Genomic DNA, 288,358 nt, shown 5'->3' with positions numbered 1-288,358 from the left:
ATTTAATTAAGTTAATGTTGTGACTCAACCGTTAAAGTTGTTAAAATTGCGCCCGTTATTCCATAATTTCCCTCATGTTTACTTTCGACATGTGAAAGTTTTAAAACTGTTTCATCATTTAAAGATAGATTAAAGTCAAGATTTTGCCGATTTAGGGGTATTTTAGATAAAAAGTAATTAGGTTCTCTACAACAGAGCCTTCTAGAGAAGTCTACTGATTTAAGATGGCGCCTGATTACTAGCGCGGGAAAGTTTGTCATTTCATATCTAGTCTAGATATATGTGGTATCTACCATAGCCGTATGTTTGTAGCAACTACCAACTGGGCGCTGTTTGTAGCGGCTGACGGCTGCAGTCAGGTATTATTGTTTTTTTGTTTTTTTTAACCTAGTGGCATTAGCTGCACATGATATTTACCCTCGGTCCGTTCCTCATTGCGTCCCAAAGACCGCGCCGACTGCGTTTTATTTCCGCTTTACCTGGTATAATTCAATAATCGGAATTTGGATGTTTGTGAATCGTTCTCGAATCTTCCACGGCCGAATCGCGAATAATCTAAGTAGAGCTGACCCTAACCCTAAGATAAATACATATTTTTTATAGAGTCTAAAAGTTTTTGGAGTGAAAGAAGTGAATTAGTCTTTTTTTTTTTTTTTTTTTTTAAATTCTAGTTACATCTGAGATGCAATTGTTGGCTGTTTTCAACAATATCCATCGAAAATAAAGACATTGATTGACTGAAAATGGTTGAAGAGTAGATGAAATGTCTTGTTTTCTCATGTATATTTATAATTGCTCTTCACCTAAAAATATATTTGTTTTATCCAATTACTCGATTAATCGATAGAATTTTCAGTTGATTACTCGATTACTAAAATATTCGATAGCTGCAGCCCTAAATCTAAGAATCGGAAATTTTGCACGCCTCTAACATTCAGCCATATTTGGTGTTTTTAATGTTTAGTAGCACTGCTGCGCATGCCCAATGTGACGTGTACGAGTGCTGACGTTATCGGCGTGGTCTCGCGCCGCGGGAGCTTTTGATATTCATACGGAGCAAGCCCACCTCAATCCCCCGCAATCGAATTCTTCCACTTTGGAGGCAGGATTCAGAATTTTTCGACTTCGCCGACACCATATGCACGCGAGGCGATTCCGCTACTCAATCATTGCGTCTTTGTGTCGCAGAGTCGCCATGTTAACTGCCTCTCAGAGATCTGGTGCAGTTGGCCAAAGAAAATTGGTCTAAGATTCTAGCAGAGCATTGTAAGAAACTCACTGATCGATACCGGAAGCGGTTGTTCGCAGTTATTTTGTCTAAAGGTTGTGCTACCAAGTATTAGACTGAGGGTGTCCGGCCCATTTTTGGAGTTTTGTGTAGAATGATAATGATTTAATTTTTTTCCATTCTCTTTTGTGTTTTTTCATTGCAAGCAAAATAAATGAAGATATTACTACCAAAGCATTTGCAATTGCAATCATTTTCTAGGAGAAATTGAGCATTATCTGACAGAATGTCAGGGGTGCCAATACTCAGCCTTATGCCAAAGATTCCCAACTCTGTATTTTGTGTTGAACTTGTAATTGTCGACTAACGGATTATTACAGGGCTCCTTACCATTTGAGGTAAATGTTGTGTTTGTCGCTTTCACGTGAAGCTGTCTCAACAACCGCAAGCTGCTGACTCAGCTGACTGGTGTGCTCATTTGGGGAGGGGTGCGACGGCTGGAAAGTCCCCGGCCGCGTCCGTACCTATACTTCCGCATGTCCGTCTGTCTGCAGCGTTGACTCAAAATGGCCTCTATCGCCGTTAACGGCACTGCTAAGTTCATAGATTTTTACAAAGAACCTCGCGAATTGCAACATTTTCTGTGATTAATCACAATTATTTGATTCATCGGAGGAGGATTGTTAGTGATTCAATCATATTTTTGGTTTCTTTTTCGCTTCTGACCAAGGTTTTTATTATAGATCAAGAGCAGACACGGCGCTCCGCATACGCATAACACGCACTGCGCGTAGGACATCAACTGCCTGAAGGGGCACCAAAAAAAAATCAAGTTTGGAAAAAATCCTAAAAAATAGTAATTGTAATAATAACAACAATATATAGTATTTAAAATAAAACTTTGTAAAGCCTGATAAATGCAAGTAATACAAATATAAGTAACATAGGCTCATTATTTACACACAAAAAAGAATCTCCTGTGCGGCCCTCTCGTCAGTCTACCTTTGGTGGCCCCCCCAATTCCCTAGTGGTTTGCTCCATTATGCTTCAGTCGCAAATTTGGCAATTATTAAACAATTGTTTATTTATTATCAGCTACGTTTACATTTGTGAATGTGAATGTTTGTGAAATATTACTGTTGACAACTAAGTTATTTCGTAAAATAAAGCAATACTGACAAATGTTCAGATATTGTTCATTTCTGTCGTTGGGGGGGGGGGGGCACCACAAAGCATTTATGCCTAGGGCACCAAAATAGCTAGTGCCGGCCCAGGTTGGGTTTCAAAATTGGTAAGGACGATATACAGTGGGGTAAATAAGTATTTAGTCAACCACCAATTGTGCTAGTTCTCCTACTTGAAAAGATTAGAGAGGCCTGTAATTGTCAACATGTGTAAACCTCAACCATGAGAGACAGAATGTGGAAAAGAAAAACAGAAAATCACATTGTTTGATTTTTAAAGAATTTATTTCCAAATTAGAGTGGAAAATAAGTATTTGGTCACCTACAAACAAGCAAGATTTCTGGCTGTCAAAGAGGTCTAACTTCTAATGATGTCATGGCCTGAGTCCCTCCTGCAGCATGGCCTAATTGCCTTCAATTATCCCCACCTGTCCTCAATTCACCTACTCACAGCCCAGCCAATAGCACTGCCTCATTCAACAATCAACCTGTGTATTTAAAGCCTTGCTTCTCAGTTCCAGTCCGTCAGACCGTCTGCGAAGCCTGCCTGTTACCTGCCTGCCTAGCTCTCTGAATCTGACTCTCGTTGCCGAATCCGAACCTGCCCGACTGCCGCCTTCTCTCCTGCCCTGGTAACTTGACCTGCCTTTTGCTTTTGGAAACCTGACTTCTGCCTAGCCCTTGTCTGTACTGCTGCCATCTTTTCACCTGCCCTGCTGGTCTTGTCAATAAATTGTTGTAAACGTGACGCATTTGTGGTCCTCATCTGTCGGGTCCGTGACAGTACGGTCTGACCAGCAAGGACCCAGCGCACGACATTCGCTACATGGACAACAGCAACCCAAACACCCTGACTGCCATGCAGCGTCTGGAACATGCGGAGGGGGAGTTGACTCGGATGGCGGGGGACATCTCATCGCTGATCCAGCTTGGTCATCAACGGCAACGCCACATCCAACAACAACAAGAAATGCTGAACCAGGTCCTACAGCTGCTCACCAGCCTAGCCTCGCCTCCTATCCCAGCTCCTGATACGTCCGCCATGCCAGCCTCACCTGTACCTGTTCCTTCTGCCCCGGTCCTTCAGCACTCCACTGCCCCCGAATCGCAGATTGGAAACCCAGAACGCTTTGATGGTGATCAGACCCAGGTACGTGCCTTTCTGACCAGCTGCCGGCTCCAATTTTCTTTACAACCGAGGACCTTCGCCACTGAGGGGGCCAAAGTGGCTTACGCCATCACACACCTGACGGGCTGTGCTCGGCTTTGGGGAACTGCAGAGTTTGATCGGCAAACCCCAGCCTGCGCTTCCTTTAATGCCTTTGCTGAAGAGATGTTAAAGGTATTCGACATGGGCGCATCAACGACGGAGGCGAGTGGGGGCCTGATGTCCATCCGTCAGGGGAATCGTACCGTGGCAGACTTTTCCATTGACTTTCGCACCCTGGCAAGGCGGAGTACATGGAACATGGCCGCTCTGGTAGATGCTTTCTTTAACAGCCTGGCGGACTATCTGAAGGACGGACTAGTTCCGCACGACCAGCCAAAGACATTAGACGAGGCCATCGACCTTGCTGTTCGGGTGGACCGTCGAATTCAGACCCGCCGACGGGAGAAGGGAGGCTCTACCCTGTCACCTGTTTGCACTCAAAGAGAGTCTGCCGGCCGGTCACGCTTTTCAGCCACTCCCCACAGCCAGATTGACCCGCCAGAGCCCATGGAGGTAGGCCATGCCTCCCTATCTGCCGCCGAGCGCTAGCATCGCATCTCGTCCAACCTCTGTCTGTATTGTGGTGGCGATGGTCATCGTGTTGTCACCTGTCCAGCAAAAGCCAGAGCTCATCGGATAAAGGAGGCATCCGATTGAGCTCAATGACCACCCAAGCCTCCAACCACCGTAAGCCCCTTTTCCAAGTTCGTCTGCTCCTCTCTGGAACCACCCACACCTTGGCTGCTCTGGTGGATTCTGGTGCAGAGGCAAACATCATGGACATCGAGCTGGCCCGTCAGTTAGGGTTGGAAAGCCAACGCCTGCCCTATCCTGTCCCAGCCCGGGCTTTGGATGGCCATCTCCTTGGCACGGTCACGAACGTCACCAACCCCATCTCAATGGTATTGTCGGGCAACCACCATGAGACGGTTCGTTTTCACCTGCTCCATACCTCAGGCCAACCACTTATTCTGGGCTACCCATGGCTCCGCCAGCATAACCCTCACCTCGACTGGACGACCGGAACAGTCCAAGAGTGGGGGGCAGACTACCACCGGACCTGCTTGCGCTCTGCCATACTGCCCTCCAACTCAGTTCCTTCTGATTCTGCTCCTGACCTCGCTAATGTGCCAGAGTGTTACCATGGACTTCGAGAGGTGTTCAACAAAGCCAAGGCCTCTTCTTTGCCGCCACATCGTCCCTATGATTGTGCCATTGACCTCCTCCCAGGGACTGCACCACCCAAGGGCAGTCTTTATTCTCTGTCCGCCCCTGAAAGAAAAGCCATGGATGCCTACATCAGTAACTCCCTGGCAGCTGGCATTATTCGTCCATCATCGTCCCCTGCCGGTGCCGGGTTCTTCTTTACAGGCAAGAAAGATGGGTCTCTCCGCCCATGCATCGACTATCGGGGCTTAAATGACATCACCATCAAGAACCGCTACCCTCTTCCTCTGCTCACCTCTGCCTTTGAGTTGCTCCAGGAGGCCACCATCTTCACCAAACTGGACCTCAGGAACGCTTACCACCTCGTGCGGATAAGGGAGGCAGATGAATGGAAGACTGCTTTTAACACTCCGAACGGCCACTATGAGTACCTGGTCATGCCGTTCGGACTGACCAACGCCCCGGCAGTGTTCCAGGCTCTTGTCAATGATGTCTTGCGGGACATGTTAAACAAATTCGTCTTTGTTTACCTGGACGACATCTTGATTTTCTCCCGAACCCTGTCGGACCACACCCGCCATGTCCAGTCAGTCCTCAGTCGCCTCCTGGAAAACTCCCTGTATGTCAAGGCCGAGAAATGTGAATTCCATGCCCAGTCCATCGCTTTCCTGGGGTACATTGTGGCAAAGGGGAGCATCCAAATGGACCCAGCCAAAGTCTCTGCAGTGACCTCATGGCCTGTACCAGAGAACAGGAAAAAACTCCAGCAGTTCCTCGGCTTTGCAAATTTCTATCGCAAATTTATCCGCAATTACAGCACTGTCGCCTCCCCCCTCACTGCCCTGACTAGCCCCAAACAGCCATTTGTCTGGACTTCAGCAGCAAATAAGGCTTTTGGCTTCCTCAAGTCACGCTTCACTTCAGCCCCCATCCTCCACACGCCGGACCCAGACCGGCAGTTCATAGTAGAAGTGGATGCCTCTGATGTGGGGGTCGGCGCTGTGCTCTCTCAACGGGCAGCAGAGGATGGCAAACTCCACCCTTGTGTGTTCTTCTCACGCAGACTGACACCATCTGAGGTGAACTACGACATAGGCAATCGTGAGCTGCTGGCTGTCAAGCTTGCTCTGGAGGAATGGCGCCACTGGCTGGAGGGGTCAACTGTTCCATTTCTGGTCTGGACTGATCACAAGAATCTAGAGTACATCCGCTCCGCCAAACGACTGAACCCCAGACAGTCCCGCTGGGGTCTTTTCTTCACCCGGTTCAATTTCACGTTGTCTTACCGTCCTGGATCCCGCAACACCAAGCCTGATGCTCTCTCCCGTCAGTTTCAAAAGGACAACACACCCACAAACGAACCAGCTCCCATTCTGCCTGGCCCCTGCGTGGTCGCTGCCCTAACCTGGGATGTCGAACAGCAAGTGCTGGAGGCTCTTCGCAACCAGCCTGGGCCCAGTGCATGCCCTGCAGACCGCCTCTTCGGGCCAGAAAATCTGAGATCACAAATCCTACAGTGGGGACACAACTCCCGCCTCGCTTGCCATCCTGGATCCACACGCACCTGCAATCTGCTTTCCCAACGTTTCTGGTGGCCGTCCCTGAGAGGGGATGTACGAGAATTCATCCGCGCCTGTCCCACCTGTAACCGAAACATATCATCCAACCAGCCCCCTGCCGGCCTACTCCAGCCTCTGCCTGTACCCTCCCGGCCTTGGTCCCATGTGTCACTGGATTTTGTCACGGGGCTGCCGCCATCTGACGGCATGACGGTCATCCTCACCATTGTAGACCGTTTCAGCAAGATGGCCCACTTTGTTCCTCTCCCAAAGCTACCATCTGCAAAGGAGACTGCCCAGGTGGTCTTGGACAATGCATTCCGGATACATGGGCTACCGAAAGATGTCGTCTCAGACCGGGGCCCGCAATTCACTTCCACTTTTTGGAAGGAATTCTGCTGTCTGCTGGGAGCCACGGTCAGCCTCTCCTCAGGATTCCACCCACAGTCCAATGGCCAGTCAGAGAGGATTAACCAGGAGCTTGAGAAGGCACTTCGGTGCATGGCATCTTCCAACCCGCGGTCCTGGGCAAAACAACTGACATGGGTGGAATATTCCCATAACACTCTTACCTGCTCTGCCACTGGCATGTCCCCTTTCCAGTGTGTGTATGGTTATCAACCACCACTGTTCGCCAGCCAGGAAGCGGGGATCACCTGTCCTTCAGCCCTTGCCTATGCCCGACGATGCCGCAATACCTGGTCTCGGGCCCGTGCCACGCTCCTACGGTCGGTCACCAGTTATTCCACCGGAGCCAACCGTCGAAGGACTCCTGCACCTGCCTATCGGGTGGGTCAGAAAGTGTGGCTCTCAGCCAAGGACCTGCCACTCAAGGTGGAGTCACGCAAGTTGGCTCCTCGGTTCATTGGCCCGTTCCCCATCCAAAAGATCCTCAGCCCAACCGCCATTCGGCTCCAACTGCCTGCATCCATGCGAATACACCCCACATTCCACGTCTCCAGAATAAAGCCGGTTCACGAGAGCCCGTTGGTTCCAGTTGCTCCACCTCCTCCTCCTCCACGCCTTATCGATGGTGGCCCGGTCTACACTGTTCGGCGGCTTCTCCAGTCCAGACGTAGGGGCAGAGGCATTCAGTACCTGGTTGATTGGGAGGGTTACGGTCCGGAAGAACGATCCTGGGTACCTGCTGGACGGATTGTTGACCGTACCCTCATCTTCGACTTCCATCGTCAGAATCCTGACCAGCCCTCCATACGGCGGGGTCGCCCTGGGAGCACCCGTCAGGTTACCCATCCGGCACCCGACCCGACACCTGACCTGGACTCCGACCGGTCGGAGGAGTTTTGTGTGGTGCGCATTTTACACCTGAAAGCTATTCGAACTATGGACAAATGAAATCAGGTTTTGCTAAGAAATTGCTAATGAAAGCAGCCACCAAACACCCGCACCCACCTAAATGTCCCGAGATATCAAGAAAGAGGACGACTGGCTCTGATGAGACCACCCAAGGCTAACCAAAGGAGTGGAGCAGCCAAGCTCGAAATGGCCAGAGTGAGTACTCTTTTATAATAAAAACATATCACGCATTGGATATAGGACTGGACACATGTATAAATTATCGCTCGTAAAATATATAGAACAAATCCTCGAATCCCATTCATATTTGTGTCTGTTGGCAGAGCGAAAACCTATGATAGCACAATAAATGATAATTATTCTATACATTAAATTATTTTGCGGTCACGGTGTATCAGCTTCAAAAAAAGAAATGCAAAACAAACCATTCGGTGTTTCCCACACGATGTTGCCGGTGTTTCATCAGTGTGATTGCTCCTCTCAATGATCCTTTCATTAGGCTGCATTGGCTTCTGTTTGGGCTCAAATTGATAACCCAAAACACCAAAGAAAGGTTCATAACTCTCCTCGTCACCATTAGAAGAATGTTCGTTACGTCGGATTTGTCGCTGCAACTAGAAACAAAATTGTCCGCTATCATCGCCGCCATTCAGTACTAAGCACTGAGCCGGTTGTTTCCTTTTAGTGACGTCACGCACACAATATGCTAGATTTCCGGGCGGGTCCTTTTAGCTTGACAGTCGATCCAAATTTCTATCATTTTCTTGGGGTTGCGATGTGTGTAATTACACTAAGTGGCTTGATATGAATCCAAAAGGCATGCGTTTATGGATAAATGATGGAATATTAGCATTTCCCCAGGTGTTGTCATACCCTTTAATGGCACCTGTTTTAACTCATTATCAGTATAAAAGACACCTGTCCACAACCTCAGTCAGTCACACTCCAAACTTCACTATGGCCAAGACCAAAGAGCTGTCGAAGGACACCAGAGACAAAATTGTAGACCTGCACCATGCTGGGAAGACTGAATCTGCAATAGGTAAAACGCTTGGTGTAAAGAAATTAACTGTGGGAGCAGTTATTAGAAAATGGAAGACATACAAGACCACTGATAATGTCCCTCGATCTGGGGCGCCATGCAAGATATCACCCCGTGGCGTCAAAATGATAACAAGAACGGTGAGCAAAAATCCCAACAACCGGAAGGGGGAGGGGAGAGCACTGCCGTTCAAAGCCGCGGATTTCTCGCTGCATTTTTGTGACATAAAAAATAGCTAATACCGTACTACGGTATGACGAAATTTTTTTGTGGTTTTGAAATCGTGAAGTTCTTCTACTGTGGTAAACGTCGAAACCGGTAATGATAAAAAGCGTTATACTTGTATAGCGCCTTTGCACCTTTCAAGCCTCTCAAAGCACTTTACACTATCTCGCCATCCACCTACTGGTGACACAGCATCGGGAGCAACGTGGGGTTCAGTATCTTTGAGGACACTTTGAGGGCGGAGTATCGAACCCACAACCTCTGGGTTGGGGGACACTGAGCCACGCCAAACCGTAGCCGGCACATGCCTAGATTGAGCATTCTGGCCAGTTAAATCAGCTCCAGAAATACATAATTAGTAACAACTCTGAAGTGAGTTAGAAAGGTGTTTTTGCCAAGCGAAGACTTGGCGGAGACTCTGTAAAACATTCTGGCCAGTTAAATCAGCTCCAGAAATGTATAAGGCGGAAAACACAGACAAGACTGAAAAAGCAGTTTCTGCTCTTGCACTCCTCTTTAAAAGAAACTGCTGTATTTGAAGCCAAAACAACTTGTGTTTGATAGAACAACATGTCTATATGCTGCCATAGCAGATTCATGGTGCATGAAGCCTCCGAACTATTTTTAATTTGTCCGTTTTACCCTGAAAACCCCCGTTTACAGACGTCGCGCAACCGCTTTTGTTTCAACCCAGCCGTAAAACAAAGGTAATTAATTATATTTATTATTCAAAATGTCTGTCGTTTTTAGCCTATAATCATGAATTGATGTCTAATATTTTGTTTAGAAAAAAAAACGACTTTAAAAAATTATTCACTCGCATATTTTAAACTTTTAAACAAATTGTGTCACAATGAAAAAAAATGGCGTCTGTAAAAAAGTCACGGATATCTACCTCATAACTATCGCTTAATTGTATTTTTTTTTTTTTACTGTCGCATTTTCTCGATATTTTAGATGATAAGTAATCGACCCAAACCCCCAAAAAATTGGAAAAAAAGTTTAAAAGGGTAAATATATAAAAAAGAAACTCTCGACCACTCCTTGATGTCTGCGATTTCTGCATCGTGACCCCTGTTAAATTATCATGTTTCACCCATAAAATCCCCCCAAAATCCAGCCGTGGCCATTCACAGCTGTGTCTTGACACTCAGGGAAACATGCTACATGGAGTTTTTGGATCAAAACAAGGTAATCACTAGATAATATCTCGTTAAAGTCATGGCGTCTGAAATTCTGCTCCCGCGTGCTCTCGCCTCCAGATGGGGTTTTGCAGTTTAAAAAAACTTTTTTTTTTTTTTTTTTTTAAAATGCCCTCCTGTTCAAAATTTTTATTCCCCCAGAAAATTGAGATTTTAAGCTTTCCAATTATGTATCACACATGCATATCGGACTATTTTGAAAGTTGGCTAAATTGGGGGTCTCAGAGCGGAACTTCAAGTCACCTGAGTGTTTTCCGCCATAAACAGTTAGTAACAACTCTGAAGTGGGTTAGAAAAGTGTTTTTGCCAAGCGAAGACTTGGCGAAGACTCTGTAAAACAGTGCTGCTACCATGGGGACGCGCATGGACGTGCACAGGTGCGTGTTTGCCTCGAGTGTTCAACCCGAACCCTCTCTATTGAAGCGGGGGGGAAAAAGGACTTTTTGGACCAGTCTCAGTTCGAATCTCTGTGTACTTATCAGGACATTGGTAGAGGAAGCATGCATGGAGTAGAAAAGTATTTTAACCCTTTACACCAGGGGTGTCCAAACTTTTTGCAAAGGGGGCCAGATTTGGTGTGGTAAAAATCCACAAAGCCATTCAGTGTGGCACATTAGCTTTATTATTATTTTTTTTTAATTAATAATTTCAACAATCTTGCAACTAGCCTTTGTGGCGTTCTCTTTCGACTCTCGGGCATTTGCGAAATACTGCTGCTGTGAAATTAAACTAGCATCAAGTTGCTTCAATTTCTCGCTGCATATCTTCCCTGTAATCTTGTCATACATGTCAGATAGTCTTGTTTGGTAATATTGCCTAACATTAAAATCTTTAAAAACAGAGACTGTCTCTTTGCAAATGAGGCAGACACAGTTGTTGCTTATTTTAGGGAAGAAATAGTCCAATTTCCACCTATCCTTGAAGTGTCGGCCGTCACAGTCAACTTTCTTTTTTTTGTTGTCGGCATTTTAGAAAATGTAAGTAATGGGTCACACGGGGTAATGTTGCTTAGCCCTTAAATACCTGCAACATGAAGCAATTATCAGAGAATCCCAAAATTTCTAAAATGAGGTCCCTAATGAAACCTTTTTTTCAAATTTGTAAAAAGTCAAAATGAATATGTGTAATAAGTAGGGCTGTCAAAATTATTGCGTTAACGGGCGGTAATTAGTTTTTTAAATTAATCACATTAAAATATTTGACGCAATTAACGCACATGCCCCGCTCAAACAGATTAAAATGACAGCACAGTGCAATGCCAACTTGTTACTTGTGTTTTTTGGAGTTTTGTCGCCCTCTGCTGGCGCTTGGGTGCGACTGATTTTATGGGCTTAAGCACCCATGAGCATTGTGTAATTATTGGCATCAACAATGGCAGGCTACTAGTATATTTTTTGATTGAAAATTTTACAAATTTTATTAAAACGAAAACATTAAGAAGGGTTTTAATATAAAACTTCTATAACTACAAGTCTTTCTATCCATGGATCGCTTTAACAGAATGTTAATAATGTTAATGCCATCTTGTTGATTTATTGCTATAATAAACAAATACAGTACTTATGTACCATTTGTTGAATGAATATATCCATCTTGTGTCTTATCTTTTAATTCCAACAATAATTTACAGAAAAATATGGCATATTTTATTGATGGTTTAATTGCGATTAATTACGAATAATTAATTTTTAAGCTGTAATTAACTCGATTAAAAATTTTAATCGTTTGATAGCCCTTGTAATAAGTGCTCTAATATCTGTAACCCATGCTAAATCATGTTTTTTTTCTCATGGAACCTGCAGATGCATGTGTTGACTTGCATCCATCATTTTTTTTTTTTTTTTTTCAAAAAGAAATGTCAAAATTCTAAATCAGTCTCAAAATCCTTAAATTTTAGGTGTATCAAATGTGATACATTTGGCAATAAAGGGTTAAAGTGCTGCTGCCTTTTAGTGGGTAGATGAGGAGCAGCATTTCGTGTGTCAGCTACTTCATATGCTGGTTGCAGTACTGCTGACCAATTTATTAAGTCTGTGTGCGGGCCAGACGTTATTGATTTTATGACAGAGGCTGGGGGCCGGATGAAATTTGACCACGGGCCGCATTTGGCCCCCGGGCCGGACTTTGGACATGTCTGCTTTACACTATGCGCTGTTCAGTCGGGGAGGCCGACTTCCCCTTGATTTCTGTAAGCCATAACGTCTGTTGTACTTCTCATAAAGACGCCGTTTTTGGGCAGTAGATAGATGAATAGTAAGTCTTTCATTCAACACCATATTGCAGGATTGTCACATTGTAACTAAAGTTTTCTCGAGGTGACTGAAAAAATGCAGTCGAAATTCACATAAGTGGCCGCCATCTTGCATTACGAAGTTTTATATCCTCTCTCTTCTGGGATAATCAATTTTGATCAAAATTACATTGGTAATGTGGCATCACAACGACATGGCAGGGGTAGAAGCAGGTGTGGAACACCAGGAGAATACCGTCCAGTCAGTAGGAGGCGAGTTCAATCAGTAAATTATGCCAAGTTTGATGAAGAGTCTCCAGAAAGAGGGGACGTGGATTTAAAGAGGAAGGAAGAAGAGTTGATAAAAATGGCATTTATCTCTTCAAAGAAGGTAATAAAATGAAAAAAAAAGAATATTTGAAGTAAAATTGTTACATTTAACTCATCAGCTGCTATTGACGGCCCTTCCAATCAAAATGAATAAGACGTCTAGCGCCGTCAATGGCAATAAAAAATGTCTACGGGTTAGCCATCACAACAGCCCTCTGAAGGAACTCCTATTTAAACTACAGACATGTCGCTAAAGCACGCGGGAGACCGTGAAATACGATTTCGACTTAAACGGGTGATCAAAGAGCAAATAGCGGGACAGAGGCGCATCCGGAAAATATGAGCTCGAGTGGCGACTTTGGTGTCCCGCGAGGAAGCAAAACCTCAGTGATGTTGTCTTTCATTTGGGGAACAATGGCGGTTTGTGCGCCTGGTTTCACTCTCTGACATTCCGTCTCTCTGCGCTCTCGTTTGGGAGCAGCTCGCACGAGACAAACATTCCTCGTCTTGTCGTCTTAACGCGAACAAGACGTTTTAATGTCAGCTTGACACGCGCCCGCCGCTGACAGTCGTAAACTGGGAATGGGTTTTCTCGCCTGAGGAGAAACGATGCATGAAAACGCAAATGGTTGATTGAACATCAGCTCAATTTCACCTACATTTTGGATGTTTTTGACAATTTTGTTGGAAAACAATGACAGTATTTTCTGGACTGTAAGTCACAGTTTTTTCATAGTTTGGCCGGGCCAGCGAATTATACTCAGGTGTAACCGATATATGTTTATTTTTTTCACTCTGACAACCATTATTTTGTGTTGCTTTATGGAAAACTGCTATATGTTACGATAAAAGATGCCCATTTAGCCTTTTGTTCTTACGGAGTCCCTAAAGGGACATTGACAGAAATAAAATCAATCTGGTCGGAAACTATCTGGTAAACATTAGCATTTTAGCTAGCGGACTTTTGCTATGCATGTTAGCCAATTGTTGTAAACATTAGCATTATATAGCATTTCAGCAAGCGGACTTTTGCTATTCAAGTTTGCAAATTGTTGCAAATATTAGCATTATATAGCATTTCAGCTAGCAGACGTTTGCTATGCAAGTTAGCCAACTGTTGTAAACATTAGCATTATATAGCATTTAAGCTTGCGGACTTTTGCTACGCGAGTTAACCAACTGTTGTAAACATTAGTATTATATAGCACTTAAGCTAGCAGACTTTTGCTATACAGGTTAGCTAATTGTTGTAAATATTAGCATTGTATAGTATTTAAGCTAGCAGACTTTTGATATTCAAGTTAGCCAATTGTTGTAAACACTAGCATTATATAGCACTTAAGCTAGCAGACTTTTGCTATGCAAGTTAGCCAATTGTTGTAAACATTAGCATTATATAGCATTTAAGCTTGCGGACTTTTGCTACGCGAGTTAACCAACTGTTGTAAACATTAGTATTATATAGCACTTAAGCTAGCAGACTTTTGCTATACAAGTTAGCTAATTGTTGTAAATATTAGCATTGTATAGCATTTAAGCTAGCAGACTTTTGATATTCAAGTTAGCCAATTGTTGTAAACATAAGCATTATATAGCACTTAAGCTAGTAGATTTTTGCCAGGCAAGTTAGCCAATTGTTGCAAACATTAGCATTATATAGCATTTAAGCTAGCAGACTTTTGCTATGCAAGTTAGCCAATTGTTGTAAACATTAGCATTATATAGCACTTAAGCTAGCGGACTTTTGTTATGCAAGTTAGCCAATTGTTGTAAACATTAGCATTATATAGCATTTAAGCTAGCGGACTTTTGCTATTCAAATTAGCCAATTGTTGTAGACATTAGCATTATATATCATTTCAGCTAGGAGACTTTTGCTATGCTAGTTAGCCAACTGTTGTAAACACTAGCATTATATAGCATTTAAGCTTGCGGACTTTTGTTATGCAAGTTAGCCAATTGTTGTATACATTAGCATTATAGCATTTAAGCTAGCTGACTTTTTCTATGCAAGTTAGCCAATTGTTGTAAACATTAGAATGATATAAAAAGCTAACGAACTTTTGCTATGCAAGTTAGTCAATTGCAACAATGCAACAATTGGCTAACGTGCACTGTAAAAGTCCGCTAGCTTAAATGATATATAATGCTAATGTTTACTAGACAGTTTCTAGTGCACACTAGAAACCATCTGGTGTACACGATAAACAATCTGGTGTGCAGCAGATCCCTCGTTTTTCATGGTTAACGGGGACCAGTACCTGCGACGATAAGTGAAAAAGAATAGAAAAAGTATTTATTCAGATTTAGCTTTGGAAAGAGATACATATAAGACATGTTTTTTTCCATTAAAAAAAAAAAAAAAATTATGATACATTTTAAACATGTTACTGCCCCACCGAATTATTTCTAAACAAGAATAAAGTAGAAAAATGCTTGTCCTTATTAAATGCTTAATTGAGTTGCCACAGCAACTGTTTAACAAGTTAACCCTTGAGAGTCGAAGGACGCGCCGGCGCGTCCTCAGCGCACGTCGTCTTTGAAGCGCCCTCACGTTTTAATTACGTCACCCACATGCCGTTGGTTGGTCTCGTTTTAAAGTGCGGAAGTTGCGGTTTACTCTCGTTATTATTTGAAGTCAATCGACCAACTAAAACGTGAGATATTGTCATTTAAGTTTTATAGTTTTGTTGTCCTCTCAAAAAAACATTAAAACGCTGCATGGGTCATTTGTTTATGTCTATATTTCCATCATTTCTTGTCCTTTTTCAAAACGGAAGCTCCATGAAAAAAACACAAATCAAACGAAACCTTTCGAAGTCACAGTGGAAGCACAAAATGCGTTTTTTTTTAAATAAATATAACTGCCGTGCGAGGTTCCACCGAACGAGAGGGAGGAGTGATCTGAAGCAGCGAGGTGGCGAGCGTCGGCCGTTTGGGTCGAGCGCGCGACTTTGTGTGACTTTGAGAATGAACGGAAAACTAAATTTAGCGCAAGCAATTGTGCTTTTTGATCAACTTGAGGAAGAGGATGGTCCAAATTCGTCATCATCGTCTTCTTCGGAAGAGTCCTCGAGTGAAGATAGTGACGAATTTGAACACGTGGGTGACGCCATCGACGAGCAGAGGTAAGCCAACTCACTTTTTTTTTTTAATGCTGAAAAAGTTTCTTTTGAAAGTTTCTTTTGATATTGCAAGACAAAGTTAATTTTGATGCAATATAAGTGTGTGTTTGTGTATATAATGATAAAATGTGCATATCAGATCAAAGTCGTACGTGCACTGTGTGTATGCCAGGCAGGAATTTATAATTTGTGGTGTTCTTCTTTCTATATGAAGATTAGGGATGTAGCACATATTCAGCTATGGTATTCTTTCTATTGTCATACATATAGATTTCCATTATTATTTATTACTGTATATATTTTTATTTTATACTTGAAATACTGACTTTTTCTTCATGTACATTTATAGTGACAATGAAAGTAAAGTGAAATGAAAATGGAAGGGTGGAAAGAGGACCGAAGTGTGGGCTGTAGCCCTGTGTCTAATTCCAGGACGAAACTGCTTTTCGGAGTGGCATGCCTGAAAAAATTTTTAACTTGTTTATTGTAAATATTTTTGAAAATACTTTTTTCCCCCAATGTTAAATATATATTTTTTTCCCCCACAATCAGTCTTCTCAATTTGTGTATATAAATGTGTGTTCAAGAAGCTTGATTGTGTGTACATAGTTTTCATCAAGTGATGGGCCGCAATACCTAAACTCATAAAGAGATGGCCTCTAAACACTTTTTGTGTTAGATGGTATATATTTTTTCACTGTTCTTCACTATTTGGTCTGCTGTATATAACCTGTTTTGACTAGAGCATGTATAAAGGCAGAAAACGCCTATGGCTATACCTTTTGTTTATGTTGAATTGTCAAATATAAGACTATTTATTCTAATTTTTTTTGGTTGAATGTTCATCCTAACATGTTGAATAAATATTACAAAGTTTCAAAACGGTTCGTTACGCATGTTTGGTTGTCAATTGGACATCAATATTAAAAATTTTGACAAAACGATTTTGGAATTTTTGGTCTTTTTGGGCCCAAAATGATGATTTATAATTGGTCAGTGAAGGAAACAACAGTTTGGACATGAAGTTCAAGGTGTCACAAAAAAAGGGACCAAACCAGGCCATCGTAAACAATTCTTTCTTTGAAATATAAAGGCAACTTCAAAGGCATGCAAAATCAGACAAAATAGGCCCAGACCTTAAAGGGTTAAACATTGATTGACGCATGCGGTGCTTTGGAGTTCGCATCCCTGGCAAGATCAAACCCAAACTTTGTCATCATTGATCATCGTTAACTTTAATAAGCAACTCCAGTGCACTGCCTGACCAGCAGGGAGAGGGAGGGATGGAGAGTGAGACTAAGTGATCGGCTCGGGACAGCTCATCTGTATTTTAGTGCTGTCAAATTTATTGCGTTAACGGGCGGTAATTAATTTTTTAAATTGATCACGTTAAAATATTTGACGCATTTAACGCATGCACGGAATAACCCGCTCATGCATTGCCTCAAACAGATTACAATGACGCTGTTTTTTGCTCATTGAGAGCTAAGAGGCAGAGAAAGGAGTCTTGTTTTGTGCTTTTTCTTAACAAAGGTATACCACACGTGACATGCTGGCACTTTGTTTCTTTATAAGCACATTCAGTTTCAACATTAACACAGCTTACGGCTCTCAGTAGGCCGGAACTCTAACTCACTCCTGCATCTTGTGAGTAAACAGCATTGGCACCGCGTGCACTTTAGGATGCCTCTGATAATTCTATATCAGAATATTACAAAAGACGAGTGGACACAGGCGTTCATTGGACCGCGCCGTTTATTGGCATAAGCTTCGGCAACTCCTTCACAACAAACATAAGAATCATTTAGTGAAAGCACAACAAAAATAATATCTCTCAAAAAATAATGTTCACAAAAAGAAAAGCGCTTCAATCAGTATTAGTGAGGCCCTATTCTCACACAGTTAAACAACAATGCAAAGTGAACTAGCCTTCCCAATAAAATAGCTATGCAAAATACACATAAAACTTAATCAGACTTTGGTCAAACTCTATTCAAACAATTTGTTTAGCTTAACAAATACACTGGATGGCAATATTTAGTCACAATATACAAACTATCAGAGGTGTTGTACGTTGTGAAGCCAGCACTCAAATGACCTTGAATTGCAATGAATCCGGAAACTCAAATTACGACATCAGTCAAGGGGCAAAACACACTATTTGGCTTGATCGCTAAGTTAATTTAAAACTCGACTTTGACACCTTGTGGGGTATTTTAATCACAAACAGAAAGAATGTGTATAATGTTAATGCCATCCTGTGGATTTATTGTTATAATAAACAAATACAGTAGTTATGTACAGCATGTTGAATGTATATGTCTGTCTTATCTATCCATTCCAACAATAATTTGCTACAGAAAAATATGGCATATCTTAGAGATGATTTGAAATGCGATTAATTACGATTAATTAATTTTTAAGCTGTGATTAACTCGATTAAAAATTTTAATCGTTTGATCGCCTTAATTATGATACATTTTAAACATGTTACTGCCCCACCAAATTATTTTTAAACAAGAATAATGTAGAAAAATGCTTGTCCTTATTAAATGCTTCATTGAGTTGCCACAGCAACTGTTTAACAAGTTGAACGAGGATTGACGCGTGCGGCGCTTTGAAGTTCGCATCTCTGGCACGATTAAACCCAAACGTCTGTCAGTCATCGTTAACTTTAATAAGCAACTCCAGTGCACTGCCTGACCAGCAGGGAGAGGGAGGGATGGAGCGAAGGAGAGTGAGACGCGATCGGCTCGGGACAGCTCATCTGTAATTATTATTATTTATTTATTTTTTTAATTGAAAAAATTCCGCAATGAACTGAGGGTGCGAAGTTTGAAGCGTAAAGTAGCGAAGGATCAGTGTATTTTATTTCTGTACCTTCTGTACATTTAGGGGCTCCGTATGTTCCGTATGTTTTACTATAATAACATGAAAGTGCGACACGAGTCAAAATTGTACCTTCAATTTTTTTTAGGCCAAACTTATAGCCGTTTCAGATCCCAATTAGTCCTGTATTTTTGACACAATTTACAATGAGAGCCAAAGAGTTAATAGTTCACAATAAATAGATACATTTTAGGGTGTATTCACATTACAAAAAGTCCATAATTCGTGTTCTTTGGTCCGCCCAATAATACAGTGTTACCATGACATTTTTGCACAGTGGCCTTAGCAATATTTACGATGTTGTACATTATTAAGTCGTTCAAGTCGTTTTTAATGTTTATAACTGAATGCTTATTGTTTATAAGATATTTTTATATACTTAACGTTTACACTGTGTGTACAGTTGTTAAATATGTTAAATTGAAAGCTGGTAAATAAGTAAATGAGAAACGGTTAATTTGTATTTTATGCATTGATTCAGATCTTCAAATTAGGGCTGCAGCTATCGAATATTTTAGTAATCGAGTAATCGACTGAAAATTCTATCGATTAATCGAGTAATCGGATAAAACTTTTTTTTTTTTTTTTTTTTAGGTAAAGAGCAATTAGAAATATACATGAGAATAAAAGACATTTAATCCAATATTGAACCATTTTCAGTCAATCAATGTCTTTATTTTCGATGTACATTCTTGAAAACAGCCAACAATTGCATCTAAGATGTGACTAGAAAAAAAATTAACTGCTTTCACTCAAAAAACTTTTACATCCTATTTAAAAAAAACCAACATATTTCTTACCTAAAAATGTAATTACGCTTGATAACACACATCACTTGAAAGCTACGTGTTTTCCCCACGTGTTTCAATTTAATTTCCACTTGTGTCAAGCTATTTTTAAGTTTTAGTTAAGTTTTAAGATAGTCTAAACTAGAGATGTCTCGATCCGATATTTGGATCGGATCGGACGCCGATATGGGCAAAAAAATGCGGATCGGTATCAGATCGGGCGACACGGAAACATTCCGATCCAGACTTCCAATCAAGTTTTTTTGAAAATCTGGTCCGGTTTTTCCAGCGCACCGATATACATAATCCATTCCAGTTTTTACATCGGTTTCCCTAAAATCTGGTCCGCATTTTACGGCACTCCTTCAACACACTACATTACCGTCTCCCAATTTACCGAGAGACTTTATCGGTAAAAATGTCAGCTGTGTGGGATCATTTCACCTTAAAGGACGACAAAGATGAAGAGGCAGAGTGCAACATATGCCACAATAAAGTCAAGCGTGGTGGTAAATGAAGCTGTAAGAAGTTTTAATAGAACCAACACAACTAACACTGGCAGAAACTTTTGCTGTGCGTGACAAACTGGCACTCGACAGTCCCAAAGCCAAGGGAATAACAAGAGTCATTGCCGAAGAATTCATTCTGGATGACGAGCCATTATCTCTCGTGAGTAAAGACGCACCATCCAACACTTTTATGCTGCATTCCAGAGAAGTGGGAAGTCGGATTTATCCCACTCGGATGGTACCAGTTCCGACCTCAAAGTGTTCCAAGCAAATGTAAACAACAAAGATGGCTGATCGCGACGAGGTGTGTTTTATTTTGGCCATCCAAAGACATTTTGACCTCCAGCGAACCTGCCTTCCTATAAGCGATCAAATAGTAGAGGAAAAACGACGGCTGTGTCATTGCCCACACGGTAAACTGCCTTTTTTTAGTTACATCCTTTGCTGATCGTCAATATAAAAACATAGCACAACAAAGATAATTCATTGTATGAGAAAAAAATACATGGCGTCTCAAATAAACTTGATTTACTTCATTATTGTGTTATCATTCAATACGTTTTCTTGAGCGCCATTTTGTCCAGTGACGTCAGATTGAAACAACTTGGAAGTCGGGGTAGTTATTTTTTCTCCGACTTCGCGACTTGGACCTCCCAGTTCGAGTGGCGTCCCAATGATATTTTCCTAGTCGGAGGTCGGAAAAGTCCGACATCCCACTTTTTTGGAACGCAGCATTAGAACCACGGTACAACATGCCCAGACGTCATTAAATCCTTCAGCGATTCGGCCGTGCAATATTCGAGAACAATTCACAAACATCCAAATTCCGATTATTGAAATATGTCAAGTAAAGCGGAACTAATACACAGCGCGGTCTTCGGGACGCAATGCCGTCCATCATGCTTGTCTAATAGATATCATATATTTATAGAACTAGATGCAATATGACAGACTCGACACCGTTAGCAACAGGTGCATTAAAACTACGTGCGTTAGTAAACAGCCGCCATCTTAAAGCAGGAGACTTCCCTTGTAGGCTGTTGTAGTGAACCTTTCAAGCGAACGCAACTAACTTTTGATCTAAAATACTCCTAAATCGGCAAAATCTTGACTTGAATCTATCTTCAAAACAGTTTTAAAACTTTCACATGTTAAAAGTAGACAGAAGGGCAATTATGGAATAACGGGAGCAATTTTAACAACTTTAACAGTTGATTCGCAAAATTAAATTAATTGAATGTAGTTTAAAGCTGCTGATAGAGAATGGGGACTTGAGTATTTTATGTACCGTTTTAAAATGTTAACTTGATACTGAAATAGTCGTTTATTTAAACCTGAGAGGCTTTTTATACAATTATTGTAACTAATGCACGAAACATTAAAAGCATCTAATAGCTTGGGGGGTTTGTGGGATTTTCCACTGACAGTTTACAATATTATTTGCACGTTTTACTGACTGACTATGCCATTTCTGTTTGTTATTTATAATGTTTTGTGTTTGTCACTGAATAAACAGGTCAGTTTCTTGTTACCAATCATTGTGTGTTATTCGAACTCACCTAATTCAGCTGGCTAGTTGTTATCAAGAGTACTAAAACCCTTTTCAACATGAGTCTGACAACTAAGTAAGGAGGCTAAATAACTTTAAACTTTAATACATGCTCAGATAGGCCGGTATCGGATCGGAAGTGCAAAAGAATATCGGTATCGGATCGGAAGTGCAAAAACCTGGATCGGGACATCCCTAGTCTAAACTGTAAGTACTGGTAGGATTTTGAGTTTTTGCAGTCTTCAAAATAAATGTATGATACCTGCTGTATTGGAGCACATTTATTCAGTAATGACTACTGAGCTAAAACTGACAGTTAGCTTTATAATGTTTTTCATTGCACATCTAGTCTTAAATGCATGCGATACAGTATCTATGGCTACGTTCATACTACAGGTCTTAATGCACGAATCCGATTTTTTCGTGTTTTTCCGACTCGAGTGACGCATTAACTTGACGGTCTGAACGTCACAAGTCGCATAGAACTGAACCATTTCAAATCCGATCTGGGTCACTTTCGTATGTGGTTCAAATCCGATCTGGGCCACATTTTTCCAGACTGTCGCAGCGGTCTGTACTGTCCAGTCTCCGGAATCGGAATTCATGCACTAATTACGTCAGCAAGAGGCACAAAGGACGGCAGCGATGCAGGCATTAGCGGCTAGCTTGAACTCTGCTTTTAAGCACGAAGCGGGATTGACCACAGTCATAAAAAAATAAAATGAAGAAAAGGATAACCCTGTCAATTTTCGATTTTAATTCTGTGCGCCGAATGAGCAATATTTCATTATTGCACACACGGCCGAGTCGGGGCAAACTGACGCGCCCACGTCATTTCACGCACACACGTTAAGGCTTATGTGTGTGCGTGTATGCGTTCTATCAGTCCATATAAACTTTGAAAATAAAACTAAACGTGGATTATTAACGTCTGTTATTTGTGTCCTCTTTTTAACGAGCTAAATATGATAATCCCTGGGATGACAGCCAACGTGTGGTCGTTTGTTTTGATGCTTCTGCGCATGCGGGTCGTCTTGCTTAGCGCGTGTCGGACTGCGAATTAGTGCGCATGCGTAATACTTGAATGGTCCCAATGGACAAAGGCAGTCTGAACGGGCATGCCAAAAAAACAGATATGACAAAAAATCGGATTTGTGCATTAAGACCTGTAGTATGAACGTAACCTATGAGACGCATCGGACACCACCTGCTACCAAACTATCATCATGCGGGCGTAGTTTTTAGCAACGTCGGCGTAGTTTGTAGCAGCTGTCGGCTGCAGTAAGTTTTTTTTTTTTTTTTTTTTTTTTTTTTGCTTCTTCCTCTACGCACGTGACGTCAGCACGTTGTCCCGCATTAAAAGTAGTCCGGGCAAAACGTGATGCTTAGAGATGGCAAGATTAAACGATTCCTCGAGGTGAATAAAATTACTCGGAATAGTTTTTAAACTCGAGTTACTCGAGTTGCTCGAGTATTCGTTTCAGCTCTACTTCAAATTATTTAACAGTCCGCTTGGGCGAATTTATCGTCATTTATCATCATCGATGTAAGTCTGCTCAATTCACCGTGATAAGTACTTACGGCCAAATGCGACAAAGTGTCGAATTTCGACACTTGACGACTCTAATCAAATGGTGTACCGTGCATGTGCTGGGGTCCACATTGTCGCGGACAGCAACGGAGCTGATGACTAGAAATCCGAGCAGTTTTTAACGCAACACGAGGAATATCTCTCTCATCTGCACACGACCGAGAAGTTTCTACCTACTCATTCCTTCCTACTGCAACTCTGCCTGACGACGTAAAAAAAAAAAAAAAAAAAAACTGCGATATTGGATAATTTCTCATGGCACACCTGAGGATCTCTCACGGAACACCTGTCGAAAAAAAAAAACTGCTGTATTGTATGATTTTATGTGGTGCACGTGATGGCAAACCTTAAAATCTTGTTGTGCACTCTGCAATAACAATCATTTTTTTCTATTGTATTCTATTCTATTCTATTCTATTCTATTCTATTCTATTCTATTCTATTCTATTCTACTTTGCCTCAATGTGTGAACAACTATTCCAAATCTAGAATTGAAACAGGTACGACGGCATACTTTTCAATTTATCTTTGTTGTCAGGTGTTGACAATTGTTTTCAGTAAATTGGGTGGCGGGAAAAAGAAAAGAACATCACTTCTGAAATCTGACACTTCTTTCATGCAATTTCTATTTTAACTATTTTCGAAGTTGTCATTCAATCTGCCCGGACGCCCGCCCTGAGTGGGGCGCGGTCGCTTTCGATTGTTTCTACCTGAGGGTGACTTAACCTGCGGCGCCACGATTAAATAATGGAGGCTCACATTGGGCAGAGCTCTGGGCAGGTTTCCAGACTGAGCAGTTGCCAAATTTAGGCTGCACGTTTTGGTCCTATCCGATTTTGCGCAAAACGCTGAGGGATTAGCTGTACTTTACTGAGGCCTACTGGTGAAAATGGGTATTTGTTTCACTTTAGCTAAAAACTGTATGAAGTTTTACAATAAACACTACAATAAACACAGCACTGTTATTGTGCAAAATAAACAACACAAAAACAAGAACAACATGTTCCTGCAAAAATCCAACAAATTCACCACATCGACTCCCCCAAAAAATCCATCCACCCATCCATTATCTAGGGCTTAATCTGGAGTCGGATAGCGGGTGCAGCAGTTTCAGCAGTGAAGCCCAGACTTTCCTCTCCCCAGCCACTGCAACCAGCTCCTTCGGCGGGATCCCAAGGTGTTTTCAGGCCAGCCGAGAGACATAATATCTATCCTGGGAGGCATCCAGGAGGTATCCGAACCATATGCACGAGCCGCCTCAGCTGGCTCCTCTAAACGCAGAGGAGTAGCGGTTCGACACTGAGTCCCTCCCTGATTGGAACTGTACTGCATCGTTTCGCCACAAGGTGTGCTGTCGTGTATTTTATGTTCGGTGTGAAGAAGAAGAAGAAAGTTAAAAGAGGCATTAGCGGCCTGTTCTGAACTTCTCTCTCACTGGACTTTAGCTCTCATGAAGAGCACTTTCGCTCATTTGTCCGAAATAATAGATAGCCGACGTGCAATGTAGCAAGTGAGCTGTAAAACCAGCGAGCTTAGTGGCGTGAAAAACGCGGGAGAGCTAAGTGAAGCTAACGATAAATATTGATATCAAATAATATCAAATCAGTAAATTCATGTAGGCTTGTTCGATATTCCTTTTCATCCAGTTTATTTTATACCATTCAACACCAAATATCATCAAAATAATACATGTAAATTAAAAAGTCAATTACATTGCAAAACTTTCTTACCTCAAGTGATGAAAGCGAAGCACACAAACTCCAGTGTCCACTACGTCACCAGCTGCCAGTGAACCTTATTTTTCTTAGACAATTCTTGCATACAGCAAAGTCCTTGTTCACATTACTTCCTTTCTTGTTGGTGTAAAATCTAAAGTGTGTCCACATGTGTGATTTGTAGCAATATTTTCCTCACTTTTTCCCCCACCGTTTTCACGGAGCTTTTTTTTTTTCAACCGACTTGGAGCTTCGTCTCTTCTTCTCTAGACGACTTGTGCGCACTTTACCTTCACCACCACTCATGAGCGCCCCTAGTGGGCCGCCAAGGAATTGCTCAAAAAAACATTGAGCAGTTTGCATTCATACTCCATTGTATGGCCAATATGTCAACTAAAAGTATCGATGCTTGACGGGAGCATATCGATAACCAATCGGGTTGCAAAATATCGCGATATATCGCTGTATCGAGATATTGTCACACTCTTAATAAGTACTGTCATAACAATAAATCAACAAGATGGCATTGACATTAACATTCTGTTAAAGCGATCCATGGATAGAAAGACTTGTAGTTCTTAAAGGATAAATGTTAGTACAAGTTATAGAAATGTTATATTAAAACCCCTCTTAATGTTTTCGTTTTAATAAAATTTGTAAAAATTTCTATCAAAGAATAAACTAGTAGCTCGCCATTGTTGATGTCAATAATTACACAATGCTCATTGTGCTTAAACCCATAAATTCAGTCGCACCAAAGCGCCAGAAGAGGGAGACAAAAAACACAAGTAACAAGTGGTCATGTCACTGTGCTGTCATTTTAACCCTTTAACACCTAAGCCTATTTTGGCCGAATTTGCATGCATTTGATGTTGCCTTTATATTTCAAAGAAAAAAATTGTTTACATTGGCCAAGTTGGGTCCCTTTTTTCAGGACACCTTGAACTTCATGTCCAAACTGTTGTTTTCTTCACTGACCAATTTTAATCCACATTTTGGACCCAAAAAGACAAAAAACTCCCAAAATCTTTTTTCAAATTTGTAATGTTGACGTCCCACTGACAACCAAACATGCTCGACCAACCGTTTTGAAGCTTAATCATATTTATTCAACTTGTTAGGATAAACATTCAATAGAAAAAAATAAGATTGAATAGTTTTATGTTTAACAATTCAACACAAAGAGCAGGTATGGTCATAGGTGTTTTTGGCCTTTACACATACTATGGTCAAAACAGATTATATACAGTGCAAAATAGTGAGAAAAAAATTATATATATCATCTAACACAAAAAGGGTTTGGAGGATATCTCTTTGTGAAGTTAGGTGTTGTACCCATCACCTTATCAAAAGTATATACCTAGATGCAATCAAGCTTTTCGAACACACATCCACATAAAAATTTAAAAGATTATAGTAAAGAAAAAATATATATAACATTGAAAAAAAGTATTTTCAAAAATATTGACAAGTAGTTCAGTTCAATTAACTCATTCACTCCCAGCCATTTTCACCGGAGCAAGGCCCTTCGCTCCCGGCCATTTTACTGGATTTTGACTGATTTTGCACGGCCCACAAAAAATTCTGTTCTATTGCTATATAAACATGGAACCCACCAAAAGAAAGATTAGACTCTCTTCTTTCAGCAGAAAAAAAAAGTAAGTTCATGCGTTATTTCATTCTTTAGAAATCAGCATTAGAAAATAGCTTAGTTTGAGCATTTTTCCAATTTCTGATGAAAAAACGGAGAAAATGAGCTTTTTGTAAACGCAAAAATTTCAAACATAATTTTGACTTTAACACGGCTATTTTTTGCTTCAGTGTAATCCCAAACATCTGAATAATGTTTTCCTTTTACAAAATAACATGAACAACCAGCCAAATAGAGCTTTTCATAGCAAAGTAACAATTTATTCACACTTACCTAAATGAGAGATGACGTTTGGTGGCTGCGACAGCGGTTAAACTTTTGCCGACTGTCTCGTAAAGATGGATTTTTTTTTAAGTCTTTTTTTGTGGTGACCACTGTCTCGTTCACCAGGGGAACTTATGTTCCTGGGGGGGAACTGGTTTGGCCGTGCGCGTTTCCATGCAGGACCCTCGAGCGTGCGGTTGACATGAGCAGCAAGCTGCGGAGGGGCTCTGCTAGCTTCCCTAATAAAGTTGTACTGTTTGAATTGAGTTGTGGGCTCTTAACAAATGCGCTACTGCCCTCCAGTGGCCAGTTTTATTGCTTTAAAATGAGTTTTGAGGCTTGTTTTTTGTTTTGGCGATAGATCGAAAGCTCTAGATGCTTCTTGTACAAAAAAACGCAAAAGACGTATAAATACGTAATCGGGACACTGAAGCATTTGGAAATAAAACGTATTTATACGGTTCCGGGAGCAAATGAGTTAAAAAAAAAAAAACCAAAAGTTTTTTTTTTTGTGTGTTTTTGCGCACTCAATGAAGCTTGAAGAAGTCACGGAGCCGCATCACACACAACGTCACACAGCCTACTCTTTCGCCGTTTGCGCGCTGCCGTCACTTCTAGTCGCCGAGACGCCGACGCATGCACAGAAAAAGACAACAAATACGGCTCATCTTCTTCCTTGAGTTAATGAAATAATGCATTAGCTTGCGCTAAATGTAGTTTTATATTCATTCTGCACGTTTCAAAGTCGCTCGCTCAAACCAACCGGCCTTTGCTTGCGTCGCATGCCTCCCTTTCATTAGTTGGCGCCTCGTTCGGAAATTTATTAAAAATGATCACATTCGGTTCGTCCTTCTTGACATCAGAACGGCTCTTGGGATATGTAGTCTTTTGTGCTGCTTTCGGTTTTGAAAAAGGACAAGAAATAATGGAAATATGGAGATAGATACATAGTCCATGCAGCGTTTTAATGCATGAGTGCAATAAAACTATAAAACTCAAATGACATTAACTCCCGTTTTTCTTGGTCGATTGACTTCAAATAAAAACTGGTGTGGACATCAACTTCCGCACTTTCAAATGAGACCAACCAGCAGCAAGTGGGTGACGTAATTACAGCGTGACGAATCTTCAAAGACGATATGCGTAAACGCGCCGGTGTTAAAGGGTTAATCTGTTTGAGCGGGGCATGTGCGTTACTGGCGTCAAATATTTTAACGTGATTAATTTAAAAAATTAATTACCGCCCGTTAACGCGATAATTTTGGCAGCCCTAGCAAAAACAAAAACCTCACATCTTCAAAACATTCGGAACAAATCCCCAATGTGCACAAGAAACACACACAGACACACAAAACCATGTGTGCACAAAAATTATTTTGAAGTAACGCATGTTTGGGTAAAATTTTTGGCTACTCTACTTACATCTGTAGCCAACAAATGAAAGGGCGTTTGGGTGTGTGATACATAATGTTGACAAGTTAACCTTTCTTCTTGGGTGTGCAGTATGTCAGCATTGACACCACAACAACAACAAAATTCTAAACTTTCAAGATGACTTAACAGGGCCTGGCCTCATGTGTTACATAACTTCGCACACAAACAACTCGTTAACGGCATTAGACGTCCTATCGAATTGAATTAGACGTCTACTAGTGATAAAACTCATTGGTGGAAGGGTTCATCTCGACCAGAGGAAGAACTAATATCATTTTTTTTACCTCATTGCCTGCCAAAAATCATCACTTGCCTTTACAAGGGGTTAAAGACATTCCAATTCCAAAAGAACAATAACAAAGCTGTCATGCCATCCCTATGACATCACCCTATGACAACTTCTTTGTCATCAAATCCCGCCTGGACTCCCAACAATCCTTTGGTCTGTCGCTGGACGTTTGATGTTGGCGCCGGTCCCGGACCCGGGGACACACCTGGCGGGTCAAATTGACCCTGTTGTCTTCCGACACAGACAACCACGCAAAATCATCAAAGCTGACTACAGGGCTCAGGGAGACTTTAAATACAGTTTACCTTCAGAGCCACTGACTGATCCGCTTCCTTTGCTTGAAAAACAGACAAAGTGCATCACTAGCAATCACAAGTGATGTCACGCTAAAATCAACCTGAGGGCTGAAAATGTCAGCAAGGGTCAAAAGACGTAAAATGCTTACTGTCACGATGATGATGTCACCACATACTTACACGTCTGTAGAACATCATTCAAAATAGTCCTTTAATCCATTCCACATTTGCTATAGACCCTACCCACCGACGTCACAAAATCATGTGCTCGCTGTATGGTTCCGCCCACTTGTCCGTCATTTTGTGTCTGTATTATCAATGGTCTCAATTGATCGAGCAATTTATAATGCATTTCATGGAAGACCCGGTGCTTTCGGATGCCGTAAACTCACTTGATGCGTTGCATAAAAGGCGTTATGTGGAAAAGCTTCAGTTTATCCATTCGCCAGATCCATATTTGATGCCTAAATCGATGTTTTTCGACCCGCTGTCTCCGCCGTATTTGCCTGACATCTGCTAGCTACCCTGAACTGTACAACTATCTTGTCCACACAAAATCAGCCTATTCTCACGAAAGTTTGAAAAACTTTAAGAGCTTAGAGGCTTATAAATACTTCGTTGCTGGTTGGGTGAAACAGGTCCTCGTCCACGAAAATTCGGCAGGAATCTATCTTGTGTTTGGAAAGGTGAGTTACGAAATTTTCAATTCAAAATCTTTTGTTATTGCTAACATCCACTGTCAAGTCTAATGTATTTCATGTCGTTTGTCAATGGAGTTAGGGCTTTTAATGTTTATATGGTTTAGCGATAGCACTCTCACTACATACATACGTGTATGTTGTCGGCGATTAGCCTAGCAATGAGCTTAATTGTGGTTGTCAGCCCAAAACCCTCTAAATATATATTGAATGCATCTTACCAGATATAAAATGACTACTACATAATCTGTGGTAATCGTTTGGAGCCCAGTTTTCTCGTCGAATTGCAGCAGCCCATCTCGCTCTCTTCTCTCCGGGTCTCTCGGAATCCGGTAGAACTTCAAGTTTCTCCGTCTTCTCCGTCTATCTTCTCTGTTATTGCAACCGACCGCCACACACGCCTTCACCATTTTGATTATTAATGTTAACGAGCAGAAAAACACGTCGTAAATAGGAGGAATGTACGTAGCCGTAACAGGGAAACATGATGTGTTGACGGACAATTGGGCGGCACCAGTCAGGAGGAAGGAGTTGTGACGTCACGTGGGTAGGGTCACAGCCACGCCCCTGCGCCATGTTGTCCGTATAATCGTCATGTTAATGCATTACCGCTTCGTAAATTCCTCCTATTATGGCGTGTTTTTCTGCTCGTTAACATTAATAATCAAAATGGTGAAGGCGTGTGTGGCGGTCGGTTGCAAAAACAGAGAAGATAGACGGAGAGACTTGGAAGTTTTACCATATTCCGAGAGACTCGGAGAGTAGAGCGAGATGGACTGCTGCAATTCGACGAGAAAACTGGGCTCCAAACGACTACCACAGATTATGTAGTAGTCATTTTATATCTGGTAAGATGCATTTAATCTATATTTAGAGGGTTTGGGGCTGACAACCACAATTAAGATCATTGCTAGGCTAATCGCCGACAACATACAGTTTCAAATTCAAGATGCTTATTTGTTCCACCATCTTTATTTTTTGAATAATATTTAGTTGGTAACAAGTGAAAGAAGCTTGCCTCGTCTACGGATCATCGGTTAAACAGGGGTGTCCAAACTTTTTGCAAAGGGGGCCTGATTTGGTGTGGTAAAAATGTGGGGGGCTACCTGGGCTGATTTACGTAGAACAATACATTTAAAGAAATGTTAGCAAGCCCTTCTGTGTGTCACATTTGCTTTATTATTATTTTTTTAAATACATAATTTCAACAGTCTCGTCTTTGTGGCGTTCTCTTTCGACACTCGGGCTCTTGCGAAATACTGCTGCTGTGCTAGCTTCAAGTTGCTATAATTTCTCGCTGCGTATCTTTCCTGTAATGTTGTCGTACATGTCAGCGTGTCTTTATATTATCGCGCACATCGAACTCTTTGAAAACAGCGACTGTCTCTTTGCAAATGAGGCAGACACCGTTGTTATATTGAAGAAATAGTCCAATATCCACCTATCCTTGAAGCGTCGGCCATCGCAGTCAACTTTTTTCTTTTTTTGATTGTCGCCATTTTAGAAATCACACAGGGTAACGTTGCTTAGAGTGCTGCTCTTAATGTTTTTCAAAGTTTCGTGAGAATAGGCCGAGTTTCTGTGGAAAAGATAGTTGTAGATATCAGGCTAGCAGATGTCAGGCAGAGAGGGCGAAGACAGCGGGTCAAAAAATATCGATTTAGGCATCAAATACGGATCTGGCGAATGGATAAACTGAAGCTTTTCCACGTAACGCCTTTTATGCAACGCATCCAATGAGTTTACAGCGTCAGATAACACCGGGGCTTCCACGAATTGCTGTATAACTTGCACGACTAATTGAAAACAATAAGAATAGGTCTAAAAAAATAGTACAATATGGCGGCCGGATACAGCGACACGTCATTTTGTGACGTAGGTGAGTAGGGTCTATACACCAGACATGTCCAAAGTCCGGCCCGGGGGCCAAATGCGGCCCGTGGTCAAATTTCATCCGGCCCCCAGCCTCTGTCATAAAATCATTAACATCTGGCCTGCACACAGACTTAATATATTGGTCAGCAGTACTGGTACCAGCATATGAGGTAGCTTACACACTAAATGCTGCTCCTCATTTACCCACTAAAAGGCAGCAGCACTCTAAGCAACATTACCCCGTGTGACCCTTTAGTCCCAATTTTCTAAAATGGCAACAGTCAAAAAAAGAAAAAGAAACTTGACTGCGACGGCCGATGCTTCAAGGATAGGTGGAAATTGGACTACTTCTTCACTAAATTACGCAACTACTGTGTCTGCCTCATTTGCAAAGAGACGATCGATGTTTTTAAAGAGTTCAACGTGAGGCGATACTACCAAACAAGACACGCTGAAATGTACGACAAGATTTCAGGGATGATATGTAGCAAGAAATTGAAGTAACAGTTAATTGCGAGATTGTTGAAATTATTCATTTTTAAATAAATTAGTGCTGCAGCTATCGATTATTTTAGTAGTTGATTAATCGATGAACTAGTTAGTTCGAATAATTGAGTAATCGGATAAGCAACATGAAAAATTAAAATACCTGAGTTGAGCCTCAAAAGGTATAAAAAATAGGGCTGTCAAAATTATCGCGTTAACGGGCGTTAATTAATTTTTAAAATTAATCACGTTAAAATATTTGACGCAATTAACGCAGATGTCCCGCTCAGACAGATTTAAATGACAGTACAGTGAAACGCTTACTTGTTGTTATGGAGTTTTGCCGCCCTCTGCTGGCGCTTGGGTGAATGACCATCTCGCATATTGCCTCAAACAGATTACAATTAGGCCGTTTATGGACATTAAGAGTGAAGAGAATGCCACTGGCCGCTTGGGGGCACCGCCGTTCCATACTCATGTTATTTCTTCTCAACCTGGGAGAATTAGTAGTTGTGAGACGTTTATGCTGTATTCACAATGCAATGCAGATTGCTATTTGTGCTCCACACATATTTCGGTAAGTTTTCTTTCTTTTAGTGGCAATTATGTGTCTCTTGTTGTATTTTGGGTAAGATATGTACAGATATATGTTATACAGTGAAGGCGAGTGGACACAGGCGTTCTTTGGACCGCACCGTTTATTGGCAACTCCTTCACAACAAACATACAGTAGGGAGAACAAGTATTTGATACACTGCCAATGGGAAAGCCCATTGGCAGTGTATCAAATACTTGTTCTCCTCACTGTAAGTAACGTTTAGTGAAAGGAATATTATTTTTGTTGTGCTATCTCTCCAAAAAAAAATAATGTTCACAAAAAGAAAAGCACTTCAGTCTATAGTAATGAGGCCCTATTCTGACATAGTTTAACAACAATGCAAAATGAACTGGCATTCCATATCAAAATAGCTATGCAAAATACACGTAAAACTTAGACTTTAGTCACTCTATTTTTATTATATTAACTCTACTTTTGATTGAAAATTTTACAAATTTTATTAAAACGAAAACATGAAGAGGGGTTTTGATATAAAATTACTATAACTTGTAACTATAACATTTATTGTTTAAGAACTACAAGTCTTTCTATCCGTGGATCACTTTAACAGAAAGAATGTTAATACCATTTGTGGATTTATTGTTACAATAAACAAATACAGTACTTATGTACAGTATGTTGTATGTATATATCCGTCGTGTGTCTTATCTTTCCATTCCAACAATAATTTACAGAAAAATATGGCATATTTTAGAGATGGTTTGAATTACGATTAATTGCGATTAATTACGATTAATTAATTTTTAAGCTGTAATTAACTCGATTAAAAATTTTAATCGTTTGACAGCCCTAATAAAAAATAAATAAGGATCAACAAAAGAAAAACAGCTAACTTACATAGCAAAAGTCTGCTAGCTTAAATGTTCTAAAACGCTAACGCTTTTTTTGTTACAATGCTCTTGACAAATGGTTCAGACATATTCCCACAAAAAAACAAAAAACTGCTAAATATACCGATAAACTAAATAATTACAAATGCATTATAAAAAAAAAACATTAGCTCAAACAAAAACTTGGCTTATGTTGGTCTTAACATGGAGCAGCTGGATTCAGCCATGTGAAATGAGGCAGACTAGAGGGCAATGTATCACTTTAATTAAACGAATACTTGAAGCAGCAAAAATTAATTCAAATCTTTTTTCTTTCATCGAATACTTGAGTTAATCGATTAATCGTTACAGCACTGAAAAAATAATAAAACAAATGTGACACTCAGAATGACTTGCTAAAATTTGCTTAAATATATTGTTCTACGTAAAGTCAGCCAAGGTCGGCCCCCCACATTTTTACCACACCAAATCTGGCCCCCTTGGCAAAAAGTTTGGACACCCCTGCTATACACAGTGGTACTTCAGGATACGAAATGAATTCGTTCTGTGATATGAAACGGAAGAGGGGATTACATTTTGGGGTCATGAGGTCAAAGGTTATAACTATGGTGGCCGAGAGGTGTCTCACAAAGTCCAAACACTTTGCAAATAGAAAAAAGCATGAACCCCAATTGCAAACGCTTTGTAAAAGAAAAAAAAAAAAAGCACAAATGCAAGCTGGCACAAATAGACAGTTATAAATATCTCAAACAATAGCTGGGACAAAAAAAAACAAAAAACTTTTGTACAGCAAAAAACAAACATAATTTTAATATAAATTTGCATCTGATGGAAGGGGGCAACTTCACAAAGCACATACAGCAGTATTAGGGCTGTCAAAATTATCGCGTTAACGGGCGGTAATTAATTTTTTAAATTAATCACGTTAAAATATTTGACGCAATTAACGCACATGCCCCGCTCAAACAGATTAAAATGACAGCAGTGTAATGTCCACTTGTTACTTGTTTTTTGGTGTTTGGCGCCCTCTGCTGGCGCTTGGGTCCAAATGATTTTATGGGCTTAAAGTGCTTGTGACACGAAAAAGCATGTTTATTTCATAATACACGTGGTATTTTATGCTCCTGAATGATATGGACCGCTTGGATGTGTGTGGAAGCGATCGCTATATTTATTTAGTTTTTTGAATCCCGCGCCAGGAAAATGAGTGACTTCCGGCTTCGGTCTCGCATTGAGGAGGAGGGCGCTGTGACGTGTACGGTAGAAGACGTCCTCTTCACGCTACAGTGTACTGTTGTGTATGAGGACGAAGGATTCAGCTGATTTTGCGGATTAATACTTTTATTTTTTGCATCACGCCAGCCAAACGGCTGCAGAAAAATCATTCTGTATGCGGGAGAGGCGTATGCGCCTTTTTGGAGTTTCAAAAGGTTCCCATTCACCGTGGATATTTACTGTGGGACCATTGGACTTACAAGGAAGTGAGTAAACATCTTGTTTTGTATTATGTCAAATACGAATACAGTGATTACAAAGTAAACACTATAAAATTCCTTTAAATAAAGGACTACTTACGTTTGATCATTGATAGGCATGTAAAAAGCTATCCTCACGCTCATTAGCAGTTAGCTGTTAGCGCGTTAGCTACACAACAATTCCAGCCACCCTCCTCCAGGGAACGAACTGTAAATTGCTCTCCGCCGGGCGGTTTGCCGATCCGCAAAGAAACTCGACAACCGGGTCGTCATGTCAAATAATCCAGGCTAGTTATGTGTGATTTTCCACTTCGAAGACTTTGAAACATCCCTCGGTTCGGGTTAGCATGTCGGCTAGCTGTCACTCCTTCTGGTCTGTTTACATTCTCCGAAGCCGGGGAAGGGAAATGACATATGTCCGATTTAGGTGTCATAAAATATCGTTCGGCAGGTGTGACAGTAAAGGTAAAGTCGACTGTTTTGACCATTATGGAGTAATTTTGCCATGTCGTCTTGAATAAATGGATTTTTATTATTTTATATTCCATTTAGCACAAGTTATTTGTCATGACCATGCCATTTATTTAGCAATTGGGGAAAGTACTTGGGTAAAAAGAATATCCTGTAAAAATATTGAAGTAAAGAGACAGAAACAATGACATTTTGCCGCTCTCTTCGTTGCGTTTTCCTCATTGTGAATAGTTCCCCCTCGACGGGCTGACTGGTCCTTCTCAAGCCATTTATATAGCTATTGGGGAAAAATACTTGGATAAAAAGAATATCCTGTAAAAATATTGAAGTAAAGAGACAGAAACAATGACATTTTGCCGCTCTCTTCGTCGCGTTTTCCTCATTGTGAATAGTTCCCCCTCGACGGGCTGACTGGTCCTTCTCAAGCCATTTATATAGCTATTGGGGAAAATACTTGGATAAAAAGAATATCCTGTAAAAATATTGGGAGTAGAGAGACTGAAACAATGACATTTTGCAGCTCTCTTCGTCTCATTTTCCTCGTTCTGAAAAATTCCCCCTCAATGGGCTGAATAGTAAAACCGATGAGCCTAGTCTACCGCTGACGTCATCCACCTGTTGGGGACGCTAAAGCCCTATAATTGTAGGCGTGGCTAACCGGCAGATTAAAAGACTAATTTCTCGTCATCTGCGCTTTGCTAAATTGTTGTATATGGTCGAATCGTCTCAAAATATGATTCTAATTCACATAATAATGCCATTTAAGACTTTTTTTCTGGTGTCGTATGCTCTTTAAGCACCCATGAGCATTGTGTAATTATTGACATCAACAATGGCGGGCTACTAGTTTATTTTTTGATTGAACATTTTACCAATTTTATTAAAACGAAAACATTAAGTGGGGCTTTAATATGAAATTTCTATAACTTGTACTAACATTTATCTTTTAAGAACTCCAAGTCTTTCTATCCATGGATCGCTTTAAGAGAATGTTAATAATGTTAATGCCATCTTGTTGATTTATTGTTATAATAAACAAATACAGTACTTATGTACAGTATGTTGAATGTACGTATTTATCCGTCTTGTGTCTTATCTTTCCATTCCAACAATAATTTACAGAAAAATATGGCATATTTTATAGATGGTTTGAATTGCGAATAATTACGATTAATTAATTTTTAACCTGTAATTAACTCGATTAAAAATTTTAATTGTTTGACAGCCCTGAGCAATATACAAAGTGTCGTCCTTTTTTTTTTTTTGTTTTTACTTCTTCATGCCGTCATGCTGTGGCTTTTTGCATTCAACTTGCGAGCCATTTGCAGTCGTGTTGTGGCAACAGCGTACCGCACGAATGGTATTTTTAGACCGTGACGTCACCATCGTAATTTCGGAAGTGGTTCAACATAGACACGCTCTCGCATAATGTTATGACTGCTTGTTTTCTGCTGGTAATCTTTCAAAAAAGAGCATACCAAGTAAACACTGCTGATATGGAACTTGTAGAAACGACTCTAGACATTACGTCATATGAAGGATGTTTTCTTTCTACGTTTCCCGAAACCAAAAACTAGGAAAGAATGTGAAGAATGTATCAACTTGTGCAGACGTCCAAAAGACCAGTTTAACGCCATCAAGGTGAAGCCTTTCACCTTCATATGCAGTAAACATTTTGTTGGGGGGCATGGTCCTTCAGAGGACGAAGAGGTAAGCCATTTTGATATTTTTTTACTTAATTTTTAGCGTGGCGTTTTGCCGTGCTGCTTTTGTCTGACAATGAATGACCTGAAAAAAAATCAAAATGGTATCTGACTGCCCCGTTACCTTTTCTGTTGTAGAAAAAACAAATTTAGTAACGGGAAAGTGTAAATAAGTTATAGAATTAAGATTTGTTATTAATGAAAAAATGAAGTGTTTGTTGGCTGTCACTGAGTAGTATTTGCGATCGCTACACAAATATAGCAATGTAAATTGCCCCCAAGAACGGTCAGAGACGTAAGACAACGAGAGGATATAATATATAACAAAGACGAGGCATATGGTGGTAAAGGATGTTGAAACGGGAATATCATTGTTAATAGTTTTAGCTCTGTGGCATGATGCATTGTCATCTTGGAAAATGAAAAACATATTTTCAATAGAAGGGATAAGAAAGCTGTCTAAAATTTCAATGTAAACTTGTGCATTTATTGAAGATTTAACCACAGCCATCTCCCCACTGCCTTTGCCTGACATGCAGCCCCATATCATCAAGGACTGAGGGAATTTTGATGTTTTCTTCGGGCAGACATCTTTGTAAATCTCACTGGAACAGCACCAAACAAAAGTTCCAGCATTATCACCTTGTCAAGAGTCAAGAATATAAGAGAGTTGGCACCAAATTGATGAAGAATACTCATCAAGTCCATGCCTCAGAGACAGCAAGCTGTCAAAAAAGCCAGAGGTGGTGCTACTAAATACTAGAGATGTGTTTTGATTGTTATTTCTTTGTTTGTTTCTTATGAATCCAGATTTTTTTCCTCAGAATGGAGTGATTCCATATATATTTCCCTGCACTTGCTCGATAAAAGTAACATTTACTGACCCCCACAATGTTTTTTATTCATTTCTTTTTGTGTGTCTGAATGCTATATAGTTGCACTTTTTAACTAATTCATTATTTTTTCATGGTTTTTATCTGAGTTTGTTCTACATGATAAAATGTCTGAGTGAGTGCTCATCCAAGACTACTGCTCCATACTTTTTGCAAGGGGTTGTATATACAAACAAATGAAGAGACAATTAGCAACACCTGAGCAAGGTACGAGAGGTTGAAGGAATCTGATTGGCTGACATACAAGGAGAAAGCTGACAAGTATGCGATCATACAGACAAGGCACGAAAAATAACCAAAACACAAATCTGAACAATATCCCACCCGGCAGGTGAAAATTCCCTGTTGTCAATCAATCACTCACTTGGTAACCAATCACATTGCAGTGGAGACATGGTCATCATGACGACCATAATGATAGCATGTCCGTGACCCAGTTGGCCGTGTTATGGTTCCTGAGGGATTGAACGAGTTTGGGTTGATTTCACCTGCTTTCCTACAAGTCATTTTCAGGCAAGGACACGCAATAATGACACACAACTCCAATGGGAATGCCATAACTCACACATGTGCGGTGTTGCACACGTACAAGGCCTGTGATTAAAAGAATGAGAGTATCTATGTGTTTTAATTCATATAAATCCAATCATGTGGTGACCAATCATCCTTATGTTGTGAATTTAAATTGGTTTGTCACTCATAGACGTTTAATCCATTTGAACTAGGAGGACTTTTATCTAGTTCCGTGTCACTGACAATGTTATACGTCCAATGATGTGGCGTCCAATCATCTCTCCGCTGTGAATTTAATTGAGTTTATCACTAATAGACGTCCAAGCCATTGAACAAAGAATGTTCGTGCATTCACTGCCAACACTCCCTGTTCAAATGGACTGGATGTCTACTCGTTAGGGCTGCAGCCATCGATTATTTTGGTAGTCGATTAATAGAGAACTAGTTAGTTCGAATAATCGTGTAATTGGATAAGGAACAGAGGTTGCGCTAGACATTTTCGTTGTCTGTCATTTTGACTGACAGGGTCATAAAAATCCGGTCATAATCTATTTTTACCCGTCACTTAAATTTTTAAAATGATAATGATGACATATTCAATAGTATTTAGTTTTCATTCATTTTTAATTAATATTGTAACGCTTGCTTGGCGGCGAAAAATTAGACACGGAAGTCGTGGTATTTTTCTCCCTCTTTTTACTCTGCTTACCGCTAACAACACCAACAAAACAACAACTCCGCCCCCAAAGAAAAAGAGGCAACTATATAGACCCCAATCACCAACGTCACACAATGATCTTAATTGTGGTTGTCAGCCCAAAATCTTCTAAATATATATTAGATGCATCTTCCATGTACAAAAAAAAAATGCCACATGGTAATTTAAATTTTGCCACATACGAAAAAAAAATACCTCATGGTAAATTAAATTTTGCCACATGGCAAAAAACAAAATGCCACATGGCAAAATCAATTTTGCCACATGGCAAAAAAAAATGCTACGTGGCAAAAAAATGCGACATGCCAAAATCCATTTTGCCACATAACAAAATGAAGCTACATGGCAAAAAAAAATGCCACATGGCAAAAAAAAAAAAGCCACATGGCAAAATCAATTTTGCGACATGTAAAAAAAAAATACCACATGCCAAAATCCATTTTGACACATAACAAAATAAGGCAACATGGCAAAAAAAAAAAAAAGCCACATGGCAAAATCAATTTTGCCACATGGCCAAAAAAATGCGACATTCCAAAATCCATTTTGCCACATACCAAAAAAATGCCACATGGCAAAATTAATTTTGCCACATGTCCAAAAAAATGCAGCATGCCATAATCCATTTTGACAGTTACCAAAAAAATGCCACAATTTTGCCACATGTCAAAAAAATACCACATGCCAAAATCCATTTTGACACATACCAAAATGAAGCAACATGGGAAAAAAATGCCTCATTGCAAAATCAATTTTGCCACATGGCATAAAAAAAAATGCCACATGCCAAAATAATTTTTGCCACATACCAAAAAAAAAATGCCACATGGCAAAATCATTTTTGCCACATACCAAAAAGAATGCAAATTGCCAAAATCCATTTTGCCACATACAAAAAAATGCCAAATAAGAAAATCAATTTTGCCACATGGCCAAAAAATGTGACGTGCCAAAATCCATTTTGCCACATACCAAAAAATTGCCACATGGCAAAATTAATTTTGCCACATAGCCAAAAAAATGCGACATGCCAAAATCCATTTTGACACATAACAAAATAAAGCAACATGGCATAAAAAAATACATGGAAAAATCAATTTTGCCACATGGCAGAAAAAAATGCCACATGCCAAAATCAATTTTGCCACATACCATTAAAAAAATGCCACATGGCAAAATCAATTTTGCCCCATGGCCAAAAAGAATGCAACATGCCAAAATCCATTTTGCTACATACCAAAAAAATGCCACATAGCAAATAAATTTTGCCACATGTCAAAAAAAAAATACCACATGCCAAAATACATTTTGCCATATACCAAAATAAAGCCACAAGGCAAAATCAATTTTACCACATAACAAATACCACTTTTCGTTCTCCACCCTGCTGGCGCTTTTGATGAAGGTAGAAAGGCGAGTATAACTCCATTAAACAGGAACATTTTTTGTTGTTGTCATCGTCATTGATGAAAACAACACTGCAGCGAATAAACAAACAATCATTCGCTGTCAGCCCGCCGAGTTCAAATAGATTGGACGTCCACTAGTCATTCGAATTCACCGCGGAAGGATAATTGGACGTCTATCACCATCAGTGGCACTGAACAAATCAAAACTATGATAAAATAGTAATATTTTAATTATATGCTGAGCTAGGAATGGCATTGATATCCGTTGAAAAATTGCAAAATGTTGTTGGTCAACTTCCCCAGTGTGTTTGTCATGTGGCGTCACGCAGCATCTTGTGGTCACATGACCAAAGTCCTGCTCCACTTGTGTTGTTTTCGCTCCTGACTTCCTGTCTCCTTTTCACATGTCTGCCCCACTTCCTGTTTGTTTTGACTTTCCCTTTTCCCCGTGATCTGTTTCGGAGATGCTAAATCAAGATGATGCAAGCTAGCTCTCAAATTCCAAGGGTGACAGCAGTCAAGACTTTAAATATATGCAGTTGTACTTTGACTTATGAGCGCTTTGATTTATGGCCGGGCTGTTCTCAGTCAAAATGGATTGGACGTCTATTACTGTCAATTGCAGCCAATGTGTAAACAGCCGATATATCAAAAAATCACGACATTCAAAAAAAAAAAACTACATTTTTCTCAAACGATACCATACAAAAACATGTTTTTCATCACTGACTACTTCCTGTGTGTTTATGTTTTTGTCTAATTGTGCAGCGGCACAGGTGCTGCATTCATTGATGAAAACAAGGCCGCTGTCCGAAAAAGCCCCGAGGAAGGATGTGGCACTTGCGCACAAAAGAATGGACGCATTGTCTTGTGTAGCGTCGCGCATGTGTCACAGCGTTCTCACACTTTGCACGTGAAAGTCCATGGCGCACAATGTTGGGAAATGATTGGTCGCCTCATTTCCACGCCGCACGCTGCAGCTTGTGTTTTCTCGCATGACACACATGTGCGACAACATATATGATGACGAATAACACGCTTAGTGTAGAGGCCAATACATGGACCGATGTATTGAGACAGCAAGAGTGACAATGTATCACGACTACTAGACGACTACGACTACTACACGACTACTACTTTTTTGTTGAGATGTGCACTAAATGCTGGTAGTTCATTTTCTGCGTTTGGTCCACAAACTTTATAATTAAATGTTTTAGTTCATATTTCATAATTAAATTTAGTAGTGATGCACAAGAAAGCATTTTTCAACCGATACCGATAACGAATAATTTTGCCCCCCTCCCAGCCGATAACCGATGATGTCAAGGCGATAACTCTACTAAAAGATTTTTAAATTATACACAAGAGCAAATGTTACTTTGCAAAAATAGAATTTATGGCTACTTTTTCCACATCAAATGGGAACAAGTAGTAAATTCTAACATCTAAACAATGTATATTAATCAATATTAATACTTACTAGAGATATCCTGATCCGACGCCGATATGGGCAAAAAAATTGCGCAACGGTATCGGATCGGCCGATTCGGAAAAATTCCGATCCAGACTTCAGATCCAGTTTTTTTTAAGTACGGTCCGAGTTTTACAGCGCACCGACTTACATAATCCATTCCAGATTTTGCATCGGTTTCCCTAAAATCCGTTTCGCATTTTACAGCACACCTTCAACACACTACATGTACATTAACGTCTCCCAATTTACTGAAAGACTGTATCGGTAAAAATGTCAGCTGTGTGTGATCATTTCACCTGAAAAGGACGACAAAGACGAAGAGGCAGAGTGCAACATATGCCACGATAAAGTCAAGCGGGGTGGTAAAGCTGTAAGAAGTTTTAATACAACCAACCTAATCGAGCATTTAGCGAAACATAATGAGAAGTATGTTAAGAAAACCGAAGACAAAAAGAAAGGTCCTACACAACTAACACTTGCAGAAACTTTTGCTATGCGTAACAAACTGGCACGATGCCGCTATGTTGGATTACACAGTACCGTAATTTTGGCTTGAAATATTTAAATTTTTAAAAATTTTATTAATATTTAATATTTATGTAAAATGAACGAAAATTGCCCGTTTTTTGCTTTTAACCAAGAATCTAGACTGTTTTACCTTCAAATCTATAGAAATTCCGCGATTTAAGCATTTATTTACAAGGATTTTCAACTTAAAAAGCCCTGTTTTATCACAGCCCCTGTGTTGGATTACACAGTACCGTAATGTAAAATGAACGATAACTGCCAGTTTTTTTGGCTTTTCACCAAGAATATAGACTGTTTTACATTCATATCTATAGAAATTGTGCAATTTAAGCATGTGTTTACAAGAATTTTCAACTTAAAAAGCACCTTGTTTTGTGACGGCCGCCATGTTGGATTTGTATGTCTTCACAATTGCGGAATTCAGCCTAAATAAGTTGTGATTGTATACAGAAAAATGCAAATGTTGCTTTTGTTGAGAAAAATTAAAATGATTCTGGATGCTTTCCTCAAGTATTTGTAAGTTTCTGATATAAAAATTGAGTAATTTATTAGCTGTTTAAAACTTGCACTAAATTAAAAAAAAAAAAAAGTTCATATTTTGGGCAAAAACTTGTTATATATTGCTATTGATCTGGAAAATATAGGTGATTATATCCGCATAAGGTGAGTTTTGTGCATGTAGCGTAAAATTTACGAATTTTATAGCTGTTTTTAGCCAAGTTTTGTTTATACTTGTATAAAAAAAATAATTAATCGAGATTTTATTATGGAACGTCTTAGAATTTTTTTATGTCGCTGCTCATTAAGACTCATATATGCCTAAGGGAGGTGCCTGTTATGGTTTTAGGTCACTAGCAAGTTTGCTTTTGAAAATATTTTAATTAGGGGTGTCAAACGATTAAAATTTTTAATCGAGTTAATTACAGCTTAAAAATTAATTAATCGTAATTAATCGCAATTAATCGCAATTAAAACCATCTATAAAATATGCCTTTTTTTTCTGTAAATTATTGTTGGAATGGAAAGATAAGACACAAGATGGATATATACATTCAACATACGGTACATAAGTACTGTATTTGTTTATTATAACAATAAATCAACAAGATGGCATTAACATTCTCTTAAATTGATCCATAGATAGAAAGACTTGTAGTTCTTAAAAGATAAATGTTAGTACAAGTTATAGAAATTTTATATTAAAACCCCTCTTAATGTTTTCATTTTAATAAAATTTGTAAAATGTTCATTCAAAAAAATAAACTAGTAGCCCGCCATTGTTGATGTCAACAAGTACTTACAAAATGCTCATGGGTGCTGAAGCCTATAAAATCAGTCGCACCCAAGCGCCAGCAGAGGGCGATAAAACTCCAAAAAACACAACAAGTACACATTTCACTTTGCTGTCATTTTAATCTGTTTTCGCGGGGCATTTGTGCGTTAATTGCGTCAAATATTTTAACGTGATTAATTAAAAAATTAATTACTGCCCGTTAACGCATTTTTGAAAATAGGCCCCCCACAGATTGGCCCTGAGCCCCATCAACTAATAGTGAAGTCTATTCTTTAACATTAAAAATGACCAATAAAAGAATTAAATATCTCCGACCAAAAAAATTGCACATTGTTCTGGTATTTGAGTTGAGTAAAAATCAGTTTTTTTTGTTGTTTTTTTCTCTGCAGAAAAAATGCGGGTCTGATGGGGTTAAATGCAGGTATCGGTATCGGCAAGCACAAATGCTACGTACAGACTGGTCACTTTTTGTCGAGCGAAAATGCGTCGCACCCTTATTTGTGTTCACACCAGTGTTGTTTTATGCAGCCTTCTTGGTTTTTATCTGAGTCTTGGTCTCTTCGACGATAGTACTTATTAGTCTTAGTCATATTTTAGTCATCTCAAAATGTTTTTGTCTTCGTCTAGTTTTTGTTGACTGTGCAGCACTATTTGTATGAGGTCACATTTGCCATTTTAAGCACTTTCTCATCCGGTTGGTGGGATTGGCGAACACTTAAGTTTGTGTGCTTCTAATAAACAGTCTTATAAATAACAGGAGAGGAGAGAAGACAGTGTTATTGTTGTGGTTTTCATGTTTTGTCGTGAGAAGGTCCTGCAGACACACAAACATCCTCACAGTAATTACCGCCTACGTGTTCCTTGATGACTGACAAACTATTTTGGAGGGTTCATCATTTGCTTCTCATTGAAGTCTTTAGATGCCATTGACAGCGCTAGACGTCTAATGTATTGTTAAATGTGAAGGGGTGAATGGATGAACTCCCAGTCAAAATGGACTGGCACCATAATTGGGAGCCAGTGAGTTTATTTTATTTTATTAAAAAAATATATAGAATGTTTTAAATATACAGTGCCCTCCATAATTATTGGCACCCCTGGTTAAGATGTGTTTTTTAGCTTCTAATATTTTTTTTTAATTCAAATAATATTGGACCTTAATGGGAAAAAAAGAGAAAAATCCAACCTTCAATACAAGTGCATTTATTCAGTGGGGAAAAAATCCCACGTAAAGAAATAATTATTTGACATCAAATAATGTGTGTCACAATTATTAGCACCCCTGGTGTTAATACTTTTTACAACCCCACTTTGCCAACAAAACAAGGTCTGGGGACTGAGATGGCCATGGGAGGAGCTTGATTTTGTGTCTGGTGAACCATTTCTGTGTAGATTTGGCCATATGTTTAGGGTCATTGTCTTGCTGAAAGACCCAGTGACGACCCATCTTCAGCTTTCGGGCAGAGGGCAACAGATTTTGATTTCAAATGTCCTGGTATTTCAAAGCATTCAGGATGCCATGCACCCTAACAAGGTTCCCAGGGCCTTTGGAAGCGAAACAGCCCCACAGCATCACTGACCCACCCCCATACTTCACAGTGGGTATGAGGTGCTTTTCAGCATGCGCATCTTTCGTGGCACGCCAGACCCACTTAGAGTGTTGCCAAAAAGCTCAATCTTGGTCTCATCTGACCAAAGCACATGGTCCCGGTTGAAGCCTGGGACCACGAGTATTTTTGTGTGTAAAGTATTAACACCAGGGGTGCTAATAATTGTGACAAACATTATTTGATGTCAAATAATTATTAAAGTTGAATTTTTCTCTTTTTTTCCATTAAGGTTCCATATTATTTGAATTAAAAAAAAATATATATTAGAAGCTAAAAAACACATCTTTTTCAGGGGTGCCAATAATGATGGAGGGCACTGTATTTGGATTAATAGGCAGCACATGCCTCTTAGCATGCATTGAAGCGCTACAGATGAATAACAATCAAAATTTTGTGCAATTACGGTATTGGCCCGAATATAAGACGGTGTTTTTTTGCATTGAAATGAGACTGAAAAAGTGGGGTTGTCTTATATTCTCGGTCTAGACGTTATACCCATTCACGACGCTAGATGGCGCCAGATATCATTGAAGTGATGTTCTGTCATGACAGATCTCAGCTACTCTCAAGTTTAACCAGTTTGCATTATTTTATTGCAATGTTTTTCCTTATTCAGATTTGTTTCAAGACTACAGTTACAGTTAGACTTCACTTTGATGGTTAATGCAGTGATTGCAATTGTGTTATTTTATCACAATAGATTGTTTTATTTACATTTCAAAAACCAGAAGCCATTCATTTAGGAATGTGTTTGCACTTTAGTGTACATATTTAAATGTTCAGATATTAAGATTTGAATGAGGCAAAATCACATGCTTTTTCTCTCAAATATATTGTTATAATCATTTGTTTCAGATGTACTGTAATTATTTTCTGTATTAAAATTAATTTGGTGTTCAAAAAGTCTTTTTTCAAACTTGAGTCTTGAAAGAGGGGGTCGTCTTCTAATCAGGGCCATCTTATATTCGGGTCAATACGGTAATACATGTTTTTGGATAGTTATTTTGGGATTTGGGGTGTATTGGGGGGGGGCTTAATTTTAGAAAACATTGATGATCTTACAAATAAGATGTCAAAATATCTTTTCTTTAAAGTGAGACGCTACGTCCCTGGTACTTAAGTATTTGGTAACACTTTATTTGACTGTTACGCCTTAAGAATGTCATTAGTCAATCACAATTATGATATGACACTGTCATGAGCATTAATGAACGCTTATAACAGATGTCATTTAGTGTCATCCGGCAAATTATCTCACTTTTGAATGGATGTTAAAGATCCGAGCTGGGCATAAATGGACTTAGTAACATAATTTGCCGGATGACACTTAATGACATCTGTCTTAAGCATTCAGTAATAACCATAATAGTGTCATGTCATAATAGACGGCCTTATGACAGTCATACGACGCCGCTGTCAAATAAAGTGTTACCAAATACCAAAAAAAGCAATTAATGAAACAACTGGAACAGTATCCGAATAAATAATTAGCACAGAACAAGGATTTTGATTGTTATTTACATCTGTAGCGCTGCAATGCATGCTCGGAGGGATGGGCTGCCTATTAACCCAAATAAGCCGCAGGATTCAAAATGAAGGAAAAAAGTAGCGACTTATGGTCGGAAATATACCGTTATTCATTTCAATTGATTACAACAAGAGTAGTCAGATGCCGCTATTATCGGTCGATGAAAGCATATTAAAATGATATGTGATAACATCTACATTGGTTTTTCATTAGTGGATTTACATTACATATTTCACAACATGCAATTGTATACATACGATATTTCACAATACAATCAGCCATAATATGTTAAGTCAATTTCCGCATATATCGGTATTGGTCTGATATCAGTATCAGATTTTGGGAGGTGGACAACATCGGGATATCGGTTCAAAAGTCATTATTAGACAACTCGAATTAAAACCAATTTTTAACTGAATACATATACAATGGCAACCAATGAGTTAAGACTTTTAACTCATTGGCTGCCATTTTCAACACTAAATGATCAATCCATGTAAAGTGGGAGGTTTAGCCACCCTCCCACTTCAAATGGTTTGGACGGCTACAAGTGATAAACTCAATTAAAAAGTTTTCATTTAGTTACTATTGTATTCCCTTTCACACAGCTGATAGTCTAAACCTTTTCCTCATGCTTTTGTTACGTCCAACTATGATACAATGTGTAACAATGCGACCAAGTTTCAATGTTGATTCAGTAAAAGTGTGCGGAAACAGGACGACACCCCCAATCTGCATTTCCGTGTGTGTGTGAAACACTGTGTGATGTGTACGGTAGTTTGGATGTAGGATTTCCTGATTTGTTTGTTCCGCTCACACACTTTTCTTCCTGCTCTTGGCTGGATTTAGACTTCCTGTTGCAGAGTTATTCTCGGAGCACTGGCACACAAACACACCGCGAAGCGTTAAAAGTCCAGTTTCTGTCCTTGACCGTCAAAGCTACGAGTCTATTTCATTGTGCGGATTTCCTGTTTACGCTCATGAACAACGAGATCGGATAATTTGGCGTTCTGGTGCTTGCCCCACCTCCTGTTCTCATCTAGGTTAACAGTTTTTCGGCAAGTGACTAATTTTGTTAATTAAAAAAAAAAAACTAGGGCTGTCAAAATTATCGCGTTAACGGGCGGTAATTAATTTTTTAAATTAATCACGTTAAAATATTTGACGCAATTAACGCACATGCCCCGCTCAGACAGATTTAAATGACAGTACAGTGAATTCCCCACTTGTTAATTGTGTTTTGTGGAGTTTTGCTGCCCTCCGCTGGCGCTTAGGTGCGACTGATTTTATAGGCTTCAGCACCCATGAGCATTGTGTAAGTAATTATTGACATCAACAATGGCGGGCTACTAGTTTAATTTTTGATTGAAAATTTTACAAATTTTATTAAAATGAAAACATTAAGAGGAGTTTTAAGATAAAATTTCTATAACTTGTACTAACATTTATCTTTTATGAACTACAAGTCTTTCTATCCATGGATCGCTTTAACAGAATGTTAATAATGTTAATGCCATCTTGTTGATTTATTGTTATAGTAAACAAATACAGTCCTTATGTACCGCATGTTGAATATATATACAGTGCCTTGCAAAAGTATTCGGCCCCCTTGAATCTTGCAAACTTTCGCCACATTTCAGGCTTCAAACATAAAGATATGAAATTTAATTTTTTTTGTCAAGAATCAACAACAAGTGGGACACAATCGTGAAGTGGAATAATATTTATTGGATAATTTAAACTTTTTTAACAAATAAAAAACTGAAAAGTGGGGCGTGCAATATTATTCGGCCCCTTTACTTTCAGTGCAGCAAACTCACTCCAGAAGTTCAGTGAGGATCTCTGAATGATCCAATGTTGTCCTAAATGACCGATGATGATAAATAGAATCCACCTGTGTGTAATCAAGTCTCCGTATAAATGCACCTGCTCTGTGATAGTCTCAGGGTTCTGTTTAAAGTGCAGAGAGCATTATGAAAACCAAGGAACACACCAGGCAGGTCCGAGATACTGTTGTGGAGAAGTTTAAAGCCGGATTTGGATACAAAAAGATTTCCCAAACTTTAAACATCTCAAGGAGCACTGTGCAAGCCATCATATTGAAATGGAAGGAGCATCGGACCACTGCAAATCTACCAAGACCCGGCCGTCCTGCCAAACTTTCTTCTCAAACAAGGAGAAAACTGATCAGAGATGCAGCCAAGAGGCCCATGATCACTCTGGATGAACTGCAGAGATCTACAGCTGAGGTGGGAGAGTCTGTCCATAGGACAACAATCAGTCGTACACTGCACAAATCTGGCCTTTATGGAAGAGTGGCAAGAAGAAAGCCATTTCTCAAAGATATCCATAAAAAGTCTCGTTTAAAGTTTGCCACAGGCCACCTGGGAGACACACCAAACATGTGGAAGAAGGTGCTCTGGTCAGATGAAACCAAAATGGAACTTTTTGGCCACAATGCAAAACGATATGTTTGGCGTAAAAGCAACACAGCTCATCACCCTGAACACACCATCCCCACTGTCAAACATGGTGGTGGCAGCATCATGGTTTGGGCCTGCTTTTCTTCAGCAGGGACAGGGAAGATGGTTAAAATTGACGGGAAAATGGATGCAGCCAAATACAGGAACATTCTGGAAGAAAACCTGTTGGTATCTGAACAAGTCCTGAGACTGGGACGGAGATTTATCTTCCAACAGGACAATGATCCAAAACATAAAGCCAAATCTACAATGGAATGGTTCAAAAATAAACGTATCCAGGTGTTAGAATGGCTAAGTCAAAGTCCAGACCTGAATCCAATGGAGAATCTGTGGAAAGAGCTGAAGACTGCTGTTCACAAACACTCTCCATCCAACCTCACTGAGCTCGAGCTGTTTTGCAAGGAAGAATGGGCAAGAATGTCAGTCTCTCGATGTGCAAAACTAATAGAAACATACCCCAAGCGACTTGCAGCTGTAATTGGAGCAAAAGGTGGCGCTACAAAGTATTAACGCAAGGGGGCCGAATAATATTGCACGCCCCACTTTTCAGTTTTTTATTTGTTAAAAAAGTTTAAATTATCCAATAAATTTTGTTCCACTTCACGATTGTGTCCCACTTGTTTTTGATTCTTGACAAAAAATTAAAATTTTATATCTTTATGTTTGAAGCCTGAAATGTGGCGAAAGGTTGCAAGGTTCAAGGGGGCCGAATACTTTTGCAAGGCACTGTATCCATCTTGTGTCTTATCTTTCCATTCCAACAATAATTTACAGAAAAATATGGCATATTTTATAGATGGTTTGAATTGCGATTAATTGGGATTAATTACGATTAATTAATTTTTAAGCTGTAATTAACTCGATTAAAAATTTTAATCGTTTGACAGCCCTAAAAAAACTTAACCCGATAAAGTCCATCCACATTTTTTGTGGGGCACAATATTATTTTTTTGTAGTGATGTTCCTGTTTCGATCACGTGATTGAAAATTGGGCTCGATCAAGGCATTTTTAGAAGTTGGAAAAGATCGTGTTTTTAAAATGTGTTCATATTTATAGGTATTAACTCTTTGGCTGCCATTGACGGAAGTAGACGTCCAATCTTTTTTGACTGGAAGGTAGACCCGGGCGGTATACCGAAAAATTACCGTTACTGAAATTCATCATGATAACCGACGTAATTTTGACCATATCGGTAATTTTGGTAATATAATAAAACAAGAAAATAAAATCTTTTCATCACGCATTGACTCTGTGTTGTGCGGCTATGTTCATTCCCCTTTAAGAAAGCAGTCAGTGTGCTTATGTATGAAGTCACGTGGTAAACAAGAACTCAAACAAGCGCTTCTGCGAACTTTCACTCGACATTAAGACTCATGGTGGCTTCCAGACGGGCTTTCACCCACTGTCTTCCCTGGTTCTCACGATTTCAGGAGAGGGTGCTTTCAGTGCTTTCTACTAGTAGCCAGGCCACAGGTTGACGCTAGCGGCTAACGCTACAAAAGAACGTGATGAGTCGGATAGTGGCTCTATCCTTGTCCAAACGGCTGAACTTAATGAGTGGATTGGGCATGGACTGCACCTAGCAATCAGTATGTCGTGTTATTCTGTATGCCATCATAAAAGCTATGAGTGTAAAGCATTCTGCATAAAGTGTCATCCAACAGTGAAGCTTATAATATGACCGTTTAATGGCCACAGCTATTTTTCTGTATGTGCTTGCTTTATTCTTTGTCATTACTGCCATCATAAAATCTTAAATGTTTCATTGGTATAAGAGCAATATAGCATTTAAACTATATATAAAGTTCAGGATTTTTTAAAATTCGGCTTAATCTTTGAGTTAGCAGGGGTTTAGTTAGTTGATGGAGTTGATTTCAACGATTTCAGTTAGTCCGTAATTTGTTAGTTTCAGGGCTCTGGAGTGGATAAGCTAGCGGAAGTTAATTTATGTTTAGACTGCATATAAAATTGTTAAATTGAAAGGTGGAAAACAAATCAACGAGAAACGGTTAATTTGTATTTCGTGCATTGATTCAGATTTTCAAATTATATAACAGTAAGCTTGGGCAAATTTATCGTCATTTATCGTTATCGAGGTAAATCTGCTCAATTTACCGTGATACGTACTTAAGGCCATATCGCCCAGCCCTACTGGAAGGGTTGTCAGCCATCGATATATCAATGCCAGCCTTCCCAGTTAAATCAAATTCAACATTTATTGCTGTCAATGCCATTGAATGAGTTAGCAGCTTCAGGCAATGAAATAATCAAGAGGCGTAACGATTAGGAATGTCCCCGATCTGATCACATGATCGGAAATCGTGCTTCATTTTCATAAGATCAGAATCGGGTGAAAAAGATCTTTTTTTTTTATTTTTATTTTTTTTTAAACCTGTCCTGTTCAGCTGTTTGACACGGAGAATGGAAGTCTAAGTGCCCGGATAGTCTGAACAGTTTTAATGTTTGACATTGAGAGTCTGACATACTCCCATTGTGATCACTCATCGTACCTCGTTTATTATGACAAAGCAGCGAACAGGAAGGGGTTATGGAGGAACAGAAGAAAAGAAACACAAGAGAAGAACGAAAAACAAACTACAACAAGAAATACATTGAAAATCTAGACCAAATACTAATATGTTGGTGCTATCGTCAGCTAGATGTATTTCTGGTTGACACCATGTGGGGGGCCTTTTGACCAGGGAAAGAGGGGGACGGGGGTGGGGGAGTCTATAAGCTAAATGATTGAAAGGGGTAGAGTGTACACAAATCAGCTTTGTGAACTAGAACCCTGTAATCGTGTGAATCCATTGTGAGTGTAAGCCCGTTGGCAACCAACCCTACGCCGCCCCATCGCCAATCCCGGCACCGGGACCCCCCACCCGAGCGCGCCTTATCACATCCAGCCGCACGCGAGCCCCACCAGGCGCTCGACAGCCATGCAGACGAGCGGAGACAACAACCCACGCCCACGGGCCGGGGGTCAAGCGCAGCCCATCCCTCCTCCTGCAGCCCAGCAAAGGAGCCATCGTCTTATAAGAATTTGAAAAGTTTGACAATGAGCATTTTTTTGTTTCCCATCATTCTTGAGGGGAATTCTAAATCAGGCTGCTTATGCAATACTTTTCGCCAAGATCGTCAACCATTGAATATGGTACGCCCGCCGGTGTCGTGCCAATGTAGTTACCCCAGTCAAAAATTGTATCCCCTGGGCGGAGCCCTATGGCGGTAGAAAAGTTGCTTCAATTAAAAAAAGAAGTTGCTTCAATCAAGATACAGTATATATTTTCAATTAAAAAAAAAAAAACGTTTGAATGCAAAAATTTGAAACTCAAAAAAATCCATGTGAAAGCTATTTTTCTTTGATTTTTTTTTTTTTTTTGGGAGTCACGTTGATTTGCGTTTGGGCCACATTTTGGCTAGGACGGTTTTATCTTTAATTCAATTCAATTCAATTCAATTCTTTATTATTCAATCAAAGAAATAAGTTGCTTCAAAAAAATATATTTTCAAAAGGAACATTCACTTCAATCAAAAAATTAAAAATTTCAATCATAGAAAAAGTTTTTGAATGCATTCTTTTTATATATAAAGTTATATATACTGTATACTGCATACAGTATAATATAAAGTTTTCTTTGATTGAAGCAATCCTTTTTGTGTTTGGGCCATATTATGGGTAGGATATTTGTGTCTAAATCATTCAATCCCCAAAAAAGTTGCTTCAATTAAAAAAAAAAAAAAAAAAAAAATATATATATATATATATATATATATATATATATATATATATATATATATACATATATACGTATGTATATATATATATATCAGGGGTCGCGTTAACCGAATATTTTCCGTCGTTGACCGGTTTTTTAAAACTGTGACGGAAAAAACTGAAGTCCGTCGGTCATTTTGACAGGTTGCGATTCACACCCCAGACCACAGGGTGGCGAGTGAGCATATTAATTCGCTATTGTCTCTCTTAATGCATGACCTCGTTGGCTATTCTGTCAGAATATTGTAGCGTCACCGGGGTCTGGCGGCGGCACCGTGATTGACACATCAACGCGAGGTTCTTATTGGTGCACCCGGTGTGCCAGCGGGTCATCCAATTGGTGGACTAGATTGCCGCTTGTGTATAGACCCCAATCACATGACGTCACAACTCCGCCCCCCCTGACTGGAGCCGCCATATTGTGTGTCAGCTCGTCGTGTTTACACATTACCGCTACGTACATGCCTCCTATTACGGCGTGTTTTTCTGCTCGTTAACATTAATAATCAAAATGGTGAAGGCGTGTGTGGCGGTTGGTTGCAGTAACAGAGAAGATAGACGAAGAGACTTGAAGTTCTACCGTATTCTGAGAGACCCGAAGAGGATAGATGGACTGCTGTAATTTGACAAGAAATCTGGGCACCAAACGATCACCACAGACTATGTAGTAGTCATTTTATATCTGGTAAGATGCATTTAATATATATTTAGAAGATTTTGGGCTGACAACCACAATTACGATCATTGTGTGACGTTGGTGATTGGGGTCTATATAGTTGCCTCTTTTTCTTTGGGGGCGGAGTTGTTGTTTTGTTGGTGTTGTTGGCGGTAAGCAGAGTAAAAAGATGGAGAAAAATACCACGACGAGATTATGACCGGATTTTTATGACGCTGACAGTCAAAATGACAGACAACGAAAATGTCTAGCGCAACCTCTGATATATACATATATATATATATATATATATACAGTGGTACCTCTACATACGATCGCTTCGACACTTCGACATCCGACGTAAAATTTGACTCGCCATTTGTTTCTACATCCGACGACATGCTCGAAATACGACGACAATGGCAGCACCGCAGACGAATGCACGGCAGATTTTCTTGTGTGACAAATCAACACTGGTTTCAGAAAAGGTTGGTACAGGTGGTGAAACAAGGAAAAAGTTGACGCTTACCTTCTAAAGGAAGATGCAAATGACAGAAAAAAATGAGCGTAGGATGGGCATCCGTGAAATGGCTCAACAATACATCTCCACGGTCCTCCTCCGACCATCGTTCGCCAGTCTTTATAAGTTAAGCTGACAATTCTTATTGTGGTAACATCTCCAGAGAAATCGCCAACTTCACCACGTTTTTATCATTTATTTCACAACTTATTCAAAACAAAAACACCTTCTGTCTGCCGCAATTGACGGTGTTCTCAAGAAAACACTCAAAGTGAAACTCAAGCTCACCAGTCTGTCTCTGGCACGTCAGCCCCGCGGTGCGTTCAGGGTCAGCAAAAAACGTCCGCCACATTAGAACCCGATTCGTTACATTAATACAGGAATTATTATTATTATTCCGATTTTGATTTATAATTTATTTGTTTTGCTATGTGTAATTGCCATTTGTAATAGTACCAGCAGTATTTTTTAAGGATTTAGTGAAGGTTTTTGGGCTGTGGAACGAATTAATGGAATTATAATGTATTCCTATGGGAAAATCCTGCTCGACATACGACCATTTCGACTTACAAACAAGGTCCTGGAACGGATTAACTTCGTATGTAGAGGTACCACAGTATATAGATATATATATTTTTTAATTTATAGGAAAGTCAATTTTATGCAATGACACCTTTCCGCCACCAGGGGGTGCATGCTTTCCTGGCCCCCCTTAAAATCCGCTTATGGAAAAAAGTCAAATCTAATATGAAGAATGAAGAGGAAAAATGTCACGACTAACGTAACCCAAAGCAGAGGAGTAAGAATAGCGTTTCTATAGACCCTACCCACCGACGTCACAAAATCACGTGATCGCTGTATGGTTCCGCCCCCTTGTCCGTCATTTTGTGTCTGTATTATCAATGGTCTCAATTGATCGAGCAATTTATAATGCATTTCATGGAAGACCCGGTGCTTTCGGATGCCGTAAACTCACTTGATGCGTTGCATAAAAGGCGTTATGTGGAAAAGCTTCAGTTTATCCATTCGCCAGATCCATATTTGATGCCTAAATCGATGTTTTTCGACCCGCTGTCTCTGCCGTATTTGCCTGACATCTGCTAGCTACCCTGATATGTACAACTATCTTGTCCACACAAAATCAGCCTATTCTCACGAAAGTTTGAAAAACTTTAAGAGCTTGGAGGCTTATAAATACTTCGTCGCTGGTTGGGTGAAACAGGTCCTCGTCCACGAAAATTCGGCAGGAATCTATCTTGTGCTTGGAAAGGTGAGTTACGAAATTTTCAATTCAAAATCTTTTGTTATTGCTAACATCCACTGTCAAGTCTAATGTATTTCATGTCGTTTGTCAATGGAGTTAGGGCTTTTAATGTTTATATGGTTTAGCGATAGCACTCTCACTACATACATACGTGTATGTTGTCGGCGATTAGCCTAGCAATGATCTTAATTGTGGTTGTCAGCCCAAAACCCTCTAAATATATATTAAATGCATCTTACCAGATATAAAATGACTACTACATAATCTGTGGTAATCGTTTGGAGCCCAGTTTTCTCGTCGAATTGCAGCAGCCCATCTCGCTCTCTTCTCTCCGGGTCTCTCGGAATCCGGTAGAACTTCAAGTCTCTCCGTCTTCTCCGTCTATCTTCTCTGTTATTGCAACCGACCGCCACACACACCTTCACCATTTTGATTATTAATGTTAACGAGCAGAAAAACACGTCGTAAATAGGAGGAATGTACGTAGCCGTAACAGGTAAACACGATGTGTTGACGGACAATTGGGCGGCACCAGTCAGGAGGAAGGAGTTGTGACGTCACGTGGGTAGGGTCTATAGGGCGGCTTTATAGTCCGAAAATTACGATATTGTATTTTAAAAAAACAACAACTTTATACTGCTTTTACTATTTATCCTACTACTTTTATCTCCGATTAATTAACAGTCATTCGCCCTACCTAGTCAAAATGGATTAAACGTCCAGCGCCGTCAATGCACTAATACACGATCATCCCTTCCAATTCAAATGCATTTGACATCTATCCTTGTCAATGGCACAGAAGTGACAAATAAAGCCAGACAAATTATTAGGACGATCGAGCACACTTCCTCAGGGAAAAAAACGAATCCAACTTCCGCTTCTTGTGTGTGTGAGCAGGTTCTCAGGCCTCGCGGTACTTCCTCCTCCTTTCTTCTTCTTCTTGTTCTTCTTTTGTCGTTTGTTCCAGGCCCAGCTGCTCAGCAGACGGGAAACAGATGCTCACAGCTTCTTTCTTCCATTTCTCTCCTTCATTTTTCTCCACTTCCTTCTTTTCTCGCCTTCTTTCTCCTCTTAGCATTTTTTTCTTCTTCAAATATCATTTTAATCTTTGTGTGTAATGTAGGGAGTTTCTTATAAAGTAACCAGATGAGACTGGCGTGAAGGGAATACTAACAGTTTCAATGTGATGCTTACGGATTGGGTAACATTCATGAGCCATTGGATTCACAGAGTATGTCGTCATCTAGTGGTCAAAATAGATTCTGCATCTTTTAGTGAGTTTTTACGCCAACGTGATTATTTTCTGCACCAGAGTGATAAATGAATTCATTTTGGTCATAATTATCTCCACTTCTGTAGCATGTTACTCATTTATTTTTAATAGCTGTAGCTGTATTTTTTACGGAGAGAAAAATCATTTCTAGATGAAAAAAATGTTAATTAAAAAAAATTTTTTGGTTTGTTTTTATCAAAACACCAATTTTTTGGTTGAATCAACACTAAAATAATGGATGGTTTTCAGGAGATAAAGGATCATGCTTATACGAAATATTTTTGCTTTTTTTATTTTTTATTTTTATTGTATTATTAACATTATTATGTCTTTTTTTTTTTGTCTCGATTGTAGACCTAAATAAAAAGCATGTATACCCAAAGTTGGATCATGCTCAATTTTTCATCCTCTAAAAACATGCAGGATTTCATTTCATTTATTTATTTATTTATTTTGGTTAAATTGACATTTTTAGCTAAAAAGAAAAACAGAGACAGCCCAATTCAAGACATTAAAAAATATATAATAACCAAACAATCATGCATAGGCAAATTTGAACCTAATTACTTTTTATCTAAAATACCCCTAAATCGGCAAAATCTTGACTTGAATCTCTCTTTAAATGATGAAACAGTTTTGAAACTTTCACATGTCGAAAGTAGACATGAGGGAAATTATGGAATAACGGGCGCAATTTCAACAACTTTAACGGATGATTGACATCAATAAATTAATTGAATGTAGTTTAAAGCTGCTGGTACAGAATGGGGACTTGAGTATTTAATTGACTTTTTTTAACTGGTAACTTGATACTAAAATAGCAGTTTGGTTTATTTAACCTGAGAGGATTTTTGAAGAATTTTGGAACAAATATACAAAACATTAAAAAAAAAAAAAAAAAAATTGAGGGAGGGAGGGGGCATCAATAATCGATTTATAATCGAATCGGAGTCTCTGAATCGTAATCGTAATGGAATCGTTAGGTGCCCAAAGATTCACACCTCTAGTCAGGAATCAGCCAAGAACTAAGAACTACACAGGAGGAGCTAATCGATGACCTGAAAGGAGCTGGGACCACATTTTCCTAGGTTATTGTTGGTAATACACTTAGACGTCATGGTTTAAAATCATGCATGGCACAGAAGGTTAAGTTAGCCAATGACCATTTGGATGATCCAGAGGAGTCATGAAATGTCAGGTGAGATCAAAACTGAACTTTTTAGTCTTAATTGCACTCATAGTGTTTGGAGGAAGAAGAATGATGAGTTCCATCCCAAGAACACCATCCCTACTGTGAAGCATGGGGGTGGTAGCATCATGCTTTGGGGGTGTTTTTCTGCACATGGGACTGGACGACTGCACTGTTTAAGGAGAGAATGACCATGGCCGTGTATAGTGAGATTTTGAGGATTAACCTCCTTCCCTCAGTTAGAGCATTGAAAATCGGTCGTGACTGGGTCTTCCAACATGACAACGGCTCAAAGCAGACAGCCAGAATAACCAAGGAGTGGCTTCGTAAAAAGCATATCAAGGTTCTGGAGGGACTTAGCCAGTCTCCGGACTGAAACCCAATAGAAAATCTTTGGAGGATGCTCAAACTCTGTGTTTCTCAGTGACAGCCCAGAAACCTGATTGATCTAGAGAAGATTCGTGTGGATCAGTGGTGCAAAATCCCTGCTTTAATTGTAATCAAAGGCTAATGTACTAAATATTAACATTCATTTTTTTCAGGTGTTCAAAATTTATTTGCAGCAGTATAATACAGATAGATTTTTAAAAATCATACACTGTGATTTCTGGATTTTTTAGCTTGTCTCTCACAGTCGACAAGCACCTACCATGAAAATGTCAATATATCGCCATAACAAAACAAGCTTAGTCAATTAATAACATGGAAAAAATACTGTATGACCAAAATGTAGTTACATCATTTTCAACACAACAGTAAAGAAATGAGCATTTAACATTCAAATGCTACATCTTGTAAACCTTGTGCATGGAGGTCACCCGTGATTGGCTGAAGCTGGCAAGAGAACCCGCCCTCTTTATCGCTGACCTGTCAGGGTTTTTAACAATGCTGCTGCAGGGTCACGGCCGGGTCGCATCCCAGGCCTTAACGACTTCCTCTCATCCCAATAAAGGCGCGATATGTTGTGATGTATGAGCCCAGCGCCGTGTATGATGACTAGCGGCTAACCCTCAACATGGCATATTTACAAAGCTTTTTAACTGCAATTGACAGTGTTCAATCTACATTCGTTCAGTTGCCCCTCTAAGTCAAAACAAAAGTTTTCTTGCTTAGCCTTTTACTTAAAATCAAACCTGTGGAAGCCCCGCCCATCATTTTCGCTAAGATAAAGTTGTGATTTTTTTATGATTCAAGATTTACTCATTGTTTGCCGTTGACATCCATTTCTGTCAATGGCAGCCAAGTAGTTCTTTTTTCTTTTTTTTAAATTGAAATTTAATGGAAGGATATTTTGAGGATTTTTTAAGTTACTTTTGAAATTATTAATACCTTCTCCCTTTTTGTTGAATGTATTTTAATTTTATTTTTAATTGTTTTTCAATTAATATAATATTATATTTTTTATATATGATATTTTTTATATTTTATATAATTTTATATGTATATTATTTTATATTTTATTTATATATTATTTATAATTTTATATATCATACTTATTTTTTATATTATATCATTTATATTTATTTAATATATAATATATGTATATATATATATATATATATATATGTTAGAGATGTCCCGACCATCCGATCACGTAATTTTCAACGTATCGGAATCGGCAAAAAAATATTGGACATGCCTTTTTTTTTTTAATATATATATATATTTTTTAATTAAATCATTTTCTAATTGTATTTGACGTTACAGACATATTATGTTACACTCATCCAGAGTCTTTAGTTTAGGCTTAAGGTAGAGTTATCAAATTTATCCCGTTAACGGCGGTAATTTTTTATTTTTTTTTAATTTATCACGTTAAAATATTTAACGCAATTAACGCATGCGCTGCACGACCTACTTACGCATTGTCGCGTTCAATCTGTAATGGCGCCATTTTACCTACGTATATAGAGAGCTAAAAGGCAGCGTAAAATGAGTAGAGTGAATTTTGGCAGCCTTTGGAGCATTTTTTTAATTGGCTAAAGCCTTACAATCCCTCTCCCTACGATTAGAAAAATCGTGGGAAGCAATGTGGAGAAAAGGTAGTGATTAATCTTTTTCTTAACACCCTATGTTATTTCCCAACGCAGAGAAGATATATCAATTGGTACCACTACACACAGTCATGGGTGCACTTCCCATCATGCATTTGGGCAGAACAGTTAAATGGTTACAGTATCATTTACTGAAAGCTCAACAAATACACTAGATGGCAATATTTAGTCACAATATACAAAGTCACATTTATCCTTTAAGAATTACAAGTCTTTCTATCCGTGGATCCCTCTCACAGAAAGAAAGTTAATAATGTAAATGCCATCTTGAGGATTTATTGTCATAGTAAAAAAAATACAGTACTTATGTACTGTATGTTGAATGTATATATTCGTCCGAGTTTTATTCATTTTTTTCTTAATGCATTGCCAAAATGTATATGATCGGGAAAAATTATCGGGAATGATTGGAATTGAATCGGGAGCAAAAAAAAAAGCAATCGGATCGGGAAATATCAGGATCGGCAGATACTCAAACTAAAACGATCGGGATCGGGAGCAAAAAAACACTATCGGAACAACCCTAATATATATACATATGTAATTATACATATATATATATATATATATATATATATATATATATATATATATATATTAGGGCTGTCAAACGAGTTAATTGTAGCTTAAAAATTAATTAATCGCAATTAATCGCCATTCAAACCATCTATAAAATATGCCATATTTTTCTGTAAATTATATATATATTCTGTAAAATAATTTGTTGGAATGGAAAGATAAGACACAAGATGGATATATACATTCAACATATGGACTGTAGTGGGCATTTCACTCTACTGTCATTTAAATCTGTCTATGCTGTCCTCACTCCGAAGCGTCTACCTTTTTCCAAAGCTAGACAGCTAGTGAACGACGCCTAATAATCGGACTTCTTCCTTTTTCATCTGATTTATTAATAAAATGGCCTCAAACCACTGTCCTCTTTAGACCGTAGTAAAACTACAAAAAAAAGTACACAAGCATTGCATTAGCAACAATGTTAGCTTAGCACGCTATACAGGTGAACTAAACATCAACAAAAAGCGTCTCATACAAAAAATATAACATTTCGCTTACTAACATAATATGTACATTCTTTACAACAACCATACTTACGGACAAATCCTGTCCAAGGATCATATAAGCACAACATTACAACGTAGGCGTCAGCCCGAGACGTCGTGCAGCTATATTGAACTGGCAAGAAAGCAATAAACCATGTCGCAAAGCGACCACAAGAGTTCGCTGTTACACAGCACAAAAAACCTTGCTGTAAAACTTACCAAAAGGCAGAATACTGTCTGAGCGGGACATGTGTGTTAATTGCGTCAAATATTTTAACGTGATTAATTAAAAAAATTAATTACCGCGCGTTAACGCGATAATTTTGACAGCCCTAATATATATATATATATATATATATATATATATATATATATATATATATATATATATAATATGATTATATATATATATATATATATATATATATATATATATATATAATGTATATAATTAATGTATATAGTTTATGCTATATAATTTTTATATTTATTTTTGTTTTATTTTTTGTTTTTTATAATTGCTTTTTTTAACTTGGTATTTTCAAATTCTTGTTGGACATCCATTGCCATAAAAGGCGGCCAATTAATACTTTTTGAACCACAAAAAAAAGCACAATTGTGGTTAGTGAAGATGGTGGGCGGGGCTTCCACGGATGTGATTTTAGATGACAGGCGAGGCAAGCTAATTTCTAAAATAAATACAAAGGGAGGAATTTATTAATAAATTACTCATTATTAAACAAATTTTTCATTTTTATTTTCAATTAATTTTCTGTATTTTTTAAATCTTTTTATTTTCTTATAATTTGTTTTAATTTATGATTTAATATTTTTTGTTTTTGTATATTTTTTAATTTATTGGATATCTATCGCCGTCAATAGCAGCCAAGAGTTCATTTCAAACCACAAAAAAAGTACAATTTTACATATGTGTTAGCAAAAATGGTGGGCAGGCCTTCCGTGGGTGTGACTTTGAGTGACAGGCGGCGTAATGTGGCGCCCGTTTAGCCTCCTTCAACTTCCCCTGCCCGGATCCCCTTTCTGGAGGTCAAAGTTCACCCATTAGGATGCCCCTGTTAATGTAGCGTCATCAGTCTCTGCGCACATACGCGAACTTAGCGTAGCCTGAGGGGCTAGCTTGTCCTCGCGTTGGCCCGTCCAGCCGGCGGTCGCGTTGATGACGGAAAAGTGAGGCTGCTCAACCTCAATCAAGCACTCAATCCATCATTTAATCTACTCCGTGTAAATCTATTGCTTGGAATAACTACTTTTTCAGTGGTCTCATGCTATTGTCTCATGGTTTTACACATAAAAAAACAGGAAGGTAAGGGGCATAAAAGTTATATACAGAATTTGCCAAAAACCTATGGTTCCCCCAAAGTTCGCCAAAAACTTTCCCATTCATTTCTAACGGGATGCCATTAACGGCCATGTACGTCGTTCCATTCGTTTCTAAAGGCCAAAATTTTCAATGGCAGAAAAACATGGGTGGTTGTGATTTTTGACCAAATACTAACCATTACAGCCCATTCACATTCAACTGGCCATGCCATCGACAGCCATGTAAGTACGTCCATGCCATCAACACCAATGTATGGCCTTCCCATTGACACCAATGCACATCCTTGCCATTGGCAGCCATGTACGTCTTTGCCATTGAAAGTCACGTCTATGCCATCGACACCAACGTATGGCCATTCTATTAATGGCATTGTATGTCCATGCCATTGACAGCCATGTACGTCCTTGCCATTGGCGGCTATGTACGTCCTTGCCATTGACGGTCATGTACTTGGATTCCACTGAAAGTCATGCTCGTCCATGACATTGACACCAATGTACAGTACGTCCATGTTATTGACGGCCATGTACGGGTAGTCCTCGGGTTACGAACGAGTTCTGATCCTATGCTGGCGACGTAACTCAAATTTTCGCATAAGTCGGACTTAACCCTTTAAGTACCCCTAAGTACCCTCTAAACCTCAAAATAACTATCTGAAAACATGTATTATACGTCATTGTACTGTCCTCGCTAAGCCGTTGGAGCTAAATCCTAGCTAGACAGCGAGCTAAACTCCGAAATGATTATGTCAGACGTCCGTGTGGTTTGCTGACTTTATTCAGTTGCTCATGATATCAACACTTGCAGAATGAAACGAAAGTAAAAATTGAAATTAAATCAGTTTAATCTTCAATAACAGCAATTCATAGTTGTGTTTATAACTAGCTCCTGATGCAGCAAACGATTAGCTTGCATCAGTTAGGATCCGTGCTGGCAGTGTATGTCGAAATATCAACAGGAAGTGACCCGAAATGTCCACAAATGAGCAGGAAGCGACCCTGAAATGCCCCTAAATCAACAAGAAGTGACTCCAAAATGCCCCAAAATCAACTGGGTGGGTTTTGTGTCTTTACCTACCGCTGCAGAGCTCCAAACACAATTTCTCCAGAAATTGCTGTTTTTTTCTCATGTTGTTCTCATTTGGCAATTTCAATATTTTTCACAGTTTAATCTCATAATTTTTTTGTTTTTGCACTCATGCTGTTCTCATGTTTTCTCTCTCTTGCTGTTTTCACATTCTCTTGTTCGTCTCGTTTGAATATTTCCATGTTTTTTTTTTATTCTTCGGCAAATGATTACTTGTTTTTTATGTTATTCTCATACTATAAATCTCAATTTTGTGTTCTCCTGTTTTTCTTGTAAAACATTTTCATCTCATTTTTGCTTGCTGGTTTTTTTTCTTCACCGACTGAGCTCTTTTTATGGCTCTTCGTCTGTTCTAGCTGTTTTTACATGATACAGTGGGGCAAATAAGTATTTAGTCAACCACTTAATGTGCAAATTCTCCCACTTGAAAATATTAGAAAGGCCTGTAATTGTCAAAATGGATAAACCTCAACAATTAGAGACAGAAAATCACATTGTTTGATTTTTAAAGAATTTATTTCCAAATCATGGTGGAAAATGAGTATTTGGTCAATACCAAAAGTTCATCTCAATACTTTGTTATGTACCCTGTGTTGGCAATAACGGAGGCCAAGCGTTTTCTGTAACTCTTCACAAGCTTTTCACACACTATTGCTGGTATTTTGGCCCATTCCTACATGCAGAGCTCCTCTAGAGCAGTGATGTTTTGCGGCTGTTGTTGGGCAACACGGACTTTCAACGCCCTCCACAGATTTTCTATGGGGTCGAGATCTGGAGACTGGCTAGGCCACTCCAGGATCTTGAAATGCTTCTTTCAAAGCCACTCATTTGTTGCCCTGGCTGTGTGTTTGGGATCATTGTCATGCTGAAAGACCCAGCCACGTCTCATCTTCAATGCCCTTGCTGATGGAATTTTCACTCAAAATCTCTCGATACATGGCCCCTTTCATTCTTTCCTTTACACAAATCAGTCGTCCTGGTCCCTTTGCAGAAAAACACCCCCAAAGCATGATGTTTCCACCTCCATGCTTCACAGTGGGTATGGTGTTCTTCGGATGCAATTCAGTATTCTTTCTCTTCCAAACCGGGGCCGGATGTATGGGTGGGCCGGGGAGGGCACGGCCCACCCAGACGTGAGTCGTACCCACCCAATCAAAATGTCGGGAATCTCTATTGTAGCGTTGCACTGGATATAGAAAACGCACGGAGAGTTGGTCTCACCTACTTTTTTATAGCAGGATTAACGGTTACTGTTGGCCGCAACAAAGCCGAGCAAGCAATCACCGAAACAAGCTGTTTTTCCAACCTCGTTTGTTATCCGCGCGCTTCCTCTCTCTCCTCCAGGCACATACACACCGCTCACCCCGCCCACTCATACTCATCCAACCACACACACCCATCCCTACCAGAGGCGTTCGGTGACGGTAGGAAGCTGATAGAACAGCAATAATACTGTGGGGTCGTTACACTAAATATTCGGTCAAAGAAAGTAAAAAGATATCACAATATCTGTACCAATACCATATTATTGGGTGGGCAGCCGTTTTCCTCCCGACAGAACATAAAAAAGTGTTTTTGCCAGCGATGCCGAGTAGCTGTAAAAGCTGTAGTAGTACCAAGTAGCTCTACCCAGGGGCGGACTGGGACCAAAAAGCAGCCCTGGACTTTGACTCAGCCCAGCCCACAAGAATCGCTGTACGATGGGAAACACAGACCCTCTAGGGTAGGGGTCCCCATCTGCCTGGCCGCGGACCCCGGTCCGTGGCGCAGTTGCTACCGGGCCGCACAGAAATAATAATTTAATAACGACCGAATTCTGGCCGAATTAACCCTGTGCCCCTGCTTAACACACCAATATCTCTGTCTACTCTAGATATAATACTACGGGATAGATTACAATTTTGTCATAGAAGTCCATTGATTGGACTGCTAGCAGTACATCTTGTTTGTGTATATAATATAGCTATGTGAGCTTGTCCTCGATAATAACGTATTACTAGGCCGCGGGCGCAGCACATTTGTTCCAGGAAATAATTAGCCCCCACATGAGCGAAGATAACTGGAAAACAGACGTCTTTGGAGATATTTTTACGGCGAAAAGGGTACCTGACAAGCCTACAACCTCGAAGACCCACGAACTGCGAAGGAGTGGATTCGGGACCCGTTTGTGAATAAAATGAGAGATCGCAAATGACGGCGACCTTATTAAACGTACATTTGAGACAACAACGCTACCGAGGTTCTGGATTAAAGTCATTCTGGAATATCCTGACATCGCGACAAGAGCATTGAAAACCTTGCTACAATTTCCAACATCGTATCTTTGTGAAGCGGGCTTCTTAATTAATGTTTAACGACAAGGCGAAGTCGTTAATGGTGAGCGCGGTGTGCAGCTGTTGTGTGCAGCTTACATGGCAGGATGAATCTGAGGAGAACTTTTCTACAAGTCATTCCATAATCAAACGTAAGTTAATATTCCTTTCTTTCAAGAAAGTTTGTAGTGTTTACTTTCGAATTGCTGCATTTGCGCATTTTGCGGCTATGTGTAACGTTACGCGCATGCGCAGAACCGCATCGTTGCAATTTTTGATGGGTTGCAAAATTTGTCAGAACACCGGTCCTTGAAAAAAAAGACCCAAATAACACCGGTCCGTGGTGTGGTGCAAAAAAGCTTGGGGACCCCTGCTCTAGGGGGGTCCGGGGGCATGCGCCCCTGGGAGTTTTTTTTTATTTTTTTTTTTAACATTTTATTGTAAAATTCATCAATTTCGTGCACTTTGAGAGAAAAAAAATGAAGTGGCTATGAAGAACTACACATTGCATTATTATACATATACAATATAGTTTATGATTTTCTTCGTAGTATGTTAGCCATTTTCTATCTGTGCCATCTTTGCGTATGAATACTCTTTGTACAGTCAGGTGTTTTCTGAGGGTGGTAAGTAAAAAAATGTCTAGACTGTGACTGTCTGACTTGGAGCGCTCAAAGTACTGCAAAGCTGAAAACAAAACGATATATAAATGATTAAAAATATAATATCAATTTAGCTACCTAAACTTTAAAGTAAAACCATTTATTTCATTAATATTTTATATTTCTTCTGAATTAATATTGCTAGTGTGTGTGCATACGTTGTTTTACAGCTAAAATATTTTTTCTTAGAAGACTGATAGTAGGACTAATATACTGTAACTTGACACGATTTCAAACAGGTACATGGACTTGCTGGCACCAACCCTTTAATTGTCATTTATTTCATTTAAAATGTAGCTACCTGGTGGATAACAATTGCCAGTATACCGAGCAAGTAACCCTCTTCATCCCTACTTACTTGCTCTGCGCTTGTCTGGGGAACTTCCACCAGTTTATCATTACCCCCTCCCTCTTCTTTTCTCTCTCCCTGCACCGGCTGCACGTCAGAGCGGCTGCCGCTCCCACTCTCACCATCGCCGGGGGCTGGGCAGTTGTTACCCGACATGGCCGTTGCAGCCAGACTGCTGCTTGTGAAAATATTTGTCAACTTTTGACATTTTAATGCTTCGCTCTCCAGTTTCTTTAATTCTTTTTATCTCCCTAACCTTCTCCGCGCCACCCATCTCTCTTCTTTTTTTGCCACCACCATCCATATTGTGCATTCAAGATCGTCGCTATTTTGCTTCCACAAGGAAGTTGAAGGAACCAATGAAGGCAACTCTGTGCTTTCTTCGTTCTTCTAACAGCCAGGCGCATTGCTGCCACCTGTCGGATTGGATGCGAACTGTAGATCAGAGGATAGGGGGGATAAAAACAGTGATGTATAATGAATGGCGGCCGCCGGCCATCCAAGGCACCGGCCGTTCTGTGATCCTCCAGAAGCCACAGATTACCAGTCCGCCCCTGGCTCTACCGATTTCACCAATGAGACGTCGCAAAAATAATCACATGACTCCATTATACAAATCAGACGCAAGGTTGCCGTCCTAGCTTCACGCCACCCTGCTCAATCATGTGGTCTTTAGTACCGTAAAAAAATGAAGTATTTTATATTGAGCGCTGCTCTCAACAGGAATCAAAAGTGCGGATTTCAACCTCTATACCAGTTTTTATTTGGCATTGATTGACCAAGGATAACCGGATATATGCTCCTTTTAATTTCTAAATAGTAATAATGAAGAAACTCCTCACTATTCAAACTAGGAACTATTTTTCCACCAGAGAGCACTCATGCTCTTTGGACGAAGAATGCCTCGTTTATGTTTTTTTTTTCTCTCATTGGAATACTTTTTTTTTTTGTATTTCTATGGCTTTATGAGATTATGTAATGTGTTATTGTCCAGTATCATTATAACAACGGTTCATATACCATTGTAAAAAAAAAAAAAAAAAAAAATTTAACAAAAATAAGCAGTTACTCAAAATGTCACTCTTAATTGAGTATTCTTTTCACTGCATACTTTTTTATTTGTATTTGAGTACATTTTTTTGGATGACTACTTTTACTCTTACTTGAGTAATATTAGTTTGAAGTAACACTACTCTTAGTTGAGTAAAAATGTTGGCTGCTCTACCCACCTCCGCGTTTAAATATTGCAATTTAAATTTGCTTATAAAATCCAGACACTTATTCTGGAAGTTTTCAAAATGTTTCTTAAGTAGTTTTTAAAAACAAAGGTTTAATCAAACTGTGTACCAATGAAACCATTACATATACACTGCAAAACCCAAACCAAAAAAAAAGAAAAGCTTCCCTTGTTTTCAGTGTAAATATACTAGAAATAAGTGAAATTATCTGCGAGTGCTTCAATTAAATTTACTCACTTAGATTTCTTGAAATAAGAAAAATACCTAGCTGAAAATAAGCATAAAAAACTTGTCAGAAATGTTTTTAAATTCAAGAATAGATATCGTTCAAAACATTATTTGAAAGCATTTTTCTCTTGATTTAGGTGAAAAATGACCAACTTTTAGTTGTATGGCCTTAATAAGAACAAATACTGTAGCAATAGTAATATTTACTTAAAATAAGTGGAAGAATCTGATGCATTAATCTGTTAACCAGCCGTTAACACTCAGAACAAGATGGAGAAAATTATTCGACTAGATTTAAGAAAAATTAAAGAAATGCAGAGGGTAAAAAAAAAGCCTGCATTGGGGGTGCCCCCTCAAGATTTCTTAGTGCACACTCTGGTGGGTAAACCTAGATCCGGGCCTGCTCCAAACACCAGAAACTGTGTTTCTACCAAAAAGTTCTATTTTGGTTTCATCTGACCATAACACATTCTCCCAATCCTCTTCTGGATTATCCAAACGCTCTCTAGCGACCCGCAGACGGGCCTGGACGTGTACTTTCTTCAGCAGGGGACACGTCTGGCAGTGCAGGATTTGAGTCCTTGGCGGCGCATTGTGTTACTGATTGTTTGTTACTGTGGTTCCAACTCTCTGTAGGTCATTCACAAGGTCCCCCCGTGTGGTTCTGGGATTTTTTGCTCACCGTTCTTGTTATCATTTTGACGCCACGGGGTGAGATCTTGCATGGAGCCCCAGATCAAGGGAGATTATCAGTGGTCTTGTATGTCTTCCATTTTCTAATAATTCCTCCCACAGTTATTTTTTTTTACACCAAGCGTTTTACCTATTGCAGATTCAGTTTTCCCAGCCTGGTGCAGGACTACAATTTTGTCTCTGGTGTCCTTCGACAGCTCTTTGGTCTTGGCCATAGTGGAGTTTGGAGTGTGACTGACTGAGTTTGTGGACAGGTGTCTTTTCAGGTGCGATTAATACAGGTAAGGAGTGGAGCCTCGTTAGACCTCGTTAGTAGAAGTTAGACCTCTTTGACAGCCAGAAATCTTGCTTGTTTGTAGGTGACCAAATACTTATTTTCCACTCTAATTTAGAAATAAATTCTTTAAAAATCAAACAATGTGATTTTCTGTTTTTTTTTTTCCACATTCTGTCTCTCATGGTTGAGGTTTACCCATGTTGACAATTACAGGCCTCTCTAATCTTTTCAAGTATTGCACAATTGGTGGTTGACTAAATACTTATTTGCCCCACTGTACTTAGCATGTTTATCGATGATAGTTATCACGTTTTTATTGGATAGTCATCACAATTACAGGATAATTATTATGTTTTTCAAGGTAAGCTGGTCTTATATATGCTACCTGACTATAGGTAGAATTACAAATCAGTCACAACTTTACTGTCACATAACTCAACTGCCTACATGCTAAACTGTTTAGAATTTGCTATTTGTCTTCTAACCTATAAATGGCCTCACCCCCTTCTACACCCTTACCTCTGTGAGCAGATCCATTTCGACGTGGGTTCTCCTCGGTGAAGCACTCCAGCTGCCGGCTGCGGAAACAGGAAGGTAGTTGAAGTTCATGATAAGAAATCAATGTTGTCTTACATTTGGGATTAGCACTCACCCCTCCAGAGAAGGTTAATGGTCCACACTTGCTATCCGCATTCCAACGCGGCGAACTTTGGCGCAGCCTCACCTGTGTTTGGAGTCGGCGCAATTTTTTTTTTGCCTGTCCCACGAAAGGGGATTTGCGTTCGAGCGGAGAGCAAACGGGGCCCTCGGATAAGGAAGGCGCGGGGGTAAACATTGACCCAAACGCTATCGAACGCTTTTCCATGTCCCATCTTTCACAGCTGGCGGAAAAGTGTGTAAACAGCTCAGATGCGCTGATAACTCTCTTTCACGCAGCGTATCGTTTGATAACGGACACGGCCCGCGAGACTCGACGAGTTAGCCTATTCTTAAACACGTTGTTTTGCATCTGATTCACTCTAATACAAAAGAGTTTTTGACACAAAGACATTTTGAATAATAAATATAATTTAATTACCTTCGTTTTATGGCTGGGTTGAAACAAAAGCGGTTGCGCGACGTCTGTAAACAGGGGTTTTCGGGGTAAAACGGGTAAATTAAAAATAGTTTGGGGGCTTAATGCGCCATGAATCTGCTAATGCAGCATACAGACATATTGTTCTATCAAACATAACAGTTGTTTTGGCTTAAATACAGCAGTTTCTTTTAAAGAGGAGTGCAAGAGCAAAAACTGCTTTTTCAGTCTTGTCTGTGTTTTCCGCCATATATGAGGCAATAACAATATAGTAACACACGGAGACGAAGAAAACTTTAACCCTTTAACACCTAAGCCTATTTTGGCCGAATTTGCATGCATTTGATGTTGCATTTATATTTCAAAGAAAAAATTGTTTACAATGGCCAAGTTGTCGAAACTGTTGTTTTCTTCACTGACCAATTACAATCCACATTTTGGACCCAAAAAGACAAAAAAATCCCCAAATCTTTTTTCAAAATTTGTAATGTTGATGTCCCATTGACAACCAAACATGCTCGACCAACCGTTTTGAAGCTTGATAATATTTATTCAACTTGTTAGGATAAACATTCAATAGAAAAAAATAAGGTTGAATAGTTTTATGTTTGACAATTCAACACAAACAGCAGGTAAGGCGTTTTTGGCCTTTACACATACTATGGTCAAAACACGTTCTATACAGTGCAAAATAGTGAGAAAAAAATTATATATATCATCTAACACAAAAAGGGTTTGGAGGATATCTTTTTTTGAAGTTAGATATTGTACCCATCACCTTATCAAAAGTATATAAGTACATGCAATCAAGCTTCTCGAACACACATCTACATAAAAATTGAAAAGATTATAGTGAAGAAAAAAATATATGTAGAACTTAAAAAAAATATTTGAAAAAATATTGACAAGTAGTTCAGTTCAATTCAAAATTTTCAGGCATGCGACCCAATAAAGTTTTTTTTTTTTGCACCCTCAATAAAGCTTCTTCTTGAACAGGTCACTGAGCTGCGTCACACACGTCGTCACGCAGCCTTCTATGACAACGACAAATACGGCTCATCTTCTTCCTTGAGTTAACGAAATAATGCTTTAGCTTGCGCTAAATGCCGTTGCTTGCTTCGCATGCCTCCCTTTCATTAGTTGGCGCCTCGCTCGGAAATGTATTAAAAATGTTCACATTTGGTTCGTCCTTCTTGACATCACAGCGGCTCTTGGGATATGTAGTCTCTTGTGCTGCTTTCGGTTTTGAAAAAGGACAAGAAATGATGGAAATATGGAGATAGATACATAGTCCATGCAGCGTTTTAATGCATGAGTGCAATAAAACTATAAAACTCAAATGACATTATCTTCCGTTTTTCGTGGTCGATTGACTTCAAATAAAAACTAGTGTGGACATCAACTTCCGCACTTTCAAATAAGACCAACCAGCGGCACGTGGGTGATGTAATTACAGCGTGACAAAGCTTCAAAGACGATACGCGTAAACGCGTCGCTGCCGACACGTTCGGTGTTAAAGGGTTAATTAGAGATAACTGGTTTGGAAAAATGAACGCGCTAGATTGCTCATTACTGAAAGTAATCATATAGTATATTACAGTAACACATTAATTAGTAACTGACAACACTGATTTCTACTAAAAATCCTGAATTTTAATAAACTTTTCTATTCAAATGATTTCAGATTAACCAGAATTGGGTTAATAGCTTTTATATTGATCATACCCTAACTTTGGCATACTACCACTTACATAACAAACCCAAGAAACCTGCGACTGCTCAAACGACATTAATATTTCATATTGCCATTGACGGTGATAGACGTCCAAACCATTCTGAAGAGGTTGAACGAGCATTCACATGCAAATACAGAACATCAGAAATCTAAATACAAGCCTTTTGCACCATCCAAAGTTTGCCTTTATGACGAGGTCTGCGAAAAAATTACTATCATGGCACATTCGCAGATTTACGCTTCTTAGGATGTTATGCTAGCATGATAGAGCGGAACTTTTGTTTATACTGCTAAATGACAGCAAGTTCAAGCCATGTCAGTGAATTTTATCACTCATTTAACTCATTGGGTGCCAATTACAGCATCAAAAGCACAAAAACAATGGCAGGATTTTACATCTATTGCCTAAGTGGCAGTCTATATATTTAACATCTATGGCTGTAGCTGACGTTAGCCACCAATGACAGCTGGACCTAAATGTGTGCTTACTTCTGTTGTCATAGGCTTACAAACTACTCTTGCCAGAGGATATGGAACAAAACATTTTAAATGTCACGTTTCTAGTGGATACGGATATCCAAGCTAGCTTTGTTGTAGGATGCAACACATTCTGAGCACAAGTGATACTAGTGTTCTATACTTAAAATCAGGTTAAAATTCATCACAAAAATGCTTTTGGAACAGATTTAGAGCAACCTTCAAATTAAAATCAACTAAGAAGCTGTCACACAACCTTTGAATGTGGGGTTTGTAGGTTGCACATCCTCAATTAGGACGTCTGTGTGCATAAGTACCTACTTTAATAAAATAGAAGTCTATTGCCATCTGCTGGTCAACCGATGTACTGTTCGCAGAAAATAAAAGACCCAGAGCACTTTAAACATCTTTATTAAGATGCAGAAAACACTAACATGATCATCTCCCATAATATTTAAGTTTATTTTTGGCAGGAGCCTTCAAAGAATTCATTACAGGCCACAGTAAGCGCTGCCACCAGAACCACAAACTCCTGAAAGTCCAGCTGCTGGTCGCCGTTCTCATCCAAGTCTGTCATAATCTTGTCCACGGCGGACGCGTCGCTGCAGCCCTTAAAGAACAGACGGGGGGAAAGTATCAAACTCCGCACGTCTCAACAGAAAACGTGTCGTCACTCACGGCAATGAAGTCTGTGAGTTCTTCCTGCAGGAGCGTCTTGAGCTCGGCCTTGCTCAGCTTGTGCTTGTCACCCTCTTTAGACGAGTACGAGTGAAAGACCGTGATGAGGCCCTCGATGGCTTTCTCTAGCTGACTGCTCATTTTGTCTACGTGCTCAGTACCTGTAAGACAAACACAAAGGCACAAATTTAACAACAAGACGAGGAAGGGGGAATGAAAAACAGTCACTGCAATCTTCAAGCTTTTTAAATGATACATCGTAGGTTCTAGCGCCCTGGAATTTAGAATTTTTTGTTCATTTTAGACTTTTCCTGCCTTTGATTTTGCATGTACTTCCACTGCTGACCACTGGAGGGAAGCAGTGGCATAGCACGTCATTAAATCTGCCTAAAAATCTGTCTGTATTGAACATATGGTCGGATGAGTTAATATAAATGGGGAACATATCATAAACGACCACTGAATCTACCTCTAAAGCCGAAAAATTGCTAGTTTGCCATTCACTCCCCCATTCCGTGTCGGTACCTTTCACACAGAATCCAACGAAGTGGAATATTACCGCTACTGCATGCTTTCGCGCAGCAACACAGCATCCTGCAATCAGATAATTACAAGACGTCAGTGCCGGTTGACGATCACCCGTTGTGTCGCTATTCCCTTTCACGAGAGCTTCGTTCCGGTCACTGAAAAGCATTCATTGCTATATCGCTAACAGCTACGAGCTCAAATCCTACGAGACATTACGTCCAACTGTTGGCAAAGATGGACACCCGAGAAGTTGCCATGTGGGGGGTGACGGCGCGGAGTCATATCGCCTCAGAATAAGAGAACGGAAAAAAGCGGCAAAGTGAACCCCATGCCGAGCAGCTTCAACACCCCCTGAAGATTTGAATCCACTTTCAGCTTGCTACATATTTTATGAAGGTGAAACCTTTCACACTGCCAGTGAAAGCCGGAATTTTTCTGATCCATTTGTTAACACTGTGAATGTTAGCAAAACGGGTGCGAAGTTTCACAGGATACTCGCTTTTCTTGTCATTTTTAGATGAACATTTAGTTAAACACACAGAATTTGTTAGCATAAATATTCAATTGTGATGAAAGTGCAGAATCTTTTGTTATGGCACGAATGTGGCCAATTTGTTGATCATTTCTAGGTTCAAAATTATTCTCACTAGTGCTGCAACGATGAATTAACTCGAGTTATTCAATTAGAACAGTGGTTCTTAACCTGGGTCTGGTGGGTTAGTCTAAGGGGTTCGACGAAGGTATGTAAATTCAGAGACCTATTTTCGTACGCTTATTACATCTAGGCAAAGCGCTTTTAGACCAAGTTTTGGACTGGTTTGCTCCTCCAGATTTACATGCTACAAGGCCTTCAAATAAAATATTAATATTAGAGATGGATCGGCATCCCGATCGATCGGGTCCGATCACGTCATTTTCAAAGTATCGGAATCGGCAAAAAAATATCGGACATGCCTTTAACATATATGTATTTTTTAATTAAATCGTTTTCTAATTGTATTTAACGTTACAGACATAATGTGTTACACTCTTCCAGAGTCTTTAGTTTAAGCTTAAGGTAGGGTTATCAAATTCATCGTGTTAACGGCGAGAATATTACATTTATCACGTTACAATATTTAACGCAATTAACACATGCGCTGCATGACCCACTCACGCATTGTCGCGTTCAATCTATAATGGCGCCATTTTACCCATACAGTATATAGAGCTAAAAGGCAGCGTAAATGAGGAGAGAATTTTGGCAGCCTTTGGAGCCTTTTTTTAAATGGCTAAAGCCTTACAATCCCTCTCCCAATGATTAGAATAATCATGGGAAGCAATGTGGGGAAGAAAGATAGTAGTTGATCTTTTTCTTAACACCCTATGTTATTTCCCAACGCAGAGAAGATATATCAAGTGGTACCACGGCGCACAGTAATGGTTGCACTTCCCATCATGCATTTGGGCATGGCTACAGTATCATTTACTGAAAGCTCAACAAATACACTAGATGGCAATATTTAGTCACAATATACAAAGTCAGATTTATCCTTTAAGAATTACAAGTCTATCCGTGGATCCCTCTCACAGAAAGAATGTTAATAATGTAAATGCCATCTTGAGGATTTATTGTCATAATAAACAAAGTACTTATGTACTATATGTTGAATGTATATATTCGTCTGAGTTTTATTCATTTTTTTCTTAATGCATTGCCAAAATGTATATGATCGGGAAAAATTATCGGGAATGATTGGAATAGATTCGGGAGCAAAAAAAAAAAAAAAAATCGGATCGGGAAATATCGGGATCGGCAGATACTCAAACTAAAAGCAAAAAAAAGAGCAAAAAAACATGATCGGAACAACCCTAATTAATATATTATTTGAAGGCGCCTTTCTGGCACTCAAGGTCACCGCGCAATCATTTAAAAAAATATTGAAACAAAATAAAGATCGGAAACAAAAAAAGTATAGAACGTTTAGGGCAAATTTTAAATACGAATGAGATGTATAAAAAAATACTTATACATAAAAAATAAGTAGCAGAAAACAAAGAAATTAGGGATTCTTATGGGCAGGTGAGTGAACAGGTGAGTTTTGAGTTTGGATTGAAAAAGGGGGAACCATTAATCCATTTTTTTAAACTCCTAGTCCTCGATCTGATTGGAGGAGGAACTGGTTTGCTCAGTGGAAGGTAGACTCTCACTTGGTATGAGGGAATACAACAAACCAATGGGCAGCATGGTCTCAAATTTTGACCAGTTTTGAATTTTGAAGAATTTAGAACATGGATTTGCGAAATTATTAGCTTGGATATAATCCGTTTTTAATTTGAAAAAAAGCTTTATTATCCAATTCCGAAGGGTTCGGTGAATCCACATGTGAAGTCCATTTGTGGGGTTTGGTACCTTTAGCAAGGTTAAGAACCACTGGATTAGAAAAAAAAGGCCTTTAATCAAATTGTGCTGATTCGAGTGGCATTGTCAGTAGGGATGCCGATCGGTCGGGTCAGATCACATCATTTTCAAAGTATCGAAATCGGCAAAAAAATATCGGACATGCTTTTTTATATATATATATATATATATATATATATATATATATTAGGGCTGTCAAAATTATCGCGTTAACGGGCGTTAATTATTTTTTAAAATTAATCACGTTAAAATATTTGATGCAATTAACGCACGTTTGCCCCGCTCAGACAGATTTAAATGTCAGTACAGTGAAAGGCCAACTTGTTGTGTTTCATGGCGTTTTTTCGCCCTCTGCTGGCGCTTGGGTGTGACTTGCATATGTTATCTGGCGTAATGTCGCCCTCTGCTGGCGATTCGGTGCAGCTGATTATTTGGGTTTCGGCGCGCTTTTCTGACGTGATTATGTCGACGCGAACTCACACTAATAGACAGTGCTATTCAGACCAGCTAAGGTCTGCATCCAGTGTTCAGTGGCAGTTCTCATAGCCTCACCACACTGTTTGTGTCTAATACATGCATCGCTTGTGAGTTTTATTCCTCCTTAAAGTTCATGAGCATCATAATGTTATTGGTGATGTGTATTTGAATTTGTTCACATATATGGTGAAATGCAGTTACATTGTTAGATGCTTGTGAGCTAATTGGCTAGTGCTACTGCTCAAATGGACACGTGTGTGTACATTTTATGTTATTTTGTGATTTATGCAAGTTATTGACACATTGCCTTGTTATTTTCAGTTTTACAAAAATACAAGAAACGTGCTCCTGTCAAAAAGAGATGACTTCAGTTTGATTGAAAATTTTACAAATTTTATTAAAACGAAAACATTAAGAGGGGTTTTAATATAAAATTTCTATAACTTGTACTAACATTCATCTTTTAAGAACTACAAGTCTTTCTATCCATGGATCACTTTAACAGAATGTTAATAATGTTAATGCCATCTTGTTGATTTATTGTTATAATAAAGAAATACAGTCCTTATGTACCGTATGTTGAATGTATATATCTGTCTTATGTCTTATATTTCCATTCCAACTATAATTTACAGAAAAATATGGCATATTTTATAGATGGTTTGAATTGCGATTAATTGCGATTAATTACGATTAATTAATTTTTAAGCTGTAATTAACTCGATTAAAAATTTTAATCGTTTGACAGCCCTTATATATATATACATATATATATATATATATATATATATATATACACACAGTATATTTTTAATTAAATTATTTTCTAATTGTATTTAACGTTACAGACAAAATGTCTTACACTCATCCAGTCTTTAGTTTTGGTTTAAAGATTGGTTCATAATAAACATCCTCCCCTGCCATTTATTGTCGCACTCACCAAGTGTGGCACTGAAAAAAACTTGGAACATGGAAGTGACATCGTGTAACTTTAAGTGCTGATAAGCTTTGTTTTGATCCAAAGCAGTGGAACAATGTCATGTTGGACAATAAAAAAAAAAAAAAAAAAGATACTTGGAGCAATTGAATTGAGTTTTATTCATTTTTTTTTCTTAATGCATTGCCAAAATGTATATGATCGGGAAAAATTATCGGGAATGATTGGAATTGAATCGGGAGCAAAAAAAAAAAAAAAAAAGCAATCGGATCGGGAAATATCAGGATTGCCAGATACTCAAACTAAAACGATCGGGAGCAAAAAAACATGATCGGAACAACCCTAATTGTCAGGGTTTGTTTTGGAAGTGTTTGCATTTAGTTTTATTGATATGGGCGGATGCACTGCCCTGTTGTGGCAACAGTGTATATGACAACTCATTTAACATGGTTGAATCCAGCTGCTCCCTTTAAGACCAACATATACTGTATGTTTATTTTATGCTTTCGTATTTTAATTTATAGGTATATTTAGCCATTTTTTGTGGGAATGAACAATTTGTTAACATTGTAAAAAAAGTTTGCATTTAATAGATGTTAAACTAGTGGACTTTTGCTACGGAAGTCAGCCAATTGTTCTTTTGTTGTACTTTGATCATTTATTTTATACCGTTTGAGGCCAAGTACAGGTATTTTTATTTTTAAATGAAAGTGTAATCCCGCAGTTTGAAGAAACACTCTGGAATTTTATTTTGTATTCACATTTGGTTTTTTGAAAGTGTCATTTTAGCAAGCCTTTGTTTTACATCTAAAATTTAGGAACGCATTAAATGTTCCTAATCCGATTACTCTAGTTGAAAGATTAATCAACTGCAGCCCTAATTCTCACATCAATTAATTTATATGAAACAACAGGTAGAGAATTGCATGTACTAAAACGAATGAGTTCTTTATGTTGTAGACCAATGCATGACAAGTGGCAACAAAGGTCCCTAAAAGCACAAAAACTCAGAGCACATCCATTCGCCTTATCATACACGAATCAGATTAAATACATTAGAACCACAAGTAAAAATTTTGACATGCAAATAGTTCATTTTGAGTCTTTAGCCTTATAATCAGCAGGATTTTTGATCATAAAAGGTCCCCAAAAGTCAATGGCAGTGTGAATGAGTTAATGGTAATATTTTTTTTTTTTTAAGGACTATAAGAATAACAAACAAAAATAACTACTTAGGAGTAGAACTATTTCCACTTATATAGCTGTTCATTTAATGACTTTGAAATTTGCCTTAAGACAAAATCTCCAAAATAAAAAACTAATCCACATTTGTTTTAAATATATCTTAAATAATCACATTTCTTGATTCAAGAGACACAAACTCACCTGACCACGAAGAAATCAAGCTCAAGCGCGTCCAGCTGGCATCTCATCAACTGAGCTCTTCTCACCTGAGCCAGTTAAATCATCTGAGAGACAACAGCGACGCCTGTGATCATTGCAGGGATAGCAGCTAATCAGCACAGGACAGGTGAAGTGCATTATCACCCGACAACTGTCTTTTGTAATTGGTTCGGTTTACCGTAAAAAACATGTAATACTCACAAATATGGCGGTATGACTGTTTAACTGAATCTGACATTTCTGTTTTGTGAACAAGTTAACAAGAATACGCAAAAAGTAAGAAATAATTTCAAGTTTAAACCCAGTAAAACCACCTCTGTGCTAAGCTAACCATGCTAGTCGTTAGCAACTAACTCTTGGACGTACTAAAGCGAAACGTTAAGCTTTGTCAATCCAGCATTAAACATATTTCAGCTTTACAGTCTTTCGATATACGCAGTACATTAATTTAACTGAATTGTTATGTTTCAGACTACAAAGTGATAGGAAATGGATGTCATTCTTCAACCTGCATTTACATAAAGCCTTTTTGTGAGTCCACTTCAGTCTTACAGAGTACAGACATACAAACGTATATATTACAAAATTTAATTCAAGAACACAGCAATATAAAAATAACAAAATGTCCAGCATTTCTCAAATAATTTACAGATGAGGCGCATATTGTGACTGACAATTGTAAAAAATGTCAATGATTCTGTGCATTAAACTTGAAATACAGTATATTTGTTCGATCAGAATTATTCCAATACCTTAGTGAATTAATTGATATAATAGTAATCGGGCCTGCTCGATTCCTGATTTTACTTTTGACACATCAAAAAGCTTGATTTTTATGGATATGTATGCGTGTTTGTTTATAAAACAAATTGGAAAAGTCTTAAAAAAAACAAAAAAACATGAAAAATAGAAAATAAAAATAAAAATGTAAAAATTAAATAAAAATGAATGGGATTTATTCATGAATGTCTCTTTTTTTTTTTTTAGTAATACTTAAAGCAAAACTAGGTAACTTTTTAGTTTCGGTCTGTTTTAGCGACACAGGTGGACAAAAGCGGTAGTGTTTTGCCTTAAGGAAGACTGCATTTGCGTGTGCAGATGGATTAAACAACATTTGTGCATAGCATATGACAATGTTGAAATGTTTGATTTTGTACTGTATTCCCCCACTGGCCCTCCACAACCCTCTCAACACCCCATTTCCCGCCCAAAGTAGTCATGGCTGACAAGTTTGGTGGGTTGTGGGGAGGGCCGGGCCAATGTTTATTCTTGAGTGTCCTTTTATGGTGGTAGCCTCCATTTCACTTTTCTTTTCTCTCCTCGGACAATTTTTTTTCTCTTTCTTGCATCGACTTTCGTCCTTGTAACGAATGGGGAAAAGGGGAAGGAACGTATGCTGTCAAGCAGTCGGCACATTTGTATTTTTTTTGTGTGGCAGGGTTCCTGTCACCCTCTTCAAAGATAATTAGTGCTAGTGAAAGTGATACAGACCCCCTCAAGATGTAAAAGAGGTGTCATTCAACTAGTTTTCAGTTGACATATCATCACAAATGTTATATAAATATTTTATAAAGGTTGAAAAAGTTACCTAGTGTTGCTTTAGAATTATTTTAAAATGTTATTTTAATAACAATTTTTATTTTTAAATCTTCTTTTAGTACTTATTTCTCAGTTTGTCTTTATGATTTTTTTAAAAAACATTTTTAGTTGTATTTTTTCCATTTAAATTCTACATTCAGTATTTTTGTATTTTAATTTTATGTACTTATGGATTCCTCCAACGTTTTATACACAGTGGGGCAAATAAGTATTTAGTCAACCACTAATTGTGCAAGTTCTCCCACTTGAAAATATTAGAGAGGCCTGTAACTGTCAACGTGGGTAAACCTCAACCATGAGAGACAGAATGTGGGAAAAAAAAAAAAAAAAAACAGAAAATCACATTGTTTGATTTTTAAAGAATTTATTTGCAAATCATGGTGGAAAATAAGTATTTGGTCAATACCAAAAGTTCATCTCAATACTTTGTTATGTACCCTTTGTTGGCAATAACGGAGGCCAAACGTTTTCTGTAACTCTTCACAAGCTTTTCACACACTGTTGCTGGTATTTTGGCCCATTCTTCCATGCAGATCTCCTCTAGAGCAGTGATGTTTTGGGGCTGTCGTTGGGCAACGCGGACTTTCAACTCCATCCACAGATTTTCTATGGGGTTGAGATCTGGAGACTGGCTAGGCCACTCCAGGACTTTGAAATGCTTCTTATGAAGCCACTCCTTTGTTGCCCTGGCTGTGTGTTTGGGATCATTGTCATGCTGAAAGACCCAGCCACGTCTCAAAATCTCTCGATGCATGGCCCCATTAATTCTTTCCTTTACACAGATCAGTCGTCCTGGTCCCTTTGCAGAAAAACAGCCCCAAAGCATGATGTTTCCACCTCCATGCTTCACATTGTGTATGGTGCAATTCAGTATTCTTTTTCCTCCAAACACGAGGACCTGTGTTTCTACCAAAAAGTTCTATTTTGTTTTCATCTGACCATAACACATTCTGCCAGTCCTCTTCTGGATCGTCCGAACGCTCTCTAGCGAACCGCAGACGGGCCTGGACGTGTACTTTCTTCAGCAGGGGGACACGTCTGGCAGTGCAGGATTTGAGTCCCTGGCGGCGCATTGTGTTACTGATAGTAGCCTTTGTTACTGTGGTCCCAGCTCTCTGTAGGTCATTTCCTAGGTCCCCCCGCGTGGTTCTGGGATTATTGCTCACCGTTCTTGTTATCATTTTGACGTCACAGGGTGAGGAGGGAGTTGAAAGTCTGTGTTGCCCAACGACAGCCCCCAAAAATCACTGCTCTAGAGGAGATCTGCATGGAGGAATGTGTGCAACTGTGTGAAAAACTTGTGAAGCGTTACAGAAAACGTTTGGCCTCTGTTATTGCCAACAAAGGGTACATAACAAAGTAATGAGATGAACTTTTGGTATTGACCAAATACTTATTTTCCACCATGATTTGCAAATAAATTCTTTAAAAATCAAACAATGTGATTTTCTGTGTTTTTTTTCCCACATTATGTCTCTCATGGTTGAGGTTTACCCATGTTGACAATTACAGGCCTCTCTAATATTTTCAAGTGGGAGAAGTTGCACAATTAGTGGTTGACTCAATACTTATTTGGCCCACTGTATATTGTCAAATGTAAATTCAGGCGTAAATGGGTTAAATTCCACTTGCAAGTACTGTATGTTTAAATGCTCAGATGAACATAATCACTCAACAAGTGCCTTGTTAAAACAGAATATAAGATAGAAATCAAGGATATTAAATGAATGCTCAAATGGCTTGAATCAAGTGCACCGCGTTGGTCCAGTCCTTTCAGTGTGGAGGGATCGTGTTCACGTGGGCGCTTTTGTGACCTGACGTTTAGGTTTACCGATCACCTCATGCCACCAATGGGATTTGTCCTTTGTTAAATACTCCGTCATGAATGTTTTCCGCTTCTCCGTTAGGAAAGGGCACTTCCGGCCCCCCGTTCTCCAGCGATCGCCCCCCCACCGACGACTTCCTGCTCCGAACGCTGTTCCTAGTGGGCTTACCCAGGACGCTCCTCAGCTGAGCCCAGAAGAAGGCCTGCTGGTTGGCCTGCTGAGGCCACTCCAGGTACGTTTTGGTGCTCAGCATCTTCTTCAGCTTGCAGTATTTGCTGGGCAATGAACCCGGGTCAATGGGCTCCTTGACCACCAGGATGACGTCGCTGAATGTCTTGCCCATGGCTCGCTGCTGAGCAAAGTACAGCTCGTAGTTGCACCATTCGCTGTTGACAAAGTGATGTGACAGCACGAATATCACCTGAAATGGGAAACAAGCAAAAATGGTCCAATTTAGAGTCCATTATAATGTTGTTTTGCTTTTCATTGAAGCAAATTAGGGATACAGTTTTAATTATTTAGTCATAGTTATCGTGAGCTTTGTTTCGCAAATCTTATCGTTAACGTGAGGTAACGAGGTATCGGGTCCGATCACGTCATTTTCAAAGTATCGGAATCAGCAAAAAAATATCGGACATGCCTTTTTTTAATATGTATTTTCTAATTGTATTTACTGTTACAGACAAAATATCTTACATTCATCCAGAGTCTTTAGTTTTGGCTTAAAGTAGGACTATCAAATTTATTGCGTAAACGGCGGTAATTAAAAAAAAAAAAAAAAGAATCACGTTGAAGCCTGGGACCGTGTGTATTTTTGTGTGGGATCAAGATTGAGCTTTTTGGCAACAAACACTCTAAGTGGGTCTGGCGTGCCACGAAAGATGCGCATGCTGAAAAGCACCTCATACCCACTGTGAAGTATGTGGGCCAGTGATGCTGTGGGGCTGTTTCGCTTCCAAAGGCCCTGGGAACCTTGTTAGGGTGCATGGCATCATGAATGCTTTGAAATACCAGGACATTTTAAATCAAAATCTGTTGCCCTCTGCCCGAAAGCTGAAGACTGGTCGTCACTGGGTCTTTCAGCAAGACAATGACCCTAAACATATGGCCAAATCTGCACCGAAATGGTTCACCAGACATAGAATCAAGCTCCTCCCATGGCCATCTCAGTCCCCAGACCTTGTTTTTTTGGCAAAGTGGGGTTGTAAAAAGTATTAACACCAGGGGTGCTAATAATTGTGACACACATTATTTGATGTCAAATCATTTTTTCTTTTTGTGGGATTTTTCCGCACTGAATGAATGCACTTGTATTGAAGGTTGGATTTTTCTCTTTTTTTCCAGTAAGGTCCAATATTATTTGAATAAAAAAAAAATAGTAGCTAAAAAACACATCTTTTTCAGGGGTGCCAATAATTATGGAGGGCACTGTATTATTGTTTTGTCAGTTTCATCAACTTAATAAACTAAATGTAATTTAATTAATGCTCATTCCTAGTCCAAATGTAATGGACGTCTAGCGCTGTCAATGGCAAATATATTATCAATATTATATGGGTTGGCCAACATAATGGCCCTTTAAAGGAAAGCTTGACTACAACGTGACCTGCTAGAAAGATGAGTTTGACACCTCATAGTTAAAAAGGTGGACGTGTGAAATACTGTTATGTCTCCTCGTGCGTGTGTCTCACACGGATTTAGTCTTTGTCCCACATTAGGTGAGTTGGGAACTGGTCACCCTAATATTAGCGCTAGTCTTTTCCTTAGTTTAAAACTTCATGCTGCTTACGAAGTGGAAGTAACGAGACTGCCCACAAGGTGGAAAAGTTGCTGTCCTAATGTAAAATTAGTAGTTTTGTCTGAAGACAGAAAGAGAAACCGTTTGACCAGCATGCCAGCTTCTCATTCCATATCTGTGAAGTCAGCACAGCTTGTGAAACTATCAGGACCTCAGTGTACTAAACTTTAGTGCACTTTTACCAAATCATGCTTGTTGGAAATATGGCAAATTCCTGTTGAGATACTTCTGGATGCCAAACTTTTAAGGCATTTTCAGACTGTCTATGCTAAAGAACCTAATTTATACCCTGGTCTTCTAAGTATCAACAACCATGGTTCTGTTTTTAGTGCAGCACGTCTTTCATCATCTCAAAAATGCCAGCGGGTACTGCTTTGAGGAAAGAAAAGGCCACTTCCTCTAAAAAAACTCACTGTTAGCAATTTGGAGACACACCAAGAACCTCAATTTAAAGTGGTACCTCGTGATACGAAAGAATCAGTACACGAAAAATTCATTTTTCGAAAACCGTTTTGCTTCATATTACGAAAAGTTGTTCATCGTACAAAAGGTAATATGTAATGCAATAATGCAATTACGTTTGACTTTAAATATAAACAAATAAAATACACAAGAATGTGCTACACAATGCTTGTGTATATGAAACAAAAGAGTATAATTTATAAGCAATGCTTATACAAGGCACAAACAGCGAGACATAACAGCAACCAATGGCTGAAGTTAGCTTGTCTTTTAGCACTCCATGTTTGCTATGAACTTGAGTAGTCATGTGATAACATATGTAGAATCATATGGACCCTAACAAACTTACACTTTAAGCGCTGCTAGGGTGCGACAAAGCATTACAAATAAAATTAGGCAGAGGACATGACTGCCATAAGATCCTGCTGTCCTACTGGTAAGAATCTTTCCCATCATGCTCAGTTCCAAAATGTTGCTCTCCTTTTGGCCTAATGTTGGTATCACTTTCACTTTCGGATGTCGCCTCACTCGAAAGGTAAGGTTTAGGTGCACGATAATTATTGGTCCAATAATAGGAATTATGACGTCATCCCGATAAATCCAATAACATTTACCGATAATATATACTGTTCTGGCTTTGCAGTTTACACAATAGTATGGGAAATCAGTTGACCATTTGCGGGGCATTGCTCCCACCTGCTGGTCAGAATAATTCAATGCACCTATTTTATGTTACAGTAGTTTGGTTCAATCACTTACACATTGCGGTGTCTAGCGGTAGCATTGACAGTCGTGAATGCTTTCTGTTACGTTTCCGCCTCGGAAATATATGTAAGTATTTTATGTTTACTATTACAAAAGGATTTGCAAAATATGTTTACTTCTGTGTTGAAGGGTCAAATGTACAGATCTTCATAAGTTATGTTATAGAAGCCAGCCAATGCTTTAGTAGCTCAAGCTAGTGTGCTATGATATACATATAATAGTTGTGTATATAGGTGTATTGTGCAGCTTGTTGTATATTGAGGATTGAATATGTGTATTTTTCTTTTGTACTTTCACAATATTAAGACGATTGTCTTCCCATAAAAGCAAGAAAAGACCAAGCCTTGTGGTTAATGGAAGTGCATTCATTCTTAACTGGCTGTCGGGCAGTGCAGAAGTGAAACGCACTGTTTTGTTCATGTCATTATGAAAAAATCTGATGAGCTCAAAGGCAAATCTATGTTGAATCCCCCACAATTTTTTTTAAACCTCCAGGTGTTCAAAAACTCAGGTTATACATTAAGAAAATTATATATTTATTATCGGTTATCGATATCGGTATCGGCTTTGAGTTATCGATATCGGTTTCAAAAAATGGATATCGTGCACCCCTAGTAAGGTTCCACAATTTTGTATTTTTTCTCTGCATTGTTTTCTATCATCTACGTTATTACAGGTATTAACGGTTACGATAAGTATATTGAATGAGTCAAATGTGTTTGGCTCTTGTTTAATTCAGGCTTTACTCTGATTTTAGAATTGAACGTGGTGTTTTACTGTAGCTCGGTACTAGTTAGGCGATTTACATGTAAAACCTCATTCATTATACGAAAAAATCAAGATAGCCACTCTGGAACAAATTAATATCGTATCGTAAGGCGCCACTGTACTGGCACAACAGTATTGATATACCTTGTGACTGTTCTCTATGTTCTCGATGATGTTGTCGATGATCCAGCGTCCCGGCATAAAATCCCTCTCGTGTATGCACAGTCGGTAAGGGTTCCGGTTGTTCTCTAGACACGGCAGGAGCTGATCCCTAACCCAGTCTGCATCCCAGTGGCTGTAGGAAATGAAGGCGTGATAGGCGAAGGGTCCGGCTTCTCCTGCAGCTCGCTCCTTGTGTGCTCTGTATTTGGCCCTGATAATCTGGTAAGTGGCCTTGGTATACCACGGTAGGTCGAAAATGTAGCAGAGGAGCATCAGGATGAGGATGACCACCGTGGTTGTCGCAACACTAATTAGAATGACCAATCTGACATCGCACGCCACCTTGCTCGGGAGGTACTTGGAGATGCCGGTGTTGAGAAAGGGCTCCGGGTGATAGCACTTGTAGTTCTCAGGCCAGTCTGTCAGGTTGATCCACCCTTTGGTCTTGGTGTCCTCAATGAAGGCGTGAAGCTCGCAAGTACAGTGGTATGGGTTGTTTCCAGCTCTCAAGTGTGAGAGTTTTGGCATGAGCTGGAAGGATTTCTTGCTGATGACACCAAAGGAATTGCCATCCAAAGAGAGCCTGAGCAGCGATGGACTCTCCCATTTGGACGGGATGAACTTGATTTTGTTATCGCTCAGCAGAAGATCCTTTAGGTTAAGGGCCTTCTCAAAGTATGCAATGTTGAGCTGGTCAAGGTTGCAGGAAGACAGGTCTAGGAATTGCACGCTGGTAGGCAGGCAAGCCAGGGCCTCTGCGGTGAACTGATTGTGGTCAGCAATGATCCTGGTGATGTTACCGTTCCAGATGCAGCCTCTGCTAGTATCGGCGGCTCCTAGTTTGTTGTGACTGATGTCCAGCACTTCCAGGCGGCTGAACCGTCTCGTTAGCGCTGATATGTCTCTCAAGTTGTCCAGCTCGTTGTTACTCAAGTTAAAGGTCTGAAGGTTGGGCATGGAGCTCCTGTAGTCGCAGCGCTGGTTGAAGATGTATTCGTCCTGGAGACGGTTGTCGGCAACATCCAGCATCTCCACGCCGGCCATTTCCACCCAAGCGTCGCAAGGAACCGAGTTGAAGTAAACGTTACGGATAGAGAGCTGCTTGATCTTGTTAAACCATGTGAATCGCCAGTCGAAACGCAGTATGTCAGGATTGCTTATGTACCTGGAACACATTTAGAACCGAACGGATACTTTTTTTTAAACAAAAACATCAAATGTACTACACACTTGAAGTGTTGAATCCATTCCATGATATAACTCCCAACAGTAATTTAGCTATTCATATATATTTTTTCCAAAAATTGTAACTAGGTACCAGTATTGCAACAACACTCCGACTTACCAGAGATCCAGGTTTTCCAGTTTTAGGTTTGTGATGCTGGATTCAGCACCTTTATCTGTGAATGTTGGAGATCGTGCAAAGTCAATGTACTGGAACCTGACCCTCTTGATGGGGGCGACTTGCAAGTTAGTCAGGGCCATTCTCAGGAGGTTCTCATTGAACTTGCCTCTATGGAAGATTAATTGGGAGGCAGTGATATCCCCTAAGCCCTGGAAGATGTCTTTATCCCCCTTATAGTACATGAATTCGAAGAGGTTGCGGAACTGGATGGCGCTGAATGTCTTGTTTGCAAGATCTTGCAGCATGTAAAGGAGAGCGCTGGGCCGCTGGTCGACTGCCATATCAAAGCCCATCTGATAAGTTTGGATAATCCGTAGACTTCCAGGTTCATAGTAACTTAAATTGGAGGAGCATTTGATAGCGAAACCTTGTAACTTGATGTTCTTTAGTGGGTGAAAGTCTTCCACCTTCAGACCCTCCACCAGTGGTCCTCCCATGGAGAGAACCTGAAGCTTGGACAGTTCAGAGAACCCTTGAGATAATGTGGCGCGTTTGTAAAGGTTGTTAGACATGTAAAGATACTTTAAGTTTAACAGAGATGTGAGCACAGAGGCAGGAATCTCATTCAGGGAGTTGTTGAAAATGTTGAGATGCTCTAGCAAGTTGTTTTTCCTGAAGGCGTCACTGTCGATGTGCGAAATGTTATTATACGACAGCTTAAGAACACGCAGGCGAGGGAACTGCTGAAAGTCCTCTGAACGGATCGCTTGGAGTTTATTGTAGGATAGGTCAATTTCCTCCAGCGTGGATGGAAAGAATCTCCATGGGACACTCTCCAGCTGCCTGCCCAGGCAGTTTGCTTTGCGTTCAGCGTTGGAGAAGGTACATGGTACCTCTACCGTCATGGCATGAGTTGACAGGAGGGTTGGACTTTGGGTTGGTGAGGTGCGCCCTCCATTGAAGACCACACTGAGGGTGACGAATGTCCACAGCATTGTGATTTACCTGTCGAGACAAAGAAGCCAAAATGATATAAGCTTGCAGCCACGTTGATAGGGTCTTCAAATTGATCTTCGGTGTCTGATACTCTGGTCTTGAGAAGTTAGCATTAGCTATCTGCTTGGGCTGTATTTTACATTTATTACCATTTCAGTTTTCCTGACATTTTGGAGCCAAGTGCTGCAGTTTAATTAGTTTATAGACAAGTTTCCAAGGTAATTCCACATGTCTGCTCACAACTTCCGTATTAGAATTTCTCCATCCAAAACAGCAGTGGAGCTGGAGTAACATTGCTTATCAAAACCCTTTAAAAAAGACAATTTAGAAATACGGAATCCATCTGTCAACATCACGACAGGGGAGGACAACATGTTCATGAAGGCAGATGTGGTACCAAGCTAGTGCCACCACACAGACCGGGTGTTTTTGTAGCCATGTTGCCGCTGTGTTATGGAAGGTTACAAGTTACAAGTTTTTGTTCGTTTTTTTAAAGGTGGAAAACACTGTTAGGCAAGGGAAAATAAGTTGATGTGCCTCACAACACTTACTGTACGTTGATGGACATATATTAAGACTACGTGCGTTCTACCCGGAGGCGGCCAAGAGGCTGGGGCTGGAGACGTAGGTCGCCTTGCGGCGGACCGTCAGCTCGATCCCGAGATCCAACTACGAGCGTTTTAACTGCAACAACTTTAAGATAGGCTATTGGAGCTGGAATTACCGAGGACAGTGGGAGAAAGCCCGTCTGGATGCCACCGAGGGTCTCCGTAATGTCGGGTGAAAGTTTGGTGAGGCTCCCTTAAGCTCTGCTGTCTAATGACACATTCCTTGTATGCTCAACCTTTGTTAATATAGTTCTAATAATTTTATAAATTGTGATTTATTGACCTGTTTTGCACATGCACCAATCGCTTTAAATAAAACAAGTAATGGTATCATGTTGTTCAAATGTTTTATTGCGATCAATATCTGCAATAAAAAGGGATGGCATACTATTTTTGTTTATATGTACATCAGAGGTTACGCTAGACATTTTCGTTGTCTGACTGACAGGGTCATAAAAATCCGGTCATAATCTATTTTTACCCGTCACTTAAATTTTTAAAATGATAATGATGACATATTCAATAGTATTTAGTTTTCATTCATTTTTAATTAATATTGTAACGCTTGCTTGGCGGCGAAAAATTAGACACGGAAGTCGTGGTATTTTTCTCCCTCTTTTTACTCTGCTTACCGCCAACAACACCAACAAAACAACAACTCCACCCCCAAAGAAAAAGAGGCAACTATATAGACCCCAAACACCAACGTCACACAATGATCTTAATTGTGGTTGTCAGCCCAAAATCTTCTAAATATATATTAAATGCATCTTACCAGATATAAAATGACTACTACATAGTCTGTGGTGATTGTTTGGTGCCCAGATTTCTTGTCGAATTACAGTAGTCCATCTCGCTCTCCTCTTTGGGTCTCTCAGAATATGGTAGAACTTCAAGTCTCTCCGTCTATCTTCTCTGTTACAGCAACCAACTGCCACACACGCCTTCACCATTTTGATTATTAATGTTAACGAGCAGAAAAACACGCCATAATAGGAGGAATTTACGGAGCGCTAATGCATTAACATGACGAGTAGACGGACAACATGGCGCGGGGGCGTGGCTGTGACGTCACGTGAGTAGGGTCTATACACAGGCGGCAATCTAGTCCACCAATTGGATGACGCGCTGGCACACCGGGTGCACCAATAAGAACCTCGCATTGATGTGTCAATCACGGTTCTGCCGCCAGACCCCGGTGACGCTACAATATTCTGACTGAATAGCCAACGACGTCGTGCATTAAGAGAGACAATAGCTAATTAATATGCTCAATCGCCACCCTGTGGTCTGGGGTGTGAATTGCAACCTGTCAAAATGACTGACGGACTTCAGTTTTTTCCGTCACCGTTTTAAAAAACCGGTCAACGACGGAAAATATTTGGTTAACGCGACCCCTGATGTACATACCTTGTAGTATTTCCATGTAACAACAAAATCCGTGTCAGCCCTTCTGCATTCGGCAAATGTAATATAATTTGTAATTTCACCTCATTTTGGTCACTCAAGTGGCCGGAGTATCAATCTATACCTCACGTCAACACAGGCTGACAGGTTGTTATAATTTTGTTCACGAATGATGAACGAAGTGATAAAAACAATCATACAATCTAATCTACGTCTCATCTACGTCGTGGTGGATCCATTTTTGGAGATTCCGTGGGTTCCTCTGGTTTGACTTTGCAGTTTTAACTTGGTCATCACATTGCTTACTTCAACCGCAATTCACGTTGTTCTTTCTAAACCGGAAGTTCGGAGCACACATTTTCCAAGATGGCGCCGCCCGTGTTTTCACTCAGGAAACTATAAGGAATCTATAAGAACCTGCTGCCAACACTTTTTGAGATGGTAAACACCCCTGTCATAGTCCCAGTGAAGACAAATGCTACATACAGTATGTACTCTTTGTCATTTTCCAGTTTTAGGCTTTTGGTTGTCTGTCTCTTTAAAAAAAAAAAAATCCATGTTGGTTTGTTCACCACACTAAACTCTTTCAGTGCCACTGACGAAGATAGACATCTAATCGTGTCGCTCTTTTCATCCTTTTGCTATGAATTTAAATTAGTGAGGTCCAATTCATTCAAACTCGAAAGGCTATCTAAAAATGGACATTTGTTCATTCAGTGCCGGCCTTCCCAGTTCCAACAGATTGGACATCAAACGAATCGGACATCGGATTTGACATCTATTGCTGTCGGTGGCAGCCAATGAGTTCACATCTCCTGCTTTATTCTAGTACATAAGCCCCCTCCAGTGGGGCACTGGGTTAACTTTTTAGGGGGCTTAACTAATTACATTTTGTCATTTAATATTCGGGACCCCAAAATTCTTTACAAGCCTTGCGGCCATCAATAAATTTTATTTCCAAAACCATGGCGGGCTTCTCTAGTTTTCTGAGAGAAACCCTGAGTATAATACAGGTGCCAGCAAAAATTAATCCTACTTTAAAGAAATTTTGAGGGTCCCAAAAAGACCATTCATTCGTTGGAAGAACAATAACAAACAACGATTCCAAGAAGCCCTGCGCTGGATGATAAAGACTAATGATAAGACCTGGAAATGAAAGCTGAGGAAGTTTGGGTCCATTGTGCCTCGTTTGATGATACTCGAGTCGGAATTTTAAAGCTATAAAATTTAATTGTTTTGATTTGTGGAGGTGCTGACAACTCAGCGCATCGGATATGGATATTCTTGGGAATTGATTGATAATCGAGTAGAATAGAATATAAACAGATTTACTCTGATGCTATAATGCTCGTGTTTTAGTGCCATCGACAGTGCTAGACGTCTGATTCATTTTGACTGGGCGGTGGGAATGAACAAATGTTATCCCAATCATTAGCATCCAATGACTTAAAGCCAACACGAGGTAACTTTTCAACCTTTATAAAATATTTTCATAACATTTGTGATAAGTTGACTGACAACTAGTTGCATGACACCTCATTTATATCTTGAGGGGGTCTGTATTGCTTTCACCAGCACTAATTAACTTTGAAGAGGGTGGCAGGAACCCTGCTACACAAAAAAACTACAAATTTCCTGACTGCTTTACAGCATATGTCACTTCCCCCTTTCCCCATTTGTTATAAAGACGGAAGTCGATGCGAACGCTTTCGTGTCAATTCTGTAAAGATGGCAGAGCAACAAAAGAGACAAAAAGTTTTATCCAAGGAGGAAAAAAATGAGAGGGTACCAGGATAAAAGGATAGTCAAGAATCAACTAGAGCTGAAACGAGTACTCGAGCAACTCGAGTAACTCGAGTTTAAAAACTGATCCGAGTAATTTTATTCACCTCGAGTAATCGTTTATTTTGACAGCTCTAAGCATCACGTTTTGCTCCGACTACTTTTAATGCAGGACAACGCGCTGTCACGTGCGGAGAGGAAGAAGGGGAAAAAAAAAACTTACTGCAGCTGACAGCCGCCACAAACGACGCCGACGTTGCTAAATACTAGCCCGCACGATGCTACGTTGGTAAAAGGTAGCGTCTGATGCGTCTCATAGAGATCACATGTATGTTTGAACTAGATGCGAAATGACAGACTCGGCCGTGTCTGGCAGCGTTAGTAAACAGCCGCCATCTTAAAGCAGTAGAGCGCTAAGCGCTAATAAAGAGCGCTAAGCGCTAATAAATAAGATGAACGTTACTGTCGCTACTAGCTCACGTAACGTTAGCCCTGCGGAGTGCTAGGTTTCAATTAATTATGACCACTGTCGATGCGTGGCTAACGTGTCTTACATACAGGCTTTAACATAACATAGCATTGTGGAGTGATGAGGGTGTAAAATAAAAACTTAATCATCCTAACTATCAATTTTAGCTCAGTAGTCATTGCTGGATAAAACACCAAGTAGCACTGGTCCCTAATGTGCTCCAATACAGCCTGTGTCATACATTTATTTTGAACACTGCAAAAACTCAAAATCCTATCAGGACTTACAGTTTAGACTAACTTAAAACTAGAACTTAAATCTGGCTTGACACAAAGAGAAATTCAATCAAAACACGTGGGAAAAAATTTTAGGTGATGTGTGTTATCAAGCGTAACGGCATTTTTAGGTAAGATATATATATATATGTATATATATATATATATATATTTTTTTTTTTTTTTTAAAATAAGATCTAAAAGTTTTTGGAGTGAAAGCAGTGAATTAGTCTTTTTTTTTATTCTAGTTACATCTGAGATGCAATTGTTGGCTGTTTTCAACAATATACATCGAAAATAAAGACATTGACTGAAAATGGTTCAAGATTAGATGAAATGTCTTGTTTTCTCATGTATATTTATAATTGCTCTGGACCTAAAAATATATTTGTTTTATCCGATTACTCGATTAATCGATAGAATTTTCAGTCGATTACTCGATTACTAAAATATTCGATAGCTGCAGCCCTAGAATCAACATTAGCCCGGCTTTCACTCGCTGACGTGAATCCCCCCACCCCCAACCGAACTCATCAGCGCTGACAAGTTCAGGTGGGGTGGAGGCGGGGTTGCCACACGGTTGCTATCCGTCATATGCTACTGTTTAGCTAGTAGAGGTGGGAATCTTGGGTCACCTTACGATTTGATTACCATTACGATTAAGAGGTTACGATTTGATTAATGATGCACCCCCCCCCACCCAGCTATTAGCTGCTTTTAACGTTTCGTACATTAGTTACAAAAATTGTACAAAAAAATCCTCTCAGGCTTATATAAACCACTATTTCAGGATCAAGTTAACAGTTCTAAACATTAAATATAATACTTAAGTCCTCATTTGATATGGACCGCTTGGATGTGTGTGGAAGTGATTTTGAATCCCGCGCCATGAAAATGAGTGACTTCCGACTTCGGTCTTGCATTGAGGAGGAGGGCGCTGTGACGTGTACGGGAGAAGGCGTTCTCTTCACTAAACAGCCGTACTGTTGTTTATGAGGACTAAGGATTCAGCTGATTTTGCGGATTAATACGTTTATTTTTCGCATCACGCCAGCCAAACGGCTGCAGAAAAATCTTGCTTTATGAGGGAGAAGCGTGTGCGCCTTCTTGGAGTTTCAAAAGGTTCCCATTCACCGTGGATATTGGCCAAGCCCTACTACTGTGGGACCATTGGACTTACGAGGAAGTGAGTCAACATCTTGTTTTGTATTATGTCAAATATTAATACAGCGATTCCAAAGTAAACACTCCAAACTTTCTTTAAATAAAGGACTACTTACGTTTGATCATTGATAGGCATGTTTCCGCTTCGAAGACTTTGAAACATCCCTCGGTTCGGGTTAGCATGTCGGCTAGTTGTCACGCCTCTTGGTTCGTTTACATTGTCCGAAGCAGGGGAAGGGAAATGACATATGTCCGATTTAGGTGTCATAAAATATCGTTCGGGAGGTGCGACAGTAAAGGTGAAGTCGACAGTTTTGACCATTATGGAGTAATTTTGCCATGTCGTCCTGAATAAGTGCATTTTTATTATTTTATATTCCATTTAGCACAAGACTTATTTGTCATGTTCATGCCATGTATTTAGCAATTGGTGAAAATACTTGGATAAAAAGAATATCCTGTAAAAATATCGAAGTAAAGAGACAGAAACACTGACATTTTGCAGCTCTCTTCGTCGCGTTTTCCTCGTTGTGAATAGTTCCCCCTCGACGGGCTGACTGGTCCTTCTCAAGCCATTTATTTAGCTATTGGGGAAAAATACTTGGATAAAAAGAATATCTTGTAAAAATATTGGAGTAGAGAGACTGAAACAATGACATTTTGCGGCTCTCTTCGTCGCGTTTTCCTCATTCTGAATAATTCCCCCTCAATGGGCTGAATAGTAAAACCGACAAGCCCATTCTCCTGCTGACGTCATCCACCTGTTGGGGACGCTAGAGCCCTATAATGGTAGGCGTGGCTAACCAGCAGATTAAAAGACTAATTTCTCGTCATCTGCGCTTTGCTAAATTGGTGTATATAGTCGAATCGTCTCAAAGTATGATTCTAATTCACATAATAATGCTATTTATGACTTTTTTTCTCCTGTCCAATGCTCTTTAAGTCCCCATTTTGTATCAACAGCTTTAAGCTACATTCTTATAATTTTGTGACTCAACCATTAAAGTTGTTAAAATCGCTCCCGTTATTCCATAATTTCCCTTCAGGCACCTCTGTTAGCCACAACTAAACTCATTACCTCATTAACTCATTACAATGTGTCCTTCTCACAGCCGCTGGAAACAGAAATGTCGTTTAATCCATCTACAGGCTTCCGGGAGATCATGATTTTACGACAGTGTGCAGGTGTGTGCTGATCCTCATGAGAAACTCAGTCATCCTTAAGGCAAAACACTACCGCTTTTGTCTACCGGCGTTGCTAAAATCGACCAAAACTGAAAAGTTACCTAGTCTTGCTTTAAGAGAGACACATTGCAATGAAATAAAATATATTTTTAAAAATTGTAATTTTGATGAAAAAAAAGTAAAAACATTGAAAGTGCAAGGAAGTGACCTGGAAATGCCTCAAAATCAAAAGGAAGTAACCCGATATGAAAAAGTAGTCATCCAAAAATGCCCCAAAATCAACAGCGAGTGCCCGCAAAAATGCCTCAAACAGGAAATGATCCAAAAATGCCCCAAAACCGACAGAAGATGACTTTATATTAAAATAAAGAGACCACGAAATGCCCCATAAACGACAGGAAGTGACCCAAAAATCAACAGGAAATGATCCGTAAATGCCCTCAAACCAAAAGGAAGTGGCCAGCGAGAGTTTACCATCCATCAGAGCAAAGCATTTTCTAGTTTTATTATATTACTGTTACACTTTGCACTAACATAGTCTTAACTAAATTTTATTTCCACCCTGAGCATTTTCATTCTGCCCCATTAAATGAACAACTAATTATCTTTGTCTATCTTCGCTATACTAGCACTTTGTTTGGTGTTTTTGTTTATGAGAAGACTCTTTTAAAATTATATTTCCTAAATGTTTGTTCATCCCACACTAAAGATGAGTCACTGTGCATTGTCCTTTGGGCTTTGCATCATTTCATTCCATTTTTTTCCCCTTTTTGTTTTCTTCATTTCATTTACTTTTTAGTCATATTTCTCCACTGTTTTAACCTGCATTCCCCAGTCACCAGCAATGTATATTCCGATACACATGCACAATATCAGTAACAAAGCAATTTTTCCCCATTTTTACACTGTAACTTTACCTAAAACTAACTCAATCTTATTTTTGTTTTAAACGTATTCATATTAGATATGAAACGATGACCCGAGTAATTCGATATTAAAAATCGATTGAGGAATTTTCTATGTATCGAGAAATCGTATAATTTCTAAGCATGATGTTTTCCCCGGACCACTTTTAATGCGGCACAACGTGCTGATGTCCCGTACGTACACCAGGCACCAAGAAAAAGCAGAAAATGTCAAAAGTTTGGGAGCATTTTAAGCTAGACACCGAGGCGAACACTGTTTTATTCACTGTAAAGGCCTATTTATGCTTCTGCGTTCCAGTGACGGCGGAACGTTGGCGTAGACCCTACGCCGTCTTGGCGCATTCCAAGTTCTGCTTCAAGGGAACGCTTTGCTCTGTTATGGCGTACCGCAAGCAACACGTCACTTCCGTTGATTAATATTCATGACATTAGCTACTGTTGCTAAGTAGGGACAAGTCACCGGTTGTCCCTAATAGGAAACGAATGGAAATCATGTACGAAGGAGATGTTTACAGAGCTAAACCTACCAATTCTCTCCGAAAATGATGTGCCTGGTGCCAAATTCACTGGCAAAGATGTGGAAGAATATAAAAATGTTCAGTTAAAGAGATGGCTTGAGTGTCGAAGGCTGAAAAAGACGAAAAAAACGAGCCGACCTAAGCATAGCCTTAGCTTTTTTATCGACGCGACTGACATTGACATTTTCCTGTTTCAACAAGCCATCCTTTACCATCAGCCCTGTCTTTCTTATGTATCCTCTGGTTGTCCTACGTCTCTTCGTTCTTGAGGGGTAATTTAGTTTGCTTTGTGTAGCGATCGCAAATGCTACTCAGTTACAGCCAACGAACACATTTAATTTTTTCATTGATAACAATTCTTAATTCTATAATTTATTTACACTTCCCCCTTACTAAAATTGTTTTTTTTTTTAGATAAATATAACAAACGGTAACAGTAACAGTCAGATACCATTGTAATTCTTTTCAGGTCATTCATTGTCAGACAGAAGCAACGTTACGCTAAAGAATAAGTTAAAAATATAAAAATGGCTTACCTCTTTGTCCTCTGAAAGACCCAACAAAATGTTTACTGCATATGAAATATGAATGGATTCACCGAGCTGGTGTTAAAGTCCGCGCAAGTTGATTCGGTCTTCACATTTTTTCCTCCCGAGTTTTTGGTTTCCGGAAACATATGAAGAAAACATCCTTCATGTGTCGTAATGTCTAGAGTCGTTTCTACAAGTTCCAAAAAAGCAATGCGTGATCGGCATGTTCGTTTTTGAAAGATTACCGGGGAAAAGTGGCACAAATTAGGTTGTTTCTATGCGAGGGCGAGTCGATAATGTCCCATTTCGGCTTTACTTCCGCTTTACGATGCGACGTCACGGTCTAAAAATAGCATGCGTGCGCTACGCCATTCACCGCCATGCCACTAGAGGGGTGTGGTTTTGTCTTTGAACGATTTTGGGGGACTCTTGTCGAATTCCTTTAGTTTTCCTCCAGTCAATGACAGCAATGGCAATGTGTGTATTTGCTTCTGCAGCTAATCAATTTTGAACAACAAATGTTTTTAATTAAATCTTGAAGTGTAGGCGACACAAAAGAGTTTTGCAAATGTCTGAAAATATAGGTGTTTTTGTGCAGAAGAGGAAATGACTTTCTGAGCGGACCAATCACAGTCCTTCGACGTTCACTCACGTTGACGTGACGCGTGGGCAGGATTCTTCGGAGGTGTACGTCAGGCTGCAGTGTAGGGTCGTAAATTGAGTCTGTGTTAACGGCGTAGGTCCGCATAAATCAGCCTTAAGACAGCGCTTGCATACCATTACGGCACGTCTGCAATGCTGCAGCTCCACCGAAGGCACCCGATTTACTCCGAGAACGGATGAGCGATACTCAGGACTAGACATGTGCCGATAACCGATTTGAAGGTATACCGTGGTAAACATCAGTTTCAAAACTGCAAAAAAATCAGTCATACCATACCATATTAGCTAATTTTATGTCCCAAAAATGCATGGAGAAATATTTCGTTTGCAGCTGTAAGGCTCAACTGTCCCCCACCGGTTGTTGCTCAGTGTCGGTGAGTCAGCTGTGCTACACGATGGCTGGAGGAGGTGAATCTCCTGAACTTTTTCCCCCATCAAAGAAATGAAATCGCTGGTATGGGAATACTTCGGCTACGGAAAAGTTATGGATGGCCGCGGCTTAGAGAAGGAGGGCCAACTGACATGTAAAACATGTTTGTGGAGGGTGGCTACCAAGGAAGCAATACTTCCAATATGATTTCGCATTCGTACAAGATTAAAGGTTGGTACATACTGTCATGTACGTTTCCCACCAGCTACGATAATATAATAAATAAAAGCCCTGTTCAATGGAAGTTTAAACATTTTTTTTTTAAAATCCAGCTAGCTCAAAGTAACACATTTTAGAGCTGTAATTGCAATACCGTGATACCATTAAACCGTGATATTTTTGCTTAAGGTTATCATCAGTGTTGTTAATAACGGCGTTACAATATAACGGCGTTACTAACGGCGTTATTTTTTTCAGTAATGAGTAATCTAATTAATTACTTTTCTCATCTTGGCAACGCCGTTACCGTTACTGAGGCGGGAAAGGCGTGCGTTACTATGCGTTACTAAGTTGGTTGAATAAAAAAAAGTCTGAGAGAAACGGACTCACGGGGACGAGAGCAGAGCAGGAATGGGGAAGACGCCGTTGCAACCGCGATGCTAGGTGGCTCCAATAATACCTGACTGCAGCCATAGCCGACAAACTACACCCACATGACACGGTAGATATCATATTATAGAACTAGATGCAAATGACAGACACTGCTGCATCGCCAACATGTTTTAAGGACTACATGCGTTTGTAAACAGCCGCCATCTTAAAGCAGTAGACCTCTCAGGAAGGCCCTGATGTAGAGATCCTTCCTAGCGAACCTAAGTAATTTTTTTTTATCTAAAATGCTCCTAAATCGGCAAAATCTTAACTTAAATCTATCTTTAAATGATGAAACAGTTTTAAAACTTACACATGTTTAAAGTAGACAGAAGGGAACTAATGCAATAACGGGAGAAATTTTAACAACTTTAACGATTGATTCACAACTTTAAATGACTTCCACACATAGTAAAGGTTACTAGCTAGTTATCGCAATACCCTTGTGTCTAGTTAAGTGGAGGGTAAAGAATTGGGCTAGGGCCAATTGTCCCCCAAACCCTTTAAGCTTCACATTGTGTGACCTGTGTTTTTTTTTTTTTTTTTTTGAGAAAAAAATATTTATATCACTAGTTACTTTGCCAAGTAACTAATTACTCTTACATTCAGGTAACTGAGTTACTAACGCAATTACTTTTTGGGAGAAGTAATTTGTAACTGTAATTAATTACTTTTTAAAAGTAAAATTAACAACACTGCATGGCACTAAATGCGTTAGTAGACAGCCGCCATCTTAAAGCAGTAGACTTTTTAGGACGGCTCTGTTGTAGAGAACCTTCCTAGCGAACCTAAGTAACTTTTTATCTAAAATATTTCTAAATCGGCAAAATCTTGACTTGAATCTATCTTTAAATGATGAAACAGTTTTAAAACTTTCATATGTCGAAAGTAGAGAGAAGGGAACAAATGCAATAATGGGAGCAATTTTAACAACTTTTAACAGTTGATTCAGGGTAAAGGGTAAATTAGGGTAAAGAATTGGGCTCGGGCCAATTGTACCAAAAACCTTCACAAAAAACTTCACATAGTGTGGCCAATGTTTTTTTTTTTTTTTTGAGGGAAAAAAAAAAAGTAATTATCACCAATTACTTTGCCAAGTAACTAATTACTCTTACATTCAGGTAACTGAGTTATTAACGCAATTACTTTTTGGGAGAAGTAATTTGTAACTATAATTAATTACTTTTTTTCAGTAAGATTAACAACACTGGTTATCATCCCGTCAGAATCTCATACCGGCACATGCCTGCTCAGGACAAGGTCAAATTAAGTTAACGTAGCGCTAATAATTAAAATTAACGTTACTCTAGCTTGCTAACGTAACATTAGCTCTGCGGAAGTCTATGTTTCTATTAATTATGACTACTGTTGATGTGTGGCTAACGCATCTTTCATACAGGCTTTATCTGTAAAAAGACAGCACTGTAGAGTGATGAGGGTTTAAAATGAAAACATAATATAGCTAACTATCAATTTTAGTCGCACTGGTGCCTAATTTGCTCCAGGTATCATACATATATTTTGAACACTGCAAAAACTTAAAATATTATCAGGACTTACAATTTAGACTAACTTAAAATTTAACTATAATTTAAAATTAGCTTGACACAAATGGAAATTCAATTGAAGCACGTGGGAAAACACCTAACTTTTAAGTAATGTGTGTTATCAAGCATTATGACATTTCAAGTTGGAAACAAGATTTTTTTTTTTTTTTTGTATTGACAAAAATTTTCAACAATGTACATTCAAAGTAAAGATAGTCTAAAAACGGTTCAATATTTGTTGAAATGTCTTTTTTCTCATGTATATTTATAATTGCTCCTTACCTAAAAAAAAATGTTTCATCCGATTACTCGATTAATCAATGGAATTTTCAGTCGAATACTCAATTACTAAAATATTTGATAGCTGTTGCCGTAATTCATACCGTAAGTAATTAAAAAATACAGGACAAAGGTATTCCATTGAACACATACCTTCAAGCGGTAGTTCCCTGCTGCAGACTGTAAATGGACTCTATCAAAACATTTCCTCATGCTTTGTTATAGTGCTTGGCTCACGTGCAAGGAAGTTTTACAACTTCCCTCCACGTGGGTGTGTGTTTATGTGCGCTTCAGTGCTGATATATGAATTTAATGTTCCAAGTCCTATTGATTTTTGTTGCCGGTTCGATGTTGAGAGGAAAAGCCTGACATGAAAAATAGCTTATTTGTTTGTTTCTGACAGCATTAAAGATGGATGTCGCTGTACCTAAATATTACCTGGTTGGAAATGTAGTTGATGTTCTTTCGGGCAGCCACAAAATAATAATTTTGATAGATGATTAGTCATAGAGTATTTTTGCTCATCAATAAATCACGTTATTAAGAGGTAAATAACTCAGGGATTTACATTTAATTGCGCAAAGAAAATTAGAGATCTACCGATATGAGTTTTTCAGGATCGATACCAATAAAGGTTATTAGTATTTAGAGGGGCTAATATCCCATTTTTGGAGCTGATATTCATTTGAAGTAAAAGTTTAAAAATTGGCATTAAAAAATGGAATGATGCAAAAATGAAATTCCTAAAGCATGTTTATTGAATCACACAAATAAAAAATAATAGCTTAAGAAGTGCCTGAATTTCCTATACCCAGAAACATCTCTTATAAAGTTAAATAAAGGTTAAATAAATAGCCGTCCGGGAAAAAAAGTCTTTAACGTGTTACTGTCCCACCATGCCGCCTTCATAATGCCGCGCGCACACACACAATGAGTTGCCACAGCACACTAGTGTTTAACAAGCTAAATGATGATTGACACATTCGGCGTCCTTGAAGGCAGTGCTAACAAGCTTCTCTGGCAAGATCAAAACTTCAACGCCTGTCAATCATTGTTAACTTTAACAAGCAAAAGTCACAGTGCACTGCTGACCAAGAGAAGCAGCAGAAGGGAGAGTGAGGCTGTACGAGCCATGAAGCAGAAAAACAGAAATCTTTATTTTTTAAATTAAAAACCCGATTCCGATCCTCTGAAAAATGGCGGGATCCCTAGTCCTTTTCCGTAGTTTTAAATGGACTTTTTCATAACGGCCGGTCGGATTTTAAAAAACGGCTGATAACGATATACGTCAAATTTCCTAGTAACATAAGTATTAAGTAACAATCTTTTAATAGTGTACAGCATATTACAGTTTATATTATGTACTGTATTTATTAGAAATCCACCGATATGGGATTTTCAAATGCTGATACCAATATCTTGAAAATTTTCCGGCCGATTGCTGATATTTGAGGCCGATATACTTTTTTTTTTCTAAAGCACATAGTTTATAAAGGATTTTTTAAAATTGCTGCAACAGCTTCAAATTCACAGTGATGACCTGTGACTTAAAGGAACAATTTGGTCTAGTGCTACCAAACCAACGAACGCAGCACTTGGTTGCATGCCAAGCTAAAGCTAATGCTAACGCGATTGCTACATAATGCTAATAGTTACATTTAGAGTGCAAGGATCAATCAGTAAACACCTTAAAAGGCTGAAGCAACATTGTATATTCTCTCATGCAAGATAAAAAACATCTTACAATATTTACAAAACAGACAAGCCTGAAGCTTCATGTAACAGCCTGCCTTCAAGCTGCTGCTATATAGTAATATAAAATATAATCTAATAAAATGTATTAGTATAATATTATGATGAAATAAAGTTTATCATTTCTAATCAAAAGCAGATGTTTTCAGTTATTTTGATTAATTAGAAATCGGAGAATATATATATATATATATATATATATATATATATATATATATTTTTTTTTTGTAAAAATTGTAATTGTAAAATTGTAAGTTCACCCCAAAAATAAAAAATAGAATATTAAGTGTTTTTCCTTTTTGTCGTCCTTTATTTATTTTAAATTAAATTGAGTAAAGAATATTGATTGTTCCTTTAGTGTTTCATTTTGCGTACCGTATTTTTTTTTTTTTTAACTTGTACCTGAGAATAAGTCGCACCAGCCGATAAATGTATGATGAGGTGGAAGAAAAACATGTAAGTCGCACCGGAGCATATTTCGCATATTTAGGGGGAAAATTTCAAACCAAAAAAAAATCCAACACCTATAACAGACACGTTATCTTAACCCTTAGATGCACAAGTTACTGGACCCTACACTCTTCCATAAGTGGGTCAAAAATGACCCATATTAGAACCAAAGTGTTTTTATGCCATTTTGGTGAAGAATAATCACTTGTATATTAATTAGTATGATATTTAGGGCCACACAAGAATGATTTGATGCTTGAAATATCTTTATGATTCAATTAACATTTAAAAAAAAAAAAAAACAGCAATAGACTTCATCCTTCCTTGTATTTTATCATCAATGATAAAGAGCTCCCATGCATCTTTTTGGTGAGCCAGCGGTGCTAAGCCCTTGTGGAGGCACTGACCGATTTCTGAGAATATTGTGGCTCTGTATTCTGCCCTGGTTGGGTGGTAATTCTCTTTAGTAAGAGCCCTACCAACTCATTCTGTTGGCCATGATTTGGACACTTTCTTCTTCAGAGGACACATAAGTGGAATCTTATAAGTCAGATTGATCCTGTTCAGTTGGATTTCCAAGTGGACAACTGCCACTGCCACCTGGACAATAGTCTGGGTCCTCATCATCAGACATTTCGGACACTTGAGTCCAACCCCGTCACTGCCTCTCCATCATCCAACATCTGTAGGACCATTTTAGCTGTAAATCTAGCACAAATCCGATGTTTTCGTGTTTTTCCGACTCGACTGAACAGGAAAAGTCGCATAAAAGTGGACCATTTTCAAATTCGATCAAGGTCACTTTCGTATGTGTTTAAAATCCCATCCAGGCCACATTTTTCCAGAATGTGGCTGCAGTCCGAACTGTCAAGTACCCCAAATTGGAATTAATGCAGCAATTAACATCAGCAAAGAGCGAGAGCGACAGGATGCTACGGTAGCGGTGCAGCTGTGCATTAGCGTTAGCGCCTAGCTTGAACGCGGCTTTTGGGGAAGGAGCGGGCTTGACAAGAGTCATAAAAAAATAAAATGGGTTGAGAATAAGCCTGACAATGCTCGGTTTTCTCTCTGCTCCAGTGCTCCTGCACATGCGGGCCAGTTTGCTGAGCGCATCTCGGACAGCGAATTAGAGCGCATGTGTGATACTTGAACTGGCTCAATGGACAAAGGCAGTCTGAACGGTTACGCCCAAAAAAACAGATATGACAAAAAATGAAATTGTGCATTAGGACCAGCAGTATGAACCTAGCCTCAGTTAGCTAGCTAGTTATGAAGTAGGTTAATTTGTTGATAAATAATAATAAAGAGTCATGAAAGACACACACACAAAATACTATATGGACATAATACTTACAGTACACGTATCAGCTCTTGCTGTGTAAAATAATCTTCTTAAGGGATGTCACTTTTTACATACCTAGTCTGTGTGGTCCACGGTAAATTTATGCCTGACAGCCAAAGTTGATAAGAATGAAAGATTTCCATTGGATTCCATAGAAAACGCATGTGGGTCATTTTTGACCCACTTGTGGAAGCTTAGGGTAGTAATACAAAAATGACAATTTCTTCAAATGTATAAAAAGTTCATCAAAAATTTGAATGGCATGATATCAAAAACACGTTTCTTGGGGAATACCTGGAATATGAATTGATAACAATTTTTCATTCCGAAGATATCTCAAGAAAAAAACCTCACCGGGTCATTTTTGACCCACTTATGCATCTAAGGCTTAAAAGGCAATTTAAAATAAGAATCGAAAAACCACACACTGAATAAGTGTAGGGTATGCTAACGTTACAATTTCTTTTCGGTGTTTTGAGTACAAGTCAAACCCCCAAACTATGGAGGGAAAAAAAAAACTGACTTTTTGTTCGAAAAAAAAGTTATATATAAAGAGGCATATATGAATAGAAAAAATGCGAATAAGAATTTTTACTAATAAAAGGCTGGAAAGAGATGATTTGGATTTTTAGTTCAACAATGTCTCTCAACGATTCATCGACCGTCCAATAAATGGCAGCGAATGAGTTAAATGGCTTGGTTTATACTATTTTTACATCACCAAATGCTTTGGCGATCATCCACAAAACGCCCACCGTCAGTATGTGGAGTCTGTTTCAGCTAACACTCAATACAATACTATTTAAACCAGTTTAAAAAAAAAAAAATAGAATCATCATGCTGAGGGTGTCGAAGAGAGTAATTTGATAGACATCTCAGACAGTCGCTGTTGGATTAGATTTTATATGTATTTTCCCTTTTGATTTTGAACCACCGTGAGTTGCCATGGTTACATTCCTCATGTGTACACAGCCGGTCGACTCTTGAATAGCCAATTTCTTTCCAACCGCTTTCCAATTTAAAAAATGGCATGTTTTGGACGCCTTATTAGTTTGCCAGTTTCCACGCATTGAACTACTTGACCTGCAAATGTTTTCAACGAAATCTGTGGGTTTTGACAGGGTATTTCTGAAGGGTGAAACAGTTTCCTGTGTGGGCAAGAATCTGTATTGTGTGAATGTGTGTCCTTGGGCTGGTTTACTATTAACTGGTACGGTAGCTTTGGTAAGACTGAGTCACATGGAGGAAGTTTTGATGCATCTTGCTCTGGAGCTTATCAGTGGGAGGAATGGTCAGGCTTTATCTGAGTGACACATTGGCATTGCTGCGTCAATCAATAAAGGGGTAGCTTTGGAAAAACTGGGTCATGTGCTCTATTGTGTTATTCATTTCCTGTCAATAGGTTCACATGCATGATGCATCGTAGCTGGAAGTTCAGACAGCTGGCTGGCATTGATGGAGGTCGGTGTCTGATCAATTTAAAGTGGGTGGCTGGCACTATTTTTCCGTTGCTAGCCCTCCCACTTCAAATGGATGGGACGTCTACGAGTGACACTCTTTTAGAGACTCTTTAACTCTTGTATTGTGTTTTATGACTCCAACTGAAAATACTCAACCTTTGCAGTATATTGTTTTTGGGTTAAGCAAAATACATGAGTTCTTTTATAATAATAATAACAATACATTTTATTTCTAGAGCGCTTTTCAAAACACACAAAGATGCTTCACAAGAGACATGGAATCACAGTACGATAAAAAGGTATTAAAAGGATAAAAAATTAAAAGCACAATTAAAAGAAGTAAAAATATAAGTTTGGGGTTATGGTGGGTAAGAAAGAGTGAACAGGTGTGTTTTCAGTCTAGGTTTGAAAAGTGATAGAGTAGATATGCTGCGGAGATCAGGGGGTAGGGAGTTCCAGAGCTGGGGGGCGCAATGACTAAAAGCTCTGGAACCAAAGGTGGAGAGGCGGACATGGGGGACGGAGAGGGGAAGAATAGTGGTAGAGCGAAGTGAACGGGTTGGATTGTTTAGACGGAGAAGATCGCAAAGGTAGGGAAGGGCCAGGGCATGGAGTATTTGACATTGAGTATTTTGACATGACCAAACTTGAAAATGGGTCCATTCTGACCCCAAACACAATATGAGGGTTAAAGACTCTTTATCCCATGTATTGTGCTTCGGTCAAAATTAGGCATGTGCCAGTGTGAGATTCTGACGGTATAATAGTCTTAATTCATTTGTTCCCAAAAACGTATAAATACGTTCTATTTTTAATTGTTTCAGTGTCCCAAAAACGTATTTGTACGTCTTTTACGTTTTTTTCCACAAGAGACATCTCTAGGTTCTGATGCAACTTTGCTCCAAAGCACAATGCTCAAAATCCATTTTAAAGCAATGAAACTGGCCACTGGAGGGCAGTAGCGCATTTGGTAAGAACTCATATTTGACCATGTAAGGAAGTGAATGAAGAGAAATAGTCAGGAAACGGAAGTTGGGAGAAGTAAGAAGCGTGAGAAAAATGTGGAGAACGATATAAAACACAAGGCACATGCCCCACACAAGTTCCCAAGGTGAATTCTATTATGAGGTAGTGGTCACTACAAAAGAAAGATAAAAAAAAAAATCTATCTTGATGAGAGGCGATGATGAGGGAAAAATTTACCGCGCAGCCGCGGCCACAACAGTGTCATCTCTCAGTTCAATAGTGTAGTTATGTGTAAATAAAGTGTTACTTTGCTATCAAAAGCTCTATTTGTCTTGTTGTTTATGTTATTTTGTAAAAGGAAAACATTATTCAGATGTTTGGGATGTCACAAAAGCAAAAAAATAGCTGTGTTAAAGTCAAAGTTACGGTATTGGCCCGAATATAAGACGGTGTTTTTTTTGCATTGAAATAAGATTGAAAAAGAGGGGCTCGTCTTATATTCGCGGTCTAGACATTATACCCATTCACGATGCTGGATGGCGCCAGATATCATTGAAGCGATGTTCCGTCATGACAGATCTCAGCTACTTTCCTCGTTCACGACGCTTGATGGCGCCAGATATCATTGAAGCGATATTTTGTCATGACAGATCTCAGCTACTCTCAAGTTTAACCGGTTGCATTATTTTATTGCAATATTTTTCCTTATTATCGCAATAGAATTTTCTGTGGGCCTTGCAAAATCAGTCAAAATCCAGTAAAACGGCCGGGAGCAAAGGGGATTGCTCCGGTGAAAATGACTGGGAGTGAACGAGTTAAGCAAAAATATCACAGTTTCACAGTATCATGGAATTGCAATTGGCTCTAAAATGTGTTACTTTGCGATAACTTTTTTTCCATTGAATAGGATTTTTATTTTTCAAAACATATTACAAAATTGGAACATATGTATAACATTGAGTTAAAATTAAAAATTTGAAAAAAAAAATTTAATTCCTGAAATATTATAAATAAAATAGAGCTGAAACGAATACTCGAGCAACTGGAGTTTAAAAACCAATCCGAGTAATTTTATTCACCTTGAGGAATTGTTTAATTTTGCCAGCTCTAAGCATCACGTTTTGCTCTGACTACTTTTAATGCGGGACAACGTGCTGACGTAACGTGCGTAGAAGAAGAAGCAATTAAAAAAAAAAAAAACTTACTGCATCTGACAGACGCTACAAACTTGCTACAACGTTGCTAAAAACTACGCCCGCGTGATGCTACAGTGGTAGCAGGTAGCGTCTGATAGATATCACATGTATTTAGAACTAGATGCGAACTGACAGACTCGGCCGCGTCTTGGCAGCGTTAGTAAACAGCCGCCATCTTTAAGCAATAGACTTCTCAGCGCTAATAAATATTACTGTCACTCGCTCACGTAACGTTAGCCCTTTGGAGGGCTGTGTTTCGATTAATTATGACCACTGTCGATGCGTGGCTAACGTGTCTTACATACAGTTGTGGTCAAAAGTTTACATACACTTGTGAAGAACATAATGTCATGGCTCTCTTGAGTTTCCAGTTATTTCTACAACTCTGATTTTTCTCTGATAGAGTGATTGGAACAGATACTTCTTTTTCACCAAAAACATTCATGAAGTTTGGTTCTTTTATGACTTTATTATGGGTTAACAGAAAAAGTGATCAAATCTGCTGGGTCAAAAATATACATACATGGATCTGAAAAAGCGACTTGAACAAGTCAGGAAAGTCACTTGGAGCCATTTCAAAGCAGCTGCAGGTCCCGAGAGCAACAGTGCAAACAATTGTTTGTAAGTATAAAGTGCATGGCACTGTTTTGTCACTGCCACGATCAGGAAGAAAACGCAAGCTATCACCTGCTGCTGAGAGAAAATTGGTCAGGAGGGTGAAGATTCAACCGTGAATCACCAAAAAGAAGATCTGCCAAGAATTAGAAGCTGCTGGAACACAGATGTCAGTGTCCACAGTCAAGCGTGTTTTGCATCTCCATGGACTGAGAGGCTGCCGTGCAAGAAGGAAGCCCTTGCTCCAAAAGCGGCACCTTAAGGCTCGACTGAAGTTTGCTGCTGATCACATGGACAAAGATAAGACCTTCTGGAGGAAAGTTCAGACCAAACAAAAATCGAGCTGTTTGGCCACAATGCCCAGCAATATGTTTGGAGGAGAAAAGGTGAGGCCTTTAACCCCAAGTACTCCATGCCTACCGTCAAGCACGGTGGTGGTAGTATTATGCTGTGGGGCTGTTTTGATGCCAATGGAACTGGTGCTTTACAGAGAGTAAATGGGATAATGAAGAAGGAGGATTACCTTCAAATTCTTCAAGATAACCTAACGTCATCAGCCCGAAGATTGGGTCTTGGGCGCAGTTGGGTGTTCCAACAGGACAATGACCCCAAACACACATCAAAAGTTGTAATGGAATGGCTAAATCAGGCTAGAATTAAGGTTTTCGAATGGCCTTCCCAAAGTCCTGACTCAAACCCCATTGAGAACTTGTGGACAATGCTGAAGAAACAAGTCCATGTCAGAAAACCATCAAATTTAACTGAACTGCACCAATTCTGTCAAGAGGAGTGCTCAAAGATTATACCAGAAGCTTGCCAGAAGCTTGTGGATGGCTACCAAAAGCACCTAATTGAAGTGAAAATGGCCAAGGGACATGTTACCAAATATTAGCGCTGCTGTATGTATATTTTTGACCCAGCAGATTTGATCACTTTTTTCTGTTCACCCATAATAAAGTCATAAAAGAACCAAACTTCATCAATGTTTTTTGTGACAAAGAAGTATCTGTTCCATTCACTCTATCAGAGAAAAATCAGAGTTGTAGAAATAATTGGAAACTCAAGAGAGCCATGACATTATGTTCTTCACAAGTGTATGTAAACTTTTGATCACAACTGTACAGGCTTTATTTAATCTGTGAAAACATGGCGCTGTAGAGTGGTGAGGGTGTAAAATAAAACTTAATAATGCTCACTGTCAATTTTAGCTCAGTAGTCATTGCTGGATAAAACACCAAGTAGCACTGGTCACTAATGTGCTCCAATACAGCAGGTATCATACATTTATTTTGAACACTGCAAAAACTCAAAATCCTATCAGAACTTAGTTTAGACTAACTTAAAACTTAACTAGAACTTAAAAATAACTTGACACAAATGGAAATTCAATTTAAACACGTGAGGAAAAACACCTAACTTTTGAGTGATGTCTGTTATCAAGCGTAATGATATTTTCAAGTAAGAAATATGTACATTGAAAATAGACATTGACTGAAAATGGTTTAATATAAGATGAAATCTCTTGTTTTCTCGTGTATATTTATAATTGCTCTTACCTAATCTCCCTTACCTAAAAAAAATGTTTTATTTGATTACGGTACTCGATTAATCGATAGAATCGTCAGTCGATTACTTGATTACTAAAACATTCAATAGCTGCAGCCCTAAAATAAATGCAGTCCATTAGGTGGGACTAAACCCACAGCAACAGCTCAACATTATTACCATCAGAAAAAAAAAATTGAATTATTTTCCATAAAAAGCATGTATGTATGACTCGTGTCATGTTTACCTTATACACACGCCCTCTTTCTCAAAACAGTTGCCAGAGAGAAGAAAAAAACACATTTTACCATTGCTAGATACTAAACACTCTGGAGTTAACTCTCGTAGCTGGTGGGAAACGTTCATGAGAGTGTTTACTAACCTTTAATTTTGTATAAATGCGAAATCATATTGGAGGTTTTGCCTCCACGGCAGCCATGTTTTACATTTTGGTTGGCCCTCCTCCTCTAAGCTGCGGCCGTCTAACTTTTCTGTAGTCGAAGTATTCCCGTAAAAAGTTAAGGAGTTTCACCTCCTCCAGTCATCGTGTTGCACAGCTGACTCACTGACAATGATAAATAGCTGATACCTTAGGGACGGGATGCCTAGTCACAATACACAATCAAATCAAATCTCAGAAGTGTGAAACATACAGTAACCATACCACAGTATTTTGCCATATCGTGTTAACCCCCCCCCCCCCCCCCCCAACACACATTTTGGCACACTTTGTCCCCCCTAGTGGTGCGTAAGTGTAACTAGTTTGCTGAGCTCCAGCTCATTCTACAGACATTATCACATGACTACTCACGGATTGTGTTGGGGTCACAATACAAGGGATTAAAGAGTCTTTAAAAACTACATGATCAGATGTTTATCATCGTCACTGACAGTGAATATTTGCAAAATAAATTAAAAAGTATTGAGGAATGTATAGGTACTTGAAAATAATAATAGCTAAAAAAAAAGAGACTAAATAGAGAAAACTAATAAAAATACAACTAAAAATAGGTAAGTTCTGAATACAAAAAAATTAGGGCTGTCAAACGATTAAAATTTTTAATCGAGTTAATTACAGCTTAAAAATTAATCGTAATTAATCGCAATTCAAACTATCTATAAAATATGCCTTTTTTTCTGTAAATTATTGTTGGAATGGAAAGATAAGACACAGGACGGATATATACATTCAACATACGATACATAAGTACTGTATTTGTTTATGATAACAATAAATCAACAAGATGGCATTAACATTATTAACATTCTCTTAAAGCGATCCATGGATAGAAAGACTTGTAGTTCTTAAAAGATAAATGTTAGTACAAGTTATAGAAATTTTATATTAAAACCCCTCTTAATGTTTTCGTTTATTTAAAATTAGTAAAATTTTCAATCAAAAAATAAACTAGTATCTCGCCATTGTTGATGTCAATAATTACACCATGCTCACTCCCCAAACCCATAAAATCATTTGGACCCAAGCACCAGCAGAGGGCCCCAAACAACAAAAAACAAGTAACAAGCGGACATTACACTGCTGTCATTTTAATCTATTTGAGCGGGGTATGTGCGTTAATTGCGTCAAATATTATAACGTGATTAATTTAAAAAATTAATTAACACCTGTTAATGCGATCATTTTGACAGCCCTAAAAAAAATTAAAAATAAAAGAAATTGAAAAAAATATAGAAAATCAAATAAAAATAAAATTATAATAGGTCACAAAAATTACATACATATATAAAAATGATTAAAATTAAAGAATTAAAAAATTATTAATTCCTCCTTTTGTCATGTTATTATTTTTGTTTTTAAAAACTATATATATTTGATTTTGTATTTTTAAATATGAGGGTTTTCAAATTTTTAGCTGTATGTTTCAATTTTCTTTCTAGTATTTTTCATCTATACTATTTAGGGTTGTCCTCGATCTGATCACGTGATCGTAAATCTGGCGAATCGCGCCAGTTTTCAGAGGATCAGAATCGGATGAAAAGGATCAGGTTTTTAATACTAAAAAATATTTGGTTTTCGGCTATATGCTCGCACAGTGCCACAGCCTCTCACCTTCCCTCCTGCTAAGCAGTGCGACCAAACTGTTTTTCTTGGTTACCTGTGCAACTAGCGTTTGGTACTTAAAGGTAACGATGAGTGACAGCTTTGTAGCTTTGATCTGGCCAGAGAAACCTCGGTAGCTCTTCAATCAAAGGCACAAACGTGTCGGACTCGGGTGAAAAATTATGCGATCGGGACATCCCTAATGCTAATGTTTATTGACATACTTATGGTTTCATCCAATGCTTCTACTCACAGCAGAAGGATGATTGGGCGCCACAAGATCCGATGTCCAGCGTCGTCAATGGTACTGAAGGGGTTTATTGTATATTCAGGCATCGAGGGGTTAATGATCCTGAGGCGATTGTTAGCTGTGCTAGCCGACAATGTTTTTGTGCTCTTTTGTTGAACGCCACAATATGCCAGCAAAATGTGGTAGGTTCTTGTTAAATTCCCCCAAAACAAAGTCACGTATGCTAAGTGCAGTCATTTGCATGCCTGTGGCTTATGCAATGATTTATTTATTTAACCTTTGACCCAAAGGTATGTGCTTCTGAGCTCGTTCACCTGTAAAAATCTACAAGGGAAGTAGTGAGGAATTTGCTGGCAAGTGTGGCAATGCTAGATTATCTGTTTTGACAGAAAGCCATAAAGACCGTGGACAAAAACTAAATATTCGTTGATATGGTAGCTAATGCCAGTTAATTCTAACGGGGTACATTGGCTGATTGACTTTAACGCCCGCGTTTCACTGCGTTCTCGCGGCGGCCACGTTGTCGCGCCGTTGACGTTTCTGGGTTATACTGTCCTTCCGTGTTGGTACTTATTATAGTAGAGATGACTGAGTAAATATAATCTACACAAAGAAACTGTAACCTGATCGACTCACAGCCTCGAAAAGTAAGGGTTAGATTACGTCAGAAACTCGTCCGGTACGCCTCCGTTCCGAACCGAGCACCACTTACCGATAATACAATACAAATACATGTACCGTTACACCCTTAATTATTAACTTTCCAATGGTTTTATCATAAACCACAACACATACTCACATACAACATATACTCATATATTCTTTCTGCTGTGTTGAAGGATAATCGTAAGAGTAGAGCAGTATACTGAAAACTCTACATTCAGACTTGCCGGTAAGCTGTAAAAACGAATAATAAATGATCCCATAAATCCAAGGTTTTGTAGGGAAAAATATTTTAAATTGTTGCTGTTTTCTTGCGCAAGCAGCATGCTGTGAGTCACAAGCTAACTTGTTCCAAAGTAGCATCCTGTTGCTTTTTAGGCTGCTAAAATCTTTAACACTATCTGTTTTAGACGCGGACTTGCGACACGGCCTTGTTAGGTGTTTTTATGATCTCGTAGAAGTAAAAATGAGTCAAAGCAGACAGAGTGCCGCAATCAGCACTTCTCGAGTCCTCCGGGCTATCTCTGCTGTTATTTTGTACTGAAGAATGTGAATGTTATTTGTGCTCAAGCCATGCTTAGTCATGCATGGGGAAAATAACCTCGTTCACGAGTTCAGAATTAGAGCCTTTCCGACAAAACTACTGATAAAGCTATAAGCTAAATCACACTATAAAAACAAATCGCGGAAAACTATCCTGGCAACTCAAGCTGCTGTGTTGTTTTAGCAGATATGGCAGCTTGAAAACAGGAGACGACAGCTCTCGCAACCTGGCCCAATTGCAACATTTAAAACAACACTTGGTGACTTTTGAGTATAGCTCGATTTTAGTGACGCTGGTGGACAAAAGCAGTCGTGTTTTGCCTTAAGGAAGACTGTGTTTCCCATGAGGACCAGCGCTGCGTTTCCCATGAGGTCCAGCGCACACATGTATAGTGACGTAAAATCATAATGGTCGCCTGCAGATGGATTGAACAACATTTCTGTTTCCAGCGGCTGTGTGAAAGATGAAAAGTAATAAGGTAATGAATCCAGTTGTGGTTAAACAATAGCACATGACGGTTAGTAACCGTTTGGCTTAGCATGGCTAACCACCCCGCCCACCCGAACTATTCAGCGCTGACGACTTCACGCCAGCGAGTGAAAACCGTGGCAATGTTTATTCTGTATATGCTAGTCCTTTCTTTTTCCTTCTCAGACAAAACTTTTTGTTTCTGTCGCTCTGCCTTCCTTGCAGGATTCGCACGAAAGCGTTAGCATTAGGGTTGTTCCAATCATGTTTTTTTGCTCCCGATCCCAATCATTTTAGTTTGAGTATCTGCCGATCCCGATATTTCCCCATCCGATTGCTTTTTTTTTTTTTGTTGCTCCCAATTCTATTCCAATCATTCCCAATAATTTTTCTTGATCATATACATTTTGACAATGCATTAATAAAAAAATGAATAAAACTCGGACAAATATATACATTCAACATACAGTACATAAGTACTGTATTTGTTTAGTATGACAATAAATCCTCAAGATGGCATTTACATTATTAACATTCTTTCTGTGAGAGGGATCCACGGATAGAAAGACTTGTAATTCTTAAAGGATAAATGTGACTTTGTATATTGTGACTAAATATAGCCATCTAGTGTATTTGTTGAGTTTTCAGTAGACGATACTGTAGCCAGGGGCGGACTGGTAATCTGTGGGTTCTGGAGGATCACAGAACGGCCGGTGCCCTGGACGGCCGGCGGCCGCCATTCATTATGCATCACTGTTTTTATCCCCCCATCCTCTGATTATCTACAGTTCGCATCCAATCCGACAGGTGGCAGCAATGCGCCTGGCTTTTCACCGCCAATCTGATAGACTAGGAACGACGAAAGCACAGAGTAGCCTTCATTGGTTCCTTCCTTGTGGAAGCAAAATAGCGACGAGTGTTAATGCACAATATGGATGGTGGTGGCAAAAAAACTGAAAAGAGCAGGGTGGCGCGGAGAAGGTTAGAGAGAAAAAATTAAAGAAACTGGAGAGTGAAGCATTAAAATGTCATAAATCGACAAATATTTTCGCAAGCAGCAGTCTGGCTGCAACGGCCACGTCGGGTAACAACAGCTCAGCTCCCGGCGATGGTGAGAGGGAGCTGCAGCCGCTCTGACGTGCAGACGGTGCTGGGAGAGAGAAAAGAAGAGGGAGGGGGCAACGATAAACTGTTGGAAGTTCCCCAGACAAGCGCAGGGCAAGTAAATTGGGATGAAGAGGGTTACTTGCTCTGTAAACTGGCAATTGTTATCCATCAGGTAGCTACATTTTAAATCAAATAAATGACAATTAAAGGGTTAGTGCCAGCTAGTCGATGTACCCGTTTGCAATCGTGTCAAGTTACAGTATGCTAGTCCTACTATCCCTCTCCTAAGAAAAAATATTTTAGCCGTAAAACAATGTATGCACACTCAGCATAGCAATATTAATTCAGAAGAAATATAACAAAATATTAATAAAATGAATGGTTTTACTTTAAAGTTTAGGTAGTTAAATTGATGTTATATACATTATTAATCATTTATATATCGTTTTGTTTTCTGGTTAATACTTTCTAATGAAGTTTATGTATACAGGATTTGTCTTGAAATGTGTATTGTATTTTCATTGAAATTTATTATTTGTATGGCAAGATTAATTATGGCAGGGGTCTCCAAACCGGTCCTCAAGGGCCGCTGTGGGGCCTGGTTTTTGTTTTAACCGATCGAGTACCGACAGTTTAACCAATGAAGTTTCTGCTAAAACAAGCAGCACCTGACTGCAATCAACTGATTACACTTGTAAGACACCAGATTGGTGCAGAGGTTTTGTCTTGTTTTGTTGGAATGAAATCCTGCGCCCGCCGCAGCCCTATGTGGAATAGTTTGGAGACCACTGAATTATGGCATAAACAATGAAGTCATTTTATAGACAGAGATCTATAGAGATATATTATAATCAATTGGATACGTAAAACTTGCTTTGAAAAATAAATTCTTTCATTTGTTTATTCAGGTTGATCATAGAGCTAGTACAGAAAATGAATCCAACTCCAGTTCAGCCTTGCAGTACTTTGAGCGCCCGTAGTCAGACAGTCACAGTCTAGACACATTTTCTTCATTTTTCTCTCAAAGTGCACGAAATTGGTGCATTTTACAATAAAATGTAAAAAAAAAAAAAAAAAAAAAAATTCCCCCGGGAGGGGCATGTTCCAGGACCCCCCTATGGGGTCTGTGTTTCCCTTCGTATAGCGATTCTTATGGGCTGGGCTGAGTCAAAGTCCAGGGCTGCTTTTTAGTCCCAGTCCGCCCCTGACTGTAGCCATTTAACTGTTCTGCCCAAATGCATGATGGGAAGTGCAACCATGACTCAGCGTAGTGGCACCAATTGATATATCTTCTCTGCTTTGGGTAACAATAGACGGTGTTAAGAAAATGATCAACTACAACCGTTCTTCCCCACATTGCCTCCCACGTTATTTCCAAGTGCTGAGAGGGGGATTGTAAGGCTTTGGTCAAATAAAAATAGACTCCAAAGGCTGTCAAAATTCTCTCTACCCATCATACGCTTCCTTTTTGCTCTATATATAGGTAAAATGGCACCTTTATAGATTGAACGCGACAATGCGTGAGTGGGTCGTGCAGCGCATGCAATAATTATTTAACGTGATTAATGGAAAAAAAATAAATTACCACTGTTAACGCAATAAATTTGATAGCCCTACTTTAAGCCAAAACTACTCTGGATGAGTGTAAGACACTTTGTCTGTAACGTTAAATACAATTAGAAAACGATTAAAATAAAAAAAAAAAAAATATATATATATATATATATATATAAATATATATTTTTTAAAAAAGGCATGTCCGATATTTTTTTGCCGATTCCGATACTTTGAAAATGACGTGATTTGACCCGATCGATCGGCATCCCGGACATCTTTAGTTAGCATCAACTTCCATCTTCATGATAATTTGTAGGTTTTTTTTGTGTGTGTGGCTGGGTTAATGCCACCCTCCTCAAAGTTAATTTTTGCCGGTGAAAGCGATATACAGTGAGGCAAATAAATATTTAGTCGACCACTAATTGTGCAAGTTCTCCCACTTGAAAATGTTAGAGCGGCCTGTAATTGTCAACATGGGTAAACCTCAACCATGAGAGACAGAATGTGGGGAAAAAATTTCAGAAAATCACATTGTTTGTTTTTTAAAGAATTTATTTGCAAATCATGGTGTAAAATAAGTATTTGGTAAATACCAAAAGTTCATCTCAATACTTTGTAATGTACCCTTTGTTGGCAATAACGGAGGCCAAACGTTTTCTGTAACTCTTCACAAGCTTTTCACACACTGTTGGTGGTATTTTGGCCCATTCCTCCATGCAGATCTCCTCTAGAGCAGTGATGTTTTGAGGCTGTTGTTGGGCAACACAGACTTTCAACTACCTCCACAGATTTTCTATGGGGTTGAGATCTGGAGACTGGCTAGGCCACTCCAGGACCTTTAAATGCTTCTTACGAAGCCACTCCCTGGCTGTGTGTTTGGGATCATTGTCATGCTGAAAGACCCAGCCACATGCCCTTGCTGATGGAAGGAGATTTTCACTCAAAATCTCTCGATACATGGCCCCATTCATTCTTTCCTTTACACAGATCAGTCGTCCTGGTCCCTTTGCAGAAAAATATCCCCAAAGCATGATGTTGCCACCCCCATGCTTCACAGTGGGTATGGTGTTCTTCGGATGCAATTCAGTATTCTTTCTCCTCCAAACGCGAGAACCTGTGTTTCTTCCAAAAAGTTCTATTTTGGTTTCATCTGACCATAACACATTCTCCCAGTCCTCTTCTGGATCATCCAAATGCTCTCTAGCGAACCGCAGACGGGCCTGGACGTGTACTTTCTTCAGCAGGGGGACACTTCTGGCAGTGCAGGATTTGAGTCCCTGGCGGCGCATTGTGTTACTGCTAGTAGCCCTTGTTACTGTGGTCCCAGTTCTCTTTAGGTCATTCACTAGGTCGCCCTGAGTGGTTCTGGGATTTTTGCTCACCGTTCTTATCATTTTGACGCCACGGGGTGAGATCTTGCATGGAGCCCCAGATCGAGGGAGATTATCAGTGGTCTTATATGTCTTCCATTTTCTAATAATTGCTCCCACAGTTGATTTCTTTACACCAAGCGTTGTAGCTATTGCAGATTCAGTCTTCCCAGCCTGGTGCAGGTCTACAATTTTGTCTCTGGTGTCCTTTGACAGGTCTTTGGTTTTGGCCATAGTGGAGTTTGGAGTGTGACTGACTGAGTTTGTGGACAGGTTTCTTTTATACCGATAATGAGTTAAAACTAGGGCTGTCAAAATTATCGCGTTAACAGGCGGTAATTAATTTTTTAAATTAATCACGTTAAAATATTTGACGCAATTAACGCACATGTCCCGCTCAGACAGATTTAAATGACAGTAGAGTGAAATGCCCACTTGTTAATTGTGTTTTATGAAGTTTTGCCGCCCTCTGATGGCGCTTGGGTGCGACTGATTTTATAGGCTACAGCACCCATGAGCATAGTGTAAGTAATTATTGACATCAACAATGGCGGGCTACTTGTTTATTTTTTGATTGAAAATTTTACAAATTTTATTAAAACGAAAACATTAAGAGGGGTTTTAATATAAAATTTCTATAACTTGTACTAACATTTATCTTTTAAGAACTACAAGTCTTTCTATCCATGGATCGCTTTAACAGAATGTTAATAATGTTAATGCCATCTTGTTGATTTATTGTTATAATAAACAAATACAGTCCTTATGTACCGTATATGAATGTATATATCCATCTTGTGTCTTATCTTTCCATTCCAACAATTTATTTTACAGAATATATATATATAATTTACAGAAAAATATGGCATATTTTATAGATGGTTTGAATTGCGATTAATTGTGATTAATTACCATTAATTAATTTTTAAGCTGTATTTAACTCGATTAAAAATTTTAATTGTTTGACAGCCCTAGTTAAAACAGGTGCCATTAATACAGGTAACGAGTGGAGCCTCATTAGACCTCGTTAGAAGACGTTAGATCTCTTTGACAGCCAGAAATCTTGCTTGTTTGTCGGTGACCAAGTACTTATTTTCCACTCTAATTTGGAAATCTTTAAAAATCAAACAATGTGATTTTCTGGGTTTTTTTCCACATTCTGTCTCTCATGGTTGAGGTTTACCCATGTTGACAATTACAGGCCTCTCTAATCTTTTCAAGTAGGGGAACTTGCACAATTGGTGGTTGACTAAATACTTATTTCCCCTACTGTAGACCCCCTCAAGATATAAAAGAGGTGTAATTCAACTAGTTATCAGTCGATGTATCATCACAAATGTGATGAAATTTTTTTATAAAGGTTGAAAAGTTACCTACTTTTGCTGTGGAGCCCTGTTTTTAAATTTTGGCAGCTTTGGTCCTCCTTACTTACACCCTTATTGCCTGCATGTGAAAATTCCTTCAGCCATTTATTTTGCACTAGCTCTTCACAGACCAGCCAAAACAGTTTCATTTTGTTTGCCACTTTTTGGCCTTTAGCCACCAATTGAGCAACACTACTTTGAACAACATGAGCATCCATTCAACAACAACACAAACTGGGTATTAAATTGCAGTAATTGTGTTAAGATGTTTAGTTTTTCCAACTCACCAGCTCAGCGGGGTGGTCAAGCTCTTGCTTGTTTTCGTTCGCGTGGCCGCACAGTCAAACTCGGGCAGTGTGTCAGACCAGTTTGCGTCTCCCTCCCTTTTTCCTTTCTCTGTGTGTGGGTATTTATTGTGTGTGATGTTCAGGAATGTGGAACTGCCTCCAAAACTTGACTTCTTTTTTTCACTCTGCCTACTCTTTGAAAGTCAAACTATCTCCTTGTTGCATGAAAAAATGTTTTTTTTTTTCTCCTTTTAGTCCTTTCTTATGATTAGATTTTTGACTGTTGTATTTGACAAAACCGCTCGGAAAACTTTCTCTTGACAACTTTTCCTTCAGTATAAAATTGCAGTATATATCACTTGACAGAATAGAAAAAGCATGACGAAGCTTTTATTAGTCGCACAATGGGAAATTTCCAGTTTTTACAGAGGCATAATACGACAACATCAGGAAGTAACATTCATACGTTCTGGTAAATTGACACTTGAGAGAGATTAACGCATTGTTGATTTAACATACAAGCGCGATTTTCAAGAAATGAGCTGCCCTTTGTTTGGTAAGTGACTTTTGTTCATAAAAAAAAAAAAAAAAGAAATAAAATAAAGACCTCACGTAAGCCATAACATTCACATTTGGTACATAATCTACATGTCCCCAAAAATATGATTAATATGTAATTATGATGATATTATTGATGGGAGCTTTGCATGTAATGCAAAAGCTACCATCTACAGTGGTATGAAAATGTATCTGAACATTTTGGAATTTCTCACATTTCTGCATAAAATCACAGTCAGTGTGAGCCGATCTTTGTCAAAATCACACAGATGAAAAAACAGCGTCTGCTTTAACTAAAACCAACCAAACATTTATAGGTTTTTATAGAATAATGAGGATAGTATGCAAACAATGACAGAAGGGGGGAAAATAAGTAAGTGAATGTATCCCCCCCCCCCCCCCCCCCCGGCCGCGTCTGGGCAGCGTTAGTAAACAGCCGCCATCTTAAAGCAGTAGAGCGCTAAGCGCTAATAAAGAGCGCTAATATCTGACAGATATTCATCATCATCATCCAAAGAACAAAATCCACCCAGAAAACAAATTTAACTCCATATATTCCATGCAAATCATACAATAAATCATATTTCGGGGAGACAGGGAGGAGGTTTATCACAAGAAAAACAGAACACAAGAAGGAATGTGAGAAGGAGACAATAATGAGACAATAAAGACGATAAAAGTACAAGCACAACAGGAACATCACAAGTCAGCCATCATCAATCACTGCGAAAGTGAAAACCACAACAACCAAAACAACCAATAACTATTGTCTGGGATAAAAGACAAATTCAACTAATCACGCAGGATAAATTGCTTATTGCCTTGTTGACCAAAACAAACACCGAACAAAGATGGCAGCGACACTTGGACTCAGAGGGTTACACAGGGCCCCTTCTTGGTCCCTGCCACCGCACCCTCCGATAGGGTTTCAGAATCTGCACCTTTAAATTTCTCGAGCCTCCAGGGTTGTAGAACAAATGCCAAGGCAAAGGGCAGTAATGGGAAAATAATGAAATAAAATTTAAAAAAAAAAGAAAAAATGAATTATACGTGTGTGTATTTTTCGGACTTTCGGTTTTCTGATTTTCAGCCAAGTCTTTCTAACATTCGGTTTCGGCCAAGAATTTTTCTTTCATTACAACCTTAATTTTGATGCATTCTATTTTTGTTGTAGTAGATAAATTAATAGGTCTAAAAAAGCTTTGCCCATGCAACAAACCAAAATTAAGTCTGTTTCTGTGTGTTTTTTGTTTGTTTGTTTTTTGCTACGACAATAAACGCACATGAACGAGTCGTACTTGTAATTTGCAATGTAGTAATTTTGTGGCAAGGTTCATTATTCCCAGAGCATTTGAAGGCAACATGACCAAATATACTGGAAATAGTAGTAGTAGAAGAAGCCCTACTGGCTTCTGTGTCAAGAGAACATCGCTCCATACCTTTCGATATTAAACGTAAACGTTATTTCGTGTACTATTCCTGTTTTTCTACCATCGAGTCTTTCAACAATTTTAAGATCATGTCTCCAGTGCGCGCTCTGCTTCTACTAGCTTCTGAGACGCATACAGAAACGTAGTTGATGTCATGAACATGCGAGGTAAAGACGATTTGTTCTGAAATTTTGGAATATAGTGTTTCCATGCGCACCAATCAGATTGTCAATTGACATAAACCACCCCTCTCGTTCGAAATAGAATCTTGATCGGAATGGGTCGGTTTAGAACAGGGGTCCCCATCTGCCGGGCCGCGGACCGGTACTGGTCCGGGGCGCATTTGCTTCCGGGCCGCACAAAAATAATAATAACGACCGCATTCTGGCCAAATTAACCCTGTGCCCCTGCTTAACACACCAATATCCCTGTCTACTCTAGATATAATACTATGGGATGGATTAGAATGTCGTCATAGAAATCCATTGATTGGACTGCTAGCAGTACATCTTATTTGTGTATATAATATATACAGTGCCTTGCAAAAGTATTCGGCCCCCTTGAATCTTGCAACCTTTCGCCACATTTCAGGCTTCAAACATAAAGATATGAAATTGAATTTTTTTGTCAAGAATCAACAACAAGTGGGACACAATCGTGAAGTGGAACAACATTTATTGGATAATTTAAACTTTTTTAACAAATAAAAAACTGAAAAGTGGGGCGTGCAATATTATTCGGCCCCTTTACTTTCAGTGCAGCAGACTCACTCCAGAAGTTCAGTGAGGATCTCTGAATGATCCAATGTTGTCCTAAACAGTGTTGTTAATAACGGCGTTACAATATAACGGCGTTACTAACGGCGTTATTTTTTTCAGTAATGAGTAATCTAATTAATTACTTTTCTCATCTTGGCAACGCCGTTACCGTTACTGAGGCGGGAAAGGCGTGCGTTACTATGCGTTACTAAGTTGGTTGAATAAAAAAAAGTCTGAGAGAAACGGACTCACGGGGACAAGAGCAGAGCAGGAGTGGGGAAGACGCCGCTGCAACCGCGATGCTAGGTGGCTCCAATAATACCTGACTGCAGCCATAGCCGACAAACTACGCCCACATGACACGGTAGATATCATATTATAGAACTAGATGCAAATGACAGACACTGCTGCACTGCCAACATGTTTTAAGGACTACATGCGTTTGTAAACAGCCGCCATCTTAAAGCAGTAGACCTCTCAGGAAGGCCCTGATGTAGAGATCCTTCCTAGCGAACCTAAGTAATTTTTTAAAATCTAAAATGCTCCTAAATCGGCAAAATCTTAACTTAAATCTATCTTTAAATGATGAAACAGTTTTAAAACTTACACATGTTTAAAGTAGACAGAAGGGAACTAATGCAATAACAGTAGAAATTTTAATTGTGTGACCTGTGTGTGTGTGGGTTTTTTTTTTTTTTTTTGAGAAAAAAAAATATATCACTATTTACTTTGCCAAGTAACTAATTACTCTTACATTCAGGTAACTGAGTTACTAACGCAATTACTTTTTGGGAGAAGTAATTTGTAACTATAATTAATTACTTTTTTAAAGTAAAATTAACAACACTGCATGGCACTAAATGCGTTAGTAGACAGCCGCCATCTTAAAGCAGTAGACTTTTTAGGACGGCTCTGTTGTAGAGAACCTTCCTAGCGAACCTAAGTAACTTTTTATCTAAAATACTTCTAAATCGGCAAAATCTTGACTTGAATCTATCTTTAAATGATGAAACAGTTTTAAAACTTTCATATGTCGAAATTAGAGAGAAAGGAACAAATGCAATAATGGGAGCAATTTTAACAACTTTTTACAGTTGATTCAGGGTAAAGGGTAAATTAGGGTAAAGAATTGGGCTCGGGCCAATTGTACCAAAAACCTTCACAAAAAACTTCACATAGTGTGGCCAATGTTTTTTTTTTTTATTTTTTTATTTTTTTATTTATTTATTTTTTTTTTTTTTTTTTTGAGGGAAAAAAAAAAAAAAGTAATTATCACCAATTACTTTGCCAAGTAACTAATTACTCTTACATTCAGGTAATTGAGTTACTAACGCAATTACTTTTTGGGAGAAGTAATTTGTAACTATAATTAATTACTTTTTTTCAGTAAGATTAACAACACTGGTCCTAAATGACCGATGATGATAAATAGAATCCACCTTTGTGTAATCAAGTCTCCGTATAAATGCACCTGCTCTGTGATAGTCTCAGGGTTCTGTTTAAAGTGCAGAGAGCATTATGAAAACCAAGGAACACACCAGGCAGGTCCGAAATACTGTTGTGGAGAAGTTTAAAGCCGGATTTGGATACAAAAAGATTTCCCAAGCTTTAAACATCTCAAGGAGCACTGTGCAAGCCATCATATTGAAATGGAAGAAGCATCAGACCACTGCAAATCTACCAAGACCCGGCCGTCCTTCCAAACTTTCTTCTCAAACAAGGAGAAAACTGATCAGAGATGCAACCAAGAGGCCCATGATCACTCTGGATGAACTGCAGAGATCTACAGCTGAGGTGGGAGAGTCTGTCCATAGGACAACAATCAGTCGTACACTGCACAAATCTGGCCTTTATGGAAGAGTGGCAAGAAGAAAGCCGTTTCTCAAAGATATCCATAAAAAGTCTCGTTTAAAGTTTGCCACAAGCCACCTGGGAGACACACCAAACATGTGGAAGAAGGTGCTCTGGTCAGATGAAACCAAAATTGAACTTTTTGGCCACAATGCAAAACGATATGTTTGGTGTAAAAGCAACACAGCTCATCACCCTGAACACACCATCCCCACTGTCAAACATGGTGGTGGCAGCATCATGGGTTGGGCCTGCTTTTCTTCAGCAGGGACAGGGAAGATGGTTAAAATTGACAGGAAGATGGATGCAGCCAAATACAGGAACATTCTGGAAGAAAACCTGTTGGTATCTGCACAAGACCTGAGACTGGGACGGAGATTTATCTTCCAAAAGGACAATGATCCAAAACATAAAGCCAAATCTACAATGGAATGGTTAAAAAATAAACATATCCAGGTGTTAGAATGGCCAAGTCAAAGTCCAGACCTGAGTCCAATGGAGAATCTGTGGAAAGAGCTGAAGACTGCTGTTCACAAACACTCTCCATCCAACCTCACTGAGCTCGAGCTGTTTTGCAAGGAAGAATGGGCAAGAATGTCAGTCTCTCGATGTGCAAAACTGATAGAAACATACCCCAAGCGACTTGCAGCTGTAATTGGAGCAAAAGGTGGCGCTACAAAGTATTAACGCAAGGGGGCTGAATAATATTGCACGCCCCACTTTTTAGTTTTTTATTTGTTAAAAAAGTTTAAATTATCCAATAAATTTTGTTCCACTTCACGATTGTGTCCCACTTGTTGTTGATTCTTGACAAAAAATGAAAATTTTATATCTTTATGTTTGAAGCCTGAAATGTGGCGAAAGGTTGCAAGGTTCAAGGGGGCCGAATACTTTTGCAAGGCACTGTATCCGTGGAGAACTTTTCTACAAGTCCTTCCATGATCAAACGTAAGTTAATATTCCTTTCTTTCAAGAAAGTTTGTAGTGTTTACTTTTGAATCGCTACATTTGCGCATTTTGCGGCTATGTTTAACGTTACGCGCATGCGCAGAATGCATCGTTGCAATTTTTGATGGGTTGCAAAATTTGTCAGAACACCGGTCCTTGAAAAAAAGACCCAAATAACACCGGTCCGTGTTGCAAAAAAGGTTGGGGACCCCTGGTTTAGAATATTCCCCATGGGGTGTGTACATGAAGCATTTTTGTTCCGATCCGGCTTTTAATCCAAATAAAATTGTCCATGTGAACTTAGTCATTGAGAATCCGTTGAGAAATTAAAAAAAAAAAAAAAAAGGGGGGGGGGGGGGGCGGGCAAGTACAGAGCTAAAGGTTGAGTTTGGTTCATTAACAAGCAGCTGTAAAGGGCAGCGTGTTGTTTGGTCAAAGACATTTGATGTTCCATGACCTTTTCTTTCAGGCTTGATCACTTCAGACACGCTCTAGCGATGAAATAAAATGGATTGGAAATAAGAGCCAAGGGAAGTAGCCCCTAAAAAAGACAATCAAGGCAATTAAAAACTTCTTGTTTGTAGAAGAACCTTCACATTTAATCCACGAGACTTTGGCTAGGTTCATACTGGAGGTCTTTTTTTTTGTCATATTTGTTTTTTTGGGCGTGCCCGTTAAGACTGCCTTTGTCCATTGAGCCCTTTCAAGTATTAAGCGTGCGCACTAATTTGCTGTCCGATACGCCTGAGAAACTGACCCGCATGGGCAGAAGCATCAAAACAAATGACTACACTTGCTGGCTCTACGTCATTCCAGGGTGATCAAAATTTGATTTCCAAAAAGAGGACACAAATAACGGACATTATTAATCCTTGTTTAGTCTATTATTCAAAGTTTATATGAACTGTTAGAACGCACACATGCACTCACATAAGCCTTACGTGTTTGCCCCGACTCGGCCATGTTAGCAGTACTGAAATATTGCTTATTTGGCGCACAGAAAAAAACAAGCATTATCAGGCTTATCCTTTTCTTCATTTTTTTTTTTTTTTTTTTTTTATGACTGTGGTCAAGCCCGCCTCCTGCGTAAAAGCCTAGTTCAAGCTAGGCGCTAACGCTAACGCACAGCTACATCGCTGCCGTCCTGCCTGCCGCTCTCACTCTTTCCTGACGTAATTGCTGCATGAATTCAGACTTGGAAGACTTGACAGTTCAGACCGCCGCCACATTCTGGAAAAATGTGGCCCAGATCGGTTTTAAGCCGCATACCAATGTGACACAGATCGGATTTGAAATGGTTCACTTCTCTGCGACTTGTCCCATTCCAACCGTGAAGTTAATGCCTCACTCGAGTCGGAAAATCACGAAAAAATCAGATTCGTGCATTGAAACCTGTGGTCCGAACCTAGCCTTAGTTTACCGATGATTGACACATGTGTGACTTTGATCGTAGAGCTACCAAGCGTCTCTGGCAAGATAAAAGCTACAAACCTGTCAATCATCGTTAACTTTAAGTAGTAGACACAAGCACAGTTTGGCCACACTGCTTAGCAGAAGGGCGGGTGAGAGGCTGTGGTGCTGTACGAGCATGAATCAGAAAGAAATAGTGAGGAGGAGAAGTATTTGCACTCTTTGTGATTTTGCAAGTTCACCCATTTAGAAAATAGCTAGAGGTCTGAAATTTTTCATAGAAGCATTTCCACTTATAGAGACATAATCCCCCCCAAAAATTAAACATTCCGGAACTCGCATTGTATCATTTTTCAATAATTTATTTGTAATTTACTGGGGTTCATAAATATTTCTACCCCTGAGAAAATCGGTGCTAATATTTAGTGCAGAAGCCTTTGTTTGCAATAACAGAGGTAAGACTCTTTCTGTTGTTCTTCACCAGGTTTTCACAAATGGAAACAGGTATTTTGAGCCCATTCCTCCACACAAATCTTCTCTAGATCTCTCAGGTTTTGGCACTGTCGTTGAGAAACATGAAGTCTCAGCTCCATCCGAAGCTTTTCTATTGGATTGAGGTCTGCAGAAGGTCGGGAACCTTGATAGGGTTTTTACGCAGCCACTCCTTGGTCAGCTTGGCTGTGTGCTTCGGATCATTGTCTTGTTGGAAGATCCAGCCATGACTCATCTTCAAGTTTCTGACTGAGGGAAGGAGGTTGTGGCTCAAAATCTGACGATACATTTCACCATTCATCCTCTGCTTTATGCAATATAGTTGTCCTGTCCCCTATGCCGAAAGCAGCCCCAAAGCATGAGGTTTCCACCCCAATACTTCACAGTGGGGATGGTGTTCTTAGGATTGTACTCATCCTTCTTTTTCCTCCACACACGACGAGTAAAGTTTGCATCAAAAAGTTCTACTGTGGTCTCATCTGACCACATGATTTTCTCCCATGACCCCTCTCAAACCTCAGACGGGCCCTCACATGTACTGGCTTCAACAGGGGAACCTCCTGAGCAATGCATTATGTTAAATCATTGCACCGTAGTGTTCTACTGACAGTATCCTTCGAAACTGTGCATCCAGCTCTCTTCAGGTCATTGACCAGCTCCTGCCTTGTAGTTCTAGGCTGAGCCCTCACTTTTCTCATCATGAGTGATACCCAACGAAGAGAGATTTTACATGGTGCCCCAGTTCGTGGTAGATTATCAGTCATGTTTAGCCTTTTCCATTTTCTAACAAATGCTGCAACTGTTGATTTATTCTCACCAAGCTGATTTCCAATTGCCCCATAGCCTTTTCCAGCTTAATGGAGCCCAACATTTTTTTTCTTTGGTGTCTTTTGAAAGCTCTCTGGTTTTGCCCATGGTAGCATTTGGATTATGACTGATTGGGGTGCAGAGGTGACAATAAAGAGCTCAAACGAGAGGTGGGTGGGTGGTTACTCATGAGCAGTGTTGGGAGTAACGCGTTATAAATAACGCCGTTACGTAACGGCGTTATTTTTTCAGTAACGGGGTAATCTAACTAATTACTTTTTCCCCCGTTACCGTTACTGACGGTCAAAAGCGGTGCATTACTTACTCTGAATAAATTGAAGAAACTACCAGCCGTGTCGAGTCGACTCTCTGCTCTGTTGACTTGTCATCCAAGACTTGGGGTGCGTTCAGGTTCGAGAGTAGCGCACGTACTTCTGACTCCAAGCTGTTTGTCCCTGCTCGTTCAATTAGACAATGCTTTCCAAAGTTTGGTAACGTTTCTGTGTTTGCTACACCTGATGCTAGCCTCGTTCCCGTCTCCCACTGTCAGCCAGCAATAATTCTGCTTCCATCTTGAGGACGGCAGACGCTTTGAAGGTGATGTGAATTGTCGGGAAACGAGTCTACCTGAATGCAGCCCCTCGAGAGATGCGATGGAAGTGATTGTGATTGGCTGAGGGTTAGAGTCATGTGTCGTGGTAAGCCAATCAGAGCCGGTGATTTCACAAGCAAACCGGAACAGCGCGTGCGGCAAACACACACACGCAAAACAGATGCACAGGGTCTGGATGGCAGAGCATTCAGAAGAAAAATTGTCCTTTAAGAGGTGGAGATATAGACACTATTTCAGGTTTGTCGAAATTAAAGGAAAGAACCTGCATGTAATGTGTAATTTATGTCCCGGGGCAAAGCTTTTGTCGACATCTGTGGTAAGCAATTCAAATCTGCTGAAGCACCTAACAAGTTAACTACCTGTCTGTTCTTCTCTTTTCTACTGACTCGAATACTGCTCAGAAAATTTCAAATTCTTTGACATACAACAAGTTCTTTTTAAAGTAACGGAAAAAGTTACTTTCCCTGGTAACTAGTTACTTTTACTATAGAGTAATTCAGTTACTAACTCAGTTACTTTTTGGAAGAAGTAGTGAGTAATGTGACTAATTACTTTTTTAAAGTAACGTGCCCAACACTGCTCATGAGGTAAAGGACTTCTTTTTTTTTTTAAGGTAGACCGACAACTCTGAGTGTCATAATTGTTGCAGATTCTCAGGGGTGCAAATACTTCTTAACTCCAGTAAATTACAAATAAATAATTGAAAAATCATACAATGTGAGTTTCAGATTTTTTTTTTTTTAGATTGTCTCGATAAGTGAAAATGCATCTATGATTGAAACTTCAGACCTCTACCTATTTTCTAAGTGGGTGAACTTTCAAAATCACAAGTGGTGCAAATACTTCAGCTCCTCACTGTAAATATATATTTTTTATTAAAGAACCCGATCCTTTTCGACCAATTCCAATCCTCTGAAAAATGGCGTGGTGATCTGATCGGGACATCCCTAATAACAACCCCTTGACTCACTGGCTGTCGTTGACGTGATTGACGTTCAATCAAAATGATCGTGAATGATCACTGCCCTCCCAGTCAAAATGAATAAGACAGCCATTGCCAGCAATTGCAGCTTATGATTAAAAAAAAACAACAACAAAAAAACATTAGCACTTGGAGTTAATGCATTTACAGTAATAAGGTGGATACCCAGGTATTACCCAAAAACAACAGTAGCCTTTATTTGTAGTCATACTTTATTGGTTTCCACCGCACATCTCAATAAGGATTTGTTACATGAATATCTATTGCACCAGATAGATGACCTTTTTAAAAATAATGGCATTATTAATATATAATGAATAATATGAATACTGCAGTAAGTGTTTGACACAAAAAACAAGACACTATGTTGGTGGGCACACATCATGTACATCACTCAAGACCTCAGAGCAACACAACAACGAGTGGTCCAACTAAACACGTCTCCAAAGTCAACATGAAAAAGATGGCTGGCCGGCGGCAGTCGATAGGAGTTCCAATAAAGCGGCTGTTAAAATACACGCCAGGATTTCGATTCGAACGCAGTAACAGAATCAACAGCGGGGAAATTCGATCGAGCTAATGTGTCTGTCGAGCAGATGTTTGTTTTGAAACCACATGCAGGTTGTGATGCGACTACTTCAGGGTTGCTTAGTTGCGATATGCTGGAAAAGAGCCCTGAGGCTTCGTAACTATAAAGGAGCTCGTATCAAAAAGCTTTTGTTTTCGTATATGAAGTTAGTCGACAGGCGGAAACGTGATGTTGGCGGGGGGTCGGTATGATGTCAGAGGTGGGAGGTCATATAAAGGAGGAAGTCACATACAGTATTCAGTTACTGTGACTAAAGTCAAGTCCTCACTAAATTTCAAATAATAACTTGTCACTGCTGTAACCACTGACGTCCAATCCATTTTGACAAGGGGTAGTAAATTTAATGAGAATTTGTTAAAAAATGAATCGCATTAATTGATTAACGAACCAGCCACAACTAATCGAGACTAATTTCTGAAAAGTTGCCATTTAAAAAAATCTCTTAACAGCACTTTTCACTGTAACTCTTTCTATATTCAGAAAAGCCCCCCAAAAATAATTGCAATGTTTTTACTCAGGTGAATATTTTCTTTGGTCAGAAATGAAAAGATTAATCGCATGAATTCACTAACAACACAACTGCAATTAGTCGTGATTATTCAAAGGGCATGTTGAAATTAATAATTCGTATTTAAAAAAATAAATAAATAAAATAGAACCAAGTAGAGCTGCAGCTATCGAATATTTTAGTAGTCGATTAATCGATGAACTAGTTTGTTCGAATAATCGAGTAATCGGATAAGGAACATAAAAAAATTAAAATACCTAAGCTGAGCCTCAAACAGTATAAAAAAATAAATAAAAAATGAGGATCTATGTACAACAAAAGAACAATAGGCTAACTTACATAGCAACAATCCGGTATCTTAAATGCTATCAAACGCTGACTATTTCTTTAAAATGCTCTAAACAAATGGTTCAGACACATATTCACACAAAAAAACGGCTAAATATACTTCTAAACTACTTTACGAATGCATTAAAAAACCATTAGCTCAAACAAAAATTTTGCTTATGTTGGTCTTAACAGGGAGCAGCTGGATTCAGACATGTGAAATGAAGCAGAATAGAGGGCAGTGTATCCACCCAAATCAATAAAACTATATGCAAAGACTTTCAAAACAAACCATTACAACGCCACTTTAATTAAACGAATACTCGAAGCAGCAAAATTTCATTCGAATCTTTTTTTCTAATCGAATTCTCGAGTGGATCAATTAATCGTTGCCTAAAACAGTATTTAAAAAAGATTAAATGATCTATGTACAACAAAAGAACAATTGGCTCACTTAAACAGAAAAAGTCCGTTAGCTTGAATGCTATAAAATGCTAAAGTTTTTTTATTTTTTTTATTTTTATTTTTATTTATTTTTTATTTTTTTTACAATGCTCTTAACAAACAGTTCGGACACATATTCCCACAAAAAAAAAATAAAATGGTTGAATATACCTATAAACTAAATCATGAATGCATTAAAAAAACATTTGCTCAAACAAAAGCTTGGCTAATGCTGGTCTTAACAGGGAGCAGCTGGTTTCAGCCATGAGAAATGAGTTATATCATATGCATTGTTGCCACCCAAATCAATAAAACTACACGCAAACAGTTTCAAAATAAACCAATACAATGCCAATTTAATTAAACGAATACTCGAAGCAACACAATTTAATTCGAATATTTTTTTCTAATCGAATACTCGAGTTAATCGATTAATCGTTGCAGCACTACTATATACTGTATACTGTTTTTTTATTGCTTTTTCATCACCTCCAGCCTGTTTCCTCTAGGTTGCAGGTTAGCATGTGCACGTAACAGCTTTAGGTTAGGAGTTAGTAAAGGGCATGCTCGCAAAGCCTGTAGCCTGTTGTGTGCTGGGCAGTGTTGTTAATCTTACTTTAAAAAAGTAATTAATTAGTTACAAATTACTTCTCCCAAAAAGTAATTGCATTAGTAACTCAGTTACCTGAATGTTAAAATAATTAATTACTCGGTTAGTAACTAGTGATAATTTTCTTGTATTTTTTTTCTCATGATTTTTTTTTCTCTCTCCAAAAAAAAAACAATGTTCTGAATTTATTGTATTAGTTCCCTTCTGTCTACTTTCGACATGTGTAAGTTTGAAAACTGTTTCATCATTTAAAGATAGATTTAACTCAAGAGTTTACTGATTTAGGAGCATTTTAGATAAAAAGTTACTTAGCTTCGCTAGGAAGGTTCTCTACAACAGAGCCTTCCTGAGAGGTCTACTGCTTTAAGATGGCGGCTGTTTACTAACGCATCTAGTTCAATACATATATATCTTGCTAATGCCATCGTGTCTGTCATTTGCATCTAGTTCTATAGTATGTGATATCTAACGTAGCATCGTGTGGGCAAGGCCGGCCCAGCCTATACACAGACTATGCAGCTGCTTAGGGCCCCTGACCAATAGGGGGCCCCCAATCTGGCAACCTCATTTTATACGTTGTTAATAGAGCATCGCGAATAAGGTGGCGCGCATTGCCGTTTATCCATGCAAACATCCATTTTCTTGTCATTACATGTCATTTGGGGTGAGAGGTTTGAAGTATGCAGTGCAACAAAATATGATTTAATATACAAAATATGGACGTATGGGTTGGATTGCATCTATGGGTTTCACAGTACACTGTGACGAAATGTTTGGCCAAAAATATGGGCCCCTTGACATTAATTTGCTTAGGGCCCCCAAATGGCCTGGGCCGGCCCTGCGTGTGGGAATAGTTTGTAGGCTATCGGCTACAATCAGGTATTATTGGAGCCACCTAGCATCGCGTTTGCAACGGCTTCCCCACTCCTGCTCTGCTCTCTCGTCTCCGTGAGTCCGTCTCTCTGACTTTTCTTGCGCATAGTAGCGCTTAGTAACGGACGCCTTTCCCGCATAATCACAGATTATGAATGAATCAAAATGGATTGGACTGCAATCACAATGGCACTGAATGGGTTAAATTCGTAACTGATGTGGATTGCGTTTGAGTCTCCCACCTCTGAGCGTGGTTGTCGTATTCATGCTGTAAAAGGCATAAAAAATGAAATTGGCTCAACGCAGCTTTTGTTTTTGGACGTTTTTTTGCTAGTCTTAGCCTCGCCGCGAGCAACGAGCGAGAGAAACCGTCTCAATCCGCACCGCTCGTAAAATGAAATTAATGTAGAGCGCAGCGAGCCGGTTCCTAATTAGCTATTAATGACAGCCGGGCCGCAGCGGACAGCCCGACACGACCGGATGATAATTTGTCGGCGCTCAGGAGAACATTCTAATCCGCTACACGACTCTCCTAGTTATGTTCTTTTTAAGCTAAACGTGAAATTACAGCATTCTTTCATTAGCCGGTTACTGCCGATAGTAGGCGAAGCACCCTTTCAGCGATTGGCAAGTCGGTTTGTATCACAGCTTTAAGACTCGGTAGGAAAAACAAACAGTTACGGATCACATTCCAGCTATGGCGTTTATAAAAAACAACAACGAAAGCATCGAGACAAATGTTCACGTAAAGAGGCAGCAATGGTAGGAATCAGCACTGGCAGCAAGAAAATACAGAACATCACAAATCTAAATACAAGCCTTTTTTTAACTCTCCTGGTAAAAATGTTTGCCCTTATGACGAGGTCAGCGAAAAGTTACTATGGTGACATCTTGTTCACAGATTTACGCTCCTTTGGACGCTATGCTAGCATGATAGATTGGAAGTTCTACGTCGTGAATTTTATGGCACTCATTGAACTCATTGGCTTCCATTGACGGCGATAGACGTCCAATTCATTTGAACTAGATTTTTTGATAATGAAAAGCGTGGCGGCCCGCCAGGCTCATAAAGCACTTTTATGAAGCAGTTTTTCGACATTAGCAAGCTAAGATTAGCTTTTTGTTCTCTTTTCCAATTGGGATTGACTTTACTTCTCATGATACCAAGCAGTTCTTCCCTAGAATGTTTAATAATTAATAATTTTCTTCCGTTGACAGCAATCGAGGTCCAATCCATTTGAACTGGGACTGCTGCCAATGGCATTAAGTCAACAACATGTACAAAGTATGTAATGTTTTAAAATACGGCAAGGATCAGTGTTGTTTTGTTCAACGATGACTATAATGAAAATATTTCGTCAATGTACAATTTTTTCATGACAATGATGAGATGATAAAATGTTTTTGGGGAAACTAAAACATAACGAGGCGAATGCCAGCTTTTGTTTGACAAGACGAAAATGCACAATAGTTTCCGTCACATGTTCACATTTTGTGAAATTTTATGTGTAGTTAGCTTGCATCGTTCGTAGCAGTGTCTGGTTGTGTCACTCATGTAACATGCTGCTGCTCTCCAGTCTCCAAGCTTGTACACATGGTAACATTTGTTTTCTTATCTTTGCCAGAGAGAATCTGTAATGTTGCATTTGCATTTAAAGGTTTGTGCTGAGTGATCATCACACACTAAATGTAACTCGTAGCGTTAGCATAACGTTCGCGTTAGCATTTGGCTAATGCTAATGGCGAGCGTCCTCCTAAACTCTCGGACAACTTTTTTAACGTACAGTTCGTGGCGTCCAGGCGGGTATAATTAATTGAAATGAATTGAATTGAAGTACTGTTTTCATAGATGCTACAATATGTGCTCATCCGTCAGTGTTCATTCAAAATAGTTGGAAGCCTTTGTTTATTTATTTTTGAAAATGAAGTGAAATTTTTACATTTTTAAAGACAAAAACATTGTTTATAAATGTCGACTACAACGACTTTCATTAACAAAAACTAAACGAAGACAAACATTTTGAGATGACTAAAATATGACTGTCTAATAAGTATTATTGTCCAAATGACTGACACTAAAACAAAAATTAAAAATAAAAACAACCCTGCCAAGGATCAAGACTTAAATCATTTTGATGTCTTATTTTTAGCCTCTCAAAAAGTAAAGGAAGTACATGAATAAAATAAGGCCTCCACAATAAAAGATTTGACAGTCGAATAATCGTTTAGACATTGTTGACATAGAAATTTGAGCCTTTAAGAGTAAATACTATTTTATTTTATATTTTATTTTTTAATTATGTAATTGAAAAAAATAAGTAATTTTCGGACTATACGCCGCTACTTGTTTCCCCTCATTTTGCATCCTGCGCCTTGTAGTCCAGTGCAGTTTATTTGTGGATTTATTTGGGTTAATTGGTAACACTTTATAGGACTGTCATAAAACTGTCATAATTATGACATGACACTATCATGGGCATTACTGAATGCTTATAACAGATGTCATTCAGTGTTATCCGGCAAATTATGTCACTAACTCAATTTATGTCTGGCTCGGATCGTTACATTCATTCAAAAGCGAGATAATATGCCGGATGACACTAATTAACATCTGTTATAAGCATTCATTTATGCTCATGACAATGTCATGTAATAATTTTGATTGTCCTAATGCGCCACTATCAAATAAAATGTTACCAAATACCATAAGTAGTAATTAAGGAAACAACTGGAACAGTAACTGAAGAAATAATTATCAGAGAACAGTAGCGCTGCAGTGCATGTTAGGAGGCATGTTGGACCTCAACAGTGTTGACAGCAGGAGGTTGACAAGGGAGCAGCGATGGCCAAATGAAGCTCCATGAAGCTTTGCTGCCAATTGGTTCAAAGCTTCGTGGTGGTTCATTTGGTCTTATGACAGTCTTATGAGGCAGCTGTCAAATAAAGTGTTACCGGTTAATATCTTTTGATGTAAATATCCCATAATACAGTTAGGACAGCTGCGGCTTATAGTCCAGTGGGGCTTATCAATGAACAAATGCCGTTTTCGTGTCAAATTTGGTGGGTGGCGCCTTATAGTCTGAAAATTACGGTAATACATTCCTTTTAGGGCTGTCAAAATTATCGTGTTAAGGAGCGGTAATTAATTTTTTAAATTAATCCCGTTAAAATATTTGACGCAATTAACGCACAAATGCCCTGCTCAAACAGATTAAAATGACAGCACAGTGAAAGCTGTACTTGTTGTGTTTTTCGGAGTTTTGCCGCCCTCTGCTGGCACTTGGGTGCGACTGATTTTATAGGCTTCAGCACCCATGAGCGTTGTGTAAGTAATTATTGACATCAACAATGGCGGGCTACTAGTTTATTTTTTGATAGAAAATTTTATTAAAACGAAAACATGAAGAGGGGTTTTAATATAAAATTTCTATAACTTGTACTAAAATTTATCTTTTAAGAACTACAAGACTTTCTGTCCATGGATCGCTGTAACAGAATGTTAATAATGGTAATGCCATCTTGTTGATTTATTGTTATAATAAAGAAATACAGTACTTATTTACCGTATGTTGAATGTATATATATCCATCTTGTGTCTTATCTTTCCATTCCAACAATAATTTACAGAAAAATATGGCATATTTTATAGATGGTTTGAATTGCGATTAATTGCGATTAATTACGATTACTTAATTTTTAAGCTGTAATTAACTCGATTAAAAATTTTAATCGTTTGACACCCCAAATTCCTTTATCAATTTTGAATGAACATTTTTCAAGTTTCCATTTTTCAATTTTCTATATTTTTTTTCCTTTTAGTTTTCCATTAATCTTTTCCATCAGAGTTCAAATGGACTTTATTTCTATCACTGTCAATGGCAATGAACGTGTTAATTTGCCCTTTCCTGATCGGGCTAACCTTCCAAAATCGCTGAGCTCAAAAAAATTGACCTTTAAAAGACCGACAGGAGGTGGCAGAGCCGTGAACAAGATGTCATGGCGTCTTGTTAAAAAGATGCAAGAAAAAAACGCCCTTGTTTGAGGAGGAGGCGCTGAGACACAGTGATGGTCGGCAACGAGCTCTCGCTCATCCTCGTGACTTCCTGCCGGAAGACAGATGACTTCCTCCCAGCCATGTTGCCCAAGTCCCAGCCAACGCGCGCTATTCTGCATGAACTGCAAAATTGTGCTTAGGAGTTGATGTCCCAGAAGTATTAAGGCTTTGATTTTTTTTTTTTTTTTTTGTCAAAACTACCAATGAGATATAAGAAGTGATGCAAGATGTCTGATGTAAGAGCAGTAGTAAAACTTCACATATCCACAAAGAAGCACAATCTAAGTCAGAATATCCAAAGAAATTGTCATAAAATACCGGCCTGGTATTGATGTTTGTTTTCAACCCATTGGATATGGTCTAGCTTTTAACAGTGCGAGAGGAATGGTTCACTCGGAATCCTCATCATTGGTGATTGTAACGTACTATCAAACCCCTGATTTTCGCCTGTGTTACATTTTGTTCAGACAGGACGTGTTTTTTTTGTTGTTTTTTTTAAATTCTCTTTGCGTGATGGGTTCCCGTACAAAGTCAATTTAATCGCACATTGAAGCGCGACAGATGGTGTGACGCCTTGTCGCCAATTTGATCAGATAGGCCGCGCCCCACGTTGAAATTTGCGTCGCAGAGAACATGGCTGAGTTGATCTTTCCGTGACAGAGGAAGCAGCCAGTTAAATATGTTTTTACATTCACGCGACTTAAGTAGCAAAATCCTGAAGCTGGAGCTTCTCGTCATCAAAAGTCCCAAAAAAATAAAGAATAAAATAAAACTAGGACTACAAGAATAGTCTAAATATTTGGAATTAAAAGCTGCAATACGACTAGAATAATGTTATACATTGTACCGTATTGGCCCAAATATAAGACGGTGTTTTTTGCATTGAAATATCCTGGAAAAAGTGGGGGTCGTCTTATATTCGCGGTCTAGACATTATACCCCTTCACGACTCTAGATGGCGCCGGATATCATTGAAGCGTATGCTGAACTTGAGGAGAAATGTTCTGTCATGACAGATCTCAGCTTCTCTCAAGTTTAACCAGTGTGCATTGTTTTATTGCAATGTTTTTTTCTTATTCAGATTTGTTTCAAGACTACGGTTACAGTTAGACCTCACTTTGATGATTTTTTTGGTTGTTGTTTTATCACAATAGACTGGTTTATTTACATTTCAAAAACCAGAAGCCATTCATTTACGAATGTGATTGCACTGTAGTTTACATATTTAAATGTTCAGATATTAAGATTTGAGTGAGGCAAAATAACATGCTTTTTCTCTCAAATATATTGTCATAATCATTTGTTTCAGATGTACTGTAATTATTTAATGTAGAAAAATTAATTTGGTCTTCAAAAAGTATTTTTTCAAACTTGAGTCTTGAAAAAGAGAGGGTCGTCTTATAATCAGGGCCGTCTTATATTCGGGCCAATACGGTAATATTGCGAGAGAAAAGTCGTAATATTACGATATTAAATTCATGTTATCAATAGAAAAAAAGGACTACAAGAATAGTCAAAATATGAGGAAATAAAAGTCACAATACTACATGACCTTAATGTCGTTGTAATATTAAGAGACAAAAGTAATATTACGAGATTAAATTCGTAATATTATGATATTATAGCAACACTTGGTAACTTTTCAGTTTTGGTCGATTTTAGAGACGCCGGTGGACAAAAGCCATAAGGAAGTCTGCGTTTCCCATGAGGACCAGCGCACACCCACACAGTGTCGTAAAATCATCAATCAATCAAAAATCAATCTCCCAGTCACCTGCAGATGGATTTAACCAGGGGTCTCCAAACCGGTCCTTGAGGGCCGCTGTGGGTCCTGGTTTTTGTTCATACCGATCAAGCACAGACCTTTTAACCAATGAGGTTTCTACTAAAACAAGCAGCACCTGGCTGCAATCAACTGATTACACTTATAAATCACCAGATTGGTGAAAAGATGTGGTCTTGTTGCGTTAGAGTGAAATCCTGCACCCACTGCGGCCCTATGTGGAATAGTTTGGAGACCACAGGATTAAACAATATTTTTGTTTCCAGCGGCTATATGAAGGATTAATAGTAATAAGGTAATTAATCCAGTTGTGGCTAAACAATAGCATATGATTTTTAGCAACCGTGTGGCAACCCCCCCACCCCAGCCAAACTCGTCAGTAATGATGAGTTCGGTTGGGAGGGGGGGCTGTCAAGCCAGCAAGTGAAAGCCGGGCCAATGTAAATTCTATATGTCCAGGTCGTCTGTTTTTTTTCCTCCTCAGACAAAACTTTTTGTCTCTTTTGTTGCTCTGCCATCTTTGCAGAATTCATGCGAAAGCGTTCGCATCAACTTCTGTCTTTATAAAGAATGGGGAAAGGGGGAAGTGACGTATGATGTAAAGCAGTCAGCATATTTGTAATTTTTTTGTGTGTGTGTGTGTGTGTGTGTGTTCCAGGCTTCCTACCACCCTCCTAAAAGTTAGTGCCGGTGAAAACGATACATACCCCCTTAAGATATAAAAGAGGTGTCATTCAACTAGTTGTCAGTTGATATATAATCACAAACGTTAAGAAAATATTTTATAAAGGTTGAAAAGTTACCTAGTATTTCTTGAAATTCCTAATATTGTGAGAATTAAGTCATATATATATATATTTTAATATTAACCCTTGCTCTCCCGTTGGTGTAATGCAGTAAAAATCGCAGTTGGTCTAGGAATCGTAGCAATTTTATTTGATTTATATAATTCTTATGTAATTGGAATTTATATCTATTTTTTTTAATTAAAAAAAAAAAAAAAAAAGGAATCGGTAGTGAAAGGGTTAATGGATTAATATTGTAATATTATGAGATTAAAGTCATTCCGTTGCTACATTTTGTATTGGAATCCATCGCACGAAGAGGAAGAAAATAAAAACGGCCGGTCTGAACGCAGCATTACGGACCAAGTACCACGAAGTGAAAAGGGGGGGATAGCCTATATTCATTGTTTTAAAACGAAATACAAGCACGATATGAGACCAAACGCTATCATTTAGTAGTAGTAATTGTAATCAAGTAGTAATTGTTACGAAATATATTGAAGTGTTTAAGAGTATGGCTTGTTTTTCATTCATGATTTAAAATAGTTTAAACTCTGGCTGGGCGATATGGTCTAAAAATCTCAGGGTTTTTTTCACCCAAAATTTGGTTTTACGACCCCCCCCCCCCCCCCCCCCCGTTTAAAAAAAAAAAAAATCTAAAATTTTAGGGAGACAAGAACAAAAGACAAAGCTAAAAAATAATAAAGTGCAAAACTTCTGTCATAAATGTTTTTTCACCCCATATTTGTGCTGTCAACTCCCAAATACAAAGTAATAATTTCTGATTGTTTGACTTCCGAGCCGAGATGTTTCACCCAATGCCAATCCGATACCCATATTTTTAGACCAGAAAAAAAAAATGCAAATAGCATTGTCAGTAAACGACAAATCACATTTCTTGTATTAAAGTGAGCCCTGCTGCTGCTGTTACTTACTTTCTAAAGAGAAGTAGTAAAAACACGTGAATACTGGATTGGATGCGATTTTATGACCAAATCTGATACTCCCAAAAATACTAATATACAATAATAATAATAATAATATTGACTAATATATTTCTAGGTTTCCTTTTTGGGAAAAAAACAACAACACAAACTTAATATTTTTCTTAGCTTTTGCAGTAAAAAAAAAAACGAATCGATTCATAAAATTTATTATCGTCCAGGTCTACTAGGAACAAAGTTCACTCACTGGCTGCCTTTGACTCCAATTTTCATCTTTTTATCCAATGAAATTCAATTTATATTAATACATAATATTGATTATAAATCACATGTACTGTAAATGCCATACGAATTGTTGTAAACTGTAATTTTAGTATGTTGTGAATTTTCTTTGCCTGACAAGATCTGTCAAGGGACTACCGATGAAAACTAGCTTTTTGGCTAATTCAGATACATTTACAGTATGTTTCCTCAGAAAACTAACAAAATAAAAAATAATAATTGCCAATTTCCAATAGAAAAGACTTCTTATAATGGAAAATAAAAGACATTCTTGGAGGTGTCACTGTTTAAAAATATAATCCATCTAGTCCCCAGGTTACAAACGAGTTCCGTTTCTACGTTGGCGACTTAACCCGAATTTCCACATAAATCAGAATTAACCCTTCAAAAATAACTATCCAAAAAGTCCAAAAGTATTTTATTTTGTTTAATGATGGAGGATACACTGCCCTCTGGTGGCATCGTAACGTGTTGCTGGACTGTCGCCTTGGCTTCTATGACTGAGTAGGAGACTCGTCTGACATGGATATAGGACAGCTGCCTCCTAGTATGGCCTCTATAAGTTTTTTAAGCTAATATATGTTTGTGTATTCATTTGTAATAAAGTTTAGAGCTACAGTTTGTTGAGTTATGTGTGAGCGATTTGCTATGAAAACTGTAGCTGCGTTAGCATTTGTAGCATTTAGGCTGGCGGACTTTTGCTAGGCAAATTAGTCTAATTTAATCTACTAAATTTACATTTTTATCAGACGTTTAAACACCAATTGTTTTGTGTTTTTTTTTTTTGTTAAAATGCTTGTCGTTTTGAACATAAGTGTACATATGTGTGCTACAGCTTTACAAATTCTCAAAAGTGAAGGACGGAAAAAGCCCAAAAACCACAATTGCCTTAATTGCTGTCCGTCAAGCTGAACAACTTCACGTTTAGTCAAGTTAATAAAATTAAAAATAAGATACTGTATGGTACAATTAGGTACTCTTTACGTAGCTTAAAAAAAAAAAAAAAAAGACTGGAAACAATGGCGGACGAGACTCCGACGTCGTAAAGTCGAAATAGCGTAAGTCGAGTCCGTCGTAACCCGGGACTATCTGTAATAAAAATATACATAAATCTTCCATTAGAATACAGGTAGTCCCCGGGTCACAACATACTTGATTTACGCGATTTTAACTTTACGATGCCGGAGTCTCTTCCACCATTTTGTCTTCAGTCTTTTTTTTTTTTTTTTTGTCGCACAGTCATTACCTAATTGTACCTCACAGTATCATATTTTCTACTTTACTCTGATCAATATGTAAATTTAGTCAATTAAATTACCCTAATTTGCCCCACAAAAGTCCGCTAGTTTAAATGCTACGAATGCTAACGTATTTACAATTCTCATCGCAAATCGCTCACACGTACCTCTACAAACTGTAGCTCTAAGCTTAATTAAAAATGCATACACAAACATATATTAGCTGAAACAACTTAGTCTAATGTAGGCCAAACCGGAGCGCAGCCATCCTTTATCCATGTGAGATGGCTGAGTGCTCCTGTATGGAAGCATTAATGAACGACAGTCCAGCCAGACCCAACAATGCCACCAGATGGCAGTGTATCCTCCACTATTAAAAAAAAAAAAAAAAAATCCTTTTGGAATTTTTCGATTGTTTTTTAGAATTTTTAAAGGGTTAATTCCGCTATATGCGGAAATTCGGGTTACATCGCCTGCGTAGGAATGGAAGTAGTTTGTAACCAGGGGACTACCTGTAGTGTCTACGTTAGCTCACTGACTGCCATTGACGGCGGTAGACGTCCAATTCATTTTGACTAGATTGGACGTCTAGCGCCGTCAATAGCACTGACACCAGAGCTTTTGTGGGCATTTACATGTCACTTACAGTTGATTTAAGGGCATTTACAGGTTGCTTCCTATTGATTTTGAGTGATTTGGGGACGTTCTTGAGTCCCATCCTGTTCAGTAAACCAAAATTAACAGGAAGTGACCTAGCCAATGGCAGCCAATGAATTCAGAATGAAAGGTTATTTGGTATGTTGTTTTTTCAAACTAGGGACTTCAATTTGCGAATCACCCTTTTTTAAACGGTACCTCATTACCAAATGCCCTGTGAACCAAACCTCCCGCGGATTTCCTGTTAAGTGGGAGTCATTAAGGATACGTGGTTAGTGCTAGTTGCAGCTAATGAAGCCAGAGAGCGGCCGCGGCGAGCAGCAGTGACAGCCCTACGACGGAGGCCGGCGGCCGGCCGCCGTTGACCAGCTTGAAGGACACCACCTCCACCTTGAAGCCGTCCTCGGTGGCCATACAGCGGAAGATGCCCTCCTTCAGGGGCGTGTCTACCGCCGGGCCCAGGACGCAGAAGTCGCCGGAGAATAGGCAGGGGTAGTTCTTGATGCAGTTGTCCTTCTCCCAGCGATAGCTGGCGTGGAAGGAGCGCACCCGGCAGGGCAGGAAGACGGAGGTGTTGAACGGCACCACCACCTCTTTAGGGGAGGTGCGGCGTAGCTTAAGGGCTGGAAGAGATAAACAAATGGTTGTGTACTTCCCCGTAAATACACTGTACTAAGTAGGTGTACTTGAAAATCTATTTATATATATATATATATATATATATATATATATTAGGGCTGTCAAACGATTACAATTTTTAATCGAGTTAATCACAGCTTAAAAATGAATTAATCGTAATTAATCGCAATTCAAACCATCTATAAAATATGCCATATTTTTCTGTAAACTATTGTTGGAATGGAAAGATAAGACACAAGACGGATATATACATTCAACATACTGTACATAAGTACTATATTTGTTTATTATAACAAATCAACAAGATGGCATTAACATTAACATTCTGTTAAAGCGATCCATGGATAGAAAGATTTGTAGTTCTTAAAAGATAAATGTTAATACAAGTAAGCCTGTCGCAATATAATTCCATTTATCGCGCGGTATATAAAAATGAAGATGGTAATTTTCCCGCTGCGATTTATCGCCTCGCGTGCACGTGCTTGCGGCAGATGTGTGGCAGACGTGCTTGACAGCGCTGTTTAAAGTTCAGCTTCCTTGTTGCCAACTACGCAACATGCTGCGACGAGGACTCTGTTTTATTGACTTCTGGGTATGTTCGTTTTACATATTTGAGTTTGAGTGACCGTCATTCAATGGAGGGAGGCAGGGCCGAGTGCACTGTCGGCGCACAGCAATGAGTGAGCGGAGTGAGGAAGAGGACGAACCAGTCTGCAAAACGGGTCTGGAGGTTGTTTCAACAAAGATGGCCAACAGAAAAAATCTACATGCTCATTTGAAACACTATCACCCTCTCCAGTTTTCACTGCTTAGTAGGAAAACTGCATCGCAACAAGCGGAGCCTCCTCGTCACGTTAATTGACAATTAGAGTGTTCGCCTGATGTGAGAAATACAGACGACACCGCGCAAAATAGGTTCCCTCACGGAAAGTGAAGTCTGCTACATTGCTGAAGTAATTTGGGAAAAGGACACAGACACTCGAAGGCGAAGGATGCATTTTATTATGAAATCTGAATGTCAAAAATTTGACATTTTTACAACCTTTATGGTATACTGGGGACGGGTTTCAATAAGCTTCGGCTTCTCCCGTCAGCCCTTTTCTTTTCGGGTTGAATTAATTGTAAACACATATAAATGCTGTATGTTTGTTTGGATTTGTCATGCCTGAAGGGAAAATAAATAAATAATGAGACCGTTTTACCTCTGTTTAGTGTTATTTGATACCTTTTGGAGCCAAATTTTTGTTACTGCAACTTAGTCTATTTTTCTCTGTTGTAGTTGAAGTGCAATTACTGTTACTGCAACTTTAGACCTGAGTGCCTAAATGCTTCAGTTATTAAGTGCAATTTTATTTTTTCTTGAAAAAAGACATTTTATTATGTGTTTCTGTGCGGTTTTAATATTGTTGAATTTTACTTGAAAGAGGCATGGTCTATTGTTTTTAGTTGTGATTTCTTAAAAGGTATTTTTGAATTTAAAAGAAAACATTTATTGTGTTTAAAGGGGAACTTTGAAGTAAGGTTGGCCAACCATGTTTTTGAATAATATCAATGGCTAAACAATTATAAGCATATTTTCATTATTTTTTTTAACGCAACCCTTCCAGATTCTTTGTTTAACCCATAGCAACACCCTTGACAACGAAAATGCTTTTCTTCGGCAATCTTCGGAAATCTTCGGAAATTACGTCACACCTAGACATGCGAGGGAAGTCCACCAAAGAACAGTATTGTTTGTTGCATTGCTTCTCGGTAAGATGCCACAGCGGTGTGTGGCGATGTTTTGTTCTCGCTCAAACGAAAAGTTGTATGAGTGGCCAAAGGATAGCAGGGCACGTAAATGGACATCTTTCGTTCGCACGAAGCGAATTAATTTCACGCCATCATCGAGTAGTGTTCTCTGCTGCAAACACTTCGAAGATGCCTGCTTCCTTAACCGGTCTGCTTATGATCAAGGATTTGCCAAAAAGTAAGTGTGATTTTTGGATAGATGACTGATGACTTTGTCAAAGCATAGCTGCCTACTGTTGTGGAATTGAACAGTATAAGCTAGCGACGTTAGCCGAAAGTTAACTCGTGGAAATCCCCGATCATAGTTGTTGTTGCGTTCGCTAGGTTAAGCGTGTTTAAATTGTGCGTCATCTACGATCATGTCCGAAAGGGTTAATCCACTGTCAATCGGGAAACGGGTGTGGATGTGCATATAAACGGGTCGGCGTCGCGGTAATTCACGGTCACGTTGCTGTAAGAGACGCACACCGCCGGTTAGTTTGTGCACATTTATTTGTATTTGTATTATGTATTTCCACCTTCATGCTTCAAGCATTGCATTGCTTATGGACGGTTCAGCGTTCACGGTGATCGCATGATAGGCTTCTAGTTTGTGTTTTATGAGAGCCGCTGACAGGTGACAGCTGAAAAATAGCGTGTTTGTTTAGTGTAGCCATTGAGTCAATCTCGCAGCGAATCAGCGAGCGCGCAGGTCACGCAGTGAATCATGGGAAATGTAGTCTCGGGACAACACTGAAGTGGTGCTTTGTAATCTGTTCGCTTGTGTGAAAAAACTACATTTCCTCACGCCATTAGACGCCAATTCCTGCCGAGAGCTGTGCCGAGCTGTGTTCTAACTTTTCCATAAGAACTGTTCCATGTGTTAAAAAAGAGACAAGGTTGTCAGCGCGTCGTGTGTTCGATACTTTTGTAAACAAAAAGCTCATAACAAGATACTTTGCACAATCCGTTTAAGAGACGCTGGAGTGGGAGGCGAAGAGATCGGCGAGAAGCAAAACTTTGCGGTCGAATGTGGCGGCAGTCCGCTATTATTTTGTTTTCTTATTGTTGCCACAATAAAGTGGAGAAAGCCATCGAAGACTCATCTCCTTCTTTCCCCCCAACATTTTTATATTATTATTTTATATGCAGGAGAGCTGCCGGATCTGCCAAAATGAACATGAAGTCTGATTATTATTTTTTTTAACGATGTCATCAGATAGACAAAAATATAACATTATGTGCAAATGCCTGCATCTTCAAATCATAAAAATAATAACAGTCTATATCTTACCAATGTTGTAATCTCGATGGGTCTTGTATCTATTCCATGTCAGGTAGTCTAGGCACACTGTTTGCATTCTGATTAGCGTCTGGCTAATACATGTTAGATCCAACATAAAATTCCAAGCTCCTCTTCTTCCTCCAACTCTTCAAAAACTTGGATCTCCTCCCTTGCGCTCGGTCTATCGCCTATATCGCTGTTTGAATCATTGTTTGAAGGGCTTTGTATGGCGGCCGTATGTATGGAGCTGCCAACGCTGTTCCCGGTGTGACGTATCACTTCCGGGTTCGTCCCCTTTCAGGCTCGAACTTCGGAAACGCGATTATTTTGTCAAATATACAACATATAAATTATTTTTTTCATGCTTTATTTGGTGGACAATGTTTAATTACTTTACTTGTGACCCTATTTGGCATGTGAAGAAATTAGTTCACACTACAGTGTAAATGTGTGTTGTTGGTCTATTAAAATATACTGTATTCTCACTGCGTTATTGTAAATCGTTTTTTTTTTTTGAGGGGGGGGGGCAATAATATCGCATATCGCAATAATTTATGAGATAATTTATCGCCCACTAAAATTTGTTATCGCAACAGGACTAAGTACAAGTTATAGAAATTTTATATTACAACCCCTCTTAATGTTTTCGTTTGATTAAAATTTGTAAAATTTTCAATCAAAAACTAAACTAGTAGCTCGGCATTGTTGATGTCAATAATTACACAATTCTGAGGGTGCTGTACTCATCAAGCGCCAGCAGAGGGCGGCAAACACCAAAAAACAAGTAACAAGCGGACCTTACACTGCTGTCATTTGAATCTGTCTGAGCGGGACATGTGCGTTAATTGCGTCAAATATTTTAACGTGATTAATTTTCAAAAATAATTGGTAATTAATTTTTTTAATTAATCACGTTAAAATATTTGACGCAATTAACGCACATGTCCCGCTCAGACAGTATTCTGCCTTTTGGTAAGTTTTACAGCAAGGCTTTTTGTGCTGTCTAACAGCGAACTCTTGTGATCGCTTTGCGACATGGTTTATTGTTTTCTTGCTTGTTCAATATGGCTGCACGACGTCTCGGGCTGACGCCTACGTTGCAATGTTGTACTTATATGATCCTTAGACAAGATTTGTCCGTAAGTATGGTTGTTGTAAAGAATGTACATATTATGTTAGTAAGCAAAATGTTATATTTTTTGTATGAGACGCGTTTTGTTTTTGTTTAGTGAACCTGTGTAGCGTGCTAAGCTAACGTTGTTGCTAATGCAATGCTTGTGTACTTTTATTTTGTAGTTTTACGACGGTCTAAAGAGGACAATGGTTTGAGGCCATTTTATTAATAAATCAGATGAAAAAGGAAGAAGTCTGATTATTAAGGCGTCGTTCACTAGCTGTCTAGCTTTGGAAAAAGTAGACGCTTCGGAGTGAGGACAGCATAGACAGATTTAAATGACAGTAGAGTGAAATGCCCACTACAGTCCTTATGTACCGAATGTTGAATGTATATATCCATCTTGTGTCTTATCTTTCTATTCCAACAATTTATTTTACAGAATATATATATAATTTACAGAAAAATATGGGATATTTTATAGATGGTTTGAATTGCGATTAATTGCGATAATTACGATTAATTAATTTTTAAGCTGTAATTAACTCGATTAAAAATTTTAATCATTTGACAGCCCTAATATATATATATATATATATATATATATATATACTTATAGAGAGGTTTCTGAGGTACTACGGCAGATACTACTGCTTTACTTCCACATTTCTGCTCGTGACTTCCATTTTACACGTTCTCTAACCCAGTGTTTTTCAACCTCTTTTGAGTCACGGCACATTTTTACATTGGAAAAAAATCTTGCGGCACACCACAAGCCAAAAATGTTCCTAAATTATTTTCTGTACAGTATATTTATAAATTAATCTTTCAGTATGTATACTTACTCAGTGTGAAACTTGAGCCTGTTTAGATTCACACAAAGTTTATATCCTTCGTCAACAGCTCTCAATATTTCTCTGTTTTTATTTTTATTTTATAGCAGTTAGGGTTGAAAAAGCTCAGAATTAACAGACGGGGACTTGAGCAATGTCTTTAACCACATCAGAGTTGAGCATCTCGCAGACAATGGCTTTGCAGGCGGGTAGTATTAATGTCTTTTTCGTGGTTTGGGACGTTTTGGATTTAGCAACAAGTTCAGCAACATGGTAACTGGCTTTCTTATTTACCTTTGTAGTTTTTATCCAAAAAGTTGCCTGTTTGTCTTTGTTTTCACGAAGGCGAACAAAATAGTCCATCGACTTGTTTTGAAGTGACGGGTGTTTCGTTTGAAGATGACGTTTTAACTTGCTTGGTACCATGGCAATGCTAAATTGCTGCACGTGTGCTGCTTGTTTAGCGTTCAAAAACTGCTCGGATTTCTATCCATTAGCCACCTTGCGCTCCTCAACAATGTGTTGGAATAAAACACAGGGGGGCGGTCGTCACATATGGATAAAATAGAAAGGACACTGTCGAGTATATCGACACATGACGAGTCTAACCATATGATGTGCAGTAGACGTGCTGGGGTCCACATTGTCGCGGACAGCAAGGTCGCTGATGGCTAGAAATCCGAGCCGTTCTTGAACGCGACACAAGCAATACCTCGCTCATCTGCACACGACGGAGAACTTTCTACCTACTCCTTCCTTCCTACTGCAACTCCGCCCGACGATTCGGGAAAAAAAAACAAAAGCAACATTGGATAATTTCTCGCGGCACACCTGACGATCTCTCACGGCACACTAGTGTACCGCAGCACACCGGTTGAAAAACACTGCTCTAACGAATATGACAATGGAGCTGGAGTGGCATTACTCATCAAAATCCCTCAAAAAAAGACTATTTGAAAATGCTGCATAAATTATAAAAAAAAAGATAAAATAACTTAAAATGGAAATAAAAAAAAGACCTTTAAAAGAATCACTTATAGACGTCCAATCTATTTCAACCAGGAGCCTGGCAGCGAATGAACGAATCTATCGCACTCAATGGCGGCCATTGAGTCAAGACACTTGGGACCTGTATTGAATTGTTAAAAATAATGAATACATTCAGCTTTTGTATGACTAATGGCAAAAATTTTCCGGTGCTTCAACTAAATGCATTTCTCTCTTTTTTATGACTTATCACCTAAAAACAGAGGCAATATTTTCCCTTTAGCTTGAACAATAGTCTGCTATTTGTACAGACAGCTCTTTAATTGCTTTTCCTGCTCCGAACAGGCTTTACGGGCAGAAAAGAGTCATTGAGTTGAAGAAAAAGCAGTAGAGCAAATAAAGCGCCTTCGCTGTTTTAAAATACATTGACTTTAGCTGTCACAGCAACTGCAGTGCGTCAATATACAACGGGAGGACTGAACGCTGTCAATGAAATGTCTTGTTCAACTATAAAATAAAGACTATAAATATGAACGCGGAGTAGGGCTGGCTGACTCAAACGATTATTTCAATAGTTGATTAATTGCTGACCGTTTCCTTGATATTCGCTAATTGGTTCGTGAAAAATTAGTTCAAATCAGTTTTGTAATTGTGGGCTTTACAATTCGGCTAGAAAGGTGAATTGGAGCCCCAAATTTTTTTTTAAATTAGAAAATAAATTGATTCGGGGAAAAAAAAAAGAAGTTAAAAATATAAAGAAAAATTACTGTACTTGTGCGCTTTTTATTATTGCATTATTACATAAAAACATTTAAAATATGACTAAAAAGAGAATATAGAGTTTTTTTAAATTAAAAATGTTTAAAAATGCAATTAAATCAATATTAATATTAATTAATTAATATTAATTTCATATGAGATAAAATATATAAATATAAAAAAACATTGATAAAATAGATTTTAAAAAATACTATTTTCATTTAAATTATTCTAAAAAAAAGAAAAACTAAATATGTCAAAAAAAGTACAGGTAGTCCCTGAGTCATTAACAAGTTCAGTTCCAAGCTGGTGACATAAACGGAATTTCCGCGTAAATTGAAATTAAACCTTTAAGTTCCCCAAAATAACTATCCAAAAGGTAAAAAAAAAAAAAAATGTTTCATGATAAAAGATGCACTGCCATCTAGTGGTAGTGTTGAGTCTGGCTCGACTGTCACCTTATGACTGAGGAGCACTCTCGTCTAAAATGAAAAACAGACAGCTGTGCTCTGGTTTGGCCCACATTAGGCTGTAAGTTGTTTCAGCTAATTGAAGTTTTTGCATGCATTTGTAATTTAAAAAATTACAGCTACAGTTTGTAGAATTGAGTGTGAGCGATTTGCTATGAAAATTGTAAATACGTTAGCATTCTTAGCATTTAAACTAGTGGACTTTTGTGAGGCTAATTAGGCTAATTTAATCTAAGAGATGACTAGATGGACGTTTGAACACCAATTGTTTTGTGTCAAGTGTTTTATTGTTAAAATGTGTGTTATTTTGAACATAAGTGTACATACTGTGTGTGTTACAGCTTTACAAATTGTCAAAAGTGAGAGAAGTAAAAAGATTACAAAAGCCCAATTGTTTATGTCTGTAATGATGAACAATTTCACGTTTAGTGAGGACAGAACACGTCATTTTAATAAAGTGAAGTAAAATAAAATAAGATACTGTGAGGTACAATAAGGTACTGTTTATGCGACTTAAAATGAAAAAAGAAAAAAAAAAACGATTGGAGACAAAATGGCAGAATCCGGCGTTGTAAAGTTAAAATTGCAGAAGTCAAGTATGCCGTAACCTGGTACCTACCTGTACTGTTCATTTTCATATTAATTTCATAAAAGCATTCATGTTTTATTATTTTTTTTTATTAAGAGAATATTTACTGTTATTTCAATATTTTTTTAAATTAATAAAATAAAAGCAATAAAAATTAAGAAATAAATATGTACTATTTTGCCTTGTAGTTTTTTCTATTTTAAAAATAATGACGAGATTATTACAAATAGACAAAATTAAAAAATATATTCACAATCAGAAGTATAATGAAAAAATGTGGACTATTTTTATTATCTCAAAAGTTCAACCATCAGCAATATACAGTGGTACCTCTACATACGATCGCTTCGACACACGAACTTTTCGACATCCGACGTAAAATTTGACTCGCCATTTGTTTCTACATCCGACGACATGCTCGAAATACGACGACAATGGCAGCACCGCAGACGAATGCACGGCGGATTTTCTTGTGTGACAAATCAACACTGGTTTCAGAAAAGGTTGGTACAGGTGGTGAAACAAGGAAAAAGTTGACGCTTACCTTCTAAATGAAGATGCAAATGACAGAAAAATATGAGCGTAGGGTAGGCATCCGTGAAATGGCTCAAAAATACATCTCCACGGTCCTCCTATGACCATCGTTCGCCAGTCTTTATAAATTAAGCTGACAATTCCTTTTGTGGTAACATCTCCAGAGAAATCGCCAACTTCGCCACGTTTTTATCATTTATTTCACAACTTATTCAAAACAAAAACACCTTCTGTCTGCCGCAATTGAGGTGTTCTCAAGAAAACATTCAAAGTGAAAGTGAAACTCAAGCTCACCGGTCTGTCTCTGGCACGTGAGCCCCGCGGTGCGTTCAGGGTCAGCAAAAAACGTCCGCCACATTAGAACCCGATTCGTTACATTAATACAGGAATTATTATTATTATTATTATTATTATTCCGATTTTGATTTATAATTTATTTGTTTTGCTATGTGTAATTGCCATTTGTAATAGTACCAGCAGTATTTTTTAAGGATTTAGTGAAGGTTTTTGGGCTGTGGAACGAATTAATGGAATTATAATGTATTCCTATGGGAAAATCCTGCTCGACATACGACCATTTCGACTTACAAACAAGGTCCTGGAACGGATTAACTTCGTATGTAGAGGTACCACTGTAGTTGTCGATTAATTTAATAATTATTTTTAGATTTATCGATTAATCGTGGCTGCCCTAATGCGGCGTTCATGCAACAACTAAAAAAATATGATTCCTCTGAAGTAAGACGAGATATTACAGTAAAAGATTTGTTATATATATGTATATACATATAGATACAGTAGATTGCATATCGCCACCATTGAAGATTACAATTCTAGTCTCTGAAGTTAGCTTCTATGCAAGAAAATAAAATATCCCGCCTGCAGCTGTTTAGGACTCAATTAAGTGATAGTCATCTTTGGACCGCGTGGTTTAATTAAGATACAGAGAGCAGCAGAGAGCAGATAAAGGGCTCACCAGCAGCCTCCCCGCAAACCGACGAGTTGGATTGGTCCAAATTCTGAATAAGCGTCCTGTTGAAAGAGAACACACAGAGGACAAATTGCTCTTAAACACTCTCAGCAAGCAATTAGGTACCTGCAAGTACTCTGTAAAGCATGCAAATGAAACAAAAATGGGCATATTAGTGTCTCTTATAGCAGGAAAAATGCTTTTTAAGTGCTGCAAGTATACAGTACTTGTACTATTTGATATGTGGTGCACTAATACAATGAAACCCTCGGGGCTTGTTTGATTTTAATACCACTCAGATCTTTTCAGGCCAGAGTAAATTCCGATTTATTTTTTTTAACTGTTCTTTTAAGACTGGCAGTCAAAATCTGATTTTTAGCCTATTTAGATTGAAACTGGATGTCTCTTTTGTTGTCTGAAGAGTCATAAAGCACAGAAATCTGATTTTTGCAAGACTGATTGAAACCACATACGCGAGGTAGTTTCATATCTGAGATGGATAAGCTGTTTCTCAGTTTGATTTTGACTTTTCATGACATCTACACTAGATGACGCCCTTGTTGCCACGGCGGCCTGTCAGGTGGGTCAATAATGTGGCCCAGTCTGAATAGGACCAGATCTGATTTGGCCACTTACTAAAAAATAGTGTGAACAGACAGCCGTAGAAATCTGATTTGAGGAGGAATTCGATTGGAACCAGATATGCCTGCAGTCTAAAAGTGGAAGTTTTTTTACATGAGGCTTAATTTTCGAGTTAGCGGAGGTTTGATTGATCGGTGGAGTTGATTTCAACAAATTCGGTGCAGTTTGTTTGTTGCAGGGCTCTGGAGTGGCTAAAGTAGTGCGAGTCAATGGTGCTTGCTAGTGCCAAAAAAACAACATATGCACAAATGAGAATCACCGATGGATAAAAGTTATTAAAACTTACCATTGCATGTCAATTAGGGTTGTTCCGATCATGTTTTTTGCTCCCGATCCGATCCCGATCGTTTTAGTTTGAGTATCTGCCAATCCCGATATTTCCCGATCCGATTGCTTTTTTTTGCTCCCAATTCAATTCCAATCATTCCCGATAATTTTTCCCGATCATATACATTTTGGCAATGCATTAAGAAAAAAATGAATAAAACTCGGACGACTACATTCAGCATACAGTACATAAGTACTGTATTTGTTTATTATGACAGTAAATCCTCAAGATGGCATTTACATTATTAACATTCTTTCTAGTGTATTTGTTGAGCTTTCAGTAAATGATACTGCAGCCATTCAACCCAAATGTATGATGGGAAGTGGAACCATGACTGTGTGTAGTGCTACCAATTCATATATCTTCTCTGCGTTGGGAAATAACATAAGGTGTTAAGAAAAAGATCAATTGCTACCTTGCTTCCCCACATTGCTTCCCATGATACTTCTAATCGTAGGGAGAGGTATTGTAAGGCTTTAGCCTATTAAAAAGAGGCTCCAAAGGCTGCCAAAATTCACTCTACTCATTTTACGCTGCCTTTTAGCTCTATATATAGGTAAAACGGCGCCATTATAGATTGAAGGCGACAATGCGTGAGTGGGTCGTGCAACGTATGCATTAATTGCATTAAATATTTTAACGTGATACGTTTCAAAAAAATTAATTACCGCCGTTATCGGGATAAATTTGATAACTACCTTACCTTAAGCCTAAACTAAAGACTCTGGATGAGTGTAACATATTATGTCTGTAACGTTAAATACAATTAGAAAACGATTTAATTAAAATATATATATATATTAAAAAAAGGCATGTCCGATATTTTTTTGCCGATTCCGATACTTTGAAAATGACATGATCGGACCAGATCGATCGGGATGCCGATCGATTGGGACATCTCTAATTGTTATATCATTTCCCATGTTATGTTAATCTCTAATGTCAATCATCATTGTATGAACAATAGCATTTGTAATCCAGCAGCTCTGCAGGGAACAGGCTGTCTAGGCAAGAAGGGCGAAGTGGTATCACATCGTTTTTTTTTTTCACTGCTAAGCATTGTTGTTTTCGTCGACCATGATGATTATGAAAATATTTTGTCAAAGAACACTTTTTTTCCTGACTATGATGAGACGCTAACGAGCCAAAAATGTACTTTGGGAGACTAAAACATAACTAGCCGAATGCAAAAAATGCGCATTAGTTTGAGTCAAATGTTCACATTGTGTAACATTTTATGTGTAGTTAGCCTGCATCGTAGCAATATCTGGTTGTGTCACTCATGTGACATGCTACCACCCCTCATCAGTGCAGTGTCCTCTCCAGTCTCAAGGCTGTGCCAATGTTGCTTTAGCCTTTAAAAGCCTGTGCTGATCGATCATCACACACTAAATATAACTCATAGCATTAGCATAGGGTTCGCGTTGGCATTATGCTAATTCTAACTGTGAACGTCCTCTTAAACCAGGGGTGTTGTTTGAACAGTTACAACTGTTAATGTCGTTTTTTATTGGCATGCTAGCAAGCACCATTGACTCGCGCTAGCTTAGCTAATCGGGTGTCCTGCAACTAACAAATAACTAACAAAGTGCCCGGAATTTGTTGAAATCAATTCCACCGACTAATTAAACTCCAGCCAACTTGAAAATTAAGCCATTAAATTATTGTGAAAAAATTGTGAACTTCCCCTGTAGCACAGCCTTAGTAGTATGAAGATTCCATTCACTTTTCTTTGAAAAATAAAATTGCCTTATTTCTTTGCTTCATAATCATCAATCATGTTCCAGCACCACTGACGGCGACTGACGATAGAAAAAGCTAATTTAGCTTGTGAATGCAGTAGAAAAGCCGCTTTATAAGCTTAGCGGGCCGCCAAGCTTTATTAAATACTGTAAGTGACTACAAACTAATAATAAATAAGAGATTTTTTAAATGGTTTTTAATAGGGCTATCAAAATTATCGCGTTAACGGGCGGTAATTATTTTTTTAAAATTAATCATGTTAAAATTAGGGCTTTCAAAAGATTAAAATTTTTAATCGAGTTAATTACAGCTTTAAAATTAATAAATCGTAATTAATCGCAATTCACACCATCTGTATAATATGCCATATTTTTCTGTAAATTATTGTTGGAATGAAAAGATAAGATACAACACGGATATATACATTCAACATAGGGTACATAAGTACTGTATTTGTTTATTATAACAATAAATCAACAAGATGGCATTAACATTATTAACATTCTCTTAAAGCGATCCATGGATAGAAAAAATTGTAGTTCTTAAAAGATAAATGATAGTACAAGTTATAGAAATTTTATATTAAACCCCTCTTAATGTTTTCGTTTTATTAGAATTTGTAAAATTTTCAATAGAAAAATAAATTAGTAGCTCGCCATTGTTGATGTCATTACACCATGCTCAAACCCATAAAATCATTTGGACCCAAGCGCCAGCAGAGGGCGCCGAACAACAAAAAACAAGTAACAAGTAACAACATTACACTGCTGTCATTTTAATCTGTTTGAGCGGGGCATGTGCATTAATTGCGTCAAATATTTTAACGTGATTAATTTAAAAAATTAATTACCGCCCGTTAACACGACAATTTTGACAGCCCTAGTTAAAATATTTGACGCAATTAACGCGCATAAAACGTGTGGGTTTTTTTTGTGTTTTTTTGCCCTCTGCTGGCGGTTGGGTGCGACTGATTTTGTAATTATTGACATCAACAATGGCGAGCTACTAGATTATTTTTTTGATTGAAAATTTTACAAATCTTATGAAAAACGAAAACATTAAGAGAGGCTTTAATATAAAATTTCTATAACTTGTACTAACATTTATCTTTTAAGAACTACAAGTCTTTCTATCCATGGATCGCTTTAACAGAATGTGAATGTTAATGCCATCTTGTTGATTTATTGTTATAATAAACAAATACAGTACTTATGTACAGTATGTTGAATGTTTATATCCGTCTTGTCTTTCCATTTCAACAGTAATTTACAGAAAAATATGACATATTTTATAGATGGTTTGAATTGCGATGAATTACGATTAGTTAATTTTTAAGCTGTGATTAAAAATTTTAATCGTTTGACAGCCCTAGTTTTTAATCAATACATTGAAATGATGGAAACATTAAATGAAAACTGAATATTTCATAAGATATGTGACTTAAAACCTGTATGAAAAACATCTATCTCGTAAATACATTGATACCTGTGCAAGCCCCCTCACTTAACCTTGAAACGTTATTTCTGGACCGTCGCACAACAAAATTTCAAAGAAATGAACCTTGTTTCCAATGATTGTGACTGAAAATCAATGACGATGTGTGCCAACATACCCAGACGTGACGTTATATCCTGGCGGAATGGCGATGCACCTCCTCCTGGCCTTGTCCCAACCGCAGTACGGATCCCGCGAGAGGATGCACTCGCGACACGTGTCGCCATAGCGACCGCAGTCGGCCAACGGCAGCCGCTGGACCTCCATCGCCGTGGCAACGTACAGATGCCCCTACGGCATAAAGGAAGCTTCTTACAGGGAGCATCAATCTCTTTGGAATAAATTAGATTTCCAATCAGGATAAGAGCTGTCTTTTTTTAGATTGTGTTTGTCTTGAAGCCTAGCCTAGATTAAAATGGGTACTTTTGTGGGGTCTTTAACCCTTTTAACATATATAGGCAGTGTTGGGAGTAACGCCGTTATAAATAACGCCGTTACGTAACGGCGTTATTTTTTCAGTAACGGGGTAATCTAACTAATTTTTCCGCCGTTACAATGCCGTTAGCTTTACTGACGGTCAAAAGCGGTGCGTTACTTACTCTGAATAAATTGAAGAAACTACCAGCCGCGTCGAGTCGACTCTCTGCTCTATTGATTTGTCATCCAAGACTTGGGGTGCGTTCAGGTTCGAGAATAGCGCACGTACTTTTGACTCCAAGCTGTTTGTCCCTGCTCATTCAATTAGACAATGCTTTCCAAAGTTTGGTTGTTTGCTACACCTGATGCTAGCCTCGTTCCCATCTCCGACTGTCAGCCAGCAATAATTCTGCTTCCATCTTGAGGACGGCAGACGCTTTGAAGGTAACGTGAATTGTCGGGAAACGAGCCTACCTGAATGCTGCCCCTCGAGGGATGTGATGGAAGTGATTGTGATTGGCTGAGGGTTGGAGTCATGTGTCGTGGTAAGCCAATGAGGACGGCAGACGCTTTGAAGGTGACGTAAATTGTCGGGAAACAAGCCTACCTGAATGCTGCCCCTCGAGAGATGTGATGGAAGTGATTGTGATTGGCTGAGGGTTAGAGTCATGTGTCGTGGTAAGCCAATCAGAGCCGGTGATTTCACAACCGGAACAGCGCGTGCGGCAAACACACACACGCAAAACAGATGCACAGGGTCGGGATGGCAGAGCATTCAGAAGAAGAATTGTCCTTTAAGAGGTGGAGATATAGACACTATTTCAAGTTTGTCGAAATTAAAGGAAAGAAACTGCATGTAATGTGTAATTTATGTCCCGGGGCAAAGCTTTTGTCGACATCCGTGGTAAGCAATTCAAATCTGCTGAAGCACCTAACAAGTTAACTACCCGTCTGTTCTTCTCTATTCCACTGACTCGAATACTGCTCAGAAAATTTCAAATTCTTTGACATACAACAAGTTCTTTTTAAAGTAACGGAAATAGTTACTTTCCCTGGTAACTAGTTACTTTTACTATAGAGTAATTCAGTTACTAACTCAGTTACTTTTTGGAAGAAGTAGTGAGTAATGTAACTAATTACTTTTTTAAAGTAACGTGCCCAACACTGTATATAGGTGATCATTTTTAGGCCAAAGAAGGAAAGCTCAAAGATCAGCCAGCACCTTGGCACAATGTCATTCTCAGCTAAAAATTAAGTCAGAAATCTTGGCGTAATTATTGACCCAGACCTAAAATTTGGCAGCCATCTAAAGTATTACTACCTAAAAAAAAATATAGCCAGAATAAGGGGATTTTGAATAAACATGAAATTGAAAAGCTTATTCATGCATTCATTTTTCTTAGATTGGACTATTGTACAGTGCCCTCCATAATTATTGGCACCCCTGGTTAAGATGTGTTTTTTAGCTTCTAATATATATTTTTAAATTCAAATAATATGGGACCTTAATGGAAAAAAAGAGAAAAATCCAACCTTCAATACAAGTGCATTTATTCAGTGGGGAAAAAATCCCACATAAAGAAATAATTATTTGACATCAAATAATGTGTGTCACAATGGCGTACCGCACGCATAATATTTTTAGACTGTGACGTCGCATCGTAAAGCGGAAGTAGAGTAGAAGTGGGACATTTTAGACCCGCCCTCGCATAGAAGCAATGGAAAATCTGCTACTTTTCTCCGGTAATCTTTCAAAAACAAGCATGCTGATCACACATTGCTTTTTTGGAACTTGTAGAAACGACTCTAGACATTACGACATATGAAGGATGTTTTCTTCATACGTTTCCCGAAACTAAAAACTCAGAGCAGAAAATGTGAAGACTGAATCAACTTGCGCGGACTTTTAACGCCAGCTCGGCAGTAAACATTTATGCAGTAAACACTTCGTTGGGTTGGCATTGTCTTTCAGAGGACAAAGAGGTAAGCCATTTTGATATTTTTAACTTATTTTTTGGCGTGACATGCCGGGCGCTGCTTCTGTCTGACAATGAATGACCTAAGAAGAATTAAAATGGTATCTGACTGCCACTGTGACATTTTCTGTTGTAAAAAAAAAACTAATTTAGTAAGGAAGAAGTGTAAATAAGTTAAAGAATTAAGATTTGTTAACAATGGAAAAAATTAAAAGTGTTCGATGGCTGTCACCGAGTAGCATTTGCGATCGCTACACAAAGCTAACTAAATTACCCCCAAGAACGGTAAGAGACGTAGGACAACCAGAGGATATATATAAGAAAGACAGGGCTGATGGTAAAGGATAGCTTGTTGAAACAGGAAAATGTCATTGTCAGTCGCGTCGATAAAAAAGCGAAGGCTATCCTTAGGTCGGCTCGTTCTTTTAGTCTTTTTCAGCCTTCAACACTCAAGCCATCTCTTTAACTGAACATTTTTATGTTCGACCACATCATCATTGCCAGTGAATTAGGAACCAGGCACATCATTTTCGGAGAGAATTGGTAGGTTTAGCTCTGTAAACATCTCCTTCGTACACGATTCCCATTCATTTCCTATTAGGGACAAACGGTTGAATGTCCCTACTTAGCAACAGTAGCTAATGTCATGAATATTAATGAGCGGAAGTGACGTGTTGCTTGCGGTACGCCATTATTAGCACCCCTGGTTAAGATGTGTTTTTTAGCTTCTAATATTTTTTTGTTATTCAAATAATACGGGACCTTAATGGAATAAAAGAGAAAAATCCGACCTTCAATACAAGTGCATTTATTCAGTGGGGAAAAAAATCCCACATAAAGAAATAATTTTTTGACATCAAATAATGTGTGTCAAAATTATTAGCACCCCTGGTGTTAATACTTTGTACAACCCCCTTTTGCCAACAAAACAGCACCTAATCTTCTATAATGTTTCACAAGCTTGATTTTGTGTCTGGTGAACCATTTCTGTGTAGATTTGGCCATATGTTTAGGGTCATTGTCTTGCTGAAAGACCCAGTGACGACCCATCTTCAGCTTTCGGGCAACAGATTTTGATTGAAAATGTCCTGGTATTTCAAAGCATTCATGATGCCATGCACCCTAACAAGGTTCCTAGGGCCTTTGGAAGCGAAACAGCCCCACAGCATCACTGACCCACCCCCATACTTCACAGTGGGTATGAGGTGCTTTTCAGCATGCGCATTTTTCGTGGCACGCCAGACCCACTTAGTGTGTTGTTGGATTGATTATTTATCATTTAACATATCGGGGAAAATGCGACAGAAACAAAAAAAATACAATTAAGCGATAGTTGTGAGGTAGATATCCGTGACTTTTTTACAGACGCCAACTTTTTCATTGTGACGTAATTAATTTAAAAGTTTAAAATATGCGAGTGAATAATTTTTTAAAGTCGTTTTTTTTTCTAAGCTAAAAATGACAGACATTTTGAATAATAAATATAATTACTTAATTTACTTACCTTCTTTTTACGGCTAGGTTGAAACAAAAGCGGTTGCGCGACGTCTGTAAACGGGGGTTTTCAGGGTAAAACGGACAAATTAAAAATAGTTCGAAGGCTTAGTGCGCCATGAATCTGCTATGGCAGCATATGGACATATTGTTCTATCAAGCACAACAGTTCTTCTGGCTTAAAATACAGCAGTTTATTTTAAAGAGGGTTGCAAGAGCAGGTTGTTTTCCATTTCTCCCTCCTCCAAGACACCTGACTCAAATAATCAGGATCATTATCAGGCTCCTGCAGAGCTTGCTGATGAGCTGATAATTTGATTCAGGTGTGTTCAAGGAGGGAGACATGGAAAACAAGCTGGATAGGGGATCTCGAGGACTGGACTTGGGCACCCCTGGTTTAGAGACGCGAACGCGTCATGTCCTTCAGCAGCATGCTTAGGTCTGAAGGGGTTAAAAAAATAAAGATTTACTAGTTTTTACCTTGTTTTTTGTTTTATTTTTTTTTTTATTCAATTTATTTTAAGTAAAAAAATTATATTTACATATTTTTTTCTTTTTCCTGTTTTTTTTTTTTTTTAATTTAATTTAGAAATTTTACAAAGTTTAATTAAATGGGAAAATGCTGACACGTAACTATTTAAATCACATTTACTTTTTCTTAAAGTTTTTTTTTTTCTTCAAAAAGGATTAGGATCAGTGTTGTTAATAACGGCGTTACAATATAACGGCGTTTTTTTTTAGTAGTGGGTAATCTAATTAATTGCTTTTCTCATCTTGGCAACGCCGTTACCGTTACTGAGGACGGAAAGGCATGCGTTACTATGCGTTACTATATTGGTCGAAAAGTCTGAGGGAGACGGACTCAACGATACGAAAGAGCAGAGCAGGAGCGGGGAGGAGGCAAGAAAGTTGTGACGCCGAGCAAACGCGATGCTAGGTAGCTCCAATAATACATTTTGTAGCCGATAGCCTACAAACTACGCCCGCATGTTATGGTAGATATGGTAGAAATGGTAGATATCACATGTACTGTACATAGATATAACTAGATGCAAAATGACAGACATGGCACTAAATGAGTTAGTAAACAGCCGCCATCTTCAAGGAGTAGACTTTTTAGGACGGCTCTGTTGTAGAGAACCTTCCTAGCGAACCTAAGTAACTTTTAATCTAAAATACTTCAAAATCGGCAAAATCTTGACTTTAATCTATCTTTAAATGATGAAACAGTTTTAAAACTTTCATATGTCGAAAGTAGAGAGAAGGGAACTAATGCAATAATGGGAGCAATTTTAACAACTTTTAACAGTTGATTCAGGGTAAAGGGTAAATTAGGGTAAAGAATTGGGCTCGGGCCAATTGTACCAAAAACCTTCACAAAAAACTTCCCATCGTGTGGCCAATGTTTTTTTTTTTTTTTTTGTTCCCCTCAAGAAAAAAAAAAAAAAAGTAATTATCACCAATTACTTTGCCAAGTAACTAATTACTCTTACATTCAGGTAATTGAGTTACTAACGCAATTACTTTTTGGGAGAAGTAATTTGTAACTATAATTAATTACTTTTTTTCAGTAAGATTAACAACACTGATTAGGATACTGTTTTTTTTTTTTTTCCTTTTTTTGTTTTATGTTTTGTAAAACATACATTTTCCTTTGTTTGTGTTTTAACTTTGGAAAAAAAAATAATAAAAGAATAGATTTCAAAATGCGATAACTGTTTACGAATAAACAAATGTTTATTCGCCTTTCCCATTTAAAATCAGTGGCCTGTAAAGGGTTAATGGACTAGCAAGTAGTATCATTCATTTGAAAGAAAAAAAAAACAGCTGATCAATGATTCCCTGCGTACCTTTTGGGGGTTGATAGCCATGTTCAGGACGGGCCCCTCGTTGCGGAACATAGAGTACTGGGAGATGATGAAAACCCCTTCGCTGCTGTGAAGAACTTTCAAGACTTTTCCTTGTTCTGTTAGGACAAAGATGACAAAATCTTCAAGAATGAACAAACAAGCTAGAAAGTGATCTGCGTCCTGCGCTTTCTCACATTTACCATCACTGAGCTAAACCTGCCTGGCAGAGACGGAAACTGACCCAGTTTCTCATGGTGCCGTTGCCGAGAATAAAGATTAGTGGCGGAGCAGTTGATTTTCCCTTTGCAGATGTGTTGCAGGCTGGAAAATAATCCCTGAGGGAATATTTGTGTAGGCCTTTTATCACATCCCTAGCACGGTTCCCTTTACTTTTGCTGCCACAACTTCTTTTCCTCAAACTTCAAACCCTCTTTCGTCAAAGATGGCGATTCTTTTCATCTGGTTTATTTGATGAAATAGTCTATTTTCAGCTGGGCTATCGAGAGAGCGGATCAGCAGCAAGATGGCAGCAGCAGGCGGCACTGCGGGGTGAAAATGGGTGACAGTGCAGAACCTCAGCTGCTGAGTGGGCACGTTGGTTTTTCTCTGACAATGGTCTTTATTTGAAAGCTTGAGCAAAAAAGTTGTGCTGCTGGGGCAGGAACTTCAGAAATAGTTGTGTAGTAGGACATTAAACAGTCAATTTTCACAACATGGCCCCTGTCAAATCTACTTAGTTTAATTTAGGGCTGTCAAACGATTAAAATTTTTAATCGAGTTAATTACAGCTTAAAAATTAATTAATCGTAATTAATCGCAAATCAAACCATCTATAAAATATGCCATATTTTTCTGTAAATTATTTTTGGAATGGAAAGATAAGACACAAGACGGATATATACATTCAACATACGGTACATAAGTACTGTATTTGTTTATTATAACAATAAATCAACAAGATGGCATTAACATTATTAACATTCTCTTAAAGCGATCCATGGATAGAAAAACAGGTAGTTCTTAAAAGATAAATGTTAGTACAAGTTATAGAAATTTTATATTACAACCCCTCTTAATGTTTTCGTTTTATTAAAATGTGTAAAATTTTCAATCAAAAAATAAACTAGTAGCTCGCCATTGTTGATGTCAATAATTACACATGCTCACTAATGGTACTAAGTATCTGCCGATCTCGATATTTCCCGATCCGATTGCTTTTTTTTTTTTTTTGCTACCGATTCAATTCCAATCATTCCCGATAATTTTTCCCGATCATATACATTTTGGCAATGCATTAAGAAAAAAAATGAATAAAACTCGGACGAATATATACATTCAACATACAGTACATAAGTACTGTACAGTGGTACCTCTACATACGATCGCTTCGACACACGAACTTTTCGACATCCGACGTAAAATTTGACTCGCCATTTGTTTCTACATCCGACGACATGCTCGAAATACGACGACAATGGCAGCACCGCAGACGAATGCACGGCGGATTTTCTTGTGTGACAAATCAACACAGGTTTCAGAAAAGGTTGGTACAGGTGGTGAAACAAGGAAAAAGTTGATGCTTACCTTCGAAATGAAGATGCAAATGACAGAAAAATATGAGCGTGGGGTGGGCATCCGTGAAATGGCTCAACAATACATCTCCACGGTCCTCCTCCGACCATCGTTCGCCAGTCTTTATAAATTAAGCTGACAATTCTTATTGTCTCCAAAGAAATCGCCAGCTTCGCCACGTTTTCATCATTTCTTTTACAACTTATTCAACACAAAACGCCTGCTGTCTGCCTCAAATGATGGTGTTCTCAAGAGAACATTCAAAGTGAAAGTGAAACTCAAGCTCACCGGTCTGTTTCTGGCACGTGAGCCCCGCGGTGCGTTCAGGTACACAAAAAAACGTCCGCCTTATTAGAACCCGATTCGTTACACTATTACAGGAATTATTATTATTCTTTTTATTACATTATTCCAATTTTGATTTATAATTTATTTGTTTTGCTACGTGTAATTGCCATTTGTAATAGCACCAGCAGTATTTTTTAAGGATTTAGTGCAGGTTTTTGGGCTGTGGAACGAATTAATGGAATTATAATGTATTCCTATGGGAAAATCCTGCTCGACATACGACCATTTCGACTTACAAACAAGGTCCTGGAACGGATTAACTTCGTATGTAGAGGTACCACTGTATTTGTTTATTATGACAATAAATCTTCAAGATTGCATTTACATTCTTTCTGTGAGAGGGATCCACGGATAGAAAGACTTGTAATTCTTAAAGGATAAATGTGACTTTGTATATTGTGACTAAATATTGCCATCTACTGTATTTGTTGAGCTTTCAGTAAATGATACTGTAGCAATTTAACTGTTCTGCCCAAATGCATGATGGGAAGTGCAACCATGACTGTGCGTAGTGGCACCAATTGATATATCTTCTCTGCGTTGGGAAATAACATAGGGTGTTAAGAAAAAGATCAACTACTACCTTTCTTCCCCACATTGCTTCCCACAATATTTCTAATTGTTGAGAGAGTGATTTTAAGGCTTTTGCCAACTAAAAAAAGGCTCCAAAGACTGCCAAAATTCACTCTACTCATTTTACGCTGCCTTTTAACTCTATATATAGGTAAAACGGCGCCATTATAGATTGGACGCGATAATGCGTGAGTGTTGCCTGGTACACCAGACTCAACGCTGTTCCAGCTATTGAGTCTGGCCACCATTCCCACGGATACAATTTCCAGGGCGGAGCAAGCCACAGCAAACAGACAGCGGAGTGGACCAATCAGCGACGGGCAGACGTGACGTTATTAACTGACGACAGAAGGACGAGGGACTTGCGCGCAGAAGTAAACATACGAAGAGAGCGGAGTTTATGCAACATGGCTAGCGCGAGACAGACTATTGTCAATGACTCCTGTCGCTGTGTTTTTGGTAATTTAAAACAGAATTTACCGCGGATTGCAACATGTTCTCGGTTATCCCGTTGACCATCTGTGTTGTGGAGACGACTTTCGGCGCGCAAGAGTGACGTTGCTCGAGAAGAACACGTCACGCAAATAAACAAATCTGATTTGTCGATTGATTTTGTACCTGCTCGAAAAGGCCGTTAATGGGATGGTTCCCAGACTATTTCTCTCAGTGTTTGAAAAATACAGGGAGAATAGTCTGGCAGAGCCAGGCAAGCGTGAGTGGGTCGTGCAGCACATGCGTTAATTGCGTTAAATATTTTAACGTGATTACTTTAAAAAAAATTAATTACCGCCATTAACGCGATAAATTTGATAGCCGTACTTTAAGCCAAAACTAAAGACTCTGGATGAGTGTAAGACATTTTGTCTGTAACGTTAAATACGATTAGAAAACGATTTAATTAAAAAAATATATACTGTATATATTAAAAAAAAAGGCATGTCCGATATTTTTTTGCCGATTCCGATACTTTAAAAATGACGTGATCGGACCCGATCCCGATCGATCGGGACATCTTTAGTTGTGTACTAAGACATTAAAAAGTCGCTTTTCAAGATATGGCCCCTGTCGAATCGACTTAGTTTAATTTTAAGATTTTCAGGATTCCAAACGACAAACTACAATGCATGTTTTCCACCCACATAGTCTGAAATAGTGCGGTATGATATGACTATACAGTTGTACCTCTTCTAATGAAATTAATTAGTTCTGGAAGTGGAAATTCCGTAAGTAGAGATGTGTTTTACATGTAAATTCCCTAATCCTTTGCAAGCCCCCCGAAATTTAGACATAAATCTTTTATAAAGCATAAAAATGCAACGTGCTTCTCTCACCCTGCGGCCAGAAGTTCTGGATGTTCGGGAGAAGCTTGATTGTATGTACAGTGGGGAGAACAAGTATTTGATACACTGTCTTGGCAGTGTATCAAATACTTGTTCTCCCCACTGTATATACTTTTGATAAGGTGATGAGTGCAATACCTAACCTCACAAAGAGATATCCTCTAAACCCTTTTTGTGTTAGATGACATATACAGTCATGTGAAAGGACACTCCATTAAATATTCAGTTTAACTCATTTGCTCCCAAAAATGTATAAATATGTGCTATTTTTAATTGTTTCAGTGTCCCAAAAACGTAAAAAAAAAAAAATGGTAAAAGACGTATAAATAAAACGTAAAAGATGTATAAATATGTTTTTTTTTTTTCAAAAGAGACATCTCTCGGTTCTGATTCAATTTAGCTCCAAAGCACAAAGCTGAAAATCCATTTTAAAGCAATAAAACTGGCCACTGGAGGGCAGTAGCGCATTTGGTAAGACCCGCAACCCGATTCAACAGCAACGAACGGCCAAGTCGCACGGCTGGGGCGCCGGCGGAAGACGACCGAATAGATGCCAGGCAGCGGACGACCGAGCAGAACGACCGGGACCACTAGCGTAGCGGACGATGCCTTTGAGTCCGTGCTGCTCGCAAGCAGAGCCCGCAGAGACTCAAAAAAAATTCATCTTAATAAGACAGGCGGCGATGAGGGAGAAGTTTAACCGGCTGTCGCAGCCGGAACAGCGTCATCTTTCAGTTAGTTATGTGTAAATAAATTGTTACTTTGCTATTAAAAGTAGAGATGGCCGATCGATCGGGTCCGATCACGTCATTTTCAAAGTATCGGAATCGGCAAAAAAATATCGGACATGCCTTTTTTGAATATGTATATATTTTAATTAAATCGTTTTCTAATTGTATTTAACGTTACAGACATAATATGTTAAACTCATCCAGAGTCTTTAGTTTAGGCTTAAGATAGGGTTATCAAATTTATCCCGATAACGGCGGTAATTAATTTTTTAAATAATGTATCACGTTAAAATATTTAATGCAATTAATGCATGCACTGCACGACCCACTCACGCATTGTCGCGCACAATCTGTAATGGCGCCGTTTTACCTATTTAGAGAGCTAAAAGGCGGCGTAAAATGAGTAGAGTGAATTTTGGCAGCCTTAGGAGCCTTTTTTTAATTGACTAAAGCCTTACAGTCCCTCTCCCTATGATTAGAAATATCGTGGGAAGCAATGTGGGGAAACAAGGTAGCAATTGATCTTTTTCTTAACACCCTATGTGATTTCCCAACGCAGAGAAGATATATCAATTGGTAGCACTACGCACAGTCATCGTTGCTAAAGGCGTGTTACATCCACCCATCATGCATTTGGGCATGGCCACAGTATCATTTACTGAAAGCTCAACAAATACACTAGATGGCAATATTTAGTCACAATATACAAAGTCACAAGTCTTTCTATCCGTGGATCCCTCTCACAGAAAGAATGTTAATAATGTAAATGCCATCTTGAGGATTTATTGTCATAATAAACAAATACAGTACTTATGTACTGTATGTTGAATGTATATATTCGTCCGAGTTTTATTCATTTTTTTCTTAATGCATTGCCAAAATGTATATGATCGGGAAAAATTATCGTGAATGATTGGAATTGAATCGGGAGCAAAAAAAAGCAATCGGATCGGGAAATATCGGGATCGGCAGATACTCAAACTAAAACGATCGGGATCGGATCGGGAGCAAAAAAAACATGATCGGAACAACCCTAATTAAAAGCTCTATTTGTCTTGTTTATCTTATTTTGTAAAGGGAAAACATTATTCAGATGTTTGGGATGTAACTAAAGCAAAAAATTGCTGTGTTAAAGTCAAAGTTATGTTTGAAAAGTATGCTTTCACAAAAAGCTCAATTTCTCAGTTTTTTCATCAGAAATAGGAAAATTGCTCAAACTAAGCTATTTTCTAATGCTGATTTCTAAAGAATGGAAAAAGATATGATCTAACTTTTTTTCTGCTGAAAGAAGAGAGAGTCCAATCTTTCTTTTGGTGGGTTCCATGTTTACATAGCAATAGAATAGAATTTTCTGTGGGCCTTGCAAAATCAGTCAAAATCCAGTAAAACGGCCGGGAGTGAAGGGTCTTGCTCTGGTGAAAATGGCTGGGAGTGAATGAGTTTAGAAATGTTCACTCTGATCTTGCTTTTCTTTATCTCTGGAAAAGAAAGTGATGTAATTGCAGGTCAACCACAAAATATAACATTGTTTTACTCATTAAACCAAATATATGAACAAAAATGCATATTCTAACTGAGGAAAAAGTTTGGACAACCTACCACCTAGTGGCTAGTGTTACCCACTTTGGCTGAAATAACTTCAGTGAGACGCTTTTTGTAGCCATCTACCAGTCTTTGACATCGGTCTGAAGAAAGTTTGTCCCACTTTTCAACGCAGAATACTTTCAGCTGTGAGATGTTTGCGGGGTTTCTTGCATGTAATAGCCTGTTTCAAGTCACCCCACAGTATCTCAATGGGATTAAGATCTGGGCTTTGACTCTGCCATTCCAGAACTCTCCATTTCTTCCTTTTCCGCCAGTCCTTGGTGGATCTTTTGGGTCATAGTCACGTTGCAGGGTCTAGTTTCGCTTCAGCTTTAAATTTTTCACATATGATCTCACCTGTTCCTCAAGCACCCTCTGATACGCGATAGAATTCATGGTGAATTCTATGATGGTGAGCTGGCCAGGTCCGGCTGCATCAAAGCATCCCCAAACCATGACACTTCCACCTCCATGCTTCACAGTTGGTATGAGGTTCTTTTCCTATAATGCTGTACAGCAAACATACCAGCAATCATAAAGAAAGCTCAGCAGCGTCTGCACTTCCTGCGAGTCCTCGGGAAGAACAAGCTAGATAGGATGCTGCTGCTGGCCTTCTACCACTCATCCATTGAGAGCCTGCTAACATACTGCATTTCCACCTGGTACGGGAGCTGCACTGCTGCAGACAGGGAGAGGCTTCAGAGGAAAGTCAATTATTGAGGATCATTGGCTGTCCTCTCCCCTCCCTGATGGACATCTAGTCCTCCTGGTGCCTCAGCAGAGCTCTCAACATCCTCAAGGACAGCTCACATCCTGGTTTCCAGCTGTTTGAACTGCTCCACTCTGGGAGACACTATTGGTGTTTAAAAGCAAGAACAAACAGACCCAGGAACAATTTGTTTTCTAAAGCCATCTCCACCCTGAAAAGCCATATGTAACACCACATCACCCAATGTCTAATATTCATTTACATGCAATATACTATGTGCAATACTTACTATGTGCAATATTCAATGACTCACTGTCAACATCTGCTACTTAACTTCTATTCACACATATTCTATGTGCAATACTTATTTACGTGCAATATTCAATGCCTTCACTGTCAACTGCTGCTACTTCACATCAATTATTTGCACTGCCTGAACATAGGACTACCTCAAACACATTTTATATTTATTTAGATTTTATACTTTTATTCTTGCAAGTCACTCTTGAGATTATTACTTGTCCTGCACTGTAAAGGGAGATGCTCCACAATTTCATTGTACGACTGTATAACGAAAATATCAGGGCTATTCTATTCTATTCTATTCTATTCTATTCTATTCTATTCTATTCTATTCTGAATTGGGTTTAGGCCAAATATCCTCTGTTCTGGTGTCCAAAAAATTCAATTTTAGATTCATCTGTCCAAAAAACATTATTCCAGGAGTCCTGGTCTTTGTGTACATTCACCCTGGCAAACCTCAGTCTGGCCTTCATGTTCTTCTTGGAGAGCAAAGGTTTCCTCCTTGCACACCTCCCATGAAGGTTCAACTTGTGAAGTCTCTTTCTGATTGTAGAGGCATGCAGTTTCACATCAACAGTAGCAAGAGCCTGCTGTTGGTCCTGTGATGACATTTTAGGGTTTTTGGAGATTTCTTTTAGCATCTTGTGGTCTGCTCTCGGAGTGAACTTGCTTAGATGGCCAGACCTGGGCATGTTGGCAGATGTTTTGAATGTCCTCCACCTGTAAACTATTTTCCGGACAGTGGGATGGCTGATTTTATATTCTTTTGAGATCTTTTGAAATCCCTTTCCAGACTCATAAGCGTCCACAATGTTCTTTCTGAAGGCCTCAGACAGTTCTTTGATCTCAGCATGGTGTTTTCTCTCACTTCAACAGTCAGGGGCACACCAAACTGAATGTGAGGTTTAAATAAGGCAAGCCAATTTTCACTTTTTCACCATAGCAACACTGGTCCATACTGTGTGATAAATCCATCCAGCGTACTTAAAAAAAAAAAATCATAGAGAAGCCCTGATTTTGAGGTTTATGTCTAACAAACCTTGGCCCCAACAACTCGGCACAAGTTTTATGCCCAGCAACACCAGGCTTTACTGCAAGTTTCCAAATAAAAGCCATTGATTGATTTTCCCAATGTTGGCCCAATCTTAAAATGATCTATTGTTAGTGATCACTTTTTAACAACTGCATCCAAATGGTCGTACATTTGAGGATTGCACGAAGGGACAAGCTTTGGGTTAAAACTGCTTCGTGGAGTTCACTGATTAGCCTCATTATTGCGACCGAATTCTGAGCGATTAAAATAGTCCCCCCGCTGGTTCCCTGTTTACGACAATCTAACAGCCTGCTGCTTTTTCAGTTTTTTTAGCCATCTCGAGCTGCTGTGAAAGATGAAGCGATTTCATCTGTGCCGAGAGTCACGAAGGGCGACGGGGGAGCACTTTTATCCTCCTTCAGACGTCAACGTGCTCCAATTTCTTTTCAGACCATCACGTCGTGTCCCTCCTGTTGGTGACGACAAAGAGAGTCCATCCCATTGTTCTCTCTCAATGGTTTTCTGCCGCTATTTATAGCTTTAACCAAGTCAATCATATTGGACTGAATCCAGTCGCGGAGACTCTTAAGTCAATAGATGTGACATCTCCTGTGAACATGGGAGAGTGAGAGAGTCGTGTGCACATATGACTTGTGACGGTTGCCATGGAGATCTCCCTTAGGCACTAGGCAATTTTTGGAGGTGCTCCTTGAAGCCGCGGCAGCTGCGCGGCGTGCATAGTTGATCACAAAACGGCTATGTGTGGACAGACTAGTAACGATGTCATTTGAAACATTAATTATTCATCAAAAGAATGGCATTGTTCTTCGCACTCGTAAAAACGTGAACGTAATGTAATTTTTGTTCTTCGTTTCACACAAAAGCCATTCAGTGCCAGATACAGTGAGAAAAATAAGTATTTGAACACCCTGCGATTTTGCAAGTTTTCCCACTTAGAAATGATGGGTGGGTTTGAACTTGTCCACTGTGAGAGACAATCTAAAAGTAAATCCAGAATTTTTAACAATGTATTTGTATTATAATGCTACAAATAAGTATTTGAACAATTGAGATCATCAGTGTTAATACATGGTACAGTGGCCTTTGATGACAATTATTGAGGTCAAATGTTTCCTGTAACTTTTCACTAGTTTGCACAGAGTACAGCAGGGATTTTGCACCACTTCTCCACACAGATCCTCTCTTGATCAATCAGGTTTCTAGGCTGTCACTGAGAAACATGGAATTTGAGCTTCCTCCAAAGATTTTCTATTGGGTTTTGGTCTGGAGACTGCCTAGACCCCACCAGAACCTTGCTTTTCACGAAGCCACTCCTTGGTTATTCTTGCTGTCTGCTTCGGGACATTTTCATGTTAGAAGACCCAGTCACAACCAATTTCTAATTCTGTAACTAAGGGAAGGGGATTATTCTCCAATGTCTCACAATACATGGCCCTGGTCATCCTCTCCTTAATACAGTTGAGTCGTCTAGTCCATGCAGATATGCAGAAAAACACCTCCAAAGCATGATGCTACCACCCCCATGCTTCACAGTAGGGATGGTGTTCTTGGGATGGTACTCGTCATTCTTCTTCCTCCAAACACTGAGTGGGATTAAGACCAAAAAGTTCCATTTTGATCTCATATGACCACGACTTTCTCCCATGACTCCTCGGGATCATCCAAATGGTCTTTGGCAAACTTAAAACGGGCCTGGACATGTGCTGGTTTAAGCAGGGGAACCTTATGTGCCATGCAGGATTTTAAACCATGATGTCTAAGTGTATTACCAACAGTAATCTTAGAAATGAAGGTCCCAGCTCCTTTCAGGTCATTGACCAGGTCCTCCTGTGTAGCTCTTGGCTGATTCCCTACCATTCTTAGGATCATTGAGACGCTACGAGGTAGATCTTGCATGGAGCTCCAGTCCGAGGGAGATTGACAGTCATGTTTGGCTTTTTTCATTTTCTAATAATTGCTCCAACGGTGGATCTTATATAACCAAGCTGCTTGGCATTTGCCCCGTAACCCTGTCCAGCCTTGAAGAGGTCTACAATTCTGTCTCTGGTGTCTTTGGACAGCTTTTTGGTCTTGACCATATTAGGAATTGGAGTTTTCCGTATTGTATAGGGTGGACAGGTGTTTATATGAAGCTAACCATCTCAAATGGGTCAAAAAAGTCCACCCCCAGTCCACTTTTTTTATTGGACTTTTTAAAGTTGACTAACAGGTCTTTGAGGCTTACAATTCTAGATAGTAGACAGGTGTTCAAATAATAAAATTGTTTGCCTGGTATACCAGACTCACCGCTGTTCCAGCGATTGAGTCTGGCGACCGTCCGGCGGATCAAATTCCGAGGGCGGAGCAAGCCACAGCAGACAGACAGCGGAGTGGACCAATCAGTGACGGGCAGACGTGACGTTGTTAAAGCGACAAGTAATTAGCGTGAGCGGAGAATGGAGAGCTTTATTCAACATGGCTAGCGCGAGCCATGTTGACTGTTCTCAATGACTTTTTTTCAATGTGTTTTTGGTAATTTAAAACTGGTTTTACCGCGGATTGGAACATATTCTTGGCTCGCCCATTCGCCATCTGTGTTATCGTAGAGACGACTTTTGGCACGCAAGAGTGACGTTACTCGTTCAGAACACGTCACGCAAATAAACGAATCTGATTGGACGGTTGCTTTTGTACCTTGCTCGAGAGGCCGTTAATGGGCTGGGTCCCAGACTATTTCTCACAGTGTTTAAAAAATACAGGGAGAATAGTCTGGCTGTTCCAGGCAACCTATTTGTAGCAGTATAATACAAATAAATTGCTTTATTTTTTTAATTTATTTTTTTAAATCAGACACTATGATTTCTGGATTTTTTTTTAGTTTGTTTCTCCCAGTGGACACGCACCTACCATGAAAATTTCAAACCCATCCATCATTTCTAAGTGGGAGGACTTGCAAAATCGCGGGGTGTTCAAATACTTATTTTCCTCACTATATCAGGGTACCCGCGGGTTATTAAAAGTATTTTAAAAAGCATTGAATTTAGTTGTCCATTATTAAAGGTATTAAAAGTATTAAATTAGCTGTCGTAAGTCTGGAATTTTTTCACCGTGGTTTTAATTTTGAAGAACATCTCAGTGCAACCTAAATTATATCCGTGACGAAGTTTTTTTTTTTTTTTTTAAATCCATAACGAAGATGACGCGTAGAATTTTTACGATGCACTGCACTACAAATCATAATGCACCTCATGCGTGCGCGCTGTTAGCATCATTAGCATCAACATCACAACAGCAAGCAATCACACAGTACTGTGTGCTAACGTAAGGAACTGCTTAGATGCTTTAGTTGTTATGTTCGACGAAAGCCTCAACAAGACAACCAAGTCCAAACAGTTGGACCAGCATGTGAGGTATTGGATTGGCGACCAAGTCGCATCCAGATACTTTGGGTCGCAGTTTCTGGGTCATGCGAAGGCAGTGGACCTGCTTAACATTTCAAAGTAAGTTGCCAATTTCTCCAATTAAAATGTGTTCGATGCAATAATGTATTTCTGCATGGTTTGCCTTTCGAATGAATGTGAATTTCGTAGTTTTAACTCAAGAGTTAGCCATGTTCAATGGGGTATTGGCAGGTGCACTAGCCTTAGCATGGATAAACCGGAGTCATAGATCCACCAACACCCTCAGATACACAACACGGTTGACACTATTATTGGAACGAGTGCGGGGTAACGTTGATCTGAATAACATGGCATGGTGATAGGCAAATTATAATGTAGGTGATACTAAAACACCTCCTGGTATATTTAAATGTTTTTCTTGATTGAATAAATGTATGGATTTTCTCTATCTGATTAGAAGAAATGTCTTCAATAGCTAACAAAGGATTAACATGTGTTTTGTATACTTCTTGTAATGTGATTAGAAAAAAACAATTACCAAGGGAAATGGTCATGTGTAGCTTTTTTATTTTGTGGTAATTAATGGTAAACTACTGCCATTTAGTGGCTGTTTTTTAAAGTTTCATTACCAATTGCAAGATTTTCCCAAGCACTTTACAGTTAAGGTGACCAATTTGACAATCACCAACCTACCACCTTGACTCGATCCTCTTAAAAGGGAAACCTGTTGTATTGCAAATGTAATTTCTGAAGTTGCTTTACAAAAATAGTGTAAAATCCATTTTATCCTGGGAAAAAAAATCTGAAAGACCTTATATTTAAATGTTTTAATTGTATCTTCAGTAAATGTGCATTCTTTTGTCAAACGCACTTAGTAATTGAGGTTAAATTTGATGTTCAGTGCTTTATCTTTTTAATATGATTCAATATTATCTAAATAATGGGTGCGAGAAAAGTATTAATTTTCAGTTGAAATGGCATTAAAAAAGGTCTTAAAAGTATTGAATTTAGATTTATCAATCCTGGGGGGACCCTGTATATGTACCGTTCGGTTTGTCCCAGTGCCCAGTATATTTAGGTTTGGCCTGAAAATGGAAGGAAGCAAATCAGGGACTGGAGTGTGCTGGGTTTTTTCGTAAAATGGTGGTTAAATAGCGTTAGTGCTGGTCTGGCACCGGTTTTGCTCGTTTCAACTGAGAACTGCTAAAACGGCATCTAATGGTTGTGCTCATGAACATGAGGACACTGCACTTGTCTTCCCTTCTGAATCATCAAAGAGTTTCAGAATCTTACCTGTTCCGAGGTAGAGAACGCTGTAGTGCTCATCGTTGACGGCCAAAACGATGTCTGCAACCGTGTGCGTGATCTGGTCATCCGTCGGCAAGTCCAGCGGGGCTACGCCCACCGGCCGGATCACGTCCTCAATTTCCGGGTGGTATCGAATCACGCCCAGGTTTTTAATGTCGTTGTGACCCGAAGCTGTGGAATTCTTTCGAACGCACTGCGGGAAGAAACAACAGAATGAGAAACGACTGAAATGGAAGGACACCAGTTAGAACTAGACTAGAACTCGTCCTGGCTTGGAATTCTGTCAACTGCACCGTGAGTTAAAGAGGCTTAACCAGAAATTGTAGAGGACATTTTGCCATGTATGCTTACCATTCCTGGTCGATTCCCGGCGAATGAGCTGCTATAGCCTTTCAGCTTGGACGTTGAGAAAGCCTGGTCGATGTCCTCTATGGAGTACGCACAGATAACAGTTCTGCCCCTGATAAAAGGTCCACAAGACAAATTAACCCTCCGGCGGAAGGACCATAAAGCACGGAAGACATCAAGGTCGCAATCCAGCTCACCACGCGTTGGAAAACAGGCCATACAATACACCGGCCCGTTTGTCTTGCGCCGTCAGAACCACCGCCTGTTTCATGTTGTTGTACTGCTGCTGGGTATTTCCGGCACCGCACATGACACGCGCCTTCATGAAGGTGGTCCACGAGTCAGCCAACAGGGCTTTGATCCCGCCCTCGTCCACCTGAGGATGGAGAATAAGTGACTTGTGACCAACGGCACATCCTAGAAGCGATTTGCGTCATTACCGTGCAGATCCGGCCGATGCGGGCCCTGTACGGCTCTTCGTCCACGCGAGCTGTCTTGTTGATCTCACTGAAGAAGAAGTAGATCTCCTCCTTGTACTTAAGAGTAGACGGGATGATGGCGGCTCCAGCAAACTGAGGATCTGAGTTACAAGATGATAAAAATTGCCAAAACATTTTACATGTTTATTTTCATTATCGCCTCAAGTAGACCTGTTCCTGTAATACACATTTTGGCCAGCAGCTGACGCCCAATTTCCAGTGACTTGCTACATTATTTGAATTCCATATGTAATAGTAGTACTTCCAAGCAGCACACGGACAGCACAATTCGTTCCAGTAGCAATATGAATTTATTATTAATGATATGATAGTATGCAATAGTCATACATGGTTGGTAGAAATAGTGCAATTATTTTAAACACTGCAATACTACCGTAATTTTCGGACTATAAGCCGCTACTTTTTTCCTTCATTTTGATACCTGTGGCATATAGTCCAGTGCGGCTTATTTGTTGATTTTTTTTAGGTAACACTTTATTTGACAGCTGTGTCATAAGACTGTCATAAGATCATCAAAATTATGACATGACACCATCATGGACATTACTGAATGCTTATGTCATTAAGTGTCATTTGGCAAATTATATCACTAACTCAATTTTTGTCCATCTTGGATCTTTTGCATCCATTCAAAAGTGAGATCATTTGCCGGATAACACTTAATGGCGTCTGTTATAAGCATTCATGAATGCTCAGGACAGAGCCGTCATAATTATGATTGTGTAATGACAGTCTTATGGCCCCACTGTCAAATAAAGTGTGAGCAAATACCATAACTAGCAATTGATGAAACAATTGGAACAGTAACTGAAGAAATATTTAGCACAGAACATGATTTTTGATGTGGCAGCAGAGGTTGACTGTCTCCCCCAAGGGAGCAGTGTCAGCCAAATGAAGCTTCTTGAAGCAATAAAGCTTTGCACTAATTAGTTCAAAGTTTAATGATGGTTCATTTGGTCTTATGACAGTTTTGGTGTAAATATCCCATGATACAGTGAGGACAGCTGCGGCTTATAGTCCACTTCGGCTTATCTGTGAACAAATGCCGTTTTCGTGCCAAATTTGGTTGGCTGCGGCTTATAGTCAGATGCGCCTTATAGTGCGAAAATTAGGGTATTCATATCTTTACATAAATGCATATTTTTTGTATAAAGCACCTTACTATACATATTTATTTATTACTACTTTGGTTAAGTCTACTGTTTCTGCACTTTTAGCTTGCTGTTTCTCCTTTTGCAGCAAGATTGAGTCCAGTAAAAAGTTCCTCATGGGGAAAATAGATATCTTAAGCTAACTTAATATACAGCACTACTAATCACCTGTATTCAGTATATTTTAGGGGTGTAACGGTACACAAAAATCTCGGTTCAGTTCGTACCTCGGTTTTGAGGTCACGGTTCGGTTCGTTTTCGGTACAGTAAGAAAACAAAATGCAAAATATACTGTAAATGTGCTAGTTGTTTATTACGCACCTTTCAACAATAGGAACATTAGCCTATACAAAGGTATAATTATGCCAAAAAGTAGCGGGTATTTAAAGATAATAATCCAACAACAATTTGCTTTCCAGACCCCGCGTATTGGTCAGCTTTCTTTCTGAAAGAAAGAAGAAAAAAGAAGTCCTGTGCTAAAAAGAAAAGACATCCCAATGACAAAGATTTTAAAATGTACAGTGCCCTCCATAATTATTGGCACCCCTGGTTAAGATGTTTTTTTTTAGCTTCTAATCATTTTTTTTTTTAATTCAAATAATATGGGACCTTAATGGAAAAAAAGAAAAATCCAACATTCAATACAAGTGCATTGATTCAGTGGGGAAAAAAATCCTACATAAAGAAATAATTATTTGACATCAAATAATGTGTGTCACAATTATTAGCACCCCTGGTGTTAATACTGTGTACAACCCCCTTTTGGCAACAAAACAAGGTCTGGGGACTGAGATCTTGCTGAAAGACCCAGTGACGACCCATCTTCAGCTTTCGGGCAAACACTCTAAGTGGGTCTGGCGTGCCATGAAAGATGCGCATGCTGAAAAGCACCTCATACCCACTGTGAAGTATGGGGGTGGGTCAATGATGGTGTGGGGCTGTTTCGCATCCAAAGGCCCTGGGAACCTTGGGGTGCATGGCATCATGAATGCTTTGAAATACCAGGACATTTTAAATCAAAATCTGAAGATGGGTCGTCACTGGGTCTCTCAGCAAGACAATGACCCTAAACATATGGCCAAATCTACACAGAAATGGTTCACCAGACACAAAATCAAGCTCCTCCCATGGCCATCTCAGTCCCCAGACCTTGTTTTGTTAGCAAAAGGGGGTTGTACAAAGTATTAACACCAGGGGTGCTAATAATTGTGACACACATTATTTGATGTCAAATAATTATTTCTTTATGTGGGATTTTTTCCCCCCTGATTAAATGCACTTGTATTGAAGGTTGGATTTTTCTCTTTTTTTCCATTAAGGTCCCACATTATTTGAATTAAAAAATATATATATTAGAAGCTAAAAAACACATCTTAATCAGGAGTGCCAATAATTATGGAGGGCACTGTATTTTACAAATGAAATGTCTCAATGAATCTTTTTTTTTTCTCATGAATAGTTTTCAAAAGCTGTATTGGTAGATTTTCTCAAGTTAAAGCGCTACACAGAAATTAATATATTTAATTGTGTAAGCAGGATCTGTGTATTATTCTTATTACTTAATTGCAGGTGTTTTAGCTCATTTCAATTTATTTTATTTAAATGGGCTATTATTTATTATATTACGTGTTTATATTTTACAAATGTGATGCAGTATTCATTTATATTGTATATTTTTAGTTCCTATGTGAATATTAGTTCCTACTTGTTGTGTTGTGGTAGGAGGGTTTTGTATTGAACACGGGGCCGTGTTGGTGATTATTATAGCAGAGAAGACAGCAGTAAATCAACAAAGACAAGTCAACTGTGCCCGGATCTACCACTCGAGATCTCATGGACTCAGAAAGTGGGTTACGATTGCATATTAGTTTGAAAATCGACCGGATCCACCGTATTTTTACACGAGTGACTTCCGGTCTGCCGGATCTTAGCTAGTAGTATTTACGCAGGAGGGCCGCGTCTCGCGTCAAATAATAAACTCTGCCATTCTTTTCACGTGTGTCGCGTTGAGTCGCTTCTGGGATGTGTCTAACACGCAGCCGCACTCCGACTGGTGTGCATTGGCTGATTGACTTTAACGCCCGCGTTTCACTGCGTTCTCACGGCGGCCAAGTTATCGCGCCGTTGACGTTTCTGGGTTATACTGTCCTACCGTGTTTGTCCTGTTTATAGTAGAGAAGACGCAGTAAATATAATCTACACAAAGAAACTGTAACCCGATCGACTCACAGCCTCGAAAAGTAAGGGTTACATTACGTCAGAAACTCGTTCGGTACGCCTCCGTTCCGAACCGAGCACCCCGTACCGAAACGGTTTAATACAAATACATGTACCGTTACACCCTTAGTATATTTACATCTGAGCAAAAATATGTATGCTACTGTTCTGTTTCTGTTACACTGGCTTATTTTAGGTTGTTGCACTACTGAGAACATTAAACATTTGTGGCAGGTCAGCTTAATGTTCATTTACAAATAAAGTGAATAAGGTTAAAGCTGTAATAACTGTGTATTTTTTTCACCTAATAATTAATGATATAAAGTGACTGGATAATTCTCCCATATCGTGTGGTACTTTCATATATATTCCTCTTAAAGGCTGACTAAAATTGGACCCAAAATGAGGTTTTGTTTCTGCGTGACTTTTCCCACTTACTAAGCAGCCAAATGTTTTCCGTCTTCAGGAGCTTTTGAGGCCCGAACGTGCGGCGGATGGAACCGGCGTGACCGCTCACTGCCGACATGGCCGAATACAGACTCCCATCTGGAGGGGGAAACAACAATGGTAAGAACAAAGGCCAAAATGGAAGCTGATGACTGATTGAGGGAGTATGATGATGCAGTGCAAGAACATTAAACACAGAACCAAGCTAGAAACCCTGGGGGTTTAATGCAATAAAGCTGAGGAAGAGGCAAAAAAGAGCCAGGATGAAAGCAGGCGCCTGCCAGCGACAAATATATCAGCCTCCTTTTCACTTGTTTCCATAGTGATCGTCGTTAAACCTGGAGTAATTAAGACCTCGTCAATTCAGGGTGAAGTACAGGATGATGATGTCATAAATCATATTTTTCAGGAGTAAGGAAAGCTTAAATGATCACAATCAGTTAGTTGAATGCCACGTATTTTTACTCTTTACATATTACATTTGACTTCTTTTTCAGGGTACCCGCGGGTTATTAAAAGTATTTTAAAAAGCATTGAATTTAGTTTTCCATTATTAAAGGTATTAAAAGCATTAAATTAGCTGTCGTAAGTCTGGAATTTTTTCACCGTGGTTTTAATTTTCAAGAACATTTCAGTGCAACCTAAATTATATCTGTGATGATGTTTTTTTTTTGTTTTTTTTTAATCCAAGATGACACGTAGAATTTTTACGATGTGCTGCACCTAGTGCGTGCGCGCTGTTAGCATCATTAGCATCAACAGCAGGTAATCGCACAGTACTGTGTGCTAACGCAAGGAACTGCTAGTTGTTATGTTCGACGAAAGCCTCAACAAGACAACCAAGTCCAAACAGTTGGACCAGCATGTGAGGTATTGGATCGGCGACCAAGTCACATCCAGATACTTTGGGTCGCAGTTAATGGGTCATGCGAAGGCAGTGGACCTGCTTAACATTTCAAAGTAAGTTTCCAATTTCTCCAATTAAAATGTGTTCGATGCAATAATGTATTTCTGCACGGTTTGCCTTTCGAACGAATGAGAATTTCGCAGTTTTAACTCAAGAGTTAGCCATGTTCAATGGGGTATTGGCAGGTGCACTAGCCTTAGCATGGATAAACCGGAGTTGTAGATTCACCATCACTCTCAGATACACAACACGGTTGACACTGTCTATTATTGGAACGAGTGCGGGGTAACGTTTATCTGAATAACATGGCATGATGATAGGCAAATTATAATGTAGGTGATAGTAAAACACCTCCTGGTATATTTAAATGTTTTTCTTGATTAAATAAGAGTATGGATTTTCTCTATCTGATGAAAAGAAATGTCTTCAATAGCTAACAAAGGATTAACATGTGTTTTGTATACTTCTTGTAATGTGATTAGAAAAAACAATTACCAAGGGAAATGGTCATGTGTAGCTTCTTTATTTTGTGGTATTTAATGGTAAACTACTGCCATTTAGTGGCTGTTTTTTAAAGTTTCATTGCCAATTGCAAGATTTTCCCAAGCACTTTACAGTTAAGGTGACTAAGTTGACAATCACCAACCTACCACCTTGACTAGGTCCTCTTAAAAGGGAAACCTGTTGTATTGCAAATGTAATTTCTGAAGTTGCTTTACAATAATAGTGTAAAATCCATTTTATCCTGGGGAAAAAAATTCTGAAAGACCTTATATTTAAATGTGTTTTAATTGTATCTTCAATAAATGTCAAACACACTTAGTAATTGAGGTTAAATTTGATGTTCAGTGCTTTATTTTTTTTAATATAATTCAATATTATCTAAGTAATGGGTGCGGAAAAGTATTAATTTTCAGTTGAAATGGCATTAAAAAAGTTCTTAAAAGTCTTGAATTTAGATTTATCAATCCTGGGGGGACCCTGTTTTTGCCAGTTTCACCCACTAAACGTCTTAACAATAATCACATAACTCCATTATACCAATCAGACGTAACAATAGTCACATGACCATACACAAGCTTGTAGTCAGAAGTCCTGTGATCACATCGACCTGTTCAATCGTGTAAAATTAACTATACCACATCGTCAACATGACTCAAAAGCGTAATGTTTATTAGTAATATTGTACAGTGATCCCTCGGTACTTCACGCTTCAAACTTCACGCCCTCAGTCCATTGTGGATTTTTTTTTTCAATTAAAAAAATAAATAAATAAATAGAGCATTATAAAGAGATGTCCCGATCCTATCACGTACAGCCTCTCACCTCTCCCTTCTGCTGCTTTTCTTGTTCACCAAGCAGCTGCTTCTTAAAGTTAACAATGAGTGACAGCTCTGAAGCTTTGATCTTGCCAGAGAAGCTTAGGAGCGCTTACCTTGAAAGGTGCCGAATGAGCTCGTCGAGTTTGGTAAACACTAGCGATGGTGTGCTGTGGCGACACATCATATGTGTGTAAGTCAGCAGCCTGAGCGGATTTGAGTGGACTCACTCAATGAAGCATTTACCGTATTGGCCCGAATATAAGACGGCCCTGATTATAAGACGACCCCCTCTTTTTCAAGACTCAAGTTTGAAAAAAAAACTTTTTGAACACCAAATTAATTTTTATACAGAAAATAATTACAGTACATCCGAAACAAATGATCATAACAATATATTTGAGAGAAAAAGCATTTTTATTTTGCCTCATTCAAATCTTAATACAGTATTTAAATATATAAACTAAAGTGCAATCACATTCATAAATGAATGGCTTCTGGTTTTTGAAATGTAAATAAACCAATCTATTGTGATAAAACAACAAAATAGCAATAACTGCATTAACCATCAAAGTGAAGTCTTAACTGTAAACTATAGTCTTAAAACTAATCTGAATAAGGAAAAACATTGCAATATAATAATGCTAACTGGTTAAACTTGAGAATAGCTGAGATCTGTCATGACAGAACATCACTTCAATGATATCTGGCGCCATCTAGCGTTGTGAATGGGTATAATGTCTAGACCGCGAATATAAGACGACCCCCTCTTTTTCAGTCTTATTCAATGCAAAAAACACTGTCTTATATTCGGGCCAATACGGTATTTTATTTTAAATTAATAATTTCAACAATCTTGCAACTAGCCTTTGTGGCGTTCTCTTTCGACTGTCGGGCTCTTGTGAAATACTGCTGCTGTAAAATTAAACTAGCTTCAATTTCTCGCTACGTACCTTCCCTGTAATCTTGTCTTACATGTCAACGTGTCTTGTTTGGTAATATCGCCTCACATTGAACTCTTTAAAAACAGCGACTGTCTCATTGCAAATGAGGCAGACACAGTTTTTGCGTATTTTAGTGAAGTAATCGTCCAATTTCTACCTATTTTTTTAGCGCCGGCCGTCGCAGTCAACTTTTTTATTGTTGATTGTCGCCATTTTAGTAAACTGGGAGTAACGGGTCACACGGGGTACTGTTGCTTAGTGCTGCTGCCTAGTGGGTAAATGAGGAGCAGCATTTAGTGTGTAAGCTACTTCATGTGTTGTTAGCAGTACTGCTGACCAATTTATTAAGTCTGTGTGCGGGCCAGACGTTATTGATTTTATGACATAGGCTGGGGGCCGGATGAAATTTGACCACGGGCCGCATTTGGCCCCCGGGCCGGACTTTGGACATGTCTGCTCTAAAACATAGGCAACAGAATATGTGTAAATGTTTTCTCCATGAGCTTTTGAAAAATAAACATCTTTGTGAAAGTGCACTCCTGTGGAAAGAAACTTTTATCATATTCAAGTGCAAAGAATGATATTTATATACAAGTTAAAAAATAGCCCTGTGAGAAATTCATAGCAAAGTTAATTGAAAGTTCATAAAACTTAAAAAATAATCGAGAAGTTAAGAAATTAATATAAACGATGCAATTTTTTTGACCCTGCCTATTAAAAGAATCGGAATTGAGAATCGTTTGGAACAGGAATTGAAATGTAGAATCGGAACCGGAACCAATCAAATTCAAAAGATGCCCAACCCTGCATACAAATAGCAAGCAATTGTAAGCGTTGTTTTATATTACTAGCAAGTAGTTGACCAATTAGTGTCGAAGGAATTGAATAAATGTTAAAACCGTTTAGCAAAAGTGCTACTTAGTTGTTCAGTCCCTTTCACGCTGCTCAATGAAGATGTCTCTGTTCACCACCATAGCGTCTTAATCAGCCCATCGTTACGGGAGGTCCTGATTAGAAGCTCGGCAGCACGCTCGCGCATCGATCGCCTATTTACCAAGTGTCCGGCAGTGCAAACTAACTTGACTTGGTTCATTTGTGTGAGAGGGGGAAAATGTCTCTCTGCATCTGAAGGTTGAACAAACTCTGAACTTATTTACCGCGATGGACAGCGCTGAATGTCCAATCACTTTTGACCAGTCTAAAAGGATGGTACGTCTAACGCGGTCCGTCAAACTGAAATATGATCATTTGCTGCTAGTCCTTCCAGTTGAAATGACATTGGCGTCTACCGCAGTGAGTGTCAGGCAATGAATTTAACAGCATCTTTCTAAGACCGTTTAAAAAATCTTGTCGCATGATATTGTTCAGTTAATGTGTGGGAAATGACTCGACAAACAAAAATGCTTTGACCTTGTGAGACTGGTAAGGAACAAATGCTCTTTATTCGCTCCGCTGGTGAAACATTAGCGCTTTTATACGAGGCTACGCAGCCCAACTGTGACGGCGTTGATGGCGCTCAGTGCTAGTACGGCGCACATGCTGGTTTACCTGTGGGCAAGCTGATGGACTTCTGCGAGGGGTACGGCGGGGAGATGTCGGAAGGTGACGCGATCTGTCCCACGCCCTGGACATCGGTCAGGACCGTGTCGTTAACCTGTAGGGATATACACTTGGCATGTGGTCAGGAGTTCATTTTACACTTGAAGCTGTCTTCAAACTGGTAATAGGGACGATTCAATAGCTGTATTAGGTTCCGATACAAGTTAATTTCACAGATCCAATTCTAATTCGGATCCATGAGCCTTATCCCAGTCGGAAGTTGATTTGGTTTTTGTTTTCTAGCGTAAAACATGTAAGGGAACTTAACAATTATTCAGCTCTGGGAAATCCACCTCTCAGGGCTCCATTTTGGTAATTTTATGCTCAAGAAAATGAGTTTCGCTGAAGAACCAGGATTTGACAATGACCCTTTGTCATGCCATGTCATTTCCTGTTTTATTTTGAAGGCTTCACCCTCCTCATGTCTGTGTACTTGCCCTTCCTCTTGTCACCTAATCGCCAATTGTTTCCACCTGTTCCCCATTACCTCGTGTGTACGTATATGTTGCCTGAGTTGCCCTTGTGTTGTGCAGAAATGTCTTACGACCCATGTTGGTCACGTCAGCTTTGTTTCATAGCAATCGTAGTTGTCTAGATTTTCTCCTCCATTTGGAGTGCTTTTTGTTTGAACTTTTGATCATAGTTATCTTGGCTTTTTCCTCCGTTTTGAGCGTTTTATATGTTTGTACTTTTCCTCCTTTTGGAGTGCTTTTGTTTGAACTTTTGATCGTGGTTGTCCTGGCTTATTCCTGCGTTTGGAGCGCATTATGTTGGTACTTTTTCCTCATCCCCGCATGCCATCGGAAGAACCTTTGTTTTATTAAATAAACTTTATTGCCAGAACTCCACAGCTGAGTTCGCCTCGTTATCACAGCGCTTACGTTGAGCTAAGCCTAAAATGGGGTGCGCTTGGTGACCCCGAAAGTGGGCATAGGGGCTGGAATTCCCGAAATAAATTATTTTCCAAAATTAACTACATGACCCGGTGGGTTAGCGTCAGTCAGTCCAGCTCTCAGGGTTCCATTTTGGTCATTTTTAGCTCAAAATATGAGTTTCGATCAAGAATCAGGATTTGATACCGACCCTGAGCTGGAGCTAAGCACAAAATGGGGAGCCTTCAGCAGCTATAAAAGTGAGAAGTAGCAGGTTGAAAGTCCAAAATGCTTTTTTCTATTTGTTTTTTCCCCCAAAAAATGACAACTGGGTTAGCATCAGTCAATCCACTTCTCAGCTCCATATTTGGTCATTTTTAGCTCAAAATATGAGTTTAGCTCAAGAACCAGGCAGTGTTGTTTTTGGAAGCCCATTTAATTTTTGTCTTAGTGTTAGTCTTTTGGACGATAATACTAATTAGTCTTAGTCATATTTTTGTCATTTCAAAATGCGTTTGTCTTCGTCCAGTTTTTGTTGACGTTTACTCCAAATTTTCGTCTGTAAAATTGGAAAGTTTCACTCTAAAAATAAATAAAAGAAGAAAAAGGTTTCCAAATGTTTGGAATGAACGTTGACATACGAACACATATTGTAGCATCTACAAGCATCTACAAATCTATCGCCTGATAATACACACTCAGCCGGAAAACAGTACATCATTTTCAATTAATTATACCCACCTGGAGGCCACGAACTGTTTGTCAAAAAAAAAGTTTACCGAGAGTTTAAAAGGATGCTCGCCGTTAGCAATAGCCTAATGCTAACATGAACGTGAATGCTACGCTAATGCTATGAGTTACATTTGGTGTGTGAGAATCACTTAGCACAGACCTTTAAAGTGCTTGTGACACGAAAAAGCATGTTTATTTCATAATACACGCGGTATTTTATGCTCCTGAATGATATGGACCGCTTGGATGTGTGTGGAAGCGATCGCTATATTTATTTAGTTTTTTGAATCCCGCGCCAGGAAAATGAGTGACTTCCGGCTTCGGTCTCGCATTGAGGAGGAGGGCGCTGTGACGTGTACGGTAGAAGACGTCCTCTTCACGCTACAGTGTACTGTTGTGTATGAGGACGAAGGATTCAGCTGATTTTGCGGATTAATACTTTTATTTTTTGCATCACGCCAGCCAAACGGCTGCAGAAAAATCATTCTGTATGCGGGAGAGGCGTATGCGCCTTTTTGGAGTTTCAAAAGGTTCCCATTCACCGTGGATATTTACTGTGGGACCATTGGACTTATAAGGAAGTGAGTAAACATCTTGTTTTGTATTATGTCAAATACGAATACAGTGATTACAAAGTAAACACTATAAAATTCCTTTAAATAAAGGACTACTTACGTTTGATCATTGATAGGCATGTAAAAAGCTATCCTCACGCTTATTAGCAGTTAGCTGTTAGCACGTTAGCTACACAACAATTCCAGCCACCCTCCTCCAGGGAACGAACTGTAAATTGCTCTCCGCCGGGCGGTTTGCCGATCCGCAAAGAAACTCGACAACCGGGTCGTCATGTCAAATAATCCAGGCTAGTTATGTGTGATTTTCCACTTCGAAGACTTTGAAACATCCCTCGGTTCGGGTTAGCATGTCGGCTAGCTGTCACTCCTTCTGGTCTGTTTACATTCTCCGAAGCCGGGGAAGGGAAATGACATACAGTATGTCCGATTTAGGTGTCATAAAATATCGTTCGGCAGGTGTGACAGTAAAGGTAAAGTCAACTGTTTTGACCATTATGGAGTAATTTTGCCATGTCGTCTTGAATAAATGGATTTTTATTATTTTATATTCCATTTAGCACAAGTTATTTGTCATGACCATGCCATTTATTTAGCAATTGGGGAAAGTACTTGGGTAAAAAGAATATCCTGTAAAAATATTGAAGTAAAGAGACAGAAACAATGACATTTTGCCGCTCTCTTCGTCGCGTTTTCCTCATTGTGAATAGTTCCCCCTCGACGGGCTGACTGGTCCTTCTCAAGCCATTTATATAGCTATTGGGGAAAAATACTTGGATAAAAAGAATATCCTGTAAAAATATTGAAGTAAAGAGACAGAAACAATGACATTTTGCCGCTCTCTTCGTCGCGTTTTCCTCATTGTGAATAGTTCCCCCTCGACGGGCTGACTGGTCCTTCTCAAGCCATTTATATAGCTATTGGGGAAAATACTTGGATAAAAAGAATATCCTGTAAAAATATTGGGAGTAGAGAGACTGAAACAATGACATTTTGCAGCTCTCTTCGTCTCGTTTTCCTCGTTCTGAACAATTCCCCCTCAATGGGCTGAATAGTAAAACCGATGAGCCTAGTCTACCGCTGACGTCATCCACCTGTTGGGGACGCTAAAGCCCTATAATTGTAGGCGTGGCTAACCAGCAGATTAAAAGACTAATTTCTCGTCATCTGCGCTTTGCTAAATTGTTGTATATGGTCGAATCGTCTCAAAATATGATTCTAATTCACATAATAATGCCATTTAAGACTTTTTTTCTGGTGTCGTATGCTCTTTAAAGGCTAAAGCAACATTGCATATTCTCTCTTGCCAACATAAGACAGTTCTTACCGTGTGTGTCTCAAAACAAGCAATGGGGAGACTGGAGAGGACACTATTGGGTGAGTTGGGGGGGTGCAGCACATCACATGAGTGACACAACCAGACACTGCTACGATGCTTGCTAACTACACATCAAATGTCAGTCATTGTGAACATGTGACAGAACCTGGCGCATTTTTGTCTCGTTTTAGTCTCGTCAGATGAAAACTGGCATTCGTGTCCTTATGTTTTAGTCTCCCAACACACGTTTTTAGCTCGTTATGGTCTCGTCATTGTCATGATCGTCAAAATATTTTCATTGTAGTGATTGTTAACAAAAACAACACTGGAACCGGGATTTGACATCGGCCCTTAGCTATGTAAGCCCAAAATGGGGTGCCCTTGACATCCACCAGAGCTGGAGGAGGTGGAATACCAGACAAAAATTTCTTTCAAAAATGAGCAAAAACCTAATGGGTCACGCCGATCAAAATGTCATGTTAGCGGTACTCAATTCACCTCGTAGGGTACATTGTTAGGTCTTAAAAATGAGTTTCGCCTAAGAACTAGTATTTGACACTGACCATTTGCGTTAGCTAAGCCCAAAATGAATTGCCCTTGGCGGCCAAGAGAGCGGACGTAGGAAGTAGAAGTCCTGAAATGAATGTTCCTCCAAAAATGACCGCAAACAATTTTAATGTGTCACGCCTGGCATGTTAGCACCAGTCATTTTGCCTCGGGGGGTGCCATTTTGAGCTTGAAATTGCGTTTTGCCCAAAAACCAGTAGGCCTATTTGACACCAACTCTTTGCGGGTGGAAGTCCAGCGGGTGGAAGTCCAGATACAGTATGTTTTTTCTTCCAAAAATGACTATAAACAATTTTTTCCGAGAGACCTAGCGGGTTTGCGCATCAAGATTGAATCAGAAGTAAACATAAAAACAATAGACAGGTTTGAAATTGTTATAACCAATGTGTTTCGGTTGTCTCTCTTACCAGCATCCAACAACGAGGGCTGCCGGCATTGGTGCCGCACACGATGAAGGTGTCATTGACTTTCTCAATGACTGTGATGAAGTTGTCACACTCCAACTGCGAGACAAAGAGGCAGCGCCGGTGAGACGCCAACATGATGACGCCACTGATGCGATGATGCAAAGGTGAGGATGAGATTCACACCCACATGATTTGGAGTGAGATGCTGGTGTACATTGTAGCTACTGTTGATGCAAAGAAACACCTGAATGAATCATCACTAACAGATTTTTTTCATAACCCAGATCAGAGTAAATCCCCAACTGCGGCTACGTTTATATGGACACATTTATTCGGATTAATAGCCTGATGGGAATAAAAATGCTTCATATACACACCTTATTCCAGTGGGTCGCCAATCCCCACGAGTTTCAAATGTGCATTCAACAAACGCCTTGGAATTTTATGATTTTCAAATTCAAAACCGTTGTAGCTAAGCTAACGAGCTAATATCTACTAGAAGTCAACCAATATGAGTTTTCAAATGCCGATGCTAACACAAATATCCCAAATTAATTTCAGCCGATTGCTGGTATCCAAAGCCGATTTTGAGGCTGATGTATAGTTTTTAAAAAAAAAATGTAGATATGAAAGGCAATTAAAAAAATGCTTCAATAGCTTTCAATCTACAATGATGACCTGGGACTGAAAGGGTTAATTCGGTCTAATGCTTCCACACCAACCAACACAGAACTTTTTATGATTTTACACACTAAGCAACAACAGTATATTATTTTCAAATAATTAAACCCATCAGGACATCACGGCGTGATGTAAACAAGTGAGAGTGAGAGTTTAAGAGGATGCTCACCATGCTAAAGCTAATGCTAACATGAATACTAGGCTAACGCTACGATTTACATTTAGATTCAGTGATTCTTAACCTTGCTAAAGGTACCGAACCCCACAAGTTTACCTTGTGGATTCACCGAACCCTTCGGAATTAGATAATAAAATTCAAAACCGCTATATCTAAGCTAGCAGCTAATAATTTAGCAAATTCCCGTTCAAAATTCTTCTCATTTTGCTAGCATGTTTTTATAAACCTGAGACCGAACTGGTACATACAGTATATTAGAGACAAACACTTTGCCGGAGATTTTTTATTGTCTTAAAATTGTTGAAAAACTTGACGATAGAAAACCGGGATTTGAAAATAACGCTGACGTTTAAAGTAGAAATGCGATGTTATGTTGACATAATCTGTTCTACTACTATTTTCGGTATGTTTGAACAATCTGCCCACGTCAAAATAATTTGTTTCAACCGATCTAGTGCTGATTAGAGAAAAGCTTCGAATAAAATTTTGCTGCTCGAGTATTGGTTTAAGTTAAATGGCATTATAATGGTTTGTTTTTAAAGTGTTTGCATTTAGTTTTATTGATATGGGTGGATACACTGCGCACTAGTGGCAACAGTGAATATGACATAACTCTTTAACTTGGCTGAATCAAGCTGCTTCCTGTTCAGGCCAACATAAGCTAATATGTTTTTTTTATGCATTAGTAAGTTAGTTTATTGTTAAATTTAGCTGATTTTGTGGGATCATTTGGGAGCATGTGTTTGAATTATTTTTAAAGAGTATTGTAGGAAAAATAAGTCAAATTAGCATTTTGTAGCATTTAAGCTAGCGGACTTTTGCTATGCAAGTTAGCCAAGTGTTCTTCTGTTGTACTTAGATCCTCATTTACTTTTTTTCTCCTTTTTTTTTTTTAAATACCATTCAAGGCTAAACTCTGGTGTTAGTATACAATGCCATGGAAAAGTATCTGAACCTTTTAGAATTTCTCACATTTCTGCATAAAATCACCGTCAAATGTGATCTGATCTTTGTCAAAATCACACAGATGTAAAAACAATGTCTGCTTGAACTAAAACCACCCAAACATTTATAGGTTTTCCATTTTTTTATGAGGATAGCATGCAAACAATGACAAAGGGGGGGGAAATAAGTAAGTGACCTTCTGCCTAAGGAGACTGACAGAGCTATTAAAACCAATTTTTACCAAACAATTTTAGTCAGGTGTGTGCCCAATCACTGATGAGTGGTTGAAAGCTGCCCTGCCCACTATAAAACGCACACCTGGTAAGAACTGTCTTGATGAAAAGCATTGTCTGATGTGCATCATGGCTCGGTCAAAAGAGCTATCTGAAGACCTGCGAGCAAGGTTCATTTGTATAAAGCTGGGAAAGGATACAAAACCATCTCTAAAAGTCTGGAAGTTCATCAGTCGACAATCAGAGAAGTTGTCCACAAATAGAGAGAGTCTGGCACTGTTGCTTCTCTCCCAAGGAGTGGCCGTCCACCGAAGATGACGCCAAGAGTTCAGCGCAGAATACTCAGAGAGGTAAAAAACAACCCTAGAGTGTCTGCTAAAGACTTACAGAAATCACTGGCACAGTCCAATATCTCTGTGCACACATCAACTATATGTCAAACTATGGCCAAGAACGGTGTTCATGGGAGGACTCCACGGAAGAAGCCACTGCTGTCTAAAAAAAATATTGTTGCTTGTTTAATATCCACAAAAAGGCTCTTGGACACTCCACAGATGTTTTGGCAAAATATTTTGTCGACTGATGAAACCAAAGTTTAAATGTTTGGGAGTAACACACTACACCAGGGGTCCCCAACCTATTCCACTAAGGCACACTGTGGGTGCAGGATTTCATTCTTACCAAACAAGATGACAACACTTTTTCCCCAATCTGGTGTTTTACAAGTGCAATCAGTTGATTGCAGTCAGGTGTGGCTTGTTTTAGCAGAAGCCTCATTGGTTCAACTGTCTCTGCTGGATCGGCTGGAACAAAAACCAGGACCCACAGTGTGCCTTGAGGACTGGGTTGAAAACCCCTGCACTACACCATGTGTGGAGGAAAAATGGAACAGGTCACCAACATCAACACCTCATCGCCAACGTGAAGCATGGTAGAGGTAGCATAATGATTTGGGGCTGTTTTGCTGCCTTAGGGCATGGACAACTTGCAATCATTAATTGAAGAATGAATTCAAGAGTTTATCAGAATGTTTTGCAGGAAAACCTGAGGCCTTCTGTCAGACAGTTGAAGCTAAAAAGAGGTTGGACAATGATCCAACAAGACAAATGATCCAAAACACAGAAGTAACTCAACTTCAGAATGGTTTCAGAAGAACAAACAACACGTTCTGGAGTGGCCAAGTCAAAGTCCAGACTTGAACCCCATTGAGATGCTGTGGCATGGCCTAAAAACAGCGATTCATGCCGGACATCCCAGGAATCTGACTGAACTTCAGCAGTTTTTCATAGAAGAATGGGCCAAGATTAGTTCTGATCTATGCGCCAGACTGATCTGCAGCTACAGGAAATATGTGGTTGAAGTTATTGCTGCCAAAGGGGGGCCACAAAATATTAAATGTGATGATTCACTTACTTATTTTTTTTCCCCATCTGTAATGTTTTTGAATACTATCCTAATGAAAATATGAAAACCGATAAATGTTTGGGTGGTTTTAGTGAAAGCACTGTTTTTTCATCTGTGTGATTTTGACAAAGACCAGCTCACATTTGATGGTGATTTATGCAGAAATGTGAGAAATTCCAAAAGGTTCAGATACTTTTTCATACCACTGTAGCTGCAGCCATAGACCGAAAGAGTGACGTTTGTACACGCAAATCCTAATCGGGTAAATATTTCCTTGATGTCCGTTTTGTTTTAGTTAAAACAAAGTTTTTTCATCTGTGTGATTTTGACAAAGATCAGATCGCATTTGATGGTGATTTATGCAGAAATGTGAGAAATTCCAAAATTTTCAGATACTTTTTCATACCACTTTAGCTGCAGCCCTAGACCGAAAGAGTGACGTTTGAACACGCAAATCCTAATCGGGTGAATATTTCCTTAATGTCCTTGAAACAGTGCATCCGATCATAATTTTCATCTGAATTTTGATCGGATTGTAGGAATTTTGTCCTTGTAAACGTAGCCAGTAAGCGCTTTTAAATTCCATGTGATTTACTTCAGTCGAGGAAATTTTATCAGGTTGCCCAACCCCTGACTCACTCATACAATCACAGACTCGCAAATCTCACTCCGACACCTTCACTGCTTAACAGACGGTCGGAATTTATAGAACTCCAAGAATTCACATAGCACGGTCAGTAGCAGGGTCACGGCAATACTTTATTGCAAAGCAGTATTTTCCTCTTGTGATTTATTTTTTAAGAGACATCGAAGGTATCTGCGTGTGATTGGATGAGTGAGTGAATAACAAACCGTGCTGATAACATCTCCTTGGCGGAGGTCATCGCATTCCAAACGCGACTGATGACATTGTTTCGTAATCATTTCCCATCTAAAAGCGCAGCACCAACCTCACGCGGACAACGATTATGATGATGATGATGATGAAGATGCACTTTTTAGGCTGGACAATGCTTCTACCTCGAGAGGCGCCGCCTTGGCTTTGCAGGTGTCAATAGCGGTCTGGTCCGACGGTGCTGGGATCTGCGAGAGGAACGTGGGAATTAGCCAAGTGCGCTAGTGAAGCGCTAGAATGGTAAATGGTAAATGGTGTTACACTTATATAGAAGTTCATTAGTAAACTTTTTCAATAACAAAGCCTTGCGATACAAGGCTCACAATAACAATAATCTCATGTTGTGGTGATACAAGGGTGTAGAGTTCATCACGGTAGACGTCCAATCCTTTTGAACCGGGAGGGTGGCAGCTATTGGTGACAAATCCGCATTAGTATTGGTTCGTGGAAGAGCAAAAACATTGTTTCCCATCTAGAAAAACTTTGTGACGCTCTTTCCTCTTCTTTGAATGAGGAAATGAAGTTTATTACCGACAAAACTTGAAAAATTGAACCTCCGACATTGTGTTCAAGCAGATTGTTGCTTCCATGTCATTTTTTTTTTTTTTAACCTGTCCTGTTCAGCTGTTTGACGCAGAGAATGGAAGTCTAAGTGCCTGGATAGTCTGAACAGTTTTAATGTTTCACATTGAGAGTCTGACATACTCCCATTGTGATCATTCAAAATACCTTTTTATTATAACAAAGCAGCGAACAGGAAGGGATTATGGGGGGACAGAAGAAAAGAAATACAAGAGAAGAAAGAAAAGAAACACATACACAAACAAAAACAAGAAATACATTGAACAACTAGACTAGTGACTAATATGCTGGTGCTATCGTCAGCGAGATGTATTTCCGGTCCATGTGGGGGGCTTGTTGACCAGGGAAAGAGGGGGATGGGGGTGGGGGTGTCTATAAGCCTATAAGCCAAGTGATTGAAAGGGGTAGAGTGTACACAAATAAGTTCTGTGATCTAGAACCCAGTAATCGTGTGAATCTCTAATGAGTGTAAGCCCGTTGACGACTAACCCTACGCCGCCGCATCGCCAATCCCGGCACTGGGACCCCCAACCCGAGCATGCCCTACCACATCAAGCAGCATGCAAGCCCCACCGGGCGCGCGACAGCCACGCCGATGGGCGGAGAAGCCTGGGGGGCGCCAACCCAGGGCCACGGCCTCCACCCAGCCAGGCCGGGGAGGGAGGGCGGGCGGGGGTTTGGGGGGCCAAGCGCAGCCCATCCCTCCTCCCGCAGCCCATCACTGCTCCCTTGGGGGGGGGGGGGCAGTCAACCTCTGTTGGAGCCTGCTGTCAACACTGTTGTCGTCCAACATGCCTCCTAGCATGCACTGCAGCGCTACAGATGTATATTACTATCAAAATTCATGTTTTATGCTAATTATTTCTTCAGTTACTGTTCCAGTTGTTTCATTAATTGCTAGTTATGGTATTTGGTAACACCTTTTTGACAGTGGCGCCATAAGACTGTCATGATACTGTCATGGCTGTCATGAGCATTAATCAATAAGGGTGTAACGGTACATGTATTTGTATTGAGCCGTTTCGGTACTTGGTGCTCGGTTCAGAACGGAGGCTGACGTAATGAAACCCTTACTTTTCGAGGCTGTGAGTCGATCGGGTTACAGTTGCTTTGTGTAGATTATATTTACTCCGTCTTCTCTACTATAATGAGGACCAACACGGTAGGACAGTGTAACCCAGAAACGTCAACGGCGCGACAACGTGGCTGCCGCCAGAACGCAGTGAAACGCGGGCGTCAATCAGCCAATGCACACCAGTCGCAGTGCGACTGCGTATTAGACGCGTCCCAGAAGCGGCTCAGCATGACGCACGCGATAAGAACGGCAGAGTTTATTATTTGACACGAGACGCAACCCTCCTACGTCAATACTACTACCAGTAGCTAGGATCGGGCAGACCGGAAGTCACTCGTGTAAAAATACGGTGGATCCGGTCGATTTTCAAACTAATATGTAATCGTAACCCACTTTTTGAGTCCATCAGATCTCTTGAATGGTAGATCGGGGCACAGTTGACTTGTCTTTGTTGATATACTGCTTTCTTCTCTGATATAATTATAACCAACATGGCCTCGTGTTCAATATGAAACCCTCCTACCACAACAAAACGAGTAGGAACTAATATTCACATAGGAACTACAGTTATACAACATAAAATATAAATGAATACTACATCACATTTGTAAAATATAAACACATACCCTAATTTTCCCACTATAAGGCACACCTGACTATAAGCCGCCACCCACTAAATATGGCACGAAAAGGGCATTTGTTCAGAGATAAGCCGCGCTGGACTATAAGCAGTGGCTGTCCTCACGGTGTTATGGGATATTTACACCAAAATATATTAACCGGTAACACTTCGATTGACAGCGGCATCATACGACTGTCACAAGACCAAATGAACCACCATGAAGCTATGAACCAATTGGCTGCAAAGCTTCCTTGCTTCAAGAAGCTTCATCTGGGCATTGCTGCTCCCTTGGGATAGACAGTCAATCTCTGCTACCACCTGCTGTCAACACTGTCAACCAACATGCCTCCTAGCATGCATTGCACCGCGACAGAAGCAAATAACAATCAAAATTCATGTTGTGTGCTAATTATTTTTTCAGTTACTTTTCGAGTTGTTTCACTAATTGCTAGTTATGGTATTTGTTAACACTTTATTTGACAGTGGCGCCATAAGGCTGTCATTAGATAAGATAATTATGACATTACACTGTCATGAGCATGAGTGAATGCTTTTACCAGATGTCATTTAGTGTTATCTGGCAAATTATTTCACTTTTGAATAGATGTAAAAGATCCAAGATTGACATAAATGGAGTTAGTGACACAATTTGCCAGATGACACTTAATGACGTAAGCATTCACCATTCATGATAGTGGCATGTTATAATTATCACGGTCTTATGACAGTCTTATGACGCAGCTGCCAAATAAAGTGCTACCTATTAACCCATATAAATCAATAAATAAGCCGCACTGGACTCTAAACCGCATGATTCAAACTGACGGAAAAAAGTAGCGGCTTATAGTCCGAAATTTACGGTAATAAGATAAATAATAGCCCATTTAAATAAAATACATTGAAATGAGCTAAAACACCTGTAATTACATAATAAGAATAATACACAGATAATGCTTAAACAATTAAATTTATTCATTTCTGTGTGGCACTTGAGAAAATCCACCAATAAAGCTTTTGAAAACCATTCATAAGAAAAAAAAAATCATTGAGGCATTTCATTTGTAAAATACATGTTAAAATCATTGTCATTGGGATTGCTTTTCTCTTTAGCACAGGACTTCTTTTTTCGTCTTTCTTTCAGAAAGAAAGCTCACCAATATGCGGGGTCTGAAATGCAAATTGTTGTTGGATTATCTTTAAATACCCGCTACTTTTTGATCAGAATTCTAGCTTTGTATAGGCTAATGTTCCTATTGTTGAAAGCACAAAAGTGTGTAATAAACAACTAGCACATTTATATTTTGCATTTTGTTTTCTTACTGTACCGAAAATGAACCGAACCGTGACCTCAAAACCGAGGTACGTACCGAACCGAGATTTTTTGTGTACCGTTACACCCCTATTAATGAACGCTTATAACAGATGTCATTTAGTGTTATCCGGCAAATGATCTCACTTTTGAATGGATGTAAAAGATCCAAGGTGGACATAAATTGAATTGGTGACATAATTTGCTGGTTGACACTTAAACATCTGTCATAAGCATTCAGTTATGCCCATGATAGTGTCATGTCATAATTATGATGGTCTTATGATAGTCTTATGACGCCACTGTCAAATAAAGTGTTACCTATTAACCAAAATAAATCAACAAATAAGCCGCAGGATTCAAATTGAGGGAAAAAAGTAGCGTCTTGTAGTCCGAAAATTATGGTAAACACCTCGAAAAACAACTCGACAATATTGTCGCACGCCAATGTTAAGTCTTTTTTTTTTTCCCACTTTTACCCTTGAGAGCTGCTCTGCCTCCTCAACCAAATTCTTGTGTACGTCCCTACATCCTCCGCACCAATGCTCATTTAGTCGTAGGCGGCGCTGAAAAAAATTCTCTCCAAGGTTCTGAAGCAAGAAATGTCCATGCACTGTCCACTTTAATTATAAATTTCAGTTCCTACCAGCACATCGCGTACGCCTCGGTTGGTGAAGGTGAGCACGTAGATGACGGCCTGCCCGCCCACGTAGAGGGTGTTGCTGCCTTCCTGGTGGTACATGCTGATGTAGTTCTCGGGTTTGTCAAAGTGAAAGCGAGACGGTTCTGGGGAGGTCGAGAGAACAAGTGCGTCAGACGGAAGCTTGTGTTCGGGTGTGATGTTATGTAAGGGTGATTGTACTGGTGTAGTAAAATATAACACTCTGATAATATCATAATGTCATTTATTTGTTGAGAACGATAGACATTTATTTGAACTGGAAAGAATGGTTGTAAATGCTCTTCAGTTGGATGTTTAGCGCCGTCAATGGCAGCCAAAAAGTCCATTTTTTTTCCAAACACATCAAGTGCCACTTCATATCAAAACTAGGGCTGTCAAACGATTAAAATTTTTAATCGAGTTAATTACAGCTTAAAAATTAATTAATCGCAATTCAAACCATTTATAAAATATGCCATATTTTTCTGTAAATTATTGTTGGAATGGAAAGATAAGACACAAGATGGATATATACATTCAACATACGGTACATAAGGACTGTATTTGTTTATTATAACAATAAATCAACAAGATGCCATTAACATTATTAACATTCTGATCCATGGATAGAAAGACTTGTAGTTCTTAAAAGAAAAATGTTAGTACAATTTATAGACATTTTATATTAAAACCTCTATTAATGTTTTCGTTTTAATGAAATTTGTAAAATTTTCAATCAAAAAATAAACTAGTAGCCCGCCATTGTTGATGTCAATAATTACTTACACAATGCTCATGGGTGCTGAAGCCTATAAAATAAGTCGCAGCCAAGCGCCAGTCATTGTTTCTGTCTCTTTACTTCAATATTTTTACAGCATATTCTTTTTATCCAAGTATTTTCCCCAATTGCTAAATAAATGGCATGGTCATGACAAATAACAGTCTTGTACTGAATGGAATATGAAATAATAAAAATGCATTTATTCAGGACGACGTGGCAAAATTACTCCATAATGGTCAAAACTGTTGACTTCACCTTTACTGTCGCACCTCCCGAACGATATTTTATGACACCTAAATCGGACATATGTCATTTCCCTTTCCCGGCTTCGGAGAATGTAAACAAACCAGGAGGCGTGACAGCTAGCCGACATGCTAACCCGAACTGAGTGATGTTTCAAAGTCTTCGAAGCGGAAAATCACACATAACTAGCCTGGATTATTTGACATGACGACCCGGTTGTCGATTGTCTTCGCGGATCGGCAAACCGCCCGGCGGAGAGCAATTTACAGTCCGTTCCCCGGAGGAGGGCGGCTGGAGTTGTTGTGCAGCTAACATGCTGCTAATGAGCATGGGGAGAGCTTTTTACATGCCTGTCAATGATCAAACGTAATTAGTCCTTTATTTAAAGGAAGTTTGAAGTGTTTACTTTGTAATCGATGTATTCGTATTTGACATAATACAAAACAAGATGTTTACTCACTTCCTCGTAAGTCCATTGGTCCCACAGTAAATATCCACGGTGAATGGGAACCTTTTGAAACTCCAAAAAGGCGCATACGCCTCTCCCTCATACAGAATGATTTTTCTGCAGCCATTTGGCTGGCGTGATGCGAAAAATATACGTATTAATCTGCAAAATCAGCTGAATCCTTCGTCCTCATACACATCAGTACGCTGTATAGTGAAGAGGACGTCTTCTACCGTACACGTCACAGCGCCCTCCTACTCAATGCAAGACCGAAGCCGGAAGTCACTCATTTTCATGGCGAGGGATTCAAAAGACTAAATAAATATAGCGATCGCTTCCACACACATCCAAGCGGTCCATATCATTCAGGGGCATAAAACACCGCGTGTATTATGAAATAAACATGCTTTTTCGTGTCACATGCACTTTAAAGTGCTATTTCTAACATTTTGTGATAGATCAGCGCTAAAAAGAAAATTTACTCGCTCGCCAGTGCTCCACTTGACCCCAGTATTGTATCAGATCTAGTGATGCCCTTGTCCCCGAGGCATCATGGTAACAAAAAACCGACTCGCCATCGGCCTTGTAAGTGACGCAGGATGAGCGGTGGCTCACTCGCATGTGAAAAAAACAGCGGGTGGAAACAAGTCATTCATCACGTTGAAAGACCAGCCCCAAAAACGTATGGTGTTTTTGCTAGACATCATCTAATAAAACACATTTTAAAACAAATCCAATTGCAAGCCTTCTAAAAGATTACAAATGAGATATTTTATGATTTATGCGCTGAATAATTTCAAGCCTTGCAAATTAACACTTCAGAGTTAAGAGGTGGAAATGAATGTCCTGCTTGTCGGCTTGTTCTACTCATTAAAAACGTACAATGGTACTCGGTCTTAGCAGGAGCAAGTCTGCTGTTAATGAGATTCTCAAGAAAAAGTCCTAATTAGGCTGCGAGCGCAGCAAAGAAATCAAAGAAATGTTCTGGTTATGATCAGAAGTAATATCATTAAATGTGTGCTTGTAATGCTTCAAGGCTGACTGTAATAAATATACTGTATGGTATTGAGACATGGTCCAATATCGATCGTGTTTCAAAGAAAACTAAAAGCGCAGTACATATGCTTTATTTCAGTGACAGACTCCCATCGACCAGAATGTGTGAAGTCCTTATGACTCACCTACAGAGCTCTCAATAGCCAGACAACTGTTTATGGATTATTTCATTGTGTGTACGCCACATTGTGTGTCTTTCAGTGTCATTGAGTGTCTTCAGTGTCAATGATGAGAGTGGGAGGGTTGGCAGCTAATGGGGGCACAACATGTTGATGACCCCGAAACGCAGTGTCAGCAATAAAATTTATACGTTGACAATGAGCGTTTTTTGTTTCCTATCCTTTTAGAGGGGAATTCTAAATCAGGCTGCTTAGGTTCATCCATTAAATATGGTACGCCCGCCGGCGTCATGCCAATGTAGTTACCCCAGTCAAAAATTGTATCGCCTGGGCGGAGCCATATGGAGGTAGATTTGTGTCTTTATTATTCAATCCAAAAAAGTTGATTCTAGGGTTGTTCCAATCATGTTTTTTTGCTCCCGATCCGATCCCGATCGTTTTAGTTTGAGTATCCCGATCCGATTGCTTTTTTTTTTTTGCTCCCGATTCAAATCATTCCCGATAATTTTTCCCGATCATATACATTTTGGCAATGCATTAAGAAAAAAATGAATAAAACTCGGACGAATATACACATTCAACATACAGTTCATAAGTAATGTATTTGTTTATTATGACAACAAATCCTCAAGATGGCATTTACATTATTAACATTCTTTCTGTGAGAGGGATCCACGGATAGAAAGATTTGTGACTTTGTATATTGTGACTAAATATTGCCATCTAATGCCATGCCCAAATGCATGATGGGTGGATGTAACACGCCTTTAGCAACCATGACTGTGCGTAGTGCTACCAATTGATATATCTTCTCTGCGTTGGGAAATAACATAGGGTGTTAAGAAAAAGATCAATTGCTACCTTGCTTCTCCACATTGCTTCCCGCGACATTTTTAATCGTAGGGAGAGGGACTGTAAGGCTTTAGCCAATTAAAAAAGGACTCCTAAGGCTGCCAAAATTCACTCTTCTCATTTTACGCTGCCTTTTAGCTCTCTAAATAGGTAAAACGGCGCCATTACAGATTGTGCGCGACAATGCGTGAGTGGGTCGTACAGCGCGTGCATTAATTGCATTAAATATTTTAACGTGATACATTATTTAAAAAATTAAATACCGCCTTTATCGGGATAAATTTGATAACCCTATCTTAAGCCGAAACTAAAGACTCTGGATGAGTGTAACATATTATGTCTGTAACGTTAAATACAATTACAAAACGATTTAATTAAAAAATATATATATAAAAAAAAAAGGCGAATATATACATTCAACATACAGTACATAAGTACTGTATTTGTTTATTATGACAATAAATCCTCAAGATGGCATTTACATTATTAACATTCTTTCTGTGAGAGGGATCCACGGATAGAAAGACTTGTAATTCTTAAAGGATAAATGTGACTTTGTAAATTGTGACTAAATATTGCCATCTAGTGTATTTGTTGAGCTTTCAGTAAATGATACTGCAGCCATTCAACCCAAATGTATGATGGGAAGTGCAACCATGACTGTGCGTAGGGGCACCAATTGATATATCTTCTCTGCGTTGGGAAGGAATATAGGGTGTTAAGAAAATGATCAACTACTACTTTCCTTCCCCACGTTAATTTTAATTGCTGAGAGAGGGAATGTAAGACTTTAGCCAAATAAAAAAAGGCTCCAAAGGCTATCAAAATTCTCTCTATTCATTATATGCTGCGTTTAGCTCTATAAATTGATAAAACGGCGCCTTTATAGATTGAACGCGACAATGCGTGAGAGGGTCGTGCAGCGCATGCGTTAATTATTTAACGTGATTAATTACCGCCATTAACGCAATAAATTTGATAGCCCTACTTTAAGCCAAAACTACTTTGGGTGAGTGTAAGACATTTTGTAACGTTATATACAATTAGAAAACGATTTAAAAAAAAAATATATATATATATATATATATATATATATATATATATATATATATATATATATATATATATATATATATATACATACAGTGCCTTGCAAAAGTATTCGGCCCCCTTGAACCTTGCAACCTTTCGCCACATTTCAGGCTTCAAATATAAAGATATAAAATTTTAATTTTTTGTCAAGAATCAACAACAAGTGGGACACAATCGTGAAGTGGAACAAAATTTATTGGATAATTTAAACTTTTTTAAAAAATAAAAAACTGAAAAGTGGGGCGTGCAATATTATTCGGCCCCCTTGCGTTAATACTTTGTAGCGCCACCTTTTGCTCCAATTACAGCTGCAAGTCGCTTGGGGTATGTTTCTATCAGTTTTGCACATCGAGAGACTGACATTCTTGCCCATTCTTCCTTGCAAAACAGCTCGAGCTCAGTGAGGTTGGATGGAGAGTGTTTGTGAACAGCAGTCTTCAGCTCTTTCCACAGATTCTCAATTGGATTCAGGTCTGGACTTTGACTTGGCCATTCTAACACCTGGATACGTTTATTTTTGAACCATTCCATTGTAGATTTGGCTTTATGTTTTGGATCATTGTCCTGTTGGAAGATAAATCTCCGTCCCAGTCTCAGGTCTTGTGCAGATACCAACAGGTTTTCTTCCAGAATGTTTCTGTATTTGGCTGCATCCATCTTCCCGTCAATTTTAACCATCTTCCCTGTCCCTGCTGAAGAAAAGCAGGCCCAAACCATGATGCTGCCACCACCATGTTTGACAGTGGGGATGGTGTGTTCAGGGTGATGAGCTGTGTTGCTTTTACGCCAAACATATCGTTTTGCATTGTGGCCAAAAAGTTCAATTTTGGTTTCATCTGACCAGAGCACCTTCTTCCACATGTTTGGTGTGTCTCCCAGGTGGCTTGTGGCAAACTTTAAACGAGACTTTTTATGGATATCTTTGAGAAATGGCTTTCTTCTTGCCACTCTTCCATAAAGGTCAGATTTGTGCAGTGTACGACTGATTGTTGTCCTATGGACAGACTCTCCCACCTCAGCTGTAGATCTCTGTAGTTCATCCAGAGTGATCATGGGCCTCTTGGCTGCATCTCTGATCAGTTTTCTCCTTGTTTGAGAAGAAAGTTTGGAAGGACGGCCGTGTCTTGGTAGATTTGCAGTGGTCTGATGCTCCTTCCATTTCAATATGATGGCTTGCACAGTGCTCCTTGAGATGTTTAAAGCTTGGGAAATCTTTTTGTATCCAAATCCGGCTTTAAACTTCTCCACAACAGTATCTCGGACCTGCCTGGTGTGTTCCTTGGTTTTCATAATGCTCTCTGCACTTTAAACAGAACCCTGAGACTATCACAGAGCAGGTGCATTTATACGGAGACTTGATTACACACCGGTGGATTCTATTTATCATCATCGGTCAATTAGGACAACATTGGATCATTCAGAGATCCTCACTGAACTTCTGGAGTGAGTTTGCTGCACTGAAAGTAATGGGGCCGAATAATATTGCACGCCCCACTTTACAGTTTTTTATTTGTTAAAAAAGTTTAAATTATCCAATAAATGTTGTTCCACTTAACGATTGTGTCCCACTTGTATTTGATTCTTGACAAAAAAATTAAATTTCATATCTTTATGTTTGAAGCCTGAAATGTGGCAAAAGGTTGCAAGATTCAAGGGGGCCGAATACTTTTGCAAGGCACTGTATATATATATATATATATATATATATATATATATATATATATATATATATATATATATAAAAGGCATGTCCGATATTTTTGCCGATTCCGATACTTTGAAAATGACGTGATTAGACCCGATCATCTTTAGTTGATTCGATTAAAAAAAAGTTGCTTCAATCAAAATATATATATTTTCAATTTTTTAAAAAGTCACTTCAATTTTAAAAAAAAATGTGTTTGAATGCAAAAATAAATCTGAAACTCAAAAAAAATGCATGTGAAAGCTATTTTTGATTTGTTTTTTAATTTTTTTTTATTTTTATTGAAGCAACTTTTTTGATTGAAGTCATGTTGATATGTGTTCGGGCCACATTTAGGCTAGGACGTTTTTGTCTTTATTATTCAATCAAAAAATAAGTTGCTTCAACAAATATATATATTTTCAAAAAACAAAATCAATCAAAAAAATAAAAAAAATCAATCACAGAAAATGTTATTGAATGCAAAAAAATATTTGAGATTGAAAAATTTGCATTTGAACACTTGATTAAAGCAAACATTTCACTGTTTGGGCCATATTATGGGTAGAATATTTGTTTTTTCTAAATCATTCAATCCCCCAAAAATATTTTCAATCAAAGAAAAAAATCATTTGAAAAATAAAATTGCCCTCACCTAATTTATTTATTTATTTATTTTAATAATATGCAAAGAAAATGACCATCTAAGGTGCTCGTCACATGATCTCTTCAAAAAAATAATTTTTAGCCATTATAAAAATACATGTCTTTGTTCATTTCATTCATTTTTGTTTGTTGCAGTTTTATTGCTTTACAACCTCTATATACAGTGCCCTCCATAATTATTGGCACCCCTGAAAAAGATGTATTTTTTTAGCTTCTAATATTTATTTTTTTATTCAAATAATATGGGACCTTAATGGAAAAAAAGAGAAAAATCCAACCTTCAATACAAGTGCATTCATCCAGTGGGGAAAAAATCCCACATAAAGAAAAAACATATTTGACATCAAATAATGTGTGTCACAATTATTAGCACCCCTGGTGTTAATACTTTGTACAACCCCTTTTTGCCAACAAAACAAGGTCTGGGGACTGAGATGGCCATGGGAGGAGCTTGATTTTGTGTCTTGTGAACCATTTCTGTGTAGATTTGGCCATATGTTTAGGGTCATTGTCTTGCTGAAAGACCCAGTGACGACCCATCTTCAGCTTTCGGGCAGAAGGGCAACAGATTTTGATTGAAAATGTCATGGTATTTCAAAGCATTCATGATACAATGCACCCTAACAAGGTTCCCAGGGCCTTTGGAAGCGAAACAGCCCCACAGCATCACTGACCCACCCCCATACTTCACAGTGGGTATTAGGTGCTTTTCAGCATGCGTATCTTTCGTGGCACGCCAGACCCACTTAGAGTGTTTGTTGTCAAAAAGCTCAATCTTGGTCTCACACAAAAATACACACGGTCCCAGGCTTCAACTGAGACCGTGTGTATTTTTGTACCCACTGTCTAGTATGGGGGTGGGTCAGTGATGCTGTGGGGCTGTTTCGCTTCCAAAGGCCCTGGGAACCTTGTTAGGGTGCATTGCATCATGAATGCTTTGAAATACCAGGACATTTTAAATCAAAATCTGTTGCCCTCTGCCCAAAAGCTGAAGATGGGTCATCACTGGGTTTTTCAGCAAGACAATGACCCTAAACATATGGCCAAATCTACGCAGAAATGGTTCACCAGACACAAAATCAAGCTCCTCCCATGGCCATCTCAGTCCCCAGACCTTGTTTTTGTCACATTCTGTTGCTGGTTAGATTGTGTTTTGTTGCAGAGCTGATTGTGGGGGCGTTCCCGACGTCGCACCTACAGCCGATGCAGGCTCATAAACACTGCATTTAAGCACGGGAGATCTCAAAGACAGCTGTCGAGATATTTGCTTTGCTGATCGCTATTTGACATCTCGCACTATAGTCTCTCGTCTTTATATTACGTATCCGCTGCCTAGGATTTTTGTTCGTCTGCTGCCTCCTTTTGAATCTCTAACTTGCGCAGGTATTCGAGTATTGTATTTTTTGCCTTTTTCGGCTCCGTGCCTATTGTCTTAGTTTACCCTCAAGTTTGTATTTGAGCCCCGTCGACCTACCGTCACGGCCCCTTTTTGTTTTTTCTACCTTTCCGCTATCGCGTGTTGTTTTTCGTTGTGATTAATAAACCTTTGTACGCCATCCCCGCTGCATGCATGGTCCAACCTTGCTTCCGCATTTGCGGACCTAACAGTTTTGTTGGCAAAAGGGGGTTATACAAAGTATTAACACCTGGGGTGCTAATAATTTTGACACATTATTTAATGTCAAATAATTTTTTCTTTATGTGGGATTTTTTTCCCCACTGAATCAATGCACTTGTATTGAAGGTTGGATTTTTCTCTTTTTTTCCATTAAGGTCCCATATGATTTGAATTAAAAAAAAAATTGAAGCTAAAAAACACATCTTTTTCAGGGGTGCCAATAATTATGGAGGGCACTGTATGTTAAATATTGCTATAGATCTTGAAAATATGGGTGATTATTTCTGCATTTGGTGATTTTTTTTTTTTTTTTTGTGCATTTAGCATAAAATCTGAGAATTTTATAGACATTTTAATTTTTTTTTATACTTATATGAAAAAATGATTAATCAGGATTTTAGTATGGAACGACTTTGATTTTTTTTCAGGAGACTCATTTGCCTAAGGGAGGTGCCTGTTTTGGTTTGGAGTCGCTAGTGGCTTTGAATTTTACGTTTTTTAAAAATAGGCCCCCTATGGATCGGCCCCGAACGTCGTGTCCCATCAACTGATAGTAAAGTCTATGGATTAACCTATTTTTGGCTTGGCTATGATTAAATGTATGATTGCACTTATAACTGATCAGTTTTTGTTAGCTGTTTGTGAAGTTTTGTGTTTGTACGCTACGTTCGCTTACATCATGTGTAACACCTGGGGGCTAAGCCCCCCTGTTCTTAAAACCTAGTGACGCCCCTGGTAGGGTCCAAATCAGGGTTTGTGTTAACGGCGTGGGTCCGCCATCCCTGCAACGCAGAAGCATAAATGAGCCTTTACACTCCAATTTGATGTCAAATTAGGGGCCGCACATTATTATCCCGTGGGACCCAATTGCCTACCCAGACTGCAAATTTGAGACCAATGCTTACCATTCTCATCTGGGTTTTTTCTACTTACTTAATTATTCATGTTATACATGCACCACTGATGCTACAAAATAGTTACATTAAATTCCACACTGAATATATTCTCTTGTGTCCTCTTTCTCTTTCTAATCTAATTCTTAGAGTATTCCTCAACCGCCTCATGACCTCCTCCTCAACCGGTCAACCACTGAGGACATGCGAGGACATGAATCAGGACCTCACACCTCCCGCTTTAAGGCTTTCACCTTGTTGTCTGCCTGTCTGCTGAAATCCGTGCGGCGCGATGCGTGAGTGTGCTCTGCATCACAATGACGTGATACGTCATCTTTAGTACCGTGTTTGTTCAGGCCGTTTTTTTTTTTTTTTTAATCCGACACACACGTACGTCACCTCTCTATTACGCACCCCCGCCTACATTACAAGGATGTGTGAGGTTTAAAAAATGTGAGTGGAATAAATAATGACTCAGGGAGGGAATTTTCCACGCAATCCCTCCTCTTTTTCGTGCACGCTTGCGTTATTCGACGGACGGTTGCTGCAGCCTCGCCGGTCCCCGCATTGCAGCCCCGCAAGGACGCGGGCAGCTGCGCGCCGCCTCCGCTCGGCCATATTTCACGTCAAGGGTGCAGTTTGTATGTGGAGGATGCGAGTGTGACTGACAGGAAAAGCGCTCACGCTCCGGACTGGAGTAAATCATCAGAACCAGATGGGTTTCTTGTTTAATTTTTTTTTTTTTTATTACTTTGACTGCATGTTAACTTTGACATTTTAACACGAAAACTGAGACAACACATGTACAACCTTCCTACTATTAAAACAGCTTTAATTCTATTTCAGCAATTAAAATTGGCTGCCCTTGACGGCAATGAACGTCCAATCCTTTATGACTGGGAGTGCTAGCAGTGATCCTAGCCCATCCCATTCAAAAGTATTGGACATCTATCACCGTCAAAGGCAGGAATCATAATGTGTCAGTCAGGGGAGTGAATGAGTTAATTTAATTGACTTCAGCAGCAGCGGGGGAGGGGACGTTTTAAGGACTAATCCATTCATGCGCTTTCTAAGCATCCAAATTAGCAGGAATCTGGCTTAAAAAGTGGTCTTAATATTCTTATTATTATGAATAAAAACCAAGCTGTGCTTACCGTGCACCACAAATTTCAGTCTGGCCGGTTTTGCCGTCACGGCAGCGGCGAAAAGCCCCACGAGGAGGAGGAGGTGATGGAGGAGCGCGTTGGTCTTCATGCTCGTGATAAAAAGACCCCTAAAATTTGGAGATATTTTCCCAAAAGGAAAAACAAAGAATTTTATATTTGAGTCTGCTAATTGCTTGCTTCCTCAGTGGCCGACGCTCGTTCGCTGCTGGCTGGCTGATGACTTGGATGAGTGGCGCCGGGAAGAAGATGAAGAAGAAGCTCCTCCTCGCAGCAACCAGGCAACAGTTGGCTGCAACACACACATGCATACACGCACGCAGACACACACCACCTGTTGGGGAGTTTTTTTAAAGTCAAATCGGGGACGGCGGGTTTGCAAAAAAAAAAAAAAAAAATGGGGTTTTTAAAAATTTGTGTCCAGGAACAAATTTTGTGCACTTGCAAAAAAACATGCATAATATTGTAATCTATGTGCTTGCAAAAATATTTTTTACACTTGCAAATTACGGTACTTTTTTTTTGTGAGCGCAAACATTTATTTTTTTATATGGAGTTTTTTTTAAAAACCCATTTTACAACTAAAAAAGATTCATATTTAATAAAAAATAAATAAATACACATATTTTTTTGTCTGAGTATTAGAGCCACTAAAAGGGCCAAATTTTTAAAAAATAAAAAATTGTGTTTTTAAAAAAGTTGTGCGCGGAAACAAATTTTGTGCACTTGCAAAAAAAAAAAAACATGCATAATATTGTAATTATGTGCTTGCAAATATGTTTTTTACACTTGAAAATTAGTTGGGGTTTTTTTGTGAGTGCAAAATTTTTTTGTTTTTTGTTTTGTTGCAAACCCATTTTTTCTACAACTACAAAAAAATATTAATATTTGTTTTTAAAAAATGAAATGAATACATATTTTTTTGTCCGAAAATATATTTTTAGTGTGAGTATTAGAGGCACAAAACGGCCAAATTTCTAAAAAATGAAAAATTATGTTTTTAAAAAATTGTGCACAGAAACAAGTTTTGTGCACTTGCCCCAAAAAACATGCATAACATTGTAATTTATGTGCTTGCGAAAAGATTTTTTACACTCGCAAATTAGTTGGGGTTTTTTTTGTGTGAGCGCAAGAATTATTTCTTTTTATGTCTTTTTTTTTTTTTTTTTTTTTTTTTTACAAACCCATTTTTTTCTGCAACTACAAAAAAATATTGATATTTGATAAAAAAATGACTAAATAAAGAAATACACATTTTTTTAATTCGAAAATATATTCATAGTCTGAGTATTAGAGCCACAAAAGGGCCATATTTCTAAAAAAAAATAAAAATAAAAATTGTGTTTTTAAAAAAATTGTGCGCAGAAACAAATTTTGTGCAATCGCAAAAAAACATGCATAATATTGTAATTTATGTGCTTGCAAAATTTTTTTACACTCGCAAATTAGTTGTTTTTTTTTGAGTGAGCCCAAAAACAATTTTTTGTGTGTGGTTTTTTTTTTTTACAAGCCATTTTTTCTGCAACTATAAAAATATTAATATTTAATAAAACATAGATAAATAAATGCACATATTTTTTTGTCCGAAAATATATTTTTAGTCTGAGTATTAGACACACACACACACACACACATGCACTGACCTGACGAAGACCCGACGAAGATGTCATGTCGCCAACATGCCTCCTCATCCGCCCCCTTCAAAGAGGTGGGATATTAGAAGTTTTTTTTCAGCCAGTAGCAGCCAGTGTAAGTAATGTAAAAAGACAACAATGTTATGGAGGTGGGGAGCACACCACTAAATTTGCTACTGAAATTTTGCTACAACCTGCATCAGAGTTCGCATAACATTAAACTGTGTGAATTTGCTAACCTGCAAAACTTGAGTAGGAAGCTGCTTAGAGAGAAGTGTCCTCAACTTTTGTATGTATTTTCTGCTGTTAACCTTAATTAAACTGTGAGAAATGTAGTGAAGAGAGGTTTACCCCCTTCTACCCAATTTTTATTTTTGTTTTGTTCATGTGGACTTAAAGCAACACTTTTCAGTTTTGGTCGATTTTCGCGACGCTGGTGGACAAAAGTGGTAGTTATTTGAAGACTGCGTTTCCCATGAGAACCATCGTATGGTGTCTTCCTATGAGGGGCGTAACAGAAAATAATTGAGAAGCACTGGTATAACTCAATTCTAGGGCTGTCAAACGATTAAAATTTTTAATCGAGTTAATTACAGCTTAAAAATTAATCGTAATTAATCGCAATTCAAACCATCTATAAAATATGCCATATTTTTCTGTAAATTATTGTTGGAATGGAAAGATAAGACGGATATATACATTCAACATACGGTACATAAGTACTGTATTTGTTTATTATAACAATAAATCAACAAGATGGCATTAATATTATTAACATTCTCTTAAAGCATCCATGGATAAAAAGACTTGTAGTTCTTAAAAGATAAATGTTAGTACAAATTATAGAAATTTTATATTAAAACCCTTCTTAATGTTTTCGTTTTATTAAAATTTGTAAAATTTTCCATCAAAAAATAAACTAGTAGCTCGCCATTGTTGATGTCAATAATTACACCATGCTCACTCATGGTACTAACCCATAAAAGAAGTTGGACCCAAACGCTAGCAGAAGGCGCCAAACACCAATAAACAAGTAACAAGCGTACATTACACTGTACTGTCATTTTAGCCTGTTTGAGTGGGGCATGTGCGTTAATTGCGTCAAATATTTTAACGTGATTAATTTAAAAAATTAATTACCTGCCCGTTAACGCGATAATTTTGACAGCCCTACTCAATACAGATTTATCTTGCAATGATCACTTAGTCCAGGGGTCCCCAAACTACGGCCCGCCTCCACATACGGTCCGGCCCCCTGAACAATTTATTTTTTTTTTTTTAACTTGTGTTATTTATTTTCTGGCTTTTTTTGGAAAGAACCCAGAGGGTTATTTGGTTATTATGTATTTAATTGTGTGATATTATATTATATTATATTATATTATATTATATTATAATTGTATTGTGCAAGTTTTGTGCACTTGCAAAAAACACGCATAATATTGTAATTTATGTGCTTGCAAAAATATTTTTACACTCGCAAATTAGTTGTTTTTTTTGTGTGTGTGTGAGAAAAATGTACTTTTTGTGTGCGTGTTTTTTTTTGCAAACCCTGAGATTGTACTTTCAAAAGAGCGTTATATGTGAACACAAAATAAGTGTTTCTTCAAACCATGCAGAATTGCTTTTTCATTTAAAAATGAATTAGAATACTTAATCTTAGCCTCAAATGGTATTTAAAAATAAATAAATGAGGATCTAAGTACAATAAAAGAACAATTGGCTAACTTTCATAGCAAGAGTCTGCTAGCTTAAATGCTATAAAATGCTAAAGCTTTTGTTACAATGCGCTTAACAAATCATTCAAACACATATTCGCAGAAAAACGTCTAAATACCCCTATAAACTAAATTAGGAATGCATAAGAAAACATATTAGCTCAAACAAAAACTTACCTTATGTTGGTCTTAACAGGGAGCACCAGGATTCAGCCATGTTAATAGAGTTGTGTCATATTCACTGTTGCCACTAGAGGGCAGTATATCCACCTAAAGTAATAAAATTAAATTCAAACACTTTCAAAACAAACCGTCACAACGCCACTTTAATTAAAAGAATACTTGAAGCAGTAAAATTTAATTCGAAGCTTTTTTCTAATCGAATTACTTGATTAATCGTTGCAGCACTAATATTTTGAATGAAGAGGAAAAACGTAAAGACTTGTTATATTATATTATATTATATTATATTATATTATATTATATTATATTATAATTGTATTGTGCTAGTTTTGTGCAGTTGCAAAAAACATGCATAATATTGTAATTTATGTGCTTGCAAAAATATATTTACACTCGCAAATTAGTTGGGGTTTTTTTGTGTGTGTGAGAGCAAAAATGTATTTTTTGTGTGAGTGTTTTTTTTTTTCTTTGCAAACCCTGAGATTGCACTTTCAAAAGAGCGTTATATGCGAATCCAAAATAAGTGTTTCTTTAAACCATGCAGAATTGCTTTTTCATTTAAAAATGAATTAAAATACTTAGCCTCAAATGGTATTTAAAAATAAATAAATGAGGATCTAAGTACAATAAAAGAACAATTGGCTAACTTTCATAGCAAGAGTCCGCTAGTTTAAATGCTATAAAATGCTAAAATTTTTGTTACAATGCGCTTAACAAATCATTCAAACACATATTCTCAAAAAAAGTCTAAATACCCCTATAAACTAAATAAGGAATGCATAAGAAAACATATTAGCTCAAACAAAAACTTACCTTATATTGTCTTGACAGGGAGCAACAGGATTCAGCCATGTTAATAGAGTTATGTCATATTCGCTGTTGCCACTAGGGTGCAGTATATCCACCTAAATTAATAAAACTAAATTTAAACACTTTCAAAACAAACCGTCACAACGCCACTTTAATTAAAAGAATACTTGAAGCAGGAAAATTTAATTCGAAGCTTTTTTCTAATCGAATTACTTGATTAATCGTTGCAGCACTAATATTTAGAATGAAGAGGGAAAACGTAAAGACTTGTTATATCATATTATATTATATTATATTATATTATATTATATTATATTATATTATATTATATTATAAGAATCCAGAAAGGGTTATTTGATTGGGGCTTTCTGAAAATCAATAAATTTTTACATTTCGGCACTCCTGCAACCGTCACACTTTTTCTGTTACAAACTGACCCCGGCCCCTCATCAAAGAAGGGAAAAATTATGTGGCCCTCACAGGATAAAGTTTGAGGACCCCTGACTTAGCCTATCAATAAATTAGGTTCATATTCATGAGAAATGTAGCCCTGACTCCCGTTTACCCAATCTGTTTGGTTTTATTAATCCCGTCCCCAGCAAAAAATGTACATGAATCTTATGCAGTTACATCGTCCCTACCAATGTTGAACCTTGTCACGCGGTACTACCCACCTCTGACATCACACCCTTGTAGTTGCTTCCTGGTCACGTTTCTAGCTCCCTCTCGTGATTGGTTTGGTCATTAGATGGCTGCGAAGTGATTAGACCAGACATGTCCAAAGTCCGGCCCGGGGGCCAAATGCGGCCCGTGGTCAAATTTCATCCGGCCCCCAGCCTCTGTCATAAAATCATTAACATCTGGCCTGCACACAGACTTAATATATTGGTCAGCAGTACTTCTACCAGCATATGAGGTAGCTTACACACTAAATGCTGATCCTCATTTACCCACTAAAAGGCAGCAGCACTCTAAGCAACATTACCCCGTGTGACCCTTTAGTCCCAATTTTCTAAAATGGCAACAGTCACAAAAAAAAAAAAAAAGAAGAAGCAAGAAATTGAAGCAACAGTTAATTGCGAGATTGTTGAAATGATTAATTTTTAAATAAATTAGTGCTGCAGCTAGCGATTATTTTAGTAGTTGATTAATCGATGAACTAGTTAGTTCGAATAATTAAGTAATCGGATAAGCAACATGAAAAATTAAAATACCTGAGTTGAGCCTCAAAAGGTATAAAAAATAAATAAGGATCAACAAAAAAAAACAGCAACTTACATAGCAAAAGTCTGCTAGCTTAAATGTTCTACAACGCTAACGCTTTTTTTGTTACAATGCTCTTGACAAATGGTTAAGACACATATTCCCACAAAAAAACAAAAAACTGCTAAATATACCGATAAACTAAATAATTACGAATGCATTATATATAAAAAAAAAACATTAGCTCAAACAAAAACTTGGCTTATGTTGGTCTTAACATGGAGCAGCTGGATTCAGCCATGTGAAATGAGGCAGACTAGAGGGCAATGTATCACTTTAATTAAACGAATACTTGAAGCAGCAAAATTTAATTCAAATCTTTTTTCTTTCATCGAATACTTGAGTTAATCGATTAATCGTTTCAGCACTAAAAAAATAATAAAACAAATGTGACACACAGAATGACTTGCTAAAATTTGCTTAAATATATTATTCTACGTAAAGTCAGCCAAGGTCGGCCCCCCACATTTTTACCACACCAAATCTGGCCCCCTTGGCAAAAAGTTTGCACACCCCTGGATTAGACACTTGAGCTTTGCAAGACAGTACTGCATGATGACTGACTGAATCAGGCAGGACCTTTTCGCTTGCAAAACTGTGCAGTTTGTATTTGCAAAACAAAGTGTACCCTTTTTTGAGTGATATATTTCATTTGAAAAATTCTTTCTTCATATTTAGTTTTGGATGATTCAACCTCCATATCATAGTTCCACAGTTCACCATTAAGACACATCAGTGACGTCATTTAGGCTCATAATTGCACGTGAGTTTTTTAGCCACCAGATGGCGGCAGCGCCAAGTTTTTGTAACCTCCACACGAGTCCACCTTCTGCCTCCTCTGATTGGCTGCTGAACTGACTGTTCCAAACTGTTAATTGAATATCCTGACAGTGAATGCTCATGTCTTTGGGATAGTCAGCCCTCCCAGTCAAAATGGGTTGGCCATCCATCTCCACCAATAGCAGTCAATGGGTTTATTTGTGTCTGTCCTCCTCTTTTTGAAAAAAGAAAAATCACTCTCTTGACCCGTGAATAACCCGGCAGGGACACCACGAAGCCGTAACGTGACGAGCGAAGCCGAGGCCACTCTAATCCGACCTTCGGGTGTAGCGTCCAATGAAATCGAGAGGTCGTCTTAAAAATAGGCGATATGCGGGCTGGCAGACAGACCTATATAGCAGATTGAGACGGTTGCGAGGTAATCCAAAAGGCTTTAATTCTGCATTTGTGCATGTGATCATGCAATGCTTTTCTTTTTATGGCTCATTCTAGACAAAAAGAAACAAGTAGAATAGTCATAATATTGCTCGATTAAAATCGTATTATTACGAGAATAGTCATAAGCCTACATAGAAATACGACTGTGTGTTATTGGAAAAATTCCAAACGTTAGGAGATTAAAGTCCTAATATTATGAGAAAAAAGTTGTAATATTACGAAAAAAATTTGTAATATTCCGAGATTGAGCTCGTAAAAATTTGTAATTGTACGTAATATTACGAGAAAAAAGTTGTAATAATCCGAGATTAAATTCGCAATAATTTGTAATAGTACGTAATATTATGAGAAAATCCATCAGCTGATAAAGAGATGCGTCACACCAACACCAGTGACTCTCTGATGAAGTCGGAAGTGTCTATAACTATTGTCTGGGATAAAAGAAAAATTCAAGTAATTATGAGAAAAAGTTGTAATCTTACATAACATTATGTAATATTAAGAGATTAAAGTTGACATATTATGAGATTGAATTTATTATATAGTCTTTGTCGCATGCTTTGATGCAGTGTGACTAATTTAGCTAAATTGATTATGATGTATTTTATGTAGTGTTTCACCGCCTCTGGTACAAACTGGTCAACATTAGCATTATAAAGCATTTAAGCTAGCGGATTTTTGCTATACAAGTTAGCCAATTGTTGCAATAGCGTACAGCACGTAAGACGTCGCCTCGTTAATATTGTTAATATTGAGGACATTAGCAACTGTTGCTAGGGGGTTGTCAAGTTCAAAAATAGATCCTTAGGTAGACATTATAAAATTACCCAAAAATAAGGAGAGAAGACACTCAATTTTCTTGGCCAAGGAGAGCAAAAGAGTGACTAGTGACAGTCACCAAAATTGATCTAAAGAAAAAATCCTCCTTGGTATTTTATTTAGGGGTTTGTCCTAATACAAAATGGATGCCGCACTGAGGGAGGGGGAAAGCAAGCTGGAGACACGCATTTGATTTTTATTGGATATGTGTGTGCATGTAGGCGGAACTAAGTGAGTACACGTGTGTAAGCAAAGGCTCATGTAAACAATCGTAAACAGTCAAAATGACCCAGACACTTCAGTTATGCAACGCTGCGGCCATGGAAGGTGTCCTCGGATGGAAAATTGTTCCTCGAAGGTCTAGACGGAAGTCCAGACACCAGGTGCTGAAGATGTCTCAGAAGGTCTAGTTACGCAATGATGCGGCCATGAAGCAAGGCAGTTGTCACCCCGACCCTCTTTTACTCTTTGTAACACTTAAGCATTATACTACAACCTGGTATAGCAAGCAATAATCATTTACTGGTTATATTAATAAGAAAAATATGGCAAAATGTATTATTTATGGCACATATGAGCACAAGCAAATATTCAATCAATCAATCAATCAATCAAGCAAATACTTAATCAATCAAACATCGATAATTACCTCAACAGGGGTCAAACTCACGTTTGTCCCTCATACTAGATGCATATAACTAGTGTACGAACAAGAGGTTTACTGAGCACAACCTACCAATTCTGTCTGAAAATGATGTCCCTGGTGCCAAATTCACTAGTAAAGATGTAGAAAAACATACAAATGTTCAGTTAAAGAGATGGCTTGAGTGTCGAGGGCTGGAAAAGAGCCAACCTGATCCAGAGGTAGTTTTTACAGTGCCTTGCAAAAGTATTCGGCACCCTTGAACCTTGCAACCTTTCGCCACATTTCAGGCTTCAAATATAAAGATATAAAATTTTAATTTTTTTGTCAAGAATCAACAACAAGTGGGACACAATCGTGAAGTGGAACAAAATTTATTGGATAATTTAAACTTTTTTAACAAATAAAAAACTGAAAAGTGGGGCGTGCAATATTATTCGGACCCCTTGCATTAATACTTTGTAGCGCCACCTTTTGCTCCAATTACAGCTGCAAGTCGCTTGGGGTATGTTTCTATCAGTTTTGCACATCGAGAGACTGACATTCTTGCCCATTCTTCCTTGCAAAACAGCTCGAGCTCAGTGAGGTTGGATGGAAAGTGTTTGTGAACAGCAGTCTTCAGCTCTTTCCACAGATTCTCGATTGGATTCAGGTCTGGACTTTGACTTAGCCATTCTAACACCTGGATACATTTATTTTTTAACCATTCCATTGTAGATTTGGCTTTATGTTTTGGATCATTGTCCTGTTGGAAGATAAATCTCCGTCCCAGTCTCAGGTCTTGTGCAGATACCAACAGGTTTTCTTCCAGAATGTTCCTGTATTTGGCTGCATCCATCTTCCCGTCAATTTTAACCATCTTCTCTGTCCCTGCTGAAGAAAAGAAGGCCCAAACCATGATGCTGCCACCACGATGTTTGACAGTGGGGATGGTGTGTTCAGGGTGATGAGCTGTGTTGCTTTTACGCCAAACATATCGTTTTGCATTGTGGCCAAAAAGTTCCATTTTGGTTTCATCTGACCAGAGCACCTTCTTCCACATGTTTGGTGTGTCTCCCAGGTGGCTTGTGGCAAACTTTAAACAAGACTTTTTATGGATATCTTTGAGAAATGGCTTTCTTCTTGCCACTCTTCCATAAAGGCCAGATTTGTGCAGTGTACGACTGATTGTTGTCCTATGGACAGACTCTCCCACCTCAGCTGTAGATCTCTGCAGTTCATCCAGAGTGATCATGGGCCTCTTGGCTGCATCTCTGATCAGTTTTCTCCTTGTTTGAGAAGAAAGTTTGGAAGGGCGGCCGGGTCTTGGTAGATTTGCAGTGGTCTGATGCTCCTTCCATTTCAATATGATGGCTTGCACAGTGCTCCTTGAGATGTTTAAAGCTTGGGAAATCTTTTTGTATCCAAATCCGGCTTTAAACTTCTCCACAACAGTATCTCGGACCTGCCTGGTGTGTTCCTTGGTTTTCATAATGCTCTCTGCACTTTAAACAGAACCCTGAGACTATCACAGAGCAGGTGCATTTATACGGAGACTTGATTACACACAGGTGGATTCTATTTATCATCATCGGTCATTTAGGACAACATTGGATCATTCAGAGATCCTCACTGAACTTCTGGAGTGAGTTTGCTGCACTGAAAGTAAAGGGGCCGAATAATATTGCACGCCCCACTTTTCAGTTTTTTATTTGTTAAAAAAGTTTAAATTATCCAATAAATGTTGTTCCACTTCACGATTGTGTCCCACTTGTTGTTGATTCTTGACAAAAAAATTAAATTTCATATCTTTATGTTTGAAGCCTGAAATGTGGCGAAAGGTTGCAAGATTCAAGGGGGCCGAATACTTTTGCAAGGCACTGTATATCGACACCTTTTTCCTGTGTGCATTGCCTAACGCCACTGACAAAGACATTACCACCATATGCCCTGTCTTTCTTATATATTATATCCTCTGGTTGTCTTATGTCTCTGACCATTCTTGGGGGTTATTTATATTACTATTTTTGTGTAGCAATCGCAAATGATCCTCAGCGACAGCCAACGAACACTTTGAATTTTTTTTATTAATAACAAATCTCAATTCTATTAATTTATTCACACTTCACACTGGCTAATTTATTTAAATATTCGTATTTTAGAAAAATAGGCCAACATGACTGTTGTGATATAAATATATATATATATATATATATATATATATTAGGGCTGTCAAAATTATCGCGTTAACAGGCGGTATTTAATTTTTTAAATTAATCACGTTAAAATATTTGACGCAATTAACGCACATGCCCCGCTCAAACAGATTAAAATGACAGTGTCATGTCCATTTGTTACTTGGGTTTTTTTGTGTTTTGTCGCCCTCTGCTGGTGCTTGGGTGCGGCTGATTTTATGGGTTTGAGCACCATTCATGAGCATTATGTAATTATTGACATCAACAATGGCAAGCTACTAGTTTATTTTTTGTTTGAAAATTTTACAAATTTTATTAAAATGAAAACATTAAGAGGGTTTTTAATATAAAATGTATATAACTTGTACTAACATTTATCTTTTAAGAACTACAAGTCTTTCCATCCATGGATCGCTTTAACAGAATGTCAATAATGTTAATACCATCTTGTTGATTTATTGTTATGATAAAAAAATACAGTACTTATGTACAGTATGTTGAATATATATATCCGTCTTGTGTCTTATCTTAATATGGCATATTTTGGAGATGGTTTGAATTGTGATTCATTACGATTAATTAATTTTTAAGCTGTGATTAACTCGATTAAAAATTTTATCGTTTGACAGCCCTCATATATATATATATATATATATATATATATATATATATATATATATATATATATATATATATATATATATATATATATATATATATATATAATGGGAAAACCCATTGGCAGTGTATCAAATACTTGTTCTCCCCACTGTGTATATATATATATATATATATATATATATATATATTTTTTTTTTTTTTTCCCCCCCAGTTATTCATTGTCACACAGAAGCAGCACGGCAAAAGCCACGCTACAAAATAAGTAAAAACATCGAAATGGCTTACCTCTTTGAAGCAGGCTGTGGCAGACAATGGATCAATCCCAACAAAATGTTCACTGCATATGAAGGTGAATGGTTTCACCTTGCTGGCGTTAAACTGGTGTTTTGGACGTCTGCACAAGTTGCTCCATATTTTACATTTTTTCCCTCTTGAGTTTTTGGCTTCGGGAAACGTATGAAGAAAACATCCTTCATATGTGGACGGTCGTAATGTCTAGAGTCGTTTCTACAAGTACCATAGCAGCAGTGTTTACTTGGCGTGTTCTTTTTTGAAAGATTACTGGCAGAAAACAAGCAGTACTAGCATGGGTTGTATGCGAGCGGGCTTCTATGTTGGCCCCCTTCTGGTTTACGATAGTGACGACACGCAGTCTTGCGGTCCAAAAATAGCATTTTGCGGTACGCTATTGAACTATCTTTAAACATTGGCATTATATAGCATTTAAGATAGCGTACTTTTGCTATGCAAGCTAGCCAATTGTTGTAAACATTAGCATTATATAGCATTTAAGATAGCGTACTTTTGCTATGCAAGTTAGCCAATTGTTGTAAACAATAGCATTAGATAACATTTAAGATAGCGGAGATTGTTTATGGTCCGCGCCAGATTGCTTGAATTTATTTTACTATTGTTGCAATTGGCTAACTTGCATAGCAAATGTCCGTGAGCTTAAATGCTATATAATGCTAATGTTTATAACAGTTGGCTAACTTGCATAGCAAACTTCCGCTATCTTAAATGCTACATAACACTAATGTTTATAAAAATTGGTTAACTTGCATAGCGAAAGTCCGTTAGCCTAAATGCTATCTAAATCTAATGTCTACCAGATAGTTTGCTCAATTTTATTTTATTTCTGTCTATGTCCCTTTAGAGGCTCTGTTAACATATGACCAAGACTAAAAAGTATTTTCTTCCAGAAGACTTAAGACAAAAATTAAAAGGGCTGCAAAAACAACACTGATTACAATGTATGAATTCATTCTTATAATTACACAAAATTATGTTGTATTCTGACTTTGTTTCGTGATATTATAACTTTTTTCTTGAAATATTGTCATTTGTCGTAGTAGTATAACATGTGACTTATAATATTACGACTAAGATCTAAATTCTCGTAGACCTATTTTTTTCTTTCTTTGTTCGACCTTAATACTTCATCAGACAGACAAGTCCGTGAATGTGTTGACATACAAAGGCACCTTTTGATGCAATAGAAGTGCAGAAAGTCTCACTCAGAGATTAAAACGTCAATTTTACGTAATATCTCCCCTTTAAAGTGCATTTGTGTGAAGAAATGTTACAGAAACACCTACTAAAGCATTTGCAGGTGCGCATGTAATCCACACAGTTGCATTGTCTTCCAAGCAGGCCACTTTGTGTCTCTATTGCAAGTCCTGGGAGTGCAGATTAAGTGCTTTGGTTATGTAAGCTTGTACGCTTCTTCTCTTTGTCGCTAACAACACAAACATCATACTGCGTGAAGATTTGCTTTTAAGATGATTAGATGTGATTCTTTGTTTCGTTTTTGGATCTGTTGTTGGATAACAACAAGAAGCCAAGGCAGGAAACACTGGTGGGAGACTCAAGAATCAGCTTATAATCATATTTTAAAAAATAAAGTGAGGCTTTTCTACATTTTCACTTATTTTCTGGACTATAAATCGAACTGGAGTATAAATCGAAAGTCTGAAAATGAACAGTAAATATTTTGTTACACAATTATCCTCGAAAATATTTTCTTACACTTGGGTTAATGTACTTTTAGCCTACTGTCATGGAGGACCAAATTTAAAAATTAAATAAATAAAAGTAGGAATCCGGCTATAAATAAAAAAAAGATTAAAAATAATTACAAAATAAGTAAGAAAGTTAATTGGGGAAAAAAAGAAATATATGTAGCCCGTAAACCGACATCCACAGGAATATAATCAATTGAAGCAATCTGGTAAACATAAGCATTATATAGCTTTTCAGATAGCGGATTACCATTATACAGTGCCTTGCAAAAGTATTCGGCCCCCTTGAACCTTGCAACCTTTCGCCACATTTCAGGCTTCAAACATAAAGATATAAAATTTTATTTTTTTGTCAAGAATCAACAACAAGTGGGACACAATCGTGAAGTGGAACAAAATTTATTGGATAATTTAAACTTTTTAAAAAAATAAAAAACTGAAAAGTGGGGCGTGCAATATTATTCGGCCCCCTTGCGTTAATACTTTGTAGCGCCACCTTTTGCTCCAATTACAGCTGCAAGTCGCTTGGGGTATGTTTCTATCAGTTTTGCACATCGAGAGACTGACATTCTTGCCCATTCTTCCTTGCAAAACAGCTCGAGCTCAGTGAGGTTGGATGGAGAGTGTTTGTGAACAGCAGTCTTCAGCTCTTTCCACAGATTCTTGATTGGATTCAGGTCTGGACTTTGACTTGGCCATTCTAACACCTGGATACGTCTATATTTGAACCATTCCATTGTAGATTTGGCTTTATGTTTTGGATCATTGTCCTGTTGGAAGATAAATCTCCGTCCCAGTCTCAGGTCTTTAAACTTCTCCACAACAGTATCTCAGACCTGCCTGGTGTGTTCCTTGGTTTTCATAATGCTCTCTGCACTTTAAACAGAACCCTGAGAGTATCACAGAGCAGGTGCATTTATACGGCAACTTGATTACACACAGGTGGATTCTATTTATCATCATCGGTCATTTAGGACAACATTGGATCATTCAGAGATCCTCCCTGAACTTCTGGAGTGAGTTTGCTGCACTGAAAGTAAAGGGGCCGAATAATATTGCACGCCCCACTTTTCAGTTTTTTATTTGTTAAAAAAGTTTAAATTATCCAATAAATGTTGTTCCACTTCACGAGTATGTCCCACTTGTTGTTGATTCTTGACAAAAAAATTAAATTTCATGTCTTTATGTTTGAAGCCTGAAATGTGGCGAAAGGTTGCAAGATTCAAGGGGACCGAAAACTTTTGCAAGGCACTGTATAGCATTTCAGCTAGCAGACTTTTGCTATGCAAGTAAGCCTATTGTTGTAAACATTAGCATTATATAGCATTCAAGCTAGCCTACTTTTGCTATGCAAGTTAGCTTATTGTTGTAAACATCAGAATGATCTATTGTGATAAAACAACAAAATTGCAATAACTGCATTAACCAAGTGAAGTCTAACTGTAACTGTAGTCATGAAAAAATCTGAATAAGGAAAAACAGCAATAAAATAATGCAAACTGGTTAAACTTGAGAGTAGCTGAGATCTGTCATGACAGAACATCGCTTCAATGATATCTGGCACCATCTAGCGTCGTGAATGGGGAGAGTAGCTGAGATCTGTCATGACAGAACATCACTTCAATGATATCCGGCGCCATCTAGCATCGTGAATAGGTATAATGTCTAGACCAGTGGTCTCAAACCGGTCCTCAAAGGGCCGCAGGGGGTACTGGATTTCATTCCAACCAAACGAGACAAATACCTTTTCACCAATCTGGTTTCTTACAAGTGTAATCAGTTGATTGCAATCAGGTGCTGCTTATGTTAGTAGAAACCTCATTGGTTGAACTGTTTGTGCTGGATCTGTTGGAACAAAAACCAGGACCCACTGCGGCCCTTTGTGGAGTCGGTTTGAGACCGCTGGTCTAGACCATGAATATAAGACGGCCCCCTCTTTTTCAGTCTTATTTCAATGCAAAAAACACCGTCTTATATTCGGGCCAATACGGTATTTATTTATCCATTTATTTATTTATTATTTTTTGGGCAGCGTTGGTCCTTTATACACTGTGATGTCACAATTTAGCTGAATCCAAGTTATTTCTAGCACAGTGTGGCAATTGCCAGTTTACAAGGATGTCAAGGAGCTTTTTTATATTAGTGTGGGATTCTTCAAATTTGAAATAATTTCACGATCATGTAAAAATAAAAGAGAATAAGGAAAAAACAACAGCACTTGTTCAATTTTAAAGCATTTATTAGTTGTCACACATCAAAAGTAATTGTGAGACTAATGAGAAAATGTTAGCTTAATAGCATAATTGCTCAAGTTGTTTTTGAAAATGGTTATTTGCCTGAATCAACACCAACATCTAGAAAACACATTTTAAGCTAGCATATTGGCATTTCTATTGATATATATCCAGTAATGTAAAAACAACTTCAGTAATTATGCTATTAGGCCCACAAAAATAACCTAGCATCCACTTTCAAACGTTCTTGACCTACATATTTACAACAATGTGACACTCAGGAGCTTATTCTCATCCCAAAAGAAGAAAGTGAGGCACATATTCACCAGTGTGACGCAGGTACAAAATCAAAAGTAATGCATGGTTTCTTGCTTATAAAAACAAAAAGAGTGTCATAACAAAATAAGAAAAGACCTGGTTAAGCATCAAATGGTAAAGGGCACATTCATATGTACATGAAGCGTCCGAGCTGCTACCGATAGCTAATTGTTGCTACCTATTTATTGCGTTTATCTGACTAGCGTTCACAGTGAGCGAGTCTACTCGTGTTGGCAATGAAAATCTTACAAAATAGAAGCTGAAGCAAGCACTTTTTTTGTTAATCGTAACTGGATGTTGATGACAAGCAGCTAAGTTACACATGTTGAGCATGGTGTAATGTTCGATGGATTAAAATAAGCAGCGGTTCTCAAACTGGAGTCCATTATTTCTCATCAATTCTGTTGATGCCGCAAGATGGCCGATCCACAGAATGTAATGATAGGCTTCCAATCATTCTCTGATGTGAATTTCAATGTTTATTTCTAGTGGACATCCAACCCATATGAAGTGGGAGGGTGGCAGCGAATGAACGTTCGTTCATTCGCTGCCAACCCTCCCACAAAAATGTTTTATTAGTTCATTAATTAATTAATATATTATGCATAGTACAATACTATAAATATTATTTTCATTATTATTATTATAGTTACAGGCTGAAGGGACTGTCAAGTCACCACTCTTTTTTGTTGTTGGTGTGTACACTAGGGCTGTCAAACGATTAAAATTTTTAATCGAGTTAATTACAGCTTAAAAACTAATTAATCGTAATTAATCTCAATTCAAACCATCTATAAAATATGCCAAATTTTTCTGTAAATGATTGTTGGAATGGAAAGACACAAGACGGATATATACATTCAACATATAGTAGATAAGTACTGTATTTGTTTATTATAACAATAAATCAACAAGATGGCTTTAACATTATTAACATTCTCTTAAAGCGATCCATGGATAGAAAGATAAATGTTAGTACAAGTTATAGAAATGTTATATTAAAACTAGGGTTGTTCCGATCATGTTTTTTTGCTCCCGATCCGATCCCAATCATTTTAGTTGGAGTATCTGCCGATCCCGATATTTCCCGATCCGATTGTTTTTTTTTTGCTCACGATTCAATTCCAATCATTCCCGATAATTTTTCCCGATCATATACATTTTGGCAATGCATTAAGAAAAAAAAGACTAAAACTCGGACGAATATATACATTCAACATACAGTACATAAGTAATGTATTTATTATGACAATAAATCCTCAAGATGGCATTTACATTATTAACATTCTTTCTGTGAGAGGGATCCACGGATAGAAAGACTTGTGACTTTGTATATTGTGACTAAATATTCCCATCTAGTGTATTTGTTGAGCTTTCAGTAAATGATACTGAAGGCCATGCCCAATGCATGATGGGAAGTGGAACCATGACAAGTGAAACCACGACTGTGGGTAGTGCTACCAATTCATATATCTTCTCTGCGCTGAGATATAGGTGTCAAGAAAAAGATCAATTGCTACCTTGATTCCCTACATTGCTTCCTATGATATTTCTAATCATAGGGAGAGGGATTGTAAGGCTTTAGCCAATTAAAATAAGGCTCCTAATGCTGCCAAAATTCACGCTACTCATGTTACGCTGCCTTTTAGCTCTCTATATTGGCAAAACGGCGCCATTACAGATGGAGCGTCACAATGCGTGAGTCGGTCGTGCAGCGCATGCATTAAATGCTTTAAATATTTTAATGTGATACATTTATTAAAAAAATAATTACCGCCGTTATTGGGATAAATTTGATAACCCTACCTTAAGCCTAAACTAAAGACCGGATAAGTGTAACATATTATGTCTGTAACGTTAAATACAATTAGAAAATGATTTAATTAACAAATATTTATATATTAAAAAAAGGCATGGCCGATATTTTTTTGCCGATTCCGATACTTTGAAAATGAAGTGATCGGACCCGATCGACATCTCTAATTAAAACCCCTCTTAGTGTTTTCGTTTTATTAAAATTTGTAAAATTTTCAATCAAAAAATATACTAATAGCTCGCCATTGTTGATGTCAATCAGTTGGACCCAAGCGCCAGCAGAGGGCGCTAAACACCAAAAAACAAGTAACAAGCAGACGTTACACTCTGCTGTCATTTTAATCTGTTTGAGCGGGGCATGTGCGTTAAATGCGTCAAATATTTTAACGTGATTAATTTAAAAAATTAATTACCGCCCGTTAACGCGATAATTATGACAGCCCTAGTGTACACCATCATTTTGGGTCATTCCGTTCTCATTAGTGGACAGATCACAATGAAATTTGGTAGGTATATTCTACGGGTGTATGTATACGCACCGGTCCTCGAAGCTTAATTTTTTATTTTATTTTTTGTATCAGGGCTGATTCACTAATTGCGGAATTGGAGTTAGAAGCCAAAACCAGTAGAGGGCAGCCTTCTGTAGGTTAAGAATTTGCCAAAAGAAGGCAAGCACACACATCACATGGGTTTATTGGTGCCTGTGTTGCCTCTAGGTTCTGACTTAGCCATTAGAGGGCAGCCTTTATCCTGTAGTACCATATACTGGATACTACAATACTACATGTATTGGCCCAAATATAAGACGACCTCCCTCTTTTTCAGTCTAATTTCAATGCAAAAAACACTGTCTTATATTCGGGCCAATACGGTAAGTGCTTTTTTGAATAGATTAAAATGTGTATTTTCTCAGATAATACATCTTATTTTGTGAATTGAATAGAATTTTTCAGTTTACTTTGACTTCCAATTCCATAATATTACAGCTTAAGCCTAGCACTGTCAATGGCAGTCAATGAGTTTGAGAACCCCTGCTTTTAAGTTGGAGGAAGTCCAAGAAACTGTCTCTGAAAATGTTTCTATAGTAGCAGTTGACTTTAGATAAGTTTCATGGTGAACCTGCCGCCATCCCCGCCGTCCCCTCCACCACCCATGGAGGAGCGAGGAACAAAGTCGATGGTGGCTGTGTGTTTGATTTGGCCTTTGCTTTGGCTCCAGAAGAACATGAAAATAAAGCAAATGGCCACCGAGCTGAGGAAGGATAGGAAACCCATGGTGGTGGCGATGATCAGCGTCTTTGCGTCAAAGGGGTATGGCTTGGCCATTTGGGCTGAAGAGTTAGTAGCTTGGGGGATCGGAGGCTCCGACCAGTCCTCTTCGGTGAAGAACGGGATGGTCCGGTTGCGCGAGCCTCCCTTCACATAGAGGCCAACTGATATGCTGTCATTCCCAGCAGCGTTGCTGGCCTGACACTGATAGATGCCGCTGTCGTGGACCTGCGCAAACCGCACCTCTAGAGTACCGTTGGGTAGGACTCTGATTCTTCCCACCGGCGTAACCACATTCTTGTGGGAGGAGATCCAGGTAATGGATGGAGCGGGATCCCCTTCGGCCTTGCAGGAGAAGAGAACCGTGGTTCCGTCCTCCACTCTGGCCTCCTGGGGCCTACGGTCCAGGATCCGAGCGGGCCGGCAAGTGAACAGTCTTGGCAGCTCTTTTTCGGAAAAGTCTCTAAATTCTCGCTGCCTTACCGTCTCGGGGGATGAGCACGTGGGCTGACGTCCGTCAAAGTTCAAGCGTAATCGCCGACGGACCACCCAGAGCAGACGGCAGTCACAGGAAAGAGGGTTTCCGTCTAACCTCAGCACCTGGAGGTTCCCCACCGAATGCAACGTGTTTTCCTCGAAAGTGGTGAGCTGGTTGGATGTCAAGTTGAGCATGCGGAGTGAGGCGAGGCCCTTGAAGGCTCCAGGATCTATCCGCAGCAGGTTCCCCCCAGCTAAGTGCAACTCCTGGAGTCTGACAAGGTCCCGCAATAGATTACCTTGAATAACGGTGATTGGGTTGTAGGACAGATCCAGGAAGCGCAGGTAAACCAAGTGCCGCAAAGCCGAGTACGGCACCGTGCTGAGGTTGCACCCGCTGATGACCAAAGCGGTCAGGTTGAGTCCGACCAGGCTGTTGCTAGCCACCGTGTCCAATGATGGCCAGTTCGCCAAGATGAGGGTGCGTAGCCGGTGCAGGCGGCGGAAAGCGTTGTTGGGCAGTGCGGAAATGGTCAGTCGGAGCATGCGGAGATACGTGAGGCTCTGGAGCTGAGACAGCGCCTCAGTAGGAATGGAAGTCAAATTACTGCGATCGATGTGGAGCTCCTGCAAACTCTGCAGACCGTAAAAAGCTCGCTGCGAGACAAACACCAAGTCGTTCTCGTCGGCATCCAGCGTCTGCAGGTTCACCGTTTCTCTGAAGGTGTAGTCTAAGAAGACGAGGAGCTCATTCTGGCTCAGATCCAAAAACCGTAGATCGGACAGGCCGGAGAAAACTCCAACAGGGAGGATTTTCAGTCGATTGTTCTTAATCCGAAGCGTCCTGAGATTCTGGAGTCCTTGGAAAGCTTCCACCTCGATCATAGAGATCATATTCTCACTCAGGTCCAGATCTTGAAGTTCATGGAGGTTATAGAACTGGCGGCGTCCCACGGTCCGAATCTTGTTGTAGGATAAATCCACACGTCTCGCATCGCCAGAAAAGCCGTCTGGGATGGAGGTGAAATGTTTGCCGGAGCAGATGACTTCCTTCGTTTCTGGCCGACACGAACAGCGAGGAGGACAACCTCCTGCGGTGACGCCCAGTCCCGTCTGGATCAGGATGCCCCACGCCGCCCATCGAACCACAGACTCCACAAACATCTTGCCCCCTTTCTGAAAAAGACACTACAAATCAGTCGAACACTCCAAGAAAAATTTCACTGACTTCTTCTGAACATAATTACCGTGTAAGTGCGTGAGTGCACAGGATCATAACCAGCTGTAGTGGAGTTTGAGTCAATCTCGTGTCTGGTGGTCTCGTGCTAGTCCGGTCCAGTTCGTATCTCCTTTGTCATAGTCTGCTGTAAATAAAAAAAGCATATCTTCAATAATTTCACCAAAAACTGAACAACTGACAAAACTAACACTTATTTTGAGCTTTCATGAATAGTGATTAGGAGAGATATACCATATTGGCCGGAATATAAGACAGCCCTGATTATAAGATGACCCCCTCTTTTTCAAGACTCAAGTTTGAAAAAAGACCTTTTGAACACCAATTTTTACACAGAAAGTAATTACAGTACATTTGAAAGAAATGATTATAACAATATATTTGAGGGAATGTTATTTTGCCTCATTCAAACCTTAATATCTGAACATTTAAATATGTAAACTAAAGTGCAATCCCATTCGTAAATGATTGGCTTCTGGTTTTTGAAATGTAAATAAACCAATCTATTGTGGTAAAACAACAAAATTGCAATAACTGCATTAACCATCAAAGTGAGGTCTAACTGTAACTGTAGTCTTGAAACAAATCTGAATAAAGAAAAACATTGCAATAAAATAATGCTAACTGGTTAAACTACAAAGAGTAGCTGAGATCTGTCATGACAGAACATCGCTTCAATGATATCTGGCGCCATCTAGCGTCGTGAAAGGGTATAATGTCTAGACCCCAAATATAAGACGACCCCCACTTTTTCAGTCTTATTTCAATGCAAAAAACACTGTCTTATATTCGGGCCCATACGGTAATATTAATCAGGCATTTTGTGTTATTCCAAAACACATCTAAGCAACAATTTTACCTTGTTTATTTGTTAAAGCTATATATTTCATTCATTAGTGCTTCATCTCCTGTGCATTGAGCCGACCATATACAGTGGGGCAAATAAGTATTTAGTCAACCACTAATTGTGCAAGTTCGCCCACTTGAAAATATTAAAGAGGCCTGTAATTGTCAACATGGGTAAACCTCAACCATAAGAGACAGAATGTGAAAAAAGAAAAACAGAAGATCACATTGTTTGATTCTTAAAGAATTTAATTGCAAATCATGGTGGAAAATAAGTATTTGGTCTATACCAAAAGTTCATCTCAATACTTTGTTATGTACCCTTTGTTGGCAATAACGGAGGCCAAGCGTTTTCTGTAACTCTTCAGAAGTTTTTCACACACTATTGCTGGTATTTTGGCCCATTCCTCCATGCAGATCTCCTCTAGAGCAGTGATGTTTTGGGGCTGTCGTTGGGCAACACGGACTTTCAACTCCATGCACAGATTGTTTATGGGGTTGAGACCTGGAGACTGGCTAGGCCACTCCAGGACCTTGAAATGCTTCTTATGAAGCCACTCCTTTGTTGCCCCGGCTGTGTGTTTTGGATCATTGTCATGCTGAAAGACCCAGCCACATCTCATCTTCAATGCCCTCGCTGATTTAAGGAGATTTTCACTCAAAATCTCTCGATACAAGGCCCCATTCATTCTTTACTTTACACGGATCAGTCATCTTGGTCCTTTTGCAGAAAAACAGCCCCAAAGCATGATGTTTCCACCCCCATGCTTCACAGTGGGTATGGTGCAATTGAGTATTCTTTCTCCTCCAAACACGAGAACCTGTGTTTCTACCAAAAACTTCTAGTTTGGTTTCATCTGACCATAAGACATTCTCCCAGTCCTCTTCTGGTTCATCTAAATGCTCTCTAGCGAACCGCAGACGGGCCTGGACGTGTACTTTCTTCAGCAGGGGGACACGTCTGGCAGTGCAGGATTTGAGTCCCTGGCGGCGCATTGTGTTACTGATAGTAGCCTTTGTTACTGTGGTCCCAGCTCTCTGTCGGTCATTCACTAGGTCCCCCCGTGTGGTTCTGGGATTTTTGCTCACCGTTCTTGTTATCATTTTGACGCCACGGGGTGAGGAGGGAGTTGAAAGTCCGTGTTGCCCAACGACAGCCCCAAAACATCACTGCTATAGAGAAGATCTGCATGGAGGAATGGGCCAAAATACCAGCAACAGTGTGTGAAAAGCTTGTGAAGAGTTCCAGAAAACCTTTGGCCTCCGTTTTTGCCAACAAAGGGTACATAACAAGGTATTGAGATGAACTTTTGGTATTGACCAAATACTTATTTTCCACCATGATTTGCAAATAAATTCTTTAAAAATCAAACAATTTGATTTTCTGGTTTTTTTTTTCACATTCTGTCTCTCATGTTTGAGGTTTCCCCATGTTGACAATTACAGGCCTCTCTAATATTTTCAAGTGGGAGAACTTGCACAAATAGTGTTTGACTAAATACTTATTTGCCCCACTGTAAGTCCGTCTCTCTCAGACTTTTCTCGCGTCATTCAACCAACATAGTAACGCATAGTAATGCACGCCTTTCAGTAACGGTACCAGCGTTGCCAAGATGAGAAAAGTAATTAATTAGATTACTCACTACTGAAAAAAATAACGCCGTTGTACTCTAACGTCATTATTAACAACACTGTTAAAACCAAAAAGTGAAATTTGCATGCAACCTTTTCATTTATGGCTTTAATCAGCCACAAGATGAACTACAAAACGTCAGAGTGGCCTCCTTTTGAATGCAGACAAATGTGATATTTACTGTTTAATGTCTCCGCTCAGTTGATGATAATATTAGTTGTTTGATTATGCAAATTTCAAGCGTTCTGCTGATTAAATGTCAAAGTCAGCAAACAGCGGGTAGAATCCAAATGTTGAGTGAATGACATTCTCTTATTTAACTCTTCGCAGGACAAGGGTTCAAATGTGGACACTAAAGACATTTAAGCCTTAATAGGGCAAAAAAAATATTTTTGCTTATTAAAAAATATATATTGGCAATCATTATTATATATTTTTAATATTTAATCATTCATATATTGTTTTTAATAATTAAAATTTTTAGTTTTATATACACATACTGTAGAGTCAACATTCACAGACCTCTTAATGTGCTTGGCTTATTAAACATTAAACCACATCATTTTAACTATAAACCAACGATAGTGAACATTTACACGCTATATCCCTTCAGAACAATGCATTCACTCACATTAATTTTTTTTTTTATATGGTTTCCAACAGTCGTAGCCGATTAAAAAAAAAAACAAGCTAACAACTACAAAATTACGAGTGTTTTGATATGATGCTAACAATCGTAGCCGATAAAAAACAAGCTAACCACCGAGCACTGTGAGGAATGTTCATGATATATGTGCTGCTCCTTTAATTCACATTACAAGGCAAACTCACATCATCAATGAATGAGCCGACGCATGAACCGGGAAACACAGAACTGGAAATAAAAACACGATCCTCTGATGAAGGCGGAAGTAGTTGCTGAAACATGTCAGGTAAATAAAACAACCTAAAACACATTGTCTGAGATAAAAGAAAAAAAAATCAACTACAAAATCGAGCAGTTTCCAAAATAAGAGTCGCTCTAAATAGAAAGTATATTCATGAAACGGCTAAACTGTTAAAGGACTTGAAGAATTCTTAACAGACCCTAATTGAGTGACACTGTTAAATAGAGGTGGGAATCTTTGGGCACCTAACGATTTGATTACGATTCAGAGGCTCCGATTCGATTATAAATTGATTATTGATGCTGCCCCTCTTTTAATGTTTTGTACATTAGTTCCAAAATTGTTAAAAAATCCTCTCTGGCTAAACCAAACTACTATTTTAGTATCAAATTAACAGTTCAAAACAGTAAATAAAATACTCAAGTCTCCATTCTGTATCAGCAGCTTTAAACTACATTCAATTAATTTAATGTTGTGAATCAACCGTTAACGTTAAAATTGCTCCCGTTCTTCCATAATTTGCCTTCTTTCTACTTTTGACATAACAAAGTTTTAAAAATGTTTCATCATTTAAAGATAGATTCCAGTCAAGATTTTGCAGATTTAGGAGTTTTTTTTTTTTTTTTACATAAGAAGTTAATTAGGTTAGCTAAAACAGAGCCTTCTCGAGAAGTCTACTGCTCTAAGATGGCGGCTCTTTACTAATTGTGGCCGAGTCTGTCATTTCGCATCTAGTTCTCTTATACATGTTCTAACAACGCCGTTGTCTGTCATTTTGCATCTAGTTTTACATATATGTGATATCTACAATAGCCGTATGTTTGCAGCAACTAGCAACTGGGCGTTGCTTTTTAGTGGCTGTTGGCCGCAGTCAGGTATGATTGTTTTTTTTTATCTAGCGGCATGAATTGAACATGATATTTACTCTTGGTCCGTTCCTCATTGCGTCCCGAAGACCGCGCCGACTGTGTTTTAGTTCCGCTTTACCTGGTATAATTCAATAATCGGAATTTGGATGTTTGTGAATCGTCCTCGAATCTTCCACGGCCGAATCACGAATAATCTAAGAATCGTAAATTTCGCACGCCTCTCCTGTTAACTGATCCAATCACCGCTCCCACCTCCTTCTCCTTGTGGTGTTGCGTGTAGACGGTAACTGCAGTCTGCAGGGGGCGTCGTTGCAATGCTAGGGGCGACAATTATAATAGTAGACACTTACTCGCATGTACATAATGCACGCGCCCCTAGCAATTTGCCACCATGGGCGACCGCCCAACCGCACCGTGCCAGAAACCGCCATTGTATGTAAGTGTTGATATGCTCAACAAATCAGAGCGCAGCATCACCCTCTGCTGGCCCCGCCTTCTTTAACACACAGCATCTACCAAGTCAGTCAAACCACCATTCATTCATTTGAATCATCTATAGTCTGAATGTTTCCGTCGGAGTCTAAACGCCGTTTAAGCCAAAGGAAGTAAATAAAGGTAAATTTTACTTGGATGAGGTTCTGTAATGTTCAACAATTCATCAGGTCCGGGTTCGGCAACCTAAAATGTTGAAAGAGCCATATTGGAGCAAACAAACAAATATGTCTGGAGCCGCAAAAAATTTAAAGCCTCATAATGAATGCAACACATACTGTATGTATCGATCTTAGCTATATTAGCCTACTATCAAAATGACTAAGTTGGATACTAATTACGGTTGTTCCGATCATGTTTTTTTGCTCCCGATCCGATCCTGATCGTTTGAGTTTGAGTATCTGCCGATCCCGATATTTCCCGATCCGATAGCTTTTTTTTTTGCTCCCGATTCAATTCCAATCATTCCCGATAATTTTTCCCGATCATATACATTTGGCAATGCATTAAGAAAAAAATGAATAAACCTCGGACGAATATATACATTCAACATACAGTACATAAGTACTGTATTTGTTTATTATGACAATAAATCCTCAAGATGGCATTTACATTATTAACATTCTTTCTGTGAGAGGAGGGATCCACGGATAGAAAGACTTGTGACTTTGTATATTGTGACTAAATATTGCCATCTAGTGTATGTGTTGAGCTTTCAGTTAATGATACTGTAGCCATGCCCAAATGCATGATGGGAAGTGGAACCATGACTCTGCGTAGTGCTACCAATTGATAAATCTTCTCTGCTTTGGGAAATAACATAAGGTGTTAAGAAAAAGATCAATTGCTACCTTGCCTCCCCACATTGCTTGCCATGATATTTCTAATCATAGGGAGAGGGATTGTAAGGCTTTAGCCAATTAAAAAAAAGCTCCAAAGGCTGCCAAAATTCACTCTACTAATTTTACGCTGCCTTTTATCTCTCTATGTAGGTAAAACGGCACCACTACAGATTGAGCACGACAATGCGTGAGTGGGTCGTGCAGTACATGCATTAATTGCGTTAAATATTTTAACGTGATACATTTTTAGAAAAATTAATTACGCCATTATCGGGATAAATTTGATAACCCTACCTTAAGCCTAAACTAAAGACTTTGGATGAGTGTAACATATTATGTCTGTAACGTTAAATACAATTAGGAAACGATTTAATTTAAAAAAAAAATTAATAAAAGGCATGGCCGATATTTTTTTGCCGATTCCAATACTTTGAAAATGACGTGATAGGACCCAATCGATCTGGATGCCAATCGATCGGGACATCTCTACTACTAATACATAATGAGCCTTCATAATTACCATATTTTCCATACTACAGTGGTACCTCTACATACTATCGCTTTGACACACGAACTTTTCGACATCCGACGTAAAATTTGACTCGCCATTTGTTTCTACATCCGACGACATGCTCGAAATACAACGACAATGGCAGCACCGCAGACGAATGCACGGCGGATTTTCTTGTGTGACAAATCAACACTGGTTTCAGAAAAGGTTGGTACAGGTGGTGAAACAAGGAAAAAGTTGACGCTTACCTTCTAAATGAAGATGCAAATGACAGAAAAATATGAGCGTAGGGTGGGCATCCGTGAAAAGGCTCAACAATACATCTCCACGGTCCTCCTCCGACCATCGTTCGCCAGTCTTTATAAGTTAAGCTGACAATTCTTATTGTGGTAACATCTCCAGAGAAATCGCCAACTTCGCCACGTTTTTATCATTTATTTCACAACTTATTCAAAACAAAAACACCTTCTGTCTGCCGCAATTGACGGTGTTCTCAAGAAAACATTCAAAGTGAAAGTGAAACTCAAGCTCACCGGTCCGTCTCTGGCACGTCAGCCCCGCGGTGCGTTCAGGGTCAGCAAAAAACGTCCGCCACATTAGAACCCGATTCGTTACATTAATACAGGAATTATTATTATTATCCGATTTTGATTTATAATTTATTTGTTTTGCTATGGGTAATTGCCATTTGTAATAGTACCAGCAGTATTTTTTAAGCATTTAGTGAAGGTTTTTGGGCTGTGGAACGAATTAATGGAATTATAATGTATTCCTATGGGAAAATCCTGCTCGACATACGACCATTTCGACTTACAAACCAGGTCCTGGAACGGATTAACTTCGTATGTAGAGGTACCACTGTATTTGGTGCACCTGAAAGCCTTCAAATATCTCAAAAGCCGATAGTGCACATGATAATCCGATGCGCCTTATATACAGATCAATATTGCTGAATCATGGCATGACATTCCATTTAGCTCAGCTCCATCTTGTGGATGCATCACGCAATGCACCCAATGCCAACCTCTACTACTATTACTGAGCCTTATACGCTTTTAGTATGCTGTTTCTTTGTGTTAGCTTGCCATGTGTGTTTTTCCTGTTAATCCGGTCAGTATTTCCCTTTTGAGAATACATGTACATAATTTTCCCACGTGACTCCCCCACCTGTCAAAACCCACTTTAACCGCTGCCCACAATACACCAGTGCGTTTGAATGAGAGGCACATTTGCTATTTAGTCTTTGCAAATTCATCTCTGACACTGCGTGTAAGCTGACTCTCAAGAGTTTTCCATGCAAGTTCTTGAGCTAAAACCCATTAGAGTGTTGCCTCCAACTGTGCACATGAGGCCTCCAATGGGCCCCTTGAGGCAGGCATCTGGAGAGCGCCATGTGCCATGCATTTGCCGTAATTTTTGCACTATAAGCCACTACTATTTCCCTTAACTTTGAACTGAATAAGCTGTATGTCATGAGTAGGATTGTCAAAAGAATCCAAGTATCGATATTGAGATGCTGTATCCAGATAACTCAGTGTAACTGAGGATATTTTATCATTTTCATTGTTAAAGCAACACTATGTAATTTTTCAGTTTTGCTTTTTTTTTTTTGCCTTATGGAAGACTGTGTTTCCCATGAAGACCAGGGCTGCGTTTCCCCTCAGGACCGACGCACACCCGCAGTGTCGTAAAATCATCAATCGATCAAAAATCAATCTCCCGGTCGATTGCAGATGGATTAAACAATATTTCTGTTTCCAGCGGCTGTGTGAAGGATGTATAGTAATAAAGTAATGAATCTAGTTGTGGCTAAACGATAGCTATGACGGGTAGCAATTTGTGGCTTAGTGTGGCTAACGCCTTCACCCCACCCCATTTGGGGGGGGGGGGTCATGCCAGCGAGTGAAAGCCGGGCAAATGTTTATTCTGTACACCCTGGTAGCCCTAACCTTTTTTTTCCTCCTCAGACAAAACTTTTTGCCTCTTGTTGCTCTGCCATCTTTGCAGAATTCGCGCGAAAGTGTACGCATCGACTTCCGTCTTTATAATAAATGGAGAAAGGGAGAAGTGACGTTGGCCGTAAAGCAGTCAGCACATTTGTAGTTTTTTTGTGTGGCAGGGTTCCTGCCACCCTCCTCAAAGTTAATTAGTGCCAGTGAAAGCAATTTTGGTGGGTGCAGCTTATAGTCCACATTTGTAAACCTTTTTATAACGTTAGTTACACATTTGTCCCACTCATGGTAAGCAGTTTAAGAATTTGTTCGAGAGTCCTCTTAATCTGTGTATTTAAAGGGAACCTTGGACTTAAAGGGTATGAAAACGCAAAGGGGGTGTGAGACATCAATAGACCCGTTATGTGCCAAGATAACAAAAATTGATAAAGTTAACAAAAAAAATCAATCACATTAATGAGCAATTATCGAAAATGACGAACATTTCCGAAAGTGTTCCGGAAACAGCCAAATGGGGCGGGGACGTCACTACAAGTGAATGGAAGTCGAGGCGGAGCCAGGTGGCATTGTTTTTTATCGACGAGAGAGTAGCGTTCGGGTTTGTTTGACCAAAACATCACTAAAATGGTTCAAAACTGCTGTGCTATGTGGTGTACAAATAGCTATTTATCGGAATATAGTATCCATGAGTTCCCGAACGTGAAAAAAAAAGCTGGACTATGCAGACAATGGGTAAAGTTCGTCCGTGCAAAGAGGGCTAATTTTCTAGACCCAGCCTCCGGCACAGTTTTCTGTGGTGCGCATTTTCCACCTGAAAGGTTCTCGAACTATGGAAAAGTGAAATCGGGTTTTGCTAAAAGATTGCTGCGCAAAGCAGATGCAGTGCCCACCATACACGCGCAGCCACCTAAATGTCCCGAGATATCAAGAAAGAGGACGAGGACTGGCAAAGGAGGCTAAGGCTAAGCAAAGGAGGGGAGCAGCCAAGCTCGAAATGGCCAGAGTGAGTACTCTTTTATGATAAAAAATATCACGCATTGGATACAGGACTGGACACATGTATAAATTATCGCTCGTAAAATATATAGAACAAATCCTCTGATCCCATTCATATTTGTGTCTGTTGGCAGAGCGAAAAGCTATGATAGCGCAATAAATGATAATTATTCTAAACATTATTTTGCGGTCACGGTGTATCAGCTTCACAAAAAGAAATGCAAAACAAATCATTCGGTGTTTCCCACACGATATGCTGCCGATGTTTCATCAGTGTCATTGCTCCCCTCAATGACCGTTTCATTACGCTGCATTGGCGTTCGTTTGGGCTCAAATTGGTGACCTAAAACACTAGTTAAAACTTCGTAACTCTCCTCGTCACCATTAGATAAACATTCGTTACGTCCTTCTACGTCGGATTCGCCGCTGAAACTAGAAACGAAATTGTGTGCCATCATCGCCGCCATTCAGTATTAAAGCACTGAGCCTTTTTCTTGTTGAAGAAACACCCCTCACTGTCAATTCTGAATTCTCTTTTATTGACAACGAGGGGTATTTCTTCATGAGGGAACCTGGAATATGTGCAGAGCAGGACGAACACAATGCAACAGCATAAACAGCTCAAAACACCCCTAATTCTCCCCTCACTATAAGGAATTATATTGATGCAGACAGGCGCTGCCCCCCTAGTGGCCAGTGGCGCTCTCTTCACTTGTAATGACGTCACGTACACAATCTGCCAGATCTCGGGCACTGGTCGTTTTCGCTTGACAATCGAGCCAAATTTCTCTCATTTTCTTGTGTGTAATTACACGAAGTGTCATGATATGAATACAAAAGACATGCGTTTATGGATAAATGATGGAATATTAACATTTCCCCAGGGGTTGACATACCCTTTAAAGACTTGTAGGCGCTAATGAGCCGCAATTGTTCTCTTTTACTAAAATATGTGGTTAGAAACACTTATATTATTGCCATAGATTTAAAAATCTATAATATTTAGTACATGTTTTGACCTACGGAGGGCGCCATGTTTTACACTCGCAATGCACGCTGCGGTTGATGACACGGTTGGCCAAGACTGGTAGAATAGCTGTGCTAACCAGCTAGCGAAGCTAGTATGACAATGGCATGATTTTGTCACATTCTGCTACTGGTCAGATTGTTTTCTATTTTTTAATTAGTTTTATTAATAAAATTTTTTAAATTTATTTATTTATTTATTATTTTTTTTAAACCTGTCCTGTTCAGCTGTATGACACAGACAATGGAAGTCTAAGTGCCCGGTTGGTCTGAACAGTTTCAATGATTCACAATGAGAGTATGACATACTCCCATTGTGATCATTCAACATACCTCTTTTATTATGACAAAGCAGCGAATGGGAAGGGGTTTTGGGGGAACAGAAGAAAAGAAACACAAGAGAAGAAAGAAAAGAAACACAAACAACAACAAAAAAATACATTGAACGTCTACATTAACTACTAATATGTTGGTGGTATCGTCAGCTAGATTTATTTCCGGTTGACACCGTGTGGGGGGCTTGTTGACCAGGGAAAGAAGGGACGGGGGTGGGGGAGTCTATCAGCTAAGTGATTGAAAGGGGTAGAGTGTACACAAATCAGCTCTGTGATCTAGAACCCAGTAATCGTGTGAATCCGTTGTGAGTGTAAGCCCGTTGGCGACCGACCCTACGCCGCCCCATCGCCAGTCCCGGTCAGATTGTTTTCTTACAGAGCTGTGAAATGACTTCCCAATGTCGTACCTGCATCCAATTCCATCTTATCATCATTGTCTTTAAACCAATCCTAGGCGGCTTGCCGAGATGAAGACTTGCTGGCATTTGATAGTTCGTATGTCCTTTCGTTCTGCCTCTGCGTTTTTTTGTTTGTTTGTTTGTTTGTTTTTTTTTAAATGAATGAATGTTTTCATTTTCGCGATTGCATGGTTTTTTTGTGTGTGTGTGTTCATTAAACCCCTTTTACGCAATCCCTATGTTATCATTGACTACTTGCTGTCTGAAGTGAGCCGCGGTAATTCCGTGGTCAAGCTAGCCACACTTTATTTTCAGTTGCATTTCCCTTTAGGTTTTACCGCAAAGAAACAGATGACGCATGTGAGTTGCGATTGCTTTATAAGAAAAATCACAATTCCAGCGTCCCGCGAAGGTACTGTACTTTGGTCTGCGCGCTCGTCTATCTCACAGCTAATGCAGGTTCAAATCCCGCTGGAGATCTTCATTTAATTGCTTTTGCTGCTCGTTTTGTGAAATATCAACAGTGCTGTCCTGCTCATCACTTTTCCGCTCGGGTTCTTATTGGAATGGCATAACCAACGGCATGTTTATGTAGCTAAAGACTGACACTGTGATAGCTCGACAGCGACACCCAGTGACGTCACCGCCCAGAGGGCATTGCGTCGTCAACAACAATGGTGACCTACTAGTTAAACGAATTCTACAAATGTATTAAAACGAAAACATGAAGAGAGGTTTTATTATCAAACTATTATAACTCATACTAACATTTACCATTTAAGAATTTCATGTCTTACTATCAGTGGTATCCTTTTAAGTTTTCAAATAAAATCTAAATTGGCTTTGGTTTGACAGTGTCGGGTTGTAAAGCTGCCACAATGACGAACGGGCCAAGTGGATCACACGTCTAGCATTGCACATAAAGTGCTAACGTCGTTGTTAAATTAGTTTTAAGGACGTATTTATTCCTTGTGTTCTATTTTAAATTATTACATGATGTCATTCGATGTGTTACAGTATTACATGCACTTTAAAAATATTGTCAGGCTTGTTCTATTGTTAGGTGAACTTTCGATACCAGCCATAACACGTTTTGGTTTAACTCATTGGCTGCTATTGACAGCGATAGGCATCCAATCCATTTAAAGTTGGAGGGCTGGCAGCGCTGCCAGCCTCCTAATTGGACGTCTGTCATCATCAGTAGCAGTAAGAGAGGTAAATTAATGTGACAAAGTCGTTCGACTTACTAAATAAACTTAAATTACATTATTTGAGATGTTACTAATGTTTAATAAACCACAGCGAATCCATCTAACCCTGATTTAAACTAGGAGGACTGGCACATATTTCAATGCTATTCCCCTATTACAGGGAGGGGCAGAGAAACTTGCTTATTTAAATTTGGCGCCCTGAAGCGATGGTTTCTCTGAGGATGGTAGGGATGGACTTATTTGAGAGGGTGGGGCTTAAAGAGCATACGACACCAGAAAAAAAGTCTTAAATGGCATTATTATGTGAATTAGAATCATATTTTGAGACGATTCGACCATATACAACAATTTAGCAAAGCGCAGATGACGAGAAATTAGTCTTTTAATCTGCCGGTTAGCCACGCCTACAATTATAGGGCTTTAGCGTCCCCAACAGGTGGATGACGTCAGCGGTAGACTAGGCTCATCGGTTTTACTATTCAGCCCATTGAGGGGGAATTTTTCAGAACGAGGAAAATGAGACGAAGAGAGCTGCAAAATGTCATTGTTTCAGTCTCTCTACTCCCAATATTTTTACAGGATATTCTTTTTATCCAAGTATTTTCCCCAATAGCTATATAAATGGCTTGAGAAGGACCAGTCAGCCCGTCGAGGGGGAACTATTCACAATGAGGAAAACGCGACGAAGAGAGCGGCAAAATGTCATTGTTTCTGTCTCTTTACTTCAATATTTTTACAGGATATTCTTTTTATCCAAGTATTTTTCCCCAATAGCTATATAAATGGCTTGAGAAGGACCAGTCAGCCCGTCGAGGGGGAACTATTCACAATGAGGAAAACGCAACGAAGAGAGCGGCAAAATGTCATTGTTTCTGTCTCTTTACTTCAATATTTTTACAGGATATTCTTTTTACCCAAGTACTTTCCCCAATTGCTAAATAAATGGCATGGTCATGACAAATAACTTGTGCTAAATGGAATATAAAATAATAAAAATCCATTTATTCAAGACGACATGGCAAAATTACTCCATAATGGTCAAAACAGTCGACTTTACCTTTACTGTCACACCTGCCGAACGATATTTTATGACACCTAAATCGGACATATGTCATTTCCCTTCCCCGGCTTCGGAGAATGTAAACAGACCAGAAGGAGTGACAGCTAGCCGACATGCTAACCCGAACCGAGGGATGTTTCAAAGTCTTCGAAGTGGAAAATCACACATAACTAGCCTGGATTATTTGACATGACGACCCGGTTGTCGAGTTTCTTTGCGGATCGGCAAACCGCCCGGCGGAGAGCAATTTACAGTTCGTTCCCTGGAGGAGGGTGGCTGGAATTGTTGTGTAGCTAACGCGCTAACAGCTAACTGCTAATGAGCGTGAGGATAGCTTTTTACATGCCTATCAATGATCAAACGTAAGTAGTCCTTTATTTAAAGGAATTTTATAGTGTTTACTTTGTAATCACTGTATTCGTATTTGACATAATACAAAACAAGATGTTTACTCACTTCCTTGTAAGTCCAATGGTCCCACAGTAAATATCCACGGTGAATGGGAACCTTTTGAAACTCCAAAAAGGCGCATACGCCTCTCCCGCATACAGAATGATTTTTCTGCAGCCGTTTGGCTGGCGTGATGCAAAAAATAAAAGTATTAATCCGCAAAATCAGCTGAATCCTTCGTCCTCATACACAACAGTACACTGTAGCGTGAAGAGGACGTCTTCTACCGTACACGTCACAGCGCCCTCCTCCTCAATGCGAGACCGAAGCCGGAAGTCACTCATTTTCCTGGCGCGGGATTCAAAAAACTAAATAAATATAGCGATCGCTTCCACACACATCCAAGCGGTCCATATCATTCAGGAGCATAAAATACCACGTGTATTATGAAATAAACATGCTTTTTCGTGTCACAAGCACTTTAAAGTTTGGTTCAAAGTTAAAGTCAGGAACCCCAGTGAGCAACATGGAGTGGACGAAGTTGGAACGCGCTTTCGCTGTTGGGGCATTTTTTTCAAGCGGTCGCTCAGTCGTCGCAACCAACGTGCATTCGGTAGACATTTCAGTATTGCCTCGCGTGGTCATGTTCCTCGCCGGCAGTAGATTGTTTCATTGGTAAACAACTTTAGGGAAACGGATGGGACAAAATTGAAATGTCTACGGAATCCAAGTTGTGTCACGACAATTGAGTGACCGCTTGAACAAAATGCTTTAACAGCGAACGCGTGTTCCAACTTCGTCCACTCCATGATGCTCACTTGGGTTCCTGAAAAATGAACACAAAATAATGCACATTAAGAACCAAACATTAAGCCCCACCTTCTCAAATTTGTCCATCCCTACCATCCTCAGAGCAACCCTCGCGTCAGGGCGCCAAATTTAAATGGTGTTATGGTGTTATACTTATATATAAGCAAGTTGCTCTGCCCCATCCTGTATCATTGATTTTCAAATTCATTTTCCCGTTTATTATTTATTTTATTTTTAAAAAAATATGTATATTGATTCATATAGTTTAATTTACACTACATTTTCACTAAGGGCTGCAGAAATCTTTTTCAAATTTTATTTTAGCGAGAAAAATGAAGTCGGTACGAACATTGTAAAGTTGTGGGCCACACAAAATGGACGTGGCGTCCCGGATTTGGCCCCCGGGGCACCTGTTTAACACCAGCGATATCACAGAAACAAAGGTAAACATTGAACTGTTCAAAAAAAGTGGAAATACATGACATTACGTCATTAGATATATTGTCAGAAACAAGGATGTTCTATTAAAAAGATATATATTTTTATCCTTACTATTTTGTGTTTTAACCTGAATTAAGAATCACTTTCGTCATTTATATAACAGTGCCTCCTTCAGGACAAACTTTTAGACACCACATTTTTTTCGTCCGCGTCCAACTCTGAGACGGACATTCCCAGATTCCCGCGGTCCGAAGCGGTGATTCCGTCTGATCCGAGCTGGTGAGAGACACCAACTGACAGGTGTGCGACGTCCCAAGCGCGTCCAATCAGAGATCCCCGGCGGATCAACCCCCACTAGCTATAGGTCACGACCCGGGGTGTGCCACCCCGTGTCGACTGAGCTCATCCATCAAATTGGAAATCCCTCGCATGCGTTGCATTCGCGTCGCGTCTTCATGACATGAGAGCTATTTGGGATTACGCGTGTAAGCAATAGGCCGCCTGGTCGACACTTAAAATGATTCCCGAGTTTACATAATGTATCAAATCATCCTGACGTGTTATTTAAAATGATTTCGAGAGCACATTGATTAGCCCTATATTGGACACTCATTGGCTGCCATTGACGGCCCTAGACGTCCAATCCCTTTTGACTGGGAGGGGCGAATGAACGAACATTCTAGTGCCTTCAATGCATTTTACTATTGCATGTAATTCTTCTTTTACTAGTTACCACAACACATAGTCTATGAATGCTTTACATCAGGGGTCCCCAAACTACGGCCCGCTAGGGTTTCGCTGTTTAAATTTTTTTTTCTAAATGCCCTCCTGTTCAAAAATTTTCTTCCGCCAGAAAATTGATATTTTAAGCTTTCCAATAATGTATCACACATTAATGATAAATAAAGTTAATGCCATCTTGTGGATTTATTGTTATGATAAACAAATACAGTACTTATGTACATTATGTCGAATGTATATATCCGTCTTGTTTTATCTTTTCATTCCAACAATAATTTACAGAAAAATATGGCATATTTTAGAGAAGGTTTGAATTGCGAATAATTATGATTAGGGCTGTCAAACGATTAAAATTTTTAATCGAGTTAATTACTGCTTAAAAATTAATTAATCGTAATTCATCGCAATTCAAACCATCTATAAAATATGCCATATTTTTCTGTTAGTTATTGTTGGAATGGAAAGATAAGACACAAGATGGATATATACATTCAACATACGGTACATACTGTAAGTCCTGTATTTGTTTATTATAACAATAAATCAACAAGATGGCATTAACATTGTTAACATTCTGTTAACGTGATCCATGGATAGAAAGACTTGTAGTTCTTAAAAGATAAATGTTAGTACAAGTTATAGAAACTTTATATTAAAACCCCTCTTAATGTTTTCGTTTTAATAACATTTGTTAAATTTTCAATCAAAAAATAAACTAGTCGCCCGCCATTGTTCATGTCAATAATTACACAATGCTGATGGGTGCTTAAACCCATAAAATCAGTCGCACCCAAGCACCAGCAGAGGGCGACAAAACTCCCAAAAACATAAGTAACAAGTAACATTGCACTATGCTGTCATTTTAATCTGTTTGGGCATGTGCGTTAATTGCGTCAAATATTTTAACGTGATTAATTTTTAAAAAATTGATTACCGCGCATTAACGCGATAATTTTAACAGCCCTAATTATGATTACTTAATTTTTAAGCTGTGATTAACTCAATTAAAAATTTTAATCGTTTGACAACCCTAACAACAACACATGACTGTGGAAACTTTGGCTTGTAGCACCTCACAAGGGGGATGCAGACAATAATAATAATAATAATAAACAGTAATCCAGAAATACAATGGCATTTCCATAAGAAACAAAAAAATATACATTTTATCCTCTGCAACGTTCTCAGTAAAAGAGAAACAGGAAATACAGTACTGTAACATGTTTGGAAATGGGTTTATTATCTACAAGGTGTTAACTTTTGAAAAGCTGTCCACTTTAATGACCAATCTCCCTGAAAAGGTTAGTCATATCCATATATGCAAATAAACTAGGGCTCTCTAAATTATCGCGTTAAGGGTGGTATTTAATGTTTTAAATCAATCACGTTAAAATATTTGATGCAATTAACGCACATGCCCCGCTCACACAGATTAAAATGAGAGCAAAGTGCAATGTCCACATGTTACTTGTGTTTTTTGGAGTTTTGTCGCTCTCTGCTGGCGCTTGGGTGCGACTGATTTTATGGGCTTAAGCACCCATGAGCATTGTGTAATTATTGACTTCAACAATGGCGGGTTACTAGTTTATTTTTTGATTGAAAATTTTACAAATTTTATTAAAACGAAAACATTAAGAGGGGTTTTAATATAAAATTCTATAACTTGTACTAACATTTATCTTTTAAGAACTGCAAGTTTTTCTATCCATGGATGCTTAAAGAGAATGTTAATAATGTTACTGGCATCTTGTTGATTTATTGTTATAATAAACAAATACAGTATTTATGTACAGTATGTGAAATGTATGTATCCGTCTTATCTTTCCATTCCAACAATAATTTATAGAAAAATATGGCATATTTTATAGATGGTTTGGATTGCGATTAATTACCATTAATTTTTAAGCTGTAATTAACTCGATTAAAATTTTTAATCGTTTGACAGCCCTAAAATGAACATGTATGACGTCTTATATACAAACAGTTCTGGAACTGTCTCTAAAAGCTACATATCTAGGCCATAACATACAAACACACAAACATCCATGTTCAAGTGGCCATAGTTTTATACCTCTTTTGGTCTCGGCGCCGTCTCACTCCTCTGTCCGATCGTCATCTTGCTCAAAAAACAATAACAACCATTCCCACTCCTCCGCTCTTCGACTTCCTCTGCTGTCGTCGCCGAGCTGCGGCGCGATGAAGCCTCGCCGGCAACAGGTGCCGCGCGTATCGCCGTAACCGAGCGGCCGTCCTTCAGGCCCGGCGTATGTCCCAGTTCTGTTCCGCGACACTTGTCGCCGCCGGAATATTTTTAGCAAATCGCGGCGAGAAGGACAAGAGCCTCAAATCCCCAATTAAAGTGGCTGAAACACTCTGCGTGCGTGCGCGTTTGTGTTGGCGTGCCTGTTTTTATGAGCCCGTGGCACCTGCCGCAGTATGGCGGCCCCCCAAGGCCCGGTGCGTGCAAGCGGCAAATATTCAGAAAGGTTTGCCTGCAGAACACAAGCACAAGTGAACAGCTGCTTTATAAGCGACACAAAAAAATCTTTTCCCTGAGGTCTGACTTTTACCAGCCTGCTGCTTGATGTTACAAAACAGCAACAAAGACTTTTCAACCCCCGCGTCCCCGTAAAAAGCTTAAGAGTTTGCAACGGCAGGATGACAGCGACCCAAACATTAGCTTTCTTCAATGGCACCGCTAGTAAACAAACCCTTCTATGGAAAGGTCGACCGATATACAATGGTGGGTCGTGATGCATTACAATTCTTCCATTACTTGAGTAACTTTTTTGACAAAAATGTCTTCCTACGAGTACATTTACTGGAGTAGATTTGTGAAGGAGAAACGCTACTCCTACTCAGTGGCGCCACCAGGGGGTGGCCAGGGGTGGCCACGGCCACCCCTATAAATTGGTTGGCCACCCCACTGGCCACCCCGCTTGCCAGTATATCGTTAGATTGTTATGGCATCAGTTATGGATTTCATCCAAAATAAATGCATTTATTTTGTTTTGTTAAATGTAGGGCTGTCAAATTTATTGCGTTAACGGGCGATAATTAATTTTTAAAAAATTAATCACGTGAAAATATTTAGCGCAATTAACGCATTCGCGGTACGACTCATTCACGCATTGCCGCAAACAGCCTACACGTTTTACTTATATACAGAGATAAGAGGCAGTGTCAAGTGAGTGGAGTAGATACAAGCATTCATTGGGGCCGTGCTTTTAATTGGCAAAAGCTTTGTCATCTCTCCCACAGCAACTATAAATATTGTGGGAAGCGACGTGGGGAAGAACACCCTGTAGTGTACCCAACGCAGAGAAGATATAGCATTTGCAGCCACCACACACAGTAATGGTTGCACCACTTCCCATCATGCATTTGGGCAGAACAGTTAAGTCGCTACAGTATCATTTACTGAAAACTCAACAAATACACTAGATGGCAATATTTAATCACAATATACAAACTAACGTTCATCCTTTAAGAATCTATCCATGGATCCCTTTCACAGAAAGAATGTTAATAATGTTAATGCCATCTTGTGGATTTATTGTTATAACAAACAAATACAGTACTTATGTACAGTATGTTGAATGTATACATCCGTCTTATCTTTCCATTCTAACAATAATTTACAGAAAAATATGGCATATTTTAGAGATGGTTTGAATTGCGATTAATTACGATTAATTAATTTTTAAGCTGTGATTAACTCGATGAAAATTTTTAATCGTTTGACAGCCCTAGTTAAATGTACACCTTATGCCTAATACAGTATATACAATAGGGAGAACAAGTATTTGATACACTGCCAATGAGTTTTCCCATTGGCAGTGTATCAAATATCCCCACTGTACATAACACAATAAAACAGAATTGTTGTGGAACTCAAAATGTTGACTGGACAGTTATGGACAATAAATTATTAGTAAAATCAAATATTACTCAACACACCAAAGTATATCAGTAGCCGTGTCCTTAAGTCTTTCTGATAGTTTTCCCTGACCTTTTTACTGCAATAATATAATGAAAACCTGAAATTATGGCTTTTAGTTTTGGTGTGCCACCCAAGATTTTAGGTGACCCCATCTGGCCACCCCTATGAAAAATTTCTGGAGGCGCCACTGCTCCTACTCCCAGACTGAAATTTTCATCGTAGGTTAGGGTGACCATATTTTGATTTCTAAAAAAGAGGACACTCAGCCCGGCCTCAAGATACTTGAATTTTACTCAAAGTTCACTCAAAGATGCCTATATCACTTTAATATATTTAAAGTGTGCCCCCTCACTCTGGATGGAAAAATGCAGTTTGGAAAAAAAATAAATAATGACTTTAAAAATATATATATAAATATAAAATGCAGACCCATAGAAATGTAGTCCAGTCAATACACATACATACAGTAGGCTATGTGCCAACTAAACATTTTTATAAATTACTATCACGACAATTGTCCTTGACAAATTGTTATTCCCATTCAATTGATGTTCTCATTCAATGTTCTAGATTGCACACAAACAAAAACCGAAATAAACTGACAAACTATTCAATCAGCATGTTTCTAAACGTAGCAGTTCAAAACTACGTTTCCCATAATGCCTTGCGCGGTTTAGCTTACTGATAGCTAGCTGAGGCAAAAATCAAACTTTGCTATAAAAGTTAACAATCATCGGCAGCGCGCCGATGCGACACCAAACGGGATTTTACAGTCAAAGCTCTGACAGAAGTCAACAGTTGCCATTATATACGTATTTATCATTAAGAAAAAAAAAACTTCAGGCATTGTGGCCAAATCGTCAACCCAGTAGATGGCGGTAATGCCTCATGATAGGGCTAAACTGCCAACAAAAACAAGAAGAACTACTTTACTTCCCTCCATTCTCATAGGAGCCATGTCAACTGCTGCCACCCAGCGGTCAGAGGGATTCTCTTCAAATTGGTCCCGTGAAAAATCCTTAAAAAATCATAAAAACCGGACATTTTTATGAATTTATAAAACTCGCCCGGACCACGAGGACGCTACGTGAAAGTAGGACTTGTTCGGGCAAAAGAGGACGTTTGGTCACCCTATCGTAGGTGCATGTCCACTGTGAGAGAGATAATCGAGAAAGAAAAATCCAGAAATCACAATGTATGATTTTTTTTTAGCAATTTATTTGTGTGATACAGCTGCAAATAAGTATTTGAACACCTGAGAAAACGATTGTTAAAATTTGGTACAGTAGCCTTTGTTTGCAATTTAAGAGGTCAAATGTTTCTTGTAGTTTTTCACCAGATTTGCACACACTGCCACTCAAAAAAATGGGGTGTTGAACTGACATTAAAAAAAATTACGGAAAGAATTTGCACCTGATAATATTGCTTTCCTTCAGCATTTAGCAATTGTGTCCTTTTAACATAAAGCACACATGTCTAGCCAATATTAGGCACTCATGTTCACCCTAAAATACATGTTGAACCGACAGACACAATTTGCACCTGATAATATTGCTTTCCTTCTACTACTACTCTTTGGAAGCGCGTTCACATTTACAAAACGAAGCGGACTATCTGAGGAAAAAAACTCTGGTCTGGTGTGAAAGCACCTTAAGAGAACAACTTCAAATGAAGTTATGGAAAACGTGCCTATATTGCACCACTAGTCCATATAGTGTATTATCAATCAGTTATTCCCAAGAGGCATTTTGTAGGGCTTTTTCACAGATTTTTATAGTTTCAGTAGGGCTGTCAAAATTATCGCGTTAACGGGCGTTAATTAATTTTTAAAAATTAATCACGTTAAAATATTTGACGCAATTGACACACATGGCCCGCTCACAGATTTAAATGACAGTACAGTGAATGCTCACTTGTTAATTGTGTTTTATGGAGTTTTGCCGCCCTTTGCCGGCGCTTGGGTGCGACTGATTTTATAGGCTTCAGAACCCATGAGCATTGTATAAGTAATTATTGACATCAACAATGGCGGGCTACTAGTTTATTTTTTGATTGAAAATTTTACAAATTTTATTAAAATGAAAACATTAAGAGGGGTTTTGATTCGGGCTGTCAAAATTATCGCCTTAACGCACGGTAATTAATTTTTTAAATTAATCACGTTAAAATATTTGACGCAATTAACGCACATGTCCCGTTCAGAAAGTAATTGTATTTAACGTTACAGACAAAATGTCTTACACTCATCCAGAGTCTTTTAGTTTTGGCTTATAGTAGGGCTATCAAATTTATCGCGTTAACGGTGGTAATTATTTTTTAAAAAATTAATCACATTAAAATATTTAACGCAATTAACGCATGCGCTGCTCGACCCACTCACGCATTGTCGCGTTTAATCTATAATGGCGCCGTTTTATATATATATATATATATATATATTAGGGCTGTCAAAATTAACGCGTTAACGCGCGGTAATTAATTTTTTTAATTAATCACGTTAAAATATTTGACGCAATTAACGCACATGTCCCGCTCAGACAGTATTCTGCCTTTTGGTAAGTTTTACAGCAAGGCATTTTGTGCTGTCCAACAGCGAACTCTTGTGGTCGCTTTGCGACATGGTTTATTGTTTTCTTGTCAGTTCATTATGGCTGCACGACGTCTCGGGCTGATAATGTTGTGCTTATATGATCCTTGGACAAGATTTGTCCGTAAGTATGGTTGTTGTAAAGAATGTCCATATTATGTTAGTAAGCGAAATGTTATATTTTTTGTATGAGACGCTTTTTCTTTATGTTTAGTGAACCTGTATAGCGTGCTAAGCTAACGTTGTTGCTAATGCAATGCTTGTGTACTTTTATTTTGTAGTTTTACGACAGTCTAAAGAGGACAATGGTTTGAGGCCATTTTATTAATAAATCAGATGAAAAAGGAAGAAGTCTAATTATTAAGGCGTCATTCACTAGCTGTCTAGCTTTGGAAAAAGTAGACGCTTCGGAGTGAGGACAGCATAGACAGATTTAAATGACAATAGAGTGAAATGCCCACTACAGTCCTTATGTACCGTATGTTGAATGTATATATCCATCTTGTGTCTTATCTTTCCATTCCAACAATTTATTTTACAGAATATATATATAATTTACAGAAAAAGATGGCATATTTTTTAGATGGTTTGAATTGCGATAATTGCGATTAATTACGATTAATTAATTTTTAAGCTGTAATTAACTCGATTAAAAATTTTAATCGTTTGACAGCCCTAGTTTTAATATAAAATTTCTATAACTTGTACTAACATTTTTCTTTTAAGAACTACAAGTCTTTCTATCCATGGATTGCTTTAACAGAATGTTAATAATGTTAATGCCATCTTGTTGATTTATTGTTATAATAAACAAATACAGTCCTTATGTACCGTATTTTGAATGTATATATCCATCTTGTGTCTTATCTTTCCATTCCAGCAATAATTTACAGAAAAATATGGCATATTATATAGATTGTTTTGAATTGCGATTAATTGCGATTAATTACGATTAATTAATTTTTAAGCTGTAATTAACTCGATTAAAAATTTTAATCGTTTGACAGCCCTAATTTACAGTATTTGCCCAAATATAAGACGGTGTTTTTTTGCATTGAAACATGACTGAAAAAGAGGGGGTCGTCTTATATTCGTGGTCTAAACATTATACCCATTCACGACGCTGGATGGCGCCAAATATCATTGAAGCGATGTTCTGTCATGACAGATCTCAGCTACTCTCCCCATTCACGACGCTAGATGGCGCCAGATATCATTGAAGCGATGTTCAGTCATGACAGATCTCACCTTCTCTCAAGTTTAACCAGTTTGCAATTTTTTTTATCGCAATAGTTTTTCCTTATTCAGATTTGTCTCAAGACTACAGTTACAGTTAGACTTCACTTTGATGGTTAATGCAGTTATTGCAATTTTGTTGTTTTATCACAATAGATTGGTTTATTTACATTTCAAAAAGCAGAAGCCATTCATTTACGAATGTGATTGCACTTTAGTTACATATTTAAGTGTTCATATTTTAAGATTTGAATGAGGCAAAATAACATGCTTTTTCTCTCAAATATATTTTTATAATCATTTGTTTCAGATGTAATTATTTTCTGTATAAAAATTAATTTGGTGTTCAAAAAGTCTTTTTTCAAACTTGAGTCTTGAAAAAGAGGGGGTCGTCTTATAATCAGGGCCGTCTTATATTCGTGCCAATACGGTATTTCTTTTCTTGGTGACTATTTCTGTCTAATAGTGGTTCATTTAGGGCAGGGGTGGGCAAACCGGTCCTCAAGGGGCATAGTGGGTTCTGGTCTTTGTTCCAACTGATCCAGCACAGACAGTTTAACCAATGAGGTTTCTGCTGAAACAAGAAGCTTCTGACTTTGATCAACTTATAGCACTTGCAAGTCACCAGATTGGTGAAAAGGTTTCCTCTTGATGGGTTTGAACAGAAACCCGAACACACTGCGGCCCTCTGTGGAATACTTTGCCCACCCCTGATTTAGGGGGTGCTTTTGCAGTGTGTTGTTCAAGACCATGACGAAAACCGGATCAGAATTAATCAGAAATAACTTAGACAACGTCAAGATCAAGACTTGGAATCAAAGACAAAACCAAAACAAGATCAAGAAACCAAGGATTCTTTAGGGAATCAAGTGTGAAACCAGACCAAAATTAAGGAAAATTTCTTGTGGTTTTGCTACGATCAAGAATTCCAGTTCTTTAAATGAAGGTTTCTAGCAGTTCTTGAAGATTTGATACAATACAATTTTCCACAATTTCAGTGTTCCTCTTGGTTTCTAATAGTGGTTCTTTGAGGGAGAGCTTTTGCAGTGTTTTGCTCAAGACCACGACCAAAACCAGACCAGAATTGACCAGAAACCACAAAAAACTTAGACCACCTCAAGATCAAGACTTTGGAATCAAAACCAAAACAAGATCAAGAAACCAAGACTGTCTTTAGGGAATCAAGTGTGAAACCAGACCAAAACAAGGAAAATTTCTTGTGGTTTCGCTACGATCAAGAATACCAGTTCTTTAAATATAGTTCTCTAGCAGTTCTTGAAGATTTCATACTATACAATTTTCCACAATCTCAGTGTTTGTAGAGGTTCTGATCAAATCAAGTTTCTAGTGCATCAATGAAAGCGTGTTTGTTGACAAAGGTTTCTGAAGGTAGGACTAGCTTTCCAAGCCACACTAAATGCCACGTCGGCAATTTTAATAATAGCCGCCATAAATGAGGCAAGGGAATTGGTCTCGGCGCAGCGCCACCTCGCAAATTAGGTCGACGCTGAGTGTCCGTTGGGAGGGGGCGGCTTGATGCTAATTGACAGGAGAACCCAGGCTCTTAACCCTGCAAGGGTTGGAATTTCAAGGGCAATTCGATATGAAGTCAAGTGTTGGCGTTTGTTCTCCCTGGTAGAAGGTTTTAAAAGATTCTCCTTTAAAGTGTCTGTGACACAAAAAAACATGTTTATTTCATATTACACGCGGTATTTTATGCTCCTGAATGAAATTAACTGCTTGGATCTGTGTAGAAGCGATCCATATACAGTGGGGCAAATAAGTATTTAGTCAACCACTAATTTTGCAAGTTCTCCCACTTGAAAATATTAGAGAGGCCTGTAATTGTCAACATGGGTAAACCTCAACCATGAGAGACAGAATGTGAAGAAAAAAAAAACGGAAAATCACATTGTTTGATTTTTAAAGAATTTATTTGCAAATCATGGTGGAAAGTAAGTATTTGGTCTATACCAAAAGTTCATCTCAATACTTTTTTTATATACCCTTTGTTGGCAATAACGGAGGCCAAACAGTTTCTGTAACTCTTCACAAGCTTTTCACACACTGTTGCTGGTATTTTGGCCCATTCCTCCATGCAGATCTCCTCTAGAGCAGTGATGTTTTGGGGCCTTCGTTGGGCAACACAGAATTTCAACTCCCTCCCCACCCTGTGGTGTCAAAATGATAATAAGAACGAGGAGCAAAAATCCCAGAACCACCAAGGGGGACCTAGTGAATGACCTACAGAGAGCTGGGACCACAGTAGGAAAGGCTACTATCAGTAACACAATGCGCCGCCAGGGACTCAAATCCTGCACTGCCAGACATGTCCCCCTGCTGAAGAAAGTACACGTCCAGGCCCGTCTGCGGTTTGGGTGATCCAGAAGAGGACTGGGAAAATGTGTTATGGTGAGATGAAACCAAAATAGAACTTTTTGGTAGAAACACAGGTTCTCTTGTTTGGAGGAAAAAGAATACTGAATTGCACCATACCCACTGTGAAGCATGGGGGTGGAAACATCATGCTTTGGTGCTGTTTCTCTGCAAAGGGACCAGGATGACTGATCTGTGTAAAGGAAAGAATGAATGGGGCAATGTATTGAGAGATTTTGAGTGAAAATCTCCTTCCATCAGCAAGGGCTTGAAGATGAGACGTGGCTGGGTCTTTCAGCATGACAATGATCCCAAACACACAGCCAGGGCAACAAAGGAGTGGCTTCGTAAGAAGCATTTCAAGGTCCTGGAGTGGCCTAGCCAGTCTCCAGGTTTCAACCCCATAGAAAATCTGCGGAGGGAATTGAAAGTCCGTGTTGCCCAACGACAGCCCCAAAACATCACTGCTCTAGAGGGGATCTGCATGGAGGAATGGGCCAAAATACCAGCAACAGTGTGTGAAAAGCTTGTGAAGAGTTACAGAAAACGTTTGGCCTCTGTTATTGCCAGCAAAGGGTACATAACAAAGTATTGAGATGAACTTTTGGTATCGACCAAATACTTATTTTCCACCATGATTTGCAGATAAATTCTTCAAAAATCAAACAATGTGATTTTCTGGGTTTTTTTCCTCATTCTGTCTCTCATGGTTGAGGTTTAATCATGTTGAAAATGACAGGCCTCTCTAATATTTTCTAGTGGGAGAACTTGCACAATTAGTGGTTGACTAAATACTTATTTACCCCACTGTATTTATTCAATTTTTTAAATCCTCCACCATGAAAATGAGTGACTTCGTGCTCGAGTTGAGGAAAAAAGCGAATGTGACGTCAGCGGTAGAGATTATCCTCACAATACAGCCATTACTATAGCATGTGGAAGGACTGTGGATTCAGCTGATTTTGCAGATTATTGTTTTTATTTTTTTGGGCGTCACAACAGCCTAATGTGCTGCATGCTTTTGTTGCTACACCATGGAGAGTGGTGTGAGGCTTTTTGGATTTCCAAAAGAGCGGGTTCATCGCGAAGAATGGGCAAAACAAGTCTGACAATCTAGAGACCATTGGACGGATTACGAAGTGAGAAAATTACGTGTTTTATGTAGGACGTCTGCTATCGAATATTTTCGTCGTCGATTAATCGACGGACTAGTTAGTTCGAATAATCGAGTAATCAGATACAGAACATGAAAAATTCAAATACATGAGCTGAGCCTCAAACGGTATGAATTTTTTAAAAAATGAGGGTCTATGTACAAGAAAAAAACAATTGGCTAACTTACATAGAAAAAGTTCACTAGCTTAAATGCTATAAAATGCTAAAGTTTTTTTTTATTTCTCTTAACAAATTTTTCAGACACATATTCCCACAAAAACGGTTCAATATACCTATAAACTAAATTATGAATGCAATAAAAAACATTAGCTCAAACAAAGACTTTGCTTACTTTGGTCTTAACAGGGAGCAGTTGTCTCATTTGTTCAGCCATGTAAAAAGAGGCTGACCAGAGGGCAGTGTATCCACCCTAATCAATAAAACTGAATGCAAACATTTTCAAAATAAACCATTACAACGCCACTTTAATGAAACGAATACTCGAAGCAACAAAATTTAATTCGAATATTTGTTTCTAATCGAATACTCGAGTGAAATCGATTAATCGTTGCAGCACTAGTTTTATGTTTTGTCAAATACTCGGATCATGGCAAACGTTTTAATAAGAAGGTGCCTTACATTTTGTGGGTGACAATACTCCCTGTCCACCAAGAAGGCCACTCGGGCAACGACCGGCGGTTTGTCACACACCATGGTCGCCAGCCGATAAAGGCGTGCCTGCCTGCAGAGCGCTTTTCTTGGTTTGGCCCCGAGCAGCCCCCCGCTCTGGTCTCCAGTTCTCGATTGTGTAAACTTCCACCCACCCTCGGTCCTCTTTGCGTGCCCGCCTCTAGAGCGCTTTCCTTGGAGAAGCCCCGAGCAGCACCCTCTCTGACGTCAGCCGTTTTTTTTCACTGAAAATGTGCTATTTTCAGCGTTCATTCCACTCAGCGTCCTCGCCTGCCTGCCTGTCGGGGCTGCAGCAGAATGACGAGCTGTAACTTGCTTGCCGTCAGGGGCTGGCCGATCGGTGAGGACAATCACCCCCACCGCAGTGTGTGACATGCGCCGGTGTACTTTTGTGGGATTTTTCGTTTTTGAAAGACGAGAAAGAGACTTGGAAGAGGCGCTCGGTTCGGGTTAGCATGTCGACTCCTGTTTTGTTTATACCCTTTCAGTCTCCAAAGCCGGGGCAAGGAAATGACAAAAGCCAGTGGCATAAAATAACGTTCGGGGTTTTAAGAAGTCCAGTTTTGATCATTATGCAGTAATTTAGCCCTGTCATACTGAATAAATGCATTTTTAATATTTCCTCTTCCACAAGACTGTTTGACATGACCATACAAATTATTTATCAATTGGGGAAAAATAATTTGATAAGAATATCCCGTACAAATATTGGAGTAGAGAGATTAAAACCAATGATGACATTTTGCTGCTCTCGGTCGCATTTTCCTCCTTCTGAAGCTTCCCTCTCAATGGGCTGAATTCTAAATCAGCTGAAATCGTTACTTTGCTGACGTCATCACCCAGATGGAGGCGCTAAAGCGCTATAATGGCAAGCAGGGCTAAACGGCAGATTAAAAGACACATTTCTCGTCATCTCCGCTTTGCCCAATTATTGTATAATCGAATCGTCTCAAAGTATGATTTTAATTCACATAATAATGCTATTTAAGATTGTTTTTATCGTGTCATGGGCACTTTAAGGCTGTGTTCTTCAGTCAGGAAGGTTTTTGCATTGTTTTTTGGGAGGTTGTTCCTCTTTGAATGTTTCATTAACTCCGTTAGGGGGTGAAATCTACCAAATGCGGAGGTTATGTACATACTTGGTTTGTATGGAATAATCAATCTTGCGTGCCTGAATATAAAAGTGCTGACTCTACCAAATTCAGTGGGGCAAATAAGTATTTAGTCAACCAACAATTGTGCAAGTACTCCTACTTGAAAAGATTAGAGAGGCCTATAATTGTCAACATGGGTAAACCTCAACCATGAGAGACAATGTGGAAAAAAACACAGAAAATCACATTGTTTGATTTTTAAAGAATGTATTTCCAAATTAGAGTGGAAAATAAGTATTTGGTCACCTACAAACAAGCAAGATTTCTGGCTGTCAAAGAGGTCTAACTTCTTCTAACGAGGTATAACGAGGCTCCACTCGTTACCTGTATTAATGGCACCTGTTTTAACTCATTATTGGTATAAAAGACACCTGTCCACAATCTCCGTCAGTAACACTCCAAACTCCACTATGGCCAAGACCAAAGACATACAAGACCACTGATAATCTCCCTATATCTGGGGCTCCATGCAAGATCTCACCCCATGGCGTCAAAATGATTACAAGAACGGTGAGCAAAAATCCCAGAACCACACGGGGGTACCTCACGAATGACCTACAGAGAGCTGGGACCACAGTAACAAAGGCTACTATCAGTAACGCAATGCGCCGTCAGGGACTCAAATCCTGCACTGCCAGACGTGTCCGCCTGCTGAAGCCAGTACACGTCCAGGCCCGTCTGCGGTTAGCTAGAGAGCATTTGGATGATCCAGAAGAGGACTGGGAGAATGTGTTATGGTCAGATGAAACCAAAATAGATCTTTTTGGTAGAAACACAGGTTCTCGTGTTTGGAGGAGAAAGAATACTGAATTGCATCCGAAGAACACCATACCCACTGTGAAGCATGGGGGTGGAAACATCATGCTTTGGGGCTGTTTATCTGCAAAGGGACCAGGACGACTGATCTGTGTAAAGAAAAGAATGAATGGGGAATGTATCGAGAGATTTTGAGTGAAAATCTCTTTCCATCAGCAAGGGCATTGAAGATGAGACGTGGCTGGGTCTTTCATAATGACAATGATTCCAAACACACAGCCAGGGCAACAAAGGAGTGGCTTCGTAAGAAGCATTTCAAGGTCCTGGAGTGGCCTACCCCGTCTCCAGATCTCAACCCCATAGAAAAATGTGGAGGGAGTTGAAAGTCCGTGTTGCCCAACGACAGCCCCAAAACCTCACTGCTCTAGAGATCTGCATGGAGGAATGGGCCAAAATACTAGCAACAGTGTGTGAAAAGCTTGTGAAGAGTTACAGAAAACGTTTGGCCTCCGTTATTGCCAACAAAGGGTACTAAAGGGGAAAAGATATCGTCATCGCACACACCATACATACACACAACACATATTTAGTCTAACACATACATATGGTACAGGTTGGCACCGTCTAACTGTTTGCATTACTCTAACACACGTAATATAATTAATCAGGAAATAGTATCAGTTTCATATTTACGGTAGGACTACACTACTAATATAAAATAAATAGCACACCATAGTTTAATGAGAAGAAAATAGAAGAGATACACAATGCCGTCTTATCACAAGATTGACGCACCAACTCATGCAATTAGCTCTCCCAGCAAACTCCAAGGACAAAGCGCTTTGTCCTAAAACAAGAACAACCAGCCCGGACAGCAAAGTTGATAGCGGGCGTCTCAATCCGCGCACGAACCTAAGCCGCCTAAAACCGGCCACCAAGGGGAGTACCCAAAAGCAACGCCCAGACCCACCTTCGGACACGCCTTCAACATGACCCGCGTCAGCAAAGACTTTAAAAAGACTGGACACTGAGATAAGACAGATTTTTTTCTGCTCGGAAACGTATAGCCTTGTTTTGGATCCAGAATTGTCCCTCCGTCGTCTGTTTTTGCCTTGTTTTTACCATTGTCGACGAATAAATTGTCAACCTGTTTTCGGTGAGTGTTCTTCAAGCTTTTGAAACATGGAGTCAGCACAAAGGGTTAAAATAAGAGGACGCGCGAGATTCGCCCTTCACGGCGGGCGCACGCGGGGCAGCGTCAGCCGAGCGGCACTTGTTTTGGTTGGTGCTGTCCGTGGGTGCGTCTGGGCCGGGGGTGGGGGGCGAATTTCAACAGTACATAACAAAGTATTGAGATGAACTTTTAGTGTTGACCAAATACTTATTTTTCACCATGATTTGCAAATAAATTCTTTAAAATTCAAACAATGTGATTTTCTATTTTTTTTCCACATTCTGTCTCTCATGGTTGAGGTTTACCCATGTTGACAATTACAGGCCTCGCTGATATTTTCAAGTGGGAGAACTTGCACAATTAGTGGTTGACTAAATACTTATTTGCCTCACTGTATGGGTCTAATTGTAACTTTTCTATCCTGGTTTTTGTCGTTTCTGATTTTCTGATGGTTCTCTTTGCTCTTTTTTAAGAACTGTTTCTTACAGTTCTTGAGGGAAAATAACTCCATCTGATTTATAAGGGGATAAAACTGACTTCTGATTAACATCGCTGTTTTGACGCTGTCAATCACAGCAGAAGCGTCTGGTGGTCACCACACCGACACGATTGGCAGCTCCAATCCCTTTTAAAAAACGGATTACTGTAACGTGCTTTTGCCAGGATCTTTTATAATCTATTGTTTAATCATTTCAGCGTATTGCTTTTTAGAGAGCCCTTCATAATCCTCTTAGTTCATCGTTATTTTTGCGCCTCCTGTGCGAGAATGCCCTCCGTATCCCGATGACATCATTGCATAGTGATTAAGTATGAATATTTGTTGAACGCAAGTAGATTTTTCTGAAGATTGTGTTACAGATACACGTTTTGAAACAGATATCTTGACGTCTCAAATTTTGGGGACTGTTTTATCCTCATAATTTGTTTTATACAGCTAACAGCGGAGAACACTTGGTCATCTTCATCATCTCCTGAGTCCCAAGGCTCTGTCGTCATGCCTGGGAGCCAGCCAAACGTTCCATTTAATCAGAGAGCTTTTTATGAGCGGGAAGTGTTAGCAATTCGTCGGGAGCATTAAGGTGTACATGGGGTGTATGCGCGCTAACAGCTTCCTGAGTGCTAACGCCGTTCTTCGATCCGCCGCTTACAAATGGCGAGAACTTTGACTCCTTTCCCAGCTCGCGTGCGTCACAGAAACAAGGTGACATCGGTGAATGTATCACTCATTGGCTGCCGTTGACGGTGCGTCAATGGCATAGAAACTTGATCATTCACAGCTAGTCTGCAAACTACAGTTCTTGTCAGCTTCACATATTCCGAAACGAATCACAAAATCAAGGAGCAAAATATCAGCTAGTTTTTGGCAAAAAACTAAAAAAAATTAAAGATGTCCCGATTGATCGGTATGATCAGGTCCGATCACGTCATTTTCAAAGTATCGGAATCGGCAAAAAAATATCGGACATGCCTTTTTTTTAATATATATATGGCGGAAAACACTCAGGTGACTTGGAGTTCTGCTCTGAGACCCTCAATTTGGCCAACTTTCAAAATTGTCCGAAATGCATGTGTGATACATCATTGGAAAGCTTAAAATCTCAATTTTCTGGGGGAACAAAAATTTTGAACAGGAAGGTTTTTTTTTTTTTAAGTTTTTTAAACAGCAAAACCCTAATTGGAGGCGAGAACACACAAGAGCAGAATTAAAGACGCCACAATTTTAACGAGATATTATTGCGTATTTACCTTGTTTCGATCCAAAAACTCCATGTAGCATGTATCAAAGAGTGTCAAGACACAGCTGTGAATGGCCACAGCCGGATATTTTTTTAATTTTATGGGTGAAACATGGTGATATAACAACGGTCGCGATGCAGAAATCGCAGACAACAAGGAGTGGCTGAGATTTTCTTTTTCATATAGTTACCCTTTTAAAAGTTATTTTACATTTTTTTTTTTTTGTTTGGATCAATTATTTATCATCTAACATACCAGGGGAAATGCAACAGTAACAAAAAATATATAATTAAACGATAGTTATGAGGTAGATATCCGTGATTTTTTTACAGACGACAAATTTTTCATTGTGACGTAATTTGTTTAAAAGTTTAAAATATGCGAGTAAATAATTTTTTAAGTGGTTTTTATTTTTTAAACTAAAATTTAGACGTCAATTAATGATTCTAAGATAAAAATGACAGACATTTTCAATAATAAATATAATTACCTTCTTTTTCTGGCTAGGTTGAAACAAAAGCAGTTGCGCGACTTCTGTAAACGGGGGTCTTCAGGGTAAAACGGACAAATTAGAAATAGTTCGGAGGCTTAGTGCGCCATGAATCTGCTATAGCAGCATATAGACATATTGTTCTATCAAGCACAACTGTTTTTTTGGCTTAAAATACAGCAGTTTATTTTAAAGAGGGGTGCAAGAGCCGAAACTGCTTTTTCAGTCTCATCTGTGTTTTCCGCCATATATCTTTTAAATTAAATCGTGTTCTAATTGTATGTAACGTTACAGACAAAATGTCTTACACTCATCCAGAGTCTTTAGTTTTGGCTTAAAGTAGGGCTATCAAATTTATCGCGTTAACGGTGGTAATTAATTTTTTAAAAATTAATCATTTTAAAATTAGGGCTGTCAAACAATTAAAATTTTTAATCAAGTTAATTACAGCTTAAAAATTAATTAATCGTAATTAATCGCAATTAATCGCAGTTCAAACTATCTATAAAATATGCCATATTTTTCTGTAAATTATTGTTGGGATGAAAAGATAAGACACAAGATGGATATATACATTCAACATACGGTAAGACTTGTAGTTCTTAAAAGAAAAATGTTAGTACAATTTATAGAAATTCTATATTAAAACCCCTCTTAATGTTTTCGTTTTAATGAAATTTGTAAAATTTTCAAGCAAAAAATAAACTAGTAGCCCGCCATTGTTTATGTCAATAATTACTTAAACAATGCTCATAGGTGCTGAAGCTTATAAAATCAGTCGCACCCAAGCGCCAGCAGAGGGCGGCAAAACTCCATAAAACACAATTAACATGTGAGCGTTTCACTGTACCGTCATTTAAATCTGTCTGAGCGGCATCTGCATTAATTGTGTCAAATATTTTAACGTGATTAATTTAAAAAATTAATTAACGCCCGTTAACGCGATAATTTTGACAGCCCTAATGTATATGTATTTTTTTAATTAAATCGTTTTCTAATTGTATTTAACGTTACAGACAAAATGTCTTACATTCAGTCTTTAGTTTAGTTTTGGCTTAAAGTAGGGCTATCAAATTTATCGCGTTAACGGTGGTAATTATTTTTTTTTTAATTAATCACATTAAAATATTTAACGCAATTAACGCATGCGCTGCTCGACCCACTCACGCATTGTCGCGTTTAATCTATAATGGCGCCGTTTTATATATATATATATATATTAGGGCTGTCAAAATTAACGCGTTAACGCGCGGTAATTAATTTTTGTGCAGTCACCTGTTGAGAAGTGCGAGGGAAGGTTGATCTATATGCGTCCATAAATGAACGTGAGTATTTTTCCTTCATTCTGGAGGCTTCCAGCAATAGGTTGGAACTGCTACATGGCCGTTTCGTAGCTTCATCAGCGAGCATTGTTTACATCATGTTCGTGTAGCACACTGTGACGTGTTCGTTTAGCCTCTTTGGGATGTTGGGAAGTTCGATTGAGTGTAAAGTGCTTAGTTGCCGCCACGTTTTGTGGCCAAACTGACCGCCTGTGTGTACGCCGTACTTCCGGTTTGTGTGCGCGCGTTCGCGCCTGCCTCAACCTTTGCGTTTATTGCACAATTTGTTTGTGTGTTGTTGATTATTGTGCAGTCAATTTGCATTGTTTTACATTGGCACTGATATGCTGACCCTAACCCGAAGTTTAATTAGTCAGTGGAGTTGATTTCAACAAATTCCATGCAGTTTGTCGGTTATTTTTTATTTTATTCTTTATTTTTTTTATTTTAACCTGTCCTGTTCAGCTGTTTAACACGGAGAATGGAAGTCTAAGTGCCCGGATAGTCTGAGCAGTTTTAATGTTTCACATTGAGAGTCTGACATACTCTCTTTGTGATCATTCAACATACCTCATTTATTATTGCAAAACAGCAAACAGGAAGGGGTTATGAGGGAACAAAAGAAAAGAAACACAAGAGAAGAAAGAGAAAAAACACAGACAACAACAAGAAATACATTGAACTACACTAACTACTAATATGTTGGTGCTATCATCAGCTAAATGTATTTCCGGTTGACACCATGTGGGGGCCTGTTGACCAGGGAAAGACGGGGAAGAATGTGGGGGAGTCTATAAGCTAAGTGATAGAAAGGGGTAAAGTGTACACAAATCATTGCTGTGATCTAGAACCCAGTAATCGTGTGAATCCCTTGTGAGTGTAAGCCTGTTGGCGACCGACCCTACGCCGTCCCATCGCCAATCCCGGCACCAGGACCCCCCACCCGAGCAGGGCCAATAATATCCAGCCTTACGCGAACCCATCCGGGCACGAAGCAGCCACACAGACGAGCGGAGACGCCACGCGGGCGCCGACACGGGGCCACGGCCCCCACCCAGCCAGCCCGGAGAGGGAGGGCGGTCCCGGGGGAGTTTTTCAGTTATTTGATAGGTTCAGGGCTCCGGGGTGGCTAAGCTAGTGCGAGTCAATGGGGGTTGAAATCAACTCCATCGACTAATTAAACCCCCGCTAAAATTTGAATATTAAGCCTTATATGAAAAATTCTGATCTTCCTCTTTAAATTCAATTCCCTGGAAGTTGATTACTTCCGATGGCATTTTTCTATTGTCATTTTTACTATGTTGAGACAGCAAAGGGAGAAAAATTGCGCTAAATTACTTTTAAAGTAACTTACTTACTTTGATAAAGTAATCAATAGTGTAACTAGATTAAGTTTTTTTAAGGCGTAATCAGTAATTAAATGTATTTTTCAAGTAATCTGTGACAACACTGCCTGTAAATTGTAATCTGTGACAACACTGCCTGTAAATACCACCAAATTTAAAAAGTGACCCAAAATCAACAGGAATTGACCCAGAATTGCCCCAAAATCGCCAGGAAGTGATGCATAAATAAACATACAGTAACCTATAAATGCTTCAATCAACAAGAAGTGACCCATAATTCGCCAAAATGTGCAGAAAGTGACCTGGAAATACCCCCAAATTAACAAAGTGACCTAGAACCAACATCAAGTGACCCAAAAATATCCAGTAAATAATAGTGAGTTACCCAATTGCCGGTCATTATTTTTGACCCCCCCCCCCCCCTAAAAAAAGAAAACTTTCTTAAATAATCCCCAAATCAGGAGTAAATGACTTACATTGCCTCAAAATCATAAGACACCCAAAATCAACAAGAATTGATGCAAAAATGTCCCGATCTCAAAAGGAAGTGATGCAGGAATAAACAGAAAGTGACCTGCAAATGCTCCAAACAATAGGAAGTGACCTGGGTGGCCCAGAATATACGGGAAGAGACCTTTAAATAACCCCAAATTAGTGAGAAATTGACCCAAAATCAACAAGAAGTCACCTGTAAATGCCCCAAAATTTGTAGAAGGGACCCAGAATTGCCCCACATCACAAGAGGAGACCCGAAATCAACAGTGATGCAGAAATGCTCCAATAACAACAGGAGGTAACCCTAAAATGCCACAAAATAAGTAGGCCAATTGGCTTTCATTATTTTTGACATTAAAAACCAAACCAAAATCAACAGGAAGTGAGCCAGATTGGCATCCAAAATCATTAGGTGACCCCAAAATCGACTGGAAGTGATGTAAAAATGCCCCTAGATCAACAGGAAGTGGCATGAATCAAAATCAATGTGACCTGGAAATGCTCCAATCGACAAGAAGTGACCCAGAATGCCACAAAATGTATGGGAAGTCACCTTAAAATTCTGCAAAATTAGCAAGTGACCCAAATCAATGAGAAGTCATCTGAAAATGCCCCCAAAATTTGTGACCCAATTGGCGATTGGCAATTTTGACCCAAAAAAATTCCTAGGAAGTGATCCAGAATTGCCCTCACATCATTAGAAGAAACCCTAAACCAACAGGAAGTGATTCAGAAATGCTCCAATAACAACAGAAAGTGACCCAAAATGCCCTAAAAGTTACTTGCAAATACCCCAAAGTGGCCAAAAACGTACAGGAAGTGATCCCAAAATTATTAGGAAGTGACCCAATTGGCAGTCATTATTTTTGACAAAAAAGTTTTCTCGAATTGTCCCAAAATCAACAAGAAGTGGTGCAGAAATGCCCCAATGTCAATAAGACGAGACTTGAAATAAATAAAAAGTGACCTTTACATACCCCCAATTTAACAATTAAGTGACTCAAAATCAATAGGAAGTGACCCCAAAATTATGTGAGCTTGGGCTGCAAATAACCATTATTTTGATCATTGATTAATCGGATAAATGTAAATTTTTTTCCAATTACCTTCACAATTCAACTTGAAGTTGTGTAAGGGATGTTGTAAAAAACAATGAAGACAAAATGGAAGACTATTTCCTGAAATAATATCTTATGGCACTGCCCCCCGGTGGCCGAAAAGTGTCATTGCATGTAGTTGACTTTCCTATATATGATTTTAAAATTAAGAGTTTTCCGGTAAAATATTGTCTATAAAAGTTGTAAAGCAATAAAACAACAAAAATAAATGAAATGAACAAAAAAAACATATTTTTATAATGGGTCAAAATTATTTTACGTAATTTTTTTCAAACCTAAGCTTTCAAAAGCGACAACAACTACTGAGCAAGAACCAAGGATTGTAAATGTGGACCATGAAACGCCAGAAAGACCGGCCAAAATGGAGGAGGGTAATTCAATTTACCCCACTAAAGACGCTAATTGTACAACAGAGCCACCACCGGTGTCTTGCCAATGTAGTTACCCCCATCGAAAATGGTATCCCCTGGCCGCGGGAGCGCGCGCACACACACACACACTAGTTATGAGTTATGGCAACTTAAACAATTAATTGAAGCCAGAAAAGAACCACAGTTATGTATTTTTGACATTGACTCTTATTGGAGAAACTCCATACAGGACTTGAATTACAGTAATAACAGTTATAGGTCATTCTAAGAGTAAAACTTTGCCTTTTTTTACATTCAGTACTTTTGTTACGTTATACAACAGGGGAAAAAAGTTTTTTTTTTTTTTTTTTTTGATGGGAAATTAAGAAAATCAGCACAGTGGCTCCGCCCAGGGGATACGAATTTTGACAAGGGTAACTACTAGGGTTGTTCCGATCATGTTTTTTTGCCCGATCCGTTCCCGATCGTTTTAGTTTGAGTATTGCTTATTTTTGCTCCCGATTCAATTACAATAATTCCCGATAATTTCTCCCGATCATATACATTTTGGCATTGCATTAAGAAAAAAATGAATAAAACTCGGACCAATATATACATTCAACATACAGTACATAAGTACTGTATTTGTTTATTATGACAATAAATCCTCCAGATGGCATTTACATTATTAACATTCTTTCTGTGAGAGGGATCCACGGATAGAAAGACTTGTGACTTTGTATATTGTGACTAAATATTGCCATCTAGTGTGTTTGTTGAGCTTTCACTAAATGATACTGTAGCCATGCCCAAATGCATGATGGGATGTGGAACCATGACTGTGCGTAGTGCTACCAATTGATATATCTTCTCTGCGTTGGGAAATAACATAAGGTGTTAAGAAAAAGATCGATTGCTACCTTGCTTCACCACATTGCTTCCCATGATATTTCTAATCGAAGGGAGAGGGATTGTAAGGCTTTAGCCAATTAAAAAACGGCTTCAAAGGCTGCCAAAATTCACTCTACTCACTTTACGCTGCCTTTTATCTCTCTATATAGGTAAATCGGCGCCATTACAGATTGAGCGTGACAATGTGTGAGTGGGTCGTGCAGTGCATGCATTAATTGCGTTAAAAATTTTCCCACCGTTATCGGGATAAATTTGAAAACTCTACCTTAAGGCTAAACTAAAGACTCTGGATGAGTGTAACATATTATGTTTGTAATGTTAAATACAATTCGAAAACAATTTAATTTAAAAAATATATATACATATATATATATATATATATATGTGTGTTAAAAAAAGGCATGGCCGATATTTTTTTGCCAATTCCGATACTTTGAAAATGACGTGATCGGACCCGATCGATCGGGACACCTCTAGTAACTACATTAGCACAGTGACACCAGCGGGCGTACCATATTCAATAGATCACGATCTTGGAAAAAACTATAGCTGTCCTAAGCAGCCTGATTTAGAATTCAAGAATGATGGGACACAAAAAAAACCTCTCATTTTCAACTTATTATTGTAAATATTCTTCTAAGTAAATTGTATTGCTGCAAAGCGTCTTCCCCAAAAGTCACACCCTATGTTCTAATTGCATAAAACGTGTTAGTTTTATGCAAGTTTTTAATAAAGGCTCTGTGTATAAAACATAAAAATAATTTCTCAGTACACAAATCAGGCAAAAGTCTGTACATTCAAATTAAAAATGTGCTACTGATTGACATTTTTTTTTCTTGTGGGCATAGCGCTGATATCAATTGTGTCAATGACACATTTATTTTCTTTAAACAAACTAAACAACAAAATCAAATAAGGTGGATGTAGACTAATGAATCATCTGTCTTTATCAAACAGTTAATCATAAATACAAGCCAAATCAAATTTCAAAGCACACTCTCTTGTATGATATTTACAGTTGAATGGGAGCTTGAGTTGAAAGAAGACTCAAACCAGGGGTATCATACTAATTTTGGTTGGTATGATTAGGGCTGTCAAAAATTTCGCGTTAACGGGTGGTAATTAATTTTTTTAATTAATCACTTTAAAATATTTGACGCAATTAACGCACATGCCCCTTTCAAACAGATTAAAATTACAGTGTAATGTCCGCTTGTTACTTGTTTTTTGGTGTTTGGTGCCCTCTGCTGGCGCTTGGGTGCAACTGATTTTATGGGCTAGTACCATGAGTGAGCATGGTGTAATTATTGACATCAACAATGGCGAGCTACTAGTTTATTTTTTGATTGAAAATTTTACAAATTTTAATAAAACGAAAACATTAAGAGGTGTTTTAATATAAAATTTCTATAACTTGTACTAACATTTATCTTTTAAGAACTACAAGTCTTTCTATCCATGGATTGCTTTAAGAGAATGTTAATAATGCTAATGCCATCTTGTTGATTTATTGTTATAATAAACAAATACAGTACTTATGTACCGTATGTTGAATGTGTATATCTGTCTTATGTCTTATATTTCCATTCCAACTATAATTTACAGAAAAATATGGCATATTTTAGAGATGGTTTGAATTGCGATTAATTACGATTTATTAATTTTTAAGCTGTAATTAACTTGATTAATAATTTTAATCTTTTGACTAAATTTTATAGACAAATGATACTTTTTACAGTGGCGGCAGTGAGTTGGGGGGGACGTTTTAGTCTTCTTGGGGGCACGTAACTTAAAATAATGGAGAAGCACTGCGGTACAAGAATCAGGAAACATGTATATATATGTATATATATATATATATATTTTTTTTTTTTAATGAATCGCTATTACTTCTTCTGTTTTCTAAATATACTATAACTTTAATATAAATTGAGGAAAACAGTGCATTAAAATACAATATTTTTTGGACAACAAAATTTGAAAATGAAATAAAATTACCAATTTTGAAATGAAAATATTTTTTTTAAATAAAAAAAAAATGTGTTTAATTTAGAGAATGTCATTTATCATTTTAAATTAAAAAATGTAAAAATAAAAAACTAATTATTGATGACTTCCTCCATTTTTGTTTTTGAACATTATTTACTTATATATTATTTTTATTTAATTTTAATTTTTGTTCTATTTTAATGTTTTCTTTGTAAACACGAAAAATGTTTTAATATTTTTCTGTATTTTCAAATATGTTTTAATATTTTTTCTGTATTTTCAATGAAATTTTCTATATATGTATGACTACTATTCTTTTTAGGTATTTTGTATGAGTACAATTTTTTTTTTAGATAATTTTACTTTTCCTTTTTAGTCTTTTTTACTATTACGATATTCTTTATATCTTGCTTTATTTTCAATAAAATTTTTACATTTACTATTTTTTTTAAACTATTATACGATATTTTTCATTAATTTATCTTTTATTTTTTAAAAATCTTTTTTAAACATTGTTTTTTGATTTTCGTATGTTTTGCTGCATTTTAAAATTTCTGTATTTTGTGTGTTTTTTAGTATTATTTTTGGATATTTTTTAAATTAATTTTACTTTGTTTTTTTTTTTATAAACATTTTTTATAATTTTAAGATTTTCTAATATTTTGCTGTATTTTCAGTTTAAAAAAATATCAATACAAATGCTTTTTTTCCAATGTTTTATGCGTATTTATTAAATCTAAATCCATGCACCTTTTAACTACCTAAATTCAAACCTGAACGACAACTTGAGTCCAACGCGACCGACGCTTTTATTGTTCATTCAACCTTGAGAACTATTTGGATTAAACGCAAAGTAGATCAAGTACTGTCCCAGTTCCGACTCAATCAAGCGTAACACGGCCACGCCGTCCATAAAGCTGATTTAGTAGAAACTCAAAACAACACGACGGAAAGCTGTCTGCCCTGCCAGGTGCATTAAAACAACAGCAACAATAGATTCTCTGTCATAAAGAGTGAGTAAACATACCGGTTTTGACAAGCTTCCATGGCGACTTTTCATTCCGGTCTCAGTGCTGTAAACACACGCTTCCGTCCCGTCCTTTTTTCTTACAACCTCAGAGAGTTAGCATGATGGGACCGTCCGCAAGAATTCAGGTTGACTTTGTGCGCGCGTGTGAGCGAGAAAGTTGCTGCTGATGCTGCATCTTCAGTTCTCCTCCCACCCACCCGTCCGTTCCTGGCGGGAAGCACGTGATCCCTTGGGGACAGCCATAATAATGTATCGCACACAACAACGCAGTGCATACAGCGAGAAGGAACATTTTAGGTACAAAAAGCCACTAGAAAGCTACTATTTCTATTTATTATTATTATTATTATTATTATCTTTTTATTATTATTATTTGTATTAGACAAGGGCGTAGGTTTGGTCTCAACATTGGTAGGGATGATATAACAGCATATCAATATATAATATATATGTGTGTATTCTGTGTTGCATATTTGACTACTTTTAGTTGGCTGTGCGCCTGTGAATGGGTGCACCTTTTGAGTTGTAACCTTGACTTTACATAGTTGGTGAATTCATGAGCTGCATGAGTGAACTATGTATGGTCGCGATTCCTATTTAGAAAGTGTACCCACAAGTCGTTACGCCTGTGAGTGGTGCAAAGACTTGGGGGTATACCTTCCGAGTGGCAATCGTAACTTTACATAGTTGGTGAATTCATACATGAGTGTTGTTAACAAACACACAAAACAGTGAGCCTGTCCTGATCTGCCTACTAGAAGGAAGTTCTTCTTACTTAAATCTTGCAAGTGGCCAAAATAAACTTGAAACAAATAATAATAATTTATTCAATATAATATTGAGCTGCATTAGAGGGTTGAAAGAGACCCCTGGGCTACATGATCAATGCAAAATAAATCTTATTTTAGTTGCATTTACATATATAATTTTTTTTTTTTTTTTTTTTTTTTAGAAAACACAAAAAAAAATCAAAAAATATTTTCTTATTTTTCTTTCATAGAAATGTTTACTATTTAATTTTTTAAAATTAATTCTTATTGTTTAATTTACTAATTAATTATTTGGTAGATTAATTTAAACTATATATTAAATCTGTAAATGTTGTAAATATATGTATGTATGTATATATAATATGAAAAAATATTAAGTAAAATGATTGAGTAAAATGTTATACAGCTATATATATTTTGTATTTTATAAATGATAAATTTTCATTATTGTAATAATTATTTTTTAAATTTGAACAAACACTAAAAGGAAACAAAAAGAAATATTTTCTCATTTTCATTTAATAATTTCTTTTTCATTTCCTAAATCTAAAATAATTATTTTTTTTAATTTACTAATTAAATTAATTAAAGTTAAATATTTAATTTTTAATTGTTAAATATTTTTTATATTTTTTGTATTTTATAAATCATATTTTTTTAAACAAACGCTCAAAGCAAACAACAGCAAATATTCTCTTATTTTTAATTTAATAAAAGTGTTCATTAATATAATTTTTTTTCATAAGGGAAAAAATATGTATGTATATAAAAAAAAAAAAAAAAAAAAAAAAAACGGAAAAAATCAGTGGACATAATTTTTATTTTTTTTTATTTTATACTTTTTGTTCGTTTATTAGAAAAACTAATTTAATGTCATTGTTAATTTTTCTTTTAATTAAAAATTAAACAATAGGAAACATTGTCTTTTTAGTTTTGTATATTTTAATTTTTGTATTTACATAAAAAAATTAAAAGGGAAAATACTTGTAAATACACACACACAAAAAAGACCAACTGGTGATATTTCCTTTTTAAAAAATATTTTTTAATTTCAAATATGCAGTATATACATATTCTATATACTCCACAATTTTTCATGAACAAATACAGAAAGTTATTTTAACTTTTATAAAACTCATTGGCTGCCATGCGATGGACGTCCAGTCCATTTTGACAGCGATCGAATGATGATCAATGAATAAAGTCAATGCACATAATTTACCGTTGCTGGCCTCGCAAAATGATGTGAGGAGCCAAATCTGGCCCCCGGGCTTTAAATTTGACACCCGTGTTGTAGAGAAAGATGCCAGATTTAGCTCTCGTAGCAGTATCACTCTGAGCAAGCTTCTCTGATCCTCCGACACGTCCGTGATGGTGGTGGAGATAATCAGAATATGGACGGAAAAATCCCCAAGCTGTTAGCTCTGAGAGGATTTGAGACTTTTTTTTTCCGGATGTTTTTGTTTCTGCGCGTTGGCGAGCCGCCCAGACGCTATATTACCGCCCGGCGGCGAGAGTCTGGACGGCCAAGTCTCGGGATCGGACCACGGTGGCCGTGCCATCTAGAGTGACGTGTCCTGCCGGGAATATTGCTCTGGCAGGGAAAGCTCCTCTATTAAAAACAAGGATCATTGGAAGTTCTCTCACATTAATTCATCAAAGTAAGCCTTGGAATTTATCCAAAATGGCTGAACAAAGTTTAAGATTTATGAATTCTTAAACGTTTTTGTTGCTTCTCAATACTAGATGATGATACTACCAATGCCTGCATTGTAGGGCTGCAGCTATCGAATATTTTAGTACTCGAGTAATCGACTGAAAATTCTATCGATTAATCGAGTAATCGGATAAAACAAATATATTTTTAGGTGAAGAGCAATTATAGATATACATGAGAAAACAAGACATTTTATCATTTTCAGTCAATCAATGTCTTTATTTTTTATGTATATTGTTGAAAACAGCCAACAATTGCATCTCAGACGTAACTAGAATTAGAAAAAAAAAAGACTAATTCACTGCTTTCACTCAAAAAACCTTTAGATCTTATTTTTAAAAAGTATATTACATATATGTATATATATATATATATATATATATATATATATATATATATATATATATATATATATACACCTAAAAATGCCTTTACGCTTGATAACACTCATCACTTAAAAGTTAGGATTTTTTCCCACGTTTTTCAATTGAATTTCTATTTGTGTCAAGCCATTTTTAAGTTCTAGTTAAGTTTTAAGTTAGTCTAAACTGTAAGTCCTGATAGGATTTTGAGTTTTTGCACTGTTCAAAATAAACGTATGATACAGGCTGTATTGGAGCCCATTAGGGACCAGTGCTACTTGGTGTTTTATCCAGCAATGACTACTAAGCTAAAATTGATAGTTAGCATTATTGAGTTTTTATTTTACACCCTCATCACTCACAAAGCTATGTTATGTTAAAGCCTGTACGTAAGACACGTTAGCCACGCATCGAAAGTGGTCATAATTAATAGAAACCTAGCCCTCCGCAGGGGTAACGTTACGTGAGCTAGTGACTGAGACAGTTACGTTAATCTTAGTTATTAGCGTTTAGCGCTTTTTATTAGCGCTTAGCGCTCTACTGCTTTAAGATGGCGGCTGTTTGCTAACGCTGCCCAGACGCGGCCTAGTCTGTCAATGCGCATCTAGTTCAACATACATGTGATCTCTATGAGACTCATCAGACGCTAGCTGCAACTAACGTAGCATGTGCTAGCTGCAACTAACGTAGCATGTGCGGGATAGTATTTAGCAACGTCGGCGTCGTTTGTAGCAGTTGTCGGCTGCAGTAAGTTTTTTTTTTTTGCTTCTTCCTCTACGCACGTGACATCAGCGCGTTGTCCCGCATTAAAAGTAGTCTGAGCAAAACGTGATGCTTAGAGCTGTCAAAATAAACCATTACTCGAGGTGAATAAAATTACTCGGATCAGTTTTTAAACTCGAGTTACTCGAGTTGCTTGAGTATTCGTTTCAGCTCTACTGCATTGTAATGCTTTTTCAGGCCTCCTTCCAATACTAGTATCAGTGTTGGTGCGACACTATAAAATACGCTTAGACAACATTTATATGACAACGATATTACACAATAACGCAAAAGAGGCGTTTTGCCGTTATTTTAATTCCACGTTCACACGACCATTTTGCATGGGGAAAATCGCATGTACACGGAAGTGCCAAAGTGCATGAAGCCTCCAACTTGCCGATGTAGTATGCATTCCCAATGTTTAGGTGGCGCACCACCAAAACTTGATTCCTGTGTGTAACAGTGCCCTTCTGCTGTTTCCTTTTTCATCCTGGTCATCACCAGTGTTGTCTCTAATGCGTTACTGAGTGACATGTTATTGCAATCTGATTACTTTCTTTCAGTAACGAGCAATCTAACTCATTCATTTTTCCAAACCAGGAACCTTTTTGACCGAGAGAGCCAAAACACCCAACATATTTTAAAATATGATTCCATGAGAGCCATACAGTCTCTGTGTGTCTATACACTGCATACATAAACAGTGGGGCAAATAAGTATTTAGTCAACCAACAATTGTGCAAGTTCTCCTACTTGAAAAGATTAGAGGCCTGTAATTGTCAAAATGGGCAAACCTCAACCATGAGAGACAGAATGTGGGGAAAAAAAAAATCACATTGTGTGATTTTTAAAGAATTTATTTCTAAATCAGAGTGGAAAATAAGTATTTGGTCACCCACAAACAAGCAAGATTTCTGGCTGTCAAAGAGGTCTAACTTCTAACGAGGCTCCACTCGTTACCTGTATTAATGGCACCTGTTTTAACTCATTATCAGTATAAAAGACACCTGTCCACAACTCAGTCACTCACACTCCAAACTCCACTATGGCCAAGACCAAAGAGCTGTCGAAGGACACAAGAGACAAAATTGTGGACCTGCACCAGGCTGGGAAGACTGAATCTGCAATAGGTAAAACGCTTGGTGTAAAGAAATCAACTGTGGGAGCAATTATTAGAAAATGGAAGACCACTGATAATCTCCCTCGATCTGGGGCTCCATGCAAGATCTCACCCCGCGGCGTGAAAATGATCACAAGAACGGCAGTGTTGGGCACGTTACTTTAAAAAACGTAATTAGTTACATTACTCACTACTTCTTCCAAAAAGTAACTGAGTTAGTAACTGAATTACTCTATAGTAAAAGTGACTAGTTACCAGGGAAAGTAGCTATTTCCATTACTTTAAAATGAACTTGTTGTATGTCAAAGAATTTGAAATTTTCTGAGCAGTATTCGAGTCAGTGAAATAGAGAAGAACAGACAGGTAGTTAACTTGTTAGGTGATTCAGCAGATTTGAATTGCTTACCACAGATGTCGACAAAAGCTTTGCCCCGGGACATAAATTCCACATTACATGCAGGTTCCTTCCTTTAATTTCGACAAACTTGAAATAGTGTCTATATTTCCACCTCTTAACGGACAGATTTTCTTCTGAATGCTTTGCCATCCCGACCCTGTGCATCTGTTTTGCGTGTGTGTTTGCCGCACGCGCTGTTCCGGTTTGCTTGTGAAATCACCGGCTCTGATTGGCTTTCCACGACACATGACTCTAACCCTCAGCCAATCACAATCACTTCCATCGCATCTCTCGAGGGGCTGCATTCAGGTAGGTCGTTTCCCGACAATTCATGTCACCTTCAAAGCGTCTGCCGTCCTCAAGATGGAAGCAGAATTATTGCTGGCTGACAGTGGGAGATGGGAACGAGGCTAGCATCAGGTGTAGCAAACACAGAAACGTTACCAAACTTTGGAAAGCATAGTCTAATATAATGAGCAGGGACAAACAGCTTGGAGTCAGAAGTACGTGCGCTATTCTCGAACCTGAACGCACCCCAAGTCTTGGATGACAAATCAACAGGGCAGAGAGTCGACTCAACACGGCTGGTAGTTTCTTCAATTTATTCACAGTATGTAATGCACCGCTTTTGACCGTCAGTAACGGTAACGGCGTTGTAACGGCGGAAAAAGTAATTAGTTAGATTACCCATTACTGAAAAAATAACGCCGTTACGTAACGGCGTTATTGATTACGGCGTTACACCCAACACTGAAGAACGGTGAGTAAAAATCCCAGAACCACATGGGGGCCCTAATGAATGACCTACAGAGAGCTGAGACCACAGTAACAAAGGCTACTATCAGTAACAATGCACCGCCAGGGACTCAAGTCCTGCACTGCCAGACGTGTCCCCTGCTGAAGAAAGTACACGTCCAGGCCTGTCTGCGGTTCACGAGAGAGCATTAGTGTTGAGGGAATTTTTCTGATCCAGAAGAGGACTGGGAGAATGTGTTATGGTCAGATGAAACCAAAATAGAACTTTTTGGTAGAAACACAGGTTCTCGTGTTTGGAGGACAACGAATACTGAATTGCATCCGAAGAACACCATACCCACTGTGAAGTTGAGAGAGAAATTGAGCATTATCTTAAAGAATTGCAGGGGTGCCAATACTTTTGGCCTTTGGTCATCGTACTTGATGACCCCGAAACGCAGCATCAGCGATAAAATTAACTTACAAGAATATTTATAATAATTTGAAAATGAGCGTTTTTTTTTTTTTTTGTTTCCCATCATTCTTGAGGGGGATACTAAATCAGGCTGCTGGCAGGACAGCTATACTTTTCGCCAAGAACATCATCCATTGAATATGATACGCCCGCTGGTGTCGTGCCAATGTAGTTACCTCCGTCAAAAATTGTATTCCCTGGGCGGAGCAATATGGGGGTAGATTTGTGTCTTCATTATTCGATTTAAAAAAAAAAAAAAAAAAGTCACTTCAATCAAAAAAAGCGTTTGAATGCAAAAATAAATTTGAAATAAAAAAATTTTTTATTTGATTTTTTTTTTTATTGAAGCAACTTTTTTTGATTGAAGTAATATTGTTTTGTGTTTGGGCCACATTTTGGCTAGGACATTTGTGCCTTTATTATTCGATCAAAAAATAAGTTGCTTCATACAAAAAAATATATTTAAAAAAAAAAAAAAAATCACCTCAATCACAAAAAATGAAAAATTTCAAACATAGACAAAAAAGTTTTTGAATGTGAAAAAATATTTAAGACTCAAAAATTTGCCTTTGAACACATAATTTTTCATTAAAAAAGTTTTCTTTAATTTTAGCAATCCTTTTTGTGTTTGGGCCATATTATGGGTTGGGTATTTGTGTCTAAATCGATCAATTCCCCAAAAAGTTGCTTATCATATATTTTCAATCAAAGAAAAAAATAATTTGAAAAATAAAATTGGCCTCCTTTTTTTTCTTTTTTTCTTTTTTTTCTTTTTTAAATAATACGTAAAGCACATTACCGTCTAAGGTGCTAGTCACATGATCTGTTCGAAAAATAAATTTAACCCATTATAAAAATATCTTTTTTTGTTCATTTAATTCATTTTTGTTGTTTGTTTTCTTGCTTTACAACTTTTATATATATAGGAAAGTCAATTACATGCAATGATACTGTTCGGACACCAGGGGGGGCCTGGCTCCCCCTAGCCCCCCCTCAAACTCCACTTATGCCCTTAACACTAACCGAAGTTCAGAATTTTTTACTTTAGGCTTAACCTTCGAGTTAGCGGGGGTTTAATTAGTCGGTGGAGATGATTTCAACATATTCCATGCAGTTTGTCAGTTAGTGTACCCGAAGGATTTAGTGAAAGTTTATGAGCTGTAGAAGGAATTAATCGAATTATAATGTATTCTTTTGGGAAAATCCTGCTCGACATGCGATTATTTCGACTTACAAACCCTTGTTATACATCTTGATTATTTCACAAATAAACAATTAGGTCCTACATGTTCTTCTAATAAAAATTAAACATGTTGTTTCATCCAGGGCGAGTCCAAACGCTCTCCGGTGGTTTTCCCATTTTATCAAGCGCAAATCCAGCGGGGCTCAATTAGACTGGCCGGATTAAGAGTGAGCGTTAGAATAGTGAACTTTCACCTTTTCTGTCAGGATCTTCAAACAAACAGCAGTCAGCTAAAGACACGACAACTCAATAGGGAGCCAATTAGACGGAAAGCGAAACACGCAACGCGTGCTCGTGTCAGCGTTGTGCTCCGGTGTTTTAGCCTCAGGACCGGTGGAAGAGTTGTTCCGTCAAGAATTTACATTATTAACCCTTTCATGCACTAATTATGATGTTTTTTTTCCCTGTTAAATGTTTTTAGTAGGGTTGTTCCGATCATGTTTTTTTGCTCCCGATCCGATCGTTTTAGTTTGAGTATCTGCCGATCCCGATACTTCCCGATCCGATTGCTTTTTTTTTTTTGCTCCCGATTCAATTCCAATCATTCCCGATAATTTTTCCCTTTTGGCAATGCATTAAGAAAAAAATGAATAAAACTCGGACGAATATGACAATAAATCCTCAAGATGGCATTTACATTATTAACATTCTTTCTGTGAGAGGGATTCACGGATAGAAAGACTTTATTTTTTAAAAAATATTTATTTAGTATTTCATTTTTAGTTGTATTTTTCAAATGAATCTTCTTTATATACACTATTATTATTACTTATTATTATTAGTAGTAGTAGTATTGTTGTATACATTTTGATTAGGGTTGTTCTGATCATGTTTTTTTTTTTGCTCCCGATCCGATCCCGATCGTTTTAGTTTGAGTATCTGCCGATCCCGATATTTCCCGATCCGATTGCTTTTTTTTTTTTTTTTTTGTGCTCCCGATTCAATTCCAATCATTCCCGATAATTTTTCCCGATCATATACATTTTGGCAATGCATTAAGAAAAAAATGAATAAAACTCGGACGAATATATGACAATAAATCCTCAAGATGGCATTTACATTATTAACATTCTTTCTGTGAGAGGGATTCACGGATAGAAAGACTATCATTTTGAAAAAAATCTTTATTTAGTATTTTATTTTTAGTTGTATTTTTCAAATGATGATAATGATAATTTTTCCCGATCATATACATTTTGGCAATGCATTAAGAAAAAAATGAATAAAACTCTGACAAATATTCAACATACAGTACATAAGTACTGTATTTGTTTATTTATTTATTATTTGTTTATTATTTATTATGACAATAAATTCTCAAGATGGCATTTACATTATTAACATTCTTTCTGTGAGAGGGATCCACGGATAGAAAGACTTGGTTGTTCCGATCATTTTTTTTTTTGCTCCCGATCCGATCCCGAGCGTTTTAGTTTGAGTATCTGCCGATCCCGATATTTCCCGATCTGATTGCTTTTTTTTGTTTTTTTTTTTGCATTTGATTCAATTCCAACCATTCCTGATAATTTTTCCCGATCATATACATTTTGGCAATGCATTAAGAGAAAGATGAATAAAACTCGGACAAATATGTACATTCAACATACAGTTCATAAGTACTGTATTTATTTATTATGACAATAAATCCTCAAGATGGCATTTACATCATTAACATTCTTTCTGTGAGAGGGATCCACAGATAGAAAGACTTGTAATTCTTAAAGGAAAAATGTGACTTTGTATATTGTGACTAAATATTTCCATCTAGTGTATTTGTTGAGCTTTCAGTAAATGATACTGTAGCCATTTAACTGTTCTGCCCAAATGCATGATGGGAAGTGCAACCATGACTGTGCGTAGTGGTACCAATTGATATATTTTCTCTGTGTTGGGAAAAAACATAGGGTGTTAAGAAAAAGATCAATTACTACCTTTCTTCCCCACATTGCTTCCCACGATATTTCTAATTGTAGGGAGAGGGATTTTAAGGCTTTAGCCAATTAAAAAAAGGCTCCAAAGGCTGCCAAAATTCACTCTACCCATTTTACGCTGCCTTTTAGCTCTATATATATGTAAAACGGCGCCATTACAGATTGAACGCGACAATGCGTGAGTGGGTCGTGCAGCGTATGCGTTAATTGCGTTAAATATTTTAACGTGATAAAAATTTTTTTTTTTTTAATTACCGCCGTTCACGGGATAAATTTGATAACCCTACCTTAAGCCTAAACTAGACTCTGGATGAGTGTAACATATTATGTCTGTAACGTTAAATACAATTAGTAAACGATGTAATTAAAAAATAAATATATATTAAAAAAAGACATGTCTGATATGTTTTTGCCGATTCCGATACTTTGAAAATGACGTGATCAGACCCGATCGATCGCCATCTCTAGTTTTTATTACATTCGTATAGGGCGAGGGTCTCGAAGTGGCTGACCGAGGGCCAATTGAGGCCCACGGGACAATATTTTGGAGCCCCAGTTTGACATCCAATTGTATGACTAATGTTGCCCACTCATTTATTTATTTATTTATTTTTTTTTTTTTTTGCGACGGTCAATTTAAAAAAAAATTAAAATACAATAATTTTAAATGAAATGAATAAATTAATGGAGGAGAACTTTTTTTAAAAAAATCATCAATTATTAGTTAATTATTTTAAATAAAAACATTTCGATAAATTATAAATAAATATTTTTTCAAACAATATTTAAATACTAAAAAATTACAATATTTTTTTTAAAAAACTCATATTACAAAAAAAAAAGTTATGGCTAATGAAAAAATAGAAATAAAAAAAAAAAAAAACTCCTTTAGAATAGAAATCATTCTTAAATGATAGAATCCAATAAAAAAATAATAATAATCCAAATTTGAAAAATAAATTAACCCCTTGTTAGGTATCGACTTTTGCCCACTGTTGTGACCACAGTTACGAAAAGGGTTAAAAAATAAATTTTAATAATTTTTGGGGGAAATTTTTTTTCAAACCATTAAATAATTGTGGCCTTTGTGTATTTTGCTGTAGGAATTTTATTGATTGTTTACATTCGATTGGAACGTTTTGAAGTCACAACTTGTAGTGTAAAGCGCTTTGAGTACCTTGAGAGGTAGAAAAGCGCTATACAAGTATAACACCATTTACACCATTTACCCTCCAAGCGGCAGATTTCCGACTTCCAACCTTCCACAAATGCAGCGTGAGCACAAGTGGCTGAAGCACTCCTCTCTATTCTGGTCGTATTACGCATCTAAAAAAAATAGTCCTGCAGAATAAAATGAATTATGGCAGTCTTTTTGTGACATTGTTTTGCCTGCATGTGTGTTTTGGAACAATGATCTGCATGTTCAATTTATTTGACTATTTTGGATCTGTTCGTAGATCTGTATCATTTTTTTATTGGCATGCTAAGTTGGTCCCAATCACTCGCGCTAGCTTAGCCACTCCTGAGCCCTGAAACGATCAAATAACTCACTAACTGCACAGAATTTGTTGAAATCAACTCCAACACCTAATTAAACCCCGGATGATGTGAAGACCAAGCCAAAAATTCTGAATTTCAGCTCTAACCGTCGAAAGTATGATGTGCTCGTCAACGCATTTGCAGTGGGGCAAATAAGTATTTAGTCAACCATCAATTGTGCAAGTTCTACCAGGACCAGGACGACTGATCTGTGTAAAGGAAAGAATGAATGGGGCCATGTATCGAGAGATTTGAGGGAAAATCTTCCATCAGCAAGGGCACTGAAGATGAGACGTGGTTGGGTCTTTCAGCATGACAATGATCCCAAACACTCAGCCAGGGAACAAAGGAGTGGCTTCGTGAGAAGCATTTCAAGGTCCAGGAGTGGCCTAGCCGGTCTCCAGATCTCAACCCCATAGAAAATCTGTAGAGGGAGTTGAAAGTCCGTGTTGCCCTACGGCAGCCCCAAAACATCACTGCTCTTGAGGAGATCTGCATGGAGGAATGGGCCAAAATACCAGCAACAGTTTGTGAAAAGCTTGTGAAGAGTTACAGAAAACGTTTGGCCTCCGTTATTGCCAACAAAGGGTACATAACAAAGTATTGAGATGAACTTTTGGTATTGACCAAATACTTATTTTCCATCATGATTTGCAAATAAATTCTTTAAAAATCAAACAGTGATTTTCTGGGGATTTTTTCCACATTGTCTCTCATGGTTGAGGTTTACCCATGTTGACAATTACAGGCTTCTCTAATATTTTGAAGTGGAAGAACTTGCACAATTAGTGGTTGACTAAATACTTATTTGCCCCAATGTACGTCATATTGACTACGTCGACTAGTCGGGACAACTCTATTTACCATAAACTTTGAATTCACAGAATAACTGTTTGCTTAGCTAAATGAGAAGCAGTGAGTACTACTATGTTAAGTGTAAGGATGGTGAGAGGTGAGGCAATGGGGGTTGCGCGCAAGGAAGTAACATCTGGCCGTCCTGCTGCCATCCGCAGGCTCCGCCTCCCTAAAGAAAGATGAATTATACGTGGGGATTAGCTTCTGGTTTGTCCTTCGATGTCTCATTGCAGAAAAAAATGGAGGATGCATAAGGTCACTTGTTCTACTATTCTGCTGTTTTTTGTTTTTTTGTTTTTTAAATGTTGATAGATAGATAGAATCAAATACAGTGAAACCAAATGTCATTTTGTAAATTACTGTCACACAGGCGTTGGTTTCCAGAAGACGTAAAAAAAATTATATATGTTAACCTCTTGATGCCAGAAACAAATAACAACAACAACAAAAAATCATATTGTATATAACAATACTAATGATATAAATAATAATAGAAGTATATATTAGGGTTGTTCCGATCATGTTTTTTTGCTCCCGATCCGATCCCGATCATTTTAGTTTGAGTATCTGCCGATCCCGATATTTCCCGATCCGATTGCTTTTTTTTTTTTTTGCTCCCAATTCAATTCCAATCATTCCCGATAATTTTTCCATTTCATATACGTTTTGGCAATGCATTTAGAAAAAAATGAATAAAACTCGGACGAATATATACATTCAACATACAGTACATAAGTACTGTATTTGTTTATTATGATAATAAATCCTCAAGATGGCATTTACATAATTAACATTCTTTCTGTGAGAGGGATCCACGGATAGAAAGACTTGTAATTCTTAAAGGATAAATGTGACTTTGTATTTTATGACTAAATATTGCCATCTAGTGTATTTGTTGAGCTTTCAGTAAATGATACTGTAGCCATTTAACTTTTCTGCCCAAATGCATGATGGGAAGTGCAACCATGACTGTGCGTAGTGGTACCAATTGATATATCTTCTCTGCGTTGGGAAATAACATAGGATGTTAAGAAAAAGATCAACTACTATCTTTCTCCCTCACATTGCTTTCCCACGATATTTCTAATTGTTGAGAGAGGGATTTAAAGGCTTTAGCCAACTGAAAAAAGGCTCCGAAGTCTGCTGTAATTCAGTCTACTCATTTTACGCTGCCTTTTAGCTCTTTATATAGGTAAAACGTCGCCGTTATTGATTGAACGCGACAATGCATGAGTGGGTCGTGCAGCGCATGCCTTAATTGCGTTAAATATTTTAACTTGATTAATTTTTAAAAAATTAATTACCGCCATTAACGCGATAAATTTGATAGCCCTACTTTAAGCCAAAACTAAAGACTCTGGATGAGTGTAAGACATTTTGTCTGTAACATTAAATCCAATTAGAAAACGATTTAATAAAAAAATATATATATATATATTAAAGTCATGTTCGATATTTTTTTTGCCAATTCCGATACTTTGAAAATGACGTGATCGGACCCAAACGATCGGCGCCAATGTCAAAATAAAAGCATGTCATTCTCTATGTACGGTATGAATGAGCTACAAGAAAGACGGAACAACCCCGCGGGCCGCATTGGACCCCCTAGCGGGTCGCTAGAATGTTCATTCTACACCCAACCAAGTTACTTTTTCACCCTGTCGTCTAATCACTTCATGTCAACGAGCACATGTGCCATCGTATTTACCGGGATTACTTGGGTTCGGGGGCGGTTGAGAGAGAAACCCCCCCGCAATCACGCGCGGTTAAGTCAAACAACAAGCTGCCGACACACATTCATAATTTCCCCGACTCTTGATCCGCCTCATGCTCATCCGCCTCGGACCGGGTTCTGCGGGGAGGGATTAGCAGCTGGCGTGCCCTGGCTACGCTACACTCCTGGCCTTTAATTCATATTTTTAGATCTGAGAAAGCGCTGACGTGCGCGAATTATACACGTGTGGGAGTGCATGTGTATGCACGGGGGTCTCCGTTATGCCCACCCTCATTAGAAAAGGCAGCAGCTGCGATCGTGGATTTAGTATTTGAAAGGTCCATTTCTTGCCGTATTAGCGCCACTTCTCTCCAGAGCCACTGGGCTTCATTCATGAAGGCAAGATTAACATTAGGGTTGCACCGATACCATGTTTTGCCCGCCAATGCCGGTTAGATTTGTGACAAAATATCGTTCAAAAGTGGTACAGTGGTATGAAAACTAGCTGAACCTTTTGGAATTTCTCACATTTTTGCAAAAAATCAATATCAAATGTTATCTGATCTTTGTCAAAATCACACAGATGAAAATACAGTATCTGCTTTAATTATAACCACCCAAATATTTATAGGTTTTCATATTTTAATGAGGATAGTATGAAAACAATAACAAAAGGGGGAAAAATAAGTGGTGAACCCTCACATTTAATATTTTGTAGCCCCCCACCCCTTTGGCAGCAATAACTTCAACCAGACGCTTCCTGTAGCTGCAGATCAGTCTGGCACACCGATCAGGACTAATTTTGGCCTATTCTTCTCTACAAAACTGCTGTAGTTTAGTCAGATTCCTGGGATGTCTGGCATGAATCGCTGTCTTTAGGTCATGCCACAGCATCTTAATAGAATTCAAGACTGGACTTTGACTTGGCCACTCCAGAACGTGTATTTTGTTCTTCTGAAACCATTCTGAAGTTGCTTAGTTCTGTGTTTTGGATCATTGTCTTGTTGCAGCATCCATCTTCTTTTTAGCTTCAACTGTTCTGACAGACGGCCTCAAGTTTTCCTGCAAAACATCCGAATAAACTTCTGAATTCATTTCCATTAATGATTCCATGTTGTCCAGGCCCTGAGGCAGCAAAACTGCCCCAAATCATGTTGGTGAGCTGTTCCATTTCTTTTCCACACGTGACGTTGTGTTTTACTCCCAATTCAACTTTGGTTTCACCAGTCCACAAAATATTTTGCCAAAACTTCTGTGGAGTGTCTAAGTGCCTTTTCGCAAACATTAAACGGGCAACAATGTTTTTTTTTTTTTTTTAAATTTAAGACAGCAGTGGCTTACTCCGTGGAGTCCTCCCATGAGCACCATTTTTGGCCATAGTTTTACATATACGTAGTTGACGTGTGCACAGAGATATTGGACTGTACCACTGATTTCTTTAAGTCTTTAGCAGACACTCTATGGTTCTTTTTTACCTCTCTGAGTGTGTCGTCATCAAATTTTATGATGGTGTTTGATGAGTGGACAGGTGTACAGTCATGAGTATACAAGGAATAGAGAAGCGGGCTCAGCACGCAGCCTTGAGGGGCTCCGGTGCATATCGACATGCATTGTGTCGTGAGTTATCCCTTATAGCGATGCTTTTTTTTGTTTTGTTTTTTTTTTAATATATGTATTAGGGCTGTCAAAATCATCGCGTTAACGGGCGTTAATTCATTTTTTAAACTAATCCCGTTAAAAAATTTGACGCAATTAACGCACTTGGCCCAGCTCAGACAGATTTAAATGACAGAGGAGTGAAAGGCCCACTTGTTAATTGTGTTTTGCGGAGTTTTGCTGCCCTCTGCTGGCGCTTGGGTGCGACTGATTTTATAGTGTAAGTAATTATTGCCATCAACAATGGCGGGCTACAAGTTTATTTTTTGATTGAAAATTTTACAAATTTTATTAAAACGAAAACATTAAGAGGGGTTTTAATATAAAATTTCTATAACTTGTACTAACATTTTTCATAAAGAACTACAAGTCTTTCTATCCATGGATCACTTTAACAGAATGTTAATAATGTTAATGCCATCTTGTTGATTTATTGTTATAATAAACAAATACAGTCCTTAAGTACCGCATGCTGAAGATATATATATATCCATCTTGCGTCTTATCTTTCCATTCCAACAATAATTTACAGAAAAATATGGCATATTATATAGATGGTTTAAATTGCAATTAATTGCGATTAATTAATTTTTAAGCTGTAATTAACTCGATTAAAATTTTTAATCGTTTGACAGCCCTAATATGTATAATAAAATTATTGTAATACTAAATTACTGCCTGATCACTTCAATAATAAACTCATCAACGGGAGGGTGCAGGCCAAGGGAAGAACAAATTTTGTTTTTGAACTCAATAACTGATATTGACGGCGTTAGATGTCCAATCCATTTGAAGCAGGAGGGATGGCAGCAAATACACGAATGTAGACCACGTCTACTTGTGATAAACTCATTTCAATTCACAGAAGGATCATTTACACCATGGAAACCAATCATTGTCTAGGGCCCGAGTCAAATGGATTGGACGTCTATCGCTGTCAAAGGCAGACAAGTAGTGAACATAGCAACTCTACAATAAAAACACATACCTTTCAGTCGAATCACAGACGTCCCGAGATGCTCCCGACACCAGACCCATTTGGAACGCTGCCGAAGACTGAAACGGGTTTGCTGATGAACTCTCAAGGGCGATACCTCACTCGCAGCCTGCCTCGCTGGCTTCAAAACGCCAATTAAAAAGCTCCTTTTGGGAAATAAAACTTTCCCAAATATTCTGAAAATGAGTCGCTTTGTTCCTCTCGTGAAACAGGAGAGAGACGTTTAGAAAAGCTCAAACAGGAGCGTTTGGATGATGTTTAAAAAAAATTTGAACTCCGCCGGGAACCGCGGCGGAATGATTAATTTGTTCTGGGACTTGTTGACGTCCCTCAAAGCTGTGAAATACCAAAGCATTTTTCATTGTTTTCATCATGAATCAAAGAAAGAACCGCCATGTTGACCTGGGCAATCCCACTTTTGAGAAGTTCCAACAGGACTCTGAGGGATTCTTAAACTTTATGGAGCTGTTTAGGTTCTAAGAATTCTTAATTGACCTTTTGCAAACTCCGTCCCTCAAAGGGCAATTAACCAATCATACATCCTAGCAACGTCGTTGAGCGAGCATGATCCGTCAAACTCTCGGATGATCCATTGTCTACAGTGCCCTCCATAATTATTGGCACCCCTGAAAAAGATGTGTTTATTAGCTTCTAATATTTCTTTTTATTGAAATAATATGGAACCTTAATAGAAATATGGGAATTACGCTGGCCCAGGTCGTTGGAATTGTTGTCCTTTTAGTCTTTAGACTAGTTTTAGTCTTGTTTTATGGCAGTTAGTGATCTCAAAACCACCAAATGAATCAGAGACCTAATGAATGAGACCTAGACCTTGTTATGTTGGCAAAAGGGGGTTGTACAAAGTATTAACACCAGGGGTGCTAATAATTGTGACACACATTATTTGATGTCAAATAATTTTTTCTTCATGTGGGATTTTTTCCCCACTGAATGAATGCACTTGTACTGAAGGTTAGATTTTTCTTTTTTTTCCATTAAGGTCCCATATTATTTGAATTAAAAAAAAAAATATTAGAAGCTAAAAAACACATCTTTTCCAGGGGTGCCAATATTTATGGAGGGCACTGTAAGTGAATGTTTTGGCTACTCTAGTGCTCTTTTTTGGCTTTGTGCCGCTCTCCCGACATTAAAAAAAAAATTCTCTCGCCCCCCCCCTCCAAAAAATTTCTCCTCGGATCTACACAATTCATGTAGGTCACCCTTTTTGACTTCAAAATGGCAAATTTCGCCGACAGGTGAGTGATTTTAATGCCTGGTTAGAGTAATACAAACAGTCAAACA

General features: G+C 38.7%; 3 protein-coding genes across 6 annotated transcripts; all 3 read right to left on the bottom strand.

The window, feature by feature from the left end:
* Positions 1-73,072: 73,072 nt before the first annotated feature.
* On the bottom strand, positions 73,073-120,326 carry LOC130914675 (toll-like receptor 2 type-1). The gene is made up of 8 exons (XM_057834096.1): positions 120,192-120,326; positions 87,824-88,828; positions 86,461-87,643; positions 82,546-82,944; positions 79,081-79,154; positions 73,911-73,945; positions 73,352-73,512; positions 73,073-73,283 (listed from the first exon to the last, which is right to left on the bottom strand). Exons 2-8 carry the CDS (start codon positions 88,816-88,818, stop codon positions 73,134-73,136), a joined length of 2,997 nt encoding a protein of 998 aa, XP_057690079.1. The 5' UTR covers positions 88,819-88,828; positions 120,192-120,326; the 3' UTR covers positions 73,073-73,133.
* Positions 120,327-142,244: 21,918 nt separating this feature from the next.
* Positions 142,245-209,289, bottom strand: LOC130914314 (semaphorin-7A-like). Its single transcript, XM_057833386.1, has 14 exons — positions 209,022-209,289; positions 198,401-198,540; positions 194,292-194,354; positions 189,831-189,926; positions 185,312-185,417; positions 180,585-180,692; positions 176,719-176,858; positions 176,476-176,654; positions 176,282-176,390; positions 175,916-176,123; positions 163,029-163,144; positions 157,410-157,582; positions 153,091-153,146; positions 142,245-143,757 (listed from the first exon to the last, which is right to left on the bottom strand). The coding sequence occupies exons 1-14, from the start codon at positions 209,119-209,121 to the stop codon at positions 143,423-143,425; spliced, it is 1,929 nt and encodes a 642-aa protein (XP_057689369.1). The 5' UTR covers positions 209,122-209,289; the 3' UTR covers positions 142,245-143,422.
* Positions 209,290-211,742: 2,453 nt separating this feature from the next.
* On the bottom strand, positions 211,743-270,884 carry LOC130914315 (leucine-rich repeat and immunoglobulin-like domain-containing nogo receptor-interacting protein 1). Of its 4 annotated transcripts, XR_009062880.1 has the most exons (4): positions 270,781-270,884; positions 229,494-229,610; positions 226,915-229,422; positions 211,743-211,804 (listed from the first exon to the last, which is right to left on the bottom strand). XR_009062880.1 is itself a non-coding variant. In XM_057833387.1 (3 exons), the coding sequence occupies exon 3, from the start codon at positions 229,408-229,410 to the stop codon at positions 227,599-227,601; it is 1,812 nt and encodes a 603-aa protein (XP_057689370.1). In that variant the 5' UTR covers positions 229,411-229,422; positions 229,494-229,610; positions 270,781-270,884; the 3' UTR covers positions 225,266-227,598. The 4 variants fall into 4 exon arrangements, 3 of the variants coding, with proteins under 3 accessions (XP_057689370.1, XP_057689371.1, XP_057689372.1); XM_057833387.1 differs by lacking the exon at positions 211,743-211,804 and having other exon boundaries at positions 225,266-229,422; XM_057833388.1 differs by lacking the exons at positions 211,743-211,804; positions 270,781-270,884 and adding an exon at positions 246,995-247,882 and having other exon boundaries at positions 225,266-229,422.
* Positions 270,885-288,358: the final 17,474 nt, after the last annotated feature.

This window comes from Corythoichthys intestinalis, chromosome 4 (genome assembly GCF_030265065.1).
Source record: "Corythoichthys intestinalis isolate RoL2023-P3 chromosome 4, ASM3026506v1, whole genome shotgun sequence".
Lineage (NCBI taxonomy): Eukaryota > Metazoa > Chordata > Actinopteri > Syngnathiformes > Syngnathidae > Corythoichthys > Corythoichthys intestinalis.
Note: the sequence above shows the minus strand (reverse complement) of the source record. Positions and strands in the feature narration are given on the sequence as shown.

What these genes read in the sequence shown, in the direction of transcription:
- LOC130914315 (XM_057833387.1), bottom strand. Translation starts at nt 229,410, where the DNA reads ATGTTTGTGGAGTCTGTGGTTCGATGGGCGGCGTGGGGCATCCTGATC.
- LOC130914314 (XM_057833386.1), bottom strand. Translation starts at nt 209,121, where the DNA reads ATGAAGACCAACGCGCTCCTCCATCACCTCCTCCTCCTCGTGGGGCTT. An exon ending in GCCCTCGTTGTTGGATGCTG is followed by an intron (nt 185,418 to 189,830) that starts GTAAGAGAGACA and finishes ATATCCCTACAG; the next exon opens with GTTAACGACACGGTCCTGAC. An exon ending in GCATCGGCCGGATCTGCACG is followed by an intron (nt 176,655 to 176,718) that starts GTAATGACGCAA and finishes CTCCATCCTCAG; the next exon opens with GTGGACGAGGGCGGGATCAA.
- LOC130914675 (XM_057834096.1), bottom strand. Translation starts at nt 88,818, where the DNA reads ATGCTGTGGACATTCGTCACCCTCAGTGTGGTCTTCAATGGAGGGCGC. An exon ending in ACAAAGGACAAATCCCATTG is followed by an intron (nt 79,155 to 82,545) that starts GTGGCATGAGGT and finishes CAGATGATTTAA; the next exon opens with CTGGCTCAGGTGAGAAGAGC. An exon ending in AACTCACAGACTTCATTGCC is followed by an intron (nt 73,284 to 73,351) that starts GTGAGTGACGAC and finishes CTGTTCTTTAAG; the next exon opens with GGCTGCAGCGACGCGTCCGC.